Here is a 288,358-nt window from a genome sequence, read left to right as displayed (position 1 = left end):
TAGAGATAGAGTAGAGATAGAGTAGAGATAGAGTAGAGATAGAGTAGAGATAGAGATAGAGTAGAGATAGAGTAGAGATAGAGTAGAGATAGAGTAGAGATAGAGTAGAGATAGAGTAGAGATAGAGTAGAGATAGAGTAGAGATAGAGTAGAGATAGAGTAGAGATAGAGTAGAGATAGAGTAGAGATAGAGTAGAGATAGAGTAGAGATAGAGAGATAGAGATAGAGATAGAGATAGAGTAGAGATAGAGATAGAGTAGAGATAGAGTAGAGATAGAGTAGAGATAGAGTAGAGATAGAGATAGAGTAGAGATAGAGTAGAGATAGAGTAGAGATAGAGTAGAGATAGAGTAGAGATAGAGTAGAGATAGAGTAGAGATAGAGTAGAGATAGAGTAGAGATAGAGTAGAGATAGAGTAGAGATAGAGTAGAGAGATAGAGTAGAGATAGAGTAGAGATAGAGTAGAGATAGAGTAGAGATAGAGTAGAGATAGAGTAGAGATAGAGTAGAGATAGAGTAGAGATAGAGTAGAGATAGAGTAGAGATAGAGTAGAGATAGAGTAGAGATAGAGTAGAGATAGAGTAGAGATAGAGTAGAGATAGAGTAGAGATAGAGTAGAGATAGAGTAGAGATAGAGTAGAGATAGAGTAGAGATAGAGTAGAGATAGAGATAGAGATAGAGTAGAGATAGAGTAGAGATAGAGTAGAGATAGAGTAGAGATAGAGTAGAGATAGAGTAGAGATAGAGTAGAGATAGAGTAGAGATAGAGTAGAGATAGAGTAGAGATAGAGTAGAGATAGAGTAGAGATAGAGTAGAGATAGAGTAGAGTAGAGTAGAGATAGAGTAGAGATAGAGTAGAGATAGAGTAGAGATAGAGATAGAGTAGAGATAGAGTAGAGATAGAGTAGAGATAGAGTAGAGATAGAGTAGAGATAGAGTAGAGATAGAGTAGAGATAGAGTAGAGATAGAGTAGAGATAGAGTAGAGATAGAGTAGAGATAGAGTAGAGATAGAGTAGAGATAGAGTAGAGATAGAGTAGAGATAGAGATAGAGTAGAGATAGAGTAGAGATAGAGTAGAGATAGAGTAGAGATAGAGTAGAGATAGAGTAGAGATAGAGTAGAGATAGAGTAGAGATAGAGTAGAGATAGAGTAGAGATAGAGTAGAGATAGAGATAGAGTAGAGATAGAGTAGAGATAGAGTAGAGATAGAGTAGAGATAGAGTAGAGATAGAGTAGAGATAGAGATAGAGTAGAGATAGAGTAGAGATAGAGTAGAGATAGAGTAGAGATAGAGTAGAGATAGAGTAGAGATAGAGTAGAGATAGAGTAGAGATAGAGATAGAGATAGAGTAGAGATAGAGATAGAGATAGAGTAGAGATAGAGTAGAGATAGAGTAGAGATAGAGTAGAGATAGAGTAGAGATAGAGTAGAGATAGAGTAGAGATAGAGTAGAGATAGAGTAGAGATAGAGTAGAGATAGAGTAGAGATAGAGTAGAGATAGAGTAGAGATAGAGTAGAGATAGAGTAGAGATAGAGTAGAGATAGAGTAGAGATAGAGTAGAGATAGAGTAGGAAAGTAGAGATAGAGTAGAGATAGAGTAGAGATAGAGTAGAGATAGAGTAGAGATAGAGTAGAGATAGAGTAGAGATAGAGTAGAGATAGAGTAGAGATAGAGTAGAGATAGAGTAGAGATAGAGTAGAGATAGAGTAGAGATAGAGATAGAGGAGATAGAGTAGAGATAGAGTAGAGATAGAGTAGAGATAGAGTAGAGATAGAGTAGAGATAGAGTAGAGATAGAGTAGAGATAGAGTAGAGATAGAGTAGAGATAGAGATAGAGTAGAGATAGAGTAGAGATAGAGTAGAGATAGAGTAGAGATAGAGTAGAGATAGAGTAGAGATAGAGTAGAGATAGAGTAGAGATAGAGATAGAGGTAGAGATAGAGTAGAGATAGAGTAGAGATAGAGTAGAGATAGAGTAGAGATAGAGATAGAGATAGAGTAGAGATAGAGTAGAGATAGAGTAGAGATAGAGATAGAGTAGAGATAGAGTAGAGATAGAGTAGAGATAGAGTAGAGATAGAGTAGAGATAGAGTAGAGATAGAGTAGAGATAGAGTAGAGATAGAGTAGAGATAGAGTAGAGATAGAGTAAGATAGAGTAGTGATAGAGTAGAGTTAGAGTAGAGATAGAGATAGAGTAGAGATAGGATAGAGATAGAGATATATATATATATCTCTCTCAACTGGCTCCAGAAAGTTAAACAGATTTGTAAATTACTTCTATTAAAAAAATCTTAATCCTTTCAGTACTTATGAGCTTCTGAGTTGAGTTGTTCTCTTCTGTCTAAGTGCTCTCTGATGACACGTGTCTCGGGGGACCGCCCAGAGTAGAAGCAGATCCCCCAAAGCAAACCTCTTCTACTCTGTGCAGTTCCCGAGACAAGCAGAGATGTCAGCGAAGAGCACTGTTGCCAGACAGAAAACAACAACTCTACTTCAGCAGCTGATAATTATTGAAAGGATTAAGATTTTTTAGTAGAAGTAAATTTACAAATTTGTTTAACTTTCTGGAGCCAGTTAAGATATAAAAAAAAAAGTTTTTTCCTGGAATACCCCTTTAACTCTCCTTAATTTATATTCTCTTTATCTGAGAACACTCTAATATTGCACCAGCGCAAGCAGGTCCACCTGTACCCAAAACACACCCATGTGACGCATGCGGCGCAAAAAGCGCATGCCAGCGTAGAGTCACCATAAGTGTGAAGTACGCCTCCGCACCAGTCTCAATGTCCAATGTATGTCTTGATAAACGTCCCCATTGTCCTTCTATACAAGTGGACTCATATGAAGATTTTTATTATGTAACGCCGCCAGCTGGTGCAACTACAAGGCACCTGTTATAGCTACTAACAACATCTATGCAAGTCTATTACACGAGCTTCCGTAGACATGTGACAACAGATTTTATTGTTTCAAATTAAGCTGTGGTGTTGCCATAATTACACCTCTATGTTAGGGCCCTGAAGCGCCCGAGTGTGGGTGAGTGTTCTCTAATGCAAATAATTATCTTCTGTCATCCCTCACCAAGTCTTACTTTCCTTCTGGCTTCATGCCAATGTACCAATCCACTCGGTGACAGTCTGGTGAAAGTAATTTTAGCCCTCAAAACTTACTGTCAAGGAAGGGGTTACTTCAGGGTTTCCCAACCAGGGTGCCTCCAGATGTTCAAAACTACAACTCCCAGCATGCCCGGACAGCCTTCGGCTGTCCGGGCATGCTGTGAGTTGTGGTTTTACAACATCTGGAGGCACTCTGGTTGGAAAACACTGGGTGACTTACTTAGTGAATAGGTTTGGTATGTAACTAGGAGGAAGCTTGTTACCGACAAGATTATCCGAATAGCCTTCCACCTGTAGGATGGAACCAGGTCCAGTCTGTGTAAGGGCGTACACAGTCTGTGTAAGGGCGTACACAGTCTGTGTAAGGGCGTACACAGTCTGTGTAAGGGCGTACACAGTCTGTGTAAGGGCGTACACAGTCTGTGTAAGGGCGTACACAGTCTGTGTAAGGGCGTACACAGTCTGTGTAAGGGCGTACACAGTCTGTGTAAGGGCGTACACAGTCTGTGTAAGGGCGTACACAGTCTGTGTAAGGGCGTACACAGTCTGTGTAAGGGCGTACACAGTCTGTGTAAGGGCGTACACAGTCTGTGTAAGGGCGTACACAGTCTGTGTAAGGGCGTACACAGTCTGTGTAAGGGCGTACACAGTCTGTGTAAGGGCGTACACAGTCTGTGTAAGGGCGTACACAGTCTGTGTAAGGGCGTACACAGTCTGTGTAAGGGCGTACACAGTCTGTGTAAGGGCGTACACAGTCTGTGTAAGGGCGTACACAGTCTGTGTAAGGGCGTACACAGTCTGTGTAAGGGCGTACACAGTCTGTGTAAGGGCGTACACAGTCTGTGTAAGGGCGTACACAGTCTGTGTAAGGGCGTACACAGTCTGTGTAAGGGCGTACACAGTCTGTGTAAGGGCGTACACAGTCTGTGTAAGGGCGTACACAGTCTGTGTAAGGGCGTACACAATCTGTGTAAGGGCGTACACAATCTGTGTAAGGGCGTACACAATCTGTGTAAGGGCGTACACAATCTGTGTAAGGGCGTACACAATCTGTGTAAGGGCGTACACAATCTGTAAGGGCGTACACAATCTGTAAGGGCGTACACAATCTGTAAGGGCGTACACAATCTGTAAGGGCGTACACAATCTGTAAGGGCGTACACAATCTGTAAGAGCAGACACAATCTATAAGAGCAGACACAATCTATAAGAGCAGACACAATCTGTAAGAGCAGACACAATCTGTAAGAGCAGACACAATCTGTAAGAGCAGACACAATCTGTAAGAGCAGACACAATCTGTAAGAGCAGACACAATCTGTAAGAGCAGACACAATCTGTAAGAGCAGATACAATCTATAAAACCAGGTATAATCTTGCTCCATAGTACTTGAGATTTTAGCTGTGCCCCTGGCTGTTAAAGGGGTACTCCACTGGAAAACATTTTTCATTTAAATTAACTGGTGTCAGAAAGTTAAACAGATTTGTAAATTACTTCTATTTAAAAATCTTAATCCATCCAGTACTTATCAGCTGCTGTGTGCTCTACAGGAAGTTCTTTTCTTTTTGAATTTCCTTTCTGCCTGACCACAAGTGCTCTCTGCTGACACCTCTGTCCGTGTAAGGAACTGTCCATAGCAGGAGAGGTTTGCTATGGGGATTTGTTCCTACTCTGGACAATTCCTGACATGGACAGAGGTGTCAGCAGAGAGCACTGTGGTCAGACAGAAAGGAAATTCAAAAAGAAAAGAACTTCCTGTGGATCATAACAGCAGCTGATAAGTACTGGGAGAGTTATAGGGGTACTCCGGAGCTTACACATCTTATCCCCTATCCAAAGGATAGGGGATAAGATGCCTGATGGCGGGAGTCCCGCAGCTGGGGGTCTGTAATCAGTCTTGTGAACGTGTTAAGGACTTACCAGGAACGCCGTCTAGTCTGTGTGCCCCAGGCTGCCAGCTTCTCATTTTATAGGCGAGCCGCCCTGAGCCGCCCTGACGTCTTGTGTAACGTCTCCCTCCCTCCAGGCACATTACAAGTGCTACAATAAAACACACCCCTACAGTAGTCATCGCTGATAACATCATACATAACAGGCTATGATACACTGGAAAACATTGGGGACATTTATTATTGTTGTCTTTGGTGAGTTCTGTAGTCATTTTTATTTTTTTTGTTTTGTTTATTTGCGACACATTTATCATACTATCAATTTGGAGCAAAGATGCAAAATACAAAAAGTACAAAATACAAAAGTAGCAGATGAGACTTTTTTGTAACTTTTTAAAAGTGCTCACCAAAGGCATTTTTGTAAGCCAGGTCAGGCCTGGAGGTGACATGCGACATTTTGAAGGGGTTTGCGTCTTTTTCTTTGCCTACGTGTGACATTCGCACATCATACATTTGCAACAACTGCAAACTGAATGTTTCTTAGGTAAGGCTGTTTGCTGTTTTATTTTTTATTTAAAGGATTACTGAGGAATACTGTTATTTTTATTTTGTAATCCAGTGTTTCCCAACCAATGCACCTCCAGCTGTTGCAAAACTACAACTCCCAGCATGCCTGGACAGACTTTGGCACAGTATGGGGAGTGCATACTGACAAATCTGATGTCCGCCAGAGTGTTCTTGGGGGCATCAATTCACTTCTAATAAATAAGAGGAATTCACAGACCTTGTTCAGTAGTTTTCTTCTTTTATTCTTTCATCTTTAAAGGGGTACTCCGCCACTAGACATCTTATCCTAGGGGATAAGATGTCAGATCGCGGGGGTCCTACCGCTGGGGACCTTTGCAATATAGCAAGCAGCACCCACCTGTAACTGCTTCCGGAAGCACTGGAGGCTCTCAGGCTAATTCCTCCCGACCACGGGGATGGAAGATCGTGACGTCACGACTCCGCCCCCTCAATGCAAGTCTATGGGAGGGGGCGTGACGCTGTCACACCCCCTCCCATAGACTTGCATTGAGGGGGCAGGGTGTGATGTCACACGGGGGCGGAGTCGTGACGTCACGGTCTTCCGGCCCTGTGGTCGGAAGCCAGAGCCTCCAGCGTTTCCGGATGCAGTTTCAGGTGAGCGCTGCATGCTATATTGCGGGGGTCCCCAGTGGCAGGACCCCCGCGATCTGACATCTTATCCCCTATACTTTGGATAGGGGAGAAGATGTCTAGGGACAGGAGTTCCCCTTTAAAGCTTTACAGCATAATTAAAATGATGAAGAGCATCAGAGCGTCAGGTGTTGTAGTTTACAACAGCAGGAGGTCCATAGTTTGGATACCACTGTAATACACTAACCTCATGCAGTCTCCTAGGTCACTCCCTACATTCAGGGACAGCTGTGAAGGGGGGTCTGCAGCCTGGAGAAGGGCAGCAGAGGTGATGAACTGGAGGTGGGCACAGGGCGAATGGCACAGGCAGCCTCCTGGCTTTGATAGCCTTTGACCTCTCCAGGCTGCCCCCTCCTCTCTGACCTGATACAGGAAGAAGACTGGAGGTGCACAGCATAGAAGTACTGTATATGTGAGTGTCACTCACTGTGGGCCAGACTGCAGTTGCACTCATATGACAATACAGAAAAGTGGGGATGGCAGGGTAAAGCACAGGCACATGGAATACAGGAGATACAGGAGAAAACTCAGCGGCCTATTCCATGGAGGAAACACTAGTGAACACATAGTATTGGAATGAAAGTACATGAATATGCCATGGGGTATGAATTAGGGTCACATAAGAACAGCATGAATTACACAAAAAAACGACTGAACCTCCATGAGACATCCTGGCACGTGTGCGTCCACCCTACCAGCTCCAACTTCACAGCATTTACTGATAGAGATGACTCCATAGACTGTTTCTCCATGGGAAATACACCACAATTCTCTTATGATCTATAAAGACCAGATTCAATCATGTTCCAAACGTTACAATTATTTGTTACAATCTAGAAGGCCCGGATAGCATCCATGAGGCCCGGATAGCATCCATGAGGCCCGGATAGCATCCATGAGGCCCGGATAGCATCCATGAGGCCCGGATAGCATCCATGAGGCCCGGATAGCATCCATGAGGCCCGGATAGCATCCATGAGGCCCGGATAGCATCCATGAGGCCCGGATAGCATCCATAAGGCCCGGATAGCATCCATAAGGCCGGGTACCATCTATAAGGCCGGGTACCATCTATAAGGCCGGGTACCATCTATAAGGCCGGGTACCATCTATAAGACCAGATACAATCTATAAGACCAGATACAATCTATAAGACCAGATACAATCTATAAGACCAGATACAATCTATAAGACCAGATACAATCTATAAGACCAGATACAATCTATAAGACCAGATACAATCTATAAGACCAGATACAATCTATAAGACCAGATACAATCTATAAGACCAGATACAATCTATAAGACCAGATACAATCTATAAGACCAGATACAATCTATAAGACCAGATACAATCTATAAGACCAGATACAATCTATAAGACCAGATACAATCTATAAGACCAGATACAATCTATAAGACCAGATACAATCTATAAGACCAGATACAATCTATAAGACCAGATACAATCTATAAGACCAGGTACAATAAATAAAACCAGGTAAAATCTTGCTCCACAGTACGAGGAGATTTAAACTGTGGCCCCTGGCTGTTAAAGGGGTACTCCAGTGCAAAACATTTTTTTTTTTAAAACAACTGGTGTCAGAAAGTTACGGTAAACAGATTTATAAATTACTTCTATTAAAAAATCTTAATCCTTCCTGTACTTATCAGCTGCTGTATGCTCCAGAGGAAGTTATTTTCTTTTTGAATTTCCTTTCTGTCTGACCACAGTGCTCTCTGCTGAAACCTCTGTCCATTTTAGGAACTGTCCAGAGCAGGAGAATTTGCTATGGGGATGTGCTTCTACTCTGGACAGTTCCTAAAAGAGACAGAGGTGTCAGCAGAGAGCACTGTGGTCAGACAGAAAGGATTTCAAAAAGAAAAGAACTTCCTCTGTAGTAAACAGCAGCTGCTAAGTACTGGAAGGATTAAGATTTCTAAATAGAAGTCATTTACAAATCTGTTAAACTTTCTGGCACCAGTTGATCTGAAAACAGTTGTTTCCTCTGGAGTACCCCTTTAAACTTCACATGCAACATTTTAGCGGCTACGTGTACGCCATGACATGACATACACTACGCAATAAACATGGGCTATTATTTTACTTCTACAGAATTACATCTAATGAGAGACAATATATTTATAAGGCATTTCTCAATTTTGTGGAATTTTGCCGGTGGATAAATCACAGACATTGGGCGGAGGCAGAACCTGCCGGCATTAGGACCACTCGGAAACGTGCTGTCTCCATAGACGGCAATGCTTTTCTGTAGAAATAATTGACATATAAAGCTTTTTCATTACATGAGCCCCAGAACACGCAGTTATGTGTGATAAACCCTGATAGAGAACTGAAGGAATCTCTGGATCAAGTCTAAGTGACCAGACATGGCCCCAGCATGTTATCTAGTTTTAAAGGGGAACTCTGCCCCTAGACATGGGGATAACATATCTGATCGCAGGGGGTCCGGATGCTGGATAGGGGATATCATGTCTAGGGGCAGAGTACCCCCTTTAAAGGGGTACTCCGGTGCTTAGACCTCTTATCCCCTATCCAAATGATAGGGGATAAGATGCCTGATCGCAGGGGTCCCACCGCTGGGGACCCCCGTGATCTTGCATGCCGCACCCCGTTTATAATCAGTCCCCGGAGAGTGTTCGCGCCGGGTCTGATTACCGGCGACCACAGGGCTGGCGGTGTGTGTGAAGTCATGCCTCCGCCCCGTGTGACCTCACGCTCCGCCCCTCAATGCAAGCCTATGGGAGGGGGCATGACAGCTGTCACGCCCCCTCCCATAGGCTTGCATTGAGGGAGGCGGAGACAAGGGGCGTGGTCTTGACGTCACAACGCTCCAGCCCCGTGATCGACAGTAATCAGACCCGGAGCGAACACTCTCCGGGGACTGATTATAAACGGGGTGCGGCGTGCAAGATCACGGGGGTCCCCAGCGGCGGGACCCCCGCGATCAGGCATCTTATCCCCTATCATTTGGATAGGGGATAAGATGTCTAAGCGCCGGAGTACCCCTTTAAGGCTCTTACAGTAGAAACTCCTTTCTCTGATGATTTGAAAACCTTCACCATAGAGGTAGAGAAGCCCTTAGGGACAAAGATACCACAGAAATATCTACATCAGCTGCTATCAACCCATGGGGAAGGGGCCCCCTCATTAGTAGGGCCGAATCCCCTTCCACACAAGAAGCAGAACAGCAGAAAACAAAGAGAACCAGCAGAGACTAGAGACGTCCATAGTGAATCACTAAACAATTCACATTGTAATGAATTAAAACATTTTTGTCAAATTATTCAGAACAAATTCAGTTAATTCTGAATCTATTCACCTATAATCACTAGTTGGAATGAAGAAGACCCCATCCCCCGCCCTCCTATCAATAAGTCTATGGCTCCAACGTGCCTCAACATACAAAGCATATTGACTTCTGAGGCATCTTCAATTCTTTACACATGAATTAGAAGGCACGCCAAGCTTTTCTGGCATGAGGTAATAAAATCCACCTGTAACAGGAGCAGGAGAGCGACGGCTACCGACTATACTAAGTGGAACGTGCAAATTTACCTCTGATCGGAACGTATCACTCGGAGCTGAAGTAGTTTACAGCTACTCTGGGCAACCAGCTAAATATAATAGTCATAGCAAACAAAGGACTCTATAAAGCAAATGAGTCATAGCAAACAAAGGACTCTATAAAGCAAATGCAATAATGGAAAACTTCCTTTGTATTAAACTACATAAATAAAATAATAAAAAATATCAAAATAAAATCTACTGCTCACTGTTATCAGCCATTTTAAGCCATGGAGAGGCTGGCAGCAGGACTGGGGCTGTATTTTTCATTAGGTTCCTGTAGGCCTGGTGGAGTTGGGACAGTTAGTGCATCTATTGGCTAGGAGTCTTGATTGCGACTAGATTCTGCTTTCCGTTGTTAACGCACTGCATGCTGGAGAAACACATACACAATCTAAACGACACAGTTACCTAGGCCTTAGGCACATGTCGTACACGTTTCCTGTAGAGCAAACTTTATACAGTGACCCCCCGACCTACGATGGCCCCGACATATGATCATTTCAGCATACGATCACTCTCAGAGGCCATCGCATGTTGGAGGCAGCATCAACCTACGATGCTTTTGTATGTCGGGGCCATCGCACAAACGGCTATCCGGCAGCGCAGACTGCTTCAGCCACCACCGGATAGCCGTTTACGGTGCACCGTGTGGTCCGCTGATGATCACTTACCTGTCCTCGGGGCTCCGGCGCGTCCTCTTCGGGATCCCCTGCATTGTCGGCGCTCTCTATAGTCGTCATCACGTCGCTGCACACGCCGTCCTGTCATCCAATAGGAGAGGTGTGCGTAGCGATGTGATGGCAGCGACGGAGAGCGAGGATGCCGGGGAAGCAGAGGCCTTGCTGGAGCATCGGGGACACCCCTGGGGCGCGGCGACAGCGATGGAAGGCGACATCCTAGGCAGCGGTGACGGTCCGGAGCGGCGGGGACACGCGAGTACAACTCCCTCTACCAGTGGTCTTCAACCTGCGGACCTCCAGATGTTGCAAAACTACAACTCCCAGCATGCCCGGACAGCCGTTGGCTGTCCGGGCATGCTGGGAGTTGTAGTTTTGCAACATCTGGAGGTCCGCAGGTTGTAGACCACTGTCCTATACTTTACATTGCACGGATCCCTCAACATACGATGGTTTCAACAAACGATGGTCCATTTGGAACTGATCACCATCGTATGTTGAGGGACCACTGTATTCACTTCAGCCACCAGACCATTTCTGGTTTGTAGCAGCTGGTACAGTTGTGGGCCCCCGCATTCATCAATGACAAGGTGTCCCTTTTGAGGAGTGCGGGGGCCCACAACTGTACCAGCTGCTACACCAGAATTCGTCTACACATTACATAGTGGTTGTACCTGCTCATAACATCCAAATGGACCCTAAAAATCATCTGATACTGAGAGTCAGTTCTTTCCAGAAACCCCCCATATCTCCACTACTCCTATATAATAGAATCAAGAGGGCTCAGAGTGTGGCACTACTATATCCTGGCAGTGCAGAGTGTGGCACTACTATATCCTGGCAGTGCAGAGTGTGGCACTACTATATCCTGGCAGTGCAGAGTGTGGCACTACTATATCCTGGCAGTGCAGAGTGTGGCACTACTATATCCTGGCAGAGCAGTGTGTGGCACTACTATATCCTGGCAGTGCAGTGTGTGGCACTACTATATCCTGGCAGTACAGTGTGTGGCACTACTACATCCTGGCAGTGCAGAGTGTGGCACTACTATATCCTGGCAGTGCAGTGTGTGGCACTATTATATATCCTGGCAGTACAGTGTGTGGCACTACTATATCCTGGCAGTGCAGAGTGTGGCACTACTATATCCTGGCAGTGCAGTGTGTGGCACTATTATATATCCTGGCAGTGCAGTGTGTGGCACTATTATATATCCTAGTGGCACAGTGTGTGGAATTATTATATCCAGGCAGCACAGTGTATGACACTATTATATCCTGGAGGCATGTACAGTATTTAGTGCATTATAATTGCCCCTTCTTACTTTTGTCACGGCCCCCAGTGGGCCACCCCAAAATATAAAAACTGGATCATGCCACTGCCCTTGACAACAACCCCCTCATCTGGATCCCCTCACAACATACAGGCACATAAAGAGTTAATATGAGAAGCAAACAGCCTGGAGTAAGTGTGAGCAGCGTGTGTCATGCACAGAGAGGGGGAGCGAGCCAAACAGCACGCAGAGGAGGTCTGCAGGTGGTATTCTCTATGGGGGAGATTTATCAAAACCTGTCCAGAGGAATAGCTGCCCAGTTGCCCATAGCAACCAATCGGATTGCTTCGTTCATTTTTTCATTTTTAACAAGGCCTCTGCAAAATGAAAGAAGCGATCTGATTGGTTGCTATGGGCAACTTTTCCTCTGGACAGGTTTTGATAAATCTCCCCCCCCCCCATAACTTTTACCGGTGCTTCTCAGTGGTCAGATGTGCAAAAAAAACAAAACAAAAAAACCCACTCTGGTCCTACAGTGAAAATTTGTCCGGATCCTTATAAAGCCCCCCCCAACCAATCTCTTCATATAAATCACAACATACAAAAGAGTCCACCTAATTCACAAGGAGGGTATAGCATGCCCCTCATAAAACCCCTGACTGGATAAAATATACATAGACAATGCCATACAGGGCCGCCTCACCTCCACCCCATAGTGAGGTTGCCACCTGGCTGGTATTTTGCCCACCCTGCAGGTATCTATCCGCCCATTTCCCTCACACACAGTTCTGTATCCCTCCGCCCTCACTGACTCAGAAAATAGCTCGCGAGCTCCACCTGCTGCTTTTCCCGCCCAGCGAGGCCACGCCCCCCCTAACTGGATTGGTTGGCTTCAACATAATGGCGTCTGCAGCCCGTACTAGAGGACATGTTTTTTACATTTATTTACAATTCTCTCTATATTACGTCATGAGAGCAGATGCAGCCTCTTGTAAGTGGAATAAGCAGCATGAAATATTTCCTGTGGAACTACAAGTACCAAAATAACGCACGAAAACGATTCGTAACTATGAAGGGTGAGGATGATAATGATTTTTTATGAGGGGTTTATAGCATGTCGGAATATTATCATGATATTTGGTAATAGGGAGCACTACTCCCATCATGCTCTGACAGCCCCAGTGATATTCTATACAGCAGTTATTGCTTACACAGTGTTTCCCAACCAGGGTGCCTCCAGCTGTTGCAAAACTACAACTTCCAGCATGCCCAGATAGCCAAAGGCATTGTTTCCCAAACAGGGTGCCTCCAGCTGTTGCAAATCTGCAACTCCCAGCATGCCCAGATAGCCAAAGGCATTGTTTCCCAACCAGGGTGCCTCCAGCTGTTGCAAATCTGCAACTCCCAGCATGCCCAGATAGCCAAAGGCATTGTTTCCCAACCAGGGTGCCTCCAGCTGTGGCAAAACTACAACTCCCTGTATTCCTTGACACAGCCTATGGCTCTGCAGCTGACCCAAAGCTACAACTCCCAGCATGTTGCACCTATTATCTATACCAGTGGTCTTCAATCTGGGGACCTCCAGATGTTGCAAAACTTCAATTCCCAGCATGCCCGGACAGCCGTTGGCTGTCCGGGCATGCTGGGAGTTGTAGTTTTGCAACATCTGGAGGTCCCCAGGTTAAAGACTACTGATCTATACTATGCTACTATATAGTGAAACATGCTGGGAATGGTATTTTTGGTTTGGGACAGCTGCAGAGCCATAGACTGTATCAGGGCATGCTGGGAGTTGTAGTTGGGAACTATTTGCAGCTCCCAAATTAAATAAAAAGCGATAAAATGTCCCATAAAAACAAAACTGGTACCAATATAAACTACAGATCACGGCGCAAAAAATGACCCTAATACATCACTGTATACAGAAACTAATAAAGTTATAGGAGTCAAAGAGGATAAAATTTCCCTCAAGTATGTATTGTATCTCATATATAATTTCCTGTGATGTCACGCATTTTATATATATATATATATATATATATATATATATATTTATTATAATTATATTTTTTAACTGCACTGTAATTCTGCACAAAAATTCCGCAGCAGCAGAGTCCCATTAAATTCAATGGGAATCTGCTGAACTGTTGAATTTCCGCGCCGGACATATCTTGAGCGGAAATTCAAATTCCGGTGTCTGCAGAAAGGATAGACACGCCTATTATTTCCGGGGACTCCACACGGAATGCATTGTCGTCTATGAGATGGCGCAATCCTGAGCGATTCAACCGCCTGAACATAGCCACCTGAATGCGGAGCGCCGGCATAATATGCCGGCGCTCTGCATTCAGGTGGCTATGTTCAGACGGTTGAATGTCCGCACAGAAAATTTCTGCGTGGACGGTGGAATGCCGGCAGAACATGCCGGAGCTAGGACCGCTCAGAAATGCGCTGTCTCATAGACATGCAGACTCTGCGGAAAGAATAGACATGACATGTCTATTCTTTCTGCGGACTCCAGAATCGGGATATCCGTAGCAGAAATTCTGCCATGTGCTCCGTGCAGCAGAATCCCATTGAAATCAATGGGACTCTGCTGCTGTGGAATGTCCGTGTGGAAATTCCATTGCGTGAACACGGCCTTATCCTCTCCTTGCGCCACTCCGTGTGTGTTTTGTTCAGGACACAGCTGACTCGGATGCCACGTGCATTTTATCCTCCGGACACAAGGTGGCGGTATAAAACACAGCTGCAGTCGGTCTGCAAATTAACGGATGGTCGGCAAATCTGTGGAAAAGCTGGGTGACCATTCCACGACTAATATTACCAGGGCTTTTTGTCATTGCCACCCAGCTTTCCCAGGAACAGATAACAAACGCCTGAATAAACCACTTGTGAACGCGTTTTACTTACCACTCCAATAGTTTCCTGAAGGAAATGACTCAGCAGACGGGCCCGGCCTCTCCTGTACACATACTGCAGCACGGTCCTACGTTATTGCGTCTGGATCAAACCGGCCTCCGGTGCTTACAGGGTGCGGTGTTTAACCTCTTCCAAACGTTTCTGTAGTGTTTTAAGTCGCTAATATAACGTTATCTCCCCACAGCCTCGGCACCATCTTTCCTTGACCCGGAGGTGGAAACGGGCAGTGGAAATGACGGAACAACAGGGAAAAAATAAGAAAAAAAAAAAATGGCGCAGAGGGAAACACGGAACTGGATTCTAAGTGTACTAAAACTCACAATGGTAATAAATACAGTGTATATATATATATACACACTTATTACATATATCACATACATAACACTCTTTCCAATCATAATAAAAGTCTCTTTATAAATCCAAACGATCTGTCACGTATAGCGTATATGTAGTGTATTTCACGCTGCGTAAAATCCGCTGCAGGGGATTTCTGCGCAGAAATTCCACCATGTGAACACGGCAAGACAGGGCTGCGGCACGGCAGCCCTGTGTGTGCAGCGAGGCTTGGAGGCGGGCTGAGCCCGCCTCCAAACCTCACTGCACGCACAGGGCTGCCGCAGGGTAGCCCTGTGTGCCCATGTTCACACGGCGTGATTTCCGTGCGGAATTCCGCAGAAGAATTTTGATTTCAATGGGATTTTGCTGCGCTGTTCACACGGCAGATGTTTCTGCCGCGGAAATTCCGAATGTCCGCCGAAAGAATAGACATCTTGTTTTAGATCCGTTTCTGGCTTTGTATTCAATTAAGTCTATTAAAAACCTTAAGTGGGAAAGCTGTGTCTCAAAAAATGACTAACTTACTTTTTAGTTATCGGAATGCCACTCATTCTACCACAAATCAACCTCCTGCTACCTCTGCACCCCCTATAGTTACGGCCCCTGATGCAGAGACCTCAGTGTTGTCCTAGATGGTGTCCAGACATGGCCGTGTTATACATTTGGGTGCGAGTGAATGAGATATCCATGCTCCAGTAGGTCCGAATGCTTTCTCAAAAACCCTGTATACAATACCCAGAACGTAACCATCTCCCCATCTATGGGCTCCACGTGCAGGACTGGGCATACACTGGTGTGGAGTTGGGACATACAAGTTATTCTATGACACAAGGAACTCAAAATCATTAGTGAAATAGTCCTTAAAAGACTATCTTACTAAGCCTGATCCCATAGCTGCCCATGAACTAAGGGATGTGAGGCGCATTATCTCCAGGTCATTGGGGTCACTTGCCTCCGGGGCCACCCCTATGGTCCTTCTGGAGGGTCCTCCGAGGATGTCGCTATGGTCCTTCTGGATTGTCCTCCGGAGCTGTCGCTATGGTTGTTCTTGATTGTCCTCAGGGGCTGTCCATATGTTTGTTCTGGGGTGTCCTTCAGGGATGTCGCTATGGTGCTTCTTGAATGTTCTACTGGGCTGCTGTATGGTTGTTCTGGATTGTCCTCCTGGGCTGTCGCTATGGTCCTTCTGGAATGTCCTCTGGTGCTGTGGTCCTACTGGAGTGTCCTTCAGAGATGCCGCTATGGTCCTACTGGAATGTCCTTCAGGGATGTCGCTAGTGTCCTTCTGGAGTGTCCTCCGTGGGATGCCGCTATGGTCCTTCTGGAGTGTCCTCTGGGACTGTCTCTATGGTCTTACTGGAGTGTCCTCTGGGACTGTCTCTATGGTCCTACTGGAGTGACCTTCAGGGATGTCGCTATGGTCCTACTGGAATGTCCTTCAGGGATGCTGCTATGGTCCTACTGGAGTGTCCTTCAGGGATGCCGCTATGGTCCTTCTGGAGTGTCCTCTGGGACTGTCTCTGGTCCTACTGGAGTCTCCTCTAGGACTGTCTCTATGGTCCTACTGGAGTGTCCTCTGGGACTGTCTCTATGGTCCTACTGGAGTGTCCTCTGGGACTGTTGCCATGGTCCTACTGGAGTGTCCTTCAGGGATGTCGCTATGGTCCTACTGGAGTGTCCTTCAGGGATGTCGCTATGGTCCTACTGGAGTGTCCTTCAGGGATGTTGCTATGGTCCTACTGGAGTGTCCTTCAGGGATGTTGCCATGGTCCTTCTGGAGTGTCCTTCAGGGATGCCGCTATGGTCCTACTGGAGTGTCGTCTGGGACTGTCTCTGGTCCTACTGGAGTGTCGTCTGGGACTGTCTCTATGGTCCTACTGGAGTGTCCTTCAGGGATGTCGCTATGGTCCTACTGAAGTGTCCTTCAGGGATGTCGTTATGGTCCTACTGGAGTGTCCTTCAGGGATGTTGCCATGGTCCTTCTGGAGTGTCCTTCAGGGATGCCGCTATGGTCCTTCTGGAGTGTCGTCTGGGACTGTCTCTGGTCCTACTGGAGTGTCCTCTGGGACTGTCTCTCTGGTCCTACTGGAGTGTCCTCTGGGACTGTCTCTCTGGTCCTACTGGAGTGTCCTCTGGGACTGTCTCTATGGTCCTACTGGAGTGTCCTTCAGGGATGTCGCTATGGTCCTACTGAAGTGTCCTTCAGAGATGTTTCTATGTTCCTTCTGGAATGTCCTTTGGGACTGTTGCTATGGTTCTTCTGGAATGTCCTCCAGGGATGCCGCTATGGTCCTAAGAACACACAACAAATACAAGTACATACGGTATCTTTACATGTGTGTCCCTATAGCCATTATCTGTGCAATCCCATAGTCCAAGGGGACAACCAGGAGCAAGAAGCTTCTCTATCTAATGTAGCATCACTAGAGGTTGGAAGCCCCTGGAGAGTGAGGATGGGCCTGGACCCTTGTGGCATTTATAGTCATCCTGTTACCATCTTCCCCACTGGACTGCTGCAGCACAACTGGGGGGTCCTTGTGGCGTCCCATGTGTGCCGGGGCCGAGAGGATAGGAACCACTGACCCAGAAGAATCAACAAGAAGATCTGAAACAGCAACTAAATGTTCTGCTAAAACAACAAAAATATGCAAATGGCTAGTTTTCCACAAAGGTAATTCTCTGGTCTTTTTTGGAAAACTGACACTGCAGTTTTTAAGCCAAAGCCAGAAATGTATTCAGAAGGAATGGGAAATATAAAGGAAGGACTTACACTTCTTCCTGCAGTGACAGTTTTCCAAAAAACGCCAGAGAAAAACCCAAGTGGAAACCTAGCGTATCCCAGATCTCCAAGGCTTTCTGTGTGACTGCTGCACATTTCAAACGCAAAACCTTCATGTGTCGACTCGTCTGTTACGATGTAGCTTGAGGTGATGTTGTAATAAATTAATACTTATGTAGATATACAATTGGTGAATCAAACCCTTAAATAGTTTTATAGTTGTAGACCATTCCAGTCCTGATTATAACTTGAGACACCGCAACAGAGTCTCTGAGACCATTGTGCATAAAAAAAACACTCCTGGGGGAAGGATTTTACGAAATGATCTTGAGATGTAAATGGATGAGCCCCAGAACACCACTTACAGGAAGCCAGAGAATTTGGAGTTTTATGATATTTTGGACCAAGTAAAATTAAAGTACAGGGTGGAGCCGCTCCACCTTCATCACCTGCAGCTATTGAGAACAAGGACTCTTTCATACTTGTAATGGCAGCCAGTAGTTGCCAGCTACCCAAAGCCAATGTGAAGGTGGAGATCTGTACTGTCCTATATATAGGCCACAAGGGCCCAAGACCATCCTCACTCTGAGGTCTCCAGGGGCTTCCATTAGATAGAGAGACCTCAGTATTGCCCTAGATCAGGGGTAGTAAACTGGCGGACCACGGTCCAGACCATGGCCGACCAGTCATCCGGACCGCCCGCCGGATCTCCCCTCATTCATATGTATCGTGTCTTTAAGACACCGATACAAATGAATAGCCGTGGCCCGGAGCGAGGGAACGCTGTGCTCCCTGCCCGGCGCTTCTCCTGGGATGCAGGCAGTGCAATTAGCTGCCTGCATCATCTGCTCTGGCCAGGCCTGACAAGAAGAGGCCAGAGCAGCGTTATCTGGGACGGGAGCCAAAGCTTTCAGGTAAACATTTGTATTCCCCATCGTGTGACTCTCCAGTTGTTGTAGAACTACAGCTCCCATCATGACCTCCTGTCTCTGCATGATGGGAGTTGTAATTTGCAACAGCTGGAGAGTCAGTGTTTGCATGGTGTGTAGAATATGTCTGCAGCCTTACTTGTATCCCTCTTATTAAGGCTTTTAGTATCCCAAAAAACACTTTTATATGCAGCCACTGACAGTCGGATAGGTGTGGCCAGGGGTTCGCTATACCCCGCGACTGCCATGCCTATCCCCTGTATACCAGCACTGGGACCACTGTGTGATTGACACACAGGTCCCAGCGCATGCGCCCCTTATCTTTTGTATGTAAGCACCAACATTTCTTTATAGCGCGAGCGCTCTCTGCCTCTAGTGAATGCAGAAGAGCACAGCGTGTCTCCTGCACGGGGAGAAGACGCACAGAGGGGTCAGACAGTTGAAGTTTGCGCTTGCGCTCTGTAAAGAAATGTCAGTCGTGCTTACATATGAAAGATAAGGGGCGCATGCGCTGGGACCTGTGTGGCAGTATTATATTCAGAGGGTACAGTGTGTGGCAGTATTATATTCAGAGGGTACAGTGTGTGGCAGTATTATATTCAGAGGGTACAGCGTGTGGCAGTATTATATTCAGAGGGTACAGTGTGTGGCAGTATTATATTCAGAGGGCACAGCGTGTGGCAGTATTATATTCAGATGGCACAGTGTGTGGCAGTATTATATTCAGAGGGTACAGTGTGTGGCAGTATTATATTCAGAGGGTACAGTGTGTGGCAGTATTATATTCAGAGGGTACAGTGTGTGGCAGTATTATATTCAGAGGGTACAGTGTGTGGCAGTATTATATTCAGAGGGTATAGTGTGTGGCAGTATTATATTCAGAGGGTACAGTGTGTGGCAGTATTATATTCAGAGGGTACAGTGTGTGGCAGTATTATATTCAGAGGGTACAGTGTGTGGCAGTATTATATTCAGAGGGTACAGTGTGTGGCAGTATTATATTCAGAGGGTACAGTGTGTGGCAGTATTATATTCAGAGGGTACAGTGTGTGGCAGTATTATATTCAGAGGGTACAGTGTGTGGCAGTATTATATTCAGAGGGTACAGTGTGTGGCAGTATTATATTCAGAGGGTACAGTGTGTGGCAGTATTATATTCAGAGGGTACAGTGTGTGGCAGTATTATATTCAGAGGGTACAGTGTGTGGCAGTATTATATTCAGAGGGTACAGTGTGTGGCAGTATTATATTCAGAGGGTACAGTGTGTGGCAGTATTATATTCAGAGGGTACAGTGTGTGGCAGTATTCAGGGGGTACAGTGTGTGGCAGTATTCAGGGGGTACAGTGTGTGGCAGTATTCAGGGGGTACAGTGTGTGGCAGTATTCAGGGGGTACAGTGTGTGGCAGTATTCAGGGGGTACAGTGTGTGGCAGTATTCAGGGGGTACAGTGTGTGGCAGTATTCAGGGGGTACAGTGTGTGGCAGTATTATATTCAGGGGGTACAGTGTGTGGCAGTATTATATTCAGGGGGTACAGTGTGTGGCAGTATTATATTCAGGGGGTACAGTGTGTGGCAGTATTATATTCAGGGGGTACAGTGTGTGGCAGTATTATATTCAGGGGGTACAGTGTGTGGCAGTATTATATTCAGGGGGTACAGTGTGTGGCAGTATTATATTCAGGGGGTACAGTGTGTGGCAGTATTCAGGGGGTACAGTGTGTGGCAGTATTATATTCAGAGGGTACAGTGTGTGGTAGTATATTCAGAGGGTACAGTGTGTGGCAGTATTTTATATTCAGGGGTACAGTGTGTGGCAGTATTTTATTCAGGGGAACAGTGTGTGGCAGTATTTTATTCAGGGGTACAGTGTGCGGCAGTATTTTATTCAGGGGTACAGTGTGCGGCAGTATTTTATTCAGGGGTACAGTGTGCGGCAGTATTATATTCAGGGGTCTAGTGTGCGGCAGTATTCAGGGGTACAGTGTGCGGCAGTATTATATTCAGAGGGTACAATGTGCGGCAGTATTATATTCAGGGGTACAGTGTGTGGCAGTATTATATTCAGAGGGTACAATGTGTGGCAGGATTATATTCAGGGGTCTAGTATGTGGCAGTATTATATTCAGGTCCTATATCCTTCACACTTCAGTCGCTCGTTTGCTCTTTCCTTCATGGCACTGAGACCGATAGGTGTCAACAAGGCCTTAGCGTTCAGCTCGGACCTTTACCAGATGTCAGACCTGAATAAGCGGACCCTCACTAAAAATAGTTGAGTACCCCTGCCCTAGATGTTGTCCAGACATGGCCGTGTTATACATTTGGGTGCAGTATGAGATATCCATGCTCCAGTAGGTCCAAATGCTTTCTCAAAAATCCTGTATACAATAACAAGAACGTAACCATCTCCCCATCTAAGGGCTCCACGTGCAGGACTGGGCATACATTGGCGTGGGACATATGAGTAATTCTATGATACAAGGAACTCAAAATCATTAGTTAATTGGCCTTAAAATACTATCTGACTAAGCCTGATCCCATAGCTGCCCATGAACTAAGGGATGTGAGGCGCATTATCTCCAGGTCATTGGGGTCACTTACCTCCTGGGCTGCTGTTTGGTTCTTCTGGAGGGTCCTCTGAGTTTGTTGCTATGGTCCTTCTGGAATGTCCTACGGGGTTGCTGTATGGTTGTCCTGGATTGTCCTCCAGGGCTGTCGCTATGGTCTTTCTGGATCGTCCTCCAGGGCTGTCACTATGGTCTTTCTGGATTGTCCTCCAGGGCTGTCGCTGTGGTCTTTCTGGATTGTCCTCCAGGGCTGTCGCTATGGTCTTTCTGGATTGTCCTCCAGGGCTGTCGCTATGGTCTTTCTGGGTTGTCCTCCAGGGCTGTCGCTATGGTCTTTCTGGATTGTCCTCTAGGGCTGTCGCTATGGTCTTTCTGGATTGTCCTTCAGGGCTGTCGCTATGGTCTTTCTGGATTGTCCTCCAGGGCTGTCGCTATGGTCTTTCTGGATTGTCCTTCAGGGCTGTCACTATGGTCTTTCTGGATTGTCCTCCAGGGCTGTCTCTATGGTCTTTCTGGAATGTCCTCCAGGGATGCCGCTATGGTCTTTCTGGAATGTCCTCCAGGGATGCCGCTATGGTCCTTCTGGATTGTCCTCCAGGGCTGTCGCTATGGTCCATGGAGGCAAGGAATCTCTTTGCCTCTTCGTCAATAAGTGACCATTGGGACATCTCATTATATTTATGTTTTTGCTTCAAAATATCTAAGAACAAACAACAAATACAAGTACATACGGTATCTTTACATGTGTGTCCCTATAGCCATTATCTGCTCAATCCCATAGTCCAAGGGGACAACCAGGAGCAAGAAGCTTCTCTATCTAATGTAGCATCACTAGAGGTTGGAAGCCCCTGGAGAGTGAGGATGGGCTCGGACCCTTGTGGTATTTATAGTCATCCTGTTACCATCTTCCCCACTGGACTGCTGCAGCACAACTGGGGGGTCCTTGTGGCGTCCCATGTGTGCCGGGGCCGAGAGGATAGGAACCACTGACCCAGAAGAATCAACAAGAAGATCTGAAACAGCAACTAAATGTTCTACTAAAACAACAAAAATCTGCATATCCCAGAGCTCCAAGGCTTTTTGGGTGACTGCTGCACATTTCAACAGAAAAACCTTCATGTGCCATCTTGTCTGTTACAAAGTTACACTGTACACTCCTTTACACTCCATGATGTAATAAATTAATATTCCTATGAAGAAATGATAATTGGTAATCACGCCCTTAAATAGTTTGATATAAATTATTGGAACATTCTAGTACTCACTATAACTTGAGACAATGCAAGAGTCTATGAGAACATTGTGCATACAGAAAAAAATTCTGAGTGAAGGATTTTCTTTGAAAAGATGTTTTTGGAATGGAAATATATGAGCTCCAGATGGAAATGGTGGAGCCCCAGATGGAAATGGATCAGCCCAGGAGGGTATTGGATGAACCCAGATGGAAATGGAGGAGCCCCAGAGGGTAATGGATGAGCTCCAGATGGAAATGGACGAGCCCCAGATGGAAATGGAGGAGCCCCAGAGGGTAATGGATGAGCTCCAGATGGAAATGGACGAGCCCCAGATGGAAATGGAGGAGCCCCAGATGGAAATGGAGGAGCCCCAGATGGAAATGGAGGAGCCCCAGATGGTAATGGATGAGCCCAGATGGAAATGGAGGAGCCCCAGATGGTAATGGATTAGCCCTAGATAGAAATGGATGCGCCCCAGAGGGTATTGGATGAACCCAGATGGAAATGGATGAACCCAGATGGAAATGGATGAGCCCAGGTGGAAATGGATGAGCCCAGGTGGAAATGGATGAGCCCAGGTGGAAATGGATGAGCCCCAGAGGGTAATGAATTAGCCCCAGATGGAAATGGATGAGCCCCAGATGGAAATGGATGAGCCCCAGATGGAAATGGATGAGCCCCAGAGGGTAATGGATGAGCCCCAGAGGGTAATGGATGAGCCCCAGAGGGTAATGGATGAGCCCCAGAGGGTAATGGATGAGCCCCAGAGGGTATTGGATGAGCCCCAGATGGAAATGGATGAACCCAGGTGGAAATGGATGAGCCCAGGTGGAAATGGATGAGCCCCAGAGGGTAATGAATTAGCCCCAGATGGAAATGGATGAGCCCCAGAGGGTAATGGATGAGCCCCAGAGGGTAATGGATGAGCCCCAGAGGGTAATGGATGAGCCCCAGAGGGTAATGGATGAGCCCCAGAGGGTAATGGATGAGCCCCAGAGGGTAATGGATGAGCCCCAGAGGGTAATGGATGAGCCCCAGAGGGTAATGGATGAGCCCCAGAGGGTAATGGATGAGCCCCAGAGGGTAATGGATGAGCCCCAGATGGAAATGGATGAGCCCCAGAGGGTAATGGATGAGCCCCAGAGGGTAATGGATGAGCCCCAGAGGGTAATGGATGAGCCCCAGGACACCACTTGCTGTAAATCAGATGATTTGAAATGTTTTTGTCATAATATTGCTTGTTGCCCCTATATCTGGAATAGAAGCTGTGACCTCGATCTTCTCTTCATAGCCTCCGCCATGGACTAGGGATCGAGAGTAGTATGGACTTACAGCATAGTCATTTTATGCTGAAGATGGTTTCCTCGGGCATTTCTGTAGGATTGAGAAAGATCTTACAGGTAAGAGCCCAACAATAATGTTTAGCCCCATCCTTGGGCAGAGGTTACAGCTTGAGGGTAGGTGACACAGAAGAGCGCCCCCAGTGTATATGATGACGCAGATGTGCGCACAGAGTGACAGCTGCAGGTTTTCTTCTGCAGATTTTATCATTGACTTAGGGTGCATTCACACTACAGAATGTCCCAACTGAGAAATTAAAGTGCAGCAGCCGTCTATTGTCTTTAATGCACCATTAACTGCAATAGGAGTTTTCAAGCAGAATCCCTGAGTGGAATTCTGTAGTGTGAATGAACTCTAAGTATTTTGTCACATTATTTTTGCAGCAGATATTGATACCCATTGACCTCTATGGCCCTTAATTAACAGGGTTAGGTTTAAATTTATTAAAAATAATTTTAATTTGTGTGTTTTTATTTCTTAAATATGTGTCATGTTTTCCTGCTTTATTTACTAATCTGGCGCTTTTGTTGGGAATTTTCACCTCATATTTGGCGCATGTAACGATTGTGGCACAGGACAATGAAAATACTGCAAAAGCCCATTGACATGAATGAGTCGACAGCGAATCTGCAAAGCCTCCAATATTGCACATTTCCTGCTGATCCAATGTATGGCAAAATGTGCTGCAGAAAATCTGCAGCAAAATTCCTAAGGGAACGTTCACACGGGCGGATTATGCTGTAGATTTTCTGCTGGCGATTTTTCTACCCATTGAGTTCAATGGTAGAGATGAGCGAACTTACAGTAAATTCGATTCGTCACGAACTGCTCGGCTCGGCAGTTGATGGCTTTCCTGCGTAAATGAGTTCAGCTTTCAGGTGCTCCGGTGGACTAGAAAAGGTGGATACATTCCTAGGAAAGAGTCTCCCAGGACTGTATCCACCCACCGGAGCACCGGAAAGCTGAACTAATTTATGCAGGAAAAGTCATCAACTGCCGAGCCGAGAAGTTCGTGACGAATCGAATTTACTGTAAGTTCGCTCATCTCTATTCAATGGGTAGGAAAATGAGCAGCAGACAATTTGCAACATAATCCGCCCGCGTGAACGTTCCCTTAGAGCAGTGTTTTCCAACCAGTGTGCCTCCAGCTGTTGCAAAACTACAACTCCCAGCATGCCCGGACAGCCTTTGGCTGTCCGGGCATGCTGGGAGTTGTAGTTTTGCAACAGCTGGAGGCACACTGGTTGGGATTAAATAACGTATAATTTAGCATTGTTGGGGACTGTGACTTATTGCTGATATAGATTTATGCATCACACAGGGCTTATAGAAAGCTGGGTGAAGACTGAAAATATTTTCTATCAGCACGTGAGTGATCCACTCCAATCAAAACATGGCGCGATATCGCTGCCCAATCGGTCACTACCACACCGTGTATCGCCATAGCTCCTCCCACCTTCTGATCAATCAGCGCACCACAGTGAAAAAGGTTCAGATTGGCGGCAGCTTCCAGTCTGGGAAGCAGAGGAGACGGGACCAGATCCAAATAGCGAGCTGCAGGTATTGTAACTTTACGGGAGCATTTTTTTTTTTTTTTTTTTTTTTTAGAAGAGAATTTGAGGGTCTTTATGTTGCGAATCCTCTATGAGAGACCCCATTATGAAAACTGCACCCCTCCAAAGTATTTAAAATGACATTCAAAAAGTTTGTTAACCCTTTAGGTGTTTCACAGGAATAGCAGCAAAATGGAGAAGAAAAAACAAAATCTCCATTTTTTTTTACACTAACATGTTATTGTAGCCCCATTGTTTTCATTTTTACAAGGGGTAAAAGGTAAAAAAGGGGTAAAAGGCCAAAACTTGTAATTCATTTTCTCTCGAGTAAGGAAATACCTCATATGTGGATGTAAAGTGATCTGTGGGTGTATTAGGGGGCTTAGGAGGGGAGGAGCGACAATGGGATTTTGGAGAGTGAATTTTGCTGAAATGGTTTTTGGGGGGCATGTCACATTTAGGAAGCCCCCATGATGTCAGAACAGCAAAAAAAAAAAAAACACATGCCATACTATTTTGGAAACTACACCCCTCAAGGAAGGTAACAAGGGGTAAGTTGAGTCATTACACCCCACAGGTGATTGACGAACTTTCGTTAAAATGGGATGTAAAAATAAAAATTTGTTTCAATAAAATGCTGGTGTTACCCCAAATTTTTTATTTTCAAAAGGGGTAATAGGAGAAAAAGCCCCCAAAAATGTGTAACCCCATTTCTTCTGAGTACAGAAATACCCCATATGTGGATGTAAAGTGCTCTGCTGGTGAACTACAATGCTCAGAAGGCAAGGAGCGCCATTGGGCTTTTGAAGTGAGAATTTGGTTGGAATGGAAGTCGGGGGCCATGTGCATTTACAAAGCTCCCTGTGGTGCCAGAACAGTGAACCCCCCCCCCACATGTGACCCCATTTTGGAAACTACACCCCTCACGTAATGTAATAAGGGGTGCAGTGATCATTTACACCCCACTGGCGTTTGACAAATCTTTGGAAGAGTGGGCTGAGCAAATGTAAAATTACATTTTTCATTTTCACGGACCACTGTTCCAAAAATCTGTCAGACACTTGTGGGGTGTAAATGCTCACTGCACCCCTTGTTACAATCCGTGAGGGGTGTAGTTTTTAAAATGGGGTCATATGTGGGTGGTCCCCTCTTCTTTTAGCATGGGGGCTTTGTAATCGCACATGGCCTTCAATTCCAGCCTAATTTTCTCTCCAAAAGCCCAATGGCGCTCCTTCTCTTCTGAGCCTTGTAGTTCACCAGCAGAGCACTTTACATCCACATATGGGGTATTTCCGTACTCAGAAGAAATGGGGTTACAAATTTTGGGAGGCTTTCTTCCTATTCCCCCTTGTGAAAATTAAATTTATTTTTTTTCTACGTCCAAATTTTACAAAAATACGTCAAAGATCTGTGGGGTATTAAGGCTCATTATACCCCTTGTTACGTTCCGTGAGGGGTGTAGTTTCCAAAATGGGGTCCCACATGGGTGTTTTTTTTTTTTTTTTTTTGCATTCATGTCAGAACCGCTCTCTCACTCCTGAGCCATGTTGTGCGTCCACGTATGGGGTATTTCCGTACTCAGGAGAAGTTGCGTTACAAATTTTGGGGGTCTTTTTCTCCTTTTACCATAAAAGTATGGGGCAACACCATCATGTTAGTATAAAAATTTTTATTTTTTACACTAACATGCTGGCGTAGCACCTAACTTTTCCTTTTCATAAGGGGGAAAAAGAAGTAAAATCCCCCCAAAATTTGTAACACAATTTCTCCCGAGTACAGGTCGGGGCATGCTGGGAATTGTAGTTTTGCAACAGCTGTAGGCACACTGGTTGGGAAACACTAAGCTCGAGTCTGTTTCCTAACTCAGAAATTCCAACCCGTGTGCCTCCAGCTGTTGCAAAACTACAACTCCCAGAATGCACTCACAGACCGTACATGCTGGGAGTTGTAGTTTTGCAACAGCTGGAGGCACACTGGTTGGAATCACTGAGCTAGAGTCTGTTTCCTAACTCAGTGGTTCCCCACCAGTGTGCCTACAGCTGTTGCAAAACTACAACTCCCAGCATGTATGGTCTGTCAGTGCATTCTGGGAGTTGTAGCTTTGCAACAGCTGAAGTTTTGGGGTGCCCCCCCCACCCCCACGGGCGGGTTTACAGTGGGTTTCCTTCTATAAGTTTGAGCTCCAACGGAAAATTTGCCGCAGCTCACACTCCCAGCTGAAAATTCACTGTGAACCCCCGCCTGTGTGAATGTACCCTAAAAACACTACACTACACTGACACAAAATAAAAAGTAAAACACTACATATACACATACCCCTACACAGTTACATCCCCTACACAGTTACATCCCTGGCATCCATGGCACCCATCTCTACCTACAGTGCCGACCTACCTATCTTGTGGATTTCTAAAACGGAGCCTCCAGCTGTTGCAAAACAACAACTCCCAGTATTGCCAGACAGCCATTGACTGTCCTGGCAGGCTGGGAGTCTTGCAACAGCTGGAGGCACCTGGTTTGGGAAACACCGCCGTGGGGTTTTGGTGGAGACAAGCCCCGTCCTTGTATCCAGGTCTACCCCTATTACAAAGTCTTCATTTAGGCCTCAAATGCGCATGTCGCTCTCTCCCTTCAGAGCCCTGTCGTATTTCAAGGCGACAGTTTAGGGCCACATAGTCTGGGCGGTGTAGTTCTGCAATATCTGGACAGTCTGGCCATGCTAGGAGTTGTAGTTATGCAACAACTTGGGAAGAACAGTTTGGAGACCGCTAAGTAGTGGTCTCCAAACTGTAGCCCTCCAGATGTTGCAAAACTACAACTCCAAGCATGCCCAAACTGTTCAGGCATGCTGGGAGTTGTAGTCCTGCAACATATGAAGGGCCATTTTGCAGAACTACACTGGTCTCCAAACTGTGGTCCTCTAGATGTTGCAAAACTACAACTTTCAGCATGCACTGACTGTCTGGGCATGCTGGGAATTGTAGTTTTGCAACATCTGGGGGGCTACAGTTAGAGACCACCGTATAGTGGTCTCCAAACTGTGCCACTTCAGATGTTGCAAAACTACAACTCCCAGCATGCCCAGACAGTCAGTGCATGCTGAAAGTTGTAGTTTTGCAACATCTAGAGGGATACTACTGGGATTGCTCTGAAATGATGCAGCAGTCTCTAGTGATAAGTTCCCATTATTTATAATATACAATGCTTTCCGTCTGCTCCTGTGTGCGTTGGGTCACTGTTCACTTGATGGGGCAGACTGACGGGCACTGTCCAAGGGCCCGGTCTTAGAAGGGGACCTGCCAGCATTTTTTTTATTTTTTACCTTGAACCTACCTGCCCTTTAACCCCTTAAGGACTCAGCCCATTTTCACCTTAAAGGGGTATTCCAGGAAAAAACTTTTTTTTATATAAATCAACTGGCTCCAGAAAGTTAAACAGATTTGTAAATTACTTCTATTAAAGAATCTTAATCCTTTCAGTACTTATAAGTTTCTGAAGTTAAGGTTGTTAAGGTTGATTACCGGCGACCACACGACCGGCGGCATGTGATGTCACGCCTCCGCCCCCGTGTGAAGTCATGCTCCGCCCCTCAATGCAAGCCTACGGGAGGGGGCGTGACAGCTGTCACGCCCCCTCCCGTAGGCTTTCATTGAGGGGCGGAGCGTGATGTCACACGGGGGCGGATGAGTGACGTCACACGCTGTCGCCCCTGTGGTCTCCGGTAATCAGAACACGCTCCGGGGACTGTTTACAAACGGGGTGCCGCGTGCAAGATCACGGGGGTCCCCAGCGGCGGGACTCCAGCAATCAGGCATCTCATCCCCTATCCTTTGGATAGGGGATAAGATGTCTAAGCACCGGAGTACCCCTTTAAGGATACCTTGTCGCGCCTCCCCGCTTCAACGGAGGGACATGATCAATGGTCATAAATTTAAGATCACTCTCACCATGTCCCTTTTCAACTAAATGTATCGACACCGGCAGATCTTCTTTCTTATCATGTACCTGTGCTGATTCAATCTGGTTTTCACACCCCATGTGGTCTCTCCTACACAATACATATATCACATAACTTGAGCTACATGTTAGATAGTATTTGATAGGATAGACCACATTAGTAGATGGATGTGTAAAATACTCCCTTTGCACCTAAATTTGCAATTGAGACATAACCTACATGGGTAACTACCTTTTTTGTGGTGATGTATTGTTGTGTGGTGCCCGTTCTCTGTGAGATATCTGCCTTCACTAATTTGTCTTTCAAACTCATGGTTCTCCTATAGGACATAAGAGGAGGAGAAACAAACTCAGGAATGTTACTCAATCCACTCAATAAATGCCAGTACTTCCGTAGAATGTTACCAATATCTGGAGACAAAGCATTAGAAGTGCTGACAAAAACTATACGATTTTGATTAGATAGTTGTCGACTCTCCCGTCTCCTGTCCACCTCATTGTCATCCTCAGCAATCCTTGTCCTATGTTTTTGAATTAGATGGTCAGGGTATCCCCACTGTTTAAAATTGGGCACCATCCTGTTAAAGGGGTATTCCAGGCCCAAACTTTTTTATACATATCAATTGGCTCCGGAAAGTTAAACAGATTTGTAAATTACGAAGAAAGCAGGTAAATGCCAGCGATTATGAAACTTCACCTTTATTGAAACCACGTAAAATCATCGACATGGAGTGACAAACATTTAAAATTCCAGGAATCAGCGCCAAGCATGACGCGTTTCAGGTCATGTGACCTTTCATCAGATGCATGGTAGGAAGCAGAGGGGTGGGGGGAATATATCCCAGCCTTCTAATGGAACAGGTGAGTAAAACATCTATCCTATGACAGGGATTAACCCTGTCTGTTCCAAAAGTTGAGGCACCCCTTAGCTAAACATAACAGGTATAAAGTCATAAATTATTAAGCACCTATAACATAGTTATAAACTGAGTGCAAACTATATATATGAAACCTGTCTCTTATTAAAGAGACACAAAGTATACATTGGGAGGAAAAAAAAAAAAAAAGGGGGTTGCAAAAAACACTAATAAATAGTGAAACATTAATATGTATGAAATATCGAATAGCAACCTAAAACTAATAATGAAGAATGACAGAATGAGATTTGTAAATTACTTCTATTAAAAAATCTTAATCCTTCCAATAGTTATTAGCTTCTGAAGTCGAGTTGTTTTTTTCTGTCTAACTGCTCTGATGACTCACGTCCTGGGAGCTGTGCAGTTCCTATGGGGATATTCTCCCATCATGCACAGCTCCCGGGACGTGACATCATCATTGAGCAGTTAGACAGAAAACTTCAGAAGCTAATAACTATTGGAAGGATTAAGATTTTTTAATAGAAGTAATTTACAAATCTGTTTAACTTTCCGGAGCCAGTTGAGATATATATATATATATATATATATATATATAATAAGCCTGGAATACCCCTTTAAGGGCCCTATCCAATTTGTCAGATGTATCTGTAATCCTCCTTGCCCTCAGCATTTGGCTATAGAGCAAGGAGATTACCATGGGTCTCGGGTGACAACTGTCGTACCTTAAAAGAGTAATTCTGTCCTTTCTTTAGTGAAAAGGTCTGTCGTTAGTCGTCCATTTTCTACAGTTACCAAGATGTCCAAGAAACTCACTGAGTGTGTAGAATAGGTCAGCGTGAAGAGGTCTGTGTCCCTACTGTTTTAAATCAGTTACACCTCTAGTCCAAATTAAAAAAAATATCGTCAATGTACCTCCACAACCCCAGTAATTTACTGGAGTGGTGGGGTACACAGACAAATTGCTCCTCAAAGTTGGACATAAAGATATCAGCATGGCGCTACATTGCTTCTTATCGCGGTCCCCCGTTTCTGCATGTGCAGCTTACTGTATCATTAAAAAGGAAATAATTATTCTTCAATACCAGGTTCAACAAAGAAATAATTAAATCAATCTTTTCCTCAGAAAAAAGAGCCTTGCGTAGACTCCTGGTTACAGCCTCTACACCCCCATGGTGTTGTATGGAGGTGTAGAGGCTCAGCAAATCAAAATAAGCAATAATTGCCTCATTAGTCTTAAGGGTTTGTCTAAAAAAAATCGATATTCTGGAGGTGATCGAGCTCCTCCCGGAAACTATGGGGCGACCCGGTGGGTTATTGCTGTCCTTTTGTATTTTTGGCAATAGATACTGTTGTGGTGTAACAGGAAATAAAACAGTAAGGAATCTATGTATCTTCATCAATTAGTCCAATACTTAGACCTCTGTCTAAAACAATTGTGATCTTAATTTGAATCTCACTCTTGGGATCCTTAGAAAGAATTTCCTATACGCTAACACCCTGACCCTTGTCCATCACCACGACCGCTTCCCTGACCCTTGTCCATCACCACGACCGCTCCTCCCTTGTCGTCTGGCTTTATGATGCGGTCGCGGACAAGTGTTGTAAGTGCCTCCATCTCATTACCTGTCATTAGGGAGTTCCAGTCGTGTATTCTTACATCTGAGTTTGACAAATTCCCTTTTAGCACATTCTGCATATGTATCAATAGAGGGTTTTAATGTTAGGTGAAAAATTACTTACATTTTTGAGTCCTAATTCATGTAGCTTCATGGTTCTTCCACTAGAGGAGAATAAAGACACATTAGAGGCAGAAACACTGGTTACAGGGACGGCGGTCACAACTCTAGAGGAAAATCACACTTTAAGTCTGGACAAATTGTATAAAGTCCAGTTCCAATTGGAACCAGTCCATGGCAATACTTGGACAAAAACATCTCTATCTTATATGAAGGATAGCCTTATGCCTATCTCTATCTTATATGAAGGATAGTCTTATACCTATCCCTATCTTATATGAAGGATAGCCTTATCCCTATCTCTATCTTATATGAAGGATAGCCTTATGCCTATCCCTATCTTATATGAAGGATAGCCTTATACCTATCTCGATCTTATATGAAGGATAGCCTTATGCCTATCACTATATTATATGAAGAATAACCTTATGTCTATCCCTATCTTATATGAAGAATAGCCTAATGCCTATACATCTCTATCTTATTTGAAGGATAGCCTTATGTATATCTCTATCCTATATGAAGGAGAGCCTTATACCTATCCCTATCTGATATGAAGAATAACCATATGTATATCTCTATCTTATATGAAGGATAGCCTTATTCCTATGCCTATCTTATATGAAGGATAGCCTTATGCCTATCCCATGTATGATTAAACTTTTTTATTGTATTTGCAGCGACCACTTCTGCAGGAAGACTATTCCATGCATCCACTACTCTCAGTAAAGTAATACTTCTTGATATTACTGCAATATCCCTTTGAGTCTTCTGAAATAATGACCCCTAAATCCCCTTCCTCATATACTAGGGTAGGACTGTATCACATATTCTATATTTGTGGCGTTGGCGCACGATGAGGGATTATCCTGTTCGTGACGCCAAGTTTTAGCTGTGGTGAAACGGGGGGGGGGGGGGGGGGTGTTGGTGGAAATACCTGATCACTTTGTGACGCCAGGGCACCGTTATCCTATACACGGTCTGAGGTTGAAGACAGCTTCTCCTGGGCCAGACTCTGGGAGTAAATGAACTCATAGGAGTCAACGGGAACATAGGGAATACAGAACCGTCAGTACGTACGGTTCCATCTAGTATGCACCATACGGTTTTTGACTTTGCACAGTTTTTCTTTTCTTGGAATTTCAATCAAACAAGTGAAACTTTATTCATAATGGAATGGAATTCATTTTTCAAACCATATAGGGATTAAAATGTGTACACACGTTTTGATACAGTTTAGTCAGGTTTTGGTGTGAACCCGGCCTTAGGCTCTGATGGCTTCTTTTTTTCTTTGTCCTAAACTACGTTTTTTGCCCCATTTAGCGGCTTCTGATAACCGAGTCTGAACAGTAAACAATGGTTCTGGACGCCTTGTTTTTGGCTCGCCTCACCTTTAGCGCGGTTCGCTGACATGTATTGACAGCCAATCAGAGGCTTGTTGCTTAGTCTGAGCTACTCCGCATATAGAATGTAGCCATTTTTATGAATAATAAACATCGATACATTGTTCCTTGTTATGTTCATTTTTAGTTCCATTCTTGGCTCCATTTGCAGAAGTCTATGGTGATGGCGGAGGCTGCGTGGGAGAAGTAAGTAAAAAATGTCACCCCTATGGCTGTAGAGCACCAAATCTTCTAACCAGTGCGCCTCCAGATAATGCAAAAACTACAACTCCCAGCATGCCCGGACAGCCAACGGCTGTCCGGGCATGATGGGAGTTGTAGTTTTGCATCAACTGGAGGTACCCTGGTCGGGAAACACTTATAAACTCACGCGGGCGCAGCTATTTTTGATTTTCTCACTTTCGTTTTTTCCTTCTCGCCTTCCTATAGTCATAAAGCTTTTTTTTATTTATTATTATTATTATTATTATTATTATTTTTTTTTTTTTTATTCTTTAATTTTCTATACATATAATTACAGTCATAACACTTTTATTGTCCCGCCTACAGACCCATATGAGGTTTCTTTTTGTTTCTTTTTGTGCCTTTATAATGACTTCACTGACTTTACCACAAAATCTACGGTAAAAAAAAATATATATATTTGTCAAGAGAAAATGGAAAAAAACAAAACACTGTTCTGCACATTAGGGGGCTTCCGTTTCTACGCACCTTATCTTTATTCTGTAGGTCCATACGATTACAATGATACCTAATTTATATAGGTTTTGTTTTATTACTTTTTAAAAATTATTACTTTTTGTACGAAAAGTAGTATGCTTAAAGGGGTACTCCGCCCCCTAGACATCTTATCCCCTGTCCAAAGGATCGCAGGGGTCCTGCCGCTGGGACCCCCCCACGCCACATCTAAAGGGTTGTTCACATCTAAAGGGTTAATGGCGGACATCAACCCAATCGGTGATGTCTGGCACTAGCTGTGGATCCCAGTAGCCGGGACTTACCAGGTATGAAGTGCGCTTAGCTCCTTCAACCAGGAGCGGGCTCACATTTACACCCTGCCTCCTCTAGGGTTAATCCTTCTTTCTAATTCTAACATTCCTTGAGGGAACGTCCATTTCTCTTCTCATCTCCAGGCTCCCCTTGAGTGTTGAGGAAACCGATGGATTCATTGATATATCTAGAGGAAGGAATGGAGGCAGGAATGATTCAGAAGCACAACCTCCCGATGGCCCCCACCATCGGAACACTAACCAAGCCCAGGGATCCCAGACACGTAACCGGCCTTTGTCCCGGATCTGGAGAATTATTGTGGCTACTGGAGGTGCCATTATGACACATGGTGAGTATTTTCGAGAGTTCTGTTGTCTCGGGTTTATCATCAAAGCCAAGATCTGCTCCCAGATCAAAAAAATAATATGGTGCTGAGGTGGGGGCGGTGTTAGAGAAACAAAAACATACTTACCTGTCCCCAATCCCCCACAGCTCCCGTTTGGCTTTGTCCAGTCCCTCAATCTTGTTTGTTCTTCCTGCTTCCGAGAAGAGCACTTGGAGCAGGACCTGCATGCTCAGCCAATCACTGGCCTAGACGCACACTGCTGGTCTCTGGTTCCCGATGGTCACCCACAGACCCTTTTTGGTTCCATCCGGTCCCCCAATCTCTTTCTTCTTGCATTTGAGGCAGGCGCTTGGAGCACGACCTGTCCACTCAGCCAATAACTTGCTGCAGCAGTGTCCATCCAAGCAATGTCCAGTCCTCCAATCTTGGTCTTCCTTTCTGCATTCAAGAGGAGCATTTGGGGCAGGACCTGCATGCTCAGCCAATCACTGGCTTAGTCGGACACTGTGACGACAAGTGATTGGCTGAACTGGTAGATCCTGCTCCAAGCAGGAAGAAGAGAGATGAGGGGAGCGGATGGAGATGAGGGGAGCGGATGGAGCCAAACAGGAGCTGTGGGGGACCGGAGATAGATAAGTATGGAGTTTATTTTCTATTTTCCTCCCACCCCAGCACCATATTATGTTTTATTAATACAGAAGAACAAAGTGGTATCCCTAGATGGAGACAGACTTGTTGCCTTTTGACCACTTTTTCTCAAGAATACCACGAGGTGCGCAACATTGTAAGAAAAAAAAAAAAGATCTCCCAGTATTACATCAAGACCCCAGGTTATTCTATAGAACTAGAAAGTGGTGTCGAACGTATGGTTTAAAAAGATCCCACCCTGCATAATGTATGGTGGACTGAAAATCTATCGCAATAAACCTGGTCTTCTAAAAGAGGTGGTCTTCTGGAGCGGTTCCACTGTATCAGGAATTGTATGTGAACAACGACAAGGCCAGTTTGATGCTTTGTTCAGTTTCTTTATCATTATATCCTGTATGGATAAAAGTTAAAGGGGTATTCCAGGCAAAAACTTTTTTTTTTATATATGAACTGGCTCCGGATTTGTAAATTACTTCTATTAAAAAATCTTAATCCTTCCAATAGTTATTAGCTTCTGAAGTTTTCTGTCTAACTGCTCAATGATGATGTCATGTCACGGGAGCTGTTTATGATGGGAAAATATTCCCATAGGAGCTGGACAGCTCCCGGGACGTGAGTCATCAGAAAGCAGTTAGACAGAAAACAACAACTCAACTTCAGAAGCTAATAAGTAATTCACAAATCTGTTTATCTTTCCAGAGCCAATTGATATATATAAAAAAAAGTTTTGGCCTGGAATACCCCTTTAAATGTATCCACATATGATAAAATAATGTAAATTCTCCATAGGGGGTTCACTTACTTATTCTCAGTGACTGTCATGATGCATTCATCACGGAAAAGATATCATAGGAATAAAAACTGGAACCTATACAAAAAAAATTACCTAATAAAACAAACCTGGTAAAACAATGTATTTTTATTTTAGTTAATGAATTGTTTTCTTTCACAGGCTGCTGTAAGAAGGAAACAGGTCAGGGGTAAGTTCTTACAAATACCTCGTACAATGCCCTACACCAGCAGCCCAACCTGGGGTACACAAACTCTTTTTTTCTGCATACCCTCAGGAGTACTGCTAAATACCCCTGAGGGTATGCAGAAAAAAAAGAGTAGCTGAGCACCGAAGGGGGGGGGGGGGGGGGGGGCTACAACTATATAGGAGCAGCGTAGGGGCCTACAACTGAATGAGGCAGTGTGGGGGCCTACAACTATATGGGGGCATTTTGGGGGCCTACAATTATATAGTGGCATAGATGGGTCCTACAACTTTATGGGTGCCGTGTGAGAGACTACAACTATATAGGGGCAGTGTGGGGGCCTACAACTATATGGGGGCAATGTGAGGTATCTACAACTATATGGGGGGCAATGTGAGGTATCTACAACTATATGGGGGGCAATGTGAGGTATCTACAACTATATGGGGGGCAATGTGAGGTATCTACAACTATATGGGGGGCAATGTGAGGTATCTACAACTATATGGGGGGCAATGTGAGGTATCTACAACTATATGGGGGGCAATGTGAGGTATCTACAACTATATGGGGGCAATGTGAGGTATCTACAACTATATGGGGGTGTGTGGGGCCTTCAACTATATGGGGGCAGTGTGAGAGCCTACAACTATATTGGGGCAGTGTGGCAGCCTATAACTACATAGATGCAGTGTGGAGGCCTATAACTATATAGGGGGCAATGTGAGGTGTCTATATGGGGGCAGTTTGGGGGGCCTAAAACTATATGGGGGCAGTGTGGGAGGCTGCAATAATATGGAGGCAGGGTAGGGGCCTACAACTATATGGGGGGCAATGTGAGGTATCTACAACTATATGGGGGCAATGCGAGGTATCTACAACTATATGGGGGGCAATGTGAGGTATCTACAACTATATGGGGGGCAATGTGAGGTATCTACAACTATATGGGGGGCAATGTGAGGTATCTACAACTATATGGGGGGCAATGTGAGGTATCTACAACTATATGGGGGGCAATGTGAGGTATCTACAACTATATGGGGGGCAATGTGAGGTATCTACAACTATATGGGGGGCAATGTGAGGTATCTACAACTATATGGGGGCAATGTGAGGTATCTACAACTATATGGGGGTGTGTGGGGACTTCAACTATATGGGGGCAGTGTGAGAGCCTACAACTATATTGGGGCAGTGTGGCAGCCTATAACTACATAGATGCAGTGTGGAGGCCTATAACTATATAGGGGGCAATGTGAGGTGTCTATATGGGGGCAGTTTGGGGGGCCTAAAACTATATGGGGGCAGTGTGGGAGGCTGCAATAATATGGAGGCAGGGTAGGGGCCTACAACTATATGGGGGGCAATGTGAGGTGCCTTGAACTAAATGGGGCAGCGTAGGTGTCTACAACTATATAGGGGCAGTTTGGGGGGCCTACAACTATGTGGAGGGGCGTATGGTGCCTTCAACTATATAAGGGCAGTCTGGGGGCCTACAACTAAATGGGGGGGGGGGGGGGGAATTGTAGTTGTAGTTATAAAAAATTGGGAAGCGAAAGGATGGGTAAAGATTCCCTACACCCAGGGGTATAAAATAAAAAATAGTGATTTGTCTTAATTTGTCACTCACAGATTTGATCCGAATGAGACTCCACTGGTAGATGAGGAGGAAAATGAAGAAACTTTCTAAAGAGACATCAGGGTAAGTTGGGGGCCGGCCGCAGTAATGGGGGACACTTCAATGGGGAATTTCATTCTTCCTGAATTATCAATTCTCTTCAATTTGTAGGAATGAACGTCCCTCAAGTCCCATAAGAAGATCTTCACAGTCACCACTTGTGATCCTGATCTATAGGGGGCGCACCATTCCAATCTCCAGTCTCTTTTATCTTAAATTCCCACTTTTTTTATTTTTTTATACTACAATATAAAGTATAACTTTATGTAACTTTATATTTAGGACTGTCATCTCCCCTGACCGGCCTATTAAATCCTTGTATTCTCCAAAAAAAATAACAGTTCTGGAATATCTTTTCCTATATCCTATAAATGTATGAGTAAATAGACAACTGGGTGTTACCAGCTGGGGGCGTGTCTCACACAGTGTAGGCCCACACCCTCCCCACCCAGTTGTCTATTTACTTGTACAATACAGAGATATAGGAAAAGATATTCCAGAACAGTTTTTTTTATGGAGCAGTGGTCTCAAACTGTGGCCCCTCCAGATGTTGCAAAACTTCAACTCCCAGCATGCCCGGACAGCCAACGGCTGTCCGGGCATGGTGGGAGTTAAAGTTTTGAAACAGCTGGAGGACCTCAGTTTGGTAACCACTGCACAAAGGGATGAGATTAGAGGCAAGCCTTGATTTACATTTCAGTGACAGTGTGGATCCTCTGGAAAAGGCAGACAGGCTTTTGGCTGTCCAGGCATGCTGGTTGTTGAAGCTCTGCAACATCTGGGGGGCCACAGTTTGACACCACTGTTATGGAGAATACAAGAATGTGCTAAAACCGGCCAGTCAGGGGAGGCCACAGTTCCCTTGTAGAGGGTTTGTCTTCTCTCCATTACCTTTTTATTATATAAAAAAAAAGAGAGTCCTGTTATAGACTCCTTTTTGTAAGCCGGGCTGGAGGAAAAGAGCAAATAATGGTTCCTACTCTAATGAACCCGTCCTGTTCATGTATTGTACATGTTCGAATAACCAGCATGTTTTAAAAGCCGGCAAGTACTAAGAGCCGCCAAGTACTAAGAGCCGCCAAGTACTAAGAGCCGCCAAGTACTAAGAGCCGCCAAGTACTAAGAGCCGCCAAGTATTAAGAGCCGCCAAGTACTAAGAGCCGCCAAGTACTAAGAGCCGCCAAGTACCAAGAGCCGCCAAGTACCAAGAGCCGCCAAGTACCAAGAGCCGCCAAGTACCAAGAGCCGCCAAGTACTAAGAGCCGCCAAGTACTAAGAGCCGCCAAGTACTAAGAGCCGCCAAGTACTAAGAGCCGCCAAGTACTAAGAGCCGCCAAGTACTAAGAGCCGGCATGTAATAATACATCAGCTATAGTGATCAGCCATTTGTCAGGCTCGCTCCGATGTAAAATGTGGTTTAGTGGAGAACCTCTTGAAAGACAATCCCCGAGGTGCTGCCCCTTTATTTTACGTGCATGCTGCTCTTATTTTATCAGTATTTTTTATTTATTCTGTATTAAAATTAATTTATAATGCACTAATACCGTGGGTCACCAGTGCTTGGTGGGACCATGGGAAATTGAAGTTTGGTCCAGAAAGGGGGAAGTCTCAGGTGCCATGTAAGGTAACGAAGACCAGAGACTGCATGCATTCTGCTTGACCGTTTTTGGACCTGTTCTGACCTCAAATTTTCTTTTGTATCTTTTTTTTTTTTTTTGACAGTTTATAGATAAAAAAAAATACAAAATCATATTAAATATAAGCGAACTCCTAATATAGGCTTATTTTCTATTGCTATATTTATATTCTGTCGTTATTCTTTTATTAGAAAATAAGAGTTTTTGAGCATTACGACAGCTAAAGGGTAGTGGCTGGTAGTGCGGGGGACGCTGATCAGTTTGATCCTTACCGTGCCCGGATCCACCGCGCTGTTCGGCCGTAATCTTCTATTTTCGTTATATGCTAATGAGGTGCTAACTGGCACCGGCTGGGCTAACTGGCACTGTGACCTCAGTGCCGCCTGCCGTAGTGCCGCCCAGCTTATCAATATTGCTCTCCACCTCTCCCTCTTCTCCCCACTCTGTAATGAAGAGAGAAGGGAGGAATATTGATGAGCTGGGCGGCGCTGTGGCAGGCGGCACTGACGTCACAGTGCCAGTTAGCCCGGCTGGTGCCAGTTAGCACCTCATTAGCATATAACGAAAATAGAAGATTACAGCCAAACAGCGCGGCGGATCTGGGCACAGTAAGGATGAAACTGATCAGCGTCCCCCGCACTACCAGCCAGGTGCCTGTACGGAGATCCCAGCGGCCGGACCCCTGGGATCAGACGTCTTATCCCCTTTTATGTGATAACCCCATTTGAGTCCCTCTGTGCAGTTGTTTTTTTTTTTTGAGGAAATGGCCCTCAGTGTTTTTTTTTTTGTTTTCTTTGTTATTGTCCCTTTACCCCTCCATTGCCCCCTTTCTTTTCTTTTTGTAACTTCCCTCCCCCATCCTATTTTATTGGTTAAAAATAAAAAACATAAAACTTTTGAATGTGAAAAATCGTAAGTACTGTGTTTTTTTTTTTTTTTTTTTCTTTTGAGTCACCATTTTATTTAATTGTATAGTTTATCTTTAGGCCAACAGATTGATACCCTACACAATTGTGTTCTTTCCTCTTACTGTATGCAGTGGCGCTTCTGCCGTGAGGTTTAGTCTCGTATATGACTCAAGTGAAGCCACCTAGCATGTAGTGTGAGTATGCAGATATTGTGTGAGTGTGCATATATTGTGTGAGTGTGCATATATTGTGTGAGTGTGCATGTAGTGTGAGTATGCAGATATTGTGTGAGTGTATAGAAGTTAGTTCTGTATATAAATGGCTGTGCGCATATATACTTTTGTGCATGTGTGATACTATTATTTTAAAGGAATTGTCTGCCATTTATTGTTTTTGTTTTTTAATGAATCTGTCCAATCCCTGCCATCACTTAGATCCCCCATCACCTCTCCAATCCCCCCATCACCGAGACAGAGAGATTGCGTCTCGAAACATTTCTGAATTGGGCATAATAAACAGTTGATCCTTTACCCTGGATCGTGGTTTGTTCATAGTTTGGAGACCCCTGCATTACATGGACACAGCTCAGCTGCTAATGTTTTACTGATCTTTCAGTCATTAATTTTTAAACCTGCCCAATGTAGGGGCCCCTGTGCGCCCATAATCGCTCAAATAAGGTAACGAACCTACAAATACTTTGTTTTAAAGCTTAAAATTCCACGCTATTGTTTGCTGTACACTAAACGTCACTATGGAAAATGAAGATTGTGCAATATTTAAAATCATCACTAGAGGTCCCCATGGTACAGAAAGCGATTCTATATTACAAAGCATTGCAGTGTAGCTATTATCAATCACCACTAGATGGCCCCCTGCTCTACAGGCTTTTACACTGCAGAGGACCCCGCTTTCAGGTGATGGAGCAGGTGTATCCCCGGGGATCCGGTCCTGCACATGAGACACTGTTTTGGGATTTTTTCACATAATGTTCACATAATCCCTTATTAACCCCTTCATGGCAGAGCCAATTTTCATTTTTTGCTTTTATCTTTTTTCTTCCTCGCCATAGCCATAACTCTTTCTTTCAATGTCCCACCTACGGACTCGTATGAGGGCTTGTTCTATGGGGGACCAATTGTACTGTGCAGTAACATCACTCAGAAAAACAGTAAAGAAAACAAAAATAATAACAATATTAATGCTGTAATTTTGCAGGAGGTGGGGGTCGTTTCTATGCAGGGCAATTGACAATAAGAATAACATGTTTTCTTTATTTTTTTTTACGTCCATACGGTTACAACGATACCCAATTTATATAGGTCTTATTTTAATTTTCCACCTTTTAAGCAATTTTAATTTTTTTATATAAATATGCTTAAAAATCGCCTCATTTTCTGCTCCCTATAAAAAAAATTTACATCTAGGGGACTGTTTTTTCTAAAAAAAAAATTTTGCTGTGATTTGTAGTTTTTTCCAGTACCATTTTTGTTTTTTAGATAACTCTTTGATCACTTTGTATCCCTTTTTTTTTTTTCTGCTGACCAAAGGGATCAAATATCCGTAATTCAGGACTTTAGTATTTTTTTTACGTGTACGCCATCAACCGCGTGGTTTAACTATGCTTACATTTTAATAGTTCGGACATTTCCATACGTGACGGTATCTCATATGATTATGTTTATTTTTGTCTGGATTATTTTATTTGAAAAAAGGTGGGGGGGGGTGATATAAATTCTTATTAGTTTATCATAAAATATTTTAATATGGCAAATATAATATTAAAATATTTAATATATTTTAATATGTAAAATGGCAACAGCTGGAGGCACGTTATGGTTCGGATCACCGGCGGATCCCAAATCTGATAGTACACTGTAATACAATAGTATTGTGGTATACTGTACAAGCAAAGTCTATATGAAAGTGTGTCATAAAAAAAAAAAATGTAAAGAAAAAAATCCCCATAAAAAATGTAATTACCTTCCTTTTCTCATTTTTCTAATAAAAATGTCTAAATTAAAATAATAAATAAATAGACAGAAATGGTATTGCTGCACATGGAAAGGTCTGAAGTATTAGGGTTTACCATTATTCTAGTCTACTATATTATATAGGGAAATCTTAATACTTCAGACATTCACCTATAATGATTGTAGATGCCACATAAATGCTATAAATAGAAAAATACCCCCCCATAAAATGTAATAATAATTATACATATATATATATAGTTCAATTTATTGGATAGTGATACGGGTTTGACCTCCTTCGGAACCGTAGATATTTGTGGCATAGACTTCACTAGGTGATGAAACCGTTCTGAATTAATATCATCCTATGCGGACAGGATGATCGCTTCTTACAGTTCTTACCACAAACTAGCTTGAGGTCATGACATTCTCTGAAGATCCCGAATCACCCTGTCAGAAATGTCTTTAGGATTAAGATCTAGGAACTGTACAGACAGAGGAAGCGAGGATCATGGATTCATACTGCTTGTGCCAAATTCTGCCGCCTATCAGCATGGTGCCACAGAGATCTGCATCCATCTGACCAGGTCATGTTTCTCTATATAGATCTGGATCCATCTGACCAGGTCATGTTTCTCTATATAGATCTGGATCCATCTGACCAGGACATGTTTCTCTATAGAGATCTGGATCCATCTGACCAGGTCATGTTTCTCTATAGAGATCTGGATCCATCTGACCAGGACATGTTTCTCTATAGAGATCTGGATCCATCTGACCAGGACATGTTTCTCTATAGAGATCTGGATCCATCTGACCAGGACATGTTTCTCTATAGAGATCTGGATCCATCTGACCAGGCCATGTTTCTCTATATAGATCTGGATCCATCTGACCAGGACATGTTCCTCTATAGAGATCTGGATCCATCTGACCAGGCCATGTTTCTCTATATAGATCTGGATCCATCTGACCAGGCCATGTTTCCCCACAGAGATCTGGATCCATCTGACCAGGCCATGTTTCTCTATGGAGATCTGGATCCATCTGACCAGGCCATGTTTCTCTATAGAGATCTGGATCCATCTGATCAGGCCATGTTTCTCCACAGAGATCTGGATCCATCTGACCAAGCCATGTTTCTCTATAGAGATCTGGATCCATCTGACCAGGCCATGTTTCTCCACAGAGATCTGGATCCATCTGACCAAGCCATGTTTCTCTATAGAGATCTGGATCCATCTGACCAGGCCATGTTTCTCTATAGAGATCTGGATCCATCTGACCAGGCCATGTTTCTCTATAGAGATCTGGATCCATCTGACCAGGCCATGTTTCTCTATAGAGATCTGGATCCATCTGACCAGGCCATGTTTCTCTATAGAGATCTGGATCCATCTGACCAGGCCATGTTTCTCTATAGAGATCTGGATCCATCTGATCAGGCCATGTTTCTCTATAGAGATCTGGATCCATCTGACCAGGCCATGTTTCTCTATAGAGATCTGGATCCATCTGACCAGGACATGTTTCTCTATAGAGATCTGGATCCATCTGACCAGGCCATGTTTCTCTATAGAGATCTGGATCCATCTGACCAGGTCATGTTTCTCTATAGAGATCTGGATCCATCTGACCAGGCCATGTTTCTCTATAGAGATCTGGATCCATCTGACCAGGCCATGTTTCTCCACAGAGATCTGGATCCATCTGACCAGGCCATGTTTCTCTATAGAGATATGGATCCATGTTTCTATATAGAGAAAGGGCCTGCCGTGGCCGCTAGGTCTGTGCGGCTCCGATGTTGGAGCTGGGCCCGGGGCTGTTACTGTTATTCCGCCGGGGAGAGGCGCTTAGGTCACATGAACCTCACGAAGACCAGTGCTCCCGCCTTGCTTGTCTTCAGTGTACAGAGCTCCGCTTGTCCTCAGTGTACACAGCCCTGCTTGTCCTCAGTGTACAGAGCCCTGCTTGTCCTCAGTGTACAGAGCCCTGCTTGTCCTCAGTGTACAGAGCCCCGCTTGTCCTCAGTGTACAGAGCTCCGCTTGTCCTCAGTGTACACAGCCCTGCTTGTCCTCAGTGTACAGAGCCCTGCTTGTCCTCAGTGTACAGAGCCCTGCTTGTCCTCAGTGTACAGAGCCCTGCTTGTCCTCAGTGTACAGAGCCCTGCTTGTCCTCAGTGTACAGAGCCCTGCTTGTCCTCAGTGTACAGAGCCCTGCTTGTCCTCAGTGTACAGAGCCCTGCTTGTCCTCAGTGTACAGAGCCCTGCTTGTCCTCAGTGTACAGAGCCCTGCTTGTCCTCAGTGTACACAGCCCTGCTTGTCCTCAGTGTACACAGCCCTGCTTGTCCTCAGTGTACACAGCCCTGCTTTTCCTCAGTGTACCGAGCCCTGCTTGTCCTCAGTGTACCGAGCCCCGCTTGTCCTCAGTGTACAGAGCCCCGCTTGTCCTCAGTGTACAGAGCCCCGCTTGTCCTCAGTGTACAGAGCCCCGCTTGTCCTCAGTGTACAGAGCCCCGCTTGTCCTCAGTGTACAGAGCCCCGCTTGTCCTCAGTGTACAGAGCCCCGCTTGTCCTCAGTGTACAGAGCCCCGCTTGTCCTCAGTGTACAGAGCCCTGCTTGTCCACCCTCACTTCCTGTATTTGGACTCCTCATAGAGACACAGGCTATAGCTGCAGGGACAAAATTATACACTTTTTTTTTTTTTTTAAACAATGTATATTACAAATATACATATAATGGTATTATCTACATTATATAAAAAGATTTTGTTGACGACAGGTTACTTTAAATATGGACCAAGATGAGAGACTAGGAACATGTCTCTCGTGGGGGTTCGGTGGTCTCCAGGCACTAAAGACCCTTCTGAATCTATCTGTGATCCTCAACAATAATGTCCTCACTATCCCCAACATTGGAGTTCAGGTATTTTCTAATAATTTGACCTTTATTTGATACCAATCCTTCTATTATTCGGTCTTCGTGGTTTTGTTCTTCTCTCGCTCTCTAATCCATACAGTCACAGAGCCGCTCCGCTCCGTCCCCTGAGGCTCTATATATAGTTCCTGACATCTGGTGAAGTTATATTTCTCGGCATCCAGTGACAAGACAAAAGGCGTCTATGGGATTCAGTGGAGGGAATGATCTACCTCAGGCCCCGGCGTACGGTCTGTTTAGTAGAATTAGACTTGTGGTTTAGTATAAAGAAAAAAGGTTTTATATACATTTGTAGCCTCTGATACCGATACCATGGCTAGCGCTACGCCCCCCACCATCCCTAAGGGTGGCTATCTGTACTGTTCCCTAAATAGTCAAGTGGGCGTGAACTTTATTTAATAAAGGAGAATGGATGCTGCGCTTCATAAATCCCCCTGAGCCTTATTCACCCCTCATCCTCTTATTCGCCCCCTCATCCTCTTATTCGCCCCCTCATCCTCTTATTCGCCCCCTCATCCTTTTATTCACCCCCTCATCCTCTTATTCGCCCCCTCATCCTCTTATTCGCCCCCTTATCCTCTTATTCGCCCCCTTATCCTCTTATTCGCCCCCTCATCCTCTTATTCGCCCCCTCATCCTCTTATTCGCCCCCTCATCCTCTTATTCGCCCCCTCATCCTCTTATTCGCCCCCTCATCCTCTTATTCGCCCCCTCATCCTCTTATTCGCCCCCTCATCCTCTTATTCGCCCCCTCATCCTCTTATTCGCCCCCTCATCCTCTTATTCGCCCCCTCATCCTCTTACTCGCCCCCTCATCCTCTTATTCGCCCCCTCATCCTCTTATTCGCCCCCTCATCCTCTTATTCGCCCCCTCATCCTCTTATTCGCCCCCTCATCCTCTTATTCGCCCCCTCATCCTCTTATTCGCCCCCTCATCCTTTTATTCGCCCCCTCATCCTCTTATTCGCCCCCTCATCCTCTTATTCGCCCCCTCGTCCTCTTATTCGCCCCCTTGTCCTCTTATTCGCCCCCTTGTCCTCTTATTCGCCCCCTTGTCCTCTTATTCGCCCCCTCGTCCTCTTATTCGCCCCCTCGTCCTCTTATTCGCCCCCTCGTCCTCTTATTCGCCCCTTATCCTCTTATTCGCCCCTCATCCTCTTATCCGCCCCCTCATCCTCTTATTCGCCCCCTCATCCTCTTATTCGCCCCCTCATCCTCTTATTCGCCCCCTCATCCTCTTATTCGCCCCTTTATCCTCTTATTCGCCCCTTTATCCTCTTATTCGCCCCTCATCCTCTTATTCGCCCCCTCATCCTCTTATTCGCCCCCTCATCCTCTTATTCGCCCCCTCATCCTCTTATTCGCCCCCTCATCCTCTTATTCGCCCCCTCATCCTCTTATTCGTCCCCTCATCCTCTTATTCGCCCCCTCATCCTCTTATTCGCCCCCTCATCCTCTTATTCGCCCCCTCATCCTCTTATTCGTCCCCTCATCCTCTTATTCGCCCCCTCATCCTCTTATTCGCCCCCTCATCCTCTTATTCGCCCCCTCAGCCTAATTTTTATCCCCTTGTCCTCTTATTCACCCTCCTTAGTCTCTAATTCACACCCTGAGACTCCAGATTTTGCACAATTGTGTATTAAGGGGGTGGGGGGGGGGGATGTGGACTCACTTAGGTGAAGGACCATAAATGATCCTGGACAGGACAAGACAGATTTCTGGTGTTATATAGAGAGGTTGGTCTTATATCGGTCACTAGACCGCTAGAGAACCCTCCACTGTTCAGACATGTATGTGATGACTTCCATGAAGCGCGCTGAAAGGGTTAATGCTCCCATGAATAAATGATCCCGACCACTCAGTCTCTCCGGACTCGTCCTCCACCACAGTGAACCTAAAACCTGTTCCGGCTATTGCAATCTTTAGCGTAGTGTTTTCCAAACAGTGTGTCTCTGACAAGCATGCTGGGAGTTGTAGTTTTGCAACAGCTGGAGGCACACTGTTTGAGAAAACAAATTACAAGAGTACTTTACCAAAACCTACCTGCTCTTATATTCTGCTTTTTCCACCCGTTCTGTGAGTTAATGATAGAATCTAGAAGAATATTATTAGATTACTATGGTTAGCAGGAATCCTCCCGCTATTCTCTCGTCTATTCATCTATTTAAGGGGTCGATATGCAATTGTCTTATAGCCTGATCCAGAGCAAAAGATCAGGCAATCTTGACTGGTCAGACCTAAGTGGTTGGAAGTGGCGTTCCATCATATGGCCATATTGGTCTCTGCAGTATATACACTATGGGAGGTATTTATCAAAGGATTTATGTGTTTTTTTTTAACATAACTTTGGCGCAGTGTCTTTTTGCGCCAAAGTTTGGCGCATCTTCTCCACTGTCATTTTTACAACTTTCTCAAAATCACACGGTCCTGTGTGTGATTTTTAACTTTAGTCAGTTATTCATCATTTGCGCCAATCAATCTTTGGCGGAATTTTGGCGCAAATCCCCACCAAGAAATTTTTGCACATGGGAAACACACTTGGCAATGTCAGAAAATGTAAAGGCGTCAAAATACATTAAAAAAAAATGTTTTTGTGAAAGCAGCGACGCCTCCGGGGCTGCGCAATACTATCCTGCGACATAGTTGTCTCTGAGGAACCTTCACCCTCCGTCGAGCCAGGATTGGACATGGCCGCACAGGTTCGGGAAAGGTAAACACTAAAGCAGTGGTCTCCAACCTGCGGGCCTCCAGATGTTGCAAAACTACAACTCCCAGCATGCCCGGACAGCCAAAGGCTGTCCGGGCATGCTGGGAATTGTAGTTTTGCAACATCTGGAGGTCCGCAGGTTGATGACCACTGCAATAAAGAAACAAAAAATAAAAAAATACCTAAGTTGAAAATAAAATCCATTTCACATGGCGGCTCTAAACCCCACAAAAGAAAATAACTCACGTCGCTTGCTGATATACTGCAGGAGGGTCTCCGAAATGGCTGCTCAAGGGGTAAAATACGCGTCCTCTGTGGCGGTAAGTTCTGTGTAAAAGGCGCTGTGAACGGCTGATTTCAATATTTGAGCCAAAATTACTAACAACTTGCACCAAATGATAAATTTGGTGCATGTCCACGAAAATCAAAGTGAAAAAAAAAAAGGGTAAAAAGAAACGGTCAACAGGCAAAATTGATAAATACCCCCCCTATATGTGGATGTGGGGGGGGGGGGGGGGATTATATGGACCCTGTATAGTGTATAGCAGTGGTCTTCAACCTGCAGATCTCCAGATGTTGCAAAACTACAACTCCCGGCATGCCCTGACAGCCAACGACTGTCTGGGCATGCCGGGAGTTGTAGTTTTGTAACATCTGGAGGTCCGCAGGTTGGAGACCATTGGTCTGTAGCATAAATAATTAAAATAAAAAAATGTAATGAAACAAAAAATAAATTATATATATATATATATATGTATATGGAAGTAGAGGGATTATATGGCCCTTGTATAGTGTACAAAATAAATAACTATATATATATATATATATATATATATATATATATATATATATATATATACCGTGTGTATATATATATAAATATATATACACACATAAATTATTCATTTAATTTTATTTATTAATTTTTTTATTTTTTTTAAGATAGAAGGGGTGCATGAGGCCTTTTAAAATCCTAGCAATGCCCCTGTCTCTATAGAGGAGAATTATCAAAACCTGTCCAGAGGAAAAGTTGCTGAGTTACCCATAGCAACCAATCAGATGGCTTCTTTCATTTTTCAGAGGCTTTTTCAAAACTGAAAGAAGCGATCTGATTGGTTGCTATGGGCAACTCAGCAACTTATCCTCTGGACGGGTTTTGATAAATAATCTCCCCCTATTTATTTATTGTCATTCCATTCAGTTCTTCTGTAAGTCCTGGGAGCATTTGAGTACCAGAAGCCACAGATAGGACCCAGGAAAGGTGACTGCTATATTTGAAGTCCATTTCTGTTATTTGGTGACCAGCCGGCATCTATACATGGACTGGATTAAATTGATATGAAGCTGACAGTAAATCCTTTCTGTTATACCAATGGGATCCAGAAAAGTATCTCCAAGATCTACAGCACAAGAACAGAGCGAAGCGTAAGACACCGAGGCTTCATTCTCTACGTCCGCAGGTTTTATATGAGAAATTAGTCGTATGGGGGGAGCTTTATCAAAACCTGTCCAAAGGAAAAGTAGCTGAGTTGCCCATAGCAACCAATCAGATTACTTTCACTTTTCAGAGGCCTTTTCAAAAGTGAAAGAAACAATCTGATTGGTTGCTATGGGTAACTGGTCAACTTTTCCTCTGGATGGGTTTTGATAAATCTCCCCCGTAATGTGACGTAACCCACCTGCACCTCCTCTCAATGACTCAATGATGGTATAATAATGGCTCCAATGTTTTATTACCGCAAATTACATCAATCTACTAACACCGTATCAGCCGCAGCACATCAGACTCTTCTGAGATGTTTGTCCCATTATTCATCCAGTGGTGACGTTCTATCCCCTCATATGGGACCCAACGGCTTTTTCATACAACCAAAAAGTGTACCCACCAGCGCCCCCTGTGTCAGAGCTGCATATAGAGAACAGGAATGAGGAAGACACCAATATCAATGAGTCCATTGTGTCCTGACTATTACATTATGGCACACAGCCGGCTCCTCACAATCTCCTCACTGTCCGCCCCGGTCTGCGAGTCTGAATACTCCATCATAGTAGTTGAGTTGCTTTTTGTCCTTGATTAAAAAACAAAAAGCAAAGGCCACACGACGGCCAATGGTCACAACCAGTGTCACATTCTCAGTTACTCTTACTTAAAGGGGTACTCAGCCCCTAGACATCTTATCCCCTATCCAAAGGACAGGGGATAAGATGTCTGATTGCGGGGGTCCGGCCGCTGGGGACACCCCAGACATCCGGTGCAGGAAGCGAACTTGGCTCCGTGACAGATGACTGGCAATACCGGGCGAATGCTCGTGACGCCACGGTCACGCCCTGCTCGTAATGTCTTGGCCATGCCCCCTCAATGCAAGTCTATGGGAGGGGACGTATATATACGGACGTATCCCATATACTTGCATTGAGGGGGCGTGGCCGTGATGTCACGAGCCTTCGGTCCTGCACCAGATGCTCTAAGCGAACGCCCGGTGAAGCAGGGAGATCGCGGGGGTCCCCAGCGCTGGGACCCCCGTGATCAGACATCGTATCCCCTATCCTTTGGGTGCCTGGTGAAACATAAAAAGTCCAGCTGAAGAACCAATCCAAGATGTTACAGTCCAAGCTAATTCTTTAGTCCATTCTTGTCTATGTTGTCCACAAACTGCTCAAACCTCTGCCCACCCTGCAGGCACCTCCTGACCATAACATAACCAGCCCAGAACTTCCTATATTCAGCCTGGTCAGCTGGTGGATGGAGGTGATTGGTGTGTGGTGTGAGGGAGCGTGTCCCCCTTGTGGTGGTGGGAGGTGATTGGTGTGTGGTGTGAGGGAGCGTGTTCCCCTTGTGGTGGTGGTAGGTAATTGGTGTGTGGTGTGAAGGAGCGTGTCCCCCTTGTTGTGGTAGGAGGTGATTGGTGTGAGGGAGCGTGTCCCCCTTGTGGTGGTAGGAGGGGATTGGTGTGTGGTGGAAGGGGGCATGTCCCCCTTGTGGTAGTGGGAAGAGATTGGTGTGTGGTGTGAGGGAGCATGTCCCCCTTGTGGTGGTGGTAGGTGATTGGTGTGTGGTGTGAGGGAGCGTGTCACCCTTGTGGTAGTAGGAGGTGGTATTGGTGTGTGGTGTGAGGGAGCGTGTCCCCCTTGTGGTGGTGGTAGGTAATTGGTGTGTGGTGTGAGGGAGCATGTCCCCCTGGTGGTGGTAGGAGATAATTGGTGTGTCTGCTCATGCAGCCTTGTCCAAGAGTCGACTCTTGTCCATGACGCAGGGGCATCGCCAGGGAGGGGATAACAGGATTATAGCCCCGGGTCTCTCACAGGGCCACCCAGGCCGGCCCTGCTGCTTTACCACCGCTGATGACTGTTTTAAAGTGTGTGTCTGTGTCTCTGTGTGTGTCTGTCTGTGTTGGGGGGGGGGATTATGCTACCTAATGTAAGGAAACTGCTACCTAATGTAATGAAGCTGCTGCCTAATGTAAGGAAACTGCTACCTAATGTAAGGAGACTGCTACCTAATGTGGGGAAACTATGCTACCTAATGTGGCGAAACTATGCTACCTAATGTGGGGTAACTATGCTACCCAATGTGTGGAAACTAAGCTACTTAATGTGTGGATACTAAGCTACCTTATGTGGGTGAACTATGCTACCTAATGTGGAGATATTAAGCGACCTAATGTGGGGAAACTGCTACCTAATGTGGGGAAACTATGCTACCTAACATGTGGAAACTGCTACCTAATGTGGGGATATTAAGATACCTAATATGGGGAAATGAAGTTACCTAATGTGGGGAAACTATGTTGCCTATCTAATGTGGGGGAACTGCTGCTTATCTAATGCTGCAGATTAATTATAGTTGCATTGCTGTGGAGCTCTTGAATATGCAGTGCAATTTTATGGCAGGATTTCACTCTTGGACCCAGGCAGCACAATGTCTTGGGCCGGCCCTGACGCAGCCCGCCAGAAGATACCGCCCCTCAGTTTGGCACCAAGGAGTGAAGAGCCTCGACCTTGGAGGACCTGTGGCTCGGTGTGGACCTGGAATGGCCGGCTCGGCAAAAAGGTATTTGACCCACATGGTGAAGAGGTGGGGTAGAGGTGTTGGCCACATCACGGCCCCACTGCCGTGTCCCTCTGTAGATATAGGAAAACTACAACTCTCAGCATGCCCAGACTGGGCATGCTGGGGGTTGTAGTTTTGCAACATCTAGAGGCACCTTGGTTGTAAAAAAAAAAAACTAAAAAAAAACACTGCATTGAAAGGCTTCCAAGGCAGTGTTCCACAACCAGGGTGCCTCCAGGTGTGGCAAAATTACAACTCCCAGCATGCCCAGACAGCTAAAGTTGTTTGAGCATGCTGAGAGTTGTAGTTATGCAACAGCTGAATGCACCCTGGTTGGGAAACACTCACCTACTGTCATACCGGGCTACCTAACTTATCTACATACATGCCTACCAAGTTACCTAACTCCCTAGCTACATACCTGACTACCTACCTTCGTACCTACCTAAAAAAAAACTGGCTACCTAACTACCTAGCTAGTTACCTATCTATATACCTGGCTACTTGGGTACCTACCTGCCCATTTTTACTGAGCCGGACACCAAGGGTGAATTTTTATAGTGTGGAGGCCTATAGATGGGGAGATTGTGTAGAGGAGGGCACTGGAGTCTAACATGTTTGTCCTGAAGATGCCGAAGAGATGAAGTTTTGGCTGGAAGAAGCCTTCATGTTGGTTTGATCCAAATGGAGAAGAAAAGGAAAAGAGGACGCCGCTGATCAGAAAAGACGTCTGTGAGTCCCTAGATGTAATATTATGTCTATGTCCACACCTGCGTATTTTATGCTGCAGATTTGCTTTAGTAGATTTTGCTGCCCACTGACTTTGAGCGGTAGAAAAATCTGCTACAGCAAATCTCCATGGTCACTAACAGTATGGCGGTAACATGTATGGTGATAATATTTCTCCTTGTATACTGTGCACGATTGGGTGTGAATGAGGGCGTGGTTAGGGGTGTGGTTAGGGGTGTGGCTTGGTCTGTTAGGGGTGTGGCCCCTGGTCTTTTGCAGACCTAGCAATGCCCCTTACTCAAGGACAATCCTGATGTTGCTGCAGGACTGGTTAGTGTCCCAGTAGGTATGGGGACCCCTAGTGGTACGATTTTCTGGAGCCATTTTCTTTATTAAATATTCAAAATTGTTTAAACAACCATATTACAAAAGGTCTTTAATTTTCATCAGTAACAACGTATAAAAAGCTTTTGTATCTGACAGTGCCCATATAAATGACTCCATAACTTGTCACACAAATGGGGAGAAATTTACTATATAGCAGTGGTCTGCAATCTGCGGACCTCCAGATGTTGCAAAACTACAACTCCCAGCATGCCCGGACAGCCGTTGGCTGTCCGGGCATGCTGGGAATTGTAGTTTTGCAACATCTGGAGGTCTGCAGATGTAAAAAAAAATATGGCGGACAATTCTCAGGATTACAAATATGCGGTGTTAAAAGGATAATAAAAAAAAAAGCCGCAGAGAGGGCGAAATTATTCAGCAGATGTCTAGAGCCGAAACCCGGTGGATTTTTAATCTAAATGCAGAACTGCCACAGGGCCTCACCGGAGAAGGAGAACTTTTTTTGCTTTTTAATTTTGAATGAGCTTCAAAAGTCCGGTAAGAAGGAACGAGCAGCTACAGCCGGATAATACCAGCTCACTGCCGCAGACTGCTCCCCCCGATGAAGTGACATATCCAGAAATGCGTAGGGATGAATTTTAACAGAACAAGCCGCTGTAGCTCCCATAGTGACGTCACTTTCTACTTATTGCATCCTTCATACTAGAGTTGCGTCACCAGACGGGAACGTTACATCTAATGCACAATCTGGACTAATGCAAAAAGTGATTCACTCCAAACCACCATAGGTAACAGCTCACCCCTTCCTGTAGCCGCACGCCAGTGCACGGAACCTTCCGGTATCGTCGCAGGTCAACCACGAGGTATAGGAAAGGAAAAGTCCAGCACTTCTTCATGCGGTCAAAATTGCCCTGCTTTATTGAACGTGTTCATACAGGATACAAACAGGAGATAAAAACCTCTCTGACGCGTTTCGCGCTGTCATCGCTTAGTCATAGAAACCATTCCATGACTAAGTGCTGACAGCATGAAATGCGCCAGAAAAGTTTTTATCTCCTGTTTGTATCCTGTATGAACACCTTCAATAAAGCAGGGCAATTTTGACCACATGAAGAAGATGATTATAGTCAATGGGGTCCGTCGTGCACCGCTGTTTTTCAGCAGGAGTAGCGGGAGGAAAAACGTTGCATGATGCATTTTTCCTCGTGCTATTCTCCTCGGCAGTCCCGCTGGCCGTCACTCTGTCATGTGACAATAGTAGTGTGAAAGGGGCCTAACACTGACACTATGGGGGTCCTTTGCTAAGGCACGGCAAGCCATGCCACTGGTGTATATGTAGAAAAGTTGGAAAATTTTCACAAAAGTGATTGCACACATTTTTCGATATTTCGGCATATATATACGCCCACTTGTGCCAATGGGGAAGGAATAGGAAGGGGGCTCAGTTTTGCATGTAGGGGCCTGCCAGGGGCGACTTAAGGACCAAAAATCACAGAAATCTGTGCCAGCTATGCACCACGGCAGCCATGGATCTGCTGGATTAAAGGGGTACTCCGGTGGAAAACTTTTTTTTTTTTTTTTTTATCAACTGGTGCCAGAAAGTTAAACAGATTTGTAAATTACTTCTATTAAAAAATCTTAATCCTTCCAGTACTTATTAGCTGCTGAATACTACAGAGGAAATTCTTCACGTTTTGGAACACAGAGCTCTCTGCTGAATCACGAGCACAGTGCTCTCTGCTGACATCTCGGTCCATTTTAGGAACTGTTTTTGCAATACAGTTCCCGTCTCAGGTTTTTGATAAAAAAAAAAAAAAAAAAACGATTCCTCAAAACCTGACTAAACTGTATCAAAACGTGTGTATACATTTTTAACTGTATAGGGTTTGAAAAATGATGTCCGGTTGCATCCGTTTTTAAAGAAAAAAACGTATACGTTTTTAACTGTTCACTCATTAATAAAGTTTCACTTGTTTGATTGAAATTCCAAGAAAAAAAACTGTGCAAAGTCAAAAACCGTATGGTGAAAACTGGATGGAACCGTACGCACATACGGTTCTGTACAATTCCCATTGACTCCCATGTTAAAAAAAATAAATGTATACAGTTTAATACAATTTTTCACCCGGACGTAAAAACCGTGGTAGGCCACGGTTTTCTGTCCAGAAAAAAAAAGTAAAAACCCATATGGTTCGAAAAACTGAGACAACTGTATACATTATGGTGCATACAGTTTTGAATGGGAAGTCCATGGGCACGTTTTTTTGTACGGTTGCATATGTATTTATTTATTTTTTTATGAAACCGTATGCCGAAACCGTACAGCAAAATCGTGAGGTGAACCCACCCTAAGACCTATTCATAACTAACTGTTCATCCCTATTGCATTTTTGGCCCCCCGTGACTATTGAAGACCGTGTAAAGAATATAGGAGGGGTTATTTATATGTGAGGAGCCTTCGCTGTAATATACTGCAACGCGTTTTTACTTTTGCGCGCACATTAACATCTGAACACTACAGGAGAGAGATTTATCAAAAGTTGACCAGTCGCCCATAGCAACCAATCAGGTAGCTGCTTTCATTTTTAAATGAAAAGTGAAAGAAGCAATCTGGTTGCTATGGGCAACTGGTCAATGTTTCCTCTGCATAAGTTTTGATAAATCTCCCGAGGTGCTCATAGGGGGGAGATTTATCAAAACCTGCCCAGAGAAAAAGTTGCCCAGTTGCCCATAGCAACCAATCAGATCGCTTCTTTCAATTTTAACAAGGCCTGTACAAAATGAAAGACAAAAACTGATTGGTTGCTATGGGCAACTAGGCAACTTTTTCTCTGGGCAGGTTTTGATAAATTTCCCCCTTGTAGTGTTCAGATGTTAATGTGCGCGCAAAAGTAAAAACGCGTTGCGGTACATTATAGCGAAGGCTCCTCACATATCAGTGACGGATGTGGTACGTGCAGATCTCGCTGAATCAGACTCGGCTCCATTACAGGATTCCCCTGACGAGTCACTAATCTGAGGAAATGCGCCTCGGCGGCGCTGAATGATACTAAGGAGGGCTCCCGACCTACATCCTGAAGATGAACGTCACCGGGTGGAATCCCTCCATATGAATCAAGGAAATGGTGATTTTCATCCCAGAATTGTATATACTTTGTGTCTGTATGTTGGTGTTTCCCTACCAGTGTGCCTCCAGCTGCTGCAAAACTACATCTCCCAGCATGCCCGGACAGCCAACGGCTGTCCAGGCATGCTAGGAGTTGTAGTCTTGCAACAGCTGTAGGCACACTGGTTGGGAAACACTGTCTTTTCCTGAAATCAGCTTCTACCTGCCTGCCATGGCTGATAGCAGGGAGAAATACATAGATAGCTGTGCAGTGTAGACTGGGTCAGAACATCACCAGAATGGTCGGTCTTGTGGGAGTTATAGATTGTGTCCCCTTATCCCAGTGTTTTCCAACTAATGTCCCCCGAGCTGTTGCACAACTACAAATCCCAGCATGCCCAGATAGCCAAAGACTGTCTGAGCATGCTGGGAGTTGTAGTTTTGCAACAGCTGGAGGCACACTGGTTGGGAAACACTGTATTCCCCTTTGGAATATTGTATTTGATCGCTGAAACATTCTGTTCCTGGTGTTTACCAGACGGACATTCCGCAAATATTCCGCCGCAGGCCATATTTTTACGGCGGAATTTCAAAGCGAAATTCTGCAGAAATGTTCCACTGGGGAATTCCGATACAGTCCTATTGATTTCATTCTGCTGCACCGTGCACACGTCGAGATTTCTGTGGCAGATGTTTCTGCTGCGGAAATCCCAATTTCGGTGTTGACAGAGACAATGAACCTGTTCATGGTTTCTGTGGATTCCACTTACAAAATGCATTTGTGGTGACCCAGTACAGTATGTTATCCTGTCAGGTAAACGTTGCCTCAGGCACTTCCAGTGTCACTGTTCGGGGTCCACTACTCCATGGTATATTGCTTAATACTGTTTTGTGATTTTGTGTTATACATATGTTTACACATATGTGTTACTGTATCTTTAAGGGAAGTCATGCAGAGTAAACCATGTGATCCTGATGCGGTTGCCCCCACCTTAATCCTTAAAGGGGTACTCCAGTGGAAAAAAAAAATTTTTTAATCAACTGGTGCCAGAAAGTTATGCAGATTTGTAAATTACTGTTAAAAAATCTTTATCCTTCCAGTACTTATCAGCTGCTGTATGCTCCAGAGGAAGTTGTGTAGTTCTTTCCAGTCTGACCACAGTGCTCTCCGATGACACCTCTGTCCGTGTCAGGAACTGTCAAGGACAGGAGAGGTTTGCTATAGGGATTTTCTCCTGCTCTGGACAGTTCCTGACATGGACAGAGGTGTCAGCAGAGAGCACTGGGGTCAGACTGGAAAGAACTACACAACATCCTGTGGAGCATACAGCAGCTAAGTACTAGATGGATTAAGATTTTTACATAGAATTAATTTACAAATCTGTAACCGGAGTACCCCTTTAAATTTTGTAGGGGGGGAAGGGGTTGTTCAGTCTAGTGTGAGTTCAGGTATAGAGTGGAGGAGTGAGGAGAAGTCTAAAATCTACAGCCACGCCATTTCCAAGCCGCCATCACACTGTATCTGTGGTTATTATTGTCCCCAGCGCTTGGCCCAGGAGAACTGTCTAAACCTTGGAGCATGGTGGTGAAATGTTTGAACTGTCCGCCCTTGTTTTCAGGGTTGATATACTTTCCAAGTGTTCTGATGCCCCGTTTGGTATGATCCAGTCCTTATAGACCGTAGAACAGTGAATCCCATGGTTGCTGCAGCCGTTTAGTGGGTAGGATAGTGACTGAATATGCTGCTATATCTGAGACTTGGCACATACACAGGAGTCCTGAGCTTTGACTTCTTCTAGGCTGCAGCCATGACACCTGCTAGATGAGGCCTGCTGCCACTAGAAGCCAGAAGCATCATTTTCTCTGGGACAGGTGATGCCATTGTGTGCATCCTGAAGACAGATATACTCCCGGCCTCTAGTGGCTGCAGGAAGAAGCTGGCTGCAGCCTAGAAATGGGAGCAGAAGACGGCAATGACTGCAAGGGAGTGGAGAAGATGTGTTTTCTTGTTTTCAATTTTCAGGGGGCAAACTACCTTTAGGGGGGTGTTACCTACAGGGGGCCAACTACTTATAGGTATTCATACATAAGGGGGGGGGGGGGATCTACCTACAAAGGATACAAGCTACAAGGGCAAACTTTTTTAAGGGTTTTACATACAGGGGAAAACTGCCTTCAAGGATGGTCTTACCTATAGGGACAAACTACCTACAGGGGGCAAACCACATATAAGGGGTAAACTACCTATAGAGGACAAACAACCTACAAGGAAGGCAAACTACCTACTGGGGGGTCTTATCTCTAGAGTGCAAACTACCGACAGGGGGCAATCTACATACAAGGGGCAAAATATCTACAGGGGTTCCTATCTAGAAGGGGCAAACTACATACAAGGGGCAAATTATCCATAGGGGGAAAACAACCTACAATGAAAGTTAACCACCAACTGAAGGAAGCTAATAACTAGGGAAACTACCTACAAGGGGCACCAGCATACTGAGGGAAACTACCTACTGGGGTGCTAGCTTACTAAGGGAAACTACCTACTGAGGGTACCTACCAAACCTGATGGTGGGAAACTCTCTACTGGAAAAACCTATCTACCTAAAGGGGAGGACCTACCTACTCCATCCATACTGACTTACCCATTCCCACCAATCCACCTACCTACGGTGACACTAAATGGCAGAATTCTTTCTGTTTGGGATCCTAAAGGTTTGAAAACAGGAAGGATGGTGTTGGAAAAGTGTTGAGCCTAAGATGTTTGTCTGGCAGTTTCTCCCCAGATGACTTTTGGCTGGAAGAAATCCTCATGGCGGTCTGGGCCAGATGGAAAAGGAAAAAGACTTTCAGAGAAGATGTCACCTGTGAGCCATTGGATAGAACAGCACTATAATCTGCTTAGCAAATAAGAGTTATTTAGATATTGTGCATTGCTTCTTTTTAGCCGCTTTTTGTATTTTGGAGAGAATGACTTTGGGGGGCTGCCCCAAGGTAAAAAAGGTTCAGGAACACTGCTGTAGAGTTTTATACTAGACCTTTTTGGGGAATCACAACACTTGGAAAGTATAATGACTTTTTGAAGACTTAACAAATTGTTGATTCATAACATTTGGGTTTGGTAAATCATATTGTAGATTCACTCATCCTAATGGCTAATCTTAAAGGGGTTGTCCGAATTTTTATATATTTTTTTACTTAAAAACATAAGAAAACATACTTACTTACTGCCTTTCTGGTGGCTCCCAGTCCTTGGTTCTCTCCTCTTTTTCCTGCTTGTGAAGACGTGCCGACCCTGCAGGAGTTGTCCACTTGGCCAATCATCAGTGGTAACCTAAGTGGGCACTTTCTTCAAGGTCGGCTCATCATCAGATTTAAGAAGAAATCGGGAGCACGATGGACCAAGAGCCATCGGAACAGCAGCAGAGAAGGATCGGCACTGGTGATTATGCTCTATGTTTATGGACAACCCTTTTATAGGGGTTCTCCAACATAAGGTGATTTTAGTACGTACCTGCCAGACAGTAATGGACATGCTTAGGAAGGATCCGTCCTTGTCTTGGGGCTAAATGTCAATGTTGTGAGATTACCATAAAGCTGTGGCTTTCTTTTTGTGAACTGGGTATTTCCTGTTGTAGTTTGTTCCCTCAAACTACAAATCCCATGATTCCTTGTTTGTAAGTGTGAGGTCACTTTTATCCCTCCCACACACTAGCCACCTCACCCATTGAAACACAAATGAGCAGCATTCCATTTAAAAGACCAGTGTTTTCTAACCGGGGTGCCTTCATCTGTTGCAAAATGATCTCTCCCCCACCAAGCAATCACTCCACCCATAGCACAAACAGGCTCCCTTTGCACACCTGATTAGTGATGTCAGGTCTCGACACACTGCAACCTGGGAAAACCCGAGACCTGAGTAATTTTGTATGCCATTAAAAAGAAATATTAGGCTGTAAATCACAGGAAGAATTGCGAGACCACCGTCACACACAGGTACAGACACTATATTATGAACTAAACTAACTTTACAGCCCCGGTAGCATAGTCAAATAAAAAACAATCCTGGAATACCCCTTTAAAGGGGTACTCCGCCCCTAGACATCTTAATCCTTATCACCAGTGGTAAAAACCCCGTGATCTCGGCTGCAGCACCCCAGACATCCAGTGCACAGAGCGAACTTCACTCCGTGCCGGACTGGCAATGTGAAGTGGAGGCTTGTGTGTCACGGTCCCGCCCAGCTTGTGATGTCACGGCCATGCCCCCTCAATGCAAGTTTATGGGAGGGGGCGTGGCCGTGACATCACAAAAGGGGCACGGCCGTGACATCACAAGCTTCTGGTGCTGCACCGGACGCTCTAAACGAACACCGCATGCGGCAAGGAGATCTCGGGAGTCCCCAGCGGCCTTTGGATAGGGGATAAGATGTCTGGGGGCGGAGTACCCCTTAAGGTCACACACGTTAGACAAGCGTTCACCATTGTGTGTATTCACTGCATATATGTCAATCAACAAGAAGAGCGTCTTTTCATTATTTTTATTATACTTTTGTTGCAGACTCTTGGCAATGTCACCAACTTAGCTTGTTAACTTTCTGTCTCAATAAAGAGCCACAGACATATTATAATCTTTTTTTTCTGTTCTTATAACAAGAATACATTTCCCACCCAACCAAAATCTTCCAAAAAAATTAAAAATAAAATAAAAAAAATAAAAACAACTAATCACCCACCCGAGAGAAAAAAAAAAAAAAAAAGAGGGAGGACTTAAAAAGTTCATATTAACTTCATTATTTCACACACCTTACACTTTTTTTTTTTTTTTGATAGAAATCCAGACAAAATAACTGGCCCAAATATTCCTGTGACAGAAATTTCAAAAGTTCTCCGTGATCCTTTTTTCCCAAAAACAAAAATATTTAGTAAAAACCGTTTTTTTTTTTTCGTCATTTTTTTTTCATACAGTTTTCATTTTATGTAAAGTTCTGAAGATAATTGGCACATCTGTAAAGGGTTATATGGCACAGTACCTTTGAAAATAAAGTTCTCTTCAAGGTTGTAAACACCTTTTTTGATATTTTGTTATTTTATTTATTTAAATTTTTTTTTTGTGTGTTTATTTTTTTATTTTTATTTTAAAAAAAGCGTCATGAAAACCCTCAGAGAAGGACGGTGACATCAAGTGGCTAGGAACAAAACTTTCCTCCCAATTCCTTCCCGCAAATACTCAAGTTCTCGACTTGTTACACATTGTCCAAACTATTACAATTAAAAACCATCTTACAATCACTGGGGCCTGTACTGCATTTACTTTTCTTGGTCGTCGCAGGCACCCATGGTAATGAGTGAATGGCGAAAAAAAAAAAATCTATTTGTATTTTTTATATATTTTTTTTTCTACTTGGAGAAAAAGATGTCACTGCTTGTCACCGACCAGGAGGATTCGGCAGACACTCCTTAGTGGCGCTATTTAAAAAAAAAATAATAATAATAATAATAAAAAAAAAATCTCCTTCAGAAATCTCTCGAATGATTTTTTATTTTCCTGTTCTTAACCTCTTTGATGAAAATAGATCTGAAATAGAATTTACACGTAAAGAGCTGTACCACAAAATAAGCATTTTCATACTTTTTTTCCTTTTCATAACTTTCCCTTTTCACTTTTTTTTGTGTTTTTTTTTGTGTTTTTTAGTAATACATCAGGTAGTCAGAGAATGAATTTACCCCTTGTTTTAAAGTTATCAAAAGAGTCTCCGCCTCGCGTTGTGTCAGTGCTTCTTTTGGGGGGCACCTCTATTTCAATGGGTATTTGGAAACAGGAAGATGGAGTATTGTGAGACTGTTAAACCCAGAGATAATCTCTCGCTTTTTTTCGCGGTTGTTTACTGGGGTTCTTCTTCATTCTCGCACTCTCGGCACACAAAAAAGAGTTTGACCCACTTTGTAGCAGTCTCATTCGGCGGAGCTAAATTTGTGTTTCTTGCACATTTTCCTTCGAGCTGCTTTTGAACAGAAGGGGTTCGTGAATGGAGTTCAGCATGGGGTTTTTGGCACAGTTAAGTGTTCCTGTATTGTTGTTATAATGGGACTTAAATGCCGTATAATGGTTAAGGTGATCATGCTCAATAGCCGGGAGTGCCATGTGGTTGTCTCCGGGGGCAGTGGCTGGTAATTCATCTTCCACATTAATAATTTCTATAGTTCGTGTTGGCCCATGATGTTTGTGTAGCTGGTGCTGTTTCCGGAGTTTGTAAAAGGCGATTAACATGACGGCTGCCATAAAGGTGATGGCCACGAAGCACCCTATGATGATCTTGGTGGTCTTCATGACGTCGTCTAGGTCTTTCATGATGTTCTCCGTCACGTCGGTTATAGGGATAGTAAATGTCTTCTCGGTGGAGCGGGTGCTTCGAGGCGTGAGGGACGTGGTAGAGTATGTTATCCCCCATCGAACTGTTGTTGTTGTTGGACCAGGCTCTTTCTCAGCAGGCTTCACTTCCTCCGGGGATGAATCCATAGTTTCTACAGTAACTGTTGTAAAGTAGGTATAGTCAGTGGTTGCTGGGTCAACGACAGCAGAGACATTAAGAGTAGCAGATGCTGTCGTATTTCCTGCCGCATTAGTGACCATGCAAGTGTATTGTCCTGTGTCCTGTACCGTAACATTTGTAAAATTCAGCGTGCCGTCGTGTAAGACAGAGATACGTACTCTATAAGAACCGTGAGTCATCAATGTCCCATTTGGTGTTAACCAGTTGACCGATGTCATTGACGTGCCAGTTCTGCATTTAAGCTCAGCGGCCATGCCCTCGGTGACGTTAAGGTCAGTGGGAGGCTCCACTATTACCGGGGCATAGCAGGTGAAGTGACTCTGATCTAGTTCCCCTATGTATCTAGTTTTTAGGTTTGGTGGGGAATGACAACGCGCACAACAGGTCGTATTGTTTGGCACAGTCTCCTTTAACCACCAGCTTAACCACAAAATGTCACAGTTGCAATGCCAAGGATTATGGTTAAGGTGTACTCGCTCCAGGCGGTGAAGAGGAGTAAAAAGATCATGGGGAAGAGACATTAAATTGTTGTGAGAAAGATTAAGTTCCTCCAATGATTTCAAGTCATCGAAGGCATTGCGCTCTATGGTGGCCACATGAGCATGCATCAGCCACAACTTTCTCAGGCTACTCAGACCCTGGAAGGAGCCGGGACGAATCATTTCTAGACGATTGCCAGACAACTCGAGTTCTTCCAGTCTGACCAATGCCGTTAAGTTGGGTATATCTTTTAAATTGCACATGCCCAGATTTAGGTATCTCAAGTTCACAAGACCCTCAAAAGCAGCTTCGGAAATATACTCCAACTTCTTCAGTTCTCCCAAATCGAGTCGTCTCAAAGAAGGGACTCTGTTGAACGCATATGACGGGATACTTTCGATGGGATTGTTTCTTAGCCACAGCTCCCTTAGCTTGGACAGATATTCGAAGGCTTGAGTAGGAACAGTGGTCAAGCGATTATCAAAAAGCTCCAATGTGCTCAAGTTTGGGAGTCCATTAAAAGCTCCCACCTCAATCTTACGAATAAGGTTTTTGCTGAGCTGTAATATTTCCAAATGTCGGAGGTGCTTAAAAGTGTCTGTTTTGATCACCTGAATAGTGTTCTCCTGAAGGTTCAGGTATCGCGTATTGACTGAGATGCTTTCGGGCACTTCTATCAGTTCTTTCCGTGTACAAGCCACTCGACTGGCTTGATTGCTGCAAGAACAGGCGGCGGGACAAGACGTTGGAGATGTTCCTCCCAGGGCCAGGGATGAGACCCATGAGATAAGTAAAACTTGCTTCAAAATCATTCTAAAAATCTTCAAACCAAGCATCCTGTGGGTGCAATGGTTGGTGACCATCTTCTATTTTCATAGTTCAATACTCTCTCTCCAGGAAGGTACGAATGCCTTAAATACAAAAAAAAAGAAAAACAAGACATTATAAAAATGGACATTACAATACACACGTGATACATACCCTATCAACTACAACAGTACATACAAATCTATCGAAATGCACCATACACAATAAAGAAAAGTCCTCCGAAACCACTGATTTTGGTGCAAGTTGGTGTATGGGGACCTCCCCATGAAGGGCAACTCCTGCCTATTCCTATGGTTCTTAGGGAGATACGATGCTGCCAGAGGAGTCTGGCAGCAGTTTACCCCCTAACTTAATTTCAAGCACATGGACACTTGTTGATCTGAGCGTGCTTGTGTATTGGGGGACTGGGAGAGATATCTGTTGGCTGACTAGCTATTCTATATTTATGGCTACCTTAAAGGAGTACTCCAGAGTGAAAAAAATGTTTTCCTATCAACCGGTGCCAAAAAGTTATACAGATTTATAAATTACTTCTATCTAAAAATCTTAAAGGGGTACTCCGGTGGGAAACATTATTTTTTTAATCAACTGGTACAAATCTGTGTAACTTTCTGACACCAGTTCATTAAAAAAAAAAAAAAAAAAAAAAAGAGAGTTTTCCACCAGAGTACCCTTTAACCCTTCCCGTACTTAGCAGCTGCTGTATACTACAGAGAAAGTTGTGTAGTTCTTTCCAGTCTGACCATAGTGCTCTCTGCTGCCACCTCTGTCTGTGTCAGGAATTGTCCAGAGCAGGAGCAAATCCGCTTAGAGAATCTCTTCTACTCTGAACAGTTCCTGACACAGACAGAGGTGGCAGCAGAGAGCACTGTGGTCAGACTGGAAAAAACCGCTCAACTTCCTGTGGAGCATACAGCAGCTGATAAGTACTGGAAGGGTTAAGATTTTTTTAACAGAAGTAATTTACAAATCTGTATAACTTTCTGCCACCAGTTGATTTAAAAAAATGTTTTCCACTGGAGTACCCCTTTTAGGATTAAGGTGGGGCAACCGCATCGGGATCACATGGTTTACAAATCTGTTTAACTTTGTGGCACTGGTTGATTTGAAAATATATATATATATATATATATAAAACATTTCCTCAGGAGTATCCCTTTAATATTAGAAATTAAAGGGAATGTTTAATCAAAAATGGCCTATTATTTAAATGTTTCTTTTTTTGTTAAAGGGGTACTCTGGTGGAAAAACTTTTTTTTTTTTTTTTTTTAAATCAACTGGTGCCAGAAAGTTAAACATATTTGTAAATTACTTAATCTTAATCCTTCCTGTATTTATTAGCTGCTGAATACTACAGAGGAAATGGTTTTCTTTTTGGAATGCTCTCTGATGACATCACGAACACACTGCTCTCTGCTGACATTATTATAATAATAAGTCTTTATTTATTGTTGTCCTTAGTGGGATTTGAACCTAAGGCCCCAGCACTGCAAGGCATCAGTGCTAACCACTAAGCCACCATGCTGCCCTTAGCATACATCTGCTATGCACGGTTGCTAAAATGGACAGAGATGTCAGCAGAGAGCACTGTGCTCGTGATGTCATCAGTGTTCCAGAAAGAAAGGAATTTCCTCTGTAGCATTCGGCAGCTAATAAGTACTGGAAGGATTAAGATTTTTTAATAGAAGTAATTTACAAATATGAAACAAAATATTTAGCCCGGACCTTCTAGGTGAGTATATGTAAATTATTTGGAACTAATGAGTAGAAACTGATATATTTCTACTCATTAGTTCCAAATAATTTACATATACTCACCTAGAAGGTCCGGGCTAAATATTTTGTTTCTGGTTTTCTTTTTTCTGCATGAGGTATGGTTGCATGCCCTAGTTTGACCTCGGTGTGTATTAATTGTGATCTGCACATACAACTTCCTTTTTTAATTTACAAATATGTTTAACTTTCTGGCACCAGTTGATTTAAAAAAGAAAAAAATAATTGTTTTTCCACCGGAGTACCCCTTTAAACATAATTTTTAAGAATTTTTGGTGATTTTTTTTTTTTTTGTGTCTAATTTTTCATTTTACTTTATATCTTTTCTAATAATCATAAAATCGTGCAATTTCCATTCTGGCCACTAGGCCTACAACTAATTGGAGACTTCCTGTTCTGTTCAGATCCTTTCCCAGTAATGCCTTTCTTCTCAGAGCAGACTGGTAGATAGATAACACTAGATCCACCACCATTCACAGTAAAGCTCAGCATTTCCCTCTCCCTGTTTTTCTAAACTGTGTGTCTCCAGCTGTTGAAAAACTACAACTCCCAGCATGCCCTGACAGCCTTTGGCTGTCCGGGAATGCTGGGAGTTGTAGTTTTGCAACAGCTGGAGACACACTCTTTGAAAAACACTACTGTAGAATGACCTCTCAAAGGGTGACAGATAAAAATTTTTCCATTCATGTGACAGGTCCGGTTTATTGTCACTTATGTCCATGTGTCCTGCTGTAAAGCACATCGCTGAATGCTGTTCAAAACAACTCAGTCAAGATGGCCGCCTCCACAACAATATACAAAAAATGAAATAGGAATCCTCTGTTGACAGAAGTGGGTGTAAGAGGGTGGGCGTTAGAGGATGGGTTACAAGGTTGTTAGCCCTTGCTTCCTTGCTGAAGCTCCCCCTAGTGTCCTAAACTGGTAAATATGGAAAACTAAAATTGTTTGATGAACAATCCTAAAAAAAAAAAAAAAAAATACATTGCAAATTTTTTTTTGAATAAAATATAAAAAAAAAAAATACACCACATTTTTTGAAAATTAATTTACACATTCCCTTTAATAGCTCCAAGAAAATATAGGATATATATATATATATATATATATTTTTTTTTAGGGGCATCTTTTCTTAGAACTATGTCTTGTGCCATTTTTCTGTTATTTTTTTTTACTAATAAAACATATGAATAAATCAGCAACTGGGAGCTATAGGATGAGAGTGTGCCTGCTACCTACTCTGACACTGACCAATCAGTGATGACACTCTGAGACTGTGCAGGGACATGCCACATTCTCAAGGGGATTGGTCCCGCCCAGGAGGAACGAAAGGAAAGGAATTAAGCAGTTATGGGAAAAAGATGTCCCAGGACTATTTCTTTTTATGGGGGATACATATTTTTACTAAGAGAGTAGTCAGGGGAGTGGATGGATCCTCGGTAGGACTGCAGAATAAAATGGAATGGTATCAAGATGTGGGAAGGAATCTGAGCCAATGTCGGTAGCATTTCTTTTATACATTTTTGATTGTACTGTTCTTTTTTAAATTTTATTTATTTATTTACTTACAAACATTTTCCTCGAAAAAGAATATGACTCTGTTATTTTTACCCCAAAATGGTGGCCCTCAAAATTATAACAACCCAGCCTACAAAAAAAACAAGCCGTCATGGGACTGTGTTGATGGGTTTTGGAGTATGAAGACGGAAAGTCTGAAGGCCAAAAGGGGTTAAAGTAACCATATAGGTCAGTGGTCTCCAAACCGTGGACCTCTATATGTTGCAAACCTACAACTCCCAGCATGTCCGGACAGCCGTTGGCTGTCCGGGCATGCTGGGAGTTGTAGGTTTGCAACGTCTAGAGGTCCACGGTTTGAAGACCACTGATTTAGGTCTTCTACGTCTCTGTGGAAAATTGGGGAATGTAAAAGTCTAATGTGAGGCAGAACCTGGACTGTTGTGTAGACAACATCTACCATGTATGATTTTTGAAGGTCACCTGTCTGTCCTTCAGGATGTCCAGTGACGTGCTGGGAGGTCCACGGTTTGAAAACCACTGATATAGGTCTTTTACACGTCTATGTGGAAAATTGGGGAATGTAAAAGTCTAAGATGAAACAGAACCTGGACTCTTGTGTGGACAACATCTACCATGTATGACTGTCACAGGTCACATGTCTATCATCCAGGTTCTTCAGTGACATATGATGGGAGTTGTACGTAGCAGAACGTCCCCAGTTTGAAGACCACTGATATAGGTCTTCTACATGTCTATGTGGAAAATTGGAGACTGTAAAATTCTATCGTGAGGCAGAACCTGGACTATTGTCTAGACAACATCTACCATGTATGACTTTAGCAGGTTACCTGTCTGTCATCCAGGTTCTTCAGTGACATGTGCTGGGAGTTGTACGTAGCAGAAGGTCCACAGTTTGGAGACCACTGATATAGGACTTCTATGTCTCTATGTAGAAAATTGGAGACTATAAAAGTCTAACGTGAGGCAGAACCTGGACTCCTGTGTAGACAACATCTACCATGTATGACTGTCTCAGGTCACATGTCTGTCCTCCAGGTTCTCCAGTGATGTGTTGAGAGGTCCACGGTTTGAAGACCACTGATACAGGTCTTCTACTTCTCTATGTGGAAAATGTGGGAATGTAAAAGATGAGGCAGAAGCTGGACTCTTGTGTAGACAACATCTACCATGTATGACTGTCACATGTCTGTCTTCAAGGTTCTTCAGTGACACATGATGGGAGTTGGAGGTTTGCAACATCTAGGTGTCCACAGTTTGGAGACCACTGATATAGGTCTTCTATTTCTCTATGTAGAAAATTGGAGACTATAAAAGTCTGTCCTCCATGTTCTCCAGTGACATGTGGGAATTATTGAGGTCACCACAATGACTTACCTCACGTCTCTGGTGTGCTGGTTCTACATCCCTGTCAATTTTCAGTGTACACGTCAGCGCTCGAAGCTTCGTATTATTCAACTCCTATGGAAAATGAAAAAGCTCGATTTACTATCATTGTCCAAGAATAATAATTTCCATGAAATCTTCTTCATGAAAAGATAAAACATACAAGCGCCATTGTTCACAGCTGCAGCTCCGTCATGAAACAGAGGATGGTTATTAACGGTACATGCTCTGATTGAGTCATCGTGACTATTGCTGGTGTGGTACTACAGGGGGGGCAATATTGGACCAGCATTACTAGTGGGGACCACAGGGGGCAGGATTAAGTCATTCTTAGTAGTGGGGTACCCAATGGGTCAGGACTGGTTCACTATTACTACTGGAGTAGCACAAAGGACATATATTGGTTATTGTTAGTAGTGGGGACACCATGGGTGCAGTATTGTGTAATCATTACTAGTTGGGACCACAGGGGGAAGTATTGGGTCACAGTTTCTTGTGGGGTACTCAAGGGATCAGTACTGGCTACTGGCTCACTATGACTACTAGTGTACCCTAGTAATTCAGTATTGGCTAATTTTTTCTAGTAGGGTAACACAGGTAAATTGGGTAACCATTTCTAGTGGGGATCACAGAGGAAAGTATTGGATGACTACTGCTTGTGAGGAACTACCTGGGATAGGCAGTATTGGGTAACCAATACTAGTGGGGAGCACAGGGGCAGCATTGGGTCACTGTTACTAGTGGGGAACTCATGTGGTCAGTACTGGCTGACTTCTCTTGGAGTACCACAGGGAGCAGTATTGGGTCATTATGTCTAGTGGGGTATCAGAGGGGTCCGAATTCAGTCATAGTGTCTAGTGGGGCACATCATTGCAGAATTGGTCAGTTGGTAGTGGAAAGAATCAGAATTGAAAGAATCCCAATTTAGTAGCGAGGTACCCTAGGGGGTAGTATTAGAGGGGATCACAGATGCTAGTGGGATACTGGGGGCAGAATTGAGTCACTATCAGCAGTGGGTACCACTAGGGGCAGTATTGGGTCCTATTCTTTATAAAATGTTTATAAATGACCTGGTAGAGGGATTGTACAATCTATTGCAGACAATACTAAGCTGTGTGAAGCAGATCGCACAATAGAGGACAGTGTACAGCTACACATGGATGACACAAAAATGGAGGCTCGGGCTGAGAAGTGACAGATGAGGTAACACAGATAAATGTAAGGATATACACGGGAAATACATCCAAGGTTATGTACTAATGGACAGAACACAGAGTAACACTGACATGGAGAGGATGGAGGAGGTTCAGTCAACAGTATAAATGTATTCTGGACTGTAATAATATTACAGGTTATAGAGGGGCATTTACTAATCTTTTACTATGTAGTCTGGTTTTTACCCTGTTTTTTTCTACTTCATTTTTGACTATGTGCGACAAATTTACTAAATTGTTGCACGGCATTAATAAATTTGGCACACGTAGGCAAAAGTGGGAAATTTACTTCATGTAGTAGAAAAAATAGTTTGTTCCTTTTTCCTGCTGTCTGAATAGGTTTGGCTGCTGGTTTCCTTCTGGATCTTTTGTTTTTGAGTTTTATTTTTTAGCTTTTTCACCACATCTAAATAATTCAATAACTAAATTGTAGTCATGGCTCAGAATAGTGGTAAACGGCGTTTAGTGTGTGTGTGTGTGTGTGTGTGTGTGTTTATTACATTTTTTTTAACACTTATAATAATATTACAGATTATAGTCACTAGAGTCTGGAAAGTAATAATATTACGGATTATAGTCACTAGATTCTGGAGTGTAATAATATTACAGGTTATAGTCACTAGAGTCTGGAGTGTAATAATATTATAGGATATAGTCACTAGAGTCTGGAGTATAATAATATTACAGATTATAGTCACTAGATTCTGGAGTATAATAATATTACAGATTATAGTCACTAGAGTCTGGAGTGTAATAATATTATAGGATATAGTCACTAGAGTCTGGAGTATAATAATATTACAGATTATAGTCACTAGATTCTGGAGTATAATAATATTACAGATTATAGTCACTAGAGTCTGGAGTGTAATAATATTATAGGATATAGTTACTAGAGTCTGGAGTGTAATACTATTACAGGATATAGTCACTAGAGTCTGGAGAGTAATAATATTACAGATTATAGTCACATGAGTCTGCAGTATAATAATATTACAGGATATAGTCACTAGAGTCTGGAGTATAATAATATTACAGATTATAGTCACTACATTCTGGAGAATAATAATATTACAGATTATAGTCACTACATTCTGGAGTATAATAATATTACAGATTATAGTCACTAGAGTCTGGAGTTTAATAATATTACAGGATATAGTCACTAGAGTCTGGAGAGTAATAATATTACAAATTATAGTCACTAGAGTCTGCAGTATAATAATATTACAGGATATAGTCACTAGATTCTGGAGTATAATAATATTACAGATTATAGTCACTAGAGTCTGGAGTATAATAATATTACAGGTTATAGTCACTAGAGTCTGGAGTGTAATAATATTATAGGATATAGTCACTAGAGTCTGGAGAGTAATAATATTACAAATTATAGTCACTAGAGTCTGCAGTATAATAATATTACAGGATATAGTCACTAGATTCTGGAGTATAACAATATTACAGATTATAGTCACTAGAGTCTGGAGTATAATAATATTACAGGTTATAGTCACTAGAGTCTGGAGTGTAATAATATTATAGGATATAGTCACTAGAGTCTGGAGTGTAATAATATTATAGGATATAGTCACTAGAGTCTGGAGTGTAATAATATTATAGGATATAGTCACTAGAGTCTGGAGTGTAATAATATTATAGGATATAGTCACTAGAGTCTGGAGTGTAATAATATTATAGGATATAGTCACTAGAGTCTGGAGTGTAATAATATTATAGGATATAGTCACTAGAGTCTGGAGTATAATAATATTACAGATTATAGTCACTAGAGTCTGGAGTGTAATAATATTACAGGTTATAGTCACTAGAGTCTGGAGTGTAATAATATTATAGGATATAGTCACTAGAGTCTGGAGTGTAATAATATTATAGGATATAGTCACTAGAGTCTGGAGTGTAATAATATTATAGGATATAGTCACTAGAGTCTGGAGTGTAATAATATTACAGGTTATAATCACTAGAGTCTGGGGAAGGGTCAGGGGATCCAATGATTTATTCTGATAACATTTCTACAGGTTCCATAGAACAAGTGATGGCAGAATCAGTAAATCACCATAAGCTGGAGAGGAGGGTAAAACAAGGGACGTGGCTGCGGGGTGACAGAATGTGACTATAGATGGGTCATTTTCAGATTTTTGACAGATTTTTTACTCAAAGTGAAGCAGAATACAGAATGGGTGCAAAACGCGTGTGAAATAAATGGGGCCCGTGCCATGGAGGGCATGAACATGAATACAGGCCTATAGGGTCGTATAGAGATAAATGGCTCAAACTGGGGGCTAAGACCCCAAGACTGTCACCACAACAACCACACTTATAACCCTAAATCATTAAAAATACAAATAAAGAAAGAGCAAAAGTGCAACTAAAGGACTTCGCCTGTGGGGGTAATAAATCAGACAACAACATAATGGACCATAAATCATGCGTATGGACAATAGGAAACTGTACAGAGGGGTCAGATCAATAGCTTACAATCAACTAATGAAAGTAGCGATACCGTAACTGCATGAAAAAGTATTTGACCTACATTCACAGGGTCACAAGCCCTAGCCACCACACTGGAGACCTCACGCCCCGACACACATTTCGCTTTGCTTCATCAGGAGGTTGGTCTCTTCTACATTGTGCACTCGCCCCAAAATCAGCAGCAGCTTATTAAATATACACCTATGTACAGTGCCGCCATAACCTATGACGCACCAGACATGGATTACCAAACACCCCTTACATCAGCCACGTGGTCACCCGATCCCCCGCTATGTTGTTGACTAATATATTATTACAGGTGACCTCCCTTCAGAGTGGTTGCACTTTTGTAAAATGGTCATTTTAATAATTAGTTTTTTTTCTAATCAACCCCGAGAATAAGATATCGGAGAAACTGTTATTTCCGAAGTCGGCAAGAAGATGAGGTCAACCAATGAAGCCAACTCTTCTGGATGATGGACGTAGCATGGAGTCTCCTACCTACGGCCAGTTCCAAAGCCAAGTAAATGTGCTTCTTCCAAGGCCTGGAGATGCTAAGTCTAGCCACCAGAAGGAGGTGTTCAACAATAATGCTAATGTGAGCTGGAAATTTAAAGGGGTACTCCACTGGCCAGCATTTTTGGAACATTTAGTTGTTAGCTGTTTTCGCGCTGTGGGGGTCAGCCACACCCCTCGTTACGTCCGTTTTTAACCTACAGTATATGAAAATATAATTCTCTACCAAATTTTTCTCTGAATATTTTGTCTGGTCCAAAAGGGTCACCATATAAAATGCAGAAACAGCCGGAACCCCAATGCCAACCTGAGACCACAGCAGTGTCATAGCCGGAAATTACAGATCTATCATACCAGAAATAGTAGACAAAAAACTGAACAAACAGCGTAATACCGCAAGTACAACAACAAAACCAAGGCTCCTTGAAGAACAAGAAACTGGAAAACAATTTACACCTCACAAGTATAAAGTCACCAAAAATGAATTTAGGGGAGTTTATAAGAGCGACAAAGTCTGAAGCATTTGGCAGGAGTTTGGTATTTGAGGATTTTGTCATATTTCACATTGGAGCAGACTGCGGAGTTGTCGCTTAGTCATGGAATATGGAAAACGTTGCTGCTTTCTCATATACGCTGAGATTACATCCCGCACTATACACAAGGTCTCTGCTTTCTACCTGTCAGTGAAGGCGAACGTCCATTATTTTCAGAGGTTTAAAGCGTACCTGTCAGTCCCCCACCCAAAAAAATATATGTTACTCAGTCCCTATTCCTGACCACGTACATGTAATTTTTAGGCCTCTATCACCTATATTTATTATAAAAATGCCTCTTTTCATTAGCTCACAGTGTTCGAAATCCTCTCAGGGGAAGGGGGCGTGTCACTCCCTTTCTGTGGTGGAAGGTGATTGGTGTGTGGTGGAAGGAGACATGGCCCTCCCTTTCTGTGGTAGGAGGTGAATTGGTGTGTGGTATGAGGAGGCGTGTCCCTCCCTTTCTGTGGTGAGAGGTGATTGGTGTGTGGTGGAAGGAGACATGGCCCTCCCTTTCTGTGGTAGGAGGTGAATTGGTGTGTGGTATGAGGAGGCGTGTCCCTCCCTTTCTGTGGTGAGAGGTGATTGGTGTGTGGTGGGAGGAGGGGTGTCACTCCCTTTTGGTCGTGGGAGGTGATTGGTGTGTGGTGGGAGGAGACCTGTCCCTCCCTTTCTGTGGTGGGAGGTGATTAGTGTGTGGTGAGAGGAGGCATGTCCCTCCCTTTCTGTGGAGGGAGGTTATTGGTGTGTGGTGGGAGGAGGCGGGTCCCTCCCTTTTGAAGGTGGGAGGTGATTGGTGTGTGCTGGGAGAAGGCGTGTCCCTCCCTTTTGGTGGTAGGAGGTTATTGGTGTGTGGTGGAGGAGGCATGTCTCTTCCTTGTGGTGGTGGGAGGTGATTGGTGAATAGTAGTAGGGGGCATGTCCCTCCCTTGTGGTGGTGGGAGGTGATTGGTGAATAGTAGTAGGGGGCATGTCCTCCCTTGTGGTGGTGGGAGGTGGTTGGTGTATGGTAGTAGGGGGCATGTCCCTCCCTTGTGGTGGTGGGAGGTGATTGGTGTATAGTAGTAGGGGGCATGTCCCTCCCTTGTGGTGGTGGGAGGTGGTTGGTGTATGGTAGTAGGGGGCATGTCCCTCCCTTGTGGTGGTGGGAGGTGATTGGTGTATAGTAGTAGGGGGCATGTCCCTCCCTTGTGGTGGTGGGAGGTGATTGGTGTATAGTAGTAGGGGGCATGTCCCTCCCTTGTGGTGGTGGGATGTGATTAATGTATAGTAGTAGATTGTGTGTCCCTCCTTGTTGTGGTGGGAGGTGATTGGTGCATCTGCTCATGCAGCTGTTTCCATGAGTCATCACTTGTCCATGACTCATGGACAAGCCTGATGCTGCTGCAGGACTGGTTTCCCAGTAGCTATGGGGACCCCTAGTGGTGGGATTTTCCAGACCCGTTTTCTTTAATAAATATTATGAAAATTTAAGACCTTTTGTAATAATGGTTGTTTAAATTTTTTTTAAAGTAACAACATTAAAAAACATTTTTGGGATCGGACAGTGCCCATTTAAAATGTCTCCCGTCCATGTGCTGCTTGCCCAGCTGCGGCGAGTGACAATGCCGGAGACCCACTTTAAACTGAACAAAGGAAAATAACAGAATTCCCGGCTGATAGCTCTTACCTTTGCCGGCAAATTGTCACAAGTCAAGAACTAAGAACTAAGCCAAGAAAAAGGGATCTCACGACGTCTTCAAGTGTGAACCCGCTCGGCTCGCCCCATCCTTTTATATCACTTTTCCATTTTTTTTGCACTTAACACTTTGCTCTCGTTAGAACAAAACAGCGTCATAAGACAAGGTTACATAAGCGGCCTCTATCTGCCCTGATATCAAATTATATAAGGAAAAACCTGCGCAACCTTCTAATACTCAATAGACTTTGGCCCTCCAGATGTGGCAAAACTTCAACTCCCAGCATGTTGACAAAATTGTGTTTTTTTTTCATTTTTTATCTCAAAAAGACTTCAAAAAGTAAATTCTATTTAAAAAAACAACTATCAATATGAAGCTACAATAGACTGCGCAAAGAGTCCTAACACCCCTCTGTAGACAGAAAAGTAATATTATGGGGGGCATCAAAAGGGGGATAGAGCGTCATGACTAGGAAAAAATTCTAACAATGTATAAATCACTAATCACACATGGAATACTGTGTACAGTACTGATCAGACCACACATAGAATACTGTGTACAGTACTGATCAGACCACACATAGAATACTGTGTACAGTACTGGTCAGACCACACATAGAATACTGTGTACAGTACTGGTCAGACCACACATAGAATACTGTGTACAGTACTGGTCGGAACACACATAGAATACTGTGTACAGTACTGGTCAGACCACACATAGAATACTGTGTACAGTACTGGTCAGACCACACATAGAATACTGTGTACAGTACTGGTCAGACCTCACATGGAATACTTTGTACAGTACTGGTCAGACCACGCATGGAATACTTTGTACAGTATTGGTCAGACCACACATGGAATACTGTGTACAGTACTGGTCAGACCACACATGGAATCCTGTGTACAGTACTGGTCAGACCACACATAGAATACTGTGTACAGTACTGGTCAGACCACACATGGAATACTGTGTACAGTACTGGTCAGACCACACATAGAATACTGTGTACAGTACTGATCAGACAACACATAGAATACTGTGTACAGTACTGGTCAGAACACACATAGAATACTGTGTACAGTACTGGTCAGACCACACATAGAATACTGTGTACAGTACTGGTCAGACCACACATAGAATACTGTGTACAGTACTGGTCAGAACACACATAGAATACTGTGTACAGTACTGGTCAGACCTCACATGGAATACTGTGTACAGTACTGGTCAGATCACACATGGAATACTGTGTACAGTACTGGTCAGATCACACATGGAATACTGTGTACAGTACTGGTCAGATCACACATGGAATACTGTGTACAGTACTGGTCAGACCTCACATGGAATACTGTGTACAGTACTGGTCAGACCACACATAGAATACTGTGTACAGTACTGGTCAGACCACACATGGAATACTGTGTACAGTACTGGTCAGACCACACATGGAATACTGTTTACAGTACTGGTCGGAACACACATAGAATACTGTGTACAGTACTGGTCAGACCACACATAGAATACTGTGTACAGTACTGGTCAGACCACACATAGAATACTGTGTACAGTACTGGTCAGACCTCACATGGAATACTTTGTACAGTACTGGTCAGACCACGCATGGAATACTTTGTACAGTATTGGTCAGACCACACATGGAATACTGTGTACAGTACTGGTCAGACCACACATGGAATCCTGTGTACAGTACTGGTCAGACCACACATAGAATACTGTGTACAGTACTGGTCAGACCACACATGGAATACTGTGTACAGTACTGGTCAGACCACACATAGAATACTGTGTACAGTACTGATCAGACAACACATAGAATACTGTGTACAGTACTGGTCAGAACACACATAGAATACTGTGTACAGTACTGGTCAGACCACACATAGAATACTGTGTACAGTACTGGTCAGACCACACATAGAATACTGTGTACAGTACTGGTCAGAACACACATAGAATACTGTGTACAGTACTGGTCAGACCACACATAGAATACTGTGTACAGTACTGGTCAGACCACACATGGAATACTGTGTACAGTACTGGTCAGACCACACATAGAATACTGTGTACAGTACTGATCAGACAACACATAGAATACTGTGTACAGTACTGGTCAGAACACACATAGAATACTGTGTACAGTACTGGTCAGACCACACATAGAATACTGTGTACAGTACTGGTCAGACCACACATAGAATACTGTGTACAGTACTGGTCAGAACACACATAGAATACTGTGTACAGTACTGGTCAGACCTCACATGGAATACTGTGTACAGTACTGGTCAGATCACACATGGAATACTGTGTACAGTACTGGTCAGACCTCACATGGAATACTGTGTACAGTACTGGTCAGATCACACATGGAATACTGTGTACAGTACTGGTCAGATCACACATAGAATACTGTGTACAGTACTGGTCAGATCACACATGGAATACTGTGTACAGTACTGGTCAGACCTCACATGGAATACTGTGTACAGTACTGAGCCCCAGTGTACAAGAAAAATATAGTGGAGCTGGAGAGGGTTAAAACAATAGTATACTAGTATGTGCAGGATAGTCATGTCTGTATATATAATAGTATACTAGTATGTGCAGGATAGTCATGTCTGTATATATAATAGTATACTAGTATGTGCAGGATAGTCATGTCTGTATATATAATAGTATACTAGTATGTGCAGGATAGTCATGTCTGTATATATAATAGTATACTAGTATGTGCAGGATAGTCATGTCTGTATATATAATAGTATACTAGTATGTGCAGGATAGTCATGTCTGCATATATAATAGTATACTAGTATGTGCAGGATAGTCATGTCTGTATATATAATAGTATACTAGTATGTGCAGGATAGTCATGTCTGTATATATAATAGTATACTAGTATGTGCAGGATAGTCATGTCTGTATATATAATAGTATACTAGTATGTGCAGGATAGTCATGTCTGTATATATAATAGTATACTAGTATGTGCAGGATAGTCATGTCTGTATATATAATAGTATACTAGTATGTGCAGGATAGTCATGTCTGTATATATAATAGTATACTAGTATGTGCAGGATAGTCATGTCTGTATATATAATAGAGGTGGTCTCCATATAGAGATGGTTTTTCAGAGAGGTTTCACTGGATTCTTTTATGGAGAAGAATCTATTATTATCTGTTAAGAGGGGTTTAGATAATTGCAGGATAATTTTAATTCTATTCTGCGCATCCTTGAGAGATACAATAGAATTCGGGGGGGAAACTTCACGGTAAAGATTTTACTACAGTATTTTTTTTTTTACCCAAATCCAATGTCGGCCGCAATCATTACTATAGATCTGCAACCTGATATAAGCGTTGGGAATAAAGAGCGATCACCACAGATTAGGTGAAGGCGACATGCAATGTATCCGGGGTAAAGCACGTATGGCCGATGTATACACGTATATACAGAGGATGTCTTCTAGTTGTATACACGTATATACAGAGGATGTCGTCTAGTTATATACACGTATATACAGAGGATGTCGTCTAGTTGTATACACGTATATACAGAGGATGTCTTCTAGTTGTATACACGTATATACAGAGGATGTCTTCTAGTTGTATACACGTATATACAGAGGATGTCGTCTAGTTGTATACACGTATATACAGAGGATGTCTTCTAGTTGTATACACGTATATACAGAGGATGTCTTCTAGTTGTATACACGTATATACAGAGGATGTCGTCTAGTTGTATACACGTATATACAGAGGATGTCTTCTAGTTGTATACACGTATATACAGAGGATGTCGTCTAGTTGTATACACGTATATACAGAGGATGTCGTCTAGTTATATACACGTATATACAGAGGATGTCTTCTAGTTGTATACACGTAGGGATGTCGTCTAGTTGTATACACGTATATACAGAGGATGTCGTCTAGTTGTATACACGTATATACAGAGGATGTCGTCTAGTTATATACACATAGGGATGTCGTCTAGTTGTATACACGTATATACAGAGGCTGTCGTCTAGTTGTATACACGTAGGGATGTCGTCTAGTTGTATACACGTATATACAGAGGATGTCGTCTAGTTGTATACACGTATATACAGAGGATGTCGTCTAGTTGTATACACGTAGGGATGTCGTCTAGTTGTATACACGTATATACAGAGGATGTCGTCTAGATGTATACACGTATATACAGAGGATGTCGTCTAGTTGTATACACGTATATACAGAGGATGTCGTCTAGTTATATACACGTATATACAGAGGATGTCGTCTAGTTGTATACACGTAAGAATGTCGTCTAGTTGTATACACGTATATACAGAGGATGTCGTCTAGTTGTATACACGTAGGGATGTCGTCTAGTTGTATACACGTAGGGATGTCGTCTAGTTGTGTACACGTATATACAGAGGATGTCTTCTAGTTGTATACACGTATATACAGAGGATGTCTTCTAGTTGTATACACGTATATACAGAAGATGTCGTCTAGTTATATACACGTATATACAGAGGATGTCTTCTAGTTGTATACACGTAAGGATGTCATCTAGTTGTATACACGTATATACAGAGGATGTTGTCTAGTTGTATACACGTATATACAGAGGATGTCGTCTAGTTGTATACACGTATATACAGAGGATGTCGTCTAGTTGTATACACGTATATACAGAGGATGTCGTCTAGTTGTATGCACGTATATACAGAGGATGTCGTCTAGTTGTATACACGTATATACAGAGGATGTCTTCTAGTTGTATACACGTAGGGATGTCGTCTAGTTGTATACACGTAGGGATGTCGTCTAGTTGTATACACGTAGGGATGTCGTCTAGTTGTATACACGTAGGGATGTCGTCTAGTTGTGTACACGTATATACAGAGGATGTCTTCTAGTTGTATACACGTATATACAGAGGATGTCGTCTAGTTGTATACACATATATACAGAGGATGTCGTCTAGTTGTATACACGTATATACAGAGGATGTCTTCTAGTTGTATACACGTATATACAGAGAATGTCTTCTAGTTGTGTACACGTATATACAGAGGATGTCTTCTAGTTGTATACACCTATATACAGAGGATGTCGTCTAGTTGTATACACGTATATACAGAGGATGTCTTCTAGTTGTATACACGTATATACAGAGAATGTCTTCTAGTTGTGTACACGTATATACAGAGGATGTCTTCTAGTTGTATACACCTATATACAGAGGATGTCGTCTAGTTGTATACACGTATATACAGAGGATGTCTTCTAGTTGTATACACGTATATACAGAGGATGTCTTCTAGTTGTGTACACGTATATACAGAGGATGTCGTCTAGTTGTATACACGTATATAGAGAGGATGTCGTCTAGTTATATACACGTATATACAGAGGATGTCGTCTAGTTGTATACACGTATATACAGAGGATGTCGTCTAGTTGTATACACGTATATACAGAGGATGTCGTCTAGTTGTATACACGTATATACAGAGGATGTCGTCTAGTTGTATACACGTATATACAGAGGATGTCGTCTAGTTGTATGCACGTATATAGAGAGGATGTCGTCTAGTTGTATACACGTATATACAGAGGATGTCGTCTAGTTGTATGCACGTATATAGAGAGGATGTCGTCTAGTTGTATACACGTATATACATCGCGCGGAGCCTGCACCTACCTAACAGCTGAGAGTCATGTGACATGGTAGTGAGAATGATGGTCTCAGTTGCTATGGAAATCTCCATAGATACGAGCGAGTTCTCCGTCCCCGCAGGATGTCTTTTCATTAGGGTTCCATTTAAAAACCCCGTCTAGGAGCGGAGAGAGGAGAGTGGGTGGGAGAGGAATAGATCCGGATCAGGCTCAGATCCACCATGTTACTTCCCATTCATCTGGAGGGGACAATGGAGCCTTCCTAATGATGGAGACTCCCACATTCCTGTCAGGAGAAGGATCACAGTGTGACACAACCTCAGCTCTGCTACATCAGCTGGGACAATGAGGGAGACCACCATGTAGGGGTCACAGGTCACACAGATGGCTGGAGGCCTCAGTTCTTATGTGAGGAGATGGACCTGACCTTCATGGTGCACTACATGGCCCAGCACTACACGCCACACACAGAACCACAACATCATCACAACCGTGTTACATAGTATAATACGCAGAACACTACAACCCCAACATGACCAGACCACTGGACATGACCATAATACAGATCTATTATACTATATACATACAACACTACAACCCCCAACATGACCCGACCACTGGACATGACCATAATACAGTTCTATTATACTATATACATACAACACTACAACCCCCAACATTACCCGACCACTGGACATGACCATAATACAGATCTATTATACTATATACATATAACACTACAACCCCCAACATTACCCGACTACTGGAACTGACCATAATACAGTTCTATTATACGATATACATATAACACTACAACCCCCAACATTACCCGACCACTGGACATGACCATAATACAATTCTATTATACTATATACATTCAACACTACAACCCCCAACATTACCCGACCACTGGACATGACCATAATACAGATCTATTATACTATATACATATAACACTACAACCCCCAACATTACCCGACTACTGGAACTGACCATAATACAGTTCTATTATACGATATACATATAACACTACAACCCCCAACATGACCCGACCACTGGACATGACCATAATACAGTTATTATACTATATACATTCAACACTACAACTCCCAACATGACCCGACCACTGGACATGACCATAATACAGATCTATTATACTATATACATACAACACTACAACCCCCAACATGACCCGACCACTGGACATGACCATAATACAGATCTATTATACTATATACATTCAACACTACAACTCCCAACATGACCCGACCACTGGACATGACCATAATACAGATCTATTATACTATATACATACAACACTACAACCCCCAACATGACCCGACCACTGGACATGACCATAGTACAGATCTATTATACTATATACATACAACACTACAACCCCCAACATTACCCGACCACTGGACATGACCATAATACAGTTCTATTATACTATATACATACAACACTACAACCCCCAACATTACCCGACCACTGGACATGACCATAATACAGATCTATTATACTATATACATACAACACTACAACCCCCAACATGACCCGACCACTGGACATGACCATAATACAGATCTATTATACTATATACATACAACACTACAACCCCCAACATTACCCGACCACTGGACATGACCATAATACAGTTCTATTATACTATATACATACAACACTACAACTCCCAACATTACCCGACCACTGGACATGACCATAATACAATTCTATTATACTATATACATGGAACACTACAACCCCCAACATAACCCGACCACTGGACATGACCATAATACAGATCTATTATACTATATACATATAACACTACAACCCCCAACATGACCCGACCACTGGACATGACCATAATACAATTCTATTATACTATATACATGGAACACTACAACCCCCAACATAACCCGACCACTGGACATGACCATAATACAGATCTATTATACTATATACATACAACACTACAACCCCCAACATTACCCGACCACTGGACATGACCATAATACAGATCTATTATACTATATACATACAACACTACAACTCCCAACATTACCCGACCACTGGACATGACCATAATACAGTTCTATTATACTATATACATATAACACTACAACCCCCAACATGACCCGACCACTGGACATGACCATAATACAGATCTATTATACTATATACATACAACACTACAACCCCCAACATGACCCGACCACTGGACATGACCATAATACAGATCTATTATACTATATACATACAACACTACAACCCCCAACATGACCCGACTACTGGACATGACCATAATACAGATCTATTATACTATATACATACAACACTACAACCCCCAACATTACCCGACCACTGGACATGACCATAATACAGATCTATTATACTATATACATACAACACTACAACTCCCAACATTACCCGACCACTGGACATGACCATAATACAGATCTATTATACTATATACATACAACACTACAACCCCCAACATTACCCGACCACTGGACATGACCATAATACAGTTCTATTATACTATAGACATACAACACTACAACCCCCAACATTACCCGACCACTGGACATGACCATAATACAGTTCTATTATACTATATACATATAACACTACAACCCCCAACGTTATCCAACCACTGGACATGACCATAATACAGATCTATTATACTATATACATATAACACTACAACCCCCAACATTACCCGACCACTGGACATGACCATAATACAGATCTATTATACTATATACATATAACACTACAACCCCCAACATTACCCGACCACTGGACATGACCATAATACAGTTCTATTATACTATATACATACAACACTACAACCCCCAACATGACCCGACCACTGGACATGACCATAATACAGTTCTATTATACTATATACATACAACACTACAACCCCCAACATGACCCGACCACTGGACATGACCATAATACAGATCTATTATACTATATACATACAACACTACAACCCCCAACATTACACGACTACTGGAAATGACCATAATACAGATCTATTATACTATATAGATACAACACTACAACTCCCAACATGACCCGACCACTGGACATGACCATAATACAGATCTATTATACTATATACATATAACACTACAACCCCCAACATTACCCAACTACTGGAAATGACCATAATACAGATCTATTATACTATATACATACAACACTACAACCCCCAACATTACCCGACCACTGGACACAACCATAATACAGATCTATTATACTCTATACATACAACACTACAACCCCCAACATGACCCGACCACTGGACATGACCATAATACAGATCTATTATACTATATACATATAACACTACAACCCCCAACATGACTAGAACAAAGAAAATTAACATTATACAATCTACCATATACTATAAACAGAACACTACAACCCCCAATATAAACTGATCGCTGGACGCAACCATAATACAATTCTATTATACTATATACATAAAACACTACAGCCCCCAACATGACCTGATCACTGGATATATTGATAATACAATATGTTATATTCTTTACAGAAAACACTAAAGAGCTAAGAGCACTACAACCCCCAACATGACCCATCCAATGGACATGACTATAATGAAAATCTATTAAACTCTATACATAGAGCACTACAACCCCCAACATGACTGTTATACATGACCAAAATACAATTATTTTATACTATATACCTAGAGCACTATAACCCCCAACATGACTCAACCAATGAGCATAATGATAATACAATCCTATTATACTCTGCAGATCAGTGGTCTCAAACTGTAGCCCTCCAGAAGTTGCAAAACTACAACTCCCAACGGCTGTCCGGGCATTCTGGGGGTTGAAGTTTTGCAACAACTGGAGGCTACAGTTTGAAACCACTTCTGTAGATAGAACACTACAACCCCCAATAGGATCCAACCACTGGACATGACCATAATACAATTATTTTATACACTACGTAGAGCACTACAACCCCCAACATGCAGTAACTGACCACTGGACATGACCACAATACAATTCTACTATAGTCTATAAATAGAAATAGAATAAAACCCCAACATGACCCATCCAATGATCATAACTATAATCCTATCCTATTATATTCTATACATAGAGAACTACAACCCCCAACATGACCCATCCAATGATCATAACTATAATCCTATCCTATTATATTCTATACATAAAGAACTACAACCCCCAACATGACCCAACCACTGGACATAACTATAATCCTATCCTATTATATTCTATACATAGAGAACTACAAACCCCAGCATGACCCAACCACTGGACATAACTATAATCCTATCCTATTATATTCTATACATAGAGAACTACAACCCCCAACATGACCCATCCAATGATCATAACTATAATCCTATCCTATTATATTCTATACATAGAGAACTACAACCCCCAGCATGACCCAACCACTGGACATAACTATAATGCTATCCTATTATATTCTATGCATAGAGAACAACAACCCCCAGCATGACCCATCCAATGATCATAACTATAATCCTATCCTATTATATTCTATACATAGAGAACTACAACCCCCAGCATGACCGACCACTGGACACAACTATAATCCTATCCTATTATATTCTATACATAGAGAACTACAACCCCCAGCATGACCCAACATTAGACACAACTATAATGCTATCCTATTATATTCTATGCATAGAGAACTACAACCCCCAGCATGACCGACCACTGGACATAACTATAATGCTATCCTATTATATTCTATGCATAGAGAACTACAACCCCCAACATGACCCAACCACTGGACCTAACTATAATGCTATCCTATTATATTCTATACATAGAGAACTACAACCCCCAGCATGACCGACCACTGGACACAACTATAATCCTATCCTATTATATTCTATACATAGAGAACTACAACCCCCAGCATGACCCAACCACTGGACATAACTATAATCCTATCCTATTATATTCTATACATAGAGAACTACAACCCCCAGCATGACCGACCACTGGACATAACTATAATGCTATCTTATTATATTCTATGCATAGAGAACTACAACCCCCAGCATGACCGACCACTGGACACAACTATAATGCTATCCTATAATATTCTATACATAGAGAACTACAACCCCCAGCATGACCGACCACTGGCCCCTTAGCTGGAGCGCCCCCTGGAGGTGTATGGGAAGTTGAGTCCTTTTTCTATGTTGCACTTTGTGTATATTTTATTGGTCCTTGTTGTTATGATTGTAATGTAAGCGCCGGATGCTCCGCCCCCTGGTGATTATTAGTCGTTGCGGTTTGGTGTTGTAGGGATAATGGCTCTTCTATTCTCCGGACGGCGTTTTGCTCTTCGCTCGCCTTTAATGGTGATGTGGCGGCGACCTGTAATGGAGCGCTTTCTACTCATCTGCTGATGTATTATATTATGGCTGTTTATCCACTTGGCTCATTTGTAGTGAGGATCGGCTGAACTATTCGCATTGTTGTGCGGCGCGTCTAGACTGTAATGTACCACACAACCCGCGCACCGTGACGGCACCGTGAACGCTTGTTTTTGGGGTCACTGGATTCCTGCGTAAATTCTGGATATAAAGAAATCAGGGTAAATGGATTTCACGATAATTATTTACGTCAGGCGCCAAAAATGTGCAAAAGTTTGTCGTGCCAAATTTCCACAGCATAAAATGAAGCAGAAATTCGGCTCCATTCTGAAATGAAACAAATTCGGTGCAGAATTTTGCCTGGAAATACAAAGTCTATTTATTGACTTTATAGGATTTTACTCATTCTGGTGGAATTTCAGATCCACGTCGGGAATATCCGTGTGGGAATTACTTTGTGTGATCACAGGCGCAGTCCCATTGAAGCCATATTCCAAGAACTCACACCTCAAAATCAGCGTAAATTTTTCCTGAAATTTCCCTCAAACGGTACGTTCACACATACTTAATCCGCTGCAGATTTCAGCTATTTATTCATATTAATTAAATCTGCAACATAAATCCACAGCATAAAATAACCAGCATAAAATCCACAGCATAAAATCTGCAGTATGGAGGTATTATCCAGTCACAGTATAGAGGTGTTATCCAGTCACCATATGGTGGTGTTATCCAGTCACAATATGGAGGTGTTCTCCAGTCACAGTATGGTGGTGTTATCCAGTCACTGTATGGTGGTGTTATCCAGTCACAATATGGAGGTGTTCTCCAGTCACAGTATGGAGGTGTTATCCAGTCACAGTATGGAGGTGTTATCCAGTCACAGTATGGTGGTGTTATTCAGTCACAGTATGGAGGTGTTATCCAGTCACAGTATGGTGGTGTTATCTAGTCACAGTATGGTGGTGTTATCCAGTCACAGTATGGAGGTGTTATCCAGTCACAGTATGGAGGTGTTCTCCAGTCACAGTATGGAGGTGTTATCCAGTCACAATATGGAGGTGTTCTCCAGTCACAATATGGTGGTGTTATCCAGTCACAATATGGAGGTGTTCTCCAATCACAGTATGGTGGTGTTATCCAGTCACAGTATGATGGTGTTATCCAGTCACAGTATGGGGGTGTTCTCCAGTCACAATATGGTGGTGTTATCCAGTCACAGTATGATGGTGTTATCCAGTCACAGTATGGAGGTGTTATCCAGTCACAGTATGGAGGTGTTATCCAGTCACAGTATGGAGGTGTTATCCAGTCACAGTATGGTGGTGTTATCCAGTCACAGTATAGAGGTGTTCTCCAGTCACAATATGGTGGTGTTATCCAGTCACAGTATGGAGGTGTTATCCAGTCACAGTATGGATGTGTTATCCAGTCACAGTATGATGGTGTTATCCAGTCACAGTATGGTGGTGTTATCCAGTCACTGTATGGTGGTGTTATCCAGTCACAGTATGGAGATGTTATCCAGTCACAATATGGAGGTGTTATCCAGTCACAGTATGGAGGTGTTCTCCAGTCACAGTATGGTGGTGTTATCCAGTCACAGTATGGATGTGTTATCCAGTCACAGTATGATGGTGTTATCCAGTCACTGTATGGTGGTGTTATCCAGTCACAGTATGGGGGTGTTATCCAGTCACAGTATGGTGGTGTTATCCAGTCACAGTATGGTGGTGTTATCCAGTCACAGTATGGATGTGTTATCCAGTCACAGTATGATGGTGTTATCCAGTCACAGTATGGTGGTGTTATCCAGTCACTGTATGGTGGTGTTATCCAGTCACAGTATGGAGGTGTTATCCAGTCACAATATGGAGGTGTTATCCAGTCACAGTATGGAGGTGTTCTCCAGTCACAGTATGGTGGTGTTATCCAGTCACAGTATGGATGTGTTATCCAGTCACAGTATGATGGTGTTATCCAGTCACTGTATGGTGGTGTTATCCAGTCACAATATGGAGGTGTTATCCAGTCACAATATGGAGGTGTTATCCAGTCACAGTATGGGGGTGTTATCCAGTCACAGTATGGAGGTGTTATCCAGTCACAATATGGAGGTGTTATCCAGTCACAGTATGGGGGTGTTATCCAGTCACAGTATGGTGGTGTTATCTAGTCACTGTATGGTGGTGTTATCCAGTCACAGTATGATGGTGTTATCCAGTCACAGTATGGTAGTGTTATCCAGTCACAGTATGGCGGTGTTATCCTGTCACAGTATAGAGGTGTTATTCAGTCACAGTATAGTGGTGTTATCCAGTCACTGTATGGCGGTGTTATCCAGTCACAGTATAGAGGTGTTATCCAGTCACAGTATAGTGGTGTTATCCAGTCACAGTATGGAGGTGTTGTCCAGTCACAGTATGGCGGTGTTTTCCAGTCACAGTATGATGGTGTTATCCAGTCACAGTATAGAGGTGTTATCCAGTCACAGTATGGTGGTGTTATCCAGTCACAATATGGAGGTTTCTCCCTCAGACGAATCATCTTTCACCATCATCACCCAGTAGGTTCTGGTATTGACCACAGGTGAAGGACATATTCGGAATGAGACATTTTGTTGGGGCAGCCGCTCCCCTCACATCCCCTCACAACGCCGCCAGGTCCGTCCGTGTTTTACACATTTCTCCCTCTTCTTCTATTATAAGGGAAACTATCGAAAAAAGTAGAAATGTCCAAACCACAATAATCTCCTGAGGGCGATAATGAGACATTCCTCCCGCCTGTGAAGACGTATCCCCGGGTGACCATAAGAGCTTAGATACCGGATCAGTGTGAGGAGACGCGGCCTGCAGCAACTAGATACCTAACAACCATTAAGAAGCATTGCCGGCCGCGCAGGTGCTGAAGGTCACTGGGAATCATTTAGTGTGTCCATGAAGGATCTAAGGCAGTGGTCTCAAATTGTGGCCCTCCAGATGTTGCCAAGACAGCCAAACACCTGTATGCCTCCTCCAGAGGATCCACACTGATCATGGAAGGTAAATCCAATTTTGCATGCTGGGAGTTGAGGTTTTGCAATATCTGGAGGGTCACAGTGTGAGACCACTGGTCTAAGGATAGATAGAAAAGGAAGAAGAAGAAAGGTCCCCAAAACCACATCCAGTCCCAGAGTGGGGGCCCCGTAGTCCACAGTGCTGGGAGGATGAGGGGTCCCCTGGACACGTGTATGGAGGGGTCTCCTGGACACGTGTATGGAGGGGTCTCCTGGACACGTGTATGGAGGGGTCCACTGGACACGTGTATGGAGGGGTCTCCTGGACACGTGTGTATGGAGATGTTGCAAAACTACAACTCCCAGCATGCCCGGACAGCCAACGGCTGTACGGGCATGCTGGGAGTTGTAGTTTTCTAACATCTGGAGGTCCGCAGGTTGAAGACCACTGAACCAGGGTTATTGTACACCCTCTACAGATGTTCTATGTTTTCTCAGCAGATGCCATGGTCCTTGAGGCTCTCGCTGACATATCTAATCCTTGCAGCTTAAAGGGGTACTCCACTGGAAAACACATTTTTTTCTAATCAACTGGTGCCAGAAAGTTATACAGATTTGTAAATGACTTCTATTAAAAAAATCTTAATCCTTCCAGTACTTATCAGCTGCTGTATGTTCCACAGGAAGTTGTGTTATTTTTTTCCAGTCTGACCACAGTGCTCTCTGCTGACACCTCTGTTCATGTCAGGAACTGTCCGGAGCAGGAGGAAATCCCCATAGCAAACCTCTCCTGCTCTGGACAGTTCCTGACATGGACAGAGGTGTCAGCAGAGAGCACTGTGGTCAGACTGGAAAGAACTACACAACTTCCTGTGGAGCACACAGCAGCTGATAAGTACTGGAAGGATTAAGATTTTTTTTTAATAGAAGTCATTTACAAATCTGTTTAAAGGGGTAGTCCAGGATTTAAAAACGTATCCCCTATCTTAAGGATAGGAGATACGTTTCAGATCACTGGGACCCCCGCGATCTCCCGTATGGGGTCCCGACTCTCCAGCCACCAGTTGATTGAAAAAAATAGTTTTCTGGTAGAGTTCCCCTTTAATGTTAGTACTATACTGTAGGTTATGGTTAGGATTGTTCATTGGGGTTAAGAGGTTAGGATTAATAGTGCTCCCTAGTGCCAGAAAGTTAAACAGATTTGTAAATTACTTCTATTAAAAAAAAAAAAGCATAATCCTTCCGGTACTTATTAGTGGCTGTATACTACAGAGGAAATTATTTTCTTTTTGAATTTCCTTTCTGTCTGACCCCAGTGCTCTCTGCTGACACCTCTGTCCATTTTAGGAACTGTCCAGAGCAGCATATGTTTGCTATGGGGATTTTTTCCTGCTCTGGACAGTTCCTGACATGGACAGAGGTGTCAACAGAGAGCACTGTGGTCATGATATCAGCAGAGAGCTCTGTGGTCAGACTGCAAAGAAATCCAAAAACAAAAGAATTTCCTCTGTAGTATACAGCCGCTAATAAGTACTGGAAGGATTAAGATTTTTTTAATAGAAGTAATTTACAAAGCTGTTTAACTTTTTGGCACCAGTTGATTTAAAAAAAAAAAAAAAGTTTTCCACCGGAGTACCCCTATAATAATGTCGGTGTGATACAGTCAATGTTGTAGGTTTTTAGCAGAATTTTTTGATGTCCTAAACCAAACTTTTTTTGCCTTAGTGTTAATTGTCCCAGTTATTGTTTTTGTGAGTTTCTACTTTGCTTCAATAATTCACTATAAATGATGGAGCCTCTACCTATGGAGAGACCCAACTAGTGTCGCCACCGTTCTTGCAAAAAACATACCGGCCATGCTAATTTGCATAATTAATTATAAATGCGTGACATCACAGGATACACATGTGCGGGGGGGGGGGGGGGGGAAGTTTTGTCCTATTCTGACCCCTATAACTTTTTTATTCCTCCTTATACGGGGCCTGTATGAGGGTCATTTCTTGCGCCCCAATCTGCAGTTTTTACCAGGACCATTTTTGTTTTGACTTTGTGATCGCTTTTTTTTTTTAAATTAAATTTTGGAGTTGCAGTTAGTTACTAACAACAACTCCCAGCATGCCCTGATACAGCCTGTGGCTCAGCAGCTGCTCCAAACGAAAACTACAACTCCCAGCATGTTGGACTATATAGTAGTATATAATATAGGTCAGTGTTTCCTAACCAGGGGTGCCTCCAGCTGTTGAAAAACTACAACTCCCTGCATTATTGGACTATATAGTAGTATATAGTATTGGTCAGTGTTTCCCAACCCAGGGGTGCCTCCAGCAGTTGCAAAACTACAACTCCCAGCATGTTGGACTATATAATATTATATAGTATAGGTCAATGTTTCCTAACCAGGGGTGCCTCCAGCTGTTGCAAAACTACAACTCCCAGCATGTTGGACTATATAGTAGTATATAGTATAGGTCAATGTTTCCTAACCAGGGGTGCCTCCAGCTGTTGCAAAACAACAACTCCCAGCATGTTGGACTATATAATAGTATATAGTATAGGTCAATGTTTCCTAACCAGGGGTGCCTCCAGCTGTTGCAAAACTACAACTCCCAGCATGTTGGACTATATAGTAGTATATAGTATAGGTCAATGTTTCCTAACCAGCGGTGCCTCCAGCTGTTGCAAAGCAACAACTCCCAGCATGTTGGACTATATAGTAGTATATAGTATAGGTCAATGTTTCCTAACCAGCGGTGCCTCCAGCTGTTGCAAAACAACAACTCCCAGCATGTTGTACTATATAATAGTATATAGTATAGGTCAGTGTTTCCCAAACAGGGGTGCCTCCAGCTGTTGAAAAACTACAACTCCTTGCATGTTGAACCATATAGTAGTATATAGTATAGGTCAATGTTTCCCAACCAGGGGTGCCTCCAGCTGTTACAAAACTACAACTCCCAGCATGCCCGGACAGCCAACGGCTGTCCGGGCATGCTGAGAGTTGTAGTTTTGCAACAGCTGGAGGTGCTCTGGTTGGGAAACACTGGTATAGTATATGGTGCAACATTCCGGGAGTTGGAGGATTGGTTGGATCAATACCTACCATTGTATTGCCGGTATTTTTTATATAAAAATACCAGCAGGGTGGCCAAAATACCAGCTGTGCCGCGAAAATACCTGCCAGGTGGCAACCCTAGACCCAAAGTGTATAAAAGAGAGCAGAAGATGGCCATCACAAACCTATAGTTGGGTGTGGGAGACATCAGGATTTTAGGAACCCAGACAGAAGTACCAGTATTCTGACCTTGTGCTGGTCCTGAGGTCAACGATGCCCAACAAGGAGGTCGGTGGTGACGAGGGACGTGCACAGACATTTTGGGGACATTCCCACTTAATGATGCCAGACTGCCCAGGGCAATTATAGGCGGAACATCAAAAGGGCAGGGGCTAAAGCCCCCTGTCTAGTCAACCTGTGCCCGTTTCTGGTGGTGACCAATGGTTTTTCTGCTCTATACATTCCCAGAGCCTGGTGGCGACCATAACCAGGCCCATAGATGTACCCTGAAGAAGTGTTGGACCTCTATCAGCACAACCACCATGGGCGATGATACCGTGTTGCCCTATAAACGCCCTTGGAGGCCAGTGAGGTCCTTACAAAGACAATACTGCTTGGATCACATGACCCTTTTTGTATTCCTCTAATGCTTCCATTACTGTGGGGGTCTGCTCCATATATACATTGTCACGATTAGAAAAAGCCCTTGGTTTCCACACGGGAACTCTCTGTGTCATTTTCTTCGGCGTAAAGGGTTCTTGTTGCTATGGTAACTCGGACATCCTGCTATACTTGCATACGGCGATAAGAAGTGACTTAAATTAAGTGTCTTAAAATCCGCACTCCTTCACCGCGCTTGATTTATATAGAAAACCGGGAACCTTCAATGAGAAGATCAAAGCGGTGACCACCGACCAATGTATATACAGTATATCTAGAGAGAGGACTCGTATACAGGGAGGTAATATATATATCAATACGGATCATTATAACCAGCAATGGCCACGGGCCAAGGACGTCTAAGCCAAATGGATCACGAAATTCAAATACATTCCACAAAGCTCTTCATAGATGGTCCACAGATGTACATAGTATCTTAAAGGGGTATTCCACTGCTCCAGTGTTCAGAATATTTTGTTCCGAACGCTGGGTGTGGGGGTTGTGACGTCAGGGCCACGCTCCCTCAATGTGATTCTATGGTAGGGGGCGTGGCGGGACATCACGAGGGGCATGACCGTGACATCACAAACTGGGAATGTACATGTTAGGCTGCATTCACACTTCGTTTTCACGTTACGGGTGCCGGATCCGGCTGGGGGAGGGACAAACTGGGCTCTCCCGTACCCCAGCCGGACCAGCGTTGAAATCCATTTACTTCAATGAGCCGACCAGAGTCAAACGGTGACTCCGATCGGCTCAAAACCGGAGACGGGTCAAAAAAGAGCCGACCGGAGTCACCGTTTGACTCCGGTCAGCTCATTGAAGTAAGTGGATTTTGCGCTGGTCCGGCTGGGGTACGGGAGAGCCCGTATTGCCCCTCCCCCAGCCGGATCCGGCAACCGTAATGTAAAAACGAAGTGTGAATGCAGCCTTAGATACAGGGCTAACTAAGCATTTTCACTAGGTTATATACACATTATATAGACTGACTAAATTAATTGGACTATGTGTGATACTGACAATATTATACAGGTATTATTATTATTCCCTATATCTGGCTGGTAGTTGTCCTTGCGTCGACCTTTGGGATCTGCGCAACACCACTTCTGGAGAATCTGGAACCCTTGAGATTTCTGGAGCTCTTGGGACTCCTGGAGCTGCGGCTGGCTTTCCTTCAGCGAACTCAGGAGCTGATATTAGTTCAGGACTGGTCGCTGGCAGCTGTGCTGGAGAGGCTGGAGACAGGGTTGGCACTCTGGAGACTGGTGTATAGGCTGGAGCCAACAGTGACAAGATTAGGACTGGTGTGGAGAATAATGTGGGCTGAACCAGCCCCGGGGTTGGTGAGACAAAGAAGATCGCAGGCTGATTTGGCATTGACATTTGACTTGCTGCTTCTGTACTTGATGGTGAAACTGTAGTTAGCTAATCTTGAAGCCCAACACTGTTTGATGGCACCCAACTTGGCAGTGTTTAGGTGGGCCAACGGGTTATTGTTCGTGTAGACAGTGAATGATGTGGCAGCCAAATAGTCTTTTCAGTCATAGCCCATACCAGGGCGAGAAGTTCCAACTTGAATGAACAGTAATTTAGAAGTTCTTCTCTGCTCCTTGCAGGTTGGAACTGGCATAGGCAATTACTCACTCTTGCCCCTTTTTGACTTGGGACAGGACAGTCCCCAAACCTTCGAAACATGCATCAGTATACAGCCGGAGTGGCTGACTGTAGTCTGGATATGCCAAGATGGGGGGTTCTGTCAGCTGACGTTTAAGAGCTTGGAGCGCTGTCTCTTGCTCTTCGGCCCATTCAATAGGTAGTCATCCATTGTAGGTCTTCTTTGCTGTACCCCGTAAGAGAACTGTGAGGGGTTCGGCAATCTGGGCGAAGTGGGGAATGAAGCGGCAGTAGTAGCCGGAAGCTCCTGACAAGTAATGGACCTGAGGCTTGAGCGTGACACTTGGACGGTTTCATCTTTAATCGATGCTTTATTAAGACTTGGAAGACGTCTGACAGATGACTGAGGTGGTCCTGGTAGGACTTGGAATACACAATGACATCGTCCAGATACAATAGGACACTTGGAAAGGTGCCTGGGCCATCTGAATTTTCAATCAGATGCTGGAACGTAGCAGGGGCATTGCACAGCCTAAATGGCATACTTTTAAACTCGAACAGTCCCATGGGTGTCACAAAGGCTGTCTTCTCCCGATCCTCCACGGCCATGGGCACTTGCCAATATCCACTGGTTAAGTCCAGGGTGGAGAAGTAAGCAGCTGACCTGAGGGCTGTGAGTGACTCCTCGATCCTTGGCAAAGGATGAGCGTCTTTATGTGTGACATTGTTCAGTTTCCTGTAATCAACACAGGTGGCTGGTTCCGTCTTTCTTCTTGACCAGGACAAGTGGCGCCGCCCAGGGGCTCTGACTTTCTTTAATCCCATCTGCCTCTTTCATGTCAGCCAACAGTAAGGGGTTTACAAACTTCCTCTAACTCAGTCCTGGACTCAATCACTTGGATAGCTAGTCTTTTGATAGTGGGGAATGACATGTTGGGGTTTTGCACCGCTAACATTCTCAGCTGGGCTTTGTCCCACTTATTGTGAGCCCCATCAATAAATCTGTCCACTAACACCATGCTGCTCTGCTCGGGAGTTATGCCATCTAGTTTTTGGACATTCTGTAGGGCTACGGCATATGCTCTCAAGGTCTCACCTGGCTTCTTTTGCCTTTCATACAGCCGGAGACGAACCTCTGATGGAGAATGTGACTCAAATACCTGGTACAGTCCTTCAAAGATCTGCTCTACAGTCGCCTTTTCGAAGGCTGGCCAGGTGTGGACTTCCTCTAATGCTGGTCCCTGAAGTTGTCCTGTGAGCAATTGCACCTGTTGGTTAGGAGAGAAAGAGTAAAATACAAACAAACACTGGATCCTCTCATTGAAATCCCTCAAAGTGAAGGGGTCTCCATTATAGGTAGGGAGGACAGGGTTCCCTATGAATACTGGTGCAGATGCTGGAACACCAGGACTGTTGATACTGACTGACAGGTAGAGCTGGCAAGATCCTGGCTGCTGGGGCAGGTGATGATCTCGCTGCTGGAGATGAAGGTGCACTGCCGCCTGGTTGATCTGGAGAGCTGGGTTCTGACATCCTGTTGAATTTTGAGTGTGCTGTCGCTTTAAGATGCTTACAGTAGCGCTGCAGCGGCTTTGACTTGACTTATTGGGGTACTGTAATGGATGCTCCCGCTCTATTTTGCAGGCACCTCTATCTTGAGACCAGACTTGCGGGCATTAATGGGTTAATAATGACAGCTCCTGGCATCAGCGACTTAATGGTGACAATTGTTGGTGTTTGCAGAGTCTGTGCTGCAGCGCGTGCTTGACAGATAACAACAGAGATGAGCGCAGCAGCTGGAGCTTTCAATATGGCTGCGCACAGGGAACTTCCAGCTTTGGCCCAGTTGGCAAAATCTTCCCCTGTGCAACACAGGGCGGCTCTTTGGTTCCTACTCACTGTTCTGAAGAGGTGTCACCGCTGGGGACTGACGGGGCGGAGCTGCGACCCCTTGCGCGTGCGGAAATCACCGGACCAAAATAACCTTTTCAGGTACCACCTCTATACAGTTCACACAGTTCACAGTAGCAGATAACAGTCTTTTCTTTACCTCCCCTCTATTTCAGGTAAAACACTTTTCCACTGACAGAGTCCCGTACACTTTCTAGCGCAACTTTTATTCGCATCGGCATGCGACTTTAACTGACAATACTGAACACAGTTCAGACTGGGTGGGGAAGACTTGTCGCATAAGACGCACGCCTGTATCCTGTTCGTAGGACGCCAAAAGTTGTGGTATGGGGGTGTGATGCAGGGCAGATGGAATTACCCTAGGGCAGATGGCATTAACCCTTTGTATTCGTGATGCAAGGGCATGGTTTGTCCTCAATACCACCCGAAGGTATACCGCTGGATCCTGGACTAGGTACGGGGGCAATAATGACTCTGACGCCAAGTTACGGATAACGGTAGCTTCACTGAGGGTAGACAGTTAGTAAAGTCTATACAGTTCAGCCAGGGCCCAAGGGGGTGACCAGTGACTCAGAGACCTTAAGGGCTTGCTGGGACTTGTAGTAGAGGGGGTCAATTTAATGCAGGCCATGCTGACTTGACAAATGATGACTGTGACTGACTTGACCTGTGACTGATGACTGACAATACTGAGACTGTGGTTACTTGTATTTTTTGGCTGCAGACTGGACTTGAGGCTCCTGTGACTCTGGACACTTAGGTACAACTTGACTGACCTCAAGAGAGAGAGAGCAGAGGCTCCACCCCGAGCTTTTATAGGGCAGGCTCTGGGGAATCCCATTGGTCACCCCTGGTTCTGTCACATGAACTCTTGTGTGGAAACATTTTGTTCTTTTGTTGGGGTTGGATAAAGTTTGGATGTGAAATGCGTCGTCCGGTCCTGCGGCTCCGGCTTCTGGTTCTTTATTACACACTCTTTATATAGAGGTAACCAGACTCAGAACCCCCAGTATCAGGTTTGACTCTTTAATAAAACTCCCATTATTTGTCCTCGTAAATGTTATTTCTTTTCTTACAGCACAAACCTCATCTGATTTCCTTACGATCTTCTGTAGGTTGGGGGGAGATTTATCAAAACCCGTCCAGAGGAAAGGATGCTGAGTTGCCCATAGCAACCAATCAGATCGCTTCTTTCACTTTTGAAAAGGCCTCTGAAAAATGAAAGTAGTGATCTGATTGGTTGCTATGGGCAACTCAGCAACTTTTCCTCTGCACAGGTTTTGATAAATCTCCCCCATAGAATATCCATATCACATATAGGGGGAGATTTATCAAAACTTGTTCAGAGGAAAAGTTGCCCAGTTGTCCATAGCAACCAATCAGATCGCTTCTTTCACTTTTCAGAGGCCTTTTCAAAAGTGAAAGCAGCGATCTGATTGGTTGCTATGGGAAACAGCACTGCTCTTTCTCTACACAGGTTTTGATAAATCTACCCAGGCCGAGTAGTATATGTGGCGTATCAGGTATATAGACAGATATTAGAAATATAGGGGGAGATTTATCAAAACCTGTCCAGAGGAAAATTTGCTGAGTTGTCCATAGCAACCAATCAGATCGCTTCTTTCATTTTTCCTAGGCCTTTTCAAAAGTGAAAGAAGCAATCTGATTGGTTGCTATGGGCAACTCAACAACTTTTCCTCTGCACATGTGTTCATAAATCTCCCCCATAGTGAACATATAATGGTAAAGGGGGAAATTTATCTAAAATTGAGCAGTTGCCCGTAGCAACCAATCAGATCACTTATTTCGTTTTTCAGAGGCCTTTTTAAAAAGAAAAGAAGCGATTTGATTGGTTGCAATGGGCAACTGCATCACTCTTCCTCTTACGGTCGCTACCTTTCTTGCAAAAAAAAATACCGGCCATGCTAATTTGCATAATTAATTATATATGCGTAACATTACAGGATATACATATGCGGAGGAAATCTGACCCCTATAACTTTTTTTTCCCTTTTTTGCGCCCCGATCTGTAGTTTTTAACAGAACCATTTTTGTTTTCATGTGACATTTTGATCGCTTTTTTTAAATTAAATTTGCGAGTTGAAGTTAGCTACTAACTACAACTCCCAGCATGCCCTGATACAGCCTGTGGCTCAGGCTCATGTTGGACTTTATAGTAGTATATAGTATAGGTCAGTGTTTCCCAACCAGGGGTGCCTCCAGCTGTTGCAAAACTACAACTCCCAACATGTTGGACCATATTATACTATATAGTATAGGTCAATGTTTCCCAACCAGGGGTGCCTCCAGCTGTTGCATAACTACAACTCCCAGCATGCCCGGACAGCCGTTGGCTGTCCGGGTATGCTGGGAGTTGTAGTTTTGCAACAGCTGGAGGCGATCTGGTTGGGAAACACTGGTATAGGTTATGGTGCAACATTCCAGGAGTTGAGGGTTGGCTGGATAAATACCAGCTATTGCATTGCCGGTATTTTTAATATAGAAATATCGGCAGGGTGGCCAAAATACCGGCCAGGGCGCAACCTTACTTCCTCAGCACAGGTTTTGATAAATCTCCCCCATAGTCTGTAGGGATCCCAGACTCTGCAGCCGATCCCATGTCTGACCCTGACACCATCAAAGAGTGCCAAAGACTGTCTTGCTCTTAGTCATGGTCACCTGGTCCATGGTGACCATAACTATGGGCGCTTGAAGGTCGAAAAAGTTTTGACCAGTCACATTGGATCTAGTAGGTTACTCTTCCATATAACTCCATTGTGGAAAGTATGTGGACTCATGAGTCAAGTATGGCCGGATAATGGGTCTCAGTAGAATGGGTCACATCAATGAGCTCAGACAGTACCCCATCCAAAGACTTGGACTGGAACTATGTTAGTCCTGGTGGCCTAGTGGCATTGTGAGCTCTCAGAGGTGCAAGACCGCATCCATATTAAGTAAGTTGTTAAGTATAGATAGGGCAGGCCATGGCAGATGATAGCCCGCCCCCAAGGACCAATATGTAAGATGGGAAAAAGCTGAAAGTCCACTTGGTGGAACTTTGGTCGTATACCACGGTACCCACCCTCCATGCAGGAGCCATTCAGAATTGGTTCCTCCCCTAGTCACAGCCAAGTAACATAGCCGAGAAGCAGGAATGAAACAGAATACTAGAATAGTAGTCACACCATGGGATTCTCTACTACAAGGATCACCAATGTGATCAATGCAGTGGTCTCAAACTGTGGCCCTCCAGATGTTGCAAAACTTCAACTCCCGGCATGCCCAGCATGCCAATTTGTTCCTCCTCTATCCACAGCCAAGGGACATAGCTGAGAAGCATGAATGAAACATAGATATGAAGTAGCAATAAAGTAGCAATATCTATTTAACTTTAATAAAAAATAATGTTGAACAGTATTCTAGAATAGTAGTCACACCATGGGACTCTCTACTACAAGGATCACATGGAAAATCTGCAACAACAAAAAGCACTAAGTCTGAACATGGTCGTACAGTTCTTGTGATCTCTGGCTACATGACCTGGACTTCAGAATCTGATGGCAGCCAAGAGCACTGACCATCACAAGTCTTCCATCTATAAGCTCCACCGCATATTACACCAACATTGGTAATGAAACCACACATCCATTGATGCCAATGTTATGCATGGTAGGTGCCTCCACAATGCCATGTCCATACAACAGTGAAGGCCATACTGCAGGGTCGGCCAAGTTAGTTACATCCACAGAAAAATTATACCACGTAGCAGAGCCAACAGAGTTGTTACTGTCATGGCAGTGCTGGTACGTGTGCATAGATAGATATAACATATAACAATGGTGAATGGTGAAGACCATAGTGTAACGGTGAATAGTGAAGGCCAGAGCGTAATGGTGAATGGTGAAGACCAGTGTGTAACGGTGAATAGTAAAGATCAGAGCGTAATGGTGAATGGTGAAGACCAGAGTGTAACGGTGAATAGTAAAGAACAGAGTGTAATGGTGAAAAGTGAAAATCAGAGTGTAATGGTGAACAGTGAAGACCATAGTGTAACGGTGAATAGTAAAGATCAGAGTGTAACGGTGAATAGTAAAGAACAGAGTGTAATGGTGAAAAGTGAAAATCAGAGTGTAACGGTGAATAGTGAAGACCAGTGTGTAATGGTGAAAAGTGAAAATAAGAATGTAATGGTGAATAGTGAAGATCAGAGTGTAATGGTAAATAGTGAAGACCAGAGTGTAACGGTGAATAGTGAAGATCAGAGTGTAATGGTAAATAGTGAAGACCAGAGTGTAATGGTGAATAATGAAGACCAGAGTGTAATGGTGAATGGTGAAGACCAGAGTGTAATGGTGAATAGTGAAGACCAGAGTGTAATGGTGAATAGTGAAGACCAGAGTGTAATGGTGAATAGTGAAGACCAGAGTGTAATGGTGAATAGTGAAGACCAGAGTGTAATGGTGAATAATGAAGACCAGAGTGTAATGGTGAACAGTGAAGACCAGAGTGTAATGGTGAATAGTGAAGACCAGAGTGTAATGGTGAAAAGTGAAAATCAGAATGTAATGGTGAATAGTGAAGACCAGAGTGTAACGGTGAATAATGAAGATCAGAGTGTAATGGTAAATAGTGAAGACCAGAGTGTAATGGTGAATAATGAAGACCAGAGTGTAATGGTGAATAGTGAAGACCAGAGTGTAATGGTGAACAGTGAAGACCAGAGTGTAATGGTGAACAGTGAAGACCAGAGTGTAATGGTGAATAGTGAAGACCAGAGTGTAATAGTGAACGGTGAAGACCAGAGTGTAACGGTGAATGGTGAAGACCAGAGTGTAACGGTGAATAGTGAAGACCAGAGTGTAATGGTGAATAGTGAAGACCAGAGTGTAATGGTGAATAATGAAGACCAGAGTGTAATGGTGAATAGTGAAGACCAGAGTGTAATAGTGAACAGTGAAGACCAGAGTGTAACAGTGAATGGTGAAGACCAGAGTGTAATGGTGAATAGTGAAGACCAGAGTGTAATGCTGAATAGTGAAGACCAGAGTGTTATGGTGAATAATGAAGACCAGAGTGTAATGGTGAATAGTGAAGACCAGAGTGTAATGGTGAATAGTGAAGACCAGAGTGTAATGTTGAATGGTGAAGACCAGAGTGTAATAGTGAACAGTGAAGACCAGAGTGTAATGGTGAATGGTGAAGACCAGAGTGTAATGGTGAATAGTGAAGACCAGAGTGTAATAGTGAATAGTGAAGACCAGAGTGTAATGGGGAACAGTGAAGACCAGAGTGTAATGGTGAATAGTGAAGACCAGAGTGTAATGGTAAATAGTGAAGATCAGAGTGTAATGATAAATAGTGAAGACCAGAGCGTAATGGGGAACAGTGAAGACCAGAGTGTAATGGTGAATGGTGAAGACCAGAGTGTAATGGTGAATAGTGAAGACCAGAGTGTAATGGTGAATAGTGAAGACCAGAATGTAATGGTGAATAGTGAAGACCAGAGCGTAACAGAGAATGGTGAAGACCAGAGTGTAATGGTGAATAGTGAAGACTAGAGAGTAATGGTGAATAGTGAAGAATAGAGTGTAATGGTGAATAGTGAAGATCAGAGTGTAATGGTGAATAGGGAAGACCAGAGTGTAATGGTGAATAGTGAAGACCAGAGTGTAATGGTGAATAGTGAAGACTAGAGTGTAATGGTGAATAGTGAAGATCAGAGTGTAATGGTGAATAGTGAAGATCAGAGTGTAATGGTGAATAGTGAAGACCAGAGTGTAATGGTAAATAGTGTAAGGAGTGTACGTGAAACAGCAGTGAATAGTGGAGAGGAGATAATAATAGTATAATAGAGCGGGGTGAGCACACTGACACGTGTTATAACCAGATAATGAATGGCTTGTGTAGTAATGGGGACAGTATTAGGCTCCTTCCCCCCGGCTCATCCTGACTATCTATTGCAGTAAAGAACATGTCGCTTGGGCCTTGCCATTAATGGAGTGCAATGTTCTCCAACCTGAAGCTGCAGATGAAGCCAATGGGGCCTTCTGTCTGAACAGCGGCCAAAACTGTTTCACATTTTCATGGGAGAATTTTCCATGGCAAAACCAATGTGGTCAATGCAGTGGTCTCAAACTGTGGCCCCTCCAGATGTTGCAAAACTTCAACTCCCAGCATGCCCAGACAGCTAACGGCTTTGTACCGGGGCCCCATAGCTTCACCCTAGGACCTTACTGGGCTTCTGGCCAGGCCTAGGACAAAGTCAAACTGCAGAATCTAAAGCAGTCTTTCCCAACCAATGTGCCTCCAGCTGTTGCAAAACTTCAACTCCCAGCATGTCCGGACAGCTGTTGGCTGTCCGGGCATGCTGGGAGTTGAAGTTTTGCAACATCTGGAGGGGCCACAGTTTGAGACCACAGGGTTATTGCTTCCTGGGGGAAAAAGACAGATCTGCTGGGATGCGTTAATGGAGGATGAAAATGCAGCGTGGGAGGGAGGCAGCCAGCAGCACGGAGCCCATGGCAGCTGCGCCGCTGCTTCTTCTCCTGGAGACTAAAGGTTATTGCAGCTGTGCGAGCAGGATCCGTAGTCACATGTGGGCAGAGCACGGGACGAACGCAGCGCAAGATGATGGTGACCTAATTGGCAACGCGCAGGTTAATGCAGCGCAGGGGGGCGGCCTGACGCTCTACACGCCGTTCGCCAAGCAACGGGTTAATGCAGGAGACATGAGGTCCGGGGATGATGCAGTGGCAGGTGCATAAAAAGGTGCAGCGTGCCAAGTGCACCAGGACGCAGCGAGACGGGCCCCCGCAAGCCTTTCCCAACCCCTCGGCCAGGGTTCGAGGGCCGGAGGCGAATGGCAGGAAAAGGGTGGATGGGTTTATGACAAATGATGTGAATGAACATGCAGGACCAGCATTACTACCGAGACCCCCATCACCCCCATCATCATCACCACCCTCATCATCCTCCGCATCCGCCGCAGCAGAATCCGGCAACGAGTACAAACAGGAGGCACTTGTCCCCGTCGCCCCCTTGTCTGTTCTCTCCACTGGAACCATTTCTATGGTTACCACTCACCCATCTCCAGGTCTGGCTCACATCCTTTGAAATGCTCCTCTCGCCTCCTCCTCCACCTCCTCCCTCATGCATCTCTGAGGGGATTTAATCACGACCAAAACTCCCCCCACCGCACCAACACCACCACCAGCACCTTCGGCTCCGGAGAAAAAAATGATGTATAGAGGAGAAACAAAAAACAAACAAAAAAGGAAAAAATTCTGTAAAAAAAAAAAAAAATTCAAAAATACTCAGGCTGGAGGGTTAACGGCAGATGGGCGCCTTGTCCGTAAATTAATGCTGCAAATGTGGAGGCGCGGGGGTCTTCCTAGCAGCTGCAGGGCCCATGGCAGAACGATGCAGATCCCCTGGCGAGCGCTGAGCTCTGTGCCCCTCCGGAGGCCGATGGACTGGGGGTAGGAAGGTGTCCCATGTTCTGCATCCCAACAAGGTTGAAGAAAATGTCTGTCTTGTGGTGGACGGGTCTGTTCTCCTGCTGCCCTGCAGGCGATTCTCCCCCCCCACTCCGGACTCCCAGTCGCTGTGTATATGTGCGGCTTCCAGCCCACCCCCCCTGGCAGCTCTGTTTTCCGAGTGAAATAATTTCTCCTTTGTGATGTAATTATGGTTTCTAGTCACACAGCAGTGCAGGGAACCTCTCACAGTTCGCCTTCCCCTCCATCCTTCTCGCTGCCTCTGTCCTCTTGTTTTTCTCTCAGAGCCATTTGTCTGTGCAGCTGCACTCGGATTCCATCTTGTCGGAGAAGAACATCATTCCCAACCCTGCACTGCCCCCACCAACATTGACTTGGTACAAATGAATAGAAGACGCTTGCCGCTTACTTGCCCCCCACTAGAGCAGATGTAATCTTCCAATCTCCTCCTCAGAATCCCTTCCAGTCCTGACAAGGGAGGTCTGATGGTTGTCTCTTTTTTTTTATTTATCCGCAGGATACCCCCGATATCTTTCAGAAGAGGCCCCGGGGGCCATAAAAACGCCACCTTACCCTCAGACGTGCAGAGATATCACCTTGGTTTTTTTGTTTTTTTTTTGGCCCCCCCCCTTCCATGCACTTCACTGAACAAAATGAAATCCAATTATCTAATTAGCGTCTCCGGTCGGCGCGATTCTGATTGGTTGCAACGTTACGATTCGTAAAGATGAGGAGCAGAACTAGGCTGCAAGAGGGGAAGAAATAAGGGATCAGATCCCTCTCTGTGGTACGGACCTCGTTCCTCCTACCGGGGAGGCGGAGGCTGATGCAAGAGATGACATGTTTAGTGGGAGATCTATACATGGAAAGACAGGGAAAAGCACTGGACATGGAATAGGCTGGGGATGACGCAAAGACAAAACGAAGCCACTTTGTACCATACAGATTGCCCACACTCACTATCACTCCGATTCGTTTAAGGACTCACAAGTGCATCACAAAATCATGGCACAGTGTCAGAAGGCTCAAAAGGTCTCATTTACATAACAACCACTAAGTGTCCAGGCTAAAGGTGGCCATATACATGAGATATGTCAGCTGAGAACTGCTATGTCTGCTGATGTTACCGTATACATGAACAGTCAGCTCAACTGCTATGTATCCAGATCCCCCCCCCCCATAATGAACATTCCGCTCGGCCTACAGCTACCTCTCCAGATCCCCTCATAGATATGAACACTCAGAATTGTCTCCAGCTACCTCTCATGATCCCCTATAAACATGATTCCGCATTCGGCCAACATCTATCTCTCCTTATACCCTATAGACAGGAAGACTTACCACAGCCTACAGCTACCTGTCTGTATCTACTATAGACATGAAGACTTACCACAGCCTACAGCTACCTCTCCGTATCCCCTATATGCATGAAGACTTACCACAGCCTACAGCTACCTCTCCGTATCCCCTATATACATGAAGACTTACCACAGCATACAGCTACCTCTCCTGATCCCCTATAAACACGAAGACTTACCACAGCCTACAGCTACCTCTCTGTATCCCCTATATACATGAAGTCTTACCACAGCCTACAGCTACCTCTCCGTATCCCCTATAGACATGAAGACTTACCACAGCCTACAGCTACCTCTCTGTATCCCCTATATACATGAAGACTTACCACAGCCTACAGCTACCTCTCCGTATCCCCTATAGACATGAAGACTTACCACAGCATACAGCTACCTCTCCGTATCCCCTATAGACATGAAGACTTACCACAGCCTACAGCTACCTCTCCGTATCCCCTATAGACACGAAGACTTACCACAGCCTACAGCTACCTCTCCATATCCCCTATAGACATGAAGAATTACCACAGCCTACAGCTACCTCTCTGTATCCCTTATATACATGAAGACTTACCACAGCCTACAGCTACCTCTCTGTATCCCTTATAGACATGAAGACTTACCACAGCCTACAGCTACCTCTCTGTATCCCTTATAGACATGAAGACTTACCACAGCCTACAGCTACCTTTCCTTATCCCCTACAGACACGAAGACTTACCACAGCCTACGGCTACCTCTCCTCATCCCAATACACATAAATGCTTGTGTTTGGGAAAAAGTTTTCTCTCCTCATTCCCCTAAACACATAAAAACTTATGTCCATCAATTGCTATCTCTCCTGATCCCCCCATACACATGAACACTTGTTTACAGGTGTCTCTCCAGATCCCACTATACACATGACATTAGGCTCGGCCTACAGCTATATCTCCTTATTCCCTCATACATATAAATACTTGTTCAGCCAACATCTATCTCTACTTAACCACTATACACATGAAGACTTACCACAGCCTACAGCTACCTCACTGTATACCCCGTACACATGAAGACTTACCACAGCCTACAGCTACCTCACCGTATACCCCGTAGACATGAAGACTTACCACAGCCTACAGCTACCTCACTGTATACCCCGTAGACATGAAGACTTACCACAGCCTACAGCTACCTCACCGTATACCCCGTAGACATGAAGACTTACCACAGCCTACAGCTACCTCACCGTATACCCCGTAGACATGAAGACTTACCACAGCCTACAGCTACCTCTCCGTATACCCCGTAGACATGAAGACTTACCACAGCCTACAGCTACCTCACCGTATACCCCGTAGACATGAAGACTTACCACAGCCTACAGCTACCTCACTGTATACCCCGTAGACATGAAGACTTACCACAGCCTACAGCTACCTCACCGTATACCCCGTACACATGAAGGCTTACCACAGCCTACAGCTATCTCACCGTATACCCCGTAGACATGAAGACTTTCCACAGCCTACAGCTACCTCACCGTATACCCCGTACACATGAAGGCTTACCACAGCCTACAGCTATCTCACCGTATACCCCGTACACATGAAGACTTACCACAGCCTACAGCTACCTCACCTGACTCCCATATTCGTGAACACTTGGCCTAGTGATCTCTCTCAATCAAACAATGCTCATTAATGCTTCCTTTTGGGTAAAATTTATCGCTCCCGATTCCTCCATACACAAAAACAATTATTCTGTGGACAGCTATCTCTACAGATCCCTCCATACACATGAAGATTTGGCTCGGCCTTCAGTAATCTCTCCCGATCCTCCATAAACAGGAATACTCGGCTCACCGACAGTTATCTCTCCTGGTTTCCTCCATGCACATTAACACTTAGATCCTCTGACACTTATCTCTCCCAATCCACCCTACATAACATATTACAGGAGCAGGGACTCTGCACCTCTTTCAATGGCACTCTACACTAATATCATAGGGCACCACAGAAGGGAAGATGGACTCCTGGGCCTGAGGCCTGACAAAGATCCTAGTTCAGGATCGAAACAAGTTGCCAACATAATAAAATCGTTTACTATATCTCCCAGAGCAAGCGCCTTCATCTAAGAAAGCAAGTTTTTTTTAATAATCCTTCCTATTTACATTTACATACCGGACCGACGGTCGTCATCACCGGAACTTCCCTGTGGCGGCTGCCCCGGACCTTGATTTTTCCCAACACTACTGTAGGTGCTGTGCTCTGAGCGCAACACCCAATGGTAAGGAGCCTAATTTTTCTACTGCCTCACTATACCCTAGCGGTTCATTTTATCTGTAGAGAAACATGTCCTGGTCATATGAATTCAGATCTCTATAGAGAAACATGGCCTGGTCAGATGGATCCAGATCTCTATAGAGAAACATGGCCTGGTCATATGAATTCAGATCTCTATAGAGAAACATGGCCTGGTCAGATGGATCCAGATCTCTATAGAGAAACATGGCCTGGTCAGATGGATCCAGATCTCTATAGAGAAACATGGCCCGGTCAGATGGATCCAGATCTCTATAGAGAAACATGGCCTGGTCAGATGGACCCAGATCTCTATAGAGAAACATGGCCTGGTCAGATGGATCCAGATCTCTATAGAGAAACATGGTCTGGTCAGATGGATCCAGATCTCTATAGAGAAACATGGCCTGGTCAGATGGATCCAGATCTCTATAGAGAAACATGGCCTGGTCAGATGGATCCAGATCTCTATAGAGAAACATGGCCCGGTCAGATGGATCCAGATCTCTATAGAGAAACATGGCCTGGTCAGATGGATCCAGATCTATATAGAGAAACATGCCCTGGTCAGATGGATCCAGATCTCTATAGAGAAACATGGCCTGGTCAGATGGATCCAGATCTATATAGAGAAACATGACCTGATCAGATGGATCCAGATCTCTATAGAGAAACATGTCCTGGTCAGATGGATCCAGATCTATATAGAGAAACATGACCTGATCAGATGGATCCAGATCTCTATAGAGAAACATGGCCTGGTCAGATGGATCCAGATCTATATAGAGAAACATGACCTGATCAGATGGATCCAGATCTCTATAGAGAAACATGGCCTGGTCAGATGGATCCAGATCTCTATAGAGAAACATGTCCTGGTCAGATGGATCCAGATCTTTATAGAGAAACATGGCCTGGTCAGATGGATCCAGATCTCTATAGAGAAACATGGCCTGGTCAGATGGATCCAGATCTCTATAGAGAAACATGGCCCGGTCAGATGGATCCAGATCTCTATAGAGAAACATGACCTGGTCAGATGGATCCAGATCTATATAGAGAAACATGGCCTGGTCAGATGGATCCAGATCTCTATAGAGAAACATGGCCTGGTCAGATGGATCCAGATCTCTATAGAGAAACATGTCCTGGTCAGATGGATCCAGATCTCTATAGAGAAACATGGCCTGGTCAGATGGATCCAGATCTCTATAGAGAAACATGTCCTGGTCAGATGGATCCAGAACTCTATAGAGAAACATGGCCTGGTCAGGTGGGTCCAGATCTCTGTAGAGAAAAATGACCTGGTCTGCTGGATCCAGATCTTTATAGAGAAACATGGCCTGGTCAGATGATCCAGATCTCTATAGGGAAACATAGCCTGGTCTGATGGATCCAGATCTCTATAGAGAAACATGTCCTAGTCAGATGGGTCCAGATCTCTATAGAGAAACATGTCCTGGTCAGATGGATCCAAATCTCTATAGAGAAACAGATAGATCTAGATCCAGATGGTTACCATACCCTGGCTTGTCTAATACTTGTAGATGGATGTGTTGACAGTAGAGCTTATCTAGGATTGACATGGCAGCTGTTTCCCCTATGGCAGAAGGAGACTGTCATCCACAAGGGTCGTTTAGTCATGGATTGGCTCCAGGAACATAACAGGGAGATTTCCTTGCTTCACTGGCCTTCACAGTCCCTAGATCTTAATCCTATAGATATCTCTGTGACAAGATAGAACAGTCTGTTCAGTACATGTCAGGACCTCTATCTAATGTGTGGCTAAGAACTAAGAGAAGCCGTGATGTCCCTATGGGCCGATACGAGATCATCACCGAGTAGAATCAATGTCATGATGAATTGCTGAGGTTCTGAAGGCCAAAGGAGGTCCACCCAGCTACAAGATGGAGGGCTCTAGTAAATTGTCCATTCAATCTGTTTACAATTTGAGAATTTTATAAATACGTCTTGTACTGTATGTACATTTAAGTCTTTTTATCTGCAGCTCTGCATAAAATCTGTATAGCCCCAGCATTGAGGTTCCAGCGCCATCGTAATATTTTTATTCACCGGTAGACCTCCGGCGTGCTCTGGCATTCTCGTGCCCATCGGCCGGATTTCTTTGGATTACGAGAGCTGCCCTGTGGCTGCTGCCCTTTCCTCTGTTCACTCCGGGACCTCATAAACATTTGGAAGATTAGCTCGGTATTATTCTTTTTCTTCAGGTCCTGCCAATTCCATTTCCTCTTGAGCTGTAGAATATGCTTCATTTATTTCTCCTGTGCCCCCTTAATCTCTTCTTCCTCCCGCGCTAGACACTATAGCCAGAACAAGCCACAATGAGGATGGACTCCTTCAGAATGTCCCCTTTAGGTAGAGGTCGCCTTTCCTTTGTCCCAGATAAGCCTTTGACCAGTCCTACTTAAAGGGAATGTTTCACCATTTAATTTTTTTTAATAAATAAAATTATTCTATCAAGATAAAACATTTCATTTATGTATTTAGTTTTAGGACAATGTCGTTTTAATGTTATTTATTAATAAAGTGTGTACTGGGGGCTAACATTACTGTAGCCTCTTTGTGGTGTGTCACTTCACAACACCTACACAGTTGATTTATGGCAGGCATAGGGCATAAGAAACTTAAAGGGGTTATCTAGGGGAAAAAAACTTTTTTTTTCTACATCAACTGACTCCAGAAAGTTAAACAGATTTGTAAATTACTTCTATTAAAAAATCTTAATCCTTTCAGCACTTATGAGATGCTGAAGTTGAGTTGTTCTTTTCTGTCTAGGTGCTCTCTGATGACACGTGTCTCTGGAACCGCCCAGTTTAGAAGCAAATCCCCATAGCAAACCTCTTCTACTCTGTGCAGTTCCCGAGACAAGCAGAGATGTCAGCAGAGAGCACTGTTGCCAGACAGAAAACAACAACTCAACTTCAGCAACTGATAATTATTGAAAGGATTAAGATTTTTTAATAGAAGTCATTTACAAATCTGTTTAACTTTCTGGAGCCAGTTGATATATATATATATATATATATATATATATATATATATATATATAAAAGTTTTTTCCTGTAATACCCCTTTAAGAATGAGAGTTGAAAAAAACTACAAAATCCCCTCCCCCTTTCCTTTTGCACATAGACAGAGGAGGAAGGTAGACAGGCGAGGTCTAATTTGGAGCAGCCAGACAAGTTGTTTGCTTTCACCATATTCCTCACATTAGCTCCCTCTGCTGGTCAGCAGTGGGAGATATGACAAGTTATTATTTAATTTTTCATATTTTGTGAATGTAGTAAATATTTTTTTTAATATTTCCAAAAATATTTTAAAAATGTGAAAAAATTATTTAACCTCTAAAAAAAAAAAAAAAAATCACATTTGGTGACACATTCCCTTTAAATGAATGAAATAGTAAGGCACAGGGCTCAAATCCTGCAGGAACGCATGAGAACTGAGTTCCTGCACTTTTTCCCCAGCAGGAACACCGTTCCCATTAGCAGGAGTCCTGCAGGACTGGCCATTGAGTGGAAATCTTGGGTGAGTTCCCACACTTTTTTCCCAGGACTTAACCCCTTGTATAGCACTTATGAGTGTTCCATCTCTTGGGTCACTCTTCATTCTATTACAGATATATTAGTGGTCTTAAACTGTGGCCCTCCAGGAGTTGCAAAACGTCAACTCCCAGCATGCCCGGACAGCCGTTGGCTGTCCGGGCATGCTGGAAGTTGACGTTTTGCAACATCTGGAGGGCCACAGTTTGAGACTACTGGATAATATCTATTCTTGTTTATTATCTTAAAGGGGTACTCCCCTGGAAATTATTTTTTTTTTTTTTTAAATCAACTGGTTTCAGAAAGTTAAAGGGGTTATCCAGGAAAAAACTTTTTTTTATATATCAACTGGCTCCAGAAAGTTAAACAGATTTGTAAATTACTTCTATTAAAAAATCTTAACCCTTTCAGTACTTATGAGCTTCTGAAGTTTAGGTTGTTCTTTTCTGTCTAAGTAATCTCTGATGACACATGTCTCGGGAACCACCCAGGTTTGCTATGGGGATTTGCTTCTAAACTGGGCATTTCCCGAGACAAGTGTCATCAGAGATTACATAGACAGAAAAGAATAACCTTAACTTCAGAAGCTCATAAGTACTGAAAGGATTAAGATTTTTTAATAGAGGTAATTTACAAATCTGTTTAACTTTCTGGAACCAGTTGATATATAAAAAAAAGTTTTTTCCTGGAATACCCCTTTACACATATTTGTAAATTACATCTATTAAAAATGTTTAATCCTTCATGTACTTATCAGCTGCTGTATGCTCCACAGGAAGTTTTTTCTTTTTGAATTTCCTCTCTGTCTGAACACAGTGCTCTCTGCTGACACCTCTGTCCATTTTAGGAACTCTCCGGAGTAGGAGCAAATCCCCATACCAAACCTATCCTGCTCCATACAGTTCCTAAAATGGACAGAGGTGTCAGCAGAAAGCACTGTGGTCAGACAGAAAGGAAACTCAAAAAGAAAAGAACTTCCTGTGGAGAATACAACAACTGATAAGTACAGGAAGAATTAAGATTCTTTAATAGAAGTTATTTACTGATCTATTTAACTTTCTGGCACCAGTTGATTTAAAAAAAAATGTTTTCCAGAGGAGTACCCCTTTAAGTGTCCACATTGAATGAACCTTTTGATCACAGGTTTAGTCTGCCTAGGGTTGTCTGGTTTAGAAAGCTGAGTGTCATATACTGTATATACTGCAGGTACATAGAGCGTCTCTCACTTTGGAGGACTCAACTCATCAAATTAAAGGGAAACCTTGCAATACCTTATTTCCCCTGGAGCGGTGCTGTAGGTGTGGTGGCTCAGTACGGGAGGTGTTACCCCGTACCCTTGCTGTCCTGTCAGGCAGCCTCCCTACAGTGTCCCCTGGGCCCCCTTGCATCTGTCCCCCATGTAAATATGTTTCTAATGTATTATGCCATGTAATGTGTTCAGAAAGCGTTGTCACTTTAAGACTGTTACCATGTGACTTGTCATGTGATTGTTCCCCAGGAGGTACCAGTGACCAGGTGATCCCAGGGGTGACCTATGGGCTCCCTCCTAGTCTCCCCCATATAAGCCCTGGGTGGAGCTTCTCTCTTTCCTTACAAGACTTTGCTGAGGTCGCGTTGAGTCCTAGAGAGTCCAGAGTCACAGGAGCCTCAAGTCCAGTCTGCAGCCACAAGAGGCTACAAGTAACCACAGTCTCAGTGTTGTCAGTCATCAGTCAAGTCAGTCACAGTCACCATTTGTCAAGTCAAGGTGGCCTGCATTAAATTATCCAGTCCTACTACAAGTCCTAGCAAGCCCTTAAGGTCTCTGCGCCACTGGTCACCTCCGTGGGCCTTGGCTGCACTGTACAGACTTTACCATCTGTCTACCCTCAGTAAAGCGACCGTTATCCGTAACTTGGCGTCGGAGGTATTGCCCCCGTGCCTAGCCCAGGATCCAACGGTATACCTTCAGGTGGTATCGAGGATAAACCACGCCCTGGCGTCACGAATACAAGTGGTTAATGCCATCTGCCCCTAGGGTAACAACATCTGCCCTAATCAAACCCCATTACCACATAGGGGTATTGAGTATTCATTGCCACACATCGAAAGTTCATGGCAGAGTCAAAGTTCCGAAAGACCCACCAATAGACAAAACAAAGGGACAAATCACAATGGACTGAGGTATTCTGGCAGCAGACTTAGTCAGATGGATCCAGGACTCTGTGGAGAAACGTGGACTGGTCAGATGGATCCAGATCTCTATAGAGAAACATGTCCTGGTCAGATGGATCCAGATCTCTATAGAGAAACATGGCCTGGTCAGATGGATCCAGATCTCTATAGAGAAACATGGCCTGGTCAGATGGATCCAGATCTCTATAGAGAAACATGGCCTGGTCAGATGGATCCAGATCTCTATAGAGAAACATGACCTGGTCAGATGGATCCAGATCTCTATAAAGAAACATGTCCTGGTCAGATGGATCCAGATCTCTACAGAGAAACATGGCCTGGTCAGATGGATCCACATCTCTATAGAGAAACATGTCCTGATCAGATGGATCCAGATCTCTATAGAGAAACATGGTCTGGTCAGATGGATCCAGATCTCTATAGAGAAACATGACCTGATCAGATGGATCCAGATCTATATAGAGAAACATGGCCTTGTCAGATGGATCCAGATCTCTATAGAGAAACATGGCCCGGTCAGATGGATCCAGATCTCTATAGAGAAACATGGCCTGGTCAGATGGATCCAGATCTATATAGAGAAACATGCCCTGGTCAGATGGATCCAGATCTCTATAGAGAAACATGGCCTGGTCAGATGGATCCAGATCTATATAGAGAAACATGACCTGATCAGATGGATCCAGATCTCTATAGAGAAACATGTCCTGGTCAGATGGATCCAGATCTATATAGAGAAACATGACCTGATCAGATGGATCCAGATCTCTATAGAGAAACATGGCCTGGTCAGATGGATCCAGATCTATATAGAGAAACATGACCTGATCAGATGGATCCAGATCTCTATAGAGAAACATGGCCTGGTCAGATGGATCCAGATCTCTATAGAGAAACATGTCCTGGTCAGATGGATCCAGATCTTTATAGAGAAACATGGCCTGGTCAGATGGATCCAGATCTCTATAGAGAAACATGGCCTGGTCAGATGGATCCAGATCTCTATAGAGAAACATGGCCCGGTCAGATGGATCCAGATCTCTATAGAGAAACATGACCTGGTCAGATGGATCCAGATCTATATAGAGAAACATGGCCTGGTCAGATGGATCCAGATCTCTATAGAGAAACATGGCCTGGTCAGATGGATCCAGATCTCTATAGAGAAACATGTCCTGGTCAGATGGATCCAGATCTCTATAGAGAAACATGGCCTGGTCAGATGGATCCAGATCTCTATAGAGAAACATGTCCTGGTCAGATGGATCCAGAACTCTATAGAGAAACATGGCCTGGTCAGGTGGGTCCAGATCTCTGTAGAGAAAAATGACCTGGTCTGCTGGATCCAGATCTTTATAGAGAAACATGGCCTGGTCAGATGATCCAGATCTCTATAGGGAAACATAGCCTGGTCTGATGGATCCAGATCTCTATAGAGAAACATGTCCTAGTCAGATGGGTCCAGATCTCTATAGAGAAACATGTCCTGGTCAGATGGATCCAAATCTCTATAGAGAAACAGATAGATCTAGATCCAGATGGTTACCATACCCTGGCTTGTCTAATACTTGTAGATGGATGTGTTGACAGTAGAGCTTATCTAGGATTGACATGGCAGCTGTTTCCCCTATGGCAGAAGGAGACTGTCATCCACAAGGGTCGTTTAGTCATGGATTGGCTCCAGGAACATAACAGGGAGATTTCCTTGCTTCACTGGCCTTCACAGTCCCTAGATCTTAATCCTATAGATATCTCTGTGACAAGATAGAACAGTCTGTTCAGTACATGTCAGGACCTCTATCTAATGTGTGGCTAAGAACTAAGAGAAGCCGTGATGTCCCTATGGGCCGATACGAGATCATCACCGAGTAGAATCAATGTCATGATGAATTGCTGAGGTTCTGAAGGCCAAAGGAGGTCCACCCAGCTACAAGATGGAGGGCTCTAGTAAATTGTCCATTCAATCTGTTTACAATTTGAGAATTTTATAAATACGTCTTGTACTGTATGTACATTTAAGTCTTTTTATCTGCAGCTCTGCATAAAATCTGTATAGCCCCAGCATTGAGGTTCCAGCGCCATCGTAATATTTTTATTCACCGGTAGACCTCCGGCGTGCTCTGGCATTCTCGTGCCCATCGGCCGGATTTCTTTGGATTACGAGAGCTGCCCTGTGGCTGCTGCCCTTTCCTCTGTTCACTCCGGGACCTCATAAACATTTGGAAGATTAGCTCGGTATTATTCTTTTTCTTCAGGTCCTGCCAATTCCATTTCCTCTTGAGCTGTAGAATATGCTTCATTTATTTCTCCTGTGCCCCCTTAATCTCTTCTTCCTCCCGCGCTAGACACTATAGCCAGAACAAGCCACAATGAGGATGGACTCCTTCAGAATGTCCCCTTTAGGTAGAGGTCGCCTTTCCTTTGTCCCAGATAAGCCTTTGACCAGTCCTACTTAAAGGGAATGTTTCACCATTTAATTTTTTTTAATAAATAAAATTATTCTATCAAGATAAAACATTTCATTTATGTATTTAGTTTTAGGACAATGTCGTTTTAATGTTATTTATTAATAAAGTGTGTACTGGGGGCTAACATTACTGTAGCCTCTTTGTGGTGTGTCACTTCACAACACCTACACAGTTGATTTATGGCAGGCATAGGGCATAAGAAACTTAAAGGGGTTATCTAGGGGAAAAAAACTTTTTTTTTCTACATCAACTGACTCCAGAAAGTTAAACAGATTTGTAAATTACTTCTATTAAAAAATCTTAATCCTTTCAGCACTTATGAGATGCTGAAGTTGAGTTGTTCTTTTCTGTCTAGGTGCTCTCTGATGACACGTGTCTCTGGAACCGCCCAGTTTAGAAGCAAATCCCCATAGCAAACCTCTTCTACTCTGTGCAGTTCCCGAGACAAGCAGAGATGTCAGCAGAGAGCACTGTTGCCAGACAGAAAACAACAACTCAACTTCAGCAACTGATAATTATTGAAAGGATTAAGATTTTTTAATAGAAGTCATTTACAAATCTGTTTAACTTTCTGGAGCCAGTTGATATATATATATATATATATATATATATATATATATATATATATATATATAAAAGTTTTTTCCTGTAATACCCCTTTAAGAATGAGAGTTGAAAAAAACTACAAAATCCCCTCCCCCTTTCCTTTTGCACATAGACAGAGGAGGAAGGTAGACAGGCGAGGTCTAATTTGGAGCAGCCAGACAAGTTGTTTGCTTTCACCATATTCCTCACATTAGCTCCCTCTGCTGGTCAGCAGTGGGAGATATGACAAGTTATTATTTAATTTTTCATATTTTGTGAATGTAGTAAATATTTTTTTTAATATTTCCAAAAATATTTTAAAAATGTGAAAAAATTATTTAACCTCTAAAAAAAAAAAAAAAAATCACATTTGGTGACACATTCCCTTTAAATGAATGAAATAGTAAGGCACAGGGCTCAAATCCTGCAGGAACGCATGAGAACTGAGTTCCTGCACTTTTTCCCCAGCAGGAACACCGTTCCCATTAGCAGGAGTCCTGCAGGACTGGCCATTGAGTGGAAATCTTGGGTGAGTTCCCACACTTTTTTCCCAGGACTTAACCCCTTGTATAGCACTTATGAGTGTTCCATCTCTTGGGTCACTCTTCATTCTATTACAGATATATTAGTGGTCTTAAACTGTGGCCCTCCAGGAGTTGCAAAACGTCAACTCCCAGCATGCCCGGACAGCCGTTGGCTGTCCGGGCATGCTGGAAGTTGACGTTTTGCAACATCTGGAGGGCCACAGTTTGAGACTACTGGATAATATCTATTCTTGTTTATTATCTTAAAGGGGTACTCCCCTGGAAATTATTTTTTTTTTTTTTTAAATCAACTGGTTTCAGAAAGTTAAAGGGGTTATCCAGGAAAAAACTTTTTTTTATATATCAACTGGCTCCAGAAAGTTAAACAGATTTGTAAATTACTTCTATTAAAAAATCTTAACCCTTTCAGTACTTATGAGCTTCTGAAGTTTAGGTTGTTCTTTTCTGTCTAAGTAATCTCTGATGACACATGTCTCGGGAACCACCCAGGTTTGCTATGGGGATTTGCTTCTAAACTGGGCATTTCCCGAGACAAGTGTCATCAGAGATTACATAGACAGAAAAGAATAACCTTAACTTCAGAAGCTCATAAGTACTGAAAGGATTAAGATTTTTTAATAGAGGTAATTTACAAATCTGTTTAACTTTCTGGAACCAGTTGATATATAAAAAAAAGTTTTTTCCTGGAATACCCCTTTACACATATTTGTAAATTACATCTATTAAAAATGTTTAATCCTTCATGTACTTATCAGCTGCTGTATGCTCCACAGGAAGTTTTTTCTTTTTGAATTTCCTCTCTGTCTGAACACAGTGCTCTCTGCTGACACCTCTGTCCATTTTAGGAACTCTCCGGAGTAGGAGCAAATCCCCATACCAAACCTATCCTGCTCCATACAGTTCCTAAAATGGACAGAGGTGTCAGCAGAAAGCACTGTGGTCAGACAGAAAGGAAACTCAAAAAGAAAAGAACTTCCTGTGGAGAATACAACAACTGATAAGTACAGGAAGAATTAAGATTCTTTAATAGAAGTTATTTACTGATCTATTTAACTTTCTGGCACCAGTTGATTTAAAAAAAAATGTTTTCCAGAGGAGTACCCCTTTAAGTGTCCACATTGAATGAACCTTTTGATCACAGGTTTAGTCTGCCTAGGGTTGTCTGGTTTAGAAAGCTGAGTGTCATATACTGTATATACTGCAGGTACATAGAGCGTCTCTCACTTTGGAGGACTCAACTCATCAAATTAAAGGGAAACCTTGCAATACCTTATTTCCCCTGGAGCGGTGCTGTAGGTGTGGTGGCTCAGTACGGGAGGTGTTACCCCGTACCCTTGCTGTCCTGTCAGGCAGCCTCCCTACAGTGTCCCCTGGGCCCCCTTGCATCTGTCCCCCATGTAAATATGTTTCTAATGTATTATGCCATGTAATGTGTTCAGAAAGCGTTGTCACTTTAAGACTGTTACCATGTGACTTGTCATGTGATTGTTCCCCAGGAGGTACCAGTGACCAGGTGATCCCAGGGGTGACCTATGGGCTCCCTCCTAGTCTCCCCCATATAAGCCCTGGGTGGAGCTTCTCTCTTTCCTTACAAGACTTTGCTGAGGTCGCGTTGAGTCCTAGAGAGTCCAGAGTCACAGGAGCCTCAAGTCCAGTCTGCAGCCACAAGAGGCTACAAGTAACCACAGTCTCAGTGTTGTCAGTCATCAGTCAAGTCAGTCACAGTCACCATTTGTCAAGTCAAGGTGGCCTGCATTAAATTATCCAGTCCTACTACAAGTCCTAGCAAGCCCTTAAGGTCTCTGCGCCACTGGTCACCTCCGTGGGCCTTGGCTGCACTGTACAGACTTTACCATCTGTCTACCCTCAGTAAAGCGACCGTTATCCGTAACTTGGCGTCGGAGGTATTGCCCCCGTGCCTAGCCCAGGATCCAACGGTATACCTTCAGGTGGTATCGAGGATAAACCACGCCCTGGCGTCACGAATACAAGTGGTTAATGCCATCTGCCCCTAGGGTAACAACATCTGCCCTAATCAAACCCCATTACCACATAGGGGTATTGAGTATTCATTGCCACACATCGAAAGTTCATGGCAGAGTCAAAGTTCCGAAAGACCCACCAATAGACAAAACAAAGGGACAAATCACAATGGACTGAGGTATTCTGGCAGCAGACTTAGTCAGATGGATCCAGGACTCTGTGGAGAAACGTGGACTGGTCAGATGGATCCAGATCTCTATAGAGAAACATGTCCTGGTCAGATGGATCCAGATCTCTATAGAGAAACATGGCCTGGTCAGATGGATCCAGATCTCTATAGAGAAACATGGCCTGGTCAGATGGATCCAGATCTCTATAGAGAAACATGGCCTGGTCAGATGGATCCAGATCTCTATAGAGAAACATGACCTGGTCAGATGGATCCAGATCTCTATAAAGAAACATGTCCTGGTCAGATGGATCCAGATCTCTACAGAGAAACATGGCCTGGTCAGATGGATCCACATCTCTATAGAGAAACATGTCCTGATCAGATGGATCCAGATCTCTATAGAGAAACATGGTCTGGTCAGATGGATCCAGATCTCTATAGAGAAACATGACCTGATCAGATGGATCCAGATCTATATAGAGAAACATGGCCTTGTCAGATGGATCCAGATCTCTATAGAGAAACATGGCCTGGTCAGATGGATCCAGATCTCTATAGAGAAACATGGCCTGGTCAGATGGATCCAGATCTCTATAGAGAAACATGTCCTGGTGAGATGGATCCAGATCTCTACAGAGAAACATGGCCTGGTCAGATGGATCCAGATCTCTATAGAGAAACATGGCCTGGTCAGATGGATCCAGATCTCTATGGAGAAACATGTCCTGGTCAGATGGATCCAGATCTCTATAGAGAAACATGGCCTGGTCAGATGGATCCAGATTTCTATGGAGAAACATGTCCTGGTCAGATGGATCCAGATCTCTATAGAGAAACATGGTCTGGTCAGATGGATCCAGATCTCTATAGAGAAACATGACCTGATCAGATGGATCCAGATCTATATAGAGAAACATGGCCTTGTCAGATGGATCCAGATCTCTATAGAGAAACATGGCCTGGTCAGATGGATCCAGATCTCTATAGAGAAACATGGCCTGGTCAGATGGATCCAGATCTCTATAGAGAAACATGGCCTGGTCAGATGGGTCCAGATCTCTATAGAGAAACATGTCCTGGTCAGATGGATCCAGATCTATGTAGAGAAACACGTCCTGGTCAGATGGATCCAGATCTCTATAGAGAAACATGTCCTGGTCAGATGGATCCAGATTTCTATGGAGAAACATGTCCTGGTCAGATGGATCCAGATTTCTATGGAGAAACATGGCCTGGTCAGATGGATCCAGATCTCTATAGAGAAACACGGTCTGGTCAGATGGATCCAGATCTCTATAGAGAAACATGTCCTGGTCAGATGGATCCAGATCTCTATAGAGAAACATGTCCTGGTCAGATGGATCCAGATCTCTATAGAGAAACATGGCCTGGTCAGATGGATCCAGATCTCTATAGAGAAACATGGCCTGGTCAGACATAGGGGGGCTATTTTGAGAGCGAGGGGCCTATCTATTTTTCATGAAAGGTTCTTACTATTTCAAGTAGACTGAAACAAAAGACAGACAGCGCTCCTTAGTGCATTAACCAAGAGGTACACTGGGGGGTGGGGCTCAGGCAAAGTGAACGCTTACCCCAGAAGGTTACACTCCCCAAGTGCAACAATGGATCAGAGTATGAAAATTAACGAGTGACTGCAGCCATTCCACGTCCAAAGTTGCAATCTTTAGAAAAATCCTCCAGTAGTCGACGGGATGCAAGGAGCTAAACGCAGTAGTAAAAGGGAACTGACGTTTATTCACCCATGATGCAACGCGTTTCACAGTGCAACTGCTTCATCAGGCGTGTGCCTGATGAAGCAGTTGTACTATGAAACGCGTTGCATCAGGGGTGAATAAATGTCAGTTCCCTTTTACTACTGTGTTCAGCGCCTTGCATCCCGACCACTGGAGGACTATTTCAAGTAGTGACAGCAATACCGTAGAGTTAGGGTTAACTTTAATCCAGCGGCCATCTTTATAGATATGGGGCATTTCATTCCTTAATGGTTTTACACGATCCACCGAGTAGATATAACACAGGGAACCGATGGGTTTGAGCCAGGACTTTTATTACGGATTCCTTACACCTTATCCACTCGCACGCTTGGGGTCTGAACATGGGGTTTAAGTTTTATCTCGGACTCTGACAAAAGGGTAAAATGCTCCTCAGTAACTGGAATGGTGGCATATTGTTCGGAATGAAAAAAAAGTGTCCGGAGAATAGAGTTAGGGTTAACCTTAATCCATTCCCCTTAATAGACAGAAGAGAATTCATCTTTTATTCTGCTCTTCACAACAATACGTGTACTCGGGGATAGATGGGATTTCTTTTAGTCCTTTTTTCTGATACACTTTTGTATTATTTTGGAAATATTGCCTAAAGGAATCTAGGGGAGATTGTGCGACACATCGAAAAATGTTGTGTTACACGTCTGACCCATGATGTTACTCTATCTCCGTTTTGGGTGGCATTTAAAGGCCGACCTTCCGGAACAATTCATCGTCTTAGGTTTTTCGGCAGCTCTACAATCTGTTCCAAAAATGCAGTTAGCAGCGATTCCTTTTTTTGACAGCAGTTTCCATTAATAATAACATAGATGGACATCTAGACGCACTGGTAGGTACAGTATGAAGATATAAACCTGTAGTAGAACTGTAGGTAAAGGAGTAGAAGCTCCACGTAAACATAAGTCATGTCTCAGCTGAACTTAAAGGGGCTATCCAGGAAAAAAAACTTTTTTATATAAATCAACTGGCTCCAGAAAGTTAAACAGATTTGTAAATTACTTCTATTAAAAAATCTTAATCCTTTCAGTACTTATGAGCTTCTGAAGTTGAGTTGTTCTTTTCTGTCTAAGTGCTCTCTGATGACACCTGTCTCGGGAAACGCCCAGTTTAGAAACAAATCCCCACAGCAAACCTCTTCTAAACTGGGCGGTTCCCGAGACACGTGTCATCAGAGAGCACTTAGACAGAAAAGCCCTTAGACAGATAACCCTTTTAATTGGATCGGCCAACCATCTAAAACAGTGGTCTCCAAACTGTGGACCTCCACATCTTGCAAAATGACAATTCCCAGCATGCCCAGACAGCTGTTGCCAGGAAAGATCTCAGAATGTTCCTACAAGGTCCTTCAAAAGATGGCTCATCCTTTTACCACTGATCATACTGTGGTGGCCCAGTACGGGAGGTGTTGCCTAGTGCTCCTGCTGTCCTGTCAGGCCGCCTCCTTCAGTGTCCCCAAGGCCCCTACACTTGTTTCCCCATTGAATATATGTTTTACCATGTAAAGTGTTATGAAAATGTAATGTTGCTTTAAGAGTTATACCATGTGACTTGTCATGTGATTGTTACCCAGGAGGTACCAGTGACCAGGTGACCCCAAGAGTGACCTATGGGCTCCCTCCTAGTCTCCCCCATATAAGCCCTGGGTGGAGCTTCTCTCTCTCTCTCTTTGAGCTTTGCTCTTCTGCTAAGCTGAGGTCCAGTGCAGTCTTGTCTAGTCTGTGTGTCCAGAGTGTTGGAGACCTCAAAGTCCAGTCCTGCAGCCGCCATCAAGTCCAGTAAGATAAAGTCACAGCTATATGAGTCAAGTCAGTCCCTGTCATCTGTCAAGTCAGCGTGGTCTGCATTCAATTGTCCAGTCCTACTACAAGTCCCAGCCAAGGGGTACTCTGGTGGAAAACACTTCTTTTTTTTTAATCAACTGGTGCTAGAAAGTTAAACAGATTTGTAAATTACTTCTATCAAAAATCTTTACCCTTCCAGTACTTTTTAGCAGCTGTATGCTACAGAGGAAATTCTTTTCTTTTTGAATTTCTTTTTTGTCTTGTCCACAGTGCTCTTTGCTGACACCGGATGCCCATATCAGGAACTGTCCAGAGCAGGAGAAAATCCCCCATAGCAAACCTATGCTGCTCTGGACAGTTCCTGACACGGACAGAGGTGTCAGCAGAGAGCACTGTGGACAAGACAAAAAAGAACTTCAAAAAGAAAAGAATTTCCTCTGTAGCATACAGCTGCTAAAAAGTACTGGAAGGGTAAAGATTTTTTAATAGAAGTAATTTACAAATCTGTTTAACTTTCTGGCACCAGATCATTTAAAAAAAAAAAAGTTTTCCACCGGAGTACCCCTTTAAGGTCTCTGCGTCACTGGTCACCTCTGTGGGCCCTGGCTGAACTGTATAGACTTTACCATCTGTCTACCCTCAGTAAAGCTACCGTTGTCCATAACATGGCATTAGAGTCTTTATTGCCCCCGTGCCTAGCCCAGGATCCAGCGGCATACCTTCGGGTGGTTATAGGCTAAACCCCGCCCTGGCGTCACGAATACAAGGGGTTAATGCCACCTGCCCCTAGGGTAACAACATCTGCCCTGCACCACCACCCCCCCACTCACCACCACAATACCACCATTCTGAGCATCCGTAACGGCCAATATGGGCTGTGCGCGGTCATGGCTGCAAAAAGAACATTCATCTGACAATTGTTTCTTCAGCAGCTGTTCAACCATTAACCTACTTCTGTCTAATGTGCCGGGACGTCACTACCGCCAAAGCGACGGGGCCTGGTACGTATAGCTCCCTGCCAAGGGAACTACTTATGGGGAAAACTTTATATCTTTATATCCTTACCATTCCTGGGGGCAAAGATGGGGATGGTGGGGATCAAGATTTTACCATGTATAATGCGTAGCCAAGAGTTACATATGTTAAATCTAGTGCTTGGTTCCCTTTAAGAGGAATTAGGGGCTGTTTTGGTGTTACTATTTAAATGGGCACCTATTGACCTCACGTCTTGTTTGATTTCATTGAAATCTGAAACTACAGGACCTAATGCTTTTGCTATGGGTCGACAAAAATTGCAGCTACGATGACGCTAGTAGTTAAGGGGTTAAAGGGGTACTCCACCGGAAAACACCTTATCCCCTATCCGAAGGATAAGGGGATAAGATGTCTGATCAAGGGGGTGTCGCCACTGGGGACTCCCGCGATCTCTGGGCCGGTAGAGGCAGCGTCCGCAACAGGGAAGCTTGGAGCTTCCGTGTTCATGGCGTCACAACACGCCCCCTCCATTCATGTCTATGGGAGGGGGCGTGACGGCTACGTAGTAGCCGTCACGCCTCCTCCCATAGACATGAATGGAGGGGTCATGGCGGCTGTAGTGGCCAGTCATCCAGCGCGGAGCATAGTTCACTCCACGCACCGGATGACCAGATGTCGTGGGGGTCCCCAGCGTTGGGATAAGATGTTTTCCAGTAGAGTACCCATTTAAGAGCAAGGGTCAAGTCCTGGGAAAAAAAAGTGTGGGAACTCACCCAAGATTTCCAGTTAAAGGGGTTATCCAGGTCCCTGCATCGACAGTCAACCGGAACGTTCGCTCCGTGCATCGGATGTCTGGGGTACCACAGATGAGATCGCGGGGGTCCCGCCGCTATACTTTGGATGGGGGATAAGATGTCTAGGGAGGAGTACCCTTTTAAGTGCCACCTCAATCCTCCTGATTAGTAGTAGGCGGGATGACCGAGGTTCATGAAGGTTACGTTGGGGAAACAATAGTGTGGCACACAAGTTCCTGCGGGGAGGTTGGTGTTGGAGACTCCAGCCCACATAACACAAGTTACAGCTTGGCTCACTTATTGACAAATGTTGTGACAGATTTCTGACTGTATGTGCTTTCTGCGGTGGATTAGTCACATTATACATCGCTGCCATTAAAGGGGTACTCCGCCCCTAGACATCTTATCCCCTATCCAGAGGATAGGGATAAGATGTCTGATCGTGGGGGTCTTACTGCTGGGGACCCCCGGGATCTCGGCTGCGGTTCCCCAGACAGGATATATAGTAGTTATACCCCTCTCCTCCCGCTCTATCTGTATACTGCTGCTATATCTATGAGATCAGGATATATAGTAGTTATATACCTCCCCTCCAGCTCTATCTGTATACTGCTGCTATCTCTATGGGATCAGGATATATAGTAGTTATTCACCTCCCCTCCAGCTCTATTTGTATACTGCTGCTATCTATATGTGATAAAGATATATAGTAGTTATACCCCTCCCCTCCAGCTCTATCTGTATACTGCTGCTGCTATCTCTATGGGATAAGGATATATAGTAGTTATACACCTCCCCTCCAGCTCTATCTGTATACTGCTGCTATCTTTATGTGATCAGTATATATAGAAGTTATACACCTCCCCTCCAGCTCTATTTGTATACTGCGGCTCCTATCTCTATGGGATCAGGATATATAGTAGTTATACACCTTCCCTCCAGCTCTATCTGTATACTGCTGCTATCTCTATGTGATCAGGATATATAGTAGTTATACACCTCCCCTCCAGCTCTATCTGTATACTGCTGCTATATCTATGGGATAAGGATATATAGTAGTTATACACCTTCCCTCCAGCTCTATCTGTATACTGCTGCTATCTCTATGGGATCAGGATATATAGTAATTATACATCCCCCCGATGCTGTTTTTACATGTTATTGTACGTGATGTTTTTTAGCTGTGTTTTTTCAATTTTGCTTAATTTCCCAAAATTGAGACAAAAAGTCTGCTATTTTACAGCAATTGTGCAAATCACTGTAATAACTTGTAATTTTTTATAGCGTTTTTTTTTAAATTGCAGCGAAATGCATTAACAACTGTGTCAAAAATTTAGTAAAAATGTAATTTGTGAACAAAGCCTAAAGGCTTCATATTTTTATGAAACGCCTCAATTTTGATTACAGATCACATTCACCTTATGGCAATATTTATCTGAAAACTCACTTTAAATATCAAAGTGCATCAAAACTGCACATAACGTGAACTGTCCCCAACCAACTTATGAGTCCAGCCAGTTCACCTGGGTGACCTCCAGCACCAGCAGCCTAATTAGATGACCAGATGCAGTAATCAAACTCCACCCCCTCTCTATGCAAATCCAGAATATTCATGGCAAATGTAGGCCGCATTAAAAAATCTTTTTCAGGGACGGGATGGTTTTTTGACTGAAAACCACCATGCCTGCCAGATCAGCCAAAACAAGTAAGCACAAGGCATACACAAGAACCTTTACATTATTGTCTAATAAGAGCCTGTGCTGCACTATATAAGCGGAGTGCTTTTTTAAAGGGGTTATCCAGGAAAAAACTTTGATATATATATATATATATATATATATATATATATATTCAACTGGCTCCTGAAAGTTAAACCAATTTGTAAATTACTTCTATTAAAAAATCTTAATCCTTTCAGTACTTATGAGCTGCTGAAGTTGAGTTGTTCTTTTCTGTCTAAGTGCTCTCTGGTGACACCTGTCTCGGGAACTGTCCAGAGTAGAAGCAAATCCCCATAAGAAACCTCTTCTACACCGTGCAGTTCCCGAGACAGACAGAGATGTCAGCAGAGAGCACAGGCAGAAAAGAACAACTCAACTTCAGGAGCTGATAATTATTGGAAGCATTAAGATTTTTTTGATAGAAGTAATTTACAAATCTGTTTAACTTTCTGGAGCCAGTTGAGATATATATATATATATATATATATATATATATATATATATATAAATAAAAAGTTTTTTCCTGGAATACCCCTTTAAGATAAATAATATTGCTGGTGGTGTCCACGGATCTGCCATTATAATTAATGGAGGAGAAATGAAGGGCAGAGACGACTGAGGAAGGATACAGCATTACCGACCCCTATGCGCAGGTCCGTGGACCCCTCCGATACACGTTCTGAAAATGCATCACGCAGAGGAGACGATGATGATGATGGATAATGTGCTACGGAGGACACAATCCTGTAGGGCGGCCTTTACTGAACATCTCCTGGTGACCTTGTATACGTCCTGTATATACCTTGTGCAGCAACTTTTCCTCCGCATTCTTTTAGCTGCCCTCGTATTGATCCCGCGTCTCAATCCGAGGAGCCTGGGGATCTGTCTGTGAGCTCTCCGCACTCGGAAAGGGTAGAGTCTCGCATTGCTGATATGCGAAATTTCCATGCGTGCACAGTGCAGCACTTATAGCGGCGGCAAAGTACAATGACCCTGTGGTGGCGATATTATATATCAAGTGCGGTGAATGTCAGTCTTATCCCTAGACCAGTGTTTCCCCACCAGGGTGCCGCCAGCTGTTGCAGAACTACAACTTCCAGCATGCCCGGACAGCCGTTGGCTGTCCGGGCATGCTGGGAGTTGTAGTTTTGCAAAAGCTGGAGGCACACTTCTTGGGAAACACTGTTCTATGGTGTCTGCCATACACTGCACACACACAACAAAATGAGTTCCTCTACAACTGTGTCTCTATACAAACCCTAAGAAGCAGCAGCAGCATGGAGGACATTATAGAGCAGTACTAAGCTGTCTAAGTTGTGAAAAAGCCAAAGGGCTGTCTGGGCATTCTGGAAGTTGTAGTTTAACAATAGCTGGAGGCCCCCTGGTTGGAAAACACTGCCCTAAATGTATGTAGGCTATGGACACCATTGACATGGAAAAACATTACCTTGAGTTACGCCACCTCCCATAGACATGCATGGAGGGGGCATGGTGTGACGTCAACGAGGGAGAGCGGCGTGACATGCTGCACAGAGACAGCGGGGGTCCCAGCGGCGGGGACCCCTGCGATCAGACATCGTATCAACTATCCAAAGGATAGGGGTTAAGATGTCTAGCGGCGGAGTACCCCTTTGACAGTAGAAGTCCTGAGTGAAAGTCATCAAGAAAAATGTATTTCCATAAAAGAAATAAAAAAATAATGCATCTTTTTTTTTTTTCTACTCGTGAAAGGTGTATTTCTTGAATCTAAAAATCACCAGCTAATATTTGGTATCACTGCCACCAAAATAAGTTGGAGAATAAAGGTTCACGGGAAAATCGGACATGGTCAAGGGCATTATGGTCAGCAAGTCAACAAAACCAGAAAAACAACGCGTGTCATTCACGGCCAATGATAAATGACCAACATGTACCTCAACAAACTTAAAAATCAGGCCCACCACTGCAGAGGCAGGTACTGTGACAACAGCTAGCCAAGATGGCTACAGGAGCAAACTGGCTGGAAGAAGCGGCAAGAAGACTGGAATCATGTTAGACAGTCCAAGTTCATAAACAAGTCAGAGTCCAAGGGATGAGGCAGAGGCAAAGTCCAGAATACAGGCGGGGATCAGGAACACAGGATCAGGAACTCAGGCTCAGAAGACAGGGATCTTAGCAATACAGGAAACGCAATGTTGCTGAGGCCTGGAAGAGACTAATTCATGCACTGCCTGGCAGAGATTGGAGGAGGATCCATTAGGGAGTGCACGCTGGCTTGTGCCTGGCCCCTAGTGGACAGAGTGTAAACTGCAACAAGAGACATAGCAGAGCAGGAAGACCAGGAAATACAGCAGACACATGGCACAGAGAATGTCGCCTGGCACTGGAAAGAACCAGGACACATGATACCTTGGTGGTTGCCAACCGGCAGCATTGCACCCTACCAAAATTATATGAGAGTGGCTTATCTCTACAAAGAGCAAAAACAGATCAGGTAATAGAAATTCATCATGCCTGATCCCTCTCTTCCTTCGATTCGGGAGACCACCATATAAATTAGATGAATGAATGGTCTTACAGAAAAGAGTGGGTTCGGCCGACACATTCCTTTAACACCTTAAGGACTCAGAGTTTTTCCATTTTTGCACTTTCGTTTTTTCTTCCTTTCCTTTTAAAAATCATAACCCTTTCAATTTTGCACCTAAAATTCCATATTATGGCTTATTTTTTTGCGCCACCAATTCTACTTTGCAATGACATCAGTCCGGCGAAACGGGAAAAAAATTTATTGTGCGACAAAATTTAAGAAAAAAAATGCCATTTTGTAAATTTTGGGGGCTTCCGTTTCTACGCAGTAAATTTTTTTGTAAAAATGACACCTTTTGTTTATTCTCTAGGTCAATACGATTAAAATGATCCCCTACTTATATAGGTTTGTTTTTTTCGTACATCTGAGTACCCCTTTAGCTGTATATATAGTTCCGCATAGATCATTACCTAGAGGTTCTTGTGCATGGCTGTGACAATGTCTGACACCTTATATAATAGGCAGAACTTTTGTGGGGACACTGAGTGATTAATCTCTTTGGTAAGACTTGACTATGCTACAGGGGCTGTAAAGTTAGTGAAGTTCATGATATAGTGTCTGTACCTGTGTTTTATGGTGTTCTCATAATTCTTTTGTGATCTGTGCCCTTATGTTCATTTTTATCAGCTTACAAAATGTGTGTTTTCCCAGGCTGCAGTGTGGCTTGAGACATTAGATCACTAGTGTGGTGTTGAAAGGGAGCCTGTCTGCTTCAATGGGTGGAGCGACCGCTGAGTGGGAAGGAGATCATTGCTGTGCTGCAATGGGTGGGTTGGCTGATGTTTGTGTGGGAGGGGACCTTACACTTACAAACAATGGATGGGACTTGTAGTTTGAGAGAAGGAACTTTAACAGGAAATAGCCATTTCACAAAAAGAAAGCAGCAGCATTATGGTGGACTCACAACACAGCCCAAAGACAAGTGTGGTGAGCTTGTAGGGATAATGGTGAGAAGGGGTGTTGCAGAGTGGTAGTGTAGGGTATAGGTTTAACCCTTAATTGTCGTGACGCCAGGGTGCGGACTTCCTCAATGTAATTAGTCCTACGGTCACCCATCCCAGGAATGATAGGGAGGAATAAAGGTTTGTCCACAGCTGAGGTTGAAGTTAACCAAGAAAGAACTTTTTCTGCAGATTTTATGCAAGTGCAGATAATATACAGTCTTCTGTAAGAGGACCGTGGGACAGGCTCCTCACAGGTTTGCTGGGACTTTGTAGTTGAATGAGCTTGGATTTTGCTAGCCACTGTGTTACTGAATTTAGGGGTAATTTGGGTTCACTAGTCACACAGGATTTGTAGGTGTTGAGCTGGATTAATTCACGTTTTGTGGCTCTGAAGGAATAGGCTTCAGGCCTAGCTTGAGTTGTAGTAGATGATACAGATGTGCTTTCTTTCATGTAGAGGAACTAAGAGAGAGAACCAAGTGGCAGCAGCCCCCTATATATCAAGGGGGCAGGATCAAAGCTCATTGGTTTATCAAACCTGTAAATCCTGACCTAAAGCATTATGGGAATATCACATGACCCAAAGGTCCTTGAACCTTAGCATAACACAATTTATTGTGTGTCACATGACCTAAGGTCCTGTACATCAATATGCTATAATAGAAAAATATATAAATATATATATATATATATACATTAAACACAGTATTAAGAGGCGACTAGGGGTTAGCCCTCCAGGAGATCCCTGATAGCATGGAGGGACTCTGGCTGTAGGGACTTTAGACAGAGGGACAGGACCAAGTCCTGTACCGGGACACCACACAAGCGTAGATCCTTCCTAAGCATGTCCATTACTGTCTGGCAGGTAAGTACTAAAGCCATCTTATGGCGGAGAACTCCTTTAACACCTGAAAGCAAAGTGCAGATAATGTTCCCCCCGAAGTAGTCTATTGTTGTTGAGTTTCTGATCATCACAATAATAGGCACCGATGGGTTAACAAGATGGCAGCAGTAAGAACCCTGATTGCTTTATTGAGAATAGAAACAAACATTCTCAGATAAAGCTTCCATGGGCCAAGAATCCAATCTCCATCTTCCTGTTCCACTTCCTGCTCGGTCCCAGTTTAGCTTCTTTGTCCCGGTGATGCAGTGAACACATCTCAGACTTCGCTCCTCGCTTTCTGGATGAAGACTTTAATTCCTTTTTACCTTCAGAGAAGAATCTTTTTCCAAGTTTCAGATTTGCAGGAGATTATAGTTGCCGTCGGGGCTTGTTTTGGCAAATGGAAAACATTTAACATTTTTCGGCAGCAAATCCTTAAAGGGGTACTCCGGAGAAAAAAAAACAGTTTTCAAATAAACTGGTGCCAGAAAGTTATTCAGGTTTGAAAATGACTTCTATCCATAGAATCTCCAGATTTCTAGTACGTGTAGTTCTTTCCAGTCAGACATGGTGCTTCCTGTTGCCACCAGTGTCCGCAAATCTTACTTTTTATTGGATTTCTGTCCAGCGGGCCCCTTTAAGAGTAGGTGGTAAATTAGCAGCCCAACTACTAAGTGCAAAGGGCGCAATCACTTTCTTGCTTGTTGACCCGTCTGTACTGGCATGGCCATTAGGGCTAGAATAGCTGGGGACAGGATTGTCATCTTAATGTTCTCATATAAGAATACGGATAATGGTGCAATCGAGAAAAAACATCTATTGAAAGGGGATCCAGTGAGAGGAAACAACTTGTTTCTTAAAGGATCAGTGGAGATCCAGATCTCTATAGAGAAACATGGCCTGGTCAGATGGATCCAGATCTCTATAGAGAAACATGGCCTGGTCAGATGGATCCAGATCTATATAGAGAAACATGGCCTGGTCAGATGGATCCAGATCTCTATAGAGAAACATGGCCTGGTCAGATGGATCCAGATCTATATAGAGAAACATGTCCTGGTCAGATGGATCCAGATCTCTATAGAGAAACATGACCTGGTCAGATGGATACAGATCTATATAGAGAAACATGGCCTGGTCAGATGGATCCAGATCTATATAGAGAAACATGTCCTGGTGAGATGGATACAGATCTATATAGAGAAACATGTCCTGGTCAGATGGATCCAGATCTCTATAGAGAAACATGACCTGGTCAGATGGATACAGATCTATATAGAGAAACATGGCCTGGTCAGATGGATCCAGATCTCTATAGAGAAACATGGCCTGATCAGATGGATACAGATCTCTATAGAGAAACATGACCTGGTCAGCTGGATCCAGATCTATATAGAGAAACATGGCCTGGTCAGATGGATCCAGATCTATATAGAGAAACATGGCCTGGTCAGATGGATCCAGATCTCTATAGAGAAACATGGCCTGGTCAGATGGATCCAGATCTATATAGAGAAACATGTCCTGGTCAGATGGATCCAGATCTCTATAGAGAAACATGACCTGGTCAGATGGATACAGATCTATATAGAGAAACATGGCCTGTCAGATGGATCCAGATCTCTATAGAGAAACATGTCCTGGTCAGATGGATCCAGATCTCTATAGAGAAACATGACCTGGTCAGATGGATACAGATCTATATAGAGAAACATGGCCTGGTCAGATGGATCCAGATCTCTATAGAGAAACATGGCCTGATCAGATGGATCCAGATCTCTATAGAGAAACATGACCTGGTCAGATGGATCCAGATCTCTATAGAGAAACATGGCCTGGTCAGATGGATCCAGATCTCTATAGAGAAACATGACCTGGTCAGCTGGATCCAGATCTCTATAGAAAAACATGGCCTGGTCAGATGGATCCAGATCTCTATAGAGAAACATGACCTGGTCAGATGGATCCAGATCTATATAGAAAAACATGGCCTGGTCAGATGGATCCAGATCTCTATAAAGAAACATGACCTGGTCAGATGGATCCAGATCTCTATAGAGAAACATGACCTGGTCAGATGGATCCAGATCTCTGTAGAGAAACATGACCTGGTCAGATGGATCCAAATCTCTATGGAGAAACATGTCCTGGTCAGATGGATCCAGATCTCTGTAGAGAAACATGGCCTGGTCAGATGGATCCAGATTTCTATGGAGAAACATGGCCTGGTCAGAGGGATCCAGATCTCTATAGAGAAACATGGCCTGGTCAGATGGATCCAGATCTCTATAGAGAAACATGACCTGGTCAGATGGATCCAGATCTCTATAGAGAAACATGTCCTGGTCAGATGGATCCAGATCTTTATAGAGAAACATGACCTGGTCAGATGGATCCAGATCTCTATAGAGAAACATGACCTGGTCAGATGGATCCAGATCTCTATAGAGAAACATGGTCTGGTCAGATGGATCCAGATCTCTATAGAGAAACATGACCTGGTCAGATGGATCCAGATCTCTATAGAGATACATGACCTGGTCAGATGGATCCAGATCTTTATAGAGAAACATGACCTGGTCAGATGGATCCAGATCTCTGTGGTGAAACATGTCCTGGTCAGATGGATCCAGATCTATATAGAGAAACATGTCCTGGTCAGATGGATCCAGATCTCTATAGAGAAACATGGCCTGGTCAGATGGATCCAGATCTCTATAGAGAAACATGGTCTGGTCAGATGGATCCAGATCTCTATAGAGAAACATGGCCTGGTCAGATGGATCCAGATCTCTGTGGGGGAACACAACATTATAACAAAACTACAACGTCTGTCCACGGCGAATCGCTGAGGTTCAGAATGTCTAAGGAGGTCCAACCTGTTACTAGATAGGGGTCTCTAAACATGTATACCGTAAATATATAAAATGTGATTTGTTTAATCATATGTAAACATCTCTATCTTCTCACTTAGACGATAACATACAATAATATTCACAACCCAAAGCTCGCTGATCTGATGAGAGTGAAGAAGATGAGATGTAATGACGAGAACCTAATCACAGAGGATCTTGGAGGAAACATCTTATTTGCAGTTTACTGCGCGTTGGCGAGATGTGCGGTGTCTCTAGGCCTGAATTCACTGAGCTCTCTGTAATATCATATATTTCTGCATCCGGAAATGTCACAACTGTTAAAATGTCATCTTATTTATCATGGAGAGAATTCTAGGTTTTTTTCTTTTTGGTTTTAGGTCACCAGGTTCCATACGGCATCTAGCGATACATTTGCCCACAGATGGGCCTGTAGATCCTGCACACTCCTTGGTTGCTGAAGCTGTTGTCCACGTTGGTTCCATAAATGGTCTATTGTGATAAATATGGCGGGCCAATGGACGAGCATTATGCTACTGAAAATTGCCAGCTCGAAGCCATGAGAGGCCATACAAGTGACCACAGGATGTCCTGTACATATCATTGAGTTTTTAGTGTCCCTCGTATCATTACTAGGGGTGACTGACTGTCGTATGCGATGGCTCCCCAGATCCCCAGCAGGGGGAAGTGTGTTGCTCCACAGCAAGGGTAGGATTGAAGCACTCACCATGAGGCCTCCATAGTTGACCCCATTTGTCATTAGATCCATCGCTAAAGACGATATGATTCCAGTCTTTAGCAGTCCATGTTTCTGCAAATGAAGGTGGCGGTGGCTGTTGTCAATGAGCGGGCATGTAATGGGTGCCAAGATAAGTCTGCTAAGAGCCTAATAATGGTACAGGCTGAGATAGGGGTGTGAAATGAAGACATAGTGGGGTGTAATGAAGAGACAGAGGTGTGTAATGAAGAGATAGTGGGGTGTAATGAAGAGACAGAGGTGAGTAATGAAGAGATAGTGGTGTGTAATGAAGAGACAGAGGTGTGTAATGAAGAGATAGTGGGGTGTAATGAAGAGACAGAAGTGTGTAATGAAGAGACAGGGGAGTGTAATTTAAGAGACGAGGGAATGTAATGAAGAGACAGGGGGAATGTAATGAAGAGACAGGGTGTATAATAAAGAAATTGTCACGATGCCGGCTGGCAGGAGGTGGATCCTCTGTGCCAGAGAGGGATAGCGAGGACCGTGCTAGTGGACCGGTTCTAAGACACTACAGGTTTTCACCAGAGCCCGCCGCAAAGCGGGATGGTCTTGCTGCGGCGGTAGTGACCAGGTCGTATCCACCAGCAACGGCTCACCTCTCTGGCTGCTGAAGATAGGCGAGGTACAAGGGAGTAGGCAGAAGCAAAGTCGGACGTAGCAGAAGGTCGGGGGCAGGCGGCAAGGTTCGTAGTCAGGGGAGATAGCAAAGTTCTGGTACACAGGGTATAAACACACAAAAACGCTTTCACTAGGCTCTAGGGCAACAAGATCCGGCAAGGGAGTGCAAGGGAAGAGACTAGATATAGCCAGGAAACAGATGGGAACCAATTAAGCTAATTGGGCCAGGCACCAATCATTGGTGCACTGGCCCTTTAAGTCTCAGGGAGCTGGCGCGCGCGCGCCCTAGAGAGCGGAGCCGCGCGCGCCAGCACATGACCGCAGGAGACGGGAACGGGTAAGTGACCTGGGATGCGATTCGCGAGCGGGCGCGTCCCGCTGTGCGAATCGCATCCCCAACGGCCATGACAGGGCAGCGCTCCCGGTCAGCGCTGACCGGGGAGCTGCAGGGAGAAAGGTGCCGTGAGCGCTCCGGGGAGGAGCGGGGACCCGGAGCGCTAGGCGTAACAGTACCCCCCCCCTTAGGTCTCCCCTTCTCTTTATCGGGTAACTGCCTCCCCTGGGATGAGGACACCGGGAAAGGAAGGAGGGATTCCTCAACGGCAGGCAGAACCGCAGGAGTAGGAATGGGGAGAGAGGGCAGAGGGCGAGACCTGGCACGGGGCAGTGTGACACCAGGACGAGGGCCATGAGGGGACACAGAAGCTTGCCTGGGAGGGGGGGAGGGGCATTTCCTGTGGCAGGCAGAGTCCTTAATGACCTTAGGGGGACCGGATACAGGAGGAACCACAGAGTTACGGCAAGGGTTATTGGGAACCGGTTTTAGACAGTTCTTGGCACAAGAGGACCCCCAACTCTTGATCTCCCCAGTGGACCAATCCAGGGTTGGGGAATGAAGTTGAAGCCAGGGAAGTCCAAGGAGAATTTCCGAGGTGCAATTGGGGAGGACCAAAAGTTCAATCCTCTCGTGATGAGATCCGATGCTCATAAGAAGGGGCTCCGTGCGGAAACGTATGGTACAGTCCAACCTGGCTCCGTTGACCGCGGAGATGCGGAGTGGCTTGACAAGACGGGTCACCGGAATATGGAATTTATTCACAAAGGACTCCCGAATAAAATTCCCAGAAGCTCCAGAGTCCAGACAGGCCACGGCTGAGAGGGGAGAGCTGGCTGAAGTGGAAATCCGAACAGGTACCGTGAGACGTGGAGAAGCCGACTTGGCATCAAGAGACGCCACACCCACGAGAGCTGAGTGTGAGCGTGCGTTTCCCAGACGTGGAGGACGGATTGGGCAATCCACCAGAAAATGTTCAGTACTGGCACAGTACAAACAAAGATTCTCTTCCTTACGGCGATTCCTCTCTTCCAGGGTCAGGCGAGACCGATCCACTTGCATGGCCTCCTCGGCGGGAGGCCTAGGCGCAGATTGCAGTGGAGACTGTGGGAGAGGTGGCCAGAGATCTAAGTCTTTTTCCTGGCGGAGCTCTTGATGCCTCTCAGAAAAACGCATGTCAATGCGAGTGGCTAGATGAATGAGTTCATGCAGGCTAGCAGGAGTCTCTCGTGCGGCCAGAACATCTTTAATGTTGCTGGATAGGCCTTTTTTAAAGGTCGCGCAGAGAGCCTCATTATTCCAGGAAAGTTCAGAAGCAAGAGTACGGAATTGTATGGCGTACTCGCCAACGGAGGAATTACCCTGGACCAGGTTCAACAGGGCAGTCTCAGCAGAAGAGGCTCGGGCAGGTTCCTCAAAGACACTTCGAATTTCCGAGAAGAAGGAGTGTACAGAGGCAGTGACGGGGTCATCACGGTCCCAGAGCGGTGTGGCCCATGACAGGGCTTTTCCAGACAGAAGGCTGACTACGAAAGCCACCTTAGACCTTTCAGTAGGAAACTGATCCGACATCATCTCCAGATGCAGGGAACATTGGGAAAGAAAGCCACGGCAAAACTTAGAGTCCCCATTAAATTTGTCCGGCAAAGACAGGCGGAGGCTAGGAGTGGCCACTCGCTGCGGAAGAGGTGCAGGAGCTGGCGGAGGAGATGGTTGCTGCTGCTGTAGCTGAGACTGAATCTGCTGTAGCTGCGACTGGAGTTGCTGAGTCATGGTGGTCAAGTACGACAGCTGGTGATCTTGTTGGGCAATCTGTCGGGCTTGCTGGGCGACCAGTGTGGGGAGGTCGGCGACAACAGGCAGAGGAACTTCAGCGGGATCCATGGCCGGATCTACTGTCACGATGCCGGCTGGCAGGAGGTGGATCCTCTGTGCCAGAGAGGGATAGCGAGGACCGTGCTAGTGGACCGGTTCTAAGACACTACAGGTTTTCACCAGAGCCCGCCGCAAAGCGGGATGGTCTTGCTGCGGCGGTAGTGACCAGGTCGTATCCACCAGCAACGGCTCACCTCTCTGGCTGCTGAAGATAGGCGAGGTACAAGGGAGTAGGCAGAAGCAAAGTCGGACGTAGCAGAAGGTCGGGGGCAGGCGGCAAGGTTCGTAGTCAGGGGAGATAGCAAAGTTCTGGTACACAGGGTATAAACACACAAAAACGCTTTCACTAGGCTCTAGGGCAACAAGATCCGGCAAGGGAGTGCAAGGGAAGAGACTAGATATAGCCAGGAAACAGATGGGAACCAATTAAGCTAATTGGGCCAGGCACCAATCATTGGTGCACTGGCCCTTTAAGTCTCAGGGAGCTGGCGCGCGCGCGCCCTAGAGAGCGGAGCCGCGCGCGCCAGCACATGACCGCAGGAGACGGGAACGGGTAAGTGACCTGGGATGCGATTCGCGAGCGGGCGCGTCCCGCTGTGCGAATCGCATCCCCAACGGCCATGACAGGGCAGCGCTCCCGGTCAGCGCTGACCGGGGAGCTGCAGGGAGAAAGGCGCCGTGAGCGCTCCGGGGAGGAGCGGGGACCCGGAGCGCTAGGCGTAACAGAAATGTTGTGTTATGAAGAAACAGGGGATGTAATAAAGAGACAGAGGTGTTTACGCTCGTGACCGGCTCCCGTTATGTGAAGCACGCTCAGGAGCTGAGTGTGCTTCATACCCGGCAGGTCCCAGTTGTTATCAGCAGCCAGGACCTGTGGATAAAACCAGACATCGCCGATTGGGCTGCTGTCCGGTATTAACCCTTTAGACGCCGCGATCAAAGACATCTAAAATGGGAGAAAAGCGTTGCCGGTTAGCTCAGTGAGCTGTTCGGGACTGCCGCGGAGAAGACAGCGGGAGGATGCTTACCTTGTCTTCCGCCGTCCGATTGTCACTCTGCTGCTCCATGCCTGAGATCCAGGCTTGAGCAGCAGAGCACCGATAACACTGATCAATGCAATGCTATGGCTTTGCATTAATGTCACGATGCCGGCTGGCAGGAGGTGGATCCTCTGTGCCAGAGAGGGATAGCGAGGACCGTGCTAGTGGACCGGTTCTAAGACACTACAGGTTTTCACCAGAGCCCGCCGCAAAGCGGGATGGTCTTGCTGCGGCGGTAGTGACCAGGTCGTATCCACTAGCAACGGCTCACCTCTCTGGCTGCTGAAGATAGGCGAGGTACAAGGGAGTAGGCAGAAGCAAAGTCGGACGTAGCAGAAGGTCGGGGGCAGGCGGCAAGGTTCGTAGTCAGGGGAGATAGCAAAGTTCTGGTACACAGGGTATAAACACACAAAAACGCTTTCACTAGGCTCAAGGGCAACAAGATCCGGCAAGGAAGTGCAAGGGAGGAGACTAGATATAGCCAGGAAACAGATGGGAACCAATTAAGCTAATTGGGCCAGGCACCAATCATTGGTGCACTGGCCCTTTAAGTCTCAGGGAGCTGGCGCGCGCGCGCCCTAGAGAGCGGAGCCGCGCGCGCCAGCACATGACCGCAGGAGACGGGAACGGGTAAGTGACCTGGGATGCGATTCGCGAGCGGGCGCGTCCCGCTGTGCGAATCGCATCCCCAACGGCCATGACAGGGCAGCGCTCCCGGTCAGCGCTGACCGGGGAGCTGCAGGGAGAAAGGCGCCGTGAGCGCTCCGGGGAGGAGCGGGGACCCGGAGCGCTAGGCGTAACAGTACCCCCCCCCCCTTAGGTCTCCCCTTCTCTTTATCGGGTAACTGCCTCCCCTGGGATGAGGACACCGGGAAAGGATGGAGGGATTCCTCAACGGCAGGCAGAACCGCAGGAGTAGGAATGGGGAGAGAGGGCAGAGGGCGAGACCTGGCACGGGGCAGTGTGACACCAGGACGAGGGCCATGAGGGGACACAGAAGCTTGCCTGATGGAACTGGGAGGGGGGGAGGGGCATTTCCTGTGGCAGGCAGAGTCCTTAATGACCTTAGGGGGACCGGATACAGGAGGAACCACAGAGTTACGGCAAGGGTTACTGGGAACCGGTTTTAGACAGTTCTTGGCACAAGAGGACCCCCAACTCTTGATCTCCCCAGTGGACCAATCCAGGGTTGGGGAATGAAGTAGAAGCCAGGGAAGTCCAAGGAGAATTTCCGAGGTGCAATTGGGGAGGACCAAAAGTTCAATCCTCTCGTGATGAGATCCGATGCTCATAAGAAGGGGCTCCGTGCGGAAACGTATGGTACAGTCCAACCTGGCTCCGTTGACCGCGGAGATGTGGAGTGGCTTGACAAGACGGGTCACCGGAATATGGAATTTATTCACAAAGGACTCCCGAATAAAATTCCCAGAAGCTCCAGAGTCCAGACAGGCCACGGCTGAGAGGGGAGAGCTGGCTGAAGTGGAAATCCGAACAGGTACCGTGAGACGTGGAGAAGCCGACTTGGCATCAAGAGACGCCACACCCACGAGAGCTGAGTGCGAGCGTGCGTTTCCCAGACGTGGAGGACGGATTGGGCAATCCACCAAAAAATGTTCAGTACTGGCACAGTACAGACAAAGATTCTCTTCCTTACGGCGATTCCTCTCTTCCAGGGTCAGGCGAGACCGATCCACTTGCATGGCCTCCTCGGCGGGAGGCCTAGGCGCAGATTGCAGTGGAGACTGTGGGAGAGGTGTCCAGAGATCTAAGTCCTTTTCCTGGCGGAGCTCTTGATGCCTCTCAGAAAAACGCATGTCAATGCGAGTGGCTAGATGAATGAGTTCATGCAGGTTAGCAGGAGTCTCTCGTGCGGCCAGAACATCCTTAATGTTGCTGGATAGGCCTTTTTTAAAGGTCGCGCAGAGAGCCTCATTATTCCAGGATAGTTCAGAAGCAAGAGTACGGAATTGTATGGCGTACTCGCCAACGGAGGAATTACCCTGGACCAGGTTCAGCAGGGCAGTCTCAGCAGAAGAGGCTCGGGCAGGTTCCTCAAAGACACTTCGAATTTCCGAGAAGAAGGAGTGTACAGAGGCAGTGACGGGGTCATCGCGGTCCCAGAGCGGTGTGGCCCATGACAGAGCTTTCCCAGACAGAAGGCTGACTACGAAAGCCACCTTAGACCTTTCAGTAGGAAACTGATCCGACATCATCTCCAGATGCAGGGAACATTGGGAAAGAAAGCCACGGCAAAACTTAGAGTCCCCATTAAATTTGTCCGGCAAAGACAGACGGAGGCTAGGAGTGGCCACTCGCTGCGGAAGAGGTGCAGGAGCTGGCGGAGGAGATGGTTGCTGCTGCTGTAGCTGAGACTGAATCTGCTGTAGCTGCGACTGGAGTTGCTGAGTCATGGTGGTCAAGTACGACAGCTGGTGATCTTGTTGGGCAATCTGTCGGGCTTGCTGGGCGACCAGTGTGGGGAGGTCGGCGACAACAGGCAGAGGAACTTCAGCGGGATCCATGGCCGGATCTACTGTCACGATGCCGGCTGGCAGGAGGTGGATCCTCTGTGCCAGAGAGGGATAGCGAGGACCGTGCTAGTGGACCGGTTCTAAGACACTACAGGTTTTCACCAGAGCCCGCCGCAAAGCGGGATGGTCTTGCTGCGGCGGTAGTGACCAGGTCGTATCCACTAGCAACGGCTCACCTCTCTGGCTGCTGAAGATAGGCGAGGTACAAGGGAGTAGGCAGAAGCAAAGTCGGACGTAGCAGAAGGTCGGGGGCAGGCGGCAAGGTTCGTAGTCAGGGGAGATAGCAAAGTTCTGGTACACAGGGTATAAACACACAAAAACGCTTTCACTAGGCTCAAGGGCAACAAGATCCGGCAAGGAAGTGCAAGGGAGGAGACTAGATATAGCCAGGAAACAGATGGGAACCAATTAAGCTAATTGGGCCAGGCACCAATCATTGGTGCACTGGCCCTTTAAGTCTCAGGGAGCTGGCGCGCGCGCGCCCTAGAGAGCGGAGCCGCGCGCGCCAGCACATGACCGCAGGAGACGGGAACGGGTAAGTGACCTGGGATGCGATTCGCGAGCGGGCGCGTCCCGCTGTGCGAATCGCATCCCCAACGGCCATGACAGGGCAGCGCTCCCGGTCAGCGCTGACCGGGGAGCTGCAGGGAGAAAGGCGCCGTGAGCGCTCCGGGGAGGAGCGGGGACCCGGAGCGCTAGGCGTAACAATTAATCAGTGTCTGCAATCAGGTATTGCATGTTATAGTCCCCTATGGGAGCTATAGCATTGCAAAAAAAGTGTAGAAAAATTGTTAATAAATGTGATTTAACCCCTTCCCTAATAAAAGTTTGAATCACCCACTTTACAAAAAAAAAAAAAAATTTTTTAATTATTTTAATAAAAATATGTGGTATTTCCGCATGTGTACATGTCTGAAGTATGAAAATATAATGTTAATTAAACCGCACGATTAATGGCGTACACATAAAAAAAATTAAAAAGTCCAAAATTGTATATTTTTGGTCACTTTGCATACCCTAAAAAAATGTATTAAAGGCGATCAAAAAGTCCCATCAAAACGAAATTGGTACTGATAAAAACTTCAGATCATGGCCCTCATATATCCTCGTATACAGATAAATAAAAAAGTTATAGGGGTCAGAAGATGACAATATCACACATACTAATTTTGCTGCATGTAGTTATAATTTTTTTTTTACAGTAGTAAAATAAAGTAAAACCTACATAAATGAGGTATCCTTGTAAATGTATCGACCTATAGAATAAATATATGGCATCATTTTACCAAAAAGTTTACTGCATAGAATCGGAAGCCCCCAAAATTCACAAATTTTTTTTCTGGTTTTGCCATAAATTTTGTGGTGAAATGATTGATGTCATTATAGAGTACAATTGGTGGCACAAAAAATCATAATGGTCTGTAGGTGCAAAATTGAAAGTGTTATGATTTTTAGAAGGTGATGAAGAAAAAACGAAAATGCAAAAACTTAAAAACCCTGCATCCTTAAGGGGTTAATAAAGCGATAGTGGGGTGTAATGACGAGAAAGAGGTGTGTAATGAAGAGACAGGGGTGTGCAATAAAGAGATAGGAGTGTGTAATGCAGAGACAGGGGTGTGTAATAAAGAGATAGGAGTGTGTAATGCAGAGACAGGAGTGTGTAATAAAGAGATAGGAGTGTGTAATGAAGAGACAGGGGTGTACAATAAAGAGATAGGAGTGTGTAATGAAGAGACAGGAGTGTGTAATTAAAAGATTGGAGTGTGTAATGAAGAGGTAGTGGGGTGTAATGAAGAGACAAGGGAGTGTAATGAAGAGATGAGGGAATGTATTGTAGAGACAGGGATGTGTAATGAACAGATAGGGTGTATAATAAAGAAACTGTGTGTTATTAAGAGACAGGAGATTGTAATGAAGAGATGGGGGAATGTAATGAACAGACAAGAGTGTGTAATGAAGAGAACAGGGAGTGAAATGAAGAGACAGGGGGTGTATTGAAGAGACATGGGAGTGTAATGAAGAAACGGGGGGAGGGGGGAATGAACAGACAGGGGTGTGTAATGAAGAAACTGAGGGTGTAATGAAGAGACAGGAGGGTGTAATGAAGAGAAAGGGAATGTAATGAAGAGACCAGGGAGTAAAATGAAGACACAGGGGGTGTAATGAAGAGACAGGGGTGTGTAATGAAGAGACAGAGACAGGAGGGTGTAATGAAGGTGCCAACTGTGTTTGGATGGTGGACAAGGAAACTGTTGGAGACCACTGGTGCAGAGAAAGTGGCTGCACAGGGCCCAGATCTCAACCCCATCCAACACCTTTGGGATGATTTGGAATGTCAAATGTGAATGAGACTTTCTCCCCCATCATTCCATTGAAAATGCTAGTAAACCTTTTGGTAGAATCTGGTACCCAGAGTCATAGGAGGGAGTTTCTGACCAAAATTATTGGCAAAAATAAAGCAGGAAATCCATCTTCTTCTCAGCTCAAGGAAGACTGTGCCATTCACCTGAAGACGCTACAAGGTGGCCAAACATGTTAGGATTTGTCGAAAGACTTTAGTTACCGATTGATACATCCAGTGCCTATAATTTTAGCTTGTTATAAATACAGGTTTTAGTCGGCAACATAAGAATGTTACAATGTAGCAGGATAGAACAGCAGTTACTGTGGAAACCTCATGTTCCCCGTAGCTGGAGTCATTTGCACCGTCTTGTACTACTTTGTGAGGGTCTGTCGGTGAATGTCCTAAAAGCCACTGTCAAAGGCCCAATAAGGTCCAAATAGTCAGAGAGAAGGAAATGATATGCATTGTAATATCCTTAATCAGTACAGGCTTTTATTGTAGCTCCAGTGACACAAATAAGAGTCTCTACCACTTCCCCTATACCCGTACTATACTGTTCCTGTCCTTGATCCATATCCCTATACTCACTATATTGTTCTAGTGCTGGGGGCCCTGTGCCTGATTCATATACACATAGTGATTTTCTCGAACTAGCTCTAGTGCTCGGGGCCCTCTGTGTGATCCCTTTCATCATGTACGGTATTAGCGTTAGGGGAATGGTCTCTTAGAAGGAGAACATCATGCAGTTATTGTACAACTTCTACTGTATTACACAGAAGCTGCAGAAGCCAAATGGTTAAAAGTTTTAATTTAACCCAAACACAAAATATAACATCTTATCCAAAATACATGGTATCCATAACCTTTACTACCCAACAAATAGGGTACCAGAACAAATCTCATCACATAGACACAGTATAAAAAGCAGCACAACTAAGCTCATTTATATATATATATATATATATATATATATACACACACACACACAGTACAAGCACCAAGCTTAGTATATACAGTACCACAACTAAGCCAAATACATATATATGGTACCAGTACCAAGCTCAGTATATACAATCACATAAATCCTATAGGAAAACATCCAGTTGACAGAAAATTCTAGCAATCCACATGGAGATGGAAAAATATAAAGTTCAACTTTATTGTGACTTCAACATTAAATGTCAGAGGGGGCACATGTACATTTAAAACCTACGCGCTTCGACTGCCTTCTTCACGCCTTCTTGAGGATGGCAGTTGAAACGCATCAGTTTTAAATGTACCTGTGTCATTTGGATATTTTCCTATTGATTTTATGTGATCTCCAGTCTGTCTCGCACAATGGCTGTGTGCTATTATTCCGTGCACCTGGAGACTGGAACCTCTGGGGATGCAAAGGATCTGGTGAGCTGTATCAATTTTTTCTTATTTCCTCAGTATATACAATACCACAACTAAGACACTTATATATATATGCTACCAGCACCAAGCTCAGTATATACAGTACCACAGCTAAGGTCATTACATATATATGGTACTAGTACCAAGCTCAGTATGAACAGTACCACAACTAAGGTATTTACATTCGTATGCTTCCAGCACCAAGTTCAGTATATACAGTACCACAACTAAGGTCTTCACATATATATGGTACTAGTGCCAAGCTCAGTATATACAGTACCACAACTAAGGTATTTACAATTGTATGCTACCAGCACCAAGCTCAGTATATACAGTACCACAACTAAGGTCTTCACATATATATGGTACTAGTGCCTAGCTCAGTATATACAGTACCACAACTAAGGTATTTACAATTGTATGCTACCAGCACCAAGCTCAGTATATACAGTACCACAACTAAGGCTTATCAGTACCAGAGTTAAATCCATTGCACAAATACTATGCCAGAACCAGACTCAAAACAAACAGTACCAAAAAGATAATTACACATAAACGGTAACAAAACCACACTCACACAGAAGCATGTATCATGTATTGGATGCTGATATCAAGCATTAGCAGTGAGTCCTGTCTGCTGTTAGCAGCCCGTACTCACCGGGTATGACGTGACCACAGCTTGTGAGTCCCTGGATGGGGCCAGATGTACATCGTCATAAAGCTGTTTATAGATCCATACTAGATAGGTCAAACGTTTTGATTGGTCGGTTCTCAGTGGTAAAACCCTCAAAAGAGAACAAGTGGGGAGAAGAACTGTGGCTACAGACAGAGATCGCTGTCTTCACCCCGCTTATTCTCCTGATCAGTGGTGGTCTCAGCACAAAGACCCCGAATGATCTAAACTTTTGACCTATCTCTGTGACAACAATTATTTGAAATAATGGGGACACTTTAAGTTTCACCCAACAGCGAATGATCATTTTAGTTGAAATCCTCTATTTTATCAACTGTAATCTAAAGCTTATGTGTATTTAACAGCCAGCCGTCCTTCTAGCCAACAGATAACAGATTGTCATCGTCTGGAAAGGAGTCGGCTGCACTCGAAATCTGCAACTGAAAACTCACGGAAAGTTCATTAATTCAGAGGGGAAAAAAACATAATAAAATTCACAATATCTGCCGTGTGTAGATTCCTGACCTGGAGAGAGCATGACCCCAAATGCACATTTCGCTCTTACTGAGCTTCTTAAAAAGTTAGTTATCTTTTTGTGAGCATATGTTTGTATCCTCAATGTCTACTTTTATGTTTTTATGTGCAACATTGCCTTTGCATTGCCTTTTTTTCTTTGTTGAGTCATATTTCAAATTTCTTAAAGGGGTACTCAAGGAAAGTAAACAAATATATAAAAAAGCTCCAAAGCTACCACACTTCCTGGAGGTTTTCTTTAAACCTTCCTGCCTGATATCCATGGCTCCTATGGCCTTTGTTGTCTTCTCTGGCTGCTTGATATTTTTTGCCATCCTTCCCTCCCCTTGCCTTAATCTCCCAGCAATCATTGGAGCTCACTCTCTGAGAGCAGCCCCCACCCTCCTGCTCTGAGCAGCAGAGAGAGATTCAGTGTCTGATTGGCTGAGGCTGCACAAACCTCCCAGTTCTCAGCACTAAAGAGAGCATGACTCCTATGTGCAGGGAAGAAACCACATGGTCGGTGTCTCTCAGGAGGGTGAGGGCTGCATTCAGAGAGAGATTTGGACAGAGACAGAGTGGATGGCTGGATGATGTAATTTTCTCACTTCATTCACGTATGTGACAACCAAAGAGGGGAGACTGCTCTATATAGCTAATGAATGACATTTAGACAATGGAATAGGTTGATGAGAGAGAAAGGATGGGCTATAGGTTTAGTTCCCCGGAATACCTCTGTAACATATTTTGTGCAATCAGTGCTGTCTTCTTCGGTGCATGTCTATGAATGATCTTTCAGGAAAGAATGTTCTCACAATGTTCCCAGAAATATTGCTCATTCTACGCTCATTGTCATTGATCATTTATGAGCCGTCAGAACAACGTTTTGCTCCTATTAAGCTTCGTCAGGGGGCAACGGCAATCTATCGTCCACGAATAATAATCACAAAAAACATCTAATTCATGTAAATAATAATGTGCCGTAACAATAAGATACGCACCAAAGAAGAATATCACTGACTACACAACCACAATATCTGCATATGTAGATTCCTGACTTGGAGAGCACAGGACCCCCAACACACGTTTCACTCTTACTGAGCTTCGTCAGGGGGCGTCGCCCCCTGGCGAAGCTCAGTAAGAGCGAAACGTTCGTTGGGGTCACACGCTCTCCAGGTCAGGAATCTACATATGGCAGGTACTGTGGTTGGTTATCTTTTTGTGCGCATATTTCTCATTTATGGCCAGTCTGAACAATAACTAACATTTGAGCTCACCACCACAACTTCTGAGGACTATGGACTATGTGTAAAGTTATGTCTTGATGATTGTTCTCCTAATGGTTGATCAACCATCAACCTACTCCCATTGATGTATGTGGTCACCTTCAGGAGGTCACGCCATAACCTGTGACAGTTCTATGCGGTAATGACGAGAATAACCCTGACTCTATAGGTCTTCCCTTTCTTCAGGGGACACTCTCTACTAATCGGTTCTCCGTGCAGAAATTGGCCATTTTGTTTTTTTTGTTTTTGGCTTTGCAGCTCGTGACAAATTCCTCCATCCGCAGAGGGTTTTGTGTTCTCAAGCCAAAGGTTTTCAAGGAATTCATTGTGCGAGACAAGAACGTCGCGTTATATCGATGATTAACTGTTCATGAAGACATTTCAGACTATTGGTTTTGATAAAAAGAGGCTTTATGCAATATCTCCCTTTCCTTTATATTAAATGTTTCTCCTGTTGTACTTTGGTGGTCGTAAATCAGAGGCATACCGCGACGGCTGCGATTTTACTTCCCTGTAGCCGCATTCTGTCTTTTTGCCTATAGTTGGACGGGATCTATTGCAGACACCATTGTGCACTGATTCACAAAGTGTCGGCTGTATGGTGTATAATTTGTCACTAGTCGAGTGCAACATGGGGCGGGGGGTCTGATCGTGGAAAGAAGGTCCAAGTGGCTCCTTACTTTGTGTCTTATTTGCTATTTATGGCCTGATTTATTTTTTATTTTCTCCTTTGGATCGGTTAGAATGTCAAGACAAGCCGTGCATGGACATAATTCTGGGATTTTTTTTGAGAAAGATTTAGGATTCCGGAATTGAGTGTGGGTGTCTGGGAGCAAAACATTTCCATAAATACATTAAAGTATAGATGTTAAGACAGTAGTTTGCTCATGAGAGAGAGAGAGATCAATTTCACAATATTTCGGAGACATCCACACTCCAAACTTAGGAGAACCTCATGGATTGTTGCACAACTGGTCGAAAGTTTGAAATTTATCCCAACACAAAAAATTTATTTTTGTCCAAATACATCATGTCCATAGATTCCAATGCATAAATAAGGTACCAGAACAAACCTCGTAATATAAATACAGGTAGCAATAACTTAGCTAATTAAATACATACATATTACATACATATTACATACATACATATTACTGTACAATCACCAAGCTTATTATATACAGTACCACAACTAAGCCAATTACATATGTATGGTAACAGCACCAAGCTTAATATATACAATACCACAACTAAGCTAATTACATCTATACGGTGCCACCACCAAGCTTAGTATATACAGTATCAAAACTGAGCCAATTACATAAATATTGTAACAGCACCAAGCTTAGTAAATACAATACCACAGCTAAGCTAATTACTTCTATGTGGTACCAGCACTAGAGATGAGCGAAGTTACAGTGAATGGATTCGTCATGAACCTCTTGGCTTGGCAGTTGCTGACTTTCAGGTGCTCCGGTGGGCTGGAAAAGGTGGATACAGTCCTAGGAGACTCTCTCCTAGGACTGTATCCACCTTTTCCAGTCCACCTAAGCACCTGAAAGCTGAACTAATTGATGCAGGCTAAAGTCAGCAACTGCCCAGCCGAGAAGTTTGTGACGAGTCGAATCACTGCAATTTAGCTTATCTCTAACCAGCACCAAGCTCAGTATATACAGTATCAAAACTAAGCCAATTACATATGAATGGTAACAGCACCAGGCTTAGAATATACAATACCACAGCTAAGCTAATTGCATCTATATGGTACCACCACCAAGTTCAGTATATACAGAATCAAAACTAAGCCAATTACATATGTATGGTACCAGCAACAAGCACAGTCTATACAGCATCGAAACTAAGCTCTTAACATATGTTCGATACCAGCATCAAATTTATTAGCATTAGAGTAAAACCAATCCATAGATACTGTACCTAAGCCATGCTCAATACTAACAGTACCGTAAAGGTAACCTATATATATATAAAACTCAATGGTTTTTCCTGTCCAAATTTGTCGCACAGAAATACATGTTACTTATATGTCCACTTAAAATATAGGATAGTTAATTTAGCCCTTAACTACCCCCATTTGTGAGGGTCGGGGTTTTTGTTTAAAGTCCCATACAAATATATGAGAAATGTATGTTCCTGCATAACTTCTGTACGGCTGGAGATATTTCAATAATACCTGGTACACATATTACTTATATATCAAATAAATATAATGGTTAGGGTTAATTTAACGATAGTTAAATTAACCCTTACCTACACCTTATATAAATGATGGGTTTTTGTTTCAAGTCCCATGCAAGTATATGGGACTTCCAGTACCTTAATCCACAAGCTCCGCATCTCCTGGAGAATGTGTTAGTCCAGCTTGAAAGCAAAACCCCCTCTCACAAAGACACGCCCACTGTTTAAGCCCCACCCCTTTTATTATCTACCCTTTTTGTGCATCGGTCTGGCTTGCAAATCACGCCCACTCCCACAAAGCCAAATCCTTTTCTATTTTCAGCTTACAATATCTTCATCACAAATTAGTCCCACCCCAGGACAGGATATGAGGATGGGACATAAGGGCAGGGCATGAGGATGGGACATAAGGACGGGATATGAGGAAAGCATATAAGGATGGGATATGAGGTTGGTCTATGAGGACGGGATAGGAGGACGGGATAGGAGGACAAGATATGAGGTCGGGATATGGGGACGGGATATGCGGACGGAATATGAGGTCGGGATATGAGGACGGGATATGAGGTTGAGATATGAGGACGGGATATGGGGATGGGATATGGGGTTGGGATATGACAACAATATATGGGGATGGGATATGAAGTCAAAAGCTTCCTCCTTTGTTGATTTTCCTCCCCAACAAGGATTAGGAAGGAAAAACCGGGCAACGCTGGGTACTCAGCTAGTTACATATAAAAGGGAACAAAACCACACTCATGAACAGAAGCTATCCTTAGAATAAATGCTAGATGATTAAGGGCCCGACTACTGAGTTTTTGGTAATTGGGGAATGGGGTAGGTGGAATCCCAGGGGGTCAGACCTGCACCAATTTGGCACCTATCACCTATCCAATATAGGTGGTAATCGATAAATGTTTTTGGCTGGAATACCCCTTTAATACCAGAAAAACCTCTAAAGGTGTCCACAGCCTCTTAGTAAACCCTTACTATGTAATAGATACTGACTGGCTGGTGGCAGCCATAGATAAATATAAGAATTATGACATGGGTCATATATACATTTACAACCAATAGCAGAAGATCAGCAGCTCAGATCAGCTTATGTGATAATGCAGAAGAGCCTGGGATCAGCCGGACACCATGTAGATGAAATCTGAGATGGATATGATAATGAATGGGGTTAAAGTGTGAACCAAAAGTGTCTACAGCCTTTAATGCATGGGTAGGGTACAAGAATAAACCTTACAGCATAAATACCCTACCATAGCTAAGCTCACAATACATATATATATATGGTACCAGCACCAAGCACATTAATACCAGAGTTATGGAACCAGAGATTTCATTCCATAAATGCAGTACCAGAATGAAGATTAGTACATAGAATACCACAACTAGACTCACATATATGGTAACAGAACCAAGCTTATCAATACAGAGGGAAAGTAATTAAATAAATACAGTACTACACCCAAGCTCAGTACATACAGTACTAGGACTAAGTTCATTACATATAGAAAAGTAACCGATCCACGCTCATTAAATGGGGTATTCGAGCCATAATCCACTACATAAAATAATAGATTAGTGGGGTTCTGAGTGAGTCCCCACGGTAGGACCCCCATTAATTTAGCTTTAAAGAACACTCCGCCCCTAGACATCTTATTCCCTATCCTTTGGATGGGGGATAAGACGTCTTATCGCGGGGGGGTCCGATGTCTAGGGGTGGAGTACTCTTTTAATCAAATAGTAACTAGGACTACCTAGACTGGACTAGAACAAAGGTAATTCCATAAATAAGTGTGTACCTTCTCCCAGTAAGACCTGAACAATAGTAAGGATAAGGATTGCCGTTTCATCATCACGTTGCAGACCAGACAATAGGATAGAATACTGATCCAGAGGTAGAATATACAGTCAGTGACTCACAGGCGGTGTCTTCTCTGATGACTTGTGTTGTTCTGTTTCTTTTGTTTCCTCCTGGAGCTGACACATCTCTGTAGAGTTTGGTGCCCAGATCCCTTTGGGTCCTCATTTAATATCTATACTAAGACAAACTCTTTATAGTGCCACACACTTCTACTCTTGTATATAACAGTGCCACACTGTATGCCATTTCACTATAATAAGACTATATACTTGCCCCTGAATATAACAGTGTGATCCACTGTGTTGTCCCTGGGACATAATAATGTCCCCTCCTGAAAATAATAGCACCACACTGTGCCCCTGAAGATAAAAGTGTCACACACTGTGCCTCCTCAAAAATAGTGTCAGACACTGTGCCCCTGAAGATGATAGTGCCACATACTGTGCCCCTGAAGATGATAGTGCCACATACTGTGCCCCTGAAGATGATAGTGCCACATACTGTGCCCCTGAAGATGATAGTGCCACATACTGTGCCCCTGAAGATGATAGTGCCACATATTGTGCCCCTGAAGATGATAGTGCCACATACTGTGCCCCTGAAAATGATAGTGCCACATACTGTGCCCCTGAAGATGATAATTCCACATACTGTGCCCTGAAGATGATAGTGTCACATACTGTGCCCATGAAGATGATAGTGCCACATACTGTGCCCCTGAAGATGATAGTGCCACATACTGTGCCCCTGAAAATGATAGTGCCACATACTGTGCCCATGAAGATGATAGTGACACATACTGTGCCCCTGAAGATGATAGTGCCACATACTGTGCCCCTGAAAATGATAGTTCCACATACTGTGCCCCTGAAGATGATAGTGCCACATACTGTGCCCCTGAAGATGATAGTGCCACATACTGTGCCCATGAAGATGATAGTGACACATACTGTGCCCCTGAAGATGATAGTGCCACATACTGTGCCCCTGAAGATAACAGTGCCACATACTGTGCCCCTGAAGATGATAGTGACACATACTGTGCCCCTGAAGATGATAGTGACACATACTGTGCCCCTGAAGATAACAGTGCCACACACTGTGCCCCTGAAGATAACAGTGCCCCACACTGAGCCCCTGAAGATAACAGTGCCGCATACTGTGCCCCTGAAGATGATAGTGCCATATACTGTGCCCCTGAAAATGATAGTGCCACATACTGTGCCCCTGAAGATGATAGTGCCACATGCTGTGCCCCTGAAGATGATAGTGCCACATACTGTGCCCCTGAAGATGATAGTGCCACATACTGTGCCCCTGAAAATGATAGTGCCACATACTGTGCCCCTGAAGATGATAGTGACACATACTGTGCCCCTGAAGATGATAGTGACACATACTGTGCCCATGAAGATGATAGTGACACATACTGTGCCCCTGAAGATGATAGTGACACATACTGTGCCCCTGAAGATGATAGTGACACATACTGTGCCCCTGAAGATGATAGTGACACATACTGTGCCCATGAAGATGATAGTGACACATACTGTGCCCCTGAAGATGATAGTGACACATACTGTGCCCCTGAAGATAACAGTGCCACACACTGTGCCCCTGAAGATAACAGTGCCCCACACTGAGCCCCTGAAGATAACAGTGCCGCATACTGTGCCCCTGAAGATGATAGTGCCATATACTGTGCCCCTGAAAATGATAGTGCCAAATACTGTTCCCCTGAAGATGATAGTGCCACATACTGTGCCCCTGAAGATGATAGTGCCACATACTGTGCCCCTGAAGATGATAGTGCCACATACTGTGCCCCTGAAAATGATAGTGCCACATACTGTGCCCATGAAGATGATAGTGCCACATACTGTGCCCCTGAAGATGATAGTGACACATACTGTGCCCCTGAAGATGATAGTGACACATACTGTGCCCATGAAGATGATAGTGACACATACTGTGCCCCTGAAGATGATAGTGACACATACTGTGCCCCTGAAGATGATAGTGACACATACTGTGCCCATGAAGATGATAGTGACACATACTGTGCCCCTGAAGATGATAGTGACACATACTGTGCCCCTGAAGATGATAGTGACACATACTGTGCCCATGAAGATGATAGTGACACATACTGTGCCCCTGAAGATGATAGTGACACATACTGTGCCCCTGAAGATAACAGTGCCACACACTGTGCCCCTGAAGATAACAGTGCCCCACACTGTGCCCCTGAAGATGATAGTGACACATACTGTGCCCCTGAAGATGATAGTGACACATACTGTGCCCATGAAGATGATAGTGACACATACTGTGCCCCTGAAGATGATAGTGACACATACTGTGCCCCTGAAGATGATAGTGCCACATACTGTGCCCCTGAAGATGATAGTGCCACATACTGTGCCCCTGAAAATGATAGTGCCACATACTGTGCCCCTGAAGATGATAGTGACACATACTGTGCCCCTGAAGATGATAGTGACACATACTGTGCCCATGAAGATGATAGTGACACATACTGTGCCCCTGAAGATGATAGTGACACATACTGTGCCCCTGAAGATGATAGTGACACATACTGTGCCCCTGAAGATGATAGTGACACATACTGTGCCCATGAAGATGATAGTGACACATACTGTGCCCCTGAAGATGATAGTGACACATACTGTGCCCCTGAAGATAACAGTGCCACACACTGTGCCCCTGAAGATAACAGTGCCCCACACTGAGCCCCTGAAGATAACAGTGCCGCATACTGTGCCCCTGAAGATGATAGTGCCATATACTGTGCCCCTGAAAATGATAGTGCCAAATACTGTGCCCCTGAAGATGATAGTGCCACATACTGTGCCCCTGAAGATGATAGTGCCACATACTGTGCCCCTGAAGATGATAGTGCCACATACTGTGCCCCTGAAAATGATAGTGCCACATACTGTGCCCATGAAGATGATAGTGCCACATACTGTGCCCCTGAAGATGATAGTGACACATACTGTGCCCCTGAAGATGATAGTGACACATACTGTGCCCATGAAGATGATAGTGACACATACTGTGCCCCTGAAGATGATAGTGACACATACTGTGCCCCTGAAGATGATAGTGACACATACTGTGCCCATGAAGATGATAGTGACACATACTGTGCCCCTGAAGATGATAGTGACACATACTGTGCCCCTGAAGATGATAGTGACACATACTGTGCCCATGAAGATGATAGTGACACATACTGTGCCCCTGAAGATGAGAGTGACACATACTGTGCCCCTGAAGATAACAGTGCCACACACTGTGCCCCTGAAGATAATAGTGCCACACACTGCGCCCCTGAAAATGATAGTGCCACATAATGTGCACCTGAAGATGATAGTGCCACACACTATTCCCTCTAAAAAGAGCAACACACTGTGCTCCCTTGAACATAATAATGTAATTGTGTCCCCCTGAAAATAATAGTACCACACTGTGCCCTATAAAAAACAGTTAACCCTCCATACACTGGTCTTAATCTATTGGTTAACCCTAAAAAACACAGTGTCACACAGTGTATCCCTGAAATTCACAATACCACATATTATTGCCCCTGAAAATATTAATACCATACACTGTGCCCTTAAAATAATAGTGCCACACACTGTGCCCTGTAAATAATAGTGCCACACACTGTGCCCTGAAAATAATAGTGCGACACACTGTTCCCTAAAAATAATAATACACCTCTGTCCAATGTCAGGAACTTTCCAGAGAAGGATAGGTTTGTTATGGGGATTTGCCCCTACTCTGGACAGTTCCTGACTAGTGTTGAGCGGCATAGGCCATATTCGAATTCGCGAATATTCGCGAATATATGGACGAATATTCGTCATATTCGCGAATATTCGCATATTCGTAATGTACTCGTTTTATTTTCGCATATGCGAATATTCGCGCGTGCGAAAATTAACATTTGCGAAAATTTGCATATACAAAAATTAACATAGACTAAAATTCGCATATGCGAAATATACCATATGCAAATTTTCACATATGCGAAAATTTGCACACCAGTCTCACACAGTAGTATTAGAGCCTTCTTACACCACATAAGCTGGAAGCAGAGAGGGATGATCACTGTGAAAAAAAAAAAAAAAAAAAATATTCGTAATTACGAATATATAGCGCTATATTCGCGAATATTCGCGAATTCGCGAATATGCGATATTCGCGAATAAAATTCGAATTGCGAATATTCGCGAGCAACACTATTCCTGACATGGACAAAGGTGTCAACAGAGAGCACTGTAGTCAGACAGAAAAGAAATTCAAAAAGAAAATAACTTTCTGTGGAGCATATAGCTGCGTATAAGTACTGCAAGGATTAAGATGTTTAAATAGAAGTAATTTACAAATCTGTATAACTTTCTGTCACCAGTTGATTTAAAGTATACATGTCTTAAAGGGATATTCCAGCATCAGAAAATTGTATTTACATAAAACCCCAAGATATATAACTAACTAATATACTTTGATCAAAAGTTGTACTGGCTTCAGCATGTTTTTTGCTTAAAGGGGTACTCCAGCCCTAAGACACGCCCCCCCCATAGGCTTGCATTGAGGGGCAGAGTGTGACATCACACAGGGGCGGAGCCAAGACGTCACAATACTCCGGCTCGGTGATCGTGATTCAGCAGACCCGGAGCGGTGTTCGCTCTAGAGGCTGATGATAGCGGGGTGCTGCATGAAAGATTACAGGACCCCCACGATCAGGCATCTGATTAGATGTCTTTAAAATACTCCTGACAGGAAGTTGTGTAGTTCTCCATGTGGTGGTGTCTCAGCAGTTCCCCAGCTCCTACCTCTCTCCTGACAGGAAGTTGTGTAGTCTTCTCATTGTCGGTGTGGTGTTGTATTCGCAGCTCTCTGGCTCCTCCCTCTCTCCAGAGACAATGCATCATTCTCTGCTGTCCCAAGCATGGCTGCATCTTGTCTCTGAGCCCTAGCCCCGCCTCCTGAGTGATATCACATCTTATGACCAGCCCCTACACCTACATCACCATTTCCCTGTCATATACACACGCATACATATGTATTTTTATGGGGACATTTGGGGAAGAATGAGGTGAAGATGCAGCATGCTGCCTTATGCTGAGCCATGCCACAGGCAGAGGAGCAAACAGGGAGTGAATACAGAAGGTGCTGCAGATTTACTGACTGCGGAGCAATAGTCTGCTGTGAACAGAAATGTTCTGCAGCAGCTCAGGGCTGGGAACTGACAGAAATGCTGTGGGATGGGAGTAGGGAGGGAGGGAGGCTGTGATAAAGAGCTGAGGGAAAGCAATGCATTCTGGGAAATGTAGCACAAAGCAACTGCTCAACCAGGAAGTAGTGGGAGGACTTGGTAGGAGAGATGATTCCATACCCACAAAACACATGGGTTTTTGGTTATTTTAGAACTAGGGCAGACAGATAGGCAATGAGAGTCGGAGTACCCATGGGGAAAGTACAGGCCTCAGATGGTAAGGCACGGTGCCAAGTAGTGTCCGTCTCACGGGAAGAGACAATAACTGCACACACAATCCAATGTAACGCCAAAATCAGAAACAATTTGCCTACAAGAGACACGTGGAACATATATAAGTTCAAACCAGCCTGGTGCTTCTCAATAGGAGGCGCCAGACTCATCGGATGAAGGCTGAAGATTCTCATGAGGTTTCATCAACTCAGTCTTAAAGGGGCACTCCATTATTAAAAAAATCAACTGGTGCCAGAAAGTTAAACAGATCGGTAAATAACTTCTATTTAAAAATCTTAATCCTTCCAGTACTTATCAGCTGCTGTATGTTCCACAGGAAGTTCTTTTCTTTTTGAATTTATTTTCTGTCTGGCCACAGTGCTCTCTGCTGACACCTCTGTGCATGCTAGGAACTGTCCAGAGTAGAAGCCAATCCCCATAGCAAACCTCTCCTGCTCTGGACAGTTCCTGACATGGACAGAGGTGTCAGCAGAGAGCACTGTGGTCAGACAGAAAAAAAAATCGAAAAGAAAAGAACTTCCTGTAGAGCATACAGCTGCTGATAAGTACTGGAAGGATTAAGATTTTTAAATAGAAGTAATTTACAAATCTGTTTAACTTTCTGACACCAGTTGATTAAAAAAAAAAGTTTTCCACCAGAGTACTCCTTTAATCTCTAGGCCAGTGTTTTCCAACCAGGCCGCCTCCAATTGTTGCAAAACTACAACCCCCAGTATGCATAGGGGTTGTAGATTTGCAACAGCTGGAGAAACGCTGGTTGGCAAAGACCATTGTGGTCCTTGCTCCATGGGCTCCTAAGATGTGGAGCTCCTGGATTTTGCTCTCTTTTCCAGGAGCTCCTCACTCTTGTATTTTTGGCTTAGTAGGTGTCTCTATCAGGGACCTACCTATAGGGGGTGCAAAGGTAGCAGGGGGCCCCATAAGAAGACACCAGTAGTATGTAGGGTGGCCACCTGGCCGGTATTTATCCAACCAATCCTCCAACTCCTGGAATGTTGCACCATAACCTATACCAGTGTTCCCGGACCGGAGTGCCTCCAGCTGTTGCAAAACTACAACTCCCAGCGTGCCCGGACAGCCGTTGGCTGTCCGGGCATGTTGGGAGTTGTAGTTTTGCAACAGCTGAAGGCACCCCGGTTAAGAAACACTGACCTATACAATATACTACTATATAGTCCAACATGCAGGGAGTTGTAGTTTTGCAACAGCTGGAGACACCCCTGGTTGGGAAACACTGGCCTTTACTATATACTACAATATAGTCCAATATGCTGGGAGTTGTAGTTTTGCAACAGCTGGAGTCACCCCTGGTTGGGAAACACTGACCTATATTATATACTACTATGTAGTCCAACATGCACGTAGTTGTAGTTTTGCAACAGCTGGAGGAGCCCATGGTTAGAAAACACTGACCTATGCTATATACTACTATATATAGTCCAACATGCTGGGAGTTGTAGTTTTGCAACAGCTGGAGGCACCCCTGGTTGGGAAACACTGACCTATACAATATACTTCTATATAGTCCAACATGCTGGGAGTTGCAGTTTTTCAACGGCTGGAGGCACCCCTGGTTGGGAAACACTGACCTGTACAATATACTACTATATAGTCCAACATGCAGGGTGTTGTAGTTTTTCAACAGCTGGAGGCCCACTGGTTGGGAAACACTGACCTATACTATTTACTAATATATGGTCCAACATGCTGGGAGTTGTAGTTTTCATTTGGGGCAACTGCTGAGCCACAGGCTGTATCAGGACATGCTGGGAGTTGTAGTCTGTAACTTTCTTCAACTCTCGATTTAATTAGAAAAGTGATCAAAAAGTCCCATCGAAACAAAAATGGTTTTGTTAAAAACTACAGACCGGGGCACAAGAAATGACCCTCATACAGGCCCCATATAAGGAGGAATAAAAAAGTTATAGGGGTCGGAATAGGACAAAATTTCCTCCGCATATGTGTATCCTGTGATGTCACGCATATATAATTAATTATGCAAATTAGCATGACTGGTATTTTTATTTTTTGCAAGAAAGGTGGCGACACTAGTAGTATGAAAGTCACATGGTAGACATGGGCCCAGTTACAGATCTTGCACTGGGGCCCAGAAGCTACATGTTATGCCTCTCGTCTCCATCCAGCCTCTCTCACTCTCAGTAGCCATACTTCTCTACCCGTTCTCACACTGTCCTCTTTTTTTGACCCTCAAGGTCACTTGTCACCACCTTCATCTATGGCCCAATCAGCAGTCCTTGTGGGCCCAGGACCAGTTGACTCCAGCACCCCCAGCTCCTTTTCTATCTCTCTTTCTCTCTCTCGATTCCTCTTTTTCCTTCTTGATTTCTCTTTCTCTCTTTCTTGATTCCTCTTTCTCTCTCTCGATTCCTCTTTTTCCTTCTTGATTTCTCTTTCTCTTTCTTGATTCCTCTTTCTCTTTCTTGATTCCTCTTTCTCTTTCTTGATTCCTCTTTCTCTTTCTTGATTCCTCTTTCTCTCTCTCTCGATTCCTCTTTCTCTTTCTTGATTCCTCTTTCTCTCTCTCTCGATTCCTCTTTCTTGATTCCTCTTTCTTGATTCCTCTTTCTCTCTCTCTCTCGATTCCTCTCTCGATTCCTCTTTCTTGATTCCTCTTTCTCTCTCTCGATTCCTCTTTCTCTTTCTTGATTCCTCTTTCTCTCTCTCGATTCCTCTCTCTCGATTCCTCTTTCTTGATTCCTCTTTCTCTCTCTCTCGATTCCTCTCTCTCGATTCCTCTTTCTTGATTCCTCTTTCTCTCTCTCGATTCCTCTTTCTCTCTCTTGATTCCTCTTTCTCTTTCTTGATTCCTCTTTCTCTTTCTTGATTCCTCTTTCTCTTTCTTGATTCCTCTTTCTCTCTCTCTTGATTCCTCTTTCTCTCTCTCTTGATTCCTCTTTCTTGACTCCTCTTTTTCCCTCTCGATTCTTCTTTCTCTCTCTCGATTCCTCTTTCTCTTTCTTGATTCCTCTTTCTTGACGCCTCTTTCTCTTTCTTGATTCCTCTTTCTCTCTCTCGATTCCTCTTTCTCTCTCTCTCTATTCCTCTTTCTCCCTCTTGATTCCTCTTTCTCTCTCTCCCTCTCGATTCCTCTTTCTCTCTCTCGATTCCTCTTTCTCTCTCTCTATTCCTCTTTCTCGATTCCTCTTTCTCTCTCTCGATTCCTCTTTCTCTCTCTCTCTATTCCTCTTTCTCCCTCTTGATTCCTCTTTCTCTCTCTCCCTCTCGATTCCTCTTTCTCTCTCTCGATTCCTCTTTCTCTCTCTCTATTCCTCTTTCTCGATTCCTCTTTCTCTCTCTCGATTCCTCTTTCTCTCTCTCTCTATTCCTCTTTCTCCCTCTTGATTCCTCTTTCTCTCTCTCCCTCTCGATTCCTCTTTCTCTCTCTCGATTCCTCTTTCTCTCTCTCTATTCCTCTTTCTCGATTCCTCTTTCTCTCTCTCGATTCCTCTTTCTCTCTCTCGATTCCTCTTTCTCCCTCTCGATTCCTCTTTCTTGATTCCTCTTTCTCTCTTGATTCCTCTTTCTCTCTCTCGATTCCTCTTTCTCTCTCTCGATTCCTCTTTCTCCCTCTCGATTCCTCTTTCTCTCTCTCGATTCCTCTTTCTCTCTCTCTCTATTCCTCTTTCTCTCTCGATTCCTCTTTCTCCCTCTCGATTCCTCTATCTCTCTCTTTCTCCCTCTCGATTTCTCTTTCCTCTCTCCTTCTCCCTCTCGATTCCTCTTCCTCGGCCCATCACCACACCTGGCTTGCCATTGTACCGCTGACATGGCATCTTCTCATTACACCGGCCACACTCAGCCTTGCACAGCCTTGAGCTATGGGGCGGGGGGGAGGGGGGTATACACACCTGTTCTATGCAACCTTCTGCAATAAAGCCATATGGATCATCGTGCAGGCACAATATAATGTAAATTATAATTTCCTACAGTTCAGTGCAGGATTCTTTTCTTGGAGGACATCCCACAGTCTACAATGGGGTCTTCCACCATAATCCCCATTTCCTCCCTTCTTAGAGTTTGGTATTTTAACAACCGGTTGAGGAGGATTGTGGAGAATCGGATAAACAATCAACCTACTTGTCTGGATAATCCTTTCCATAATTGTCTCTTTCAGTGTCTGCTGAGGCCATTTAGGTAGACAAGTCTACAGCTCCATAAAGACGTCTATTCGTTGTTGGAGGGTAAGCCTTTTTCCCCTCCAGTGGAGATGAGCCCCTTTTGTCTTTCGAGGTGACCATTCATGATATTATTTTGTAATATTATACTTTATATTATACTTTGCTCTGAGCTGAGACTTGTCTTGTTGTTATCAAAACCTGTGCAAAGTAGAAGTTGCTGAGTTTCCCATAGCAACCAATCAGATCGCTTCTTTCATTTTGCAGAGGCCTTGTCAAAAATATAGGAGGCGATCTGATTGGTTGCTATGGGCAACTCAGCACCTTTTTCTCTGCACAGGTTTTGATAAATCTCCCCCTGGTGTCCACAACAGACCCGTATTTTCTACGAGTGGGTTCTATTGCCTCCTGAAGATAAGTTACAATCACTTCCTGTGACTTTAAAGCATCTGACTGACATTGTGCTGATATTAAGTTTACAACATTCTCTTCCCCACTGATGATTGTCTCTTCATCTAGAACATATTGTGCCTAAAGATGATAGAGATTAACATTGATAATATCTCCCCTAAATATGTCTTTCATCAATTGTCTCCCACCAACCCCTTCGCATGTTCTTCTCCCCATTTTCCATGTTTCTTCTTTCTGTTTCTCATCTCTTCGTTACTTTATTTACAATCCCCCCAACATCTTCTCCCTCCAGTGTTTCCCTTTCCCATCTTATTTTCCCCCCGTTTCCCAATACTTTCCATGTTCTTCCCTTATTTCTCATCACACATCTCCCATCTATCTCTTTGTTCATCCACTTTCCCACCCATTCTCCCCCATATTCCTGCCCCATCTCTTCCCCCCACCCTTCCTCCCCCATATTCCTGCCCCACCCTTCCTCCTCCATATTCCTGCCCCACCCTTCATCCCCCATATTCCTGCTCCACCCTTCATCCCCCATATTCCTGCCCCATCTCTTCTCGTCCCGTCACCTTCCCCCCATATTCCTGCCCCATCTCCCCCACCCTTTCCCCTCTATATTCCTGTCCCATCTCTTCTCATCCCCCCACCCTTCCTCCCACCATATTCCTGTCCCATCTCTTCTCGTCCCCCCCTTCCTCCCCCATATTCCTGCCCAGTCTCTTCTCGTCCCCCCACCATTCCTCCCCCATATTTGTGCCCCGTCTCTTCTCGTCCCCCCACCCTTCCTCCACCATATTTTTGCCCCGTCTCTTCTCGTCCCCCCACCCTTCCTCCCCCATATTTTTGCCCCGTCTCTTCTCGTCCCCCCACCCTTCCTCCCCCATATTTTTGCCCCGTCTCTTCTCGTCCCCCAACCCTTCCTCCCCCATATTCCTGCCCCATCTCTTCTCGTCCCCCCACCCTTCCTCCCCATATTTTTGCCCCGACTCTTCTCATCCCCCCACCATTCCTCCCCCATATTTGTGCCCCGTCTCTTCTCGTCCCCCCACCCTTCCTCCCCCATATTTTTGCCCCGTCTCTTCTCCTCCCCCCACCCTTCCTCCCCCATATTCCTGCCCCATCTCTTCTTGTCCCCCCACCCTTCCTCCCCCATATTTTTGCCCCGTCTCTTCTCGTCCCCCCACCCTTCCTCCCCCATATTTTTGCCCTGTCTCTTCTCATCCCCCCCACCCTTCCTCCCCCATATTTTTGCCCCGTCTCTTCTCGTCCCCCCACCCTTCCTCCCCCATATTTTTGCCCCGTCTCTTCTCGTCCCCCCACCCTTACTCCCCCATATTTTTGCCCCGTCTCTTCTCGTCCCCCCACCCTTCCTCCCCCATATTTTTGCCCCGTCTCTTCTCGTCCCCCCACCCTTCCTCTCCCATATTTTTGCCCCGTCTCTTCTCGTCCCCCCACCCTTCCTCCCCCATATTTTTGCCCCGTCTCTTCTCGTCCCCCCACCCTTCCTCTCCCATATTTTTGCCCCGTCTCTTCTCGTCCCCCCACCCTTCCTCCCCCATATTTTTGCCCCGTCTCTTCTCGTCCCCCCACCCTTCCTCCCCCATATTTTTGCCCCGTCTCTTCTCGTCCCCCCACCCTTCCTCCCCCATATTTTTGCCCCGTCTCTTCTCGTCCCCCCACCCTTCCTCCCCCATATTTTTGCCCCGTCTCTTCTCCTCCCCCCACCCTTCCTCCCCCATATTCCTGCCCCATCTCTTCTCGTCCCCCCACCCTTCCTCCCCCATATTTTTGCCCCGTCTCTTCTCGTCCCCCCACCCTTCCTCCCCCATATTTTTGCCCCGTCTCTTCTCGTCCCCCCACCCTTCCTCCCCCATATTTTTGCCCCGTCTCTTCTCCTCCCCCCACCCTTCCTCCCCCATATTCCTGCCCCATCTCTTCTCGTCCCCCCACCCTTCCTCCCCCATATTTTTGCCCCGTCTCTTCTCGTCCCCCCACCCTTCCTCTCCCATATTTTTGCCCCGTCTCTTCTCGTCCCCACACCCTTCCTCCCCCATATTCCTGCCCCATCTCTTCTCGTCCCCCCACCCTTCCTCCCCCATATTTTTGCCCCGTCTCTTCTCGTCCCCCCACCCTTCCTCCCCCATATTTTTGCCCCGTCTCTTCTCGTCCCCACACCCTTCCTCCCCCATATTCCTGCCCCATCTCTTCTCGTCCCCCCATCCTTCCTCCCCCATATTTTTGCCCCGTCTCTTCTCGTCCCCCCACCCTTCCTCTCCCATATTTTTGCCCCGTCTCTTCTCGTCCCCACACCCTTCCTCCCCCATATTCCTGCCCCATCTCTTCTCGTCCCCCCACCCTTCCTCCCCCATATTTTTGCCCCGTCTCTTCTCGTCCCCCCACCCTTCCTCCCCCATATTTTTGCCCCGTCTCTTCTCGTCCCCACACCCTTCCTCCCCCATATTCCTGCCCCATCTCTTCTCGTCCCCCCACCCTTCCTCCCCCATATTTTTGCCCCGTCTCTTCTCGTCCCCCCACCCTTCCTCCCTGGCTCTGTCTTCCTGTGCCTGTTGCTATTCATTTTCAGAAGAATTTTCTACACTCTCAGTGGTTGTCATGGAAACAGATTCTCACAACCACTTCCTGTTCGCTCCTTCTGTGCTCGCAGGGTTTGTTATATGATGGGAGGACGGAGGGCGAGAAGCTGCCCAGTCATAATAATGCACTGCCACAAATGGCTGACGCTATGGCGATAAACGCCCGGGGCTGTGTCATTGCGTCATGTCATAGAATAGAGAAAGGAGACTGACCGGGCCTGTGCCGGACCGGTCACCAATGTCGTGGAGATCATAGATGAACATCATGGAAGATAGTAAGCACAGAGGTGGAAGCCATGGGTGATGGTCATGTAGAGAGGAGGACATGTTCCTGATGCCACCGGGGGCAGCTCCGACCCAGATCAGCCACAATTCATATTACAATGTTATTTTGGAGACCGAAACATCTCCGTTTGGGTCAAGTGTTATTTAGGTTATCCTCTTCCCCAAGGATACATGAAAATTTAACCAAAATTAACTATTTGGGCCCCAGCACAAGGCCAACAATGAACCTACGACAAGACACCTAACCACTGGATAATAGTACACAGCAAAACTACAACACCCAGCATGCCCGGACAGTGCTATAATCTCTATGTAGAGGCCTGATCCAGATTACAGTGCTATAATCTCTATGTAGAGGCCTGATCCAGAGAACAATGTTATAATATCTATGTAGAGGTCTGATCCAGATTATAGTGTTATAATCTCTATGTAGAGGCCTGATCCAGATTACAGTGTTATAATATCTATGTAGAGACCTGATCCAGATTATAGTGTTATAATATCTATGTAGAGACCTGATCCAGATTACAGTGTTATAATATCTATGTAGAGACCTGATCCAGATTACAGTGTTATAATCTCTATGTAGAGACCTGATCCAGAGAACAATGTTATAATCTCTATGTAGAGACCTGATCCAGATTACAGTATAATAATATCTATGTAGAGACCTGATCCAGATTACAGTGTTATAATATCTATGTAGATACCTGATCCAGATTACAGTGTTATAATATCTATGTAGAGACCTGATCCAGATTACAGTGTTATAATATCTATGTAGAGACCTGATCCAGATTATAGTGTTATAATATCTATGTAGAGACCTGATCCAGATTACAGTGTTATAATATCTATGTAGAGACCTGATCCAGATTACAGTGCTATAATCTCTATGTAGAAGCCTGATCCAGAGAACAATGTTATAATCTCTATGTAGAGGCCTGATCCAGAGAACAATGTTATAATATCTATGTAGAGACCTGATCCAGATTACAGTGTTATAATATCTATGTAGAGACCTGATCCAGATTACAGTGTTATAATCTCTATGTAGAGACCTGATCCAGAGAACAATGTTATAATATCTATGTAGAGGTCTGATCCAGATTATAGTGTTATAATCTCTATGTAGAGGCCTGATCCAGATTACAGTGTTATAATATCTATGTAGAGACCTGATCCAGATTATAGTGTTATAATATCTATGTAGAGACCTGATCCAGATTACAGTGTTATAATATCTATGTAGAGACCTGATCCAGATTACAGTGTTATAATCTCTATGTAGAGACCTGATCCAGAGAACAATGTTATAATCTCTATGTAGAGACCTGATCCAGATTACAGTATAATAATATCTATGTAGAGACCTGATCCAGATTACAGTGTTATAATATCTATGTAGATACCTGATCCAGATTACAGTGTTATAATATCTATGTAGAGACCTGATCCAGATTACAGTGTTATAATATCTATGTAGAGACCTGATCCAGATTATAGTGTTATAATATCTATGTAGAGACCTGATCCAGATTACAGTGTTATAATATCTATGTAGAGACCTGATCCAGATTACAGTGCTATAATCTCTATGTAGAAGCCTGATCCAGAGAACAATGTTATAATCTCTATGTAGAGGCCTGATCCAGAGAACAATGTTATAATCTCTATGTAGGGACCTGATCCAGATTACAGTGTTATAATATCTATGTAGAGACCTGATCCAGATTACACTATAATAATATCTATGTAGAGACCTGATCCAGATTACACTATAATAATATCTATGTAGAGACCTGATCCAGATTATAGTGTTATAATATCTATGTAGAGACCTGATCCAGATTACAGTGTTATAATATCTATGTAGAGACCTGATCCAGATTACAGTGCTATAATCTCTATGTAGAAGCCTGATCCAGAGAACAATGTTATAATCTCTATGTAGAGGCCTGATCCAGAGAACAATGTTATAATCTCTATGTAGGGACCTGATCCAGATTACAGTGTTATAATATCTATGTAGAGACCTGATCCAGATTACAGTATAATAATATCTATGTAGAGACCTGATCCAGATTACAGTATAATAATATCTATGTAGAGACCTGATCCAGATTACACTATAATAATATCTATGTAGAGACCTGATCCAGATTACAGTGTTATAATCTCTATGTAGAGGCCTGATCCAGATTACAGTGTTATAATATCTATGTAGATACCTGATCCAGATTACAGTGTTATAATATCTATGTAGAGGCCTAATCCAGATTACAGTGTTATAATATCTATGTAGAGACCTGATCCAGATTACAGTGTTATCATATCTATGTAGAGACCTGATCCAGATTACAGTGTTATAATATCTATGTAGAGACCTGATCCAGATTACAGTGTTATAATATCTATGTAGATACCTGATCCAGATTACAGTGTTATCATATCTATGTAGAGACCTGATCCAGATTACAGTGTTATAATATCTATGTAGAGACCTGATCCAGATTACAGTGTTATAATATCTATGTAGAGACCTGATCCAGAGTACAGTGTTATAATATCTATGTAGAGACCTGATCCAGATTACAGTGTAATAATATCTATGTAGAGACCTGATCCAGATTACAGTGTTATAATATCTATGTAGAGACCTTGTCCAGAGAACAATGTTATAATATCTATGTAGATACCTGATCCAGATTACAGTGTTATAATATCTATGTAGAGACCTTGTCCAGAGAACAATGTTATAATATCTATGTAGATACCTGATCCAGATTACAGTGTTATAATATCTATGTAGAGACCTGATCCAGATTACAGTGTTATAATATCTATGTAGAGACCTGATCCAGATTACAGTGTTATAATATCTATGTAGAGACTTGATCCAGATTACAGTGTTATAATATCTATGTAGAGACCTGATCCAGATTACAGTGTTATAATATCTATGTATATACCTGATCCAGAATACAGTGTTATAATATGTATGTAGAGACCTGATCCAGATTACAGTGTAATAATATCTATGTAGAGACCTGATCCAGAGTACAGTGTTATAATATCTATGTGGAGACGTGATCCAGAGTACAGTGTTATAATCTCTATGTAGAGACCTGATCCAGACTACAGTGTTATAATATCTATGTAGAGACCTTGTCCAGAGAACAATGTTATAATATCTATGTAGATACCTGATCCAGATTACAGTGTTATAATATCTATGTAGAGACCTGATCCAGATTACAGTGTTATAATATCTATGTAGAGACCTGATCCAGATTACAGTGTTATAATATCTATGTAGAGACCTGATCCAGATTACAGTGTTATAATATCTATGTAGATACCTGATCCAGATTACAGTGTTATAATATCTATGTAGAGACCTGATCCAGATTACAGTGTTATAATATCTATGTAGAGACCTGATCCAGATTACAGTGTTATAATATCTATGTAGAGACCTGATCCAGATTACAGTGTTATAATATCTATGTAGAGACCTGATCCAGAGTACAGTGTTATAATATCTATGTAGAGACCTGATCCAGATTACAGTGTAATAATATCTATGTAGAGACCTGATCCAGATTACAGTGTTATAATATCTATGTAGAGACCTTGTCCAGAGAACAATGTTATAATATCTATGTAGAGACCTGATCCAGATTACAGTGTTATAATATCTATGTAGAGACCTTGTCCAGAGAACAATGTTATAATATCTATGTAGAGACCTGATCCAGATTACAGTGTTATAATATCTATGTAGAGACCTGATCCAGATTACAGTGTTATAATATCTATGTAGAGACCTGATCCAGATTACAGTGTTATAATATCTATGTAGAGACTTGATCCAGATTACAGTGTTATAATATCTATGTAGAGACCTGATCCAGATTACAGTGTTATAATATCTATGTAGATACCTGATCCAGAGTACAGTGTTATAATATGTATGTAGAGACCTGATCCAGATTACAGTGTAATAATATCTATGTAGAGACCTGATCCAGAGTACAGTGTTATAATATCTATGTGGAGACGTGATCCAGAGTACAGTGTTATAATATGTATGTAGAGACCTGATCCAGATTACAGTGTAATAATATCTATGTAGAGACCTGATCCAGAGTACAGTGTTATAATATCTATGTGGAGACGTGATCCAGAGTACAGTGTTATAATCTCTATGTAGAGACCTGATCCAGACTACAGTGTTATAATATCTATGTAGAGACCTTGTCCAGAGAACAATGTTATAATATCTATGTAGATACCTGATCCAGATTACAGTGTTATAATATCTATGTAGAGACCTGATCCAGATTACAGTGTTATAATATCTATGTAGAGACCTGATCCAGATTACAGTGTTATAATATCTATGTAGAGACCTGATCCAGATTACAGTGTTATAATATCTATGTAGAGACCTGATCCAGATTACAGTGTTATAATATCTATGTAGATACCTGATCCAGATTACAGTGTTATAATATCTATGTAGATACCTGATCCAGAATACAGTGTTATAATATCTATGTAGAGACCTGATCCAGATTACAGTGTTATAATATCTATGTAGAGACCTTGTCCAGAGAACAATGTTATAATATCTATAAAATTACTTGGTCGCATACAAATGTCACAATCTCTATGTACAGTGTTATAGTCTCGTATAATCTCTATATACAGTGCAGTAGATAACACGTCACAATTAGTGACCAGATTGAGTAAAATAGTGCTATAATCTCTAATCCATCATATTGTAGTTATTCCTGTTTACATTCATAATCCAGAACATCTGGAGACCTGGGGTGGAGCTTTATTAGATTATATATATGATATGACTATTTTATCTGGTCCAGATGAAGGGTGTTTTAATATATAAGCAGAGTTTTAATCCAGAATAACACTGATATAATCTCTATATAGACACATGATCCAGAATAACATTGTTATAATCTCTATATAGACACATGATCCAGAATAACACTGTTATAATCTCTATATAGACATATGATCCAGAATCACACTGTTATAATCTCTGTATAGACACATGAACCAGAATAACACTGTTATAATCTCTATATAGACACATAATCCAGAATAACACTGTTATAATCTCTATATAGACAAATGATCCAGAATAACACTGTTATAATCTCTATATAGACATATGATCCAGAATCACACTGTTATAATCTCTGTATAGACACATGAACCAGAATAACACTGTTATAATCTCTATATAGACACGTAATCCAGAATAATACTGTTATAATCTCTATATAAACATATGATCCAGAATAACACTGTTATAATCTCTATATAGACACGTGATCCAGAATAACACTGTTATAATCTCTAAATAGACATATGATCCAGAATAACACAGTTATAATCTCTGTATAGACACATAATCCAGAATAACATTGTTATAATCTCTATATAGACACCTGATCCAGAATAACACGGTTATAATCTCTCTATATAGACACATGATCCAGAATAAAACTGTTATAATCTCTATATATAGACACATGATCCAGAATAACACTGTTATAATCTCTCTATAGACATATGATCCAGAATAACACTATTATAATCTCTATATAGACACGTGATCCAGAATAACACTGTTATAATCTCTATATAGACACCTGATCCAGAATAACACTGTTATAATCTTTTTATAGACACATGATCCAGAATAACACTGTTATAATCTCTGTATAGACACCTGATCCAGAATAACACTGTTATAATCTCTATATAGACACCTGATCCAGAATAACACTGTTATAATCTCTATATAGACACCTGATCCAGAATAACACTGTTATAATCTCTATATAGACACATGGTCCAGAATAACACTGTCATAATCTCTATATAGACACATGATCCAGAATCACACTGTTTTAATCTCCGTATAGACACATAATCCAGAATAACACTGTTATAATCTCTATATAGACACCTGAACCAGAATAACACTGTTATAATCTCCATATAGACATATGATCCAGAATAACACTGTTATAATCTCTATATAGATAGAGAACAATGTTATAATATCTATAAAATTACTTGGTCGCATACAAATGTCACAATCTCTATGTACAGTGTTATAGTCTCATGTAATCTCTATATACAGTGCAGTAGATAACACGTCACAATTAGTGACCAGATTGAGTAAAATAGTGCTATAATCTCTAATCCATCATATTGTAGTTATTCCTGTTTACATTCATAATCCAGAACATCTGGAGACCTGGGGTGGAGCTTTATTAGATTATATATATATGATATGACTATTTTTATCTGGTCCAGATGAAGGGTGTTTTAATATATAAGCAGAGTTTTAATCCAGAATAACACTGATATGATCCAGAATCACACTGTTATAATCTCTGTATAGACACATGAACCAGAATAACACTGTTATAATCTCTATATAGACACATGATCCAGAATAACACTGTTATAATCTCTATATAAACATATGATCCAGAATAACACTGTTATAATCTCTATATAGACACGTGATCCAGAATAACACTGTTATAATCTCTAAATAGACATATGATCCAGAATAACACAGTTATAATCTCTGTATAGACACATAATCCAGAATAACATTGTTATAATCTCTATATAGACACCTGATCCAGAATAACACGGTTATAATCTCTCTATATAGACACATGATCCAGAATAAAACTGTTATAATCTCTATATATAGACACATGATCCAGAATAACACTATTATAATCTCTCTATAGACATATGATCCAGAATAACACTATTATAATCTCTATATAGACACCTGATCCAGAATAACACTGTTATAATCTCTTTATAGACACATGATCCAGAATAACACTGTTATAATCTCTGTATAGACACCTGATCCAGAATAACACTGTTATAATCTCTATATAGACACCTGATCCAGAATAACACTGTTATAATCTCTATATAGACACCTGATCCAGAATAACACTGTTATAATCTCTATAGAGACACATGGTCCAGAATAACACTGTCATAATCTCTATATAGACACATGATCCAGAATCACACTGTTTTAATCTCCGTATAGACACATAATCCAGAATAACACTGTTATAATCTCTATATAGACACCTGAACCAGAATAACACTGTTATAATCTCCATATAGACATATGATCCAGAATAACACTGTTATAATCTCTATATAGACACCTGAACCAGAATAACACTGTTATAATCTCTAAATAGACATATGATCCAGAATAATACTGTTATAATCTCTGTATAGACACATAATCTAGAATAACATTGTTATAATCTCTATATATAGACACATGATCCAGAATAACACTGTTATAATCTCTATATAGACACGTGATCCAGAATAACACTGTTATAATCTCTATATAGACACCTGATCCAGAATAACACTGTTCTAATCTCTTTATAGACACATGATCCAGAATAACACTGTTATAATCTCTATATAGACACCTGATCCAGAATAACACTGTTATAATCTCTATATAGACACCTGATCCAGAATAACACTGTTATAATCTCTATATAGACACATGATCCAGAATAACACTGTTATAATCTCTATATAGACACATGATCCAGAATAACACTGTTAGAATCTCTATATAGACACATGATCCAGAATAACACTGTTATAATCTCTATATAGACACGTGATCCAGAATAACACTGTTTTAATCTCTATATAGACACGCGATCCAGAATAACACTGTTATAATCTCCGTATAGATACATAATCCAGAATAACACTGTTATAATCTCTATATAGACACAAGATCCAGAATAACACTTTTATAATCTCCATATAGGCACGCGATCCAGAATAACACTGTTATAATCTCTATATAGACACATGATCCAGAATAACACTGTTATAATCTCTATATAGACATAAGATCCAGAATAACACTGTTATAATATCGATATAGACACCTGATCCAGAATAACAGAGTTATAATCTCTATATATATATGTAGACACATGATCCAGAATAACACTGTTATAATCTCTATATAGACACCTGATCCAGAATCACACTGTTATAATCTCTGTATAGACACATGAGCCAGAATAACACTGTTATAATCTCTATATAGACACGCGATCCAGAATAACACTGTTATAATCTCCATATAGATACATAATCCAGAATAACACTGTTATAATCTCTATATAGACACCAGATCCAGAATAACACTTTTATAATCTCCATATAGGCACGCGATCCAGAATAACACAGTTATAATCTCTATATAGACACGTAATCCAGAATAATACTGTTATAATCTCTATATAGACATATGATCCAGAATAACAATGTTATAATCTCTATATAGACACATGATCCAGAATAACACTGTTATAATCTCTATATAGACATAAGATCCAGAATAACACTGTTATAATCTCTATATAGACACCTGATCCAGAATAACAGGGTTATAATCTCTCTCTATATATATATATATATAGACACATGATCCAGAATACCACTGTTATAATCTCTATAGAGACACGTGATCCAGAATAACACTGTTATAATCTCTATATAGACACCTGATCCAGAATAACACTGTTATAATCTCTATATAGACACCTGAACCAGAATAACACTGTTATACTCTCTATATAGACACCTGATCCAGAATAACATTGTTATAATCTCTATATAGACACCTGAACCAGAATAACACTGTTATAATCTCTATATAGACACATGATCCAGAATAAAACTGTTATCATCTCTATCTAGACACCTGATCCAGAATAACACTGTTCTAATCTCTAAATAGACATATAATCCAGAATAACACTGTTAGAATCTCTATATAGAGACACCTGATGTAGAATAACACTGTTATAATCTCTATATAGATGCGCGGTCCAGAATAACACTGTTATAATCTCCGTATAGATACATAATCCAGAATAACACTGTTATAATCTCTATATAGACACATGATCCAGAATAAAACTGTTATCATCTCTATGTAGACACCTGATCCAGAATAACACTGTTCTAATCTCTAAATAGACATATAATCCAGAATAACACTGTTATAATCTCTATATAGAGACACCTGATGTAGAATAACACTGTTATAATCTCTATATAGATGCGCGATCCAGAATAACACTGTTATAATCTCCGTATAGATACATAATCCAGAATAACACTGTTATAATCTCTATATAGACACATGATCCAAAATAACAAGGTATAATCTCTATATAGACATATGATCCAGAATAACACTGTTATAATCTCTATATAGACACCTGATCCAGAATAACACTGTTATAATCTCTGTATAGACACCTGATCCAGAATAACATGGTATAATCTCTGTATAGGCACACAATCCTGAATACCACTGTTATAATCTCTATATAGACACATGAATCAGGATATATAGTAGTTATACACCTCCCCTCCAGCTCTATCTGTATACTGCTGCTATCTCTATGGGATCAGGATATATAGTAGTTATACACCTCCCCTCCAGCTCTATCTGTATACTGCTGCTGCTATCTCTATGGGATGAGGATATATATTAGTTATACACCTCCACTCCAGCTCTATCTGTATACTGCTGCTATCTCTATGGGATCAGGATATATAGTAGTTATACACCTCCCCTCCAGCTCTATCTGTATACTGCTGCTATCTCTATGGGATCAGGATATATAGTAGTTGTACACCTCCTCTCCAGCTCTATCTGTATACTGCTGCGATCTCCATGGGATCAGGACATATAGTAGTTATACACCTCCCCTACAGCTCTATCTATATACTGCTTCTATCTTTATGTGATCAGGATTTATAGTAGTTATTGATCTCCCCTCCAGCTCTATCTGTATACTGCTGCTATCTCTATGGTATCAGGATATATAGTAGTTATACACCTCCCCTCCAGCTCTATCTGTATACTGCTGCTATATCTATGGGATCAGGATATATAGTAGTTATACACCTCCCCTCCAGTTCTATCTATATACTGCTGCTGCTATCTTTATGAGATGAGGATATATAGTAGTTTTACATCTCCCCTCCAGCTCTATCTCTATACTGCTGCTATCTTTATGGGATCAGGATATATAGTAGTTATACACCTCCCCTCCATGTCTCAATGTCTGAACACTGCATAGGAAAACAACTGCACATAATGGGAACTGACCCCAACCCATCTATAAGTCCAATTGGTTCACCTGGGTGAACTCTTGCTCCAGCAGCCTAATAAGATGATCAGGTGCAGGGATCAGAGTCCACCCCCTCTTTCTGCAAAACTAGAAGTTTAATGGAAAATGTAGGCAGCATTACAACATAATTTAAGACAGAATTGCAATCAGCATGGCTGAAAACTCACACCTACCACATGAGCTAAAACAGGTAAGCACAAAGGCGTACACAAGAACCTCCTCTCCATTAATAGCCTATGCTGCAGTATATAAGAAGAATCATCCTGGAGCGCCTCATTAGGTCATACACATGAGGTGGAAGTAGGTTGGAGGGTCAATAACCATTGATTGGACAATTGTCTGATGGACAATCATTTTGCAGACGCAGTCATATACATTTTAGTCCACGGCGGCCATTACAGTTGCTGGCACTGACCGTACGTGATGAATGGCGCTGGGTGAAGGACGAGGAACATTTGGAGAACATTCAGAGAACACTCTGTGCTTCCCAACCAGTGTGCCTCCAGCTGTTAAAAAATTACAACTCCCAGCAGCCGACGACTGTCCAGGCATGCTGGGATTTTTAGTTTTGCAACAGCTGGAGGCCCACAGTGTGGAGACCACTGATCTAGTGTCTGTAACGATGATTCCTTCTCATATTCTGCAGTGTCAGTGATTGGTTGTGTAGATGCGGCCAACACTCAATCAGCTCATAGATTGCGATCAATAATTTTAGGTAATTACATCGGGGTAATCCGGCTGAGAGACAGGAAAGAGCAGCCAAGAGTTCACAATCCACATCATCACTCCTCATCACTTATCATCACACATCATCACTCCTCATCACTTATCATCACTTATCATCACTCCTCATCACTTATCATCACACATCATCACTCCTCATCACTTATCATCACACATCATCACTTATCATCACTTATCATCACTCCTCATCACACATCATCACTCCTCATCACACATCATCACTCCTCATCATACATCATCACACATCATCACTCCTCATCACTTATCATCACACATCATCACTCCTCATCACTTATCATCACTTATCATCACTCCTCATCACACATCATCACTCCTCATCACACATCATCACTCCTCATCACACATCATCACTCCTCATCATACATCATCACACATCATCACTCCTCATCACTTATCATCACACATCATCACTCCTCATCACTTATCATCACTTATCATCACTTATCATCACTCCTCATCACACATCATCACTCCTCATCACACATCATCACTCCTCATCATACATCATTCCTCCTCATCACTTATCATCACACATCATCACTTATCATCACTTATCATCACACATCATCACTTATCATCACACATCATCACTCCTCATCACACATCATCACTCCTCATCACTTATCATCACACATCATCACTCCTCATCACACATCATCACTCCTCATCACTCCTCATCACACATCATCACTCCTCATCACACATCATCATTCCTCATCATACATCATCCCTCCTCATCACTTATCATCACACATCATCACTTATCATCACTCCTCATCACACATCATCACTCCTCATCACTTATCATCACACATCATCACTCCTCATCACTTATCATCACACATCATCACTTATCATCACTCCTCATCACACATCATCACTCCTCATCACTTATCATCACACATCATCACTCCTCATCACTTATCATCACACATCATCACTTATCATCACTTATCATCACTCCTCATCACTCCTCATCACTCCTCATCACACATCATCACACATCATCACTTATCATCACACATCATCACTCCTCATCACACATCATCACACATCATCACTCCTCATCACTCCTCATCACACATTATCACTCCTCATCACTCCTCATCACACATCATCACTCCTCATCACTCCTCATCACACATCACTCCTCATCACTCCTCATCACACATCATCACTCCTCATCACTCCTCATCACACATCATCACTCCTCATCACTTATCATCACACATCATCACTCCTCATCACACATCATCACTCCTCATCACTCCTCATCACACATCATCACTCCTCATCACTCCTCATCACACATCATCACTCCTCATCACTTATCATCACACATCATCACTCCTCATCACACATCATCACTCCTCATCACTCCTCATCACACATCATCACTCCTCATCACTCCTCATCACACATCATCACTCCTCATCACTCCTCATCACACATCATCACTCCTCATCACTCCTCATCACACATCATCACTCCTCATCACTTATCATCACACATCATCACTCCTCATCACACATCATCACTCCTCATCACTCCTCATCACACATCATCACTCCTCATCACACATCATCACACATCATCACTCCTCATCACACATCATCACTCCTCATCACACATCATCACTCCTCATCACTCCTCATCACACATCATCACTCCTCATCACTTATCATCACACATCATCACTCCTCATCACACATCATCACTCCTCATCACTCCTCATCACACATCATCACTCCTCATCACTCCTCATCACACATCATCACTCCTTATCACTTATCATCACTCCTCATCACTTATCATCACACATCATCACTCCTCATCACTTATCATCACACATCATCACTCCTCATCACACATCATCACTCCTCATCACTTATCATCACACATCATCACTCCTCATCACACATCATCACTCCTCATCACTCCTCATCACACATCATCACTCCTCATCACTCCTCATCACACATCATCACTCCTCATCACTCCTCATCACTTATCATCACACATCATCACTCCTCATCACTTATCATCTCACATCATCACTTATCATTACACATCATCCCTCCTCATCACTTATCATTACACATCATCCCTCCTCATCACTTATCATCACACATCATCCCTCCTCATCACTTATCATCACACATCATCACTTATCATCACACATCATCACTCCTCATCACACATCCTCACACATCATCACTCCTCATCACTTATTATCACACATCATCACTCCTCATCACCTATCATCACTTATCATCACTCCTCATCACTTATCATCACACATCATCACTTATCATCACACATCATCACTTATCATTACACATCATCTTTCCTCATCACTCCTCATCACTTATCATCACTCCTCATCACACATCATCTCTCCTCATCACACATCATCTCTCCTCATCACTCCTCATCACACATCATCTCTCCTCATCACACATCATCACTTATCATTACACTTCATCACACATCCTCACTCCTCATCACACATCATCACTCATCATCACTCATCATCACTTATCATCACACATCATCACTTATCACTACACATCATCCCTCCTCATCACACATCATCACTTATCATTATACATCATCCCTCCTCATCACACATCATCACTTATCATTACACATCATCCCTCCTCATCACACATCATCACTTATCATTACACATCATCACTTATCATTACACATCATCCCTCCTCATCACTTATCATCACACATCATCACTTATCATCACTCCTCATCACTTATCATCACACATCATCACTTATCATCACACATCATCACTTATCATCACACATCATCACTTATCATTACACATCATCTCTCCTCATCACACATCATCTCTCCTCATCACTCCTCATCACACATCATCACTCCTAATCACTTATCATCACACATCATCACTTATCATTACACATCATCACTCCTCATCACACATCATCACTCCTCATCACAGATCATCACTTATCATCACTTATCATCACTCCTCATCACTTATCATCACACATCATCACTTATCATTACACATCATCCCTCCTCATCACTTATCATCACTCCTCATCACTTATCATCACACATAATCACTTATCATCACACATCATCACTTATCATTACACATCATCCCTCCTCATCACACATCATCTCTCATCACTCCTCATCACTTATCATTACACATCATCCCTCCTCATCACACATCATCTCTCCTCATCACACATCATCACTCCTCATCACTTATCATCACACATCATCACTCCTCATCACACATCATCACTCCTCATCACACATCATCACACATCATCACTTATCATCGCTCCTCATCACTTATCATCACACATCATCACTTATCATCACACATCATCACTTATCATCACTTATCATTACACATCATCCCTCCTCATCACACATCATCACTTATCATTACACATCATCCCTCCTCATCACTTATCATTACACATCATCCCTCCTCATCACACATCATCACTCCTCATTACACATCATCACTTATCATCACACATCATCACTCCTCATCACTTATCATCACTTATCATCACACATCATCACTTATCATCACACATCATCACTCCTCATCACTTATCATCACACGTCATCACTTATCATCACACATCATCCCTCTTCATCACACGCCATCACACATCATCCCTCCTCATCACTTATAATCACACATCATCACTCCTCATCACACATCATCACTCCTCATCACGTATCATCACTCCTCATCACACATCATCACTCCTCATCACACATCATCCCTCCTCATCACTTATAATTACACATCATCCCTCCTCATCACACATCATCACTCCTCATCCCTCCTCATCACTTATCATCACACATCATCATTAATCCTCATCACACATCATCCCTCTTCATCACTCCTCATCCCACATCATCCCTCTTCATCATTAATCATTACTTATCCTCACTCCTCATCACTTATCATCACTCCTCATCACTTATCATCACTCCTCATCACTTATCATTACACATCATCACTTATCATCACACATCATCACTCGTCATCACTCATCATAACTCCTCATCACTTATCATCACACATCATCACTCCTCATCACACATCATCACTTATCATTACACATCATCACTCCTCATCACACATGATCATTCTTCAATACACATCATCTCTCCTCATCACTCCTCATAACACATCATCACTCCTCAACACTTATCATCACACATCATCCCTCTTTATCACTCCTCATCATTCCTCATCACTCCTCATCAAACTCCTCACTCCTCATCACACATCACCCCTCCTCATCACACATCATCACTCCACATCACTTATCACCACTCCTCATCCCTCCTCATCACACATAATCACTCCTCATCACACATCATCCCTCCTAATCCCTCCTCATCACACATCATCCCTCCTCATCACACATCATCCCCCCTCATCACACATCATCACTCCTCATCACACATCATCCCTCCTCATCACTTATCATCACACATCATCACTCCTCATCACTCATCATCACTCCTCATCATTTCTCATCACTCCACATCCCTTATCATCACTCATCATCCCTCCTCATCACACATCATCCCTTTTCATCATTAATCATCACTAATCATCCCTCCTCATCACACATCATCACACATCATCACTTATCATTACACATCATCACTCCTCATCACTTATCATCACACATCTTCACTCCTCATCACTTATTATCACACATCATCACTTATCATTACACATCATCACTCCTCATCACTCCTCATCACACACGATCATTTTTCAATACACATCATCTCTCCTCATCACTCCTCGTCACACATCATCACTCCTCAACACTTATCATCACACATCATCCCTCTTCATCACTCCTCATCACTCATCATCACTCATCACACTCCTCACTCCTCATCACACATCACCCCTCCTCATCACACATCATCACTCCACATCACTTATCATCACTCCTCATCCCTCCTCATCACACATCATCCCTCTTCATCACTTATCATCGCACATCATCACTCCTCTTCACACATCATCACTCCTCATCACACATCATCCCTCCTCATCACACATCATCCCTCCTCATCACACATCATCACTCCTCATCACTCCTCATCCCTCCTCATCACTTATCATCACACATCATCATCACTCCTCATCACACATCATCCCTCTTCATCACTCCTCATCACACATCATCCATCTTCATAATTAATCATCACTTATCATCACTCCTCATCACTTATCATCACTCCTCATCACTTATCATTACACATCATCCCTCCTCATCACTTATCATCACTCCTCATCACTTATCATCACACATAATCACTTATCATCACACATCATCACTTATCATTACACATCATCCCTCCTCATCACACATCATCTCTCATCACTCCTCATCACTTATCATTACACATCATCCCTCCTCATCACACATCATCCCTCCTCATCACACATCATCACTCCTCATCACTTATCATCATACATCATCACTTATCATTACACATCATCACTTATCATCACACATCATCCTCCCTCATCACTCCTCATCACACATGATCATTCTACAATACACATCATCTCTCCTCATCACTCCTCATAACACATCATCACTCCTCAACACTTATCATCACACATCATCCCTCTTTATCACTCCTCATCATTCCTCATCACTCCTCATCAAACTCCTCACTCCTCATCACACATCACCCCTCCTCATCACACATCATCACTCCACATAACTTATCATCAATCCTCATCACACATCACCCCTCCTCATCACACATCATCACTCCACATCACTTATCACCACTCCTCATCCCTCCTCATCACACATAATCACTCCTCATCACACATCATCCCTCCTAATCCCTCCTCATCACACATCATCCCTCCTCATCACACATCATCCCCCCTCATCACACATCATCACTCCTCATCACACATCCTCCCTCCTCATCACTTATCATCACACATCATCCCTTCTCTTCACACATCATCCCCCCTCATCACACATCATCCCGCCTAATCACTCCTCATCACTTATCATCACACATCATCCCTCCTCATCACTTATCATCACACATCATCCCTCCTCATCACACATCATCCCTCCTAATCCCTTCTCATCACACATCATCCCTCCTAATCCCTTCTCATCACACATCATCCCTCCTCATCACACATCATCCCCCCTCATCACACATCATCCCCCTCATCACACATCATCACTCCTCATCACTTATCATCACACATCATCCCTCCTCATCACTTGTTTCCCATACTCTGACAGCTGATCCTTTGAGCTGTTAGATCAGCATTTCCCAACCTGTGGCTCTGCAGTTCTTGCAAAACTATAACTCCCATCATCCATAAATTCCTTAGATCAGTGTTCCCCAACCAATGGCTGTCCAGCTGTTATAAATCTACAACTCCAATCATCCCCAAACATCCTTTGACAGTCTTTGGCCGATCCTGGGATCTCTTAGATCAGTGTTTGCTAACCTGCAACTCTACAGCTGTTGCAAAGCTACAACTCCCATCATCCTCTCACAGTCTCCAGCTAATCCTTTGAGCTTTTAGATCAGCATTTCCCAACTCTCATCATGCCGTGAAGTCTTTGGCTGATTCTTTGATCTCTTAGATCAGAGTTCCCTAACCTGTGACTCTGCAGCTGTTGCATAACTACAACTCCCATAATCTGTACATTTCTTAGATCAGTGTTTCCTAAACTATGACTGTCCAAGTGTTACAAAACTACAACTCCAATCATCCCCAAACAACCTTCAGCGTTTTATTTGATCTCTTAGATCAGTGTTCCCTAACCTGTGACTCTGCAGCTGTTACAAAACTACAACTCTCATCATACTCTGACAACCTTTAGCTGATCTTTGAATCTCCAAAATCAGTGTGTTACAACTTATGACCCTCCAGTTGTTGCAAAAAACTACAACTCCAATCATCCCCAAACAGCCTTTTCTCTCTCAGATCAGTGTTGTCCACCCTGTGTCTCCCCTGTTGTTGCACAACTACAACTCTCAACATGCCCTGACTCTTTGGCTGATCCTTTGAACTCTTATATCAGCCTTTCCATAACCTTAGACTTTGCAGCTGTTGCAAAACTACAACTCCCATCATGCCATGACAGTCTTCAACTGATCCCTAAATCTCTAAGATCAGTGTATTACAACCTATGGCCCTTCAGTTGCCAAAACTACAACTCCAATCATCCCCAAACAGCAATTTCTCTCTTAGATCTGTGTTGTACACCCTGTGTCTCTACTGCTGTTGCAAAACTACAACTCTCATCATGCCCTGGCCGAAGGTTGTCAGGATGATGGAGGTTGTAGTTTTTCCATGGTCAGAGAGTCACTGGTTGGGGAATAGGATGCACAATGGCTGGCTGGGCATGATGGGAGTCGTAGTTATGCCACTGCTGGAGAACCATAGGTTACTGAATGCTGACCTTGAGACTTATTTTCCAACCAGGGTGCCTCCAGCTGTTTCAAAACTACAACTCCCAGCATGCCCGGACAGCCTTCCGCTGATCCTTTGAATTCTTGGAAAAGCATTTCTCAACACATGGCTTTTCAGCTGTTGGAAAACTACAACTCTCATCATGCCCTGAAGTCTTTGGCTTATCCTTTGATCTCTTAGATCAGTGTCCCGCAACCTGTGACTCTGCAGCTGTTGCAAAACTACAACTCTTATCATACTCTGACAGTCTTCAGCTCTCTAAGATCAGTGTATGACAACCTTTGGCTCCCCACTTGTTGCAAAACTACAACTCCCATCATCCCCAAACAGACTCTGCAGCTGTTGAACAACTACAGCTCTCATTATACTTGGACAGTCTTTGGCTGTCTTAAATCAGTGTTACTCGACCTATGTCCAACTGTTACAAAACTACAACTCCAATCATCCCCAAACAGCCTTCATCTGATCCTTGAATTTCTAAAATCAGTGTATTACAACCTATGGCTCTCCAGTTGTTGCAAAAAACTACAACTCCAATCATCCCCAAACAGCCTTCTCTCTCTCAGATCAGTGTTGTCCATCCTGTGTCTCTCCTGCTGTTCCACAACTACAACTCTTATCATGCCCTGATTATTTGGCTGATCCTTTGAACTCTCATATCAGCCTTTCCATAACCTTAGACTTTGCAGCTATTGCAAAACTACAACTCCCATCATGCCATGACAGTCTTCAGCTGATCCCTAAATCTCCTAAGTCACTGTTCCTCAATCTATGGCTCTCCAGCTGTTGCAAAAACTACAACTCCCATCATTCCCAAACAGACGTCTCTCTTAGATCGGAGTTGTCCACCCTGTGTCTCTCCTGCTGTTGCAAAACTACAACTCCTATCATTCCCCGACCGTCTTCAGGCCGATCCTGTGATCTCCTGTCTCTCTTCCGATGTTGCAAGACTACAACTCTCATCGTGCTCTGGCAGAAGGTTGTCAGGCAAGATGAAGGTTGTAGTTTCACAGGCTGGGGAATAGGATGCACTTGTGGGATGCACCAAAGGCCGGCTGGGCAAGATGGTAGTTATAGTTGCAAAATTACAACTCCCAGCATGCCCGGACAGCCGAAGGCTGTCCGGGCATGCTGGGAGTTGTAGTTTTGCAACAGCTGGAGACACACTGGTTGGGTAAACCTGAAGACTTGTATAGACTCCTATGGACACATCCATGACTGCAGGTGAAGGCCTCAGCCTAGATGGAGACAATACTTAATGATTTTACCCAGTTGCCCGATTCTTGCCCCCAGAATGTGGCCCACCTGCCCACCAGGATTGATCCCATAGAGGTCCCCACAGGTAGCCACAAGCCAGACCAACCTCTAATGCCACCTGTCACTCCAGGCCTCCTGGCAAGGGGTTCGGAGCCGGCTGACCCAACAATACACATACGACCAGCGTTGGGAGACGTCATATCTGACAAATCGTGACCTTTCCCCCCCGTCGGCATTTCACACATCGGCGCCGATGCCAGAACAACCAATCTATGGCTCGTCAAAGTGTAAAATGTCATGGCAGGGACATGGAGGCTTCCACTTACCCCAAATGTGGAGGAGGCCCTTCAGTCCATGGCCGGAATCCAACGAGAGCTTCTCCTCCGCAACGTTCTGTGGATCTCCAGGTCAACAGGACGAGAGGAATCTGCAGACCGAGACACAAAAAGAGGAGTATTCAGGGTTTCGGCACCTTTTTGTATTCTGCTGGTTGGGGGTTTCGGGCCTTTTTTTTTTTTTAATTGTTGCTCAGACACAAAAGGGGGGGAAAAAAAGGTTCTGACTCCGAAAGGAGAGAAGGTTCCTCATTGGCACATGGTCCTCACGGCAGGCTGGAGGTGCGGGCGCTGCATCCTGCCTCTACTGTGCTGCCATCCCTTGTGATGCTGCAGAGCATTTGTAAAGCTGGGATGGACACGGGCTGAATACTAATACATCACCAGCCAGCGAGACAGTTATGAGAGAGGCAGCGAGATCCCGGGGAGCCGAGAGGAAGACAGCGAGAGAGGGAGAGGAGAAAGACAAAAGGGTAGGAGAGGGGGTGGACGGATACAGGCTGAGCAATGGAGGATACGGCCAGGAGGGAATACAGGATGGAGAAGGCATCTAGGGAAGCGTGGAGGAGGGATGGAGGCATCTAGGAAGGCATGGAAGGAGGGATGGATGGAGGCATCTAGGAAGGCATGGAGGAGGGATGGATGGAGGCATCTAGGAAGGCATGGAGGAGGGATGGATGGAGGCATCTAGGAAGGCATGGAAGGAGGGATGGAGCTTACCCTTCCCAAAGCTGCAGCAGATGCTCGGTGTGTTGGCCCCAGGAATGCAGATGTGGCCGGCCGCTGTGGCACTGATTCATCGAGCCGCCGGATTACATCTGCATTGTAATTAAGTGGCTAGTTGAGAAGCGTGTGTTCTTATGAGCATGTGCACATGTGTCACCCCCCGAGGAAGAGGAGGAGGGTCCAACGCTGCCCAACATCCATCTGGGGCAGGGACAGGCATTACAGGGCATCGCAGCAGCCCCACCGCCGGCACAACAGCATAACCGGCACATGGAGAGGGGGGAGGACATCTAATGGGGATGGATAAATAGATAGAAGATAGATAGATATGAGATAGATAGATATGAGATAGATAGATATGAGATAGATAAATAGATATGAGATAAATAGATATGAGATAGATAGATATGAGATAGATAGATAGATATGAGATAGATAGATATGAGATAGATAAATATGAGATAGATAGATATGAGATAGATAGATAGATAGGAGATAGATAGATAGATAGATATGAGATAGATATGAGATAGATAGATATGAGATAAATAGATAGATAGATAGGTAGATAGATAGGAGATAGATAGATAGATATTAGATAGATAGATAGATAGATAGGAGATAGATAGATAGATAGATAGATAGGAGATAGATAGATAGATAGATAGATAGATAGATAGGTGGAGCTTGAGAAAGACTGCAATTGGGCAGTTGAAACGTTGTTCCTGATGTTGGGTCAATAAATCTTATTCACCTTACTGGAGTGCTGCGGCTTCTCGTTTTTTGGAGTAGATAGATAGGTAGATAGATAGGAGATAGATAGATAGATATTAGATAGATAGATAGATAGATAGGAGATAGATAGATAGGTAGATAGATAGGAGATAGATAGATAGATAGGAGATAGATAGATAGATATGAGATAGATAGATAGATAGGAGATAGATAGATAGATAGGTAGGTAGATAGATAGGAGATAGATAGATAAAGACCGTGAGAGACGGTCGAAACGTCGTGTACTGCACCTGATGAATAAAGCCTAACTCCACTTTTTTCATCCACAACGGAGTGCTGCTGCATTTTTTCGTTTATATTTGGGGACCCTGCCCGGGTTGGACCAGCTTGCACCCATAATCCACATGGTAGTGCGGTTCCCCTACAGGACTGTAGATAGATAGATAGATATGAGATAGATATGAGATAGATAGATATGAGATAGATAGATATGAGATAGATAGATAGATATGAGATAGATAGATAGATATGAGATAGATAGATATGAGATAGATAGATAGATAGATAGATATGAGATAGATATGAGATAGATAGATATGAGATAGATAGATAGATAGATAGATAGATAGGAGATAGATAGATAGATATGAGATAGATAGATAGATATGAGATAGATAGATATGAGATAGATATGAGATAGATAGATAGATAGATATGAGATAGATAGATATGAGATAGATAGATAGATAGATAGATAGATATGAGATAGATAGATAGATAGATATGAGATAGATAGATATGAGATAGATAGATAGATAGATTTGAGATAGATAGATAGATAGATATGAGATAGATAGATATGAGATAGATAGATATGAGATAGATAGATAGATAGATATGAGATAGATAGATAGATAGATATGAGATAGATAGATAGATAGATAGATATGAGATAGATAGATATGAGATAGATAGATAGATATGAGATAGATAGATAGATAGATATGAGATAGATAGATAGATATGAGATAGATAGATATGAGATAGATATGAGATAGATAGATATGAGATAGATAGATAGATATGAGATAGATAGATAGATATGAGATAGATATGAGATAGATAGATATGAGATAGATAGATAGATAGATATGAGAATGATAGATAGATAGATAGATATGAGATAGATAGATAGATAGATATGAGATAGATAGATAGATAGATATGAGATAGATAGATATGAGATAGATATGAGATAGATAGATATGAGATAGATAGATAGATATGAGATAGATAGATAGATATGAGATAGATATGAGATAGATAGATATGAGATAGATAGATAGATATATATGAGAATGATAGATAGATAGATAGATATGAGATAGATAGATAAGAGATGGATAGATAGATAGATAGATAATGAGATAGATAGATATGAGATAGATAGATAATGAGATAGATAGATAGATAGATATCCAGCAAAAAATGGCGCAGCACTCCAACGAAATTTCCCAAAAAAACGTGAGTTTATTCACCACATGTTACCAACAGCAACGTTTCAGCTCAACACTAGAGCCTTTTTCAAGCATGGAAAACATGCTTGACAAAGGCTCTAGTGTTGAGCTGAAACGTTGCTGTTGGTAACATGTGGTGAATAAACTCACGTTTTTTTTGGAAATTTCGTTGGAGTGCTGCGCCATTTTTTGCTGGATATCTTAAGGGGTCCCGATCAGACCTAGGACGCTTGGCACCCACATGCATTGTTTTGGAAGTGCTGCAACCACTCTGGTATTTAGATAGATAGATAGATATGAGATAGATAGATAGATATGAGATAGATAGATATGAGATAGATATGAGATAGATAGATAGATATGAGAATGATAGATAGATAGATATGAGATAGATAGATAAGAGATGGATAGATAGATAATGAGATAGATAGATATGAGATAGATAGATAATGAGATAGATAGATAGATAGATATGAGATAGATAGATAGATATGAGATAGATAGATATGAGATAGATAGATAGATAGATATGAGATAGAAAGATAGGAGATAGATAGATATGAGATAGATATGAGATAGATAGATAGATAGATATGAGATAGATATGAGATAGATATGAGATAGATATGAGATAGATATGAGATAGATAGATAGATAGATAGATAGATATGAGATAGATAAATAGATAGATAGATATGAGATAGATAGATATGAGATAGACATGAGATAGATAGATAGATAGATATGAGAATGATAGATAGATAGATATGAGATAGATAGATAAGAGATGGATAGATAGATAATGAGATAGATAGATATGAGATAGATAGATAATGAGATAGATAGTTAGATATGAGATAGATAGATAGATATGAGAGATAGATAGATATGAGATAGATAGATATGAGATAGAAAGATAGGAGATAGATAGATATGAGATAGATATGAGATAGATAGATATGAGATAGATAGATAATGAGATAGATAGATAATGAGATAGATAGATAATGAGATAGATAAATGTGAGGTTGATAAATAAGTCGATAAATAACAGCAAAGATAAATAAATAAGCAGGAGCACTGTTGCTCATCTTTGTCAATGTTTAATTGACCTCTGACCTGGGCTTCATTCCAGGTCCACAGAAGAAGGGGGGTCCACACAGGGGTCTAACTGCTATGGGGGCTAACTACTAAAGACTCAACTATATGGGGGCTTATTAACTATATAAACGGTCTAACTACTATATGGGGTCTTTACTATATGTAGGTGCACAGACAGGCCTAACTACTATATGTGGGGGTAACTACGGAAAAGGACCCTAATTACTACATGAGGTAGCAAAAGGGTCTACTATATGGAGTTGTAAATACTAAAGAGCAACCTAACTAATATATGGGGGCCTAACTACTATATGGGGGGGGGGGGGGCTAACTAGTATATGGGGGGAGGGGCTGACTACTAAAGAGGAGCCTAACTACTATATGGGGGGACTATCTACTATATGGGGGGCTAACTACTATATGGGGGGCTAACTAGTATATGGGGGGAGGGGCTGACTACTAAAGAGGAGCCTAACTACTATATGGGGGGACTATCTACTATATGGGGGGCTAACTACTAAAGAGGGGGCTAATTACTATATGGGGGACTAACTACTATATGAGGGGGCTAATTACTAAAGAGGGGGCTAATTACTATATGGGGGACTAACTACTATATGAGGGGGGCTAATTACTAAAGAGGGGGCTAATTACTATATGGGGGACTAACTACTATATGAGGGGGCTAATTACTAAAGAGGGGGCTAATTACTATATGGGGGACTAACTACTATATGAGGGGGGCTAATTACTAAAGAGGGGGCTAATTACTATATGGGGGACTAACTACTATATGAGGGGGGCTAATTACTAAAGAGGGGGCTAACTACTATATGGGGAGCAAACAACTAAAGAGGAGGCTAACTACTATATGGCGGGACTATTATATGGGGGACTAACTACTAAAGAGGGGACTAATTACTATATGGGGGGGTAACACAGACTGGAGACCCCCACGATCTCCCTGCTGCACCCGGCGTTTGTTTAGAGCATCGGGTGCAGTGCTGAAGACTCATGATGTCACGGCTGCGTCCCGCTGGTGATGTCTCGGCCACGCCCCCTCAATGCATGTCTATGGGAGGGACTGTGACGTCACGAGCCTCCGCCCCCCATCGCCAGTCATCCGGCACAGAGCGAAGTTCGGATCAGATATCTGGGGTGCTGCAGCTGAGATCGCGGGGGTCCCCAGTTGCGAGACCCCCGTGATCAGACATCTTATCCCATAACCTTTGGATAGGGGATAAGATGTCTAGGGGCGGAGTACCCCTTTAACTACTTTATATAATTTACTATAATCTGATAAATTTTACTATTGGATAAGTTGGAGGTTTGAGCTAAAGTGTAAAACTGAAAAATGTAATGTTATATGTTATGTACATAGAAAGAGAAAAGCCAGTAAAGGGAGGACACCTCAGGGACACTGACAGGCTAAAGAATTGTAAATTTACTGTAATGATCAATGTCAGGCAGCTGCTGACGAGGCAAATAAGGTAAAAGGCTACATCAAAAGGGGCTTTGGGGGAACTTCCCTAAGTCTGTCTAATTCTTAAAGGGGTACTCTGGTGGAAAACATTTTTTTAAATCAACTGATGCCAGAAAATTAAACAGGTTTGTAAATTACTTCTATTTAAAAATCTCAATTCGTCCAGTACTTATCAGCTGCTGTATGCTCCACAGGAAGTTCTTTTCTTTTTGAATTTCCTTTCTGTCTGACCACAGTGCTCTCTGCTGACAACTCTGTCCATGTCAGGAACTGTCCAGAGCAGGAACAATTCCCCATAGCAAACCTCTCCTGCTCTGGACAGTTCCTGACACAGACAGAGGTGTCAGCAGAGAGCACTGTGGTCAGACTGGAAAGAACTACACAACTTCCAGTGTAGCATACAGCAGCTGATAAGTTTTGGAAGGATTAACATTTTTAAATATAGAAGTAATTGACAAATGTGTTTAACTTTCTGGCACCAGTTGATTTAAAAAATATATGTTTTCCACCGGAGTACCCCTTTACCTAGACAGAGGGTCTTGTGCACCTAGATGCTGTCTAGTGGGAGTTTAGACCAACTATTAGTTTATTTTGTGCCAGAATCATGCACCAAAATACAGGACATGTGACATTCAGAAACTCCTTCCAGTGCAGCCTTGGACTTTTCTCCTCCTTTTTGGATATTGGCACTAAATTTACAGTGTACCCCTCTTGTAGGATCAGACACTGTGATTATAGTCATTTACTCTGATAAAGAGAGGATCTGTCATGTTACCTAAAGAGGTTCTCCAATATAAGGTGATTAAGTGTCATACAGTAATGGAGATGCTTATCAAGGATCTGTGCTTGTGTTGGTGGTAAATGGTCGTGTCCTGTGTCCCCCATAACACTGCTGTCTTGTTTTTGGGAACAGACTGTGGTGTCCCCGTGGGCTACGGATCTGCTCGGACGTGCCTGCTGCTCCTGTGTTGGTCTCACTGTCAAGATGATTATTATGTTTTATGTTCAAGCACTTTATTGTAATCATTATATCCACTGTGTATTATGTTTTTTATGTACTGTGCCTTTAAAATGGAAAGATGCAGTGTTAACCATGTGACCCTGTCTGCCCAATGGGAAGCCATAAATTGACCAGTATATAGTGTAGGGGGGGGGGGGGGGGGGGAGGTGCCCCAGACTTAGTTTAGTGTGTGCTGAGTACAGTGGGGAAAGGAGGTGAAGTTGTGTGTGGAGAAATCCTGACGGGAGCCTAAGAGTTTCCCCGTACAGTGTTGAGTCAAGCCCTAGCGGTGATAGTGATCGGGCCTTGTCAAGACCCTAGTCATAGTAGGAAATCTTCAAGTCTTAAATCTTAACTCTATATCAATTAAGTGGGTGAAAAGCACCATAAGTCCCAGCAAGGCAACAGGGCTCCCAAGGGTTACACTGCATCCCTTCTACTCTGCTCTGTACTGTGTGTAATCTGCACCTGCTCAGTAAAAGACAGTAATCCATAACCCGACGTCTGTGTTTTTCTTACCCCCTTCTGTCTGGCCCAGGAGAAGCTGTCTCTACCTTGGACCATGTATAGGTTAACGGTGCCCTGGCGTCACGAAGTGATAAGAATTCCATACACCCCCGTGTCACCGCTACTTCTGTTTTTCGTGGGATCCCTCAGAAACAATCCCAAGGATCCATTGCTTCAAGGTATGATGTAACTTATATTCCTCCCACACATTGGTCGCCCCACCCATTGCAGCACAGCCATGCTCCCTTTGATCACATGACTTGCCTGACATCCCTTGACACACAAGCTGTGGATGTGTGTGATGATGAATTCACAAACTTGTGCGCCGATAACATCATAGGGCTGGCTTAAAGAGGTACTCCACCCCTAAAAATCTTATCCCCTATCCAAAGGACCCCTGCGATCTCAGCTGCGGCCCCCCAGATATCAGGTGAAGGGAGTGAACTTCGCTCCATGCAGGATGACTGGCGATGTGGGGCGGAGGCTCGTGATGTCACAGTGACACGCCGCTTGTGACATCACAGCCACGCCCCCTTAATGCAAGTCTATGGGTGGGGGCGTGAAGTCACATCCACACCCCCTCAATGCAAGTCTATGGAGGGGACATGATGTCACAAGCCTCCGGCGCTGCACCTGATGCTCTAAATGAATGCCAGGTGCAGCAGGGAGATCATGGGGGGCCCCCAGCAGCGGGACCCCCACGATCAGACATCTTATCCCCTATCCTTTGGAAAGCTGGGAAAGGTCTGAGACAACACTCATTTTGTAGGCTGAAGAAAGTGACCTTCAGGGAAAGGAAAGACAAAGAAATTCAATACCAGCCACCAAACACGGGCAAGGGAAGTATATTAGTAACTAAACTAACTTTGCTGCCCCTGTCTTACAGAACCAAAAATCCGGAATACCCCTTTAACTCCCTTAGAGCACAGGGGTGAATGTCCTCCGAACCTGATGATCAGGCGCTGCACTTCTTTGACTTTAATGGAGAGTTTACCTTATCCCTCTACATTGTCTTCTGTAAATACAGTGGAGAAAATAAAGGCGCCGATAGATTTAGGTTTTCTGGTGTAGAGCATCATGCGTAGCCTGACGACGTCCGGGCCAATCAGCAGTCGTGGCCGCTGGTTAATGTTATTCTGCCTTTGCGCCCATGCTGTGTTTGGCTGAGCTATAAAGTTCAGTTGTCTGACATTATTGCCTGTGATAGACATATCTCTCCTGAACACGAGCTTTCTTTCTCTTTACTTAATTTGATCTCTGGTTATTGTGACTCTGGCTTGGTTAACCCTTTGTCTCCTGGTTTTGGTACTTTGCAGTCCTCATGGTTTTTGACTTGGCTAGTTTACCATCCTATATCTGTGTGTTTGTTCACCTTCGACTTGTAAAGTGTTTGGTTTTTACATGTCACCCCTGCACAGTCCAGCGCAGGGACCAGCTCCAAGTTGTTGAATTGTCGTTTAGGGCGATTACGCAAGTAGTAAGGGATAGTCAATCTGGGTGAGAGCAGGATTGCTCTATTCTCTGCCCAACACAACATTACATTACATGTCTATAGAGGTCATCCAGTCATAGAGATCATCATCCAGTCATGTATGTCTATAGAGGTCATCATCAAGTCATGTCTATAGAGTTCATCATCCTGTCATGTCTATAGAGATCATCATCCAGTCATAGAGATCATCATCCAGTCATGTCTATAGAGTTCATCATCCAGTCATGTCTATAGAGATCATCATCCAGTCATGTCTATAGAGATTATCATCCAGTCATGTCTATAGAGATCATCATCCAGTCATGTCTATAGAGATCATCATCCAGTCATGTCTATAGAGATCATCATCCAGTCATGTCTATAAAGATCATCATCCAGTCATGTCTATAGAGATCATCATCCAGTCATGTCTATAGAGATCATCATCCAGTCATGTCTATAAAGATCATCATCCTGTCATGTCTATAGAGATTATCATCCAGTCATGTCTATAGAGATCATCATCCAGTCATAGAGATCATCATCCAGTCATGTCTATAGAGATTATCATCCAGTCATGTCTATAGAGATCATCATCCAGTCATGTCTATAGAAATCATCATCCAGTCATGTTTATAGAAATTATCATCCAGTCATGTCTGTAGAGATCATCATCCAGTCATGTCTATAGAAATTATCATCCAGTCATGTCTATAGAGATCATCATCCAGTCATGTCTATAGAGATCATCATCATCCAGTCATGTCTATAGAGATCATCATCATCCAGTCATGTCTATAGAGATCATCATCCAGTCATGTCTATAGAGATTATCATCCAGTCATGTCTATAGAGATTATCATCCAGTCATGTCTATAGAGATCATCATCATCCAGTCATGTCTATAGAGATCATCATCCAGTCATGTCTATAGAGATTATCATCCAGTCATGTCTATAGAGATCATCATCCAGTCATGTCTATAGAGATCATCATCCAGTCATGTCTATAAAGATCATCATCCAGTCATGTCTATAGAGATCATCATCCTGCCATGTCTATAGAGATTATCATCCAGTCATGTCTATAGAGATCATCATCCAGTCATGTCTATAGAGATCATCATCCAGTCATGTCTATAGAGATCATCATCCAGTCATGTCTATAGAGATCATCATCCAGTCATGTCTATAGAGATCATCATCCAGTCATGTCTATAGAGGTCATCATCCAGTCATGTCTAAAGAGATCATCATCCAGTCATGTCTATAGAGATCATCATCCAGTCATGTCTATAGAGATCATCATCCTGTCATGTCTATAGAGATCATCATCCAGTCATGTCTATAGAGATCATCATCCAGTCATGTCTATAGAGATCATCATCCAGTCATGTCTATAGAGATCATCATCCAGTCATGTCTATAGAGATCATCATCCAGTTATGTCTATAGAGATCATCATCCAGTTATGTCTATAGAGGTCATCATCCAGTCACAGAGATCATCATCCAGTCATGTCTATAGAGATCATCATCCAATTATGTCTATAGAGATCATCATCATCCAGTTATGTCTATAGAGATCATCATCATCCAGTTATGTCTATAGAGATCATCATCCAGTTATGTCTATAGAGATCATCATCATCCAGTTATGTCTATAGAGATCATCATCATCCAGTTATGTCTATAGAGATCATCATCATCCAGTTATGTCTATAGAGATCATAGACATGACTATATCAGAGCAAACACTCATGGTTTGGTGTTTGCTGTGAAATACAATGTCAGCTGTGAGACCTTATATAGACAGGGCTGTGTCTGAGCTCTACAGGCAGTTCTTTCCCCCCTCATGGTTCGGTGTTTGCTCTGATATACATTGTCAGCTCTCAGACCTTATATAGACAGGACTGTGTCTGGGCTCTACGGGCAGTTCTTTCCTTCTCATGGCTTGGTGTTTGCTCTGATATACATTGTCAGCTGTACATACATCTCACAGCCCTGCACTCCGATGCTCTTCTTAAAGGGGTACTCCGGTAGAAAACTTTTTTCTTTTAATCAACTGGTGCCAGAAAGTTAAACAGATTTGTAAATCACTTCTATTAAAAAATCTTTATCCTTCCAGTACTTTTTAGGGGCTGTATACTAAGGAGAAATCCAAAAAAGAGATGCATTTCCCCTGATGTCATCACCACAGTGCTCTCTGCTGACATCTCTGTCCAACTGTCCAGAGCAGAAGAAAATCCCCATAGCAAACATATGCTGCTCTGGTCAGTTCCTAAAATGGACAGCAGAGGTCAGCAGAGAGCACTATGGTCAGGACATCAGAGGAAATGCATTTATTTTTTTGATTTCTCTTTTAGTATACAGCCCCTAAAAAGTACTGAAAGGATTAAGATTTAATAGAAGTAATTTACAAATCTGTTTAACTTTCTGGCACCAGATGATTAAAAAAAAAACAACTTTTCCACAGGAGTACCCCTTTAAACAAAGGAGCAATATAACAAAATGTGAAAAAAATTAAGGGGTCTGAAAACTTTCCAGATATATTGTATATTGTAGATTTATAATATAGCGGTAGTCTTTATAGATTATATTATAATATAGCAGTAGTCTTTATACATTATATAATATAGCGGTAGTCTTTATAGATTATATTATAATATAGCGGTAGTCTTTATACATTATATAATATAGCGGTAGTCTTTATACATTATATAATATAGCGGTAGTCTTTATACATTATATAATATAGCGGTAGTCTTTATACATTATATAATATAGCGGTAGTCTTTATACATTATATAATATAGCGGTAGTCTTTATACATTATATAATATAGCGGTAGTCTTTATACATTATATAATATAGCAGTAGTCTTTATACATTATATAATATAGCAGTAGTCTTTATACATTATATAATATAGCGGTAGTCTTTATAGATTATATTATAATATAGCAGTAGTCTTTATACATTATATAATATAGCGGTAGTCTTTATACATTATATTATAATATAGCAGTAGTCTTTATACATTATATAATATAGCGGTAGTCTTTATACATTATATAATATAGCGGTAGTCTTTATACATTATATAATATAGCGGTAGTCTTTATACATTATATAATATAGCAGTAGTCTTTATACATTATATTATAATATAGCAGTAGTCTATATACATTATATAATATAGCGGTAGTCTTTATACATTATATAATATAGCAGTAGTCTTTATACATTATATTATAATATAGCGGTAGTCTTTATACATTATATTATAATATAGCAGTAGTCTTTATACATTATATTATAATATAGCGGTAGTCTTTATACATTATATTATAATATAGCAGTAGTCTTTATACATTATATTATAATATAGCAGTAGTCTTTATACATTATATAATATAGCGGTAGTCTTTATACATTATATTATAATATAGCGGTAGTCTTTATACATTATATTATAATATAGCAGTAGTCTTTATACATTATATTATAATATAGCAGTAGTCTTTATACATTATATAATATAGCGGTAGTCTTTATACATTATATTATAATATAGCAGTAGTCTTTATACATTATATTATAATATAGCGGTAGTCTTTATACATTATATAATATAGCGGTAGTCTTTATACATTATATAATATAGCGGTAGTCTTTATACATTATATAATATAGCAGTAGTCTTTATACATTATATTATAATATAGCAGTAGTCTATATACATTATATAATATAGCGGTAGTCTTTATACATTATATAATATAGCAGTAGTCTTTATACATTATATTATAATATAGCGGTAGTCTTTATACATTATATTATAATATAGCAGTAGTCTTTATACATTATATTATAATATAGCGGTAGTCTTTATACATTATATTATAATATAGCAGTAGTCTTTATACATTATATTATAATATAGCAGTAGTCTTTATACATTATATAATATAGCGGTAGTCTTTATACATTATATTATAATATAGCGGTAGTCTTTATACATTATATTATAATATAGCAGTAGTCTTTATACATTATATTATAATATAGCAGTAGTCTTTATACATTATATAATATAGCGGTAGTCTTTATACATTATATTATAATATAGCAGTAGTCTTTATACATTATATTATAATATAGCGGTAGTCTTTATACATTATATAATATAGCGGTAGTCTTTATACATTATATAATATAGCGGTAGTCTTTATACATTATATTATAATATAGCAGTAGTCTTTATACATTATATTATAATATAGCAGTAGTCTTTATACATTATATTATAATATAGCAGTAGTCTTTATACATTATATTATAATATAGCAGTAGTCTTTATACATTATATTATAATATAGCAGTAGTCTTTATACATTATATTATAATATAGCGGTAGTCTTTATAGATTATATTATAATATAGCGGTAGTCTTTATACATTATATAATATAGCGGTAGTCTTTATACATTATATTATAATATAGCAGTAGTCTTTATACATTATATAATATAGCGGTAGTATTTATACATTATATAATATAGCGGTAGTCTTTATACATTATATAATATAGCAGTAGTCTTTATACATTATATAATATAGCAGTAGTCTTTATACATTATATAATATAGCGGTAGTATTTATACATTATATTATAATATAGCAGTAGTCTTTATACATTATATAATATAGCGGTAGTCTTTATACATTATAATATAGCAGTAGTCTTTATACATTATATAATATAGCGGTAGTATTTATACATTATATAATATAGCGGTAGTCTTTATACATTATAATATAGCAGTAGTCTTTATACATTATATAATATAGCAGTAGTCTTTATACATTATATTATAATATAGCAGTAGTCTTTATACATTATATAATATAGCGGTAGTCTTTATACATTATATTATAATATAGCGGTAGTCTTTATACATTATATAATATAGCGGTAGTCTTTATACATTATATAATATAGCAGTAGTCTTTATACATTATATTATAATATAGCGGTAGTCTTTATACATTATATTATAATATAGCGGTAGTCTTTATACATTATATTATAATATAGCAGTAGTCTTTATACATTATATTATAATATAGCGGTAGTCTTTATACATTATATAATATAGCGGTAGTCTTTATACATTATATTATAATATAGCGGTAGTCTTTATACATTATATAATATAGCGGTAGTCTTTATACATTATAATATAGCAGTAGTCTTTATACATTATATAATATAGCAGTAGTCTTTATACATTATAATATAGCAGTAGTCTTTATACATTATATAATATAGCGGTAGTATTTATACATTATATTATAATATAGCCGTAGTCTTTATACATTATATTATAATATAGCGGTAGTCTTTATACATTATTGTTACGCCGAGCGCTCCGGGTCCCCGCTCCTCCCCGGAGCGCTCGCTTCTCTCTCGCTACCGCAGCGCTCCGGGCAGCTCCACTGACCCGGTGCGCTGCGATACCGTCTCCAGCCGGGATGCGATTCGCGATGCGGGTAGCGCCCGCTCGCGATGCGCATCCCGGCTCCCGTACCTGACTCGCTCTCCGTCTGTCCTGTCCCGGCGCGCGCGGCCCCGCTCCCTAGGGCCCGCGCGCGCCGGGTCTCTGCGATTTAAAGGGCCACTGCGCCGCTGATTGGCGCAGTGGTTCCAATTAGTGTGTTCACCTGTGCACTCCCTATTTATACCTCACTTCCCCTTCACTCCCTCGCCGGATCTTGTTGCCATTGTGCCAATGAAAGCGTTTCCTTGTGTGTTCCTAGCCTGTGTTCCAGACCTCCTGCCGTTGCCCCCGACTACGATCCTTGCTGCCTGCCCCGACCTTCTGCTACGTCCGACCTTGCTTCTGTCTACTCCCTTGTACCGCGCCTATCTTCAGCAGTCAGAGAGGTTGAGCCGTTGCTAGTGGATACGACCTGGTCACTACCGCCGCAGCAAGACCATCCCGCTTTGCGGCGGGCTCTGGTGAAAACCAGTAGTGACTTAGAACCGATCCACTAGCACGGTCCACGCCAATCCCTCTCTGGCACAGAGGATCCACTACCTGCCAGCCGGCATCGTGACAGTAGATCCGGCCATGGATCCCGCTGAAGTTCCTCTGCCAGTTGTCGCCGACCTCACCACGGTGGTCGCCCAGCAGTCACAACAGATAGCGCAACAAGGCCACCAGCTGTCTCAACTGACCGTGATGCTACAGCAGCTACTACCACAGCTTCAGCAATCATCTCCTCCGCCAGCTCCTGCACCTCCTCCGCAGCGAGTGGCCGCTTCTGGTCTACGACTATCCTTGCCGGATAAATTTGACGGGGACTCTAAATTCTGCCGTGGCTTTCTTTCCCAATGTTCCCTGCACTTGGAGATGATGTCGGACCAGTTCCCTACTGAAAGGTCTAAGGTGGCTTTCGTAGTCAGCCTTCTGTCTGGAAAAGCTCTGTCATGGGCCACACCGCTCTGGGACCGCAATGACCCCGTCACTGCCTCTATACACTCCTTCTTCTCAGAAATTCGAAGTGTCTTTGAGGAACCTGCCCGAGCCTCTTCTGCTGAGACTGCCCTGTTGAACCTGGTCCAGGGTAATTCTTCCGTTGGCGAGTACGCCATACAATTCCGTACTCTTGCTTCTGAACTATCCTGGAATAATGAGGCCCTCTGCGCGACCTTTAAAAAAGGCCTATCCAGCAACATTAAAGATGTTCTGGCCGCACGAGAAATCCCTGCTAACCTACATGAACTCATCCATCTTGCCACTCGCATTGACATGCGTTTTTCCGAAAGGCGTCAGGAGCTCCGCCAGGATATGGACTTTGTTCGCACAAGACGTTTTTTCTCCCCGGCTCCTCTCTCCTCTGGTCCCCTGCAATCCGTTCCTGTGCCTCCCGCCGTGGAGGCTATGCAGGTCGACCGGTCTCGCCTGACACCTCAAGAGAGGACACGACGCCGCATGGAGAATCTCTGCCTGTACTGTGCCAGTACCGAACACTTCCTGAAGGATTGTCCTATCCGTCCTCCCCGCCTGGAAAGATGTACGCTGACTCCGCACAAAGGTGACACAGTCCTTGATGTCTACTCTGCTTCTCCACGTCTTACTGTGCCTGTGCGGATATCTGCCTCTGCCTTCTCCTTCTCTACTATGGCCTTCTTGGATTCCGGATCTGCAGGGAATTTTATTTTGGCCTCTCTCGTCAACAGGTTCAACATCCCAGTGACCAGTCTCGCCAGACCCCTCTACATCAATTGTGTAAACAATGAAAGATTGGACTGTACCATACGTTTCCGCACGGAGCCCCTTCTAATGTGCATCGGACCTCATCACGAGAAGATTGAATTTTTGGTCCTCCCCAATTGCACTTCCGAAATCCTCCTTGGACTACCCTGGCTTCAACTCCATTCCCCAACCCTGGATTGGTCCACTGGGGAGATCAAGAGTTGGGGGCCCTCTTGTTTCAAGGACTGCCTAAAACCGGTTCCCAGTACCCCTTGCCGTGACTCTGTGGTTCCCCCTGTAACCGGTCTCCCTAAGGCCTATATGGACTTTGCGGATGTTTTTTGCAAAAAACAAGCTGAGACTCTACCTCCTCACAGGCCTTATGATTGTCCTATTGACCTCCTCCCGGGCACTACTCCACCCCGGGGCAGAATCTATCCTCTGTCCGCCCCAGAGACTCTTGCTATGTCGGAGTACATCCAGGAAAATTTAAAAAAAGGCTTTATCCGTAAATCCTCCTCTCCTGCCGGAGCCGGATTTTTCTTTGTGTCCAAAAAAGATGGCTCTCTACGTCCTTGCATTGACTACCGCGGTCTTAATAAAATCACGATAAAGAACCGCTACCCCCTACCCCTCATCTCTGAACTCTTTGATAGCCTCCAAGGTGCCCACATCTTTACCAAACTGGACTTAAGAGGTGCTTATAATCTCATCCGCATCAGAGAGGGGGATGAATGGAAAACGGCATTTAACACTAGAGATGGACACTTTGAGTATCTGGTCATGCCCTTTGGCCTGTGCAACGCCCCTGCCGTCTTCCAAGACTTTGTTAATGAAATTTTTCGTGATCTCTTATACTCCTGTGTTGTTGTATATCTGGACGATATCCTGATTTTTTCTGCCAATCTAGAAGAACACCGCCAGCATGTCCGTATGGTTCTTCAGAGACTTCGTGACAATCAACTTTATGCCAAGATAGAGAAATGTCTGTTTGAATGCCAATCTCTTCCTTTCCTAGGATACTTGGTCTCTGGCCAGGGACTACAAATGGATCCAGACAAACTCTCTGCCATCTTAGATTGGCCACGCCCCTCCGGACTCCGTGCTATCCAACGTTTTTTGGGGTTCGCCAATTATTACAGGCAATTTATTCCACATTTTTCTACCGTTGTGGCCCCTATCGTGGCTTTAACCAAAAAAAATGCCAATCCCAAGTCTTGGCCTCCTCAAGCGGAAGACGCCTTTAAACGGCTCAAGTCTGCCTTTTCTTCGGCTCCCGTGCTCTCCAGACCTGACCCATCTAAACCCTTCCTATTGGAGGTTGATGCCTCCTCTGTTGGAGCTGGAGCGGTCCTTCTACAAAAAAATTCTTCCGGGCATGCTGTTACTTGTGGTTTTTTTTCTAGGACCTTCTCTCCGGCGGAGAGGAACTACTCCATCGGGGATCGAGAGCTTCTAGCCATTAAATTAGCACTTGAGGAATGGAGACATCTGCTGGAGGGATCAAGATTTCCTGTTATTATTTACACCGATCACAAGAACCTCTCCTATCTCCAGTCTGCCCAACGGCTGAATCCTCGCCAGGCCAGGTGGTCTCTGTTCTTTGCCCGATTTAATTTTGAAATTCACTTTCGGCCTGCCGATAAGAACATTAGGGCCGATGCTCTCTCTCGTTCCTCGGATGCCTCGGAAGTTGAACTCTTTCCGCAACACATCATTCCTCCTGACTGCCTGATCTCCACTTCTCCAGCCTCCATCAGGCAAACTCCTCCAGGAAAGACCTTCGTCTCTCCACGCCAACGCCTCGGAATCCTCAAATGGGGTCACTCCTCCCATCTCGCAGGTCATACAGGCATCAAGAAATCTGTGCAACTCATCTCTCGCTTCTATTGGTGGCCGACTCTGGAGACGGATGTCGTGGACTTTGTGCGAGCCTGCACTGTCTGTGCTCGGGATAAGACTCCTCGCCAGAAGCCCGCTGGTTTTCTTCATCCTCTGCCTGTCCCCGAACAGCCTTGGTCTCTGATTGGTATGGATTTTATTACAGACCTACCCTCATCCCGTGGCAACACTGTTGTTTGGGTGGTCGTTGATCGATTCTCCAAGATGGCACATTTCATCCCTCTTCCTGGTCTTCCTTCAGCGCCTCAGTTGGCTAAACAATTTTTTGTACACATTTTTCGTCTTCACGGGTTGCCCACACAGATAGTCTCGGATAGAGGCGTCCAATTCGTGTCAAAATTCTGGAGGGCTCTCTGTAAACAACTCAAGATTAAATTAAACTTTTCTTCTGCATATCATCCTCAATCCAATGGACAAGTAGAAAGAATTAACCAGGTCTTGGGTGATTATTTACGACATTTTGTTTCCTCCCGCCAGGATGATTGGGCAGATCTTCTACCATGGGCCGAATTCTCGTATAACTTTAGAGTCTCTGAATCTTCCTCCAAATCCCCATTTTTCGTGGTGTACGGCCGTCACCCTCTTCCCCCCCTCCCTACTCCCTTGCCCTCTGGTTTGCCCGCTGTAGATGAAGTGACTCGTGATCTTTCCACCATATGGAAAGAGACCCAAGATTCTCTTTTACAGGCTTCATCTCGTATGAAAAAGTTTGCCGATAAGAAAAGAAGAGCTCCCCCCATTTTTGCTCCCGGAGACAAGGTATGGCTCTCCGCTAAATATGTCCGCTTTCGTGTCCCCAGTTACAAACTGGGTCCACGCTATCTTGGTCCCTTCAAAGTCTTGTGCCAAATTAATCCTGTCTCTTACAAACTTCTTCTTCCTCCTTCTCTCCGTATTCCTAATGCCTTTCATGTCTCTCTTCTTAAACCACTCATCATCAACCGTTTCTCTCCCAAATTAGTTTCTCCCACTCCTGTCTCCGGTTCTTCTGACGTCTTCTCAGTGAAAGAGATACTGGCCTCCAAGACGGTCAGAGAAAAAAAATTCTTTTTGGTGGATTGGGAGGGCTGTGGACCTGAAGAGAGATCCTGGGAACCTGAGGACAACATCCTAGACAAAAGTCTGCTCCTCAGGTTCTCAGGCTCTAAGAAGAGGGGGAGACCCAAGGGGGGGGGGTACTGTTACGCCGAGCGCTCCGGGTCCCCGCTCCTCCCCGGAGCGCTCGCTTCTCTCTCGCTACCGCAGCGCTCCGGGCAGCTCCACTGACCCGGTGCGCTGCGATACCGTCTCCAGCCGGGATGCGATTCGCGATGCGGGTAGCGCCCGCTCGCGATGCGCATCCCGGCTCCCGTACCTGACTCGCTCTCCGTCTGTCCTGTCCCGGCGCGCGCGGCCCCGCTCCCTAGGGCGCGCGCGCGCCGGGTCTCTGCGATTTAAAGGGCCACTGCGCCGCTGATTGGCGCAGTGGTTCCAATTAGTGTGTTCACCTGTGCACTCCCTATTTATACCTCACTTCCCCTTCACTCCCTCGCCGGATCTTGTTGCCATTGTGCCAGTGAAAGCGTTTCCTTGTGTGTTCCTAGCCTGTGTTCCAGACCTCCTGCCGTTGCCCCCGACTACGATCCTTGCTGCCTGCCCCGACCTTCTGCTACGTCCGACCTTGCTTCTGTCTACTCCCTTGTACCGCGCCTATCTTCAGCAGTCAGAGAGGTTGAGCCGTTGCTAGTGGATACGACCTGGTCACTACCGCCGCAGCAAGACCATCCCGCTTTGCGGCGGGCTCTGGTGAAAACCAGTAGTGACTTAGAACCGATCCACTAGCACGGTCCACGCCAATCCCTCTCTGGCACAGAGGATCCACTACCTGCCAGCCGGCATCGTGACAATTATATTATAATATAGCGGTAGTCTTTATACATTATATTATAATATAGCGGTAGTCTTTATACATTATATAATATAGCGGTAGTATTTATACATTATATTATAATATAGCAGTAGTCTTTATACATTATATTATAATATAGCAGTAGTCTTTATACATTATATTATAATATAGCAGTAGTCTTTATACATTATATAGTATAGCCGTAGTCTTTATACATTATATTATAATATAGCGGTAGTCTTTATACATTATATAATATAGCAGTAGTCTTTATTGTTACGCCTAGCGCTCCGGGCCCCCGCTCCTCCCCGGAGCGCTCACGGCGTCTTTCTCCCTGCAGCTCCCCGGTCAGTCCCGCTGACCGGGAGCGCTGCTCTGTCATGGCCGTTGGGGATGCGATTCGCACAGCGGGACGCGCCCGCTCGCGAATCGCATCCCAGGTCACTTACCCGTTCCCGTCCCCTGCTGTCATGTGCTGGCGCGCGCGGCTCCGCTCTCTAGGGCGCGCGCGCGCCAGCTCCCTGAGACTTAAAGGGCCAGTGCGCCAATGATTGGTGCCTGGCCCAATTAGCTTAATTGGCTCCCACCTGCTCCCTGGCTATATCTGGTCTCCTCCCTTGCACTCCCTTGCCGGATCTTGTTGCCCTTGTGCCTAGTGAAAGCGTTCTTTGTGTGTTTATACCCTGTGTACCAGAGCTTCTGCTATCTCCCCTGACTGCGAGCCTTGCCGCCTGCCCCCGGCCTTCTGCTGCGTCCGACTTTGCTTCTGCCTACTCCCTTGTGCCTCGCCTATCTTCAGCAGTCAGAGAGGTGAGCCGTTGCTAGTGGATACGACCTGGTCACTACCGCCGCAGCAAGACCATCCCGCTTTGCGGCGGGCTCTGGTGAAAACCTGTAGTGGCTTAGAACCGGTCCACTAGCGCGGTCCTCGCCATCCCTCTCTGGCACAGAGGATCCACTACCTGCCAGCCGGCATCGTGACATTTATACATTATATAATATAGCAGTAGTCTTTATACATTATATAATATAGCGGTAGTCTTTATATATTATATTATAATATAGCCGTAGTCTTTATACATTATATAATATAGCCGTAGTCTTTATACATTATATTATAATATAGCGGTAGTCTTTATACATTATATAATATAGCAGTAGTCTTTATACATTATATTATAATATAGCGGTAGTCTTTATACATTATATTATAATATAGCGGTAGTCTTTATACATTATATAATATAGCGGTAGTCTTTATACATTATATAATATAGCGGTAGTCTTTATACATTATATAATATAGCGGTAGTCTTTATACATTATATAATATAGCGGTAGTATTTATACATTATATAATATAGCAGTAATCTTTATACATTATATTATAATATAGCAGTAGTCTTTATACATTATATAATATAGCGGTAGTCTTTATACATTATATTATAATATAGCAGTAGTATTTATACATTATATTATAATATAGCGGTAGTCTTTATACATTATATTATAATATAGCAGTAGTCTTTATACATTATATTATAATATAGCCGTAGTCTTTATACATTATATTATAATATAGCAGTAGTCTTTATACATTATATAATATAGCTGTAGTATTTATAAATTATATTATAATATAGCCGTAGTATTTATACATTATATTATAATATAGCCGTAGTCTTTATAGATTATATTATAATATAGCCGTAGTCTTTATACATTATATTATAATATAGCCGTAGTCTTTATACATTATATTATAATATAGCCGTAGTCTTTATACATTATATAATATAGCAGTAGTCTTTATACATTATATAATATAGCAGTAGTCTTTATGCATTATATAATATAGCGGTAGTCTTTATACATTATATTATAATATAGCAGTAGTCTTTATACATTATATAATATAGCGGTAGTCTTTATACATTATATAATATAGCGGTAGTCTTTATACATTATATAATATAGCGGTAGTCTTTATACATTATATAATATAGCAGTAGTCTTTATACATTATATAATATAGCAGTAGTCTTTATACATTATATTATAATATAGCGGTAGTCTTTATACATTATATTATAATATAGCGGTAGTCTTTATACATTATATTATAATATAGCGGTAGTCTTTATACATTATATTATAATATAGCAGTAGTCTTTATACATTATATAATATAGCGGTAATATTTATACATTATATAATATAGCGGTAGTCTTTATACATTATATAATATAGCGGTAGTCTTTATACATTATAATATAGCAGTAGTCTTTATACATTATATAATATAGCAGTAGTCTTTATACATTATATTATAATATAGCAGTAGTCTTTATACATTATATTATAATATAGCAGTAGTCTTTATACATTATATAATATAGCGGTAGTCTTTATACATTATATTATAATATAGCGGTAGTCTTTATACATTATATAATATAGCGGTAGTCTTTATACATTATATAATATAGCGGTAGTCTTTATACATTATATAATATAGCAGTAGTCTTTATACATTATATAATATAGCGGTAGTCATTATACGTTATATTATAATATAGCAGTAGTCTTTATACATTATATAATATAGCTGTAGTCTTTATACATTATATAATATAGCGGTAGTCTTTATACATTATATTATAATATAGCAGTAGTCTTTATACATTATATTATATAGCCGTAGTCTTTATACATTATATTATAATATAGCAGTAGTCTTTATACATTATATAATATAGCAGTAGTCTTTATACATTATATTATAATATAGCAGTAGTCTTTATACATTATATAATATAGCGGTAGTCTTTATACATTATATAATATAGCCGTAGTCTTTATACATTATATTATAATATAGCGGTAGTCTTTATACATTATATAATATAGCTGTAGTATTTATACATTATATTATAATATAGCCGTAGTATTTATACATTATATTATAATATAGCCGTAGTCTTTATAGATTATATTATAATATAGCCGTAGTCTTTATACATTATATTATAATATAGCCGTAGTCTTTATACATTATATAATATAGCAGTAGTCTTTATATATTATATTATAATATAGCGGTAGTCTTTATACATTATATAATATAGCCGTAGTCTTTATACATTATATTATAATATAGCGGTAGTCTTTATACATTATATAATATAGCAGTAGTCTTTATACATTATATAATATAGCAGTAGTCTTTATGCATTATATAATATAGCGGTAGTCTTTATACATCATATAATATAGCGGTAGTCTTTATACATTATATAATATAGCGGTAGTCTTTATACATTATATAATATAGCAGTAGTCTTTATACATTATATAATATAGCAGTAGTCTTTATACATTATATTATAATATAGCGGTAGTCTTTATACATTATATTATAATATAGCGGTAGTCTTTATACATTATATTATAATATAGCGGTAGTCTTTATACATTATATTATAATATAGCAGTAGTCTTTATACATTATATAATATAGCGGTAATATTTATACATTATATAATATAGCGGTAGTCTTTATACATTATATAATATAGCGGTAGTCTTTATACATTATAATATAGCAGTAGTCTTTATACATTATATAATATAGCAGTAGTCTTTATACATTATATTATAATATAGCAGTAGTCTTTATACATTATATTATAATATAGCGGTAGTCTTTATACATTATATAATATAGCGGTAGTCTTTATACATTATATTATAATATAGCGGTAGTCTTTATACATTATATAATATAGCGGTAGTCTTTATACATTATATAATATAGCGGTAGTCTTTATACATTATATAATATAGCAGTAGTCTTTATACATTATATTATAATATAGCAGTAGTCTTTATACGTTATATTATAATATAGCAGTAGTCTTTATACATTATATAATATAGCTGTAGTCTTTATACATTATATAATATAGCGGTAGTCTTTATACATTATATAATATAGCAGTAGTCTTTATACATTATATTATAATATAGCAGTAGTCTTTATACATTATATTATAATATAGCAGTAGTCTTTATACATTATATAATATAGCGGTAGTCTTTATACATTATATAATATAGCCGTAGTCTTTATACATTATATTATAATATAGCAGTAGTCTTTATACATTATATAATATAGCAGTAGTCTTTATACATTATATTATAATATAGCAGTAGTCTTTATACATTATATAATATAGCCGTAGTCTTTATACATTATATTATAATATAGCGGTAGTATTTATACATTATATAATATAGCAGTAGTCTTTATACATTATATAATATAGCTGTAGTATTTATACATTATATTATAATATAGCCGTAGTATTTATACATTATATTATAATATAGCCGTAGTCTTTATACATTATATAATATAGCAGTAGTCTTTATATATTATATTATAATATAGCGGTAGTCTTTATACATTATATAATATAGCCGTAGTCTTTATACATTATATTATAATATAGCGGTAGTCTTTATACATTATATAATATAGCAGTAGTCTTTATACATTATATAATATAGCAGTAGTCTTTATGCATTATATAATATAGCGGTAGTCTTTATACATTATATAATATAGCGGTAGTCTTTATACATTATATAATATAGCGGTAGTCTTTATACATTATATAATAAAGCGGTAGTCTTTATACATTATATAATATAGCAGTAGTCTTTATACATTATATAATATAGCGGTAGTCTTTATACATTATATAATATAGCAGTAGTCTTTATACATTATATAATATAGCGGTAGTCTTTATACATTATATAATATAGCGGTAGTCTTTATACATTATATAATATAGCGGTAGTCTTTATACATTATATTATAATATAGCAGTTGTCTTTATACATTATATTATAATATAGCAGTAGTCTTTATACATTATATTATAATATAGCAGTAGTCTTTATACATTATATTATAATATAGCAGTAGTCTTTATACATTATAATATAATATAGCGGTAGTATTTATACATTATATTATAATATAGCGGTAGTATTTATACATTATATAATATAGCAGTAGTCTTTATACATTATATTATAATATAGCAGTAGTCTTTATACATTATATTATAATATAGCGGTAGTCTTTATACATTATATAATATAGCGGTAGTCTTTATACATTATATTATAATATAGCGGTAGTCTTTATACATTATATAATATAGCGGTAGTCTTTATACATTATATAATATAGCAGTAGTCTTTATACATTATATTATAATATAGCAGTAGTCTTTATACATTATATAATATAGCTGTAGTCTTTATACATTATATAATATAGCGGTAGTCTTTATACATTATATTATAATATAGCAGTAGTCTTTATACATTATATAATATAGCTGTAGTCTTTATACATTATATAATATAGCAGTAGTCTTTATACATTATATTATAATATAGCAGTAGTCTTTATACATTATATAATATAGCCGTAGTCTTTATATATTATATTATAATATAGCGGTAGTCTTTATACATTATATAATATAGCTGTAGTCTTTATACATTATATTATAATATAGCAGTAGTCTTTATTCATTATATAATATAGCTGTAGTCTTTATACATTATATTATAGCAGTAGTCTTTATACATTATATTATAATATAGCAGTAGTCTTGATACATTATATAATATAGCGGTAGTCTTTATACATTATATTATAATATAGCGGTAGTCTTTATACATTATATTATAATATAGCAGTAGTCTTGATACATTATATAATATAGCAGTAGTCTTTATACATTATATTATAATATAGCGGTAGTCTTTATACATTATATTATAATATAGCAGTAGTCTTTATACATTATATAATATAGCAGTAGTCTTTATACATTATATTATAATATAGCAGTAGTCTTTATACATTATATAATATAGCGGTAGTCTTTATACATTATATAATATAGCTGTAGTCTTTATACATTATATTATAATATAGCAGTAGTCTTTATACATTATATAATATAGCCGTAGTCTTTATACATTATATTATAATATAGCGGTAGTATTTATACATTATATTATAATATAGCCATAGTCTTTATACATTATATTATAATATAGCGGTAGTCTTTATACATTATATTATAATATAGCGGTAGTCTTTATACATTATATAATATAGCGGTAGTATTTATACATTATATTATAATATAGCAGTAGTCTTTATACATTATATTATAATATAGCAGTAGTCTTTATACATTATATTATAATATAGCGGTAGTCTTTATACATTATATAATATAGCGGTAGTCTTTATACATTATATAATATAGCGTTAGTCTTTATACATTATATAATATAGCGGTAGTCTTTATACATTATATAGTATGGCCGTAGTCTTTATACATTATATTATAATATAGCGGTAGTCTTTATACATTATATAATATAGCAGTAGTCTTTATACATTATATAATATAGCAGTAGTCTTTATACATTATATAATATAGCCGTAGTCTTTATACATTATATTATAATATAGCGGTAGTCTTTATACATTATATAATATAGCAGTAGTCTTTATACATTATATTATAATATAGCGGTAGTCTTTATACATTATATTATAATATAGCGGTAGTCTTTATACATTATATAATATAGCGGTAGTCTTTATACATTATATAATATAGCGTTAGTCTTTATACATTATATAATATAGCGGTAGTCTTTATACATTATATAATATAGCGGTAGTATTTATACATTATATAATATAGCAGTAATCTTTATACATTATATTATAATATAGCAGTAGTCTTTATACATTATATAATATAGCGGTAGTCTTTATACATTATATTATAATATAGCAGTAGTATTTATACATTATATTATAATATAGCGGTAGTCTTTATACATTATATTATAATATAGCAGTAGTATTTATACATTATATTATAATATAGCGGTAGTCTTTATACATTATATTATAATATAGCAGTAGTCTTTATACATTATATAATATAGCGGTAGTCTTTATACATTATATTATAATATAGCAGTAGTCTTTATACATTATATTATAATATAGCCGTAGTCTTTATACATTATATTATAATATAGCAGTAGTCTTTATACATTATATAATATAGCTGTAGTCTTTATACATTATATTATAATATAGCCGTAGTATTTATACATTATATAAAATAGCGGTAGTATTTATACATTATATTATAATATAGCCGTAGTATTTATACATTGTATTCTAATATAGCGTAGTCTTTATAGATTATATTATAATATAGCCGTAGTCTTTATACATTATATTATAATATAGCCGTAGTCTTTATACATTATATAATATAGCAGTAGTCTTTATAGATTATATTATAATATAGCAGTAGTCTTTATACATTATATAATATAGCCGTAGTCTTTATACATTATATTATAATATAGCGGTAGTCTTTATACATTATATAATATAGCGGTAGTCTTTATACATTATATAATATAGCAGTAGTCTTTATACATTATATAATATAGCAGTAGTCTTTATGCATTATATAATATAGCGGTAGTCTTTATACATTATATAATATAGCGGTAGTCTTTATACATTATATAATATAGCGGTAGTCTTTATACATTATATAATATAGCGGTAGTCTTTATACATTATATAATATAGCAGTAGTCTTTATACATTATATTATAATATAGCGGTAGTCTTTATACATTATATTATAATATAGCGGTAGTCTTTATACATTATATTATAATATAGCGGTAGTCTTTATACATTATATAATATAGCAGTAGTCTTTATACATTATATTATAATATAGCGGTAGTCTTTATACATTATATTATAATATAGCAGTAGTCTTTATACATTATATTATAATATGTCGGGAGTCTTTATACATTATATTGCAGATTTATAACATAGCAGTAGTCTTTATACATTATATTATAATATAGCAGTAGTATTTATACATTATATTATAATATAGCGGTAGTTTTTATACATTATATTATAATATAGCAGTAGTCTTTATACATTATATTATAATATAGCAGTAGTCTTTATACATTATATTATAATATAGCAGTAGTCTTTATACATTATATTATAATATAGCAGTAGTATTTATACATTATATAATAATATAGCGGTAGTCTTTATACATTATATTATAATATAGCGGTAGTATTTATACATTATATTATAATATAGCGGTAGTTTTTATACATTATATTATAATATAGCAGTAGTTTTTATACATTATATTATAATATAGCGGTAGTTTTTATACATTATATTATAATATAGCAGTAGTATTTATACATTATATTATAATATAGCAGTAATCTTTATATATTATATTGCAGATTTATCCATATTTGTAAAAAAAAGCTTTTCTGTGCAACACACACTGCTCTCTATCCCTCTCTGTAATAGAACGCTGATGGGACTGGCCGCATGATGGCTGCCGATTATATAGGGCTGTGACATCACAGGGGTGGCTGGCTGCTGATAGGCTGCATGCTGCATGTGATTCAGGGTCATCCCACCGACCCTTGTTCCAGCCTTCCCAGGATTCCTTGTCCCATGTCCTTACATGTGGATCCGCCATTTTAGATGCCCGGACCACACTAAATGGAGTTTAATGAAGTGATTTGCGCGATCGAATCGCTGCGATATTCGCATTCGTTGCAAATCGAATATTTCCTGAAATTTGTTACAAATTCGGATTCTTAAGATTAGATTCACTCATCCCTAGCAGTAGTCTTTACAGTTTATATTGCAGATTTGTAATATAGCAGTAGTCTACTCTTTATAGATAATTTTCTAGGTTAATTATATATTGGTAGTCTTTACAGATTACACCCCTCATACTGGTCGCACGTTACACTATGTCGGCACTATTTCTGCACCCTCCTTCTCCTCTTATCATCTGCAGCTCTCGGCCTCTTTCATTGAGCGACCATCTCCACTTTTCTGCCTCCAAAAACAATGTCCTCACTTGTCAGCTTTTCTGTATAGATTGGTGCGGGATCAGCAGAGTCATCTCGTACTATTAGGTGGTAGATTTCATGGTAATCTTACATCAGCATCATGTGATATTCAGGTTATGCATCCAGTTTCTAACGTCTGGATAATATCCAAACTTCTAATATTGTGTGTATTTGAATTCCAACGCCTTCTGGAACAGTTCTATAGGATGTTAATATGGAATAAATGTATAGAACAAGAAGCAGTACCAAGTAGGATGAATCACGCGTATGTGATGTAAAGACATGGGCCCAGCCTGGGTTTCCACAGCAACACATCTGTGGCCATCTTACCAGTCGCCTCATAAGAGTCCAAGCAGAGTTTCCTGTGAAACGTACAATGTTCAGCGCAAGAAGGGTTAAATCCTTCAGCAGCCTGAGCTAAATATGGTGGATATAATGTGTATATTCTTTCCTCCACCAGCTGCATGTTACATAATTGCAACAATGCACAGAGCAATCTGCTAAGTTGTTCATTGTTTATCAACATGACACAAAGTACACAATGCTTCCTTCTCTAAAACCCACCGCAATCTACCACAGAGGAGAACAGAATCCCCATCAACCTCTACTAAGTAAAACAGTATAAAACCCACCACAATCTACCAAGGGAAACAGCACCAAACCCAGAACACTTCACCAAGGGAAACAACACCAAACCCAGCATACTTCACCAGGGGAAACAGCACCAAACCCAGAACACTCCACCAAGGGAAACAGCACCAAACCCAGAACAATCCACCTAGGGAAACAGCACCAAACCCAGCATACTTCATCAGGGGAAACAGCACCAAACCCAGAACACTCCACCAAGGGAAACAGCACCAAACCCTGCAAACTTCACCAAGGGAAACAGCATGAAAACCCAGAACACTCCACCAAGGGAAACAGCACCAAACCCAGCATACTTCACCAGGGGAAACAGCACCAAAACCCAGAACACTCCACCAAGGGAAACAGCACCAAACCCAGAACACTCCACCAAGGGAAACAGCACCAAACCCAGCACACTCCACCAAGGGAAACAGCACGAAAACCCAGCATACTTCACCAGGGGAAACAACACCAAACCCTGCAAACTTCACCAGGGGAAACAGCACCAAACCCAGAACACTCCACCAAGGGAAACAGCACCAAACCCAGCATACTTCACCAGAGGAAACAGCACCAAACCCAGAATACTCCACCAAGGGAAACAGCACCAAACCCAGCATACTTCACCAGGGGAAACAGCATCAGAACCAGGAAATCCACCAAGGGAAACAGCACCAAACCCGGCACACTCCACCAAGGGAAACAGCACCAAACCCAGCACACTCCACCAAGGGAAACAGCACCAAACCCTGCAAACTTCACCAAGGGAAACAGCACGAAAGCCCAGCACACTTCACCAAGGGAAACAGCACCAAACCAGGCACACTTCACCAGGGGAAACAGCACCAAACCCAGCACACTCCACCAAGGGAAACAACACCAAACCCTGCTAACTTCACCAAGGGAAACAGCACGAAAACCCAGCACACTTCATCAAGGGAAATAGCACCAAACCAGGCACACTTCACCAAGGGAAACAGCAACAAAACCAGCACACTTCACCAAGGGAAACAGCACAAAAACCCAGCACACTCCACCAAGGGAAACAGCACCAAATCCTGCAAACTTCACCAAGGGAAACAGCACCAAACCCAGCACACTTTGCCAAGGGAAATAGCACCAAACCCGGAACTCTCCAAGGGAAACAGCAAGAAACCCTGCAAACTTCACCAAGGGAAAAAGCACCAAACTCAGCACACTTCACCAGGGGAAACAGCAACAAACCCAGTACATTTCACCAGGGGAAACAACACCAAACCCGGCACACTCCACCAAAGGAAACAGCACCAAACCCGGAACACTCCACTAAGGGAAACAGCACCAAACCCAGCACACTTCACTAAGGGAAACAACACCAAACCCAGCACACTTCACCAAGAGAAACAGCACCAAACCCAGCACACTTCCCCAGGGAAAACAACACCAACCCAGAACACTCTTCCAAGGGAGACAGCAACAAACCCCGCACACTTCACCAAGGGAAACCACACCAAGCCCAGCATACTTCACCAAGGGAAACATCACCAAACCCGGAACACTCCAACAAGGGAAACAGCAAAAAAACCTGCACACTTCACCAGAGGAAACAGCACCAAACCCGGAACAATCCACCAAGGGAAACAACACTAAACCCAGAACACTTCCCCAAGGGAAACAGCAACAAACCCAGCAAACTTCACCAAGGGAAACAGCACCAAACCCAGCACACTTCACCAGGGGAAACAACACCAAACCTGGCACACTCCACCAAAGGAAACAGCACTAAACCCAGAACACTCCACCAAGGGAAACAACACCAAACCCAACACACTTCACCAAGGGAAACAGCACCAGACCCAGCACACTTCACCAGGGGAAACAGCACCAAACCCATCATTTCAAAAGAAATAAGAACTATAATTATCACACTGTGGGTTTTGAAGGTGGAATCCTTTCTTCATCAGGTTCATCGGTACTCCTGCTGAAGAAAGGATTCCACCTTTGGAAACACATTATCTTATGTTCAAATAAACATTTTTATTATGTTTTTTCATGGTTCAGAATACATTAAATTGCCACTCGTTGGCGAGCATTATCCAGCTCCCGTTCTTCTTGAGCTCCACTTATACACCAGCTTCCACTACCAGATTAAGAGACATTCTACTTGACACATCCTAAGAAAACAGCGCTATATCCACTACACTCTACTAAGGTGCTGGGCCCTGTGAAAAAAGAAAATTTCACACGCTAGCACCAGATAACCCCTTTAAGTAGTTCAGGTCAGCCTCCATACTGAGCACATGTCTCTGCCATCTGCACATATGTACCTCGTCTAGCAAGGCCAAAAGCCTCTTCACCCTGTGGCCTCTGTACCACAGGGGACAAGCTTAAAGACCCTACCTGGGAGTGCAAGGGGCCAACTCCAGTGAGGTATTTACTCTTAGAGAACCTTCCAGTCTTATATAAGGGAATTACAAGCTACACTATAGCCTCCAAGAAGGAGTAATGTATTCTACCACCTCAGGGAGGGAGCGATTACTGAGAGGATAAGCTTCACAAGGGCCTCTTTGCTTTTTTTGGTACCTGCAAAAAGCAAGGGCTTCAGACTTGTCACATCTCTGTACAGACCTGCATCCTGTGATAGGAAACTGCAGCTCAAAAATAACTCATTGGAAATAAACCAATAAAAATCCCCTTAGTGGAGCAATTCGGGACTGTGGTCACCCTTAAATCTGTGTCAAGGCTAAAGGAACGATTTTTCTTCTTGATATCATCAATATATACCTGCTGGGAGGGATACCTCCTCACATGCACTGCAGCTTATTCTATGGTCCTGCAGGTAGGTGGCGACGCTATGCGTGGCCACTTAACTCCTTATATCCAATGGGCAAAGCCTGGGGAGTGTAGAGACCAATCCCAAGTGGCATAAAATCTGAAACAAATTTAACAGATTTGAGTGAATTTTACTGTATTTACTATTGTGATGCACAGAAAAACCCGACATTTCGTGTCAATTGTGGAGAACTACAACAGCCAGAAGTAAACACGACAAAGGACAGAAATACCTTAAAATGCGTAAGGAAGACATTTCTGAAGCATCTTAGAATTTCTTGAAAACACATTTTTCCCTAGGAGGAGGAGGATGCTTAAAGGGGTACTCCCGTGGAAACATTTTTTTTTTTTTTTTTTTTAAATCAACTGGTGCCAGAAAGTTAAACAGATTTGTAAACCACTTCAATTAAAAAATCTTAATCCTTCCAGTACTTTTTAGGGGCTGTAAACTAAAGAGAAATCCAAAAAAGAAATGCATTTCCTGTGATGTCCTGACCACAGCGCTCTCTGCTGACCTCTGCTGTTCATTTTAGGAACTGTCCAGAGCAGCATATGTTTGCTATGGGGATTTTCCTCTGCTCTGGACAGTTCCTAAAATGGACAGCAGAGGTCAGCAGAGAGCACTGTGGTCAGGACATCACAGGAAATGCATTTCTTTTTTGGATTTCTCTTTAGTATACGGCCCCTAAAAAGTACTGGAAGGATTAAGATTTTTTTAATAGACGTGATTTACAAATCTGTTTAACTTTCTGGCACCAGTTGATTTAAAAAAAAAAAAAAGTTTTCCACGGAAGTACCCCTTTAAAGGGTTACTCACCTGCCCCAGCGTTCGGAGTATTTTTTTTCGAACGCTGGGTGCGGGGGTCGTGACATCAAGCCGCGCCCCCTCAATGCAAGTCTGTAGGAGAGGACGTGGCACCCACACCTGCCTAAAACTTTAGCACGTCCTGTACATCGGTTGAGAAAACTGAAGACAATTTACCCTGAGGCTCCCGCTCCACGAAGCCGCGCGCAAAACTTCTTCCCACCTAAACTTATTTAATCTCCCAGTGTATAACCAATATACACTCAGCCCGAATACCCTACAAACCGTAACTATTAGAATCTCCTCTCCAGACGTGAAGGGTCTTAAAGATTCCGCCAAACGCTCTACATTACTGTCGGAGGTGCACTCCAGTGATGCCGACGCGTCTTCTCTCCGCAGACGCCTCGGGAAGGAAACATAAATCCTTTGCTAATGTTTTCCACTTCCGTGCGGAGAGGAGTTCTTCAGGAGCACTTAGGGCTGTAATAACGCTCTTGTCTCTGAAATGTTAGCGGTAGGTGATGTACGGGGGGAGATTTCTTACTCCCGTGTGCAGCCTAAAAAAAAAACACACACCTATAGGATATACAGTGGGTGCCCCCAAATCTTCACAAATGTTTCTTAAATTAAGAAAAAAAATTATCAATAAATAAAAGTATACAAAAAAAAGAAATAAATAAAAAAAAACAACCACACCTGACTAATTTACAGTGTCTGAGCCTCGGGGTCTTCACAAAATCCCTTTCTTAGTGTACGTTCAGACGAGCGCATCCACAGCGTATTTTACTGCGCAGGGTGACTCAGATGTGCCTGCTCGGAGTGGCTATCCGCCGAGACGAGCAGACAATGGACAGGGATGGATTGGAGGAGGGACCCGGCTCAAACGGCGCTGACCGTCCACGACAAGGTATGGAGGATTAGAGAGGATTTTATTGACCAAGATGCAACGTGTTTCACTGCACTTGCGCAGCTTCCTCAGGGTACGAGCAGACAGCCTGCGATGTGTTAGTCGTCGCGAGCATGCGCAGTATACTCGCACATCGCGACTGCTCTCGGCTTAGCTCGGGGAGCAGGGGGAGCGGCCGCGATGCGCGCGAGTACATCGCGCATGCGCGGCGACTCGCACATCGCAGCTGTGTGTCTGCTTGTAGCCGCATCGGAGCAGGCACCATGCAGCGGATCCGTCCATCTCGCCTGAACGTACCCTTAGGGTCCATTCACTCAGCGGGAACTCCGTCGCTGGAATTCCGCCTGAAATTAAAGCCCAATACACTCCTATGGGATTCTGCACTCCCGTTGACACTTCGGAAATCCCGCTCGCGGGATTTCCGAAGTGTCAACGGGAGTGCAGAATCCAATAGAAGTATACCGGGCTTTCAATTCAGGCGGAATTTTGCTATGTGAATAGACTCTTAAAGGGGTACTCCGATGGAATTATTATTTTTTTTTTTAAAATGAACTGGTGCCAGAAAGTTAAACAGATTTGTAAATTACTTCTATCTATTAAAAAAATCTTAATCCTTTCCGTACTTTTTAGCAGCTGTATACTACAGAGGAAATTCTTTACTTTTTGAATTTCTTTTTTGTCTTGTCCACAGTGCTCTCTGCCGACACCTCTGTCCGTATCAGGAACTGTCCAGAGCAGCATAGTTTTGCTATGGGGATTTTCTCCTGCTCTGGACAGTTCCTGATATGGGCATCAGGTGTCAGCAGAGAGCACAATGTCTGATAAAACTTAACGTTTAATAGCGCACATTAAAAATGGTATGCCCCCACAGCGGCAAGTGCCATGCCACTCCGTAAAACACACGCAGGGAGTGAAACGCCGACGCGTTTCGAGCCTAAGCTCTTAGTCATGGCACAGACACCATGTCACGCGAGGGTTTAAATACGCACTGGACAAATGTCAGCCCCACCGTGAATACGCCTACCCGCCTCCGAGAACTGGCGCACTAACTTCAATGCTTGTTGTGTGTTGTTCAGGTGAGGAATAATTAACCCGTTCTTAGACTGGATTAACCATTTCCCAGCTGAGTATGCAAAACCACGTCTCAATGTCTTGATATCCATTAGAAACGCTTCATGTAACCAGCGGCAAAGCTTCGCCATAGTGCTATGATACTCCTGTCTCGTAGTACAAACATACAAACGCGGCAAAATACCACACACTGAATATTTAACATGAGAATTTAGATTTTAAACAGTAAACCCACGAAGAAGCCACATAGTGTGAAAGACGGGCTAAGGAATTAAAGGGGTACTCCGGTGGATTTTTAATTAAATTTTTTTTTTATCAACTGGTGGCAGAAAGTTAAACAGATTTGTAAATTACTTCTATTAAAAAAAATCTTAATCCTTCCAGTAATTATTAGCAGCTGAATACTACAGAGGAATTTATTTTCTTTTTTGGAACACAGAGCTCTCTGCTGACATCACGAGCACAGTGCTCTCTGCTGACATCTCTGTCCATTTTAGGAACTGTCCAGAGCAGCATATGTTTTCTACTGGGATTTTCTCCTACTCTGGACAGTTCCTAAAATGGACAGAGGTGTCAGCAGAGAGCACTGTGCTCGTGATGTCGGCAGAGAATTTTCGCATTTCCACAAATAAAACGCGAATATTACGAATATGCAAATTTAGCGAATATATGACGAATATTCGGCCATATATTCGCGAAATATCGCAAATTCGAATATGGCCTATGCTGCTCAACACTATTTCTCACCTGGCGTTCGCAGACCATAATGGGCATAATGCGTTACACGCGAGATGTGGTTGCGTCTTCTTCGTAGCTCCTGTTTTGTGTTTTATCTGGGGTGACATTTGATTATGGCGGCGGGACACATTTCTACGTGGGCCGCTGTCTTTTTTTCTATTATGACATGGATATATTTTTCTCACATTTCAAAACTGTTAGTTTTTGAATTTATGCTGAGAAGCGAGTACCGTATTTTTCACCGTATAAGACGCACTTTTTCTTCCCCAAAACTGGGGGGGGGGGGGGGGAAGTTGGTGCGTCTTATACGGCAAATACACATTAAAACCCTGTCCTATTGCGGCGGTCCCTGCGGCCATCAACCCGCGGCTAATACAGGACATCACCGATTTATCACCGATTTATTAACCGATTTATTAACCCTTCAGACGCGGCGATCAAAGCTGACCGCCATGTCTGAAGCGAAAGTGACACTAACCGGGCTGCTCAGTGGGGCTGTTCGGGATTGCCGCGGTGAAATCGCGGCGTCCCCAACAGCTTACAGGACACCGGGAGTAACCTTACCTGCCTCCTCGGTGTCTGCTCCGTGCCGGGATCCCCTGCATGGCCAGCGCTCTCTTTCATCGTCATCACGTTGTTGTGCACGCCATCCCGTCATCCAATAGGAGTGGCGTGCATAGCGACGGGATGGCGGCGAAGGAGAGCGAGGATATCGAGACGTTCCGGAATGACGGGGACACCCAGGGGACGCAGAGACAGCGATGGAGAGCGACATCCAGGGCAGCGATGACGAACGGTGATGGTCCAGAGCGGCGGGGACACGTGAGTATTATCTCCTATACCAGTGGTCTTCAACCTGCCAACCTCCAGATGTTGCAAAACTACAACTCCCAGCATGCCCGGACAGCCAACGGCTGTCCGGGCATGCTGGGAGTTGTAGTTTTGCAACATCTGGAGGTCCGCAGGTTGAAGGCTCAGAATCTTTTTTTTCTAGATTTTCATCCTTTAAAATTGGGTGCGTCTTATATGGCAAAAAATACGGTAGATCAAAATACAAATTGTGGATGTGCGACCATGTCTGTTTCCTCTATGCGAATTCCCATTGGGGGAGATTTATCAAAACCTGCGCAGAGGAAAAGTTGTCCAGTTGCCCACAGCAACCAATCAGATCGCTGCTTTCATTTTTCACAGGCCTTCATGAAAATGAAAGAAGCAATCTGATTGGTTGCTATGGGCAACTGGGCAACTTTTCCTCTGTGCAGGTTTTGATAAATCTCCCCCATTGTGTTTTCTATCCCCCTCCTTTTTTGTTGTTGTTTTTACTTGGTCTGCACTCTGTCCCTCCCCCTCAGCCCAGCCCTATATATATTAGCAGGTAGCTACACAGGACCCTTTCATTTCTGTCCGTCCCCCAGTCTGACTGGGAGAGCATGGTAAGTGAGCTTTTACACCTTGTTCACACTGGTGTGGTGCTGTGCGGCGTCCATTGCTGCCGTGGCGCCGTGTCTATGGGGAGGTGCTGCCCTGGGACTGGTTTGGGTGGCACTGGGGCTGCTCTGCCAGTGGGCCATTCCCCCTGTGGGCGCCTGTGTCGCGGCGGTGGTGTTCGCCGCCCAGTGCTACGCCATTTTATGCTAGGGACGTTAGGGACCCACTCTGACTAGGTGGCCTTGACGTGGCGAGTGGGCTTGTACGTTTTGATCAAAATGTTTAATAACAACCTGTTAGCTGTTGAATTTATGCTGAGAAGCAAATACAATGGTCCCTCAACATACGATGGGAATCGGTTCCAAATGGACCATCGTTTGTTGAAACCATCGCATGTTGAGGGATCCGTGCAATGTAAAGTATAGGACAGTGGTCTACAACCTGCGGACCTCCAGATGTTGCAAAACTACAACACCCAGCATGCCCGGACAGCCAACGGCTGTCCGGGCATGCTGGGTGTTGTAGTTTTGCAACATCTGGAGGTCCGCAGGTTGTAGACCACTGTTAGAGGAAGTTATACTCACCTGTCTCCGCCGCTCCGGACCGTCACCGCTCGTCACCGCTGCCCTGGATGTCGCCTTCCATCGCTGTCGCCGCGTCCCTGGGTTGTCCCCGACGCTCCGGCAAGGCCTCTGCTTCCCCGGCATCCTCGCTCTCCGTCGCCGCCATCACGTCGCTACACATGCCGCTCCTATTGGATGACGGGGACGGCGTGCGCAGCGACATGATGACGACGATGGAGAGCGCCGATGATACAGGGGATCCCGAAGAGGACGCGCCGGAGCCCCGAGGACAGGTAAGTGATCGTCAGCGGACCACACGGTGCACCGTAAACGGCTATCCGGGGGCAGCTGAAGCAGTCTGCGCTGCCGGATAGCCGTTTATGCGATGGCCCCGACATACAAAAGCATCGTATGTTGATGCTGCCTCTGAGAGTGATCGTATGGTGAAATGATCGTATGTCGGGGCCATCGTAGGTCGGGGGTCACTGTACATCAAAATACATATTGTGGATGTGCGACCATTAGAGATGAGCGAATTTACAGTAAATTCGATTCGTCACGAACTTCTCTGCTCGGCAGTTGATGCCTTTTCCTGCGTAAATTAGTTCAGCTTTCAGGTGCTCCGGTGGGCTGGAAAAGGTGGATACAGTCCTAGGAAAGAGTCTCCTAGGAATGTATCCACCTTTTCCAGCCCACCGGAGCACCTGAAAGCTGAACTAATTTATGCAGGAAAAGTCATCAACTGCCGAGCCGAGAAGTTCGTGACGAATCGAATTTACTGTAAGTTCACTATATACATGTTCATTCGTGTTTTGTAAAAACATTCTAATTGCTGTTCTTACCTTATATTACACTGCTGGTTATGTTTTGCGGTTTTCCAAAAATTATATGTTTTTGATGGCAAACGATTGTATGAAATATATGGATTGTGCTTTTATATGATGTCTTCTTCGATTTGGTGCATGATTTGTCGTTGATTCAACTGCAAATTTTTTTTATTTGCTTTATAAATCGTAGATGACATTGAACTCCTGACATTAATTGCTTAGCCCGTCTTTCACACTATGCGGCTTCTTCGTGGGTTTACTGTTTAAGATCAATATTCTCATATTAAAGGGGTATTCCAGAAAAAAACTTTTTTTTTATATATATATCCACTGGCTCCAGAAAGTTAAACAGATTTGTAAATTACTTCTATTAAAAAATCTTAATCCTTTCAGTACTTATGAGCTTCTGAAGTTGAGTTGTTCGTTTCTGTCAAAGTGCTTGTCACGATGCCGGCTGGCAGGAGGTGGATCCTCTGTGCCAGAGAGGGATTGGCGTGGACCGTGCTAGTGGACCGGTTCTAAGTCACTACTGGTTTTCACCAGAGCCCGCCGCAAAGCGGGATGGTCTTGCTGCGGCGGTAGTGACCAGGTCGTATCCACTAGCAACGGCTCAACCTCTCTGGCTGCTGAAGATAGGCGCGGTACAAGGGAGTAGACAGAAGCAAGGTCGGACGTAGCAGAAGGTCGGGGCAGGCAGCAAGGATCGTAGTCAGGGGCAACGGCAGGAGGTCTGGAACACAGGCTAGGAACACACAAGGAACGCTTTCACTGGCACGATGGCAACAAGATCTGGCGAGGGAGTGAAGGGGAAGTGAGGTATAAATAGGGAGTGCACAGGTGAACACACTAATTGGAACCACTGCGCCAATCAGCGGCGCAGTGGCCCTTTAAATCGCAGAGACCCGGCGCGCGCGCGCCCTAGGGAGCAGGGCCGCGCGCGCCGGGACAGGACAGACGGAGAGCGAGTCAGGTACGGGAGCCGGGATGCGCATCGCGAGTGGGCGCCACCCGCATCGCGAATCGCATCCCGGCTGGAGACGGTATCGCAGCGCACCGGGTCAGTGGAGCTGCCCGGAGCGCTGCGGTAGCGAGAGTGAAGCGAGCGCTCCGGGGAGGAGCGGGGACCCGGAGCGCTCGGCGTAACAGTACCCCCCCCCTTGGGTCTCCCCCTCTTCTTAGAGCCTGAGAACCTGAGGAGCAGACTTTTGTCTAGGATATTGTCCTCAGGTTCCCAGGATCTCTCTTCAGGACCACAACCCTCCCAATCGACCGGGAAAAAGGTTTTCCCTCTGACCTTCTTGGAGGCCAGTATTTCTTTAACGGAGAAGATGTCCGAGGAGCCGGAAACAGGAGTGGGAGAAACAAACTTAGGAGAGAAACGGTTGATGATAAGTGGTTTAAGAAGAGAAACGTGAAAGGCATTAGGAATTCGAAGAGAAGGAGGAAGAAGAACCTCTCTGGCTGCTGAAGATAGGCGCGGTACAAGGGAGTAGACAGAAGCAAGGTCGGACGTAGCAGAAGGTCGGGGCAGGCAGCAAGGATCGTAGTCAGGGGCAACGGCAGGAGGTCTGGAACACAGGCTAGGAACACACAAGGAACGCTTTCACTGGCACGATGGCAACAAGATCTGGCGAGGGAGTGAAGGGGAAGTGAGGTATAAATAGGGAGTGCACAGGTGAACACACTAATTGGAACCACTGCGCCAATCAGCGGCGCAGTGGCCCTTTAAATCGCAGAGACCCGGCGCGCGCGCGCCCTAGGGAGCAGGGCCGCGCGCGCCGGGACAGGACAGACGGAGAGCGAGTCAGGTACGGGAGCCGGGATGCGCATCGCGAGTGGGCGCCACCCGCATCGCGAATCGCATCCCGGCTGGAGACGGTATCGCAGCGCACCGGGTCAGTGGAGCTGCCCGGAGCGCTGCGGTAGCGAGAGTGAAGCGAGCGCTCCGGGGAGGAGCGGGGACCCGGAGCGCTCGGCGTAACAGTACCCCCCCCCTTGGGTCTCCCCCTCTTCTTAGAGCCTGAGAACCTGAGGAGCAGACTTTTGTCTAGGATATTGTCCTCAGGTTCCCAGGATCTCTCTTCAGGACCACAACCCTCCCAATCGACCGGGAAAAAGGTTTTCCCTCTGACCTTCTTGGAGGCCAGTATTTCTTTAACGGAGAAGATGTCCGAGGAGCCGGAAACAGGAGTGGGAGAAACAAACTTAGGAGAGAAACGGTTGATGATAAGTGGTTTAAGAAGAGAAACGTGAAAGGTATTAGGAATTCGAAGAGAAGGAGGAAGAAGAAGTTTGTAAGAGACAGGATTAATCTGGCACAAGATTTTGAAAGGACCAAGATAGCGTGGTCCCAATTTGTAGCTAGGGACACGGAAGCGGACATATTTAGCGGAGAGCCATACCTTGTCTCCAGGGGAAAAAATGGGGGGAGCTCTTCTTTTTCTATCAGCAAACTTCTTCATGCGTGATGAGGCCTGTAAAAGCGAATTTTGGGTCTCTTTCCATATGGTGGAAAGATCACGAGATATTTCATCCACAGCGGGCAAACCAGAGGGCAAGGGAGTAGGGAGGGGGGGAAGAGGGTGACGGCCGTACACCACAAAAAATGGGGATTTGGAGGAGGATTCAGAGATTCTGAAGTTATACGAAAATTCGGCCCATGGTAGAAGATCTGCCCAGTCATCCTGGCGGGAGGAAACAAAATGGCGTAAATAATCACCCAGGACCTGGTTAATTCTTTCTACTTGCCCATTGGATTGAGGATGATATGCAGAGGAAAAGTTTAATTTAATCTTGAGTTGTTTACAGAGAGCCCTCCAGAATTTTGACACGAATTGGACGCCTCTATCCGAGACGATCTGCGTGGGCAACCCGTGAAGACGAAAAATGTGTACAAAAAATTGTTTTGCCAACTGAGGCGCTGAAGGAAGACCAGGAAGAGGGATGAAATGTGCGATCTTGGAGAATCGATCAACGACCACCCAAACAACAGTGTTGCCACGGGATGGGGGTAAGTCCGTAATAAAGTCCATACCAATCAGAGACCAAGGCTGTTCGGGGACAGGCAGAGGATGAAGAAGACCAGCGGGCTTCTGGCGAGGAGTCTTATCCCGGGCACAGATAGTGCAGGCTCGTACAAAATCCACAACATCCGTCTCCAGAGTCGGCCACCAATAGAAACGAGAGATGAGTTGCACGGATTTCTTGATACCCGCATGACCTGCGAGATGGGAGGAGTGACCCCATTTGAGGATTCCGAGGCGTTGGCGTGGAGAAACGAAGGTCTTCCCTGGAGGAGTTTGCCTGATGGAGGCTGGAGAAGTGGAGATCAGGCAGTCAGGGGGGATGATGTGTTGCGGAGAGAGCTCTACTTCCGAGGCATCCGAGGAACGAGAGAGAGCATCGGCCCTAATGTTCTTATCGGCAGGCCGAAAGTGAATTTCAAAATTAAATCGGGCAAAGAACAGAGACCACCTGGCCTGGCGAGGATTCAGCCGTTGGGCAGACTGGAGATAGGAGAGGTTCTTGTGATCGGTGTAAATAATAACTGGAAATCTTGATCCCTCCAACAGATGCCTCCATTCCTCAAGTGCTAATTTAATGGCTAGAAGCTCTCGGTCCCCGATGGAGTAGTTCCTCTCAGCTGGAGAGAAGGTCCTAGAAAAAAAACCACAAGTAACAGCATGCCCGGAAGAATTTTTCTGTAGAAGGACCGCTCCAGCTCCTACAGAGGAGGCATCAACCTCCAATAGGAAGGGTTTAGATGGGTCAGGTCTGGAGAGCACGGGAGCCGAAGAAAAGGCAGACTTGAGCTGTTTAAAGGCGTCTTCCGCTTGAGGAGGCCATGACTTAGGATTGGCATTCTTTTTGGTTAAAGCCACGATAGGAGCCACAATGGTGGAAAAATGTGGAATGAATTGTCTGTAATAATTGGCGAACCCCAAAAAACGTTGGATAGCACGAAGTCCGGAGGGGCGTGGCCAATCTAAGACGGCAGAGAGTTTGTCTGGATCCATTTGTAGTCCCTGGCCAGAGACCAAGTATCCTAGGAAAGGAAGAGATTGACATTCAAACAGACATTTCTCCATTTTGGCATACAGTTGATTGTCACGAAGTCTCTGAAGAACCATGCGGACATGCTGGCGGTGTTCTTCTAGGTTGGCAGAAAAAATCAGGATATCGTCCAGATATACAACAACACAGGAATATAAGAGATCACGAAAGATTTCATTAACAAAGTCTTGGAAGACGGCAGGGGCAATGCACAGGCCAAAGGGCATGACCAGATACTCAAAGTGTCCATCTCTGGTGTTAAATGCCGTTTTCCATTCATCCCCCTCTCTGATGCGAATGAGATTATAGGCACCTCTTAAGTCCAGTTTGGTAAAGATGTGGGCACCTTGGAGGCGATCAAAGAGTTCAGAGATGATAGGTAGGGGGTAGCGTTTTTTTACAGTGATTTTATTAAGACCGCGGTAGTCAATGCAAGGACGTAGAGAGCCATCTTTTTTGGACACAAAGAAAAATCCGGCTCCGGCAGGAGAGGAAGATTTGCGGATAAAGCCCTTCTTTAAATTTTCCTGGATATACTCAGACATAGCAAGAGTCTCTGGGACAGAGAGAGGATAAATTCTGCCCCGGGGTGGAGTAGTACCCGGGAGGAGGTCAATCGGACAGTCATAAGGCCTGTGAGGAGGTAAAGTCTCAGCTTGTTTTTTGCAAAAAACATCCGCAAAGTCCATATAGGCCTTAGGGAGACCGGTTACAGGAGGCACCACAGGGTCACGGCAGGGAGTACTGGGAACCGGTTTAAGACAGTCCTTGGAACAAGAGGGGCCCCAACTCTTGATCTCCCCAGTGGACCAATCCAGGGTAGGGGAGTGGTGTTGAAGCCAGGGTAGTCCAAGGAGAATTTCGGAAGTGCAATTGGGGAGGACCAAAAACTCAATTTTTTCATGGTGAGATCCGATGCACATTAGGAGGGGCTCCGTGCGGAAACGTATGGTACAGTCCAATCTTTCATTGTTAACACAATTGATGTAGAGAGGTCTGGCGAGACTGGTCAGCGGGATGTTGAACCTGTTGGTGAGAGAGGCCAAAATAAAATTTCCTGCAGATCCGGAATCCAAGAAGGCCATAGTAGAGAAGGAGAAGGTAGAGGCGGATACCCGCACAGGCACAGTAAGACGTGGAGAAGCAGAGTTGACATCAAGGGCTGTCTCACCTTTGTGCGGGGTCAGCGTACGTCTTTCCAGGCGGGGAGGACGGATAGGACAATCCTTCAGGAAGTGTTCGGTACCGGCACAGTACAGGCAGAGATTCTCCATGCGGCGTCGTGTCCTCTCTTGAGGTGTCAGGCGAGACCGGTCAACCTGCATAGCCTCCACGGCGGGAGGCACAGGAACGGATTGCAGGGGACCAGAGGAGAGAGGAGCCGGGGAGAAAAAACGCCTTGTGCGAACAAAGTCCATATCCTGGCGGAGCTCCTGACGCCTTTCGGAAAAACGCATGTCAATGCGAGTGGCTAGATGAATGAGTTCATGTAGGTTAGCAGGGATTTCTCGTGCGGCCAGAACATCTTTAATGTTGCTGGATAGGCCTTTTTTAAAGGTCGCGCAGAGGGCCTCATTATTCCAGGATAGTTCTGAAGCAAGAGTACGGAATTGTACGGCGTACTCGCCAACGGAAGAATTACCCTGGACCAGGTTCAACAGGGCAGTCTCAGCAGAAGAGGCTCGGGCAGGTTCCTCAAAGACACTTCGAATTTCCGAGAAGAAGGAGTGTACAGAGGCAGTGACGGGGTCATTGCGGTCCCAGAGCGGTGTAGCCCATGACAGAGCTTTTCCAGACAGAAGGCTGACTACGAAAGCCACCTTAGACCTTTCAGTGGGAAACTGGTCCGACATCATCTCCAAGTGCAGGGAACATTGAGAAAGGAAGCCACGGCAAAATTTAGAGTCCCCATCAAATTTATCCGGCAAGGATAGTCGTAGGCCTGAAGCGGCCACTCGCTGCGGAGGAGGTGCAGGAGCTGGCGGAGGAGATGATTGCTGAAGCTGTGGTAGTAGCTGCTGTAGCATCACGGTCAGTTGAGACAGCTGGTGGCCTTGTTGCTCTATCTGTTGTGACTGCTGGGCGACCACCGTGGTGAGGTCGGCGACAACTGGCAGAGGAACTTCAGCGGGATCCATGGCCGGATCTACTGTCACGATGCCGGCTGGCAGGAGGTGGATCCTCTGTGCCAGAGAGGGATTGGCGTGGACCGTGCTAGTGGACCGGTTCTAAGTCACTACTGGTTTTCACCAGAGCCCGCCGCAAAGCGGGATGGTCTTGCTGCGGCGGTAGTGACCAGGTCGTATCCACTAGCAACGGCTCAACCTCTCTGACTGCTGAAGATAGGCGCGGTACAAGGGAGTAGACAGAAGCAAGGTCGGACGTAGCAGAAGGTCGGGGCAGGCAGCAAGGATCGTAGTCAGGGGCAACGGCAGGAGGTCTGGAACACAGGCTAGGAACACACAAGGAAACGCTTTCACTGGCACAATGGCAACAAGATCCGGCGAGGGAGTGAAGGGGAAGTGAGGTATAAATAGGGAGTGCACAGGTGAACACACTAATTGGAACCACTGCGCCAATCAGCGGCGCAGTGGCCCTTTAAATCGCAGAGACCCGGCGCGCGCGCGCCCTAGGGAGCGGGGCCGCGCGCGCCGGGACAGGACAGACGGAGAGCGAGTCAGGTACGGGAGCCGGGATGCGCATCGCGAGCGGGCGCCACCTGCATCGCGAATCGCATCCCGGCTGGAGACGGTATCGCAGCGCACCGGGTCAGTGGAGCTGCCCGGAGCGCTGCGGTAGCGAGAGTGAAGCGAGCGCTCCGGGGAGGAGCGGGGACCCGGAGCGCTCGGCGTAACAGTGCTCTCTGATGACACGTGTCTCGGGAAACGCGCAGTTTAGAAGCAAATTCCCATAGCAAACTTCTTCTAAACTGGGCGGTTCCCGAGACACGTGTCATCAGAGAGGTCTTAGACAGAAAAGAACAACCTTAACTTCAGAAGCTCATAAGTACTGAAAGGATTAAGATTTTTTTAATAGAAGTAATTTACAAATCTGTTTAACTTTCTGGAGCCAGTTGACATATAGGAAAAAAGTTTTTCCCTGGATAACCCCTTTAAATATTAGTGTTGGGCGCGAATATTCGCGATGCGAATATTTATGGTGAATATCGTGAATATAGCGCTAAATATTCACAATTACGAATATTAATTTGTCTCTTTCAAACTTTTTGTTTGAAAGAGCTAAAAGAAGGGAGGGATCAATATGCGCGAAAATTCGCATATGCGAATTTTCGCGCATATTGATCCCTCCCTTCTTTTAGCCCTTCTATCACGTGATATTGCGCATGCGCATGCAAATTTTATGGTGAATGCGCAGGCGAATTTTATGGAGCATAGTAAAAATGGCCGCAAATAATGCGAATATGCGAATTATGCAAATACATAATGAATATTCATCCATATATTCGCAAAGTATTGCAAATTCGAATATGGCCTATGCCCCGGTGGTATTTTGCCACGTTTGTATGTTTGTACTACGAGACAGGAGTATCATAGCACTATGGCGAAGCTTTGCCGCTGGTTACATGAAGCGGTTCTAATGGATATCAAGACATTGAGACGTGGTCTTGCATACTCAGCTGGGAAATGGTTAATCCAGTCTAGAAACGGGTTAATTATTTCTCACCTGAACAACACACAACACGCATTGAAGGTAGTGCGCCAATTCTCGGAGGCGGGTAGTCGTATTCACGGTGGGGCTGGCATTTGTCCAGTGTGTATTTAAACCCTCGTGTGACATGGTGTCTGTGCCAGGCTTAGGCTTAGGCTCGAAACGCGTCGGCGCTTCACTCCCTGTTTGTTTTTACTGAGTGACATGTCACTTGCCGCTATGGTGGCATACCATTTTAAAAGGGGTATTCTAGGAAAAAACTTTATATATATATATATATATATATATATATATATATATATATATATTTATATATATATATATCAACTGGCTCCAGAAAGTTAAACAGATTTGTAAATTACTTCTATTAAAAAATCTTAATCCTTTCAATAATTATCAGCTGCTGAAGTTGAGTTGTTCTTTTCTGTCTGGCAACAGCGCTCTCCGCTGACATCTCTGTCTGTCTCGGGAACTGCACAGAGTAGAAGAGGTTTGCTATGGGGATTTGCTTCTAAACTGGGCGGTTCCCAAGACACGTGTCATCAGAGAGGACTTAGACAGAAAAGAACAACTCAACTTCAGCAGCTCATAAGTACTGAAAGGATTAAGATTTTTAAATAGAAGTCATTTACAAATCTGTTTAATTTTCTGGAGCCAGTTGATGTATAAAAAAATGTTGTTTTTTTCCTAGATAACCCCTTTAAAGTTTTATCAGACATTGTTTTTCCGGGAGCTGGATCCATCTTTTCCACTTTTCTGCATCTACCAGGGGAGAGCGGTCCCCGACATCCGCGCCTCCGGACCTTACTATTAGTGCCTGTGGTGCATGAAGACTCGGTGAGCTACAATTACTCTTGTTTTGTACTAGTTACTAAAATACTTCACTTACCTGTGTTTGGGGCTGGTATCGAATTTCTTTGTCTTTCTTTTCCCAACCCCCCCTGTATGGGTCTGTAGGATGGAAACATAAAAGAATTACGAGTGCTAAGATACGAGGAGGAAAAAAAATCGCTGTGTCGTCGAGGGGTTAATTTTGTTACAGATCCCGACATAGATTTACCATGCGGGAGCAGGAGATCTCCCCCCCCCCTCCCCATGTCTGTAGAATCTGCTCCATAGCGATGACCTTTAGAGCTCGCGGTGATACCACCCTGCTGTCAACAATTGCGCGGTCGCTGACTGTGTACCGGTTCGTGCCGCCGGCCTATGGGAGTTTCCTCTGCTCTGATTCTGCCACAATCTGTAACACACCAGCAATGTAAGAGTTAATTCTACCTACCTCTGATGATTTATCACAATCTCCTATATCAGCGGTCTCCAAACCATGAGCCTCCAGCTGTTGCAAGACTACAACTCCATAGAGACAGGCTCCATAGTAATAATAGAGAATAATGTAGTGGTTCTTGTGTACACCTTGTGATTACTACTTTTCCTATGAATCCTTTGCAGGGAGAGGAGGTGGAGTCTGATCACTGCAGTTTACCTAATGAGACCAACTAAATCACTGGGCTGTCCTCCAGCAAGTTACAGAGACTGATAAGTGGGTTGGGGTCAGTTCACATTATGAGCAGTTTTGATGCACTTTCTTATTTAAAGTGCGTTTCTTAGAGAAACATTGCCAGGAGGTGAAAGTGATTTGACCACATTTGGGTTGTTCTGTGAAGATTTGAGGTTTTCAGGCTTTGCTCACATGTCTCGTTTTACCGCGTTTTGGCTGTGCTTTTTTTTATCATGATTCGCACAATTGCAGTAAATAGGACCTTTTTGTCACAATTTTTTGAAAACCACAGCAAAAAAAATTCAAAAAAAATGCAAAGTATGAACACAGTCTCGGGAAAAGTGACATAAATCCTGACGCCAGAAAGATAGAAGCAGCAGCAGCAGCAGTATACAGATAGAGCTGGAGGGGAGGTGTATAACTACTATATATTCTGATCCCATAGAGATAGCAGCAGTATACAGATAGAGCTGGAGGAGATGTGTATAACTACTATATATTCTGATCCCATAGAGATAGCAGCAGTATACAGATAGAGCTGGAGGGGAGGTGTATAACTACTATATATTCTGACCCCATAGAGATAGCAGCAGTATACAGATAGAGCTGGAGGGGAGGTGCATAACTATTATATATCCTGATCCCATAGAGATAGCAGCAGTATACAGATAGAGCTGGAGGGGAGGTGTATAACTACTATATATCCTGATCCCATAGAGATAGCAGCAGTATACAGATAGAGCTGGAGGGGAGGTGTATAATTACTAGTTATACTGATCCCATAGAGATAGCAGCTGTATAATTACTATATATCCTGATCCTACAGAGATAGCAGCAGCAGTATACAGATAGAGCTGGAGGGGAGGTGTATAACTACTATATATTCTGATCCCAAAGAGATAGCAGCAGTATACAGATAGAGCTGGAGGGGAGATGTATAACTACTATATATCCTGATCCCATAGAGGTAACAGCAGTATGAAGATAGAGCTGGAGGGGAGGTGTATAACTACTATATATCCTGATCCCATAGAGATAACAGCAGTATACAGATAGAGCTGGAGGGGAGGTGTATAACTACTATATATCCTGATCCCATAGAGATAACAGCAGTATACAGATAGAGCTGGAGGGGAGCTGTATAACTACTAAATATCCTGATCCCATAGAGATAACAGCAGTATACAGATAGAGCTGGAGGAGATGTGTATAACTACTATATATTCTGACCCCATAGAGATAGCAGCAGTATACAGATAGAGCTGGAGGGGAGGTGTATAACTACTATATATATCCTGATCCCATAGAGATAACAGCAGTATACAGATAGAGCTGAGAAAAGTCTATTCTGCATTACGGTATTCACCTAATAGTAATAATATAGTATAGTAATATATAATAATATAGTAAAATGTGGAGACCCCCTATGTTTCCGACTACAGTAGCACTCAGTACATGACTGGTAGTCGCATGTGCTTAACCTAATTTCTTATGTTCATCCGAAACGACACTGTTACGTCTTCACTGGTGAATTGGTTGGAATTTTGACACAGAATTTGCAGAATATTGAGAGTCGTGTCAAACAAAAAAATTCTTGTAATTGTTGTCTGGACGGATCCTGCTACATAAACAGACACCAGACGGAAACCAGTAGATGTGAAGGTCGGCACTAAGGTAGGTGGTGGTGCACGTGGTTGGATCAGGTCCGGAGCATGAGATAGAAGAAAGTCCCGGCACTCATCAAAAAGTTGCCATATAAGAAGGTTTATTGCCTATCCTCAGTACAAAACAGGACGCATTTCGGCTAGCGCCGAAATGCGTCCTGTTTTGTACTGAGGATAGGCAATAAACTGGCTCCAGAAAGTTAAACAGATTTGTAAATTACTTCTATTCAAAAAATCTTAATCCTTTCAGTACTTATGAGCTTCTGATGTTAAGGTTGTTCTTTTCTGTCTAAATCCTCTCTGATGACACCTGTCTCGGGAAACGCCCAATTTAGAAGAGGTTTGCTATGGGGATTTGCTTCTAAACTGGGCGGTTCCCGAGACATGTGTCATCAGAGAGGATTTAGACAGAAAAGAACAACCTTAACATCAGAAGCTCATAAGTACTGAAAGGATTAAGATTTTTTAATAGAAGTCATTTACAAATCTGTTTAACTTTCTGGAGCCAGTATATATATATATATATATATATATATATATATATATATATATATATAAAAGTTTTTTTTCCTGGAATACCCCTTTAATTCTTTCAATTCTGCTAAAATAAGGAAATGGGTGTATTCTCAAAAATCACCACTAGATGGTGATCTATCCCTATTAAAATAAAAACTCGTCCGCAGAAATCACGTGTTCCTGTAAAACAGTGGTCTTCAACCTGCGGACCTCCAGATGTTGCAAAACTACAACTCCCAGCATGCCCGGACAGCCAACGGCTGTCCGGGCATGCTGGGAGTTGTAGTTTTGAAACATCTGGAGGTCCGCAGGAAGGAGACCACTGCTGTAAAAGATGCAGTAGATAGAACAGTGTGTCCCAACCAGGGTGCTTCCAGCTGTTGCAAAACTGCAAGCTGGGAATTGATGTTTTGCAACAGCTGAAGGCACCCTGATTGTGAAACACTGAGGTAGAGGTTCCCTCTGAACTCTGTGGTGCCCCCCAAAAAGAGAAATTTATGACCATATGGGATATTTCTGAAAACTGCAGATTTAGTGGAATCAGTGCTGAGTTATACTACACAACCGCTGGGGACAAAATGGACTAAAATAAATTATATATTATAATAATACTATAAAAATAATAATAATAATAAAAATAATAATAAAAAAAAAAAAATATATATATATATATATATATATATATATATATAAATGAGGGCGACCACAGAACACTGAGATATCCAAGAAAAAAGTGGTTTATTCCATGAAAAGAAAATGCGAGCGCTTGTACTTTCCGTTCATGGAATAAACTAGGGATCGATCGATAATGATTTTTTAGAGCCGATACCAATAACCTGTGAACTTTCAGGCTGATAGCCGATAACTTATACCAATATTTCGTGCATTTTAATTGGAACCGCACACAAAGGGTCCTGAGCCAATGATGACCGGTGGGTCACTACTTGACTGTGTGAATTGTGCTGTAAATTGTGAACCTAGGCAGTGTGCCTATGTGTTCTGAAGTAATGTGAACTGCTGCCGACTCTGACGGGACAAAAGAAAACCTGTGTGAGCCGGTAATAGGTGGTAAAAAGATTAGAGATGAGCGAACTTACAGTAAATTCGATTCGTCATGAACTTCTCGGCTCAGCAGTTGATGACTTTTCCTGCGTAAATTAGTTCAGCTTTCAGGTGCTCCGGTGGGCTGGAAAAGGTGGATACAGTCCTAGGAAAGAGTCTCCTAGGACTGTATCCACTGTATTCCCTCCCACCGGAGCACCTGAAAGCTGAACTAATTTATGCAGGATAAGTCAACTGCCGAGCCGAGAAGTTCGTGACGAATCGAATTTACTGTAAGTTCACTCATCTCTAAGAAAGATGATTGATTGCTAGAGCCTAGAGGTATATTGAAGGGGTATTCCAGGAAAAACGATATATATATATATATATATATATATATATATATATATATATATATAAACTGGCTCCAGAAAAGGGGTTATCCAGGAAAAAACTGGCTCCAGAAAGTTAAACAGATTTGTAAATTACTTCTATTAAAAAAAATCTTAATCCTTCCAATAATTATCAGCTGCTGAAGTTGAGTTGTTCTTTTCTGTCTGGCAACAGTGCTCTCTGCTGACATCTCTGCTTGTCTCGGGAACTGCACGGTGTAGAAGAGGTTTGCTATGGGGATTTGCTTCTACTCTGGACAGTTCCCGAGACAGGTGTCATCAGAGAGCACTTAGACATAAAAGAACAACTCAACTTCAGCAGCTCATAAGTACTGAAAGGATTAAGATTTTTTAATAGTAGTCGTTTACAAATCTGTTTAACTTTCTGGAGCCAGCTGATATATATATATATATATATATATATATATATATATATATATAAGTTTTTTCCTGGATAACCCCTTTAAGTCTGGTGAAGCCGGACCCTGTCATAGTGTCTATACAGGCAGATATTTGGGGTTGGAAAACTGTTAAAGGGATACTCCGGCCCCAAGACATCTTATCCCCTATCCAAAGTATAGGGAATAAGATGTCTTGGGGTGGGAGTACCCCTTTAATGTCTGTTTTTCTACCCCCTATGGTACCGTGAGTCACAAGGTTGCAATAGAGCCCTCCTTTGAGTATGATGTAGTACTGGGGACGGATTTTCAATTTTTTCAGCAATTATGGGAAGACTGTCAGGTGACTAGAGCGGGTACACCTGATAGGCCCACAACACTTGACTTGCACCACATACTGGTTGAGAATTACTCAGCAGAGGTTGAGGACGAGGAGTGTCAGCAGTCACCAGATATATGTCAGGTAGGGGTCTACCAAACTGCTGGGGGAGCTGAAGACCAGCCCGTGAGTCAAGTCCAAGAGGACCCAGAGACTCAAATGACAAGTGTGCCTCTGTCTGAAACAGAATCTTCAGTAAAACCAGAAACGGATCAGGTACAGGAACATGGGTCCCATCCTCCAGCTGACGATAAGCCCAAGGTGGGGCTAGAATTGCACAATCATCTTGAAGAAGTGACCGGAAAAGAAGCTACAGAGATGTCTGTGGATAATGCAGAAGTACTGAAGAGAGTACATGTGGAGCCGGGTGCTGCGCTTGATGGATCGCGACCAGGAAGGTGGAACCACTGGACCAGAGATGGATCGTGATCAGGAAGGTTAAACCACTGGACCAGAGATGGATCGTGACCAGGAAGGTGGAACCACTGGACCAGAGATGGATCATGTTCAGGAAGTTTAAACCACTGGACCAGAGATGGATCGTGATCAGGAAGGTTAAACCACTGGACCAGAGATGGATCGTGACCAGGAAGGTCGAACCACTGGACCAGAGATGGATCGTGACCAGGAAGGTTAAACCACTGGACCAGAGATGGATCGTGACCAGGAAGGTGGAACCACTGGACCAGAGATGGATCGTGACCAGGAAGGTTAAACCACTGGACCAGAGATGGATCTTGACCAGGAAGGTCGAACCACTGGACCAGAGATGGATCGTGACCAGAAGGTTAAACCACTGGACCAGAGATGGATCGTGACCAGGAAGGTTAAACCACTGGACCAGAGATGGATTGTGACCAGGAAGGTGGAACCACTGGACCAGAGATGGATTGTGACCAGGAAGGTGGAACCACTGGATCAGAGATGGATCGTGACCAGGAAGGTGGAACCACTGGACCAGAGATGGATTGTGACCAGGAAGGTGGAACCACTGGATCAGAGATGGATCGTGACCAGGAAGGTTAAACCACTGGATCAGAGATGGATCATGACCAGGAAGGTTAAACCACTGGACCAGAGATGGATTGTGACCAGGAAGGTCGAACCACTGGACCAGAGATGGATCGTGACCAGGAAGGTTAAACCACTGGACCAGAGATTGATCGTGACCAGGAAGGTCAAACCACTGGACCAGAGATGGATCGTGACCAGGAAGGTCAAACCACTGGACCAGAGATGGATCGTGACCAGGAAGGTCGAACCACTGGACCAGAGATGGATCGTGACCAGGAAGGTTGAACCACTGGACCAGATGTTGTTGTTGCAGACCCAGGAGCTCTTGACGTTTCTGCGAGTGAGCGGGGAGATGGTGGTGAAGTGAAGGAGAAGTCTGCCGGAGAGCCGAGAGACAGTCCAGAGAGACTGTCCAGGGACTACCCTGAGGCCCAAGGGGCCAAGATCCTTGCAAAGGGGATGACAACCCATAAAAGAGAAGAGTTGGAATGAGCTGGCTTGAAAGAGCAGGAAGCAAAGCTTCAACAACAGAAAAATGAGTTTGCGGCTCTGCAGGATGAACTGTCCCGCTCCCAGGACCTTGTGACCAGCAAGGAGAGAGAATTGGAGATTCTGGCCAAGCAGATCTCATTCAAGGATGAAGAAGTGAATGACCGGTGTGAGGCATATGTGGCTCTACAAAGTGATCACAAGGCTAGGTTGGTAGCCATGGAAGAGCTGGAGAAGGAGAAAGTGGTAATGGCTCATAAGGTGCGGAGTCTGGAGGCGCAGAATGAAACGCACCTTAAGTATCACGCAACTGCCTTGGATTCACTGGGAACGCAGCTCTCCGAACAAGAGGCTCAGCTAAAAGTCTATGAGTAGAAAGTGTCCAAGATGGAGCAGCTGAATAAAGACAATGAGCAGATGAGAGAACAACTGCTGTCCCTGGAGGATACTGTCGAAAACTTGACAGAATTTCTGGAAAGTGAGAAGGTGAACTCTGCTAAGCTCAAGAGGGAGAAGAAGAAACATTTAAAGCTACTGGAGACTGAGATGCTTTCTCTAAAAGTGGCAGAGTCTGAGCAATGGACTCCATATGAGAAGTCCTCTGAAGTCCTCTGAAGCTGAGACTGAGGTGAAACCATATGAGAAGTCCTCTGAAGCTGAGACTGAGGTAAAACCCTATGAAAGGTCCCCTGAAGCTGAGACTGAGGTGAAACCATATGGGAAGTCCTCTGAAGCTGAGACTGAGGTGAAACCATATGGGAAGTCCTCTGAAGCTGAGACTGAGGTGAAACCCTATGAAAGGTCCTCTGAAGCTGCAGAGATATGGACATTGAAAATGCTGAAGCAGAGAAGTTCTCTGAGGCAGTAGCTAAACCAGAGGTAACTGCAGAAGTCCTGCAAATGGGTGATACAGGCTCCGTTGGCCATACCGGTGACAGAAGAAGACAAAGGCCTGGTGTCCAGAGCACCGCACAGTTCAAAGTGAAGAACCTGGCATTGGAAAGGTGTGACATGAATAGAGTCTTCTACAAGGAATTTGTCACAGTCTTGTGCTTGGTGGCTGATGAAAGTGCGAATGAAAGGAAAGGCAGCTGGACTCTGCCTTTTGAATACAAGTGCTCCTTCCCGGTGGTCTGAGCAGAGGGGGGGGGGGGATATGTAACAGTGGGGCAAGGAAAGGGTGTATTTCCCTAACTAACCCTAGAGAAACCTCCACCTGTGGCCTAATTAATGAGGTAGCAGAAAAGGGAAGTGTGCTTATAAGGAAAAGAAACAGTATAGTCTGGGCTCTCCCCAGAAGACAGCAGGGTGGCTGTAAGAGAGAGGCAGGGGTCCTGCTGAGGAACACACAGCCAAAGCTGTGAGTGGCCCCAAAGAGTGGTGTGGACGAGAAACACAAGAGGCTGCAAACGCTGTGTGTGAACAGTGAGTAGAAGGTTGCAAGAGAGGCATAAGTTTAACTGGCCGGGAAATGCCCACCAGTGGATAGTCAGGGCATGCTGGATTGTTTAGTTAGTAACTAGACGGTCTAGGGTTTTGTTTGTTCCTGTTTTATGTTTTATTTATCCAGCAACCTATCTAATAAAGCTGCCAAGGAGCCGGACTCGCATAAAGTACTGTTGTTTGCCGGTTTATTGGGATTGAAGTGGAAACGTGTCCCGTGGCGGTGTCAGGGACGATCCCAGAGCTATATCCAGGGAGAAATCCTTACAATATACATATATATATATATATATATATATATATATATATATATATATGATCCAACAACAACGCAGCACTCCAAAAAACAGTGAAAAAAGTGTTGATTTATTCCTGTCACATCAGTACAAGCTTGTACTGATGTGACAGGAATAAATCAACACGTTTTTCACCGTTTTTTGGAGTGCTGCGTTGTTGTTGGATCTTATCTAAACTAAGGACTTGGGTCAAGAAGTTTTTGGACGCTGGCACCCACACATTGAGGCTGAGTAGTGCTGCAATATTCTTTGTTTTTATATATATATATATATATATATATATATATATATATATATATATATATGTATATATATATGTGTATATATATATATATATATATATATATATAGACAAATAATAAGTCAACCAGCACTTTATTATATGGACCTGGCCTACAGGTGCATGCTACTAGGCTAAATATACAGCAACAGGAGAATACTGCACAAGGATATAGGTGAAACATGAACATGCAGATAAAACATGGAGAGCTATACAGCTATAGTGTAATAGATGCAAATGTGAAACTATGAAATAGTGAGGCACTTAGCTCGCAAATTTGTCTCCGCCGGCGGTCAAATAGCTTGGACCGTCCCACCGCGATAAGGTAGCCTCCTGGGACGGACCCTACACTGTGAATATGCCTCTGTGTGAACAGTTCAGTAAGCAGGCAGGATCTGGAAAATCCAAGACACCTTATATACACCTGATAGAGGTGGGTGGGGTGCAGGAGCCAACATGGAGGTAGCCACTCCCCCGTACGTGCAATACAGACAAAGAATAAGTTGGCCAGCACTATTGATTCCAAACTATTATATGGACCTGGCCTACAGGTGCAGGCTGCTGGGCTAAATATACAGCAACAGAAGTATACAGCAGCACACTGCCAGCACAAGGATATAGGTATAGGATATATCAGGTGTGTATATAAGGTGTCTTGGATGTTCCAGATCCTGCCATGCTTACTGAACTGTTCACACAGAGGCATATTCACAGTGTAGGGTCCGTCCCAATGAGGCCACCTTATCGCGGTGGGACGGTCCAAGCTATGTGACCGCCGGCGGAGACAAATTTGCGAGCTAAGTGCCTCACTATTTCATAGTTTCACATTTGCATCTATTACACTATAGCTGTATAGTCTCCATGTTTTATCTGCATGTTCATGTTTCACCTATATCCTTGTGCTGGCAGTGTGCTGCTGCATTCTTCTGTTGCTGTATATATATATTGAACTAAAAATAAATTTAAAAAGTACTAAAATTAATAAATAAATTATATATGTATATATTTATTATAATAATAATGATTATTTTTAGTAGTATCATTGTTATTATTATTATTAATAATAATAATAAATAATACTTATACAGTGGTCCCTCAACATACGATGGTAATTTGTTCCAAATGACCCATCGTTTGTCGAATCCATCGTATGTTGAGGTATTCGTGCAATGTAAAGTATAGGAAGTTATACTCACCTGTCCCCGCCGCTCCGGACCGTGTCCTCACCGCTCCCGATGCTGTCCCAGGGGCTCCCGATGCTGTCCCGCTGCTCCGGCGTCTTCTTTGGGATCCTCCGGCTTTTTCCGCATCTTCTCCGGTGTCCGGGCCTCGCTTTCTGGGGATGTTATTATGTTGCGGCGCCAGGACGGCGTGTGCAGCGACGTAATAACAACACCAGAAAGCGAGGCCCGGACCCCAGAAAAAAGGCAGAAAACGCCGGAGGATCGCGAAGTGGACCCGGAGCAGCGGGGATAGGTAAGTGAACCTGTCCGGGATGCTTAAACTGCTATCCGACAGCAGCTTAAGCATTTTGCGCTGTCGGATAGCAGTTAATGCGATGGCCTCGACATATAAAAGCATCGTATGTCGATTTGATCATATGTCGGGGCCATCACATGTCGGGGGGGTTACTGTATATACAAATGATGAACTAAGATAAATAAAAATGTACTACAATTAATGAATAAAGAATATGTAAATATTAATAGTAGTAGTATGGTTAATTAATTGAAATACCTATATTAATAAATAATGATAATACCAATAATAACATAATAATTATTATAAATTATTTATTATTATCATCATCACTATTTTTTATTATTATATTTAATTAATTAATGTATTTATTTCCTCCTTTATATATTTATATAACTCCTTTATTTTGCTTTAATTATTATGGGGGGTGTATATAGGCCCCATAAAGTCCCCGCAGGATTGAATTGTTGCTTTTTTATATTCTTAAATATATGTAATATAAGGACATTTAATATACGCCGCCAACATAAAGTAGATGTATTGTAAATTAATATTAGGTGAATAAGTAAAACTTTTGTCTGTCTTACAAGAAGCTGCTTTGTTTCCAACTATTTCCCTCCTTGTGATTTCTAACATATTTGTAAATCACTTCATTTACTAAAAATGACTGCTTACCCTATTAAACAAAAACAAAAAAAAAAAAACTGCTGTAAAGTCGTGTCATGTCCACTAGGTGTCTCACTTCCCTGCAATCTGGTGTTCACCGTCTGTTCTCAGGGGAATTCTGCCTCTAGTAACACCCTCAGTGAGACAGGACAGAAAGTGCCGTCAGGGTTCAGCTGGTGCAGTGTTTTCCAAACTGTGTGCCTCCAGCTGTTGCAAAACTACAACAACCAGCATGCCCAGACAGCCTTCGGTCTATGGAATTTCCGCATGGAGATTTTCTGTGTGAACATTCCAAAGTGTAAACATGACCTAAACTCATAGCAACTGTCCCCTGTGTAAATCAGTGTATCTGTATATTTACTGCTATGTGCCCACAGTGCTGCCCCTGAATGTAATCTCCCCTTCCTTCCTCCCTTTAGATTGTCATCATTATTAGCAGCTGTCCATTGCTTAGTGTAACCCTTCAGTGACTGAGCATGAATGTGTGTCCACCAGCACTCAGCTCATCAAGTGGATAGGGACAGTTATATAGGGTTGTATATGATCCTGTTATGTTGGGTTGTATATGGTCCTGTTATGTTGGGTTGTATATGGTCCTGTTATGTTGGGTTGTATATGGTCCTGTTATGTAGGGTTGTATATGGTCCTGTTATGTTGGGTTGTATATGGTCCTGTTATGTGGGGTTGTATATGGTCCTGTTATGTTGGGTTGTATATGGTCCTGTTATGTTGGGTTGTATATGGTCCTGTTATGTAGGGTTGTATATGGCCCTGTTATGTAGGGTTGTATATGGTCCTGTTATGTAGGGTTGTATATGGTCCTGTTATGTTGGGTTGTATATGGTCCTGTTATGTTGGGTTGATTATGGTCCTGTTATGTTGGGTTGTATATGGTCCTGTTATGTTGGGTTGTATATGGTCCTGTTATGTTGGGTTGTATATGGTCCTGTTATGTAGGGTTGTATATGGTCCTGTTATGTGGGGTTGTATATGGTCCTGTTATGTGAGGGTTGTATATGGTCCTGTTATGTAGGGTTGTATGTGGTCCTGTCATGTAGGGTTGTATATGGTCTTGTTATGTGGGGTTGTATATGGTCCTGTTATATAGGGTTGCATATGGTCCGGTTATGTAGGGTTGTATATGGTCCTGTTATGTAGGGTTGTATATGATCCTGTTATGTAGGGTTGTATATGGTCCTGTTATGTAGAGTTGTATATGGTCCTGTTATGTAGGGTTGTATATGGTCCTGTTATGTAGGGTTTTATATGGTCCTGTTATGTGGGGTTGTATATGGTCCTGTTATGTAGGGTTTTATATGGTCCTGTTATGTGGGGTTGTATATGGTCCTGTTATGTAGGGTTGTATATGGTCCTGTTATGTAGGGTTGTATATGGTCCTGTTATGTAGGGTTGTATATGATCCTGTTATGTAGGGTTGTATATAGTCCTGTTATGTAGGGTTGTATATGGTCCTGTTATGTAGGGTTGTATATGGTCCTGTTATGTAGGGTTGTATATGGTCCTGTTATGTTGGGTTGTATATGGTCCTGTTATGTAGGGTTGTATATGGTCCTGTTATGTAGGGTTGTATATGGTCCTGTTATGTAGGGTTGTATATGGTCCTGTTATGTCGGGTTGTATATGGTCCTGTTATGTAGGGTTGTATATGGTCCTGTTATGTAGGGTTGTATATGATCCTGTTATGTAGGGTTGTATATTGTCCTGTTATGCAGGGTTGTATATGGTCCTGTTATGTAGGGTTGTATATGGTCCTGTTATGTCGGGTTGTATATGGTCCTGTTATGTAGGGTTGTATATGGTCCTGTTATGTAGGGTTGTATATGGTCCTGTTATGTAGGGTTGTATATGGTCCCATTATGTGGGGTTGTATATGGTCCTGTTATGTTGGGTTGTATATGGTATATTGTCCTGTTATGGTGGGTTGTATATGGTCCTGTTATGTTGGGTTGGATATGGTCCTGTTATGTAGGGTTGTATATGGTCCTGTTATGTTGGGTTGTACATGGCCCTGTTATGTAGGGTTGTATATGGTCCTGTTATGTAGGGTTGTATATGGTCCTGTTATGTAGGGTTGTTTATGGTCCTGTTATGTTGGGTTGTAAATGGTCCTGTTATGTAGGGTTGTTTATGGTCCTGTTATGTTGGGTTGTATATGGTCCTGTTATGTAGGTTGTATATGGTCCTGATATGTAGGGTTGCATATGGTCCTGTTATGTGGGGTTGTATATGGTCCTGTTATGTGGGGTTTTATGTGGTCCTGTTATGGTAGGGTTGTATATGGTCCTGTTATGTAGGGTTGTATATGGTCCTGTTATGTAGGGTTGTATATGGTCCTGTTATGTGAGGGTTGTATATGGTCCTGTTATGTAGGGTTGTATATGGTCATCTTATGTGAGGGTTGTATATGGTCCTGTTATGGTGCGTTGTATATGGTCCTGTTATGTGGGGTTGTATATGGTCCTGTTATGTGAGGGTTGTATATGGTCCTGTTATGGTGGGTTGTATATGGTACTGTTATGTAGGGTTGTATATGGTCCTGTTATGTTGGGTTGTATATGGTCCTGTTATGGTGGGGTTGTACATTGTCCTGTTATGTTGGGTTGTATATGGTCCTGTTATGTAGAGTTGTATATGGTCCTGTTATGTGGGGTTGTATATGGTCCTTTTATGTAGGGTTGTATATGGTCCTGTTATGTAGGGTTGTATATGGTCCGGTTATGTATGGTTGTATATGATCCTGTTATGTGGGGTTGTATATGGTCTGGTTATGTGGGGTTGTATATGGTCCTGTTATGTAAAGTTGTATATGGTCCTGTTATGTAGGGTTGCATATGGTCCTGTTATGTAGGGCTGTATATGGTCCTGTTATGTAGGGTTGTATATGGTCCTGTTATGTAGAGTTGTATATGGTCCGGTTATGTGGGGTTGTATATGGTCCTGTTATGTAGGGTTGTATATGGTCCTGTTATGTGGGGTTGTATATGGTCATGTTATGTGGGGTTGTATATGGTCCTGTTATGTTGGGTTGTATATGGTATATTGTCCTGTTATGGTGGGGCTGTATATGGTCCTGTTATGTTGGGTTGTATATGGTCCTGTTATGATGGGTTGTATATGGTCCTGTTATGACGGGTTGTATATGGTCCTGTTATGATGGGTTGTATATGGTCCTGTTATGTAGGGTTGTATATGGTCCTGTTATGTAGGGTTGTATATGGTCCTGTTATGTTGGGTTGTATACGGTCCTGCTATGTTGGGTTGTATATGGTCCTGTTATGTTGGGTTGTATATGGTCCTGTTATGTTGGGTTGTATATGGTCCTATTATGGTGGGTTGTATATGGTCCTGTTAAGTTGGGTTGTATATGGTCCTGTTATGTTGGGTTGTATATGGTCCTGTTATGGTGGGTTGTATATGGTCCTGTTATGTGGGGTTGTATATGGTCCTGTTATGGTGGGTTGTATATGGTCCTGTTATGTAGGGTTGTATATGGTCCTGTTTTGTAGGGTTGTATATGGTCCTGTTATGGTGGGTTGTATACGGTCCTGTTATGGTGGGTTGTATATGGTCCTGTTATATTGGGTTGTATATGGTCCTGTTATGTGGGGTTGTATATGGTCCTGTTATGTGGGGTTGTATATGGTCCTCTTATGTTGGGTTGTATATGGTCCTCTTATGTTGGGTTGTATATGGTCCTGTTATGTTGGGTTGTATATGGTCCTGTTATGTAGGGTTGTATATGGTCCTGTTATGTGGGGTTGTATATGGTCCTGTTATGGTGGGTTGTATATGGTCCTGTTATGGTGGGTTGTATATGGTCCTGTTATGGTGGGTTGTATATGGTCCTGTTATGGTGGGTTGTATTTGGTCCTGTTATGTTGGGTTGTATATGGTCCTGTTATGTTGGGTTGTATATGGTCCTGTTATGGTGGGTTGTATATGGTCCTGTTATGTGGGGTTGTATATGGTCCTGTTATGTTGGGTTGTATATGGTCCTGTTATGTTGGGTTGTATATGGTCCTGTTATGTTGGGTTGTATATGGTCCTGTTATGTGGGGTTGTATATGGTCCTGTTATGTTGGGTTGTATATGGTCCTGTTATGTTGGGTTGTATATGGTCCTGTTATGGTGGGTTGTATATGGTCCTGTTATGTGGGGTTGTATATGGTCCTGTTATGTTGGGTTGTATATGGTCCTGTTATGGTGGGTTGTATATGGTACTGTTATGTGGGGTTGTATATGGTCTTGTTATTGGGGGTTGTATATGGTCCTGTTATGGTGGGTTGTATATGGTCCTGTTATGTTGGGTTGTATATGGTCCTGTTATGGTGGGTTGTATATGGTCCTGTTATGTGGGGTTGTATATGGTCCTGTTATGTTGGGTTGTATATGGTCCTGTTATGGTGGGTTGTATATGGTACTGTTATGTGGGGTTGTATATGGTCTTGTTATTGGGGGTTGTATATGGTCCTGTTATGTGGGGTTGTATATGGTCCTGTTATGTTGGGTTGTATATGGTCCTGTTATGTTGGGTTGTATATGGTCCTGTTATGTTGGGTTGTATATGGTCCTGTTATGGTGGGTTGTATATGGTCCTGTTATGGTGGGTTGTATATGGTCCTGTTATGTTGGGTTGTATATGGTCCTGTTATGTTGGGTTGTATATGGTCCTGTTATGTTGGGTTGTATATGGTCCTTTTATGTTGGGTTGTATATGGTCCTGTTATGTGGGGTTGTATATGGTCCTTTTATGGTGGGTTGTATATGGTCCTGTTATGTTGGGTTGTATATGGTCCTGTTATGTTGGGTTGTATATGGTCCTGTTATGTTGGGTTGTATATGGTCCTGTTATGTTGGGTTGTATATGGTCCTGTTATGTTGGGTTGTATATGGTCCTGTTATGTTGGGTTGTATATGGTCCTGTTATGTTGGGTTGTATATGGTCCTGTTATGTGGGGTTGTATATGGTCCTGTTATGGTGGGTTGTATATGGTCCTGTTATGGTGGGTTGTATATGGTCCTGTTATGTTGGGTTGTATATGGTCCTGTTATGTTGGGTTGTATATGGTCCTGTTATGTTGGGTTGTATATGGTCCTGTTATGTTGGGTTGTATATGGTCCTGTTATGGTGGGTTGTATATGGTCCTGTTATGTTGGGTTGTATATGGTCCTGTTATGGTGGGTTGTATATGGTCCTCTTATGTGGGGTTGTATATGGTCCTGTTATGGTGGGCAGCAGACATTTCCTCTTCTCACATAAGATTAGGATGCAGGAGAGCACATCGCTGCCGAGGATCTATAAATAGGACCGCGATCTCTCGTCTTTCTGCAGAACTCTGCAGTGATCTAAATTTAGCTCCGGTGCTTTATAACCTCTCGCGGCTCCGCCGTCACTCTGCACTCGGCTAAGAATAGACACCACCCCGGTGGATTCTCCCAGCAGACACCACACTGCAGGCATCTAAATATAGAATACGGCTCAGCGGGGACCGAGATGGAACACTGGAGCAGATACAACCCCGAATCACTGCCCCATCCACTGAGGACACGGAGGGACCTGGAACCAAATTATATAATAGGATAGAGGCCAGAAGGTCTGAGAACTCAGGGGGCTTAGAGGGTCCGAGTGTGAGGACAATACAGAAGTATCCTCAGAGAGATCTTATTCTTCACTAGCAGAGTGCCCGGCATTGCCTGATCGTCCTAACTAAACCTTGTGGAAGAGGAAAAAGCAACAATGACCTCATATCACGTCCTCATATCCCATGCTCATAACCCTTCTTAATATCCCGTCCTCATATCCCGTCCTCATATCCCGTCCTCATATCCCAACCTCATATCCCAACCTCATATCCCGACCTCAAATCCCAACATCATTTCTCGTTCTCCTTTCCTGTCCTCATATCCCGACCTCATTATCCCGTCCTCATATTTCGTCCTCATATCCTGTCTTAATATCCTGTCCTCATATGCTGTACTCACATCCCGACCTCATATCCCGTCCTCATATCCCATGCTCATAACCCTTCTTAATATCCCGTCCTCATATCCCATCCTCATATCCCATCCTCACATCCCGACCTCACACCCCGACCTCACATCCCATCCTCATATCCCATCCTCATATCCCGACCTCATATCCCGTCCTCATATCCCATCCTCATATCCCGTCCTCATATCCCGACCTCATATCCCGACCTCATATCCCGACCTCATATCCCGTCCTCATATCCCAACCTCATATCCCGACCTCATATCCCAACCTCCTATCCCGTCCTCATATCCCGTCCTCAAATCCCGTCCTCATATCCTGTCCTCATATCCCATCTTAATATCCCATCCTCAAATCCCGTCCTCATTTCCCGACCTCATATCCCGTCTTAGTATCCTGTCCTCATATCCTGACCTCATATCCCATCCTCATATTTCGTCCTCAAATTACGACCTCATATCCCGTCCTCCTGTCCCGACCCCATATCCCGACCTCATATCCCGACCTCATATCCTGTCCTCATATCCCGTCCTCATATCCCGACCTCATATCCCGTCTTAGTATCCTGTCCTCATATGCTTTCCTCATATCCTGACCTCATATCCCATCCTCATATTTCGTCCTCATATTACGACCTCATATCCCGTCCTCATATCTCATCCTCATATCCCGTCCTCATATCTCATCCTCATATCCCGTCCTCAAATCCCATCCTCATATCCCGTCCTCATATTCCGACCTCATATCCCATCCTCATATCCCATCCTCATATCTCGTCCTCATATCCCGACCTAATATCCCATCCTCATATCCCGACCTCATATCCCGTCTTCATATCCCATCCTCACATCCCATCCTCATATCCCGACCTCATATCCCGTCCTCATATCCCGTCCTCATATCCCGTCCTCATATCCCATCCTCATATCCCGTCCTCATATCCCGTCCTCATATCCCGTCCTCATATCCCGACCTCATATCCCGTCTTAGTATCCTGTCCTCATATGCTTTCCTCATATCCTGACCTCATATCCCATCCTCATATTTCGTCCTCATATTACGACCTCATATCCCGTCCTCATATCTCATCCTCATATCCCGTCCTCATATCTCATCCTCATATCCCGTCCTCAAATCCCATCCTCATATCCCGTCCTCATATTCCGACCTCATATCCCATCCTCATATCCCATCCTCATATCTCGTCCTCATATCCCGACCTAATATCCCATCCTCATATCCCGACCTCATATCCCGTCTTCATATCCCATCCTCACATCCCATCCTCATATCCCGACCTCATATCCCGTCCTCATATCCCGTCCTCATATCCCGTCCTCATATCCCATCCTCATATCCCGACCTCATATCCCGTCCTCATATACCATCCTCATATCCCGACCTCATATCCCGTCCTCATATCCCGTCCTCATATCCCGTCCCCATATCCCGTCCTCATATCCCGTCCCCATTTCCCGTCCTCATATCCTGTCTTAATATCCCGCCCTCATATCCCGTCCTCATATCCTGTCCTCATATCCCGACCTCATATCCTGTCCTCATATCCCGTCCCCATATCCCGTCCTCATATCCTGTTCTCTTATCCCGTCCTCATATCCTGTCCTCATATCCTGTCCTCATATCCCGTCCCCATATCCAGTCTTAATTTCGTGCCCTCATATCCCATCCTCATATCCTGTCCTCATATCCCGTCCTCATATCTCGTCCTCATATCCCGTCCTCATATCCTGTCCTCATATCCCGTCCCCATATCCAGTCTTAATTTCGTGCCCTCATATCCCATCCTCATATCCTGTCCTCATATCCCGTCCTCATATCCCGACCTCATATCTCGTCCTCATATCCCGTCCTCATATCTTGTTCTCATTTCCTGTCCTCATATCACATCCTCATATCCCATCCACAAATCTCGACCTCATACCCTGTTCTTATATCCAGTTCTCATATCTTGACCTCATATAAACGTACGAGCTTAGTGTTCTGTATACCTTCATATGTCGTACAGTTTCCACATATCTACTGCATTCTCACTGTTGACTTCCCCGCATTCTACACGTGTCCAGCCGTCATCTGCAGGTCATGGGGTCAGTGAAGGGGCCGACACAATTTATACAAGTATTTAAATGATACTTTAAGCATCATTTATTTATTTTTATGTCTACATTTTCCCCCTGATATCACAAAAAAACAAACAATAAAAACGACAAACAAACCCCTAATAAACCCTAACGTCTGACAGAAAAATATTTGAGAATTTTAATAACCGAATAAAAAAAATTATGTAACGTTGTAGCTTTTAAACCCTTTTGTACTAAAATACATGAATGAATAAAGAAATAAAAGAAAAAAAACTATTTAAATATATATTTTAAAAAATAATAATAATAATTTAGATAAATAAATTATTTAAATAGGTAAATAAATGAATAAATAATTAAAATAAATGAATATATAAATAAATAAATAGATAATTGAAAAAGAAAAATATTTGAACTAAAAAAAATATATAAAACATAAATAATTGAAATAGGTAAATAAAGTAATAAATAATTTAAATAAATGACTATATAAATAAATAGATAATTGAAATAGAAAACTATTTGACCTAAAAAAATAAATACATAAATAAATGAATAATAAAAAAAAAATTTAGATAAACTATTTAAACAGGTTAATAAATGAACACATAATTTTATTTAAAAAAAAATATATATATATATATATATATATATATATATAAATAAATGAATAGATAATTGAAATAGAAAAATATTTGAACAAAAAAATAAATACATGAATAAATGAATACAAAAATAAACAATTTAGATAAACAATTTAAATAGGTTAATAAATGAACACATAATTTAAATAAATATATATATATATATATATATATATATATATATATATATATATATAAATAGATAATTGAAATAGAAAAATATTTGAACTAAAAAATAAATATAAAAATAAATGAATAAATATATAAACAATATAAATAAATAAATAATTTAGATAAATAAATAAATAATTTAAATGGGTAAATAAATGAATAAATAATTTGGAGAAATAAATAAATGTTTCTTATTAGGACGGACGGAGTCTTATACCCGGGCTCGGAGGGCCTAAACTTTTTTTCATTATTCTCTTAATGTTCTTTAATGCGTAGATATGCTTAGACTTATAGTTCGCCAGAAAATGGAGCTATATATATATATATATATATATATATATATATATATATATATATACTAGTGTCTCCCAACCGTAAGCTGTCCGGGCATGCTGGGAGTTATAGTTCGGCACGCACACTGGTTGGGAAATACTTGACTAGGTGGTCTCCAAACTGTGGCCCTCCAGCTGTTGCAAAACTACAACTCCCAGCATGACCGGACAGCCTTCGGCTGTCCGGTCATGCTGGGAGTTGTAGTTTTGCAACAGCTGGAGGCACGCTGGTTAGGGAAACACTGAAAAAGTGGACCCCGTGCGGGGTGAAGGTCGGAGGCCACCTCCATGATGGTGTGCGGTGTCTCGTGTTTATGTGTCAGTTTTTTGGAGTCACCATCCTGCGCTCTTTGCATTCATTTGTTACTATTTATATTTAGGTCCCTGTTGCTAGGCAACCTAATGATGCTGTGACGTCAATGAGGATCACGGAGCTCGGAGGAGGCGATGGGGGATGGAGATCATTGAGGAATAATCAGCATTTCATTACTACCAGCGTCTTCTCCTCATTCATCTCACACTACGGCAGAAGACATCTCCTACCTGTGTATAACACCGGCCTTATATCATATACTGACCTCACCTGTGTATAACACCAACCTCACCTGTGTATAACACCAACCGTATATCATATACTGACCTCACCTGTGTATAACATCCTCCTTATAACATATACTGACCTCACCTGTATATAACACCAACCGTATATCATATACTGACCTCACCTGTATATAACACCAGCCTTATATCATATACTGACCTCACCCTGTATATAACACCAACCGTATATCATATACTGACCTCACCTGTGTATAACACCAACCTTATATCATATACTGACATCACCCTGTATATAACACCAACCTTATATCATATACTGACCTCACCCTGTATATAACACCAACCGTATATCATATACTGACCTCACCTGTGTATAACACCAACCTTATATCATATACTGACCTCACCCTGTATATAACACCAACCGTATATCATATACTGACCTCACCTGTCTATAACACCAACCTTATATCATATACTGACCTCACCTGTGTATAACATCCTCCTTATATCATATACTGACCTCACCTGTGTATAACATCCTCCTTATATCATATACTGACCTCACCTGTGTATAACATCCTCCTTATATCATATACTGACCTCACCTGTGTATAACATCCTCCTTATATCATATACTGATCTCACCTGTCTATAACACCAACCGTATATCATATACTGACCTCACCTGTGTATAACACCAACCTTATATCATATACTGACCTCACCTGTGTATAACACCAGCCTTATATTATATACTGACCTCACCTGTGTATAACATCCTCATTATATCATATACTGACCTCACCTGTGTATAACACCAACCTTATATCATATACTGACCTCACCTGTCTATAACACCAACCTTATATCATATACTGACCTCACCTGTATATAACATCCTCCTTATATCATATACTGACCTCACCTGTGTATAACATCCTCCTTATATCATATACTGACCTCACCTGTATATAACATCCTCCTTATATCATATACTGACCTCACCTGTGTATAACATCGTCCTTATATCATATACTGATCTCACCTGTCTATAACACCAACCGTATATCATATACTGACCTCACCTGTGTATAACACCAACCTTATATCATATACTGACCTCACCTGTGTATAACACCAGCCTTATATTATATACTGACCTCACCTGTGTATAACATCCTCATTATATCATATACTGACCTCACCTGTCTATAACACCAACCTTATATTTTATACTGACCTCACCTGTCTATAACACCAACCTTATATCATATACTGACCTCACCTGTATATAACATCCTCCTTATATCATATACTGACCTCACCTGTGTATAACATCCTCCTTATATCATATACTGACCTCACCTGTGTATAACATCCTCCTTATATCATATACTGACCTCACCTGTGTATAACATCCTCCTTATATCATATACTGACCTCACCTGTGTATAACATCCTCCTTATATCATATACTGACCTCACCTGTGTATAACATCCTCCTTATATCATATACTGATCTCACCTGTCTATAACACCAACCGTATATCATATACTGACCTCACCTGTGTATAACACCAACCTTATATCATATACTGACCTCACCTGTGTATAACACCAGCCTTATATTATATACTGACCTCACCTGTGTATAACATCCTCATTATATCATATACTGACCTCACCTGTGTATAACACCAACCTTATATCATATACTGACCTCACCTGTGTATAACATCCTCCTTATATCATATACTGACCTCACCTGTGTATAACATCCTCCTTATATCATATACTGACCTCACCTGTGTATAACATCCTCATTATATCATATACTGACCTCACCTGTCTATAACACCAACCTTATATCATATACTGACCTCACCTGTCTATAACACCAACCTTATATCATATACTGACCTCACCTGTCTATAACACCAACCTTATATCATATACTGACCTCACCTGTCTATAACACCAACCTTATATCATATACTCACCTCACCTGTGTATAACACCAACCTTATATCATAAACTGACCTCACCTGTGTATAACATCCTCCTTATATCATATACTGACCTCACCTGTCTATAACACCAACCTTATATCATATACTGACCTCACCTGTCTATAACACCAACCTTATATCATATACTGACCTCACCTGTCTATAACACCAACCTTATATCATATACTGACCTCACCTGTGCATAACACCAACCTTATATCATATACTGACCTCACCCTGTATATAACACCAACCTTATATCATATACTGACCTCACCTGTCTATAACACCAACCGCATATCATAAACTGACCTCACCCTGTGTATAACATCCTCATTATATCATATACTGACCTCACCTGTGTATAACACCAACCTTATATCATATACTGACCTCACCTGTGTATAACATCCTCCTTATATCATATACTGACCTCACCTGTGTATAACATCCTCCTTATATCATATACTGACCTCACCTGTGTATAACACCATCCTTATATCATATACTGACCTCACCTGTCTATAACATCCTCCTTATATCATATACTGACCTCACCTGTCTATAACACCAACCTTATATCATATACTGACCTCACCTGTGCATAACACCAACCTTATTTCATATACTGACCTCACCTGTCTATAACACCAACCTTATATCATATACTGACCTCACCTGTGTATAACACCAACCTTATATCATATACTGACCTCACCTGTCTATAACACCAACCGTATATCATATACTGACCTCACCTGTGTATAACACCAACCGTATATCATATACTGACCTCACCTGTGTATAATACCAACTGTCACGATGCCGGCTGGCAGGTAGTGGATCCTCTGTGCCAGAGAGGGATTGGCGTGGACCGTGCTAGTGGATCGGTTCTAAGTCACTACTGGTTTTCACCAGAGCCCGCCGCAAAGCGGGATGGTCTTGCTGCGGCGGTAGTGACCAGGTCGTATCCACTAGCAACGGCTCAACCTCTCTGACTGCTGAAGATAGGCGCGGTACAAGGGAGTAGACAGAAGCAAGGTCGGACGTAGCAGAAGGTCGGGGCAGGCAGCAAGGATCGTAGTCAGGGGCAACGGCAGGAGGTCTGGAACACAGGCTAGGAACACACAAGGAAACGCTTTCACTGGCACAATGGCAACAAGATCCGGCAAGGGAGTGCACAGGTGAACATACTAATTGGAACCACTGCGCCAATCAGCGGCGCAGTGGCCCTTTAAATCGCAAAGACCCGGCGCGCGCGCGCCCTAGGGAGCGGGGCCGCGCGCGCCGGGACAGGACCGACGGAGAGCGAGTCAGGTACGGGAGCCGGGGTGCGCATCGCGAGCGGGCGCCACCCGCATCGCGAATCGCATCCCGGCTGGAGGCGGTATCGCAGCGCCCCGGGTCAGTGGATCTGACCGGAGCGCTGCAGTGAGGAGAGTGTAGCGAGCGCTCCGGGGAGGAGCGGGGACCCGGAGCGCTCGGCGTAACAGTACCCCCCCCCTTGGGTCTCCCCCTCTTCTTAGAGCCTGAGAACCTGAGGATCAGACTTTTGTCTAGAATATTGTCCTCAGGTTCCCAGGATCTCTCTTCTGGACCACAACCCTCCCAATCAACTAAAAAAAAGGTTTTCCCTCTGACCTTCTTGGATGCCAGAATCTCTTTGACGGAGAAGATGTCCGAGGAGCCGGAAACAGGAGTGGGGGAAACAAGTTTGGGAGAGAAACGGTTGATGATAAGTGGTTTAAGAAGAGAAACGTGAAAGGCATTAGGAATACGAAGAGAAGGAGGAAGAAGAAGTTTGTAAGAGACAGGATTAATCTGGCACAAAATTTTGAAAGGACCAAGATAGCGTGGTCCCAACTTGTAGCTAGGGACACGGAAGCGGACATATTTAGCGGAGAGCCATACCTTGTCTCCGGGAGAAAAAATGGGGGGAGCTCTTCTTTTCTTGTCAGCAAACTTCTTCATGCGTGATGAAGCCTGTAAGAGAGAATTTTGGGTTTCTCTCCATATGATGGAAAGGTCACGAGAAATTTCATCCACAGCGGGCAGACCAGAGGGCAAGGGGGTAGGGAGGGGGGGAAGAGGGTGACGGCCGTACACCACGAAAAATGGGGATTTGGAGGAAGATTCAGAGACTCTGAAGTTATACGAGAATTCAGCCCATGGTAGAAGATCTGCCCAATCATCCTGGCGGGAGGAAACAAAATGTCGTAAATAATCACCCAAGACCTGGTTAATTCTTTCTACTTGTCCATTGGATTGAGGATGATAAGCAGAAGAGAAGTTTAATTTAATCTTGAGTTGTTTACAGAGAGCCCTCCAGAATTTTGACACGAATTGGACGCCTCTATCCGAGACGATTTGTGTGGGCAACCCGTGAAGACGAAAAATGTGTACAAAAAATTGTTTAGCCAACTGAGGCGCTGAAGGAAGACCAGGAAGAGGGATGAAATGTGCCATTTTGGAGAATCGATCAACGACCACCCAAATAACAGTGTTGCCACGGGAAGGGGGTAAATCAGTAATAAAATCCATACCAATCAGAGACCAAGGCTGTTCGGGGACAGGCAGAGGATGAAGAAAACCAGCGGGCTTCTGGCGAGGAGTCTTATCCCGGGCACAGACAGTGCAGGCTCGCACAAAGTCCACAACATCCGTCTCCAGAGTCGGCCACCAATAGAAGCGAGAGATGAGTTGCACAGATTTCTTGATGCCTGCATGACCTGCGAGATGGGAGGAGTGACCCCATTTGAGGATTCCGAGGCGTTGGCGTGAAGAGACGAAGGTCTTTCCTGGAGGAGTTTGCCTGATGGAGGCTGGAGAAGAGGAAATCAGGCAGTCAGGAGGAATGATGTGTTGCGGAGAGAGTTTAACTTCAGAAGCATCCGAGGAATGAGAGAGAGCATCGGCCCTAATGTTCTTATCGGCAGGCCGAAAGTGAATTTCGAAATTAAATCGGGCAAAGAACAGAGACCACCTGGCCTGGCGAGGATTCAGCCGTTGGGCAGACTGGAGGTAGGAGAGGTTCTTGTGATCGGTGTAAATAATAACTGGAAATCTTGATCCCTCCAGCAGATGCCTCCATTCCTCAAGTGCTAATTTAATGGCTAGAAGCTCTCGATCCCCGATGGAGTAGTTCCTCTCCGCCGGAGAGAAGGTCCTAGAAAAAAAACCACAAGTAACAGCATGCCCGGAAGAATTTTTTTGTAGAAGGACCGCTCCAGCTCCTACAGAGGAGGCATCAACCTCCAATAGGAAGGGTTTAGATGGGTCAGGTCTGGAGAGCACGGGAGCCGAAGAAAAGGCAGACTTGAGCCGTTTAAAGGCGTCTTCCGCTTGAGGAGGCCAAGACTTGGGATCGGCATTTTTTTTTGGTTAAAGCCACGATAGGAGCCACAACGGTAGAAAAATGTGGAATAAATTGCCTGTAATAATTGGCGAACCCCAAAAAACGTTGGATAGCACGGAGTCCGGAGGGGCGTGGCCAATCTAAGACGGCAGAGAGTTTGTCTGGATCCATTTGTAGTCCTTGGCCAGAGACCAAGTATCCTAGGAAAGGAAGAGATTGGCATTCAAACAGACATTTCTCTATCTTGGCATAAAGTTGATTGTCACGAAGTCTCTGAAGAACCATACGGACATGCTGGCGGTGTTCTTCTAGATTGGCAGAAAAAATCAGGATATCGTCCAGATATACAACAACACAGGAGTATAAGAGATCACGAAAAATTTCATTAACAAAGTCTTGGAAGACGGCAGGGGCGTTGCACAGGCCAAAGGGCATGACCAGATACTCAAAGTGTCCATCTCTGGTGTTAAATGCCGTTTTCCATTCATCCCCCTCTCTGATGCGGATGAGATTATAAGCACCTCTTAAGTCCAGTTTGGTAAAGATGTGGGCACCTTGGAGGCGATCAAAGAGTTCAGAGATGAGGGGTAGGGGGTAGCGGTTCTTTACCGTGATTTTATTAAGACCGCGGTAGTCAATGCAAGGACGTAGGGAGCCATCTTTTTTGGACACAAAGAAAAATCCGGCTCCGGCAGGAGAGGAGGATTTACGGATAAAGCCCTTTTTTAAATTTTCCTGGATGTATTCAGACATGGCAAGAGTCTCAGGGGCGGACAGAGGATAAATTCTGCCCCGGGGTGGAGTAGTGCCCGGGAGGAGGTCAATAGGACAATCATAAGGCCTGTGAGGAGGTAGAGTCTCAGCTTGTTTTTTGCAAAAAACATCCGCAAAGTCCATATAGGCCTTAGGGAGACCGGTTACAGGAGGAACCACAGAGTCACGGCAAGGGGTACTGGGAACCGGTTTTAGGCAGTCCTTGAAACAAGAGGGCCCCCAACTCTTGATTTCCCCAGTGGACCAATCCAGGGTTGGGGAATGAAGTTGAAGCCAGGGTAGTCCAAGGAGAATTTCGGAAGTGCAATTGGGGAGGACCAAAAATTCAATCTTCTCGTGATGAGGTCCGATGCACATTAGAAGGGGCTCCGTGCGGAAACGTATGGTACAGTCCAATCTTTCATTGTTTACACAATTGATGTAGAGGGGTCTGGCGAGACTGGTCACCGGGATGTTGAACCTGTTGACGAGAGAGGCCAAAATAAAATTTCCTGCAGATCCGGAATCCAAGAAGGCCATAGTAGAGAAGGAGAAGGCAGAGGCAGATATCCGCACAGGCACAGTAAGACGTGGAGAAGCAGAGTAGACATCAAGGACTGTCTCACCTTTGTGCGGAGTCAGCGTACGTCTTTCCAGGCGGGGAGGACGGATAGGACAATCCTTCAGGAAGTGTTCAGTACTGGCACAGTACAGGCAGAGATTCTCCATGCGGCGTCGTGTCCTCTCTTGAGGTGTCAGGCGAGACCGGTCGACCTGCATAGCCTCCACGGCGGGAGGCACAGGAACGGATTGCAGGGGACCAGAGGAGAGAGGAGCCGGGGAGAAAAAACGCCTCGTGCGAACAAAGTCCATATCCTGGCGGAGCTCCTGACGCCTTTCGGAAAAACGCATGTCAATGCGAGTGGCTAGATGAATGAGTTCATGTAGGTTAGCAGGAATTTCTCGTGCGGCCAGAACATCCTTAATGTTGCTGGATAGGCCTTTTTTAAAGGTCGCGCAGAGGGCCTCATTATTCCAGGATAATTCTGAAGCAAGAGTACGGAATTGTACGGCGTACTCGCCAACGGAAGAATTACCCTGGACCAGGTTCAACAGGGCAGTCTCAGCAGTAGAGGCTCGGGCAGGTTCCTCAAAGACACTTCGAATTTCCGAGAAGAAGGAGTGTACAGAGGCAGTGACGGGGTCATTGCGGTCCCAAAGCGGTGTGGCCCATGACAGAGCTTTTCCAGACAGAAGGCTGACTACGAAAGCCACCTTAGACCTTTCAGTAGGGAACTGGTCCGACATCATCTCCAAGTGCAGGGAACACTGGGAAAGAAAGCCACGGCAAAACTTGGAGTCCCCATCAAATTTATCCGGCAAGGATAGTCGTAGACCAGAAGTGGCCACTCGCTGCGGAGGAGGTGCAGGAGCTGGCGGAGGAGATGATTGCTGAAGCTGTGGTAGTAGCTGCTGTAGCATCACGGTCAGTTGAGACAGCTGTTGGCCTTGTTGCGCTATCTGTTGTGACTGCTGGGCGACCACCGTGGTGAGGTCAGCGACAACTGGCAGAGGAACTTCAGCGGGATCCATGGCCGGATCTACTGTCACGATGCCGGCTGGCAGGTAGTGGATCCTCTGTGCCAGAGAGGGATTGGCGTGGACCGTGCTAGTGGATCGGTTCTAAGTCACTACTGGTTTTCACCAGAGCCCGCCGCAAAGTGGGATGGTCTTGCTGCGGCGGTAGTGACCAGGTCGTATCCACTAGCAACGGCTCAACCTCTCTGACTGCTGAAGATAGGCGCGGTACAAGGGAGTAGACAGAAGCAAAGTCGGACGTAGCAGAAGGTCGGGGCAGGCAGCAAGGATCGTAGTCAGGGGCAACGGCAGGAGGTCTGGAACACAGGCTAGGAACATACAAGGAAACGCTTTCACTGGCACAATGGCAACAAGATCCGGCAAGGGAGTGCACAGGTGAACATACTAATTGGAACCACTGCGCCAATCAGCGGCGCAGTGGCCCTTTAAATCGCAAAGACCCGGCGCGCGCGCGCCCTAGGGAGCGGGGCCGCGCGCGCCGGGACAGGACCGACGGAGAGCGAGTCAGGTACGGGAGCCGGGGTGCGCATCGTGAGCGGGCGCCACCCGCATCGCGAATCGCATCCCGGCTGGAGGCGGTATCGCAGCGCCCCGGGTCAGTGGATCTGACCGGAGCGCTGCAGTGAGGAGAGTGTAGCGAGCGCTCCGGGGAGGAGCGGGGACCCGGAGCGCTCGGCGTAACACCAACCTTATATCATATACTGACCTCACCTGTGTATAACACCTACCTTGTATCAAATACTGACCTCACCTGTGTATAACATCCTCCTTATATCATATACTGACCTCACCTGTGTATAACACCAACCGTATATCATAAACTGACCTCACCTGTGTATAACATCCTCCTTATATCATATACTGACCTCACCTGTGTATAACACCAACCTTATATCATATACTGACCTCACCTGTGTATAACACCAACCTTATATCATATACTGACCTCACCTGTCTATAACACCAACCTTATATCATATACTGACCTCACCTGTCTATAACACCAACCTTATATCATAAACTGACCTCACCAGTGTATAACATCATCCTTATATCATATACTGACCTCACTTGTCTATAACACCAACCTTATATCATATACTGACCTCACCTGTGTATAACACCAGCCTTATATCATATACTGACCTCACCTGTCTATAACACCAACCGTATATCATATACTGACCTCACCTGTGTATAACATCCTCATTATATCATATACTGACCTCACCTGTCTATCACACCAACCGTATATCATATACTGACCTCACCTGTGTATAACATCCTCCTTATATCATATACTGACCTCACCTGTGTATAACATCCTCCTTATATCAAATTCTGACCTCACCTGTGTATAACACCAACCTTATATCATATACTGACCTCACCTGTGTATAACATCCTCCTTATATCATATACTGACCTCACCTGTCTATAACATCATCATTATATCATATACTGACCTCACCTGTGTATAACACCAACCTTATATCATATACTGATCTCACCTGTGTATAACATCCTCCTTATATCATATACTGACCTCACCTGTGTATAACACCATCCTTATATCATAAACTGACCTCACCCTGTCTATAACACCAACCTTATATCATATACTGTTCTCACCTGTGTATAACATCCTCCTTATATCATATACTGACCTCACCTGTCTATAACACCAACCTTATATCATATACTGACCTCACCTGTGTATAACATCCTCCTTATATCATATACTGACCTCACCTGTGTATAACATCCTCCTTATATCATATACTGACCTCACCTGTGTATAACATCCTCCTTATATCATATACTGACCTCACCTGTGTATAACATCCTCATTATATCATATACTGACCTCACCTGTGTATAACATCCTCCTTATATCATAAACTGACCTCACCTGTGTATAACACCAACCTTATATCATATACTGACCTCACCTGTGTATAACATCCTCATTATATCATATACTGACCTCACCTGTGTATAACATCCTCCTTATATCATAAACTGACCTCACCTGTGTATAACACCAACCTTATATCATATACTGACCTCACCTGTGTATAACATCCTCCTTATATGTTTGCTGCACTATCTCGTGCTACGGACACCGGTACCGCTCCCGGCTTAGTAGAAATCACACAGGAAAAAAACGTCCGGCACTCGGGAAGATGCAGGTAAAACTTGTCAATGGCTTTATTCACACGCTTAAGGCAGGACACAATCTGACACGTTTCGCACACTCAGGTGCTTAGTCGTAGATCATCTACGACTAAGCACCTGAGTGTGCGAAGCGCGTCAGATTGTGTCCTGCCTTAAGCGTGTGAATAAAGCCATTGACAAGTTTTACCTGCATTTTCCCGAGTGCCGGACGTTTTTTTCCTGTGTGATCCTCCTTATATCATATACTGACCTCACCTGTGTATAACACCAACCTTATATCATATACTGACCTCACCTGTGTATAACACCAACCTTATATCATATACTGACCTCACCTGTGTATAACACCAACCTTATATCATATACTGACCTCACCCTGTATATAACACCAACCTTATATCATATACTGATCTCACCTGTGTATAACACCAACCTTATATCATATACTGACCTCACCTGTCTATAACACCAACCTTATATCATAAACTGACCTCACCTGTGTATAACATCCTCCTTATATCATATACTGACCTCACCTGTCTATAACACCAACCTTATATCATATACTGACCTCACCTGTCTATAACACCAACCTTATATCATATACTGACCTCACCTGTCTATAACACCAACCTTATATCATATACTGACCTCACCTGTGTATAACACCAGCCTTATATCATATACTGACCTCACCTGTCTATAACACCAACCGTATATCATATACTGACCTCACCTGTGTATAACATCCTCATTATATCATATACTGACCTCACCTGTCTATAACACCAACCGTATATCATATACTGACCTCACCTGTGTATAACACCAACCTTATATCATATACTGACCTCACCTGTGTATAACATCCTTCTTATATCATATACTGACCTCACCTGTGTATAACACCAACCTTATATCATATACTGACCTCACCTGTGTTTAACATCCTCCTTATATCATATGCTGACCTCACCTGTATATAACACCAACCTTATATCATATACTGACCTCACCTGTGTATAACACCAATCTTATATCATATACTGACCTCACCCTGTATATAACACCAACCTTATATCATATACTGACCTCACCTGTGTATATCATCCTCCTTATATCATATACTGACCTCACCTGTGTATAACATCCTCCTTATATCATATACTGACCTCACCTGTGTATAACATCCTCCTTATATCATATACTGACCTCACCTGTCTATAACACCAACCTTATATCATATACTGACCTCACCTGTCTATAACACCAACCTTATATCATATACTGACCTCACCTGTGTATAACACCAACCATATATCATATACTGACCTCACCTGTGTATAACATCCTCATTATATCATATACTGACCTCCCCTGTCTATAACACCAACCGTATATCATATACTGACCTCACCTGTGTATAACACCAACCTTATATCATATACTGACCTCACCTGTGTATAACATCCTCCTTATATCATATACTGACCTCACCTGTGTATAACATCCTCCTTATATCATATACTGACCTCACCTGTGTATAACATCCTCATTATATCATATACTGACCTCACCTGTCTATAACATCCTCCTTATATCATATACTGACCTCACCTGTCTATAACACCAACCTTATATCATATACTGACCTCACCTGTGTATAACACCAACCTTATATCATATACTGACCTCACCTGTGTATAACACCAACCGTATATCATATACTGACCTCACCTGTGTATAACATCCTCATTATATCATATACTGACCTCACCTGTGTATAACACCTACCTTATATCATATACTGACCTCACCTGTGTATAACACCAACCTTATATCATATACTGACCTCACCTGTGTATAACATCCTCATTATATCATATACTGACCTCACCTGTGTATAACACCTACCTTATATCATATACTGACCTCACCTGTGTATAACATCCTCATTATATCATATACTGACCTCACCTGTGTATAACACCAACCTTATATCATATACTGAACTCACCTCTGTATAACATCCTCATTATATCATATAATGACCTCACCTCTGTATAACATCCTCCTTATATCATATACTGACCTCACCTGTCTATAACACCAACCTTATATCATATACTGACCTCACCTGTGTATAACACCAACCTTATATCATATACTGACCTCACCTGTCTATAACACCAACCTTATATCATATACTGACCTCACCTGTGTATAACACCAATCTTATATCATATACTGACCTCACCCTGTATATAACACCAACCTTATATCATATACTGACCTCACCTGTGTATATCATCCTCCTTATATCATATACTGACCTCACCTGTGTATAACATCCTCCTTATATCATATACTGACCTCACCTGTGTATAACATCCTCCTTATATCATATACTGACCTCACCTGTCTATAACACCAACCTTATATCATATACTGACCTCACCTGTCTATAACACCAACCTTATATCATATACTGACCTCACCTGTGTATAACACCAACCATATATCATATACTGACCTCACCTGTGTATAACATCCTCATTATATCATATACTGACCTCCCCTGTCTATAACACCAACCGTATATCATATACTGACCTCACCTGTGTATAACACCAACCTTATATCATATACTGACCTCACCTGTGTATAACATCCTCCTTATATCATATACTGACCTCACCTGTGTATAACATCCTCCTTATATCATATACTGACCTCACCTGTGTATAACACCAACCTTATATCATATACTGACCTCACCTGTGTATAACATCCTCCTTATATCATATACTGACCTCACCTGTGTATAACATCCTCATTATATCATATACTGACCTCACCTGTCTATAACATCCTCCTTATATCATATACTGACCTCACCTGTCTATAACACCAACCTTATATCATATACTGACCTCACCTGTGTATAACACCAACCTTATATCATATACTGACCTCACCTGTGTATAACACCAACCGTATATCATATACTGACCTCACCTGTGTATAACATCCTCATTATATCATATACTGACCTCACCTGTGTATAACACCTACCTTATATCATATACTGACCTCACCTGTGTATAACACCAACCTTATATCATATACTGAACTCACCTCTGTATAACATCCTCATTATATCATATAATGACCTCACCTCTGTATAACATCCTCCTTATATCATATACTGACCTCACCTGTCTATAACACCAACCTTATATCATATACTGACCTCACCTGTGTATAACACCAACCTGATATCATATACTGACCTCACCTGTCTATAACACCAACCTTATATCATATACTGACCTCACCTGTGTATAACACCAACCTTATATCATATACTGACCTCACCTGTCTATAACACCAACCTTATATCATATAATGACCTCACCTCTGTATAACATCCTCCTTATATCATATACTGACCTCACCTGTATATAACATCCTCATTATATCATATACTGACCTCACCTGTGTATAACACCTACCTTATATCATATACTGACCTCACCCTGTATATAACATCATCCTTATATCATATACTGACCCTCAACTGTGTATAGAACCATCCTTATATCATATACTGACCTCACCTGTGTATAACACCAACCTTATATCATGAACTGACCTCACCTGTGTATAACATCCTCCTTATAACATATACTGACCTCACCTGTATATTACATCCTCATTATATCATATACTGACCTCACCTGTGTATAACACCTACCTTATATCATATACTGACCTCACCTGTGTATAACACCTACCTTATATCATATACTGACCCTCAACTGTGTATAGAACCATCCCTTATATCATATACTGACCTCACCTGTGTATAACACCAACCTTATATCATGTACTGACCTCACCTGTGTATAACATCCTCCTTATAACATATACTGACCTCACCTGTATATTACATCCTCATTATACCATATACTGACCTCACCTGTGTATAACACCTACCTTATATCATATACGGACCTCACCTGTCTATAACATCCTCCTATATCATATACTGACCCTCGCCCTGTATATAACATCCTCCTATATCATATACTGACCCTCGCCCTGTATATAACATCCTCCTTATATCATATACTGACCTCACCTGTGTATAACATCCTCCATATATCATATACTGACCTCACCTGTGTATAACATCCTCATTATATCATATACTGACCTCACCTGTGTATAACATCCTCCATATATCATATACTGATCTCACCTGTGTATAACATCCTCATTATATCATATACTGACCTCACCTGTGTATAACACCAACCTTATATCATATACTGACCTCACCTGTGTATAACACCAACCTTATATCATATACTGACCTCACCTGTCTATAACACCAACCTTATATCATATACTGACCTCACCTGTGTATAACATCCTCATTATATCATATACTGACCTCACCCTGTATATAACATCCTCATTATATCATATACTGACCTTACCTGTGTATAACATCCTCATTATATCATATACTGACCTCACCTGTGTATAACATCCTCATTATATCATATACTGACCTCACCTGTGTATAACATCCTCATTATATCATATACTGACCTCACCCTGTGTATAACATCCTCATTATATCATATACTGATCTCACCTGTGTATAACATCCTCATGATGTCATACAACTTCTGGTTACTTTGTATCCAATCCATAAATCACAGATGTGACACAGAACTGTTTGGTTTATACCTATACATTTTGTCATCGTGAAATGTCCATCAAATAAATTATTATATCGATAAAATATGTTTTTGTTTTTTTCAGATTAAAACAGATTTTCAGAATTATAAAATCATTCAATATCCTGACACTGTGGCATCTTCCTTTGTCCACCTATATGTTGTCCTTTTATAACCTTCCTAGTCTTACAACTCACAGATGACTGGGAACAACCAACATCTTCTGCTGCTCTCTGGGTTGGTTTTCTATCATGAAGATACTGTGTCAACCTTCTCATTAATAGAAATAATGTCTCTGTTGTTGGGTGGGGGGGGGGGGGGGGGGGGGGTCATGTTTCCTATCAATTTTTTTTTTTTTTAAAGTATATTACAAGATGATTTCAGATGTTTTTTCCCCCCTCTATTTTGAATAAATGATATAATATATTGTACAGTCTTTTAACACATAGCTTACTGGGAACAACCAACATCTTCTGCTGCACTCTGGGTTTAATTTCTGGCAGGAAGAAGCTGTGTTATCCTTCTTGATACCAGAAATGGTCGTGTTTCCTATCAATGAGCCAAGTGTATGGTTTACACATACTTTCCCTTATACCTTAAAAAAAAAAAAAAAAAATTATACATGTCTCAGGATTGGTTCCAGAAATGAAAATTACAAGAGGATTCCAGATTTTTTTCTCTACTTGATCTGGAGAATTTTCTGTCCCTTTGTTTGATGGATGTGCCATAAAGCCATAATGTTCTGCTATTGATTGCAGTCTTCTAATACAAAGCTGACTGGAAACAACCAACATCTTCTGCTGCACTCTGGGTTTGATTTCTATCATGCAGAAGCTGTATTATTCTTCCTGTTGATAGTAATGGCTGTATTTCTTATCATTGAGCCAAGTGTAAGGTTTACACACGCTTTCCTTGCAACCTCGTGAATAATATACGTTTTTTAAACCTTTTTGGGGATTTGTTCTAGAAATGAAAAATTAAAGGGTCTTTTTAGATTTCTTTCCCGCTATTGATATGTGTCACTTCTGTTACCATTCTGTACATGTGGTGAGTCCATCGGAATATGTATACTGTATCTCACCCTGTGTATAACATACACTGACCTCCAGGTCACATCCACTGTATTATATCATACATATGTTCCTTATAAATCACCCCCCCCCCCCCCATCGGACATTTGCTTCTTTATTGTGATTGGTGCAGATTATTTTGTCTCCTCTCCTTTCTATGGGTGACATATTGGTGAAGCTCTATATTGTGTTGTTGGGCTGTTGTGTTTTGCTTTCCTTGTAATCTTTGTTGTTGTCTTCCTGTCTTTGTGTTGTTGTCTTTCTGTCTTGCTGTCTTTCTGTGTTGTTGTCTTTCTGTGTTGTTGTCTTTCTGTGTTTTTGTCTTTCTTTGTGTTGTTGTCTTTCTGTGTTGTTGTCTTTCTGTCTTTGTGTTGTTGTCTTTCTGTAAAGTTGTCTTTCTGTGTTGTTGTCTTTCTTTGTGTTGTTGTCTTTCTGTGTTGTCTTTCTTTGTGTTGTTGTCTTTCTGTGTTGTCTTTCTGTGTTGTTGTCTTTCTTTGTGTTGTTGTCTTTCTGTGTTGTCTTTCTGTGTTATTGTCTTTCTGTGTTGTTGACTTTCTGTCTTTGTGTTGCTGTCTTTCTGTGTTGTTGTCTTTCTGTTGTTGCCTTTCTGTATTGTTGTCTGTCTGTGTTATTGTCTTTCTGTGTTGTTGACTTTCTGTCTTTGTGCTGTCTTCTGTGTTGCTGTCCTTCTGTCCTTCTGTGTTGTTGTTGTTCTGTCTATGTGTTGTTGTCATTCTGTCTTTCTGTGTTGTTGTTCTGTCTGTGTTCTTGTCTTTCTGTTGTTGTCGTCTCTGTGTTGGTGTCTCTCTTTGTGTTGTTGTCTTTCTGTGTTGTTGTTGTTCTGTCTTTGTGTCGTTGTCTGTCTTTGTGTTGTTGTCTTTCTGTCTTCGTGTTGTTGTCTTTCTGTCTTTGTGTTGTTGTCTTTCTGTCTTTGTGTTGTTGTCTTTCTGTCTTTGTGTTGTTGTCTTTCTATCTTTGGGTTGTTGTCTTTCTGTCTTTGGGTTGTTGTCTTTCTATCTTTGGGTTGTTGTCTTTCTGTCTTCGTGTTGTTGTCTTTCTGTGTTGTTGTCTTTCTGTCTTCGTGTTGTTGTCGTTCTGTCTTTGTAGTGTTGTCTTTCTGTGTTGTTGTTCTGTCTTTGTGTTGTTGTCTTTCTGTCTTCGTGTTGTTGTCTTTCTGTCTTTGTGTTGTCTTCTTTCTGTCTTCATGTTGTTGTCTTTCTGTCTTTGTGGTGTTGTCTTTCTGTCTTTGTGTTGTTGTCTTTCTGTCTTCGTGTTGTTGTCTTTCTGTCTTTGTGGTGTTGTCTTTCTGTCTTTGTGGTGTTGTCTTTCTGTCTTTGTGGTGTTGTCTTTCTTTCTTCGTGTTGTTGTCTTTCTGTCTTTGTGTTGTTTTCTTTCTGTCTTTGTGGTGTTGTATTTCTGTCTTCGTGGTGTTGTCTTTCTGTCTTTGTGGTGTTGTCTTTCTGTCTTCGTGGTGTTGTCTTTCTGTCTTTGTGGTGTTGTCTTTCTGTCTTTGTGGTGTTGTCTTTCTGTCTTCGTGGTGTTGTCTTTCTGTCTTTGTGTTGTTGTCGTTCTGTCTTTGTAGTGTTGTCTTTCTGTGTTGTTGTTCTGTCTTTGTGTTGTTGTCTTTCTGTGTTGTTGTTCTGTCTTTGTGTTGTTGTCTTTCTGTCTTTGTGGTGTTGTCTTTCTGTCTTCGTGTTGTTGTCGTTCTGTCTTTGTAGTGTTGTCTTTCTGTGTTGTTGTTCTGTCTTTGTGTTGTTGTCTTTCTGTCTTTGTGGTGTTGTCTTTCTGTCTTCATGTTGTTGTCTTTCTGTCTTTGTGGTGTTGTCTTTCTGTCTTTGTGGTGTTGTCTTTCTGTCTTTGTGGTGTTGTCTTTCTGTCTTTGTGGTGTTGTCTTTCTGTCTTTGTGGTGTTGTCTTTCTGTCTTTGTGTTGTTGTCGTTCTGTCTTTGTGTGTTGTGTGATAATATTCTGCACCGATCACCTGATGGGGAGCGTGTGACTCTCATTTCGCCTCCGAGCTGCAGAAGGAGCTAAAAATAGAAACTGTAGTCAGAAATAGCTCCTACTCTGTGCACAATAATGTGTGAGGGGGAGAGCGGAGGGATTCACCGCGTAATATGGGGCACACAGGATGGCGCTAAGAATGAGGGGGCACACAGGATGGCGCTAAGAATGATGGGGCACACAGGATGGCGCTAAGAATGATGGGGCACACAGGATGGCGCTAAGAATGATGGGGCACACAGGATGGCGCTAAGAATGATGGGGCACACAGGATGGCGCTAAGAATGATGGGGCACACAGGATGGAGCTAAGAATGATGGGGCACACAGGATGGCGCTAAGAATGATGGGGCACACAGGATGGCGCTAAGAATGATGGGGCACACAGGATGGCGCTAAGAATGATGGGGCACACAGGATGGCGCTAAGAATGATGGGGCACACAGGATGGCGCTAAGAATGATGGGGCACACAGGATGGTGCTGATCATTATGGGACACACAGGATGGTGCTGATCATTATGGGACACACAGGATGGTGCTGATCATTATGGGACACACAGGATGGTGCTGATCATTATGGGACACACAGGATGGTGCTGATCATTATGGGACACACAGGATGGTGCTGATCATTATGGGGCACACAGGATGGTGCTGATCATTATGGGACACACAGGATGGTGCTGATCATTATGGGACACACAGGATGGTGCTGATCATTATGGGGCACTCAGGATGGTGCTGATCATTATGGGGCACACAGGATGGTCCTGATCATTATGGGGCACACAGGATGGTGCTGATCATTATGGGACACACAGGATGGTGCTGATCATTATGGGGCACTCAGGATGGTGCTGATCATTATGGGGCACACAGGATGGTGCTGATCATTATGGGGCACACAGGATGGTGCTGATCATTATGGGGCACACAGGATGGTGCTGATCATTATGGGACACACAGGATGGTGCTGATCATTATGGGGCACACAGGATGGTGCTGATCATTATGGGACACACAGGATGGTGCTGATCATTATGGGGCACACAGGATGGTGCTGATCATTATGGGGCACACAGGATGGTCCTGATCATTATGGGGCACACAGGATGGTCCTGATCATTATGGGGCACACAGGATGGTGCTGATCATTATGTGGCACACAGGATGGTGCTGATCATTATGGGGCACACAGGATGGTGCTGATCATTATGGGGCACACAGGATGGTGCTGATCATTATGGGGCACACAGGATGGTGCTGATCATTATGGGGCTTCTTCCACTTCTATGGTGTTTGTCCTCATTTATAGTTAATGCGATCATTTGCTTTCAGAAGGAACAAGCATTAACCAGGTATAAGAACACGCGGACACTCACAGAGAGTGACCATCCACCATGTCCTGTACTGCTCAATATACAACCCCCTCATGGTGCTGATCCAGTATATGGAGCTGTCCCCCCCCCCTCATGGTGCTGATCCAGTATATGGAGCTGTCCCCCCCCTCCGGGTGCTGACCCTATATCCAGTAAATGGAGCTGTCCCCCCCTCCGGGTGCTGACCCTATATCCAGTATATGGAGCTGTCCCCCCCTTCCGGGTGCTGACCCTATATCCAGTATATGAAGCTGTCCCCCCATCCGGGTGCTGACCCTATATCCAGTGTATAAAGCTGTCCCCAAACGCCCCCTCCTGGTGCTGAACACTCTATTCAGTGTATGGAGCTGTCCCCCTCCTGGTGCTGAACACTCTATCCAGTGTATGGGGCTGTCCCCCTCCTGGTGTTGAACACTCTATTCAGTGTATGAAGATGTCCCCCTCCTGGTGCTGAACACTCTATTCAGTGTATGGGGCTGTCCCCCTCCTGGTGCTGAACACTCTATTCAGTGTATGAAGCTGTCCCCCTCCTGGTGCTGAACACTCTATTCAGTGTATGGAGCTGTCCCCCTCCTGGTGCTGAACACTCTATTCAGTGTATGGAGCTGTCCCCCTCCTGGTGCTGAACACTCTATTCAGTGTATGAAGATGTCCCCCTCCTGGTGCTGAACACTCTATTCAGTGTATGGAGCTGTCCCCCTCCTGGTGCTGAACACTCTATTCAGTGTATGGAGCTGTCCCCCTCCTGGTGCTGAACACTCTATTCAGTGTATGAAGATGTCCCCCTCCTGGTGCTGAACACTCTATTCAGTGTATGAAGATGTCCCCCTCCTGGTGCTGAACACTCTATTCAGTGTATGAAGCTGTCCCCCTCCTGGTGCTGAACACTCTATTCAGTGTATGGAGCTGTCCCCCTCCTGGTGCTGAACACTCTATTCAGTGTATGAAGATGTCCCCCTCCTGGTGCTGAACACTCTATTCAGTGTATGGAGCTGTCCCCCTCCTGGTGCTGAACACTCTAAATATCACTTGTCCCCCCTCATAGTCCCTAAGCATTCTCCCTCCTTCTAGTACTATCCCCTCTATATCACTGTCCTTTCATAGTACTGACCCCTCTATATCACTGACCCCTCATAGTACTGACCCCTCTATATCACTGTCCCCTCATAGTACTATCCCCTCTACATCACTGTCCCCTCATAGTACTAACCCCTCTATATCACTGCCCCCTCATAGTACTAACCCCTCTATATCACTGCCCCCTCATAGTACTGTCCCCTCATAGTACTGACCCCTCTATATCACTGCCCCTTCATAGTACTAACCTCTCTATATCACTGTCCCCTCATAGTACTAACCCCTCTATATCACTGCCCCCTCATAGTGCTGTCCCCTCATAGTACTGACCCCTCTATATCACTGCCCCCTCATAGTACTAACCTCTCTATATCACTGTCCCCTCATAGTACTAACCCCTCTATATCACTGTCCCCTCATAGTACTGACCTCTCTATATCACTGTCCCCTCATAGTACGGACCCCTCTATATCACTGCCCCCTCATAGTACTAACCCCTCTATATCACTGCCCCCTCATAGTACTGTCCCCTCATAATACTAACCCCTCTATATTACTGTCCCCTCATAGTACTGACCTCTCTATATCACTGTCCCCTCATAGTACTAACCTCTCTATATCACTGCCCCCTTATAGTACTGACCCCTCTATATCACTGCCCCCTCATAGTACTAACCCCTCTATATCACTGCCCCCTCATAGTACTGTCCCCTCATAGTACTATCCCCTCTATATCACTGTCCCCTCATAGTACTGACCCCTCTATATCACTGTCCCCTCATAGTACTATCCCCTCTATATCACTGTCCCCTCATAGTACTGACCCCTCTATATCACTGCCCCCTTATAATACTGACCCCTCTATATCACTACCCCCTCATAGTACTATCCCCTCTATATCACTGCCCCCTCATAGTACTGTCCCCTCATAGTACTATCCCCTCTATATCACTGTCCCCTCATAGTACTATCCCCTCTATATCACTGTCCCCTCATAGTACTGACCCCTCTATATCACTGCCCCCTTATAATACTGACCCCTCTATATCACTGCCCCCTCATAGTACTATCCCCTCTATATCACTGCCCCCTCATAGTACTATCCCCTCTATATCACTGTCCCCTCATAGTACTGACCCCTCTATATCACTGCCCCCTTATAATACTGACCCCTCTATATCACTGCCCCCTTATAATACTGACCCCTCTATATCACTGCCCCCTCATAGTACTATCCCCTCTATATCACTGCCCCCTCATAGTACTGTCCCCTCATAGTACTATCCCCTCTATATCACTGTCCCCTCATAGTACTGACCCCTCTATATCAATGTCCCCTCATAGAACTATCCCCTCTATATCACTGTCCCCTCATAGTACTAACCTCTCTATATCACTGCCCCCTTATAATACTGACCCCTCTATATCACTGCCCCCTCATAGTACTATCCCCTCTATATCACTGTCCCCTCATAGTACTGACCCCCTCTATATCACTGCCCCCTCATAGTACTGACCCCTCTATATCACTGCCCCCTCATAGTACTGACCCTATCTATATTACTGTCCCCTCATAGTACTAACCTCTCTATATCACTGCCCCCTTATAATACTGACCCCTCTATATCACTGCCCCCTCATAGTACTATCCCCTCTATATCACTGTCCCCTCATAGTACTGACCCCCTCTATATCACTGTCCCCTCATAGTACTGACCCCCTCTATATCACTGCCCCCTCATAGTACTGTCCCCTCATAGTACTATCCCCTCTATATCACTGTCCCCTCATAGTACTGACCTCTCTATATCACTGTCCCCTCATAGTACTATCCCCTCTATATCACTGTCCCCTCATAGTACTGACCCCCTCTATATCACTGTCCCCTCATAGTACTGACCCCCTCTATATCACTGTCCCCTCATAGTACTGACCCCCTCTATATCACTGCCCCCTCATAGTACTGACCCTATCTATATTACTGTCCCCTCATAGTCTTTACCCCTACAAAGCTGTCCCCTCTATGTATCCCCTCTGTACCCCCCTTGTTTATCACTGCCCTCCCTCTATATCACTGTCCCCCTATATATCACTGCCCCCTTTATTTACCAGTCCCTCATCTGTACATCACTGCCCCCCTATATATCACTGTCCCCTCGTGTATATCACTGTCCCCTCCTTGTATATCACTGTCCCCTCCTTGCATATCACTGTCCCTCTTGTATATCACTGTCCCCCCCTGGTATATTACTGACCCCCCTGGTATATCACTGCCCTCCTTTGTATATCACTGTCCCCAATCTGTATATCACCACCCCCCTCTATATCACTACTCCGCCCTGTATATATCCCTGCCCCCCTCCTGTATATATTACTATCCCCCCTTGTATATCACTGTCCACAAATGTATATCACTGTCCACCCTTGTATATATCACCGCAACCCCCTGTATTTATCACTGTCCCCCATTGTATATCACTGCCCCTTCTTGTATATCACTGTCCCCCCCTATATATATCACTGTCCCCCCCTATATATATCACTGTCCCCCCTGTATATCACCGTCCCCCCATGTATATATCACTGTCCCCCCTGTATATCACCATCCCCCATATATATCACTGTCCCCCCCTAAATATATCACTGTCCCCCCTGTATATCACCGTCCCCCCATGTATATATCACTGTCCCCCCTGTATATCACCATCCCCCATATATATCACTGTCTCCTCTGTATATATCACTGTCCGCCCTGTATATATCACTGCTCCCCCTATATATATCACTGCCCCCCCTGTATATCACCCCCCCCTGTATATCACCCCCCCCTATATACATCACTGCCCCCCTGTATATCCCCGTCCCCCTCCTGTATATATCTCCGTCCCTCCGTATAGCACTTGTACCCCCGGTCCCGGTGAGTGGCAGGAGCGGGGGGGAGGGGAGGGCGGAGCCGCGTCGTGACTCTTCTCCTCTGCGTCACGGCCGGAGCTGGAGTTCCCTTCGCAATTCGTGACTTTGAGGATCGGAGGAGAAGGAACCGCACGAGCTCCGGAGCCGCTCCCGGTACACGGCCACCTCCGCCCGACACAGGTGAGAACGGGGAGCAGAGGTAACGGGAAGAGGAGACCGGGGGGATACGGGAGGACTGACCGGGGAATATATGAGAAATACCGGGGGACAACCGAGGACTGACCGGGGAGTATATGAGAAATACCGGGGGACAACCGAGGACTGACCGGGGAGTATATGAGAAATACCGGGGGACAACCGAGGACTGACCGGGGGGATACGGGGGGACAACCGAGGACTGACCGGGGGGATACGGGAGGACTGACCGGGGAATATATGAGAAATACCGGGGGACAACCGAGGACTGACCGGGGGGATACGGGGGGACAACCGAGGACTGACCGGGAAATATATGAGAAATACCGGGGGACAACCGAGGACTGACCGGGGAGTATATGAGAAATACCGGGGGGACAACCGAGGACTGACCGGGAAATATATGAGAAATACCGGGGGACAACCGAGGACTGACCGGGGAGTATATGAGAAATACCGGGGGGACAACCGAGGACTGACCGGGAAATATATGAGAAATACCGGGGGACAACCGAGGACTGACCGGGGAGTATATGAGAAATACCGGGGGGACAACCGAGGACTGACCGGGAAATATATGAGAAATACCGGGGGACAACCGAGGACTGACCGGGGAGTATATGAGAAATACCGGGGGGACAACCGAGGACTGACTGGGGAATATATGAGAAATACCGGGGGACAACCGAGGACTGACCGGGGAGTATGGGGGAGATACGGGGGGACAACCGAGTACAAGGGGGGAACAGGGAAGATTCGGGGAGAGATCCTGGTGTAGCCGGGAGGAGGATGGAAGGAGATCGGGAGGGAAGCGCTCAGTGCCCGGAGTAATGGGAAAACCGAGAGGAGGAAGAAGAGTCTGATATAAGGAGAGAATCTGTTTATATCTCACATATACACTACACATATATACTACACATATATACTACACATATATACTATACATATATACTACACATCATATACTATACACTACACATATATACTACACATACATACTACACATCATATACTATACACTACACATATATACTATACATATATACTATACACTACACATATATACTATACATATATACTATACATATATACTACACATCATATACTATATACTACACATATATACTACACATATATACTATACATATATACTACACATATATACTATACACTACACATATACACTACACATATATACTACACATATATACTATACATATATACTACACATCATATACTATACACTACACATATATACTATACATATATACTATACACTACACATATATACTATACATATATACTATACATATATACTACACATCATATACTATATACTACACATATATACTACACATATATACTATACACTACACATATATACTACACATATATACTACACATATATACTACACATATATACTACACATATACACTACACATATACACTACACATATATACTACACATATATACTACAAATATATACTACACATATATACTACACATCATATACTATACACTACACATATATACTATACATATATACTACACATCATATACTATACACTACACATATATACTATACACTACACATATATACTACACATATATACTACACATATATACTACACATATATACTACACATCATATACTATACACTACACATATATACTATACATATATACTACACATCATATACTATACACTACACATATATACTATACACTACACATATATACTACACATATATACTACACATATATACTACACATATATACTACACATATATACTACACATATATACTACACATATATACTACACATCATATACTATACACTACACATATATACTACACATCATATACTATACACTACACATATATACTACACATCATATACTATACACTACACATATATACTATACACTACACATATATACTACACATATATACTACACATATATACTACACATATATACTACACATATATACTACACATATATACTACACATCATATACTATACACTACACATATATACTATACATATATACTACACATCATATACTATACACTACACATATATACTATACACTACACATATATACTACACATATATACTACACATATATACTACACATATATACTACACATATATACTACACATATATACTACACATATATACTACACATATATACTACACATCATATACTATACACTACACATATATACTATACATATATACTACACATCATATACTATACACTACACATATATACTATACACTACACATATATACTACACATATATACTACACATATATACTACACATATATACTACACATATATACTACACATCATATACTATACACTACACATATATACTACACATCATATACTATACACTACACATATATACTACACATCATATACTATACACTACACATATATACTACACATCATATACTATACACTACACATATATACTACACATATATACTATACACCACACATATATACTATACACTACACATATATACTATACACTACACATATATACTATACACCACACATATATACTATACACTACACATATATACTATACACTACACATATATACTATACACTACACATATATACTACACACTACACATATATACTATACACTACACATATATACTACACAGTACACATATATACTATACACTACACATATATACTATACACTACACATATATACTATACACTACACATATATACTATACACTACACATATATACTACACATCATATACTATACACTATACATATATACTACACATCATATACTATACACTACACATATATACTACACATATATACTACACATCATATACTATACACTATACATATATACTACACATCATATACTATACACTATACATATATACTATACACTACACATATATACTACACATATATACTACACATATATACTACACATATATACTACACATATATACTACACATCATATACTATACACTACACATATATACTACACATCATATACTATACACTACACATATATACTATACACTACACATATATACTATACACCACACATATATACTATACACTACACATATATACCATACACTACACATATATACTATACACTACACATATATACTATACACTACACATATATACTACACATCATATACTATACACTACACATATATACTATACACTACACATATATACTATACACTACACATATATACTACACATCATATACTATACACTACACATATATACTATACACTACACATATATACTACACATATATACTATACACTACACATATATACTACACATATATACTATACACTACACATATATACTACACATATATACTATACACTACACATATATACTACACATATATACTACACATATATACTACACATATATACTATACACTACACATATATACTACACATATATACTACACATATATACTACACATATATACTACACATATATACTATACACTACACATATATACTACACATATATACTATACACTACACATATATACTATACATATATACTACACATATATACAACACATATATACTACACATATATACTACACATATATACTACACATATATACTACACATCATATACTACACACTACACATATATACTACACATATATACTATACACTACACATATATACTATACATATATACTATACACTACACATATATACTACACATATATACTATACACTACACATATATACTACACATATATACTAAACACTACACATATATACTATACACTACACATATATACTATACACTACACATCATATACTATACACTACACATATATACTATACACTACACATCATATACTATACACTACACATATATACTACACACTACACATATATACTATACACTACACATATATACTATACACTACACATATATACTACACACTACACATATATACTATACACTACACATCATATACTATACACTACACATATATACTATACACTACACATATATACTATACACTACACATATATACTATACACTACACATCATATACTACACACTACACATATATACTATACACTACACATATATACTATACACTACACATATATACTATACACTACACATATATACTACACACTACACATATATACTATACACTACACATCATATACTATACACTACACATATATACTATACACTACACATATATACTATACACTACACATATATACTATACACTACACATATATACTACACACTACACATATATACTATACACTACACATATATACTATACACTACACATATATACTACACACTACACATATATACTATACACTACACATATATACTATACACTACACATATATACTATACACTACACATCATATACTATACACTACACATATATACTATACACTACACATATATACTATACACTACACATATATACTACACACTACACATATATACTATACACTACACATCATATACTATACACTACACATATATACTATACACTACACATATATACTATACACTACACATATATACTATACACTACACATCATATACTACACATCATATACTATACACTACACATATATACTATACACTACACATATATACTATACACTACACATATATACTACACACTACACATATATACTATACACTACACATCATATACTATACACTACACATATATACTATACACTACACATATATACTATACACTACACATATATACTATACACTACACATCATATACTACACATCATATACTATACACTACACATATATACTATACACTACACATATATACTATACACTACACATCATATACTATACACTACACATATATACTATACACTACACATCATATACTATACACTACACATATATACTACACACTACACATATATACTATACACTACACATATATACTATACACTACACATATATACTACACACTACACATATATACTATACACTACACATCATATACTATACACTACACATATATACTATACACTACACATATATACTATACACTACACATATATACTATACACTACACATCATATACTACACACTACACATATATACTATACACTACACATATATACTATACACTACACATATATACTATACACTACACATATATACTACACACTACACATATATACTATACACTACACATCATATACTATACACTACACATATATACTATACACTACACATATATACTATACACTACACATATATACTATACACTACACATATATACTACACACTACACATATATACTATACACTACACATATATACTATACACTACACATATATACTACACACTACACATATATACTATACACTACACATATATACTATACACTACACATATATACTATACACTACACATCATATACTATACACTACACATATATACTATACACTACACATATATACTATACACTACACATATATACTACACACTACACATATATACTATACACTACACATCATATACTATACACTACACATATATACTATACACTACACATATATACTATACACTACACATATATACTATACACTACACATCATATACTACACATCATATACTATACACTACACATATATACTATACACTACACATATATACTACACATATATACTACACATATATACTACACATATATACTACACATATATACTACACATATATACTACACATATATACTACACATCATATACTATACACTACACATATATACTATACATATATACTACACATCATATACTATACACTACACATATATACTATACACTACACATATATACTACACATATATACTACACATATATACTACACATATATACTACACATATATACTACACATCATATACTATACACTACACATATATACTACACATCATATACTATACACTACACATATATACTACACATCATATACTATACACTACACATATATACTACACATCATATACTATACACTACACATATATACTACACATATATACTATACACCACACATATATACTATACACTACACATATATACTATACACTACACATATATACTATACACCACACATATATACTATACACTACACATATATACTATACACTACACATATATACTATACACTACACATATATACTACACACTACACATATATACTATACACTACACATATATACTACACAGTACACATATATACTATACACTACACATATATACTATACACTACACATATATACTATACACTACACATATATACTATACACTACACATATATACTACACATCATATACTATACACTATACATATATACTACACATCATATACTATACACTACACATATATACTACACATATATACTACACATCATATACTATACACTATACATATATACTACACATCATATACTATACACTATACATATATACTATACACTACACATATATACTACACATATATACTACACATATATACTACACATATATACTACACATATATACTACACATCATATACTATACACTACACATATATACTATACACTACACATATATACTACACATCATATACTATACACTACACATATATACTACACATCATATACTATACACTACACATATATACTATACACTACACATATATACTATACACCACACATATATACTATACACTACACATATATACCATACACTACACATATATACTATACACTACACATATATACTATACACTACACATATATACTACACATCATATACTATACACTACACATATATACTATACACTACACATATATACTATACACTACACATATATACTACACATCATATACTATACACTACACATATATACTATACACTACACATATATACTACACATATATACTATACACTACACATATATACTACACATATATACTATACACTACACATATATACTACACATATATACTATACACTACACATATATACTACACATATATACTACACATATATACTACACATATATACTATACACTACACATATATACTACACATATATACTACACATATATACTACACATATATACTACACATATATACTATACACTACACATATATACTACACATATATACTATACACTACACATATATACTATACATATATACTACACATATATACAACACATATATACTACACATATATACTACACATATATACTACACATATATACTACACATCATATACTACACACTACACATATATACTACACATATATACTATACACTACACATATATACTATACATATATACTATACACTACACATATATACTACACATATATACTATACACTACACATATATACTACACATATATACTAAACACTACACATATATACTATACACTACACATATATACTATACACTACACATCATATACTATACACTACACATATATACTATACACTACACATCATATACTATACACTACACATATATACTACACACTACACATATATACTATACACTACACATATATACTATACACTACACATATATACTACACACTACACATATATACTATACACTACACATCATATACTATACACTACACATATATACTATACACTACACATATATACTATACACTACACATATATACTATACACTACACATCATATACTACACACTACACATATATACTATACACTACACATATATACTATACACTACACATATATACTATACACTACACATATATACTACACACTACACATATATACTATACACTACACATCATATACTATACACTACACATATATACTATACACTACACATATATACTATACACTACACATATATACTATACACTACACATATATACTACACACTACACATATATACTATACACTACACATATATACTATACACTACACATATATACTACACACTACACATATATACTATACACTACACATATATACTATACACTACACATATATACTATACACTACACATCATATACTATACACTACACATATATACTATACACTACACATATATACTATACACTACACATATATACTACACACTACACATATATACTATACACTACACATCATATACTATACACTACACATATATACTATACACTACACATATATACTATACACTACACATATATACTATACACTACACATCATATACTACACATCATATACTATACACTACACATATATACTATACACTACACATATATACTATACACTACACATCATATACTACACACTACACATATATACTATATCACACATCATATACTGTACATATCACACTATACAATACACATATCACACATCATATACTACACATCACACTATACAATACACATATCACACATCATATACTACACATCACACTATACAATACACATATCACACATCATATACTACACATATTACACTATTCAATACACATATCACACATCATATACTACACATATCACACTATACAATACACATATCACACTATACAATACACATATCACACATCATATACCATACATATCACACTACACAATACACATATCACACTATACAATACACATATCACACATCATATACCATACATATCTCACTACACAATACACATATCACACATCATATACTGTACATATCACACTATACAATACACATATCACACATCATATACTATACATATCACACTATACAATACACATATCACACATCATATACTACACATATCACACTACACAATACACATATCACACATCATATACTGTACATATCACACTATACAATACACATATCACACATCATATACTGTACATATCACACTATACAATACACATATCACACATCATATACTACACATCACACTACACAATACACATATCACACATCATATACTACACATCACACTATACAATACACACTTCACACATCATATACCATACATATCACACTACACAATACACATATCACACATCATATACTGTACATATCTCACTACACAATACACATATCACACTACACAATACACATATCACACATCATATACTACACATCACACTACACAATACACATATCACACATCATATACTACACATCACACTACACAATACACACTTTACACATCATATACTATACATATCTCACTACACAATACACATATCACACATCATATACTGTACATATCTCACTACACAATACACATATCACACATCATATACTACACATCACACTACACAATACACATATCACACATCATATACTGTACATATCACACTATACAATACACATATCACACATCATATACTGTACATATCTCACTACACAATACACATATCACACATCATATACTACACATCACACTACACAATACACATATCACACATCATATACTGTACATATCACACTATACAATACACATATCACACATCATATACTGTACATATAACACTATACAATACACATATCACACATCATATACTATACATATCACACTATACAATACACATATCACACATCATATACTGTACATATAACACTATACAATACACATATCACACATCATATACTATACATATCACACTATACAATACACATATCACACATCATATACTGTACATATAACACTATACAATACACATATCACACATCATATACTGTACATATCACACTATACAATACACATATCACACATCATATACTGTACATATAACACTATACAATACACATATCACACATCATATACTGTACATATCACACACTATACAATACACATATCACACTATACAATACACATATCACACATCATATACTGTACATATCACACATCATATACTGTACATATCACACATCATATACTGTACATATCACACATCATATACTGTACATATCACACATCATATACTGTACATATCACACTATACAATACACATATCACACATCATATACTATACATCACACTATACAATACACATATCACACATCATATACTACACATCACACTATACAATACACATATCACACATCATATTCTATACATATCACACTACACAATACACATATCACACATCATATACTGTACATATCACACTAAACAATACACATATCACACATCATATACTACACAACACACTATACAATACACACTTCACATATCATATACTGTGCATATCACACTACACAATACACATATCACACATCATATACTACACATCACACTATACAATACACATATCACACATCATATACTACACATCACACTATACAATACACATATCACACATCATATACTACACATATCCCGTCCTCATATCCCAACCTCCTATCCTGTCCTCATATCCCGTCCTCATATCCCTTCCTCATATCCTGTCCTCATATCTTGTCCCCATATCCCGTCCTCATATCCCGTCCTCATATCCCATCCTCATATCCCGTCCTCATATCCCGTCGTCCTATCCTGTCCTCATATCCCGTCCTCATATCCCGTCCTCATATCTTGTCCTCATATCCCGTCCTCATATCCTGTCTTCATATCCCGTCCTGATATCCCGTCCTCATATCCCGTCCTCATATCCCATCCTCATATCCCGTCCTCATATCCCGTCCTCCTATCCTGTCCTCATATCCCGTCCTCATATCCCGTCCTCATATCCCGTCCTCATATCTCGTCCTCATATCCCGTCCTCATATCCCGTCCTCATATCCTTTCTTCATATCCCGTCCCCATATCCCGTCCTTATATCCTGTCTTCATATCCCGTCCTCATATCCCGTCCTTATATCCCGAACTCACATCCTGACCTCATATCCCATCCTCATATCCCATCCTCATATCCCGTCCTCATATCCCGTCCTCATATCCCGTCCTCATATCCCATCCTCATATCCCGTCCTCATATCCCGTCCTCATATCCCGTCCTCATATCCCATCCTCATATCCCATCATTATATCCCGTCCTCATATCCTGTCCTCATATCCCGTCCTCATATCCCATCCTCATATCCCGTCCTCATATCCCGTCCTCATATCCCGTCCTCATATCCCATCCTCATATCCCATCCTTATATCCCGTCCACATATCCTGTCCTCATATCCCATCCTCATATCCCATCCTCATATCCCATCATTATATCCCGTCCTCATATCCTGTCCTCATATCCCGTCCTCATATCATGTCCTCATATCCTTTCTTCATATCCCGTCCCCATATCCCGTCCTCCTATCCTGTCTTCATATCCCGTCCTCATATCCCGTCCTTATATCCCGAACTCATATCCTGACCTCATATCCCATCCTCATATCCCATCCTCATATCCCGTCCTCATATCCCGTCCTCATATCCCGTCCTCATATCCCATCCTCATATCCCGTCCTCATATCCCGTCCTCATATCCCGTCCTCATATCCCATCCTCATATCCCATCATTATATCCCGTCCTCATATCCTGTCCTCATATCCCGTCCTCATATCCCGTCCTCATATCCCGTCCTCATATCCCGTCCTCATATCCCGTCCTCATATCCCATCCTCATATCCCATCCTTATATCCCGTCCTCATATCCTGTCCTCATATCCCATCCTCATATCCCATCCTCATATCCCATCATTATATCCCGTCCTCATATCCTGTCCTCATATCCCGTCCTCATATCATGTCCTCATATCCTTTCTTCATATCCCGTCCCCATATCCCGTCCTCCTATCCTGTCTTCATATCCCGTCCTCATATCCCGTCCTTATATCCCGAACTCATATCCTGACCTCATATCCCATCCTCATATCCCATCCTCATATCCCGTCCTCATATCCCGTCCTCATATCCCGTCCTCATATCCCATCCTCATATCCTGTCCTCATATCCCGTCCTCATATCCCGTCCTCATATCCCATCCTCATATCCCATCCTTATATCCCGTCCTCATATCCTGTCCTCATATCCCATCCTCATATCCCATCCTCATATCCCATCATTATATCCCATCCTCATATCCTGTCCTCATATCCCGTCCTCATATCCCATCCTCATATCCCATCCTCATATCCCGACCTCATATCCCGTCCTCATATCCCGTCCTCCTATCCCGTCTTCATATCCCGTCCTCCTATCCTGTCTTCATATCCCATCCTCATATCCCGTCCTCATATCCTGTCCTCATATCCCATCCTCATATCCCATCCTCATATCCCGTCCTCATATCCCGTCCTCATATCCCATCCTCATATCCCATCATTATATCCCGTCCTCATATCCTGTCCTCATATCCCGTCCTCATATCCCATCCTCATATCCCATCCTCATATCTCATCCTCATATCCCATCCTCATATCCTGTCCTCCTATCCCATCCTCATATCCCGTCCTCATATCCTGACCTCATATCCCATCCTCATATCCCATCCTCATATCCCATCCTCATATCCCATCCTCATATCCCGTCCTCATATCCCGTCCTCCTATCCTGTCTTCATAACCCATCCTCATATCCCGACCTCATATCCCGTCCTCATATCCCGTCCTCCTATCCTGTCTTCATATCCTGTCCTCATATCCCGACCTCATATCCCGTCCTCATATTCCATCCTCATATCCCATCCTCATATCCCGTTCCTCATATCCCATCCTCATATCCCATCCTCATATCCTGTTCCTCATATCCCTTCCTTCTATCATGTCCCCTTGCACTAACTATTCTCTCCCCCTGCCTGTTGAACAGTGAAATGATACTTTACTATGATGTTGATGCAGCGGCAGGATGTTTAAAAGTCCCGGACAATCTCTTGGGGTTGATGTTCTCTGTTAATTCTGTCCTCTCCTATTTTCATAGAGTGGTGCTTTCCTTTTCACATAGAGTCTTCTCCACCTTTCCCCATCCAGCGGGTCGGTCCATCTCATTACAGGTTAGGTTGTCTCCTTCATACATTACTATGCCCCTAAGGTTTGATTTGTCGCGGACATCCTCGGAGGACTGCTGCGCCCTGTGGAGGGTTCTATGTTTTTAGGTGGAGATTCCAATGTGGCCCTTGATCATGTCCTGGACAGGTCGGACCCTCCGCTCTTTAGATTGGTCCCTCGCCTATGGTGGGG

The 288,358-nt window shown here is 42.8% G+C and overlaps 1 protein-coding gene across 5 annotated transcripts; it reads right to left on the bottom strand.

Moving 5' to 3' along the window:
- Window positions 1-60,974: 60,974 nt before the first annotated feature.
- LRRC4B (leucine rich repeat containing 4B) lies at window positions 60,975-185,219 on the bottom strand. 5 transcript variants are annotated; one of them, XM_056543595.1, is made up of 4 exons: window positions 185,058-185,219; window positions 184,329-184,429; window positions 68,994-69,077; window positions 60,975-64,393 (listed from the first exon to the last, which is right to left on the bottom strand). In XM_056543595.1, exon 4 carries the CDS (start codon window positions 64,343-64,345, stop codon window positions 62,417-62,419), a length of 1,929 nt encoding a protein of 642 aa, XP_056399570.1. In that variant the 5' UTR covers window positions 64,346-64,393; window positions 68,994-69,077; window positions 184,329-184,429; window positions 185,058-185,219; the 3' UTR covers window positions 60,975-62,416. The 5 variants fall into 5 exon arrangements, with proteins under 5 accessions (XP_056399570.1, XP_056399571.1, XP_056399572.1 ...); XM_056543596.1 differs by lacking the exon at window positions 185,058-185,219 and adding an exon at window positions 184,566-184,979; XM_056543597.1 differs by lacking the exons at window positions 184,329-184,429; window positions 185,058-185,219 and adding an exon at window positions 103,908-105,079.
- Between the last annotated feature and the right edge of the window lie 103,139 nt (window positions 185,220-288,358).

The sequence above is a fragment of the Hyla sarda genome, chromosome 10, assembly GCF_029499605.1.
Source record: "Hyla sarda isolate aHylSar1 chromosome 10, aHylSar1.hap1, whole genome shotgun sequence".
In the NCBI taxonomy this organism is placed as follows: Eukaryota; Metazoa; Chordata; class Amphibia; order Anura; family Hylidae; genus Hyla; species Hyla sarda.
This window is presented reverse-complemented; position numbering and strand designations above follow the sequence as displayed.

Excerpts from the sequence above, each read along its gene's own strand:
- LRRC4B (XM_056543595.1), bottom strand. The coding sequence starts at position 64,345 with ATGGTCACCAACCATTGCACCCACAGGATGCTTGGTTTGAAGATTTTT.